Source organism: Mugil cephalus, chromosome 4 (genome assembly GCF_022458985.1).
Source record: "Mugil cephalus isolate CIBA_MC_2020 chromosome 4, CIBA_Mcephalus_1.1, whole genome shotgun sequence".
NCBI lineage: Eukaryota > Metazoa > Chordata > Actinopteri > Mugiliformes > Mugilidae > Mugil > Mugil cephalus.
In genome coordinates this window covers 21,985,131-22,255,779 of record NC_061773.1, presented here as the reverse complement: position 1 = coordinate 22,255,779, position 270,649 = coordinate 21,985,131, and the positions used below count along the sequence as shown (strand labels likewise).

Sequence of the window (270,649 nt, the reverse complement as noted above, 5' to 3'; positions counted from 1 at the left end):
GGTTCAAGCTGCCGTCTTATTAGCCGAGCGCTAACAGGCTGCCTGGGCTCCCGTGGGGGCTGAAAGCTGCTGAGTCATCCAGCCGAACAGTACAAGTCTTCAGTCTTCACCCTGGTACACACACGACGCGCGGAGGCAGCACACACACACACAAAGGCAAATACGCTCACCTGCACATACACACACACACACACACACACACACACACACACACACACACACACAGGAACTTCACATTTTCTATATTCCTTTGGGAGTTTTGCAGTGTAGGTGTACTGGGTTCAGTATTATGTAGGGGGGGAGGGAGGGCACCTAGAAGGATTTTACATGTAGATGCTGCATCTAACCTCCAACTTCACTCCTGCACTCCCCCCCTTTTTTCAGCACTTGCGTCACCTGTGCAGCAGCCTGAGACCACACTTGTTGACAGGTCCTTTCTTCACCCTATCAGTCTTCCCCTTTAGACCACATTACCTGATTATGCTCACGCCCAGTTTGGAATACGCCGTACACTTGCTATAGCAGAGGACCGGTCATCGTCGCTCTGTACTATTGCAACCTGGGCAATTTGATGAATTGTGGGTATTGTGGCAGAAGTCCATGATTTTTCTACAGGCAGAAATTTGCATGTCTGACTTCCTGCTGTTTCCGGAACTACTGGAAGTGTGACAGCTGTAAAACTGAACCTGTGAACCTTAATAGAAGTTTCAAATCCGATCCACTCAGCGGCGAGAAATTCACCCGTCACCTGTATTAATTCCACTTTTAAATCACTCGTTGTTAGACGGAGGGGAAGTATCTCCTCCAAAAAAATTTGAATGAAATCTTAATGCCCGTGGATTGTTTTGAATATTTCCAACTGCTGAGCTTTGTTGACCTTTTGCATGGACACTCACCCTTTCAGTCCGTTTCACCTGACAGGCTTCTTCCTCTAACGGCACACGCGCTGCGCACAATAACATATTCATCCCCAAAACAAGCAAATCAGTCTCTTCTATCTGACAGCTGCGAGTGTGGATAAAGCCAAAGCTCAAAAGGTTCGCAGTTACCAGGCTATCATTTGACAAATGCTGTTTGGGGAAGAAAGTGAGTAGGTTGGGAAAGTTTTAAGGTGAGGTCGCATCCCCTGCAAACTTTTCAAAAACTGTTGTTCTCCACTTTCATTCTGCTATTAATCCCCGACAACGCTCACTGTAAAGCGTTATTCTGGGGTTGTGCACGCTGCGTTCAGTCCACCAACTTATCTGAAAGGCATCCGTCAATATCCAGCCTGAATATTTACATAAATTAACGAGAGGATCCGGAGAAGATTAATCGGCGGGAGAGGGGATGTCTCAGGAAACCACACGTCCGCCGAGTTTACGTGCGGGAGAAATAGTGGCAGAGCCGGCTACGGCCGGACAGCTGGGAGAAAGAAAAAGCGAAAAGATGGAGTGAAAGTAACAGTAAACAGTCGAATGATCGATGAACGGCCGACGTGACTCAGCTCTCTGTTGCCGACCAGCATTTCCATGACTGGCGAGACGCCCGTGTGACAAAGACAAACGACCCGGCAATGAAGGAAAATGAGGATTTTATCACCCATTTCCCCTCTCACACCGTTACCGGCCCACGCTCCCCAGATTGCTCTTGTGTGTGTGTGTGTGTGTGTGTGTGTGTGTGTGTGTGTGTGTGTGTGTGTGTGTGTGTGTGTGTGTGTGTGTGCGTTTCTGCACTGGGAAGTTAACCAAATGTGCATCCCGCTTCTCTCACAGCCTGGCTTACGCTCATACGTTGGCCCAAGGGTGCAGTTTAAAGAAATCACTCACGCAGTCAGAGACTTGTGGAGAAATGCCCAAGGTCTGGAACATCTATACATTACTGGGATCCTTGCGTGTGTGTGTGCATGTGTGTGTGTGCAAGCGAGTGTTTTTAAAAGGACATTTATCTCAACCTCAGATATAATTACACTGCCCCAGGTAGAGGTGAGTTCTCCAGCTTTCCCACCTCCTCCTCCTCTTCCTCAATCCCTTCTATCCCTCTCACTCGAAGCATCGCCTCCTCTTCCTCGCTCGAGCTAAGAAAGCCGATCCGGCCCTGCCATCTTCGGAAGTCATTAAGGGATTAACTTATTCCCAGAATGTGGATCTCTTCCTTCGGAGCCCGCGAAGGGGGGGACTCCCGCTCCTTCCTTCCCCGCGCGCGGCTCCCTCACGCCGGGGTAATCAAGCAGCGGCGCTCCCTCCTTCAGCCCCGGAGCGCCACCTCAGGGGAAATCATTCCTCGCGTCTCCTCGCCTCATCCAAAATATTAATCTCCCCCAAATCTAGTCAAAGACACAGAATTAAATCTATAAACTACTTTTTTATTCAAGAGTCGGGTTATTACGCCAGACGAAAAGGTTATGAAAAATGTCTTCTTTTAATCTTCGCCCTGTAAAGTAATAGCCGCGGATGCTCGAGCAGCCGAAACAAACGGGTAAAGATAATAACGGCGTTCCCGCAGACCTGACTGGAATCTGCGGCCCCGGGGGGAAGGAGTGTAATATCATCACTTCCTGTTTGTAAAATCCCTCGACCCCCGCGAGCGAGCTGTCGGGTAATGACACCTGCCAACATGCCAACGACTCTCACTTACTCTCAGGGCAAGATTAACAGTTGAAAGCAAAACAGTTTGTTCTGAAGGCGGGAGCAGATTGAACGGGCTTCTGAGGGTTTGTAGCAACTCACCTGCACTTTATCATCCAGCAAATACACGTGCAAGGCCCCTCGCACCGCACACGCCGCACACACACTGTGAGCGGGCGCACCGACACGTCTCACATCTTACAGCGGCGCTTTATGCTTTTCGCCTCGAGAAAGGAGGGAAAAGGGCCTTAAAAATTATTAATTTGTCGATGAAATAGTTCTGAGGTGTCCGTTTTATGAGGCCGCGTTACAGACAAGTCGCTCTGAGTGCGCCTTTTCTGCTCTCTACTGTCTTCACAACCGTGCAGCTGTCTTCAGCCGCGCTCCGGGGCATAATAACCATGTGTCGGGGGCCGCGCACTCTCGTGGGCCCACATACACACAGTGTTATCTCCAGCCTCACAACTGCGTTTTTTTTTTTTTTCTTTCCCCCCATACTGGGCCATGTGGCAGCCTTCTGTTATAAAGAGGCCACACATATTTCGGCACAGGCTGGGCATTTATCTAACTTAATGTGATTGTGCTGATGTGCCCTCGCGCTCTGTGGTGACGGGTCAGGGGGCTGGGCCACATAGTTTGGGGTTGGGCCGGGTTTTTTTTTTTTTTTTTAATAGAGCAGCGTTGGTTTTTGTGTGGATGTCATCCGTCAAGAGAGCTAGTCTGATGGAAAGAGACAGCCCCCCTGATTTAAGTGCTCTGAAGCTTCCTGTTGTTTAATGTCAGTTTTTTTTTTTATTGTTGTTTTTTTTTTTTAACGTAGCTCTGTCACATTATCAGGAAGACAACAGGAATCATGTGCGCTGCCATCGTAAAGCGCCACAGCGTTCGAGTGATTTGTGATCGTGGCGCGCGTTGAGCCATTCTGTGAAATAATTTTAGTTTTCCAGGAAAGCTAAACAATTCCAAAGTGTGCAAACGTATAACGGTTTACGAGCCTCGTGTACCCATTCAAGAAGAATTCGAACCCTGTGACTAGAGTTAAAGCCGTTTTGTTCATTATCTTTGGTGCAGCTGAAAGGCTTTGATGCATAAAGCTGATCCAGCTAGGATGTAAAAAAAAAAAAAAAAATTGTCACAATGTTTTATTTACACAGTTACGCTGCAGCATTGTCCTTTATTTGGTGTACTGGGGCCTTTAGAGCTCTGCTGTGGTTTTTCTGGACTCTGGTGGGAATTATCAGGGCCTTAACTGCTGCCCTACTTTCACCAGCTAGTCACTAACATTATCTGTCTGCCGTTTACGGGCAGGTACCTTTCAAGAGGGTTTAACGGCTTTTTTTTTTTTTTTTTTTTTTTTTTTTTTTTTTTTTTTTTAACAGCTGCAGACCAAATGTAGAAACTGCGGTGATTACAGCAGTGACCCTGAATAAAAAAAAAGAAGAATGTCGTAAAATCCCTGAAGCTGAATGAGCTGAGGGGAACTGAAGAGCTGCCCCTCTAGTGTCCTATAAAAGTAAAAAGTAAAACTCTAGAAATCACAGTGTCTAAGCTGACTGGTTATTAAGTGTAAAGTTAAGTTAGCTAACTAGTTAACTTTAATAACTAGCTTTTTCACATATACTTTCACACCAATAAGTCGTCTGGTGGCGGTGTCAACCCACTGGATGTGGTCCCAGACACCAGATGTAGCTGATGTTGTTGTTTTATTCAAATATCTTTCCCCCATAGTTAAAGGGGATATGTGACTCACCGTATTGCCCAGAGTTGGATAAATAAGAAAAAGCAGCTAGCTGTATTATTATTTAGTCTTTTTCAGGATAAAAAAAAATGTTTTCATTAAATGTTTTTGCGCCTGCTATCCAAATGAATGGATTTAATTATTTTGTCATTTTATTACTTTATTTTTTCATCGTATCATCGTATTTTTTGTGTTTTGTGAAACTTTTTAAATTATAAATAAAAACTTTATCAAGCTATGTCTTCCAAATATATTGTGAAAAATAAATTAAGTAGATTAAAGTCGTGTTTAGTCTAACCACAAACCGATCTCGCAGCCTGAGCCAAATGGAGCCGAACGTAGCTGAACATACAGGCAGACATAAAGTTGACGTCATCTGGAAGCACTGGATACTCAGCCGAGCAGGTCTGGTACCTAAACCGGCAAAACACCGTTGCCAGGCACAAAGATACCACACAGCACCTGAAAACCAGTCATACCTGTGTGTTGGCAGAAGTTGGGGATTTTCAGGTGCTGTGTGGTGTCTACGCACCTGGCAGTCATGCTTTGCCGATGCTTTGCCGGAATATAGTCTACATGTACCCTAGAAAATCCCTTTGTGTTCATTGCACTGACATTTTTACTCAATGTGAATATACTGGTCACAAGAAGTAATTAGAAAAATTCTTCAGTTTATTTATCACTTTTGCGAACAACTGGCTAACTGGCAACGCTACATTACAGCGCCTATGCTAAGCTAAAGCTAACAGCTGTGCTGCCAGATTAGGACAATAGCTGGACTGATTTAAAAATACTTTTTCTCACTTATCCAACTCTGAGGAATACGGGGAGTGACTAAGTTTCACATAGGGATGGCACATCCCTTTAAGGCTAGACGAGCTGCATTCAGCAGCTATTTTGTTTTACTTTTATCCTCATCCTCTTTCTTTCATTTATCAACCCCAGAGAGAGAAATAACTTCGTTTTGCTTTGAGTTTGGTTTCGTTTTCATACTTAGCTACTTTTAAGAGTCATGAACACGACACATGGCTGGACTGAGGGTGCAGAGGTGTGAGGTCTCCTAATGACATTGAATGAAAACTCAGCACGTTGCCACTGCTGTGGTTTAAACTTTGTCAGCCTTTTGGCAGACTGTGCCTCTGGAAGGGTGCCGTTATAGTTCTCTGTGGGTTTGCATCTCATCAGAAAATATTGATTAGATCAGCTTTAATTAGCATATGTACGCGTATAAAATGTAATATGACAAAATAAATAAGTGCAGTAAACAGAAATGCTGCCACATACTAGCTGGGTTTACATGGAGACTTTTTTCTTGCTCCGATTGAAGGTTTTACGTCAGCTGTTTGCATGTGAGGTGATCTATTCCAATCTGATGTTTTCATGTACAACTAGTTTTAATCGGAATGGCAGTTTTACAGACATGTGACATGCACAGATCAATAAAAACACTCCATTCTTCTTCTTTTGAATGGGGGTTGGCAAAAAGTTTTCATTACCGCCACCTACTGAAATGGAGTGAGGATCTGGATAATCTAGATCCTATAAATCCATGACCGATCTCTCGTCTAATCATCATAGCAGTTGCTACACTTCTTACACTTTTATTCGTAAAACAACGGCTTCATTCGGAAAGTTTGTGTGGTCATATCCACTTTTGTGTTGCCTTTTGGGTTCTTTTGTGTCCTTTTGTGCCTTATAGTAGCCGGCCTTCAGGGTTTTCCAGCACTTCCAAAATTGTTCCACATTTAAGTCTATCTCGGCTTCAAGTATCGCATCACTGCAGACCAGTTGAGGAAATATCACTCAGGACAGAGCATGCGCAGACAAAACGGAACCTCATTCCGATTCACCGTTTACATGACTTACATTTGGTTTGGGAAAAGAAATATTTCAGGAGGTGTTTATATGGAGCATTTTCATTCGGGTTGGGCTTCTGAACCGATTGTAATTGGAATATATTTCTCCATGTAAACCCAGCTAGTGTGTCACATCTTCTGTTTCCATCGCCCCTAGAAATGTGCAAAAACCTAAATATCGCAATAAAACAAATGGTAATGGAAATAGTTTTATTGCAATTCTCATGTGGTCATGTGACCAGTTCATTTGAAGTCCATCTTACTCAAAGTGAAGTCTTGTGTGATGAGGATTTAAAAGAATTAAACTTTATGAGTTCATTTGGAAAATACCTTTTAATGGAAACATGTACCATGTACAATTGTACTTCATCAAAATTTCAGAATTATCACTTTTATTTTGCGAAAAACTATAATGGAAACGCAGCTACTGCCAGTCGCACAGCATTTAGCCCGTTTGTGTTTGTGTCCTTCCTCCTCCACATTTCCCATCTCTCTGTTCACTCTCTTTCTCTCCCATATCCTCTCTCCATCCATTCCCGTCTCCTACAGGGAGCCCGCGAGCCCATCTCCCGAGTAATGGCTCATTCCGTCCGAGTGTTACGAGTCTTTCAACCACAAATGTCTCTTGAGTGACAGGCCGAGAGCGAAGCGCCGGTCAGATTGCTGTTTAAGATTGGCCACCAGAGACAGGCGGCCGGCCAACCTCCACTGGCTGAGGGTTTAAATATTCCTCCTAAGAGTTAGCTTTGGTGAGACGAGGGGCTGCTCTAAATTTTAGAGCAGAGGTCTTCAACAGGGGAACCCTAGGGGGCGTAAAAAATCTTGATTATATTTTTTTATATATTTTATTTTTATTTTTCCCCCACATATTTAAATTTCTTTAATTACACATCAACATGAATCCAACATATGTTAGTAAAGGGATAAATGGAGGCAGAAGACATTCTGCACTAGACCTGTCAATCTAAGCCTCCTGTACACAGTAGGCCCCGCCCCTAAAAGAAAAAAATAATATTTTAACCTGTGTATTATTTCAGTAGCTTAAAATTGAATGCAAAACGATAACAATAATGTATATTAATAATTTGCACAAGGCCGAGTTTAACATAGAACACATATAATAGGTAGTGGGTCCCTTCTGAATCCCTCCATCAGTTTGGAGTTCCTTGGCCTGAAAAACTTTAAAGACTCCTGCTTTAGAGCTGAAAAAGGTTGTCGGTTCAAAGCCCAGTTGGGAAGAAGTGTAGGGAAGTGTTTTCTCTGAAGGGGGCGAAAGTAAAGGCTTGTGAAAAAGATAGATGAGGTTCACCCTGCGGCTGTGCATCGGCGTAATGTCAGTTGTTTACCCACAGATGCACAATTGGCTGATACATCTCTCCATCTTTCTGTCTCTACTCCTTCCCAACCCCCTCCTCCTCCTTTGCTCTGTTTTCCTCTACTCGCCTCTGTGGTGGGTTCAGTTCTTGACAAGGCCCCACATCAAGCTAGTTGCTAAATGAATAATACATGCATGTTCTAGCAGCACTGTTAGACAGAAGGGGAGAGAGGGGAAGGAGACTGCACAGGAGATGCTGTGTGTGGGTTTTTGTGCGTCAGGGGTCTGTTTGGTCTTGAGGCTCCATATGGAAAGGCCAAAGCTGTCAGAGAACTTTAGATCCAGTCTATATGCAGCCTGTACTCGGAGAGACGTCTGCATTTGACAGTCTCACATCAGCCGCTGCTCTTCTTTCCTTTGTGTCCTTCAGCAGAGATCGCAGGCAGAGTTGTCGGTGCAGTTCCCACCAGGGCCGGCGGAGCCCTCGGGAGAACGACCGAGAACGTAATTGCGGCGCGGCGTCTGCTGTTAGGGTCTCTCCGCCAGTTCCCTTTTAACGCGGCAGAGCGAGCGGGGCTGTCCTACATTCTATCAGCTGCTCTCGTTCGGTTCTGATGGAGATCAAAGCAACGCGAAAGCAGCCTGGCGGAGCGCGCATCCATTACCAGTCACGTCTGCGGCTTTTTGTTGTACAGCAAAATATATTGGAGAGATCAAATGAAAGTGGTCATCAAAGGCGAAATCATTTTCCGTAGGCAGGGGCGTAACTTCACACTTACAGGCCACAGGGACACAAACACATCCCAAACATTTCGTCTGCGCGCGTGGTTGTTGTGTATGCATGGCTTTGTGCGAGCGCGGTGGAGAAAATAAGTGTGAATACAAACATTTCCTGCAATCTGTCCTCCGACCTCAAAATTAGACATGTGTAACTGTATGCTGTTTACTTCTCTCCCTCTTCTGAAGACAAGAAATTTCTGGTATGAGCATGGTGCGTTATCTCAAAGGACACATGCAGAGTCAAATGATGAATGATTCGCCTCTCGCTCTGAACTATTTCCACTTGTATTAGGGGGAAAAAACAGTGCAAATGAATTGAAACAGCAGGGTTCTCTGGGCTAAGTAAAGTTAGTGGAAGCGATTGAGCCCGACTTGTGTTTTGATAAAATCTTTTTTTTTTCTCCTTTTTCTTTCAAAGTTGTGGAAAAGGTGTTTCACAGGGGATGAAGTGCCGCCTCAGCTGTTTCTAGCGCTCCAGGTACAATGAAGGCTCTGGCACCTCAGACGGCAGGACGCTGATTGATGCATCACGACTTCATGCGCTTCACACCGACAGGCGGCTCAGGAATCTGTCTAACCTGCTCTGTGGCAGACTCGCGCAAACATTCACAGACACTGTGTTTCTAGGCAGAGTACCAGTGAGGGCAGCCCTTCCGCTGGCGTGCGGTGTGTGTGCGTGTCTTTAACCTTGACACACACTGCACATGACCCAGATGTATGTCTGCTGTTTGTCTTTCTAACTTTCTCCCAGCCACCCTCCCCAGCGCACAGCGGCGTTCACACGCTCCGTGCTTCAACACCTCATGTTGTTATTCCCTACAGCAGTTTGGATGCCATCGGGAGTTGACACCAGCTGTGGCGCACCGTCCTCTCCTGTATGCATCCCGTGAATGTAATAAGAATTTCTGCTGTGTCACGTATGGAAAACTCCGGTCAGTGATCATTCCAGCACCAAGCGGTGAAAGAGATTACAAGTGGACGCTTAGCACAACCACATAACTGCACCATTACTGTGATATTTATATACTGCAGGAACATTCCCCAGGAACTAGGTGCCTTTGGAGACAAGTGCGTTTACATGCACAACTCAACGGAGCTATGCTCAAAATACGACTCTCTGAATGTGGTCCTTGTCCCAGTTTACGTGCAACAGAGATAATCGAATAACTGATGGGAACATGTCCTCCTCCTCCCCCTCCACACTAGGTGGCGATACGTGTCTTTTTACGTGGGTTACTACGTCCCCCTTTCCGTTTAATAAACAACTGGAGTCTAGTGTGGTAGACCGGCATTTTAAACAACAACAAGATGGATAATAGTACAGATTTTTGTAATCTCGTGCGTAAAGTGCACGCTACTTATGGTGCAGATAAGATGTGCGCCGTTTACCTTCTTTTGCGACCGGCTTTCTTGGATGTTATTGTTCCGGGGTCATATGCTAGCGCAGTGGTTGTGGAGCATGCGCGCACACGTTGTCCGGTTAAAGTCTGATTACACGTATATATGCTGGATAAAATCTATTTCCAGTCTTAATCTAATTAGGAGAACTCAGATTTTAGTCAGAGTAACGTATTTACATGCACAAGTTGTCGAGTTAAAGTCCGATTCAGGCAATAATTAGTTCATTTTACGTGCATGTAAATGTACTACTCAAGGTGTCATTCCAAAGGGACCAGGGTCTTAATTAAGTTCAGGTTAAATTATTCCTGATCAGGGGGTTGTACTTTTAAAAAATAAAGCACTTTGTCCAGTACTAGCAGCATTTTGTATCAGTCAGTGTTTCAGCTATTCCATGCTCAATTTCAGTAACACCTTATAAGATTACATTTTTTCAAGTCCAACATTTTCATTTTTGCATCGCTGCCATCTACTGGACTGGAGTGCATCAAGTTGCTGTATGCTTACATGTATTTGTCTAACGCTTTGACCATACAAGAAGAATTGATGAGTCCCGCCTAATAAACGCTGGACTGCTCTATCACTCTATCACTATGTGCAGCATCGCAGACTTCTCTCCACTGTTGGGACACCCTTACCCCCTGGGACTCTCCCATCTCTCCAGAGATCTACACAACACCCCCCTGGACCCCGTCAAACCTGCGTGAGGTGATTTGGAAAGCACAGGACACTACACACCACCAGTTTCTTCCAGCACCACATGCCTCTCTTCCACTGTCCATCCTTTGCTTTCCCCCTCTATTCACTGAGGTGTAGCACTGCCCTCCCTGCCACACAAGGTCACTCCACTCAATAAAGATCAACAAAGTAGTTCCCAGGTAGGGCTGGTGATGGTCACACACACGCACTGAAGTAATAAAATATTCAGCTGCAAGAATAAAAATGCATCAATCTCATATAATGTTGACAACCTGTGGTGTTTAACTATGTAGACAAATGCAGACAAAAAAAACAACCCCTCCCAAAGACAAATGCTCCAACTGCATTGAAAAGCGTCCATAGTGTCTGCTAGCTGTCTTGCTAATGTTAGCCACTGGTTAGCCTCTCCTGTATTCACTTGGATAAGTTTAGAGCTTAAATCATGTGTGAAGGTAAATATCAGAGTCCAAATCTCCAGAGTAGGCAGAGAGGACCTTTCTGTGTTTAAGTGAGGTTCAGGTTTAAACGAGGGGAAACTGACTTCACTTCCTGCAGAATTTACTCCAGCCATTTGGAGTCTAACGCTAACCATATGTGAACCATGTGTGGCTGCACAATGAAGACATTTTATAATACAGCCTGGAATTTTGTGGAAAGTTTGCACTGAGTGAGCCAGATGCTAATCAAGCTAACTAGCTTTAAAACCTGATATTTCAATGTGAGAACATTTAAAAATCACAAGGGAGAGAAAGGAGAACAAATTTAGAGGAGGTGATGGAAAGCAAACCATGGGATGGATGCTACCGAAGTGGCTACCAAATGATAAGTATAGTGTAATTGTGTATGTTGTTACGAATAGGATATCGCTTTAACCAGAGAATAGTGACTGACACAGGAGAGGTGATTTAAAAAAGCTCCAAAGCATTAGATCCTTGATGTTGTTTTTGAAATTATGTCATTTAAAAAGGTTGTGACTGCTATGAAATAAAATATATATATATCAAAAAAAATGATCTGCTTTGGATTAACCTTTGGCCCAGTCTATTTAAGTTAAACATAGCTTATATGTATCGTACATATAATACGATAATCAGCTACTTGATATAAAACATAATATCCTCCTTTAAATAGATCACTTTATGTGTGAGTAACATGTCAGTGGTTCAGCCTTTCAAATCATTCAAGTATACTTTTCAGTATATGACATTCATATAGTCTTTGATTGATTGTTTCTTTTTCTTCTTTTACTACTTGAGTTCTTTCAGGGATATTGCCACCCATTGTGAGAGTAAATCTACCCTGGGCAGTAAGAACACACTTGACCCTGAAAGCAGCGGCGGTGGAGGCTAAATGTGAGAATGTGTGCGTGTGTCTAAGACCATCGGTAGATCTGCACCTTGATGCGATAATGGAGCGCGATCTTTCGGGTGTTTCAAAACCAGTTGTTTTTGACTTGCTGCAGCCCACGATTCAGGGCATGCAGGAATGTGAAGACTGACAAGTTTGGCCACCAAGCCAAGGTCAAAAAAAGAAAAAGAAAAAAAAAAATGCAAGGCTTTATTTGTATAACTGGACAAACACTGTTTCCATAGCAACTGTACTGACAGCCTAAAGAGACTCTGTTTATGTGCAGATGTCATAGGGCCTCCTTTGTGTCTATGCAACGTAAGCACACAGATGTAGCCTTAAAGTGTCAGCTCCTGCAAATCAGTAAAAACTAGAAATAAAGTGCGCTGTGAAAAAAAAAGAAAAAAAATAGGAGCTTTTTTTGACGGCCATCGGCCTCCTCGGTTGTGTATTGCGTGCGTGTTCGCGCGATGCAACCCTAAATGTGGGTTTAAAAAGCCTCCGAACGTTCACTGCTGAGACAAGACAAAAAAAGTCTTCTGATTAACCGGAAGGAAGACAAGCTGAAAGCTGAGGGCGGATGCCATGACACAACCTCACATGCTTCAGCTGGCACAGCCGCTCGGCTCCGACACAGACAGCGCGACACGGGAGCACGTGGAGGCACGCTAGCCTGGTGACAAACTCCTGCCATTAAATACGCCTCAGCACAGAGGAGCTGTAAACTCCTGCCTTCTGCATCCCGAGTTCTCCGATTGCGTCCACGCCGCTGTTTGATTGTTGCTCTCACACACAAACGTGCAGCCTCTCATTTACCTCCCCCTTCCCCCAAGTGCCCTTTAATCGCTTGTTCTCTTTCCTTCCCCTTCTCTTTCCGTCTCGCTTTCTTTCTCGCCTCCTCCTTCTGTCTGTGAACCCATTGAGGATTTGCAACAATGGAGTTGTAGACTGGATTAAGCAATACAGTGTCTGATGGAGGGGGCGTAGTGGAGAGAAATCAATGGGCAGATGTGATTTACTAAGCTGCTAAACATCCTCTGACACGTCGACCAATTAGCTGTGTCAAACGGGGATATCTTCACTAAGGCGTACAAGGTCATTAGATAAGTACGTCCGTGGCAGTGGAGCTTTCTGCACTCAGGCGCGTGTTTGTGCGTGCTAAGACAAAGGAAGAATGAGACAATTAACAACAGAGCCTAGCATCGCTCCGAGAAGCACACCTTTGCGGCCGGCCCTAATAACATTTGCGGTTGCACAGTTTGCCCCCTTGTCACATTCGGCGCATTCGGTTTAGAGCGATAATTGAAGAAGTCATTTTTCCATCTTTTCTGTTTCATACGGCGAGTCGATGCAGAAAGCTGCACCTTTCAAGACACCCACTGCTTTTCATTCCTCTTCTTTCCGCCGTGACAGGACACCCGCTGAAGGGGATGAACGGCAGAATGATGTGCTTTCTTTTCCTCTCCTGTGCTGGGGAAAACACTTTACAACGGCAAACACTGGCTCACATATTTACCGTGAGGCGGATAAGATGCGGCTTTGTGGAGAGATTTTAGACTTCACTGACGATTTCTCAATCGAGGTAAATGTAAATATGCATCATGCCATGCCATCCCGTTAAATAAATAATAATCGTCGTAATAGTTTATCATTGGTGATGCCTTCTTCATTATTGCTTCAACGTTGGAGTCAAGTAAAGGGAAGCTCCACTGGCAGAACAAATTTGAGATTACATTCGGCGCAGTTATTTCTGATTTATAGACCCCTTAATGGCCTGTGTCACTATGATGTCACAACGTTAGCTGGAGGCAAAACAGAGGGAAGCTTGAGGCAAACAATGTCACGTTCAACCATGAAAATGTCATCTTGTTGAATCTGGTACCAAAACCGAATAATCCAAAAACTACATGTTTTATCACATACAAGCCACTGCCAGTCGTAGACAACTTTGGTTTGGTTTTTTGGTGATTAAAAGAAAGGATTGGAGTGAGACAATAAACGACGCGCACACTTTCACCTCAGGTCAGATTAATATGTAATGCATCGTCAGTTGCAGCCTGGATAACGTTATGACTAAATCGTGACAGAAATTATGTTAAGTTAATGCTTATTTACGGGATTCTTGTTCCATGTTAATGCTAACGCTAACTGCTAGGTAATGCTGCATTAGCTGCATGTTTCAGGGCCTCCAAGCGGAAGTTGCATTTACTACATTACCCTCCACAGTGGTTTCACTTACTTCTGGGAATAACTTTGTTGGAGAGGCTTCACTTGATAAAGACAGACCAGACTTCATCCCCTCTGGTCAAATTGTCCATCCAGAGAGTAAGAGTGTAGGGGTCAGTGAGTATAGTCCCATCAGTCAACTTTTTAAAATAACACTCACGGTATGAGAGAGTGAGTGAATTACTATATTCTCTAAAATATTCATTTTCCTCAACCATTCTTGCCAGAACAGTCCATTGAAATATGCTAACCGCCATTTAAAGGGTTTAGCGTTGTATTTAGTGTTGCATCCAGTTAAGCCCCGCCCCTCAAAAAACCGTCACATTGTTTACAAACCGTGTCAAACCGGGTCTGTAGGCTGCAAATATGGAACAGTGCCCTCAAAAAAACAAAACAAAAATAAAAGCCACACCTGCACAGCAGTTTAAGAGCAGGTGTAGGAGAATAGAATTAAAAAGGAATTATGGAGCTCTTTATATGGTAATTTAATCACAAGTACTGTCTGAGGCACATTTGTCAAATGAATATTTACAGCGGGTTAGTGGCATCTGAAGAGGAGGGTCACAACTTAACTTTATTTTTACATATAGCCCTTCACACACAACACAGTGGTCCACGGTGATTTAAAGTACACACACACACACACACACACACACACGGGGGAAAAATTGATCAAAGGAAAATGGACACAGCGCATAATAGTAGAAATGCAGATAACATAATTATTTGCCACTGTCGTTATCACTAAAACAAGATAATTACATATGTTTATGCATGTATTTACGTTGACTAAGTGAGAAGTTAAAGCTGCATTAACCAATTTACGAGTGGAACACAGAGAGAGCTCTCAACGCAACATTCATAAACACTGTCCGGATGGAGCAAACAAACCTTTTAGATGCAAAATAGATGTGTTTGCCGCATTCATATATATCTGGTTGCATTATGGACACACATCCAATATCCATTCTTCTCCTCGCTGTGATTTTCTTTCCATTAAAGCTCCAACATCTACTTGCTGTCCCTATATATCACTTGTTGTTGGGCAGCTGGTGTATGTTAGGCTTATAAGAGCTTTTTTTTTCTCGATAAAAGCAGCTGCCTGCTGCAGCTGAAAACACATTTGAGAGCGGAGAGAGTGAATCAAAGCTGTAAAGCCCTAAATCAAAAACAATGAGGTGAAAGTTGCTACAATGCCACATAGGGCTAAAGAAGGAGCGCAGTGAGAGTGGTGGTTTTTATCACCTTTTATTAGACTCATTATTAATGATTTGTTCTCTATTATGAGTGAATAACAGTAGCATATAATTATCTATCTATCTATCTATCTATCTATCTATCTATCTATCTATCTATCTATCTATCTATCTATCTATCTATCTATCTATCTATCTATCTATCTATCTATCTATCTATCTATCTATCTGTGTGAACATTTTCCTCGTTAATGATGAGAAACTGAATCGGGTACACACACACAAATACACATTTACGCACGGATAACTTCATGTGTCTGTTTTCTGTTCAGGGTAATGAGACCTATTCTTTAACAGTGTGCAGCCAGAGTAAAACAATGATTTTTCTAAGACGGATTTCTTTTCTAATGGCCAAGAGCACACATTTATATGGTGCGTCCTCTGAAAGAACACCGTAGGTTGAGTCCTCGTGTTAAAATAAATATAATCAGCAGGTTTTGAAGGATGCTGGTGAAGCTTTGAACCTCTGAGGAGCCTCCACCTGTCCAACCCTGCATCTCTTCTTCTTCTTCATTAGCCGGCTCCTGCAGTGACATCCCCTTACTTTATCTGAACTTTGATAAATCTTCCTACTTTTTCAACATTTTTTTTTTTCCTCCCCCGTTTGGCACCAGGCGGCATGTGATACCTGAGGAGGGATGGGGACTGCATTAGCTGAGCTCAGTGTTGTATTGCAGGTTATAGCAGACCACGATTACTTTGTTGGTGCTGTTCAGGTTGTGAATCGTACAAGTTGCTGATACTTGTTAAGGACAATATCAACCTCACACCAGAGCAATGTTTTTTGTGATTTTGTTTCTCCTAATGACATTAATACATTTATATTGGCCTGCAGTTTTTCAAAGCTTCCCATATAATCCAGCCAAAGTTATAGGATCAGTGGCCAGTCTTTTCTATTGTTATCCTAAGCAAGTCAATAAAAGTAATGTATATGTCCACAGCTCGCCCTGTAACCTCAGAGGACTTCCTATTTCCCCCCCTCCGTGGCCTCACGCATCGCATCCTATATGACCGATCCAACCAGGAAGTCGTCAGGAAGCTGTCTGGGATCACGGCGACAGGTCGCATTGTTTAGCATTTAAACATCCCCTCTAGGAAGAAAAAAAAATAAAAATGCATTGCCAAGCGCACCTTAGCATCCAAGCATATTGTGATGTTTTGCCGGGTTGATGCGTGCTTGGCTGACTGAGTCCAGGACAGCTGTGAGTGAGGGCCACTCACTGATCTGTCAGGGCTGGAGATGGAGGCACTGAACTGAGGCCAGCTATCCTGTGCTACTCCTACATGTCACCTTTTCTCTCTGCAATATGTTGCTGTGTGGAAGACAGCTTGAAGTGAAAAAGGAGAAAAGGAAAAATTGTTTGTGAGTGTGTGCTTCCCTGCGTGTGTGTGTGTATGTGTGTGTGTGCATCCACAGACACACACAGGAAGAAATCTCAGGTAAACAAGCCACATCAAGCCCTCGAGCACCATCCCACAGAAACCTCAAGGTCTTAGCACGGAACAGATTATATAGGCTCCCGCGTGTGAATTATATAAGAAACACTGAGGTTGACTTTCCGTGACCCCCTCACTTTTCATAAAATGCGCCGTTTAGGGCTCGAGCCGTGTGAGAAATGATTGAAAATGACTGAGCCTTTCCGGCCCCACGGTTCATGCTGTATTACACAGAATGTGTCACAAAAGGCGCATTGGTTCAAAAGTCACCACTCTGGCACGAGGGCACTTCCTTTAGTGTCTCGCTGTGTTGATTTGTGTTTTGCTGGAGTTTCCTTTCAGTCTGCTGCTTCACTTCTAAGCGTGCGTCGCATTCAAATGTTGAAATGTGAAAGGAAATCACACATTCAGAGCAGAGGCGGGAACATGGACGGTGGTGTAAGAACAGCCCCCGTGATGCCATGGTAACTGCAGAGGTGAGCTGCAGACAGGAACCAGGTGAAAGGGTTTTTCTCCCGTGCGAGAACTTGGAGGAAATGTCTCTCTTAATTCTTTAACACAGGTTTGTGGTGGAAGAGAACATGCTCAGTTGAAATATCGTGACGTCGCTTTGTTGACCGATGGAGAAGTCAAACAATTTACGCGAATTGCTCGGCTTCGCAAACCGGCACTTGACTTGGATGACTGTGGCAGCCGTATTATTGCATTTCATGATATATTTACTGTAGCAGAGGTAGGTTCTCAGAGAAGCCTAGCAGGACTTCCTGTGGAATAAGGTGTGGGTGGCTGGCTGCTGAAGACTGCTGTACAGACATTTGCATTATTTATCATTAAAGATCAAGATTAAGATCAAGATTATCCTTTTTGAAGAAAGTTTACCATGGCTTGTGTACGTTGTCTAAATGCTGGCGCTGATCCGTTTTCATGATAGTGACCAAATTGTAAAATGTTGCACTGCACAAACCAGTTCTTATGTAAAGATTAGCTGTTATCAAATATTTACATCTACTTATTGTGAGCTGTAATGTCATTTCGCTTTCTTTCATCACACACCCAGAGCAGCGGAGGAGGAGCTGCCGTGCAAAGTTCTCGCCCCGCCACCAAGAGCCGCCTCGGGTGCAGCACCTTGCCCAAGAGTCTTGTGAGGGGACTCCGACCAATTAGCAGATGATCCGCTCCACCATCAGAGCCACGGTCAAATCGTGTTGTAAGTCTTACAGATTTAATAGGTTACGTTTCACAAAAATGACACGCCATATGAACAGGCAGCATCTGATATTTTAACAAGATGAAATATTTTCATCTTCTTCTAAACTGTGTGCCTAAGGCTTGCTCTGAAACATTCATATTAAAGCGACAGAGGTTATAGCAGTTACATCCTTTGCAGCTCTTAACCCTTCACAGGGCGCTCATTGAAATACTTGGGAATTCTAAATTTCAACCCTAGAGTGTTATTGTAGGGCATTGCCATGACCCGGGGGGTTATTGTAAGTGAGAAAAGTGTAAGTGAGTAAATATTGTAGAGTAATCGCACAGTAGTAGTAAAACAGGTTTGCACGATGTGGAAATCCAGGGACATTTAAAGCTTACAGATAATAAATAAATAAAACTAAATTAACATTAAATGTTATCAAGATGAAATGGAGAAATGGGGACAATCCCGGTTTCATCTATTTTGATGCTATGTCTGTAATGTCAATAGCAGCACGACCAGCTACCGTAATAACTGTAGTCTGCGGGCAACTTTTTTTTTCTCATTCATAAAGCTAAAATTGGGGACAGCTTTAGCTGGGGTTATCCAATATCAGGAAATCAATCAGACATCTACTCACCCTAAAAAAAAAACCCCAAACAACCGACATGGAAACTTTTTTGGCACAAGTCTTCTCGTTCTGCTGCTGCATTTTTCGGACCTTTCCATCTTCACAAGCCTGGCAGTGACATAGTCACATCATCAGTGTTTAGAAGCGCGACACTGAAAGTGGTCCGGTCTGAAACAGTGTTTTGCGGCGCAGCGTTCCAAACGCCAGCCGGTATATTAAAAATTCATACCATAACGGAAGAAAAATACCAGTATTTGCTGGTATATTCTGCCCAGCTCTTTGGATCCAATAAAGGAATTATGCTCAGCGTTTGTGCAGAGGTGGACCTTGTAGACCACATTTAACCCTGATTTGACTTGAGAATGTTTCCTTCATCTTCTCCGAATGGCTGAGTGAAAACCACATGCTCCTAAATCCCACTGAGAGGCACAAAAATAAAATGTGCGCTGAAGTTAGCAAATACGGTCCCTCACCCCATAAAGGGTTAAACTCTAATCTTTAGAAGCTGTGTTGCAGTCTTGTTCACATAGTACTGTAGACCCCTTTACAGTTTGTAAACAGTGTGACATTTTTTTTTAGGGGGCGGGGGGCCTTAGCTTGAGGCAAAAGAGCTCAAACACTAGCTTATAAATGGCAGTTAGCATATTTCAATGGACTGTTTTGACAAGAATGGGCAAGCAAAACGCATATTTTAGATAATATACTAATACATTCACTCCCATGAGTGTTACTTTAAAAAGTTGACTCTGACAGATGGGACATTCACCGAACCCTACACTCTCACTCACTGGGTAGACGATTTGACTAAAGGAGGACACAGAGGGGGCGAAGTCTGGTCTGTCTTTATCAAGTGAAGCCTTTTTAACAAAGATATTACAAGAAGTAACCACTGTGGAGGGTAACATAGTAAATGCAACTTACTGCCTGGACATCCCTGAAACATACAACTAGGGTTGCATTAGCTCATGGTTAGCATTAGCATGTATCAAGAATCCTCCAAATAATAATTAACTTAACGTTATTTCAGACCTAATTTAGTCTAACTCGTAACGGTGTACAAATGATCGTATTAAATATTAAACTTACCTGATATCAGGTGTGCGCTGCAAACAGAGAGTTTTTGAAAATTGTCTCACTCCAAAGTTGTCTGCGACTGACAGTGGCTGGTATGTGATAAAACTTCAAGTTAGCGTTTTTGCTTTTTCGGTTTTGGTCCCCCAAAATACAGCAAGATGACATTTTTTCCTGGTTGACAGTGACAGTGTTCGCCTCAAGCTTCCCTCTGTTTTGCCTCCAGCTAATGTCATGGCGTCACGGTGACGTAGACCATGAGGGGTATATTGATTGGAGAGTTGTAAAGGACCAACCCGAGTTAGTAAATCACTTGTCTGAGAGCAGCTAGTAGTTATTAAAAACTTAGAAGGGGGTTTATGACGTAAATAGCTGGTGCAACCCAACCCTGTTCTTTGTCAAAGGGGTTTACAACAAACCCTGCATTAGCTGCTGCTCAGTGGAAGAATTGCAAACACATTTCAGTGTGTTACTTAAAGATTTTGACCATAACTTTGATGAGTTGTCAGGTGACTCAAGGTGGCTGCGACACAAAGACTCAAGGGTATCATGTGCAGGTGGTCTGTTCCAGCACAACAGTGTGCATACTGGATTTTTTTTTTTTTTTTTACCCCGAGGCCACTGGGATGTGAGCAGCGATGTCTCTCTCTCTACGTGGGATCTTGTGTCCTCTCCACCTTCTCAATAATTCAATGGAAAGCAGAGACGTCAGCTCTGGTATAATTACTGTGTGAGGGTGACAAGCTCTTCTGTCAAGGGCAGGATGGGAGCAAGCCTTACAGTGCTGGAGAAATCTAAAAGACACAGCTACGGTGTGTGCCGCTGACACTGGCTTTGACAAACGTTTCAGCTACTTTGAGATGATGAAACCGCAGGCAATTTAGCTGGAAAGCACTGCGACAACTTGCACTGTTATTGTTTTTCAGTAAGAACTCATCGCAGCGCGTAATCAGTGCAAAGCAGCTCAAAACTGGTGACAGCCTCGGCAGCGCCTTGATGGAAACCTCCTTAATTTATCGCCTGAAAAATGAATTAGTAAACACAGGTGCAACGTTTCATTTCTAAATATTAATGCGTGTCTTGGGTTTGGGGATTGTTCTGCGCGTTCTCAGCGGTCAAGAGGCAACACGATCCATCACAGCTAGGCAGAGAGGTGTACAGTAAGTGAGATCTGATTTCAGCTCCGTGCCCAGCTGAGATGACAGACCGCGTTAATATAACACCGAGCAAACCCCCGAAGTTTCCTGCTCAGAGAAACCCTCAGCATAAGCATACCTGCCAAGATGTGACTAGAACGGTTACTGTCACAGAGACCCAAAACCTGGCATGGGCAAACGCCTGGCATGAGGCCCTTGGTTTTAAATGAGCAAGACAAAGTAGGCAGTCATTAGGAGTGGACGTTTTGACATACTGTCTCCCACGGGCACCCTGGAGAGCATCTGGACCAAAATGTATCAAGTCTCCTAGAGCAAAATTGCTAGATGTGGAATCACTGAGGAGGTCCCATCACTGTCTCTTTAATACGAACATAAACAGTTGAGCTGATCCAAGATCAGCGCCGGTGATGAAACTCTTCTTACGAACTTGAAAGCTCATGAGATTCAAGGGCAACTCGCAGATGTCCTCGTAACCTACTCTATACTGTATATGCTTAAATGCAGATCATATTCAGCCATGTTTTCTGGGTCCATTGTGGAGACCAGTGCAGACTTCTGTTCCACTCGTGTTACGATTTAAGTACATGTCAGTCTGCTTCGTAGACGCGTTTATTAATTGTTTGATATGGAGTCTGTACAGGACTCCTTTGATTGTTGCTGTCGCTTCTCCTCTAAGTCTTGCAGCTACTTACAGTTCAGGTTTGATGGTTTTCTGTCCAAATCACAGTGACATAGTATGTGCACTGACGTAACACGGGACAAGAATTCCTCATCAGGGATTCAAGTTCAAACCATGTGTACTTAAACTTTATAGTACATTACATGATGGAGGTGTGAATAATTCTCTTCACGAACATCCCCACAGACCTTTATAACACATAATATGGCTTTTAAAGGAAAGCACACCACTATTATTTATGGCGTAAGAGCGTAAGAGAAGCATTTATCAGGCATAACATTATGACCACTTTCCTAATACTGTCTCCCTTGTGGCTCCGATGGGTTGAGGGGAGGGTCCTCTGTGGACCGCTCACTGATACTTGATCAGTTTGGGATCTAGTGAATTTGGAGTGTTGTTGCTATGGGGTGGGGGTGCCTGGTCCGGTCTATGTTGGGTGGTACATGTCTAAGTAGCATCCACATGAATTCCAGGTCCAACGGTTTCCAAGGAGAACATTGAATTGTCACAAGATGATCGATGTTATTTATTTCTCCTGGTTTTAATGTTGTGGCTGTTTGCCATAAATGTTTTCTGAGGAAATATTTTGACACAAGCTAAACTAACATTTACACACCGAAAAGAGGATCATGTTTACCAGGTGTTTATACCCATGTTCATCATCATATGCTGCTAGATAACGAGCTGTAACCGTAATCACACTGACTTCATCCTCTGGGGATCCTGAATATTTGCACAAAATTCCACGGCAATCCAGCCAACATTAGGATGTGCCTTAAAATACCCTAAAAATATTCATGGAACTAATCCTTCATTCATGCCAGCTGACATTTAGAAACCAAACTGTAGGGCATTAGTAACTTACTCGGCGCTGAGTCACACGGCTGCAGCATGTCGTACAAATATTATTTGACACTGTGGAGGAAGATAGCTTTGTGATCGCGTTTAAGCCATTTGTGCCAATATTAGTTCAAGCCCACACACCGAGCAAAAGAGTAAGGCTAAACTTTAAAGTGAGCCAAACTCTTAAAGGACATCTACAAAAGCAGCTAAGAGTTGTGCAACTAGAAAATATCAAAGCTCCCCCAACCTCTCCCCTCTTCTTCCTCGTCGTCCTTCCAAATCTCTCCCCCGACTGTGAATTGAAAAGAAAAAAAAAGAAAAAAGAAAAACAACGAAAGAAATCAAAAGAAAGCAGGGACGCAGGTTCCTGTAATTTTTGATCATAATGGAATGTGTTGTGTTTAATCAAAAGGCTGGTGTTTGCTCGTCTCCCCGCCACGGGCACCCCAAGGCGCGCGCATCAGAAGCCGGCAGAGAAAAGGCCACATTAAGTGTTTGATGGCAGCTGAGAGACGACACAAAGAGGCTGTTTGTACCTAATTAGGTTCAGTTCGCCTCACCTAGATTTTAATTATGATTGGGTGCTTCAAAAAATTCCTGCACCAAATATCAAGGTACCCTCTTTCAAGCTCCCTGGAGAAAAAAATAAAACGATGGGCAGGAGGAGGGAAGGCTCAGCTGCAAACTTGCTCAGGATAAAAAAAAAAAACTGTTTGCATCTTCCCTCAACGCACAACACGCGGGCAATTAATATAGTGGTGTTTAGGGCCTTACGAGGTGTGCTTTCATGCTTCTAATCATATTGCTGCATCCATGTTGTATCAGAGTCATTGCTGTTTTTCATGCCAATTATTTAGGGCCTACATTTTCGCGTCTTATTCACTTAGAAAAGCTATGTGCTACGGTGAATTTCTGTCTTTACACCGCAATTACACAAGCTATTTTTTTTTCTTCCGTTAAGCTCTGAGGTATTCGTACATTTACAGAAGACCTCTAGCTTATCAATTTAATGCTTAATGAGGTCTATGAGAGGGAAAATCACAAATGATCATCATCACAAATTGGCTATATGTTCACGGTGGCCCCGCTCTCCTGCCACAGCCGTAATTAGAGGAATCGGTCTCCGGGCTCACCACTCATTCATTCTGAACCGAACTGTTCATTTCGAGATTTGTCGAGCACCTCAAAAATGATTCGGCCCCAAATTGTTATCTTACCCGGTCTTTTTCGCCCGCTGTGACAGATTGCAGCCCAGAGGAAAAAAACAGTCAGCAGACGAGGAGTTCTTGCACAGACAGGTGATTCACTTCTAATGGACGTTAATGTGGCAGACACGACTGGGGATATTCCCAGTGGTGTACACTTACAGTTAATTGATAACTGAGGTCTATGAAAAGATGCACATTAAATCATGGCCAACGAGCCTGCCTATAAGGTTGCAGCAATTTAAAGAACAAGCCTCCCGAGGCTCTTAAGGTTTCCCACAACTGAAATGCACCCTGAATGAATAATTAAGGCGGAAATATACTTAATTCAAATTACCTTACTTAAGACATTTCAAACATGTGGCATATGCATAACGTTGGAATGCGCAAACAAGTTAACCTCCGCCAACTCCAGGTTACTCGGTTTTACTTGATTTCTCCTTATGCGACTGTTTGATTAGTGCCTTTCCTAATGAGCCCATATGTTCAGATAGGATTCTGCAGTTCACTTAAATGTAATGTTCAGTCATAAACAGCTGCATGCTACACGTAAAATGTGATTATAGTTGATACTAACTGATGCTATGGCATAACGGTTTGACCTCCTGTAGAGCCGATTCATGAAAGCGTCTCATGTTTGAAAAGCTTTTAGTGAGAGCTGCAGTGTATTGCTTTTTTTTTTTTTTTTTTTTTGCAGAAACTATTGTGTTAATGCATAAACTTTCTGCAGACGTGCTGCATGCAAAAGTCAGCGCAGGCTGTGCAACGGGCAGAGCACATGGGTTCATTGCATGAGTCAAAACTCATCATGTTTTTTTTTTTAAACAAAAACCCAGGCTGGCTCGCAGCAATGATGGAACTGTGCAGAAGTAATGTAATGCAAGTAGACATTTGATATAATGATAATCGTTTTCATCACGAAGGCATAAATATATTTAAATACGCCATTAGAACCCGTCAATCACCCTGCATTGCTGTACTTCACGTTGGTCAGAAAATGTCAAACTGAACAATGAAGTAAAGAAGATTGGTTCATAATGAAATCCTTTATCTATGAGGCACACATACTCACACCTATAAAAAACACAGAGCGCCTATACTATTAGTGTGTGGTATAAATAATAGATCCAACAGAACACTGGCCTAAGGCGGACAACATCATCATGAAGGACGTTTCCTCGTGCCAGCATGTACAAAGAAAGCATACTAATTCTGATGGTGCTTCAGCATCTTATCTCGCGCTTAGCAGAAGCAGACGGCACATTTTGGCCCTCCGTTTGTGTTTTGGCATTTTAAGCAGCAGAGAAAATTAACTTCGGGTGCCTCAAAAAGTTTCCGTCCGCCCCGATGCGGTGACATCGCGCACAGATGGCACGGTTCCACATTGACCGAGGATCCCGAAAGCCGAAATGGGATTGGAGCCACTGTACAAACAGATCAGGCAGGTTTAGCCAGATGATATCCTGCAACTCTGCTACCCAGCAGTCAGCCATCTTGTTGTTAGCCAATTAATGCCTCATTACCTGTTTAGCCGGAGCCGGTGCCACCTCGGGTTACAAGGCCACCAAACGTGCACTTCACCCCGCTGGCTGAAAATCTGATTAGTGTCACCTAATTGGCACAGATCAGATGTTTTTCGGCTTTTAAGTAAGAAGGGTCTAGTTTCAACGGGGGAGTGGAAGAGATGCCATTGACTGCTGGTGAACAACAAAGAGTGATCATCTTTCAAGTTTGTGTCTCTGGAGCTTCTGCTGATGTTATCTCTTTGTCAGGAATAACTAGAAATTCAAGGTAGCGTCGCTGAATGGGAGTGGGATCACTTCAGTTTGTGTGTGAATGCTGCCTATTGTGGCTTGCAGATAGAAACGCTGCAAGAATCCTTGAGTGCATCCGCGCATGAATAGAACTGTACGTCTGCTTGTGTTTTTCCCCCCCGCAATAAGGCACGCATTCCGTGTTTTGCTGTACGCGTATGCTCGCGCGGAGCTGCGCGTACGGGTGCCGATTATGAAATGCAGATTACCGTTATTGTTCGTCTTCAAGGACGACCGGGGACTCATTTCACTCCATGAACAGTCGACTCTCGCATCCCTGTGCTCACTTAAAATGTTTGTTCTTCTTGCCAAACACGGGCCCATTAATAGTGCATGGGAAAAAAAAGAAAAAAAAAACAAGAAAAAACAAATAGAGAGCAAAACAGCAGCGAACAGCCATGCGTAAATTTATTTAATACTGTCGCCGCTTTCAGCCCGAGCTGCTCGGGTGCCTGGGCACTGTCTAGTCCGATCATGACAGCTGAGATTAATATGGCTGGTTTAAGGAAGCATCACTGAGCACTGCATAAAAATCTTTGGGTTGCACACTGTAGGTAAGTATATAGAAGGCGATATATATTTTTCTTTATGGTGCTGCGTCTTTGTTTTGACTTCATTTTCGCTGCAACAAGGGCTCGCCTGTTTTATCTTTTGAGCCCCGTTTGCATGAAAGCCAACTTTGTGTTTTCCCCACTTGATGAAAATATTCCCATGAGAATCCGTGGTAGGCCCTGAAGTGAGCTGGACGGACGTGAGCCGCGGCAACTCGGAGCTAATAAGTGTGGTCGTGTTTAAGTGTGAGATAGAGAATGGCTTTGTCCGGGGGTCTTTCACATGGTAAGTGAGGCTAATCTCTCAGCATTACTATGACCAAACCGACCGTTCCTAAAGGCAGACAGTGGGCTTTTGAAAACCACTGAAAGCTGCGTGGTGCGATAGACTCCGGGGAAATTTCCTGGCAAGTGCTGAAATTCAGCTGCTCTTTTATTCGCAGAACACGCACAGATGTCTTTATCTTTCCCAATCAAAAGTACACATTCCACCTACCTCTTTGCGACACACACACACACACACACATATACACACACACACTCTGCACATGGGGCCAGGTGGCGTGGTTAGTGCCAGATCTTGCTCTCTGCTCTCCTGAGTGCAATTGGTAACCTGAGCTGCCTCTTCGAATAACTCAGTTATCCCAAAAGCTTCCTCGCTTGCAAAGGCTCCATGGAACAGTGCCCAAAACACACTTTCTCTAAGCTCCTAATATTCACCGACTGCGTGATGAATATTGAAATTCAGCTCTGAAAGTCACTTTCGCTGTCTCGAGGTTGCGGATCACCAGAAATCAGCGAGAAATTAAAAGTTGGCCGGAAGAGCCTCACGGGCGTGTGCTGCAAAATCTGTCGTCAAAGTGTCACTCAGTGTAAGTTAGTCCGTGTGAATGTGTCAGCTGATGGGACACGACAGAGAGGCCCCGGGCTCCCTTTCTTTAATTAGGAGACAGTCTGGTTTTTGTGAGACCCGTCCAAATCCGTCTCTGGGGCGTTTCCTAATACGACCAGCCTTCGGTGCACGTGTAGCTCGGATATTTTATGCTATAGATTTCACCTGCGGTTGTCCAGTGTCGTGCAACACACTGAGGCTAAACTGCGCCTGTCTATTAACGTCACCCATTTGTCCTGCCAGTGTTTGTTGTTGAGGCTCCCTGTTCACAGCCGATGGTTGTGTAGCCCCCAAACAGCGGCGCAGTTTTCTGTGTTGTTACCGGTTCTCTGTAACCTCTTTAAAATATATTTCTGACAATAATTATAAAACTTAATGTTGGTAGTTGGTGATCAACGACAACAAAAAGGCATTTATTATTCTGCTTTTTGTGGTTTTGCTTGTTTTTACTTTTGCCTCGACCTGTTGTCATATGGCCTGAAAATATGAACATGACGCGTACAAGGTCTTTTCACTTCCTGACTTTGTATTTCACCACTTCCTCTTAGCTGCCATAAACACTATTATGTAAATATTAATTATCTGTTATCATTGACGGTAACAAAAACTGAAGGACAACACATTGAAAATGAGTCATTGTATTCATTTTCACTTCGAACTGACTTTATTGTGTGGTGGAGAGGAGGACACTGAACAAACTGCTATCGATCGTGGATAACCCTGACCACCGGCTCCGCCAAATACCAGACAGACAATGGAGCACCTTCTCTAAAAGGCTCGGACAACTTTGTTGTCTCAGGGACCACTACAAGAAATCTGTTGTGCTACAAGACACGAGTCTGTACAACTCCGCATCTCTGTGCAACAGTTGACACTCTGGACTGATTGTAACTGGGAAAGATTGCAGATGTTAGTTTCACTGTGTGTCCAGGGGAATAGATAAGATAAAAAAAAGTCTATCTATCTATCTATCTATCTATCTATCTATCTATCTATCTATCTATCTATCTATCTATCTATCTACAAATCCACAACCTCCTTAAAGTTTTCCTGCTCAGTACATACAGATATTCATTATCAGTTATATGTTATTTACTTAGACGGCTGGAGCAACTGTCTAACCAGAAAACAAACAAACATTACACAGTACCAATATTCATGTACATCACTTACACATGTATTTATGTAAAAGGGGGGTTTTAATGTTTGTTGAGGTGGAGCTCATATTGAAATATTTTTCATTTGAAAACAAATAATGACTTTTTTTTTATTATGGATTAATCTGATTATTTTATCAATTAATCAAGTGATTGTTTGGTTTGTAAAAATTCTCCCAGCTGACCAGCTCATTAACAGACAGACAGACAGACAGATAGATAGATAGATAGATAGATAGATAGATAGATAGATAGATAGATAGATAGATAGATAGATGCTTTATTCATTCCAAACTGGGAAATTTCACTGTTTCAGCAGCAATGTACAGGCACTCGACACTATACATAATATATAACAGCAAAAAATAAAATAGACAATATACTATACAACAATAAAGTGAAAAATAATAAGTGAAAAAAATACAACATGGCTAAAATTTAAATTTAAAAAATCCATTCTTCAGAATGACTAAAATAATTTAAGTAATTAAAAGTGTATAAAAGATCAGTCGAGTTAAATGAAATTAAACGAAGGCTTCTTGTGTAAGCCAAGTCTTTATTCTAAGGCTGTGGAAGCCCTCTATGGGTTGGGAGTGGTACTGCAGCAGCAGAGCGCCTCCCTCCCCCCTCCCTCCCCCTGCTCCTGGAGCCGGAGCTGCATTCCTCTCCTCTCCATTCACACGCAGGGAGCCGCCGGAGAGAGAGCACCGCCACTCCGTGACCAGCGTGGAAAATGTCCCCAAGTTTTGGAATTTAAAATAAAAACAACAACAACATGGCGAGGATATCTAGCCTGAGGATCACTTGAACCCGTAAGTACCGACTGAACCCTTGCGCGGGGGTCCGTCCGTGTGGAAGGAGCGGGGATTTTTGGTGGAGATATTGACATTTTCCCCTCTCCGTGTTCCTCTGCTTGTAGCCTACTCCTCCGCGTTGTGACTTTCGGCTGCGGTCTATTCCCTCCCTCTTGGCTTCTCTTTTTCCTCGCTTTTTCGGGGTCTGGTTTAGTTTGAGCCACTCGAGGCTCGGGCGACCGGGGCTCCGGGCGCGTTCAAGGCGTGAAGAGGACGCGGCGGAGAGTCTCGCTAGTGTCCACTCGCGTAGAGGTGCGCGTGGAGGTGTGGGCTGGTGCTTTCAGTGAGCCTTGTGCGCGCGGGCGCGCGCGCGTGCGTCCGTGTGGTGTGTAGACTGTGGCCACCAGTCGGATCGCAAGACACCGAACTAAACTAAGCTGCGGATATTTTGGACAGCGCTTTAGATAATTTGAACGTTTCTTCTTTCAGTTACTTCACCGCCAGGCACCTGGCGCTCCAGGCTGAGTAAAAAAAATTGCATTTTTTTTTAGTAGGGGTTTGGTGCAGCGCGAGGTGAGTTTGTAGTTTGGCTTATTTATTTATTTTTTTAAAAAAACACACTTTTGGAGTCCAGTGCGTAATTTTTTTTTTTTTTTTTGGATGCGTGATTGGAGACGTGAGCGTTAATGTGTCCCGAGGTGGCTGTTGCATGGCCTCTGAGGAGGAATGCCACCACAACACCGCCATACATAATTACAGGTATTCAAGAAGCTGACACTCTCTGTTGCCTGGATAAATAGTCCGGGGAGACAGGAGGAAGACGACGAGGAGGAGGAGGAGGAGGAGATGGGTGCGCTCCTCAACATCCAACATTTGCTTTTTTTTCTCTAAAAAAGAAAAAAAAATCCGCTTTGAATGTCTTTAATTAATCGGACCTGAGGGAGGAGTGGATTTCTCCAGAGGGGCACGCTTTCTTTAAAAAAAATATATATAATAAAATAAAAATCGATTCCTGTATTAGCTTTTGAAATAAGATTAGAAATAGTGTGAAAGGAGCGTTAATCTGCTGCTAACGAATGAGAGGCAATTTGCGAGCTTTGTTATTCGACAGCAATTGAATCCCCCCCCTCCTCCTCCTCCTCCTCCTCCTCCTCTCTTCTTTCTCTCCCTCTTTTGAGCAGGGATGGAGTGGCGATGGGCTGTCTGTCTGTGGGTGTGTTGAGTGCGCATCGGTTTGTCAGCTATTGAAAATTGCTCTCATTGCTCTATCGGATTCTCCTCACTTATATTCTCACCCTCCCTCCCCATCCCAATCAAATCTCGGTTAGCCAAATTAGTCTGCCCGCCCCGACCCCGCACGTGAAATCATTTAGAGCCAATTTTAAATGTGCGTTCATGGATCATATTAGATGAGACATGTTTTTCTTTTTTTTTTTCCTGCAGGAAAGGGAAGGAGCCAGACTAGAGCCTGTCACCAAAAAAAAAAAAATATTAATAATAAAAAAAGACACTGCAATGTTCCTTAAATATTCATGCTCTGTGTATCTGCTTTATTCTGAACATAAGCATAGCGACTGGTGTTTTTGATTTATCGTGGCACCACCAGAGCCTGATGCATGACCCCCCCCCCCCCCCCCATATGTGACTAACTAACGTGATGACCCTTCATCATGAGTGACATGATGACCCAGTTCTGGCTCGTTTCAGTCAAGCAACAGCTCCTTATTGACAGTTCAATGCGGTGACCAGCATTCACATGCAAATGATGTGGGGGTTTGAACCGTGACACCAGTGTTTATTTAGGAGGTGGTGCCCAGACACGGCTTTAAAAACGTTCAGCCGCAGGCAGTAGTGACATCTCGGGCAACCGCATCGGGCATCACAAGTGCACCTATACAAGTGTTTAATCAAAACCTTATTTATACGGCTGACAGTAAGGAGTGGCAGCGATGTAACCAGATACGACCCCCTCTCTTTCTGTGTTTAGATTGCTGGTGTGAAATAATGGGTTCACGTTGTGTGTGTGTGTGTTTGGACGTGCCCGAGCAACCGCACTATTCTCATATTCATCCGACGCGAGAATCCGCCAGACGCTCTCTCAGCCAGAGGATCGCTGCTTCTCGTTTTTTTTTTTTTTTTTTTTTGCGAGGAGAACATAAAAAAAAGTTCCCTCTGTGCAGCTGAGGTCCTCAGAAGATCATTTTGTTTTTGCAAAAAAAAAAAAAAGAAAAAAAAATCTGACCTTGTATGGCATTTTGCATGAAAGCTGGCAGCCCAGCCAGAAAATGACGAGCAATTTGCCTCAATCTTCCCCAATTATGATACGGATCTGGCCACAAAAGGCCGGCCATGTCATGAATTTTCAAAGTCTGCCCCTGTCCGCTCTCGCCTGCTGCCGTGAAGGGTAAATCTGTGATGTCCGAACTTTGGAATTTGAGCTGACATGTGCTCTGTGCACCCCTCCGGTCCTGCCTTTGTGCGGCTCTCCCCACGTCGCATTCCTCTGGACCTTTCAGCGAGTGGCATATTTAAAGTCTAATTAGATTGTAGATGGATGACAAAGCAGGAGGGCTGAGCTGAAGTGAGAACTGAATCACAACTTGGCATGCAGGGAGATTGGCCTTGAATATTTTTGTTTTAGCGCGGATATTGATGAAGGATTTCAGGGAATGGAACTAAAGTAGGGGATTTATTTAAATTCCAGCAGGCACTCATGGGACTCTCTCAGTTGGAGTTAAAAACGACTTCACTGGTCCACTGAAATTGTTTATATATGTGAAAAGACTTTCAGAGCATAGCTGTATTCTTCAGGGTATGCTGGACTGTGATTCATGGCTTTCATGCGGCAGGCCGATATATATGGACTTTGTTCACACTCTCCCACTCTGCAGTTTCTCCGTGTGTATGGTGCAAAATCCAGCTCCATTCCTAGCGTCCATTTACTGTCTGACTTTTTAAACCAGTGTGACAATCTGAGCTTTAGGCAATTCTTCTTCTTCTCGCGCTTCCATTCTTCCTGCCTCCAGACTCGACGCTGCCACTCAAGCTTTTTGTTCCCGGCTTTCCTTCCTCGTTCTGCCTTTCTGTCTTCCCATCAGGCGCCTGGATCTCCTCTAGTCCTTCTGTGTCACCTGCCTGAACTCGTTTTTTGTCTACCCATCATGTTTATAGCCACCACTTCATTCTTCGTACACTTTCACCCCTCCTCTGTTTGCATGGCAGTTCTCCTCACAGCCCTCTCGTCCTCCTCCAAAGACTCAGTCAAGCCTACCTCTATCTTCCATATTAATCCCCTGCCCCTCTTTTTTTTTTTTTTTGTCGCTCCATGTTCATCTTAAAAGCTCCATTTTATTACCAGCGTGATCATTTCATCTCAAGGATGTTTCTGCTGGGGTTGACTGGCCCCCGCAGCCCCTCTCCGTTGCCGGTTCTTGGCTCAGTTCTCAATGAAGAAGCGTTCACTACGGCTGAAGAGGAACGAGGCAAACGCATACGGCAGTTATGTCAGGGGATGTCGGGTACGCCGCGTGATTGAGGGCTTTCTTGGCTCAGCGGTGCTGTAATGCAATATCTGTTTTCATATCATAGCCGGTGGAGATGGCGTGTTTTTATTACATAAGTTTTCATTTGTGTCAGTCTCTACTAAAGAGTGGCGTGTTGCTGGCACTCCGCTTTAAGTGTGCTCGGCTAGTTTTTCTTCTCTTTCTCCGTTTTGAGTTTTCCTTCCTTCCTTCCATGCCATCCCTGTGTCTCCACCGTGTCACCTCACTGTCTCTCTCTGAGCCCCCCCCCCCCCCCCCCCCCCGTCTCTCTCTGCGTGTTTCACTTGGTCTCTCTGGGGTTTGCGTGGCGCCCTGAGGCGAGGAGCCACACAGCAGCAGCAGCAATATTAAAACGGACTAAAGAGGGACCAGCAGCAGGGCTCTGTCTGTAGGCCCTGTTGTACTCACGCACACACACACACACACACACACACACACACACACACACACACACACACGCACACACCTGCAGCCCTCATGGTGCTAACACCTATCCAGCCGACAAGCCTTAATATGAAATAAACTCACTCGCCAATACCTGGCGGGCCTGTCTTGACTGACTGCTCAAATGGGAATGACCTCCATTTGGCCCAAATAAGAAGCTGGGATTGAGAGTCAGTGGGCGGTGTTGAACCGCAAAGTGCTGGTGCATTGCGAATCATATCAAGAGGTGAGTTTGCAGGTGAGCCGGCAGCATAAACCCTCATCAGTGCCAATCAGAGGCAAATTTAAAGGTAGACTGAGCTATCTGCGAGCTTCATCATTTTTAAAAATGAAGGGTGCACTCACGGCTGACGGCTTTGTTTTGGTCCCTGGAAGCCGCCTGAATTAGAGAGCAAACCAGATCCGGGTGTGAAGAATTGGAAATGAAAACTCGCACTGTACCGCTTGATGCCTCGACATTTCGCGAAAAAAAAGATTTCCTTGTTGCATCCCTTGCTTTAAGGCCAAATAAATATGACCACTGTGGTGGTGGAGCAGAAACGCCGGCAGCCAGAAAACTGCCTTTTTCTCTCTTCGAGCAAAGCAGCCTTAGTGTCTCGGTCGTGTTCATCCAAGTGAACTGTCTGTTATGTATAATTAATTTTTCTCCTCTCTCCCGGTTTATTTTTATCGCCTACTTTTAACCGTTTCTTCAAAGGACCCCTCCCCCTCCCCTTGCTCCTGTCCTCCACAGTGCCTGCTAAAAGTGACAGCTGCTCGGGTACGGGGGATGCTTTTTGAAGCAGGCACTAAAAAGGCCACTCACTCAAGACGACTCTGGAACAGAAGAATCTCCACCGCTCTGACGGTATCAAAACATGCCCGCTAATCTGGCTGCAAATTGAAAATAAGCTCCACTGTAGTGTGTGCCGCCTGTTGGGGAACAGAATTTACATGGCCCCCTTTTGTTCAAAGAGTTGTTGATTGGTTCGGCTGAAATGCAAAGCGGAATGACAAGGCTGACTTAAGTAGGGCACCGACAAATGTTCTTGTTCGCCATTCTGCAGGCACTTAGTTTCTCGAGGAGAGCACGCCGCATTTAATTTATTTTCGGATAAACTGGCAATCTCTTATTTAATTTATGGAGTCGGCTGTCGTGCGAACCGAAGAAGCGTCGTCGCTGGTTGCGTTAGACCCTCGAGTTGAGTTACAGTCATCGTGAAGCTCGAAGGTCCAAAGATGCCGCATTGACCTCGGTTCTACTTCTGACCCAGTGGCCTTGTGTAGAAAATCCCGCCGCCCCCGCTGCTAGTGGGCACAACCTCAGCATATGAGGTTTCCTCCCTGGCATGCTAATGCGCTTGTCAGCATTCTGTCCATCTCCCCTCAGACACTGACTCAGACAGGCAGCCTTGGCCCCTGATTTGTGTGGACGCAGAAAAAAAAAAATGGCTTCTCTCGCCGCGTTTCCTCTTGTGAAGAGGAGTCGGGGCCTTTTATCGATCAGGAAGTCGCGATTCCTTCCTGAAACATAAGACACTTATCCTCTGTGTCGTGCTTGAACTTTATCACTAAGGTGTGCGGCTGGAAGAACGGGTTGCATTTAGGGTGAGCGGTTATTGTTGTAATTCCTGTACAATTAGTTCCTTTGAAGGGAGTCTTCAAAACCACACACAAAACCATTTACTGTAATTTCTCACTAGCAGTAAAACAGTAATAATATACTAGGTATAGTTCATTATTGCCCTTTTAATTAAAAAATGGTAATAATTTGGGCTTGGTGCGTGCTCATGTTCACTGCTTTACAGAACATCATGTTTTGTGTCAATCCTTTTGTGTGAGGCTGTAAAACCATCTTAAACTGATCACACTGTTTAAAAAGTCTCTTGAATTCAATGCAAGCTCAGAACTTCTATTGAGTCACTTTGTATGTTGTCACTAACAAGTGTTGTACATGCCCCAGTACGATAGTTATTTATCCGTCTCTCATGATATATTGGATAAAAGAATGTTCCCACGTACCCAGTGTCTTCCAAAGTCTATCTCGGAAAAAGTAATTTCTGGTTACCGGTTGAAAATCAGATGTTTGGTTGGACTCTATCTGGACCAGCCTGTCAGTACCGCTGGCAGAAATTGCGTGTTGCTGATGCTGAGATAGTCTCAGTTTAGATGAGGGAGCCTAGTGGTTGTTTACTGTGCTCACTAGAGTCTGTCTGCCTCTTCAGGCATGTTTGGCTTGTTAATGAGAACCACTGTGTGAGAGAGGAGGCTGCGCGCTGTGGGTGTGTGCTTCTGCATGTATTTGCATTGCGATAAGCGCTGCGTCCTCGCCGTGCGTTTGGTGACGTGCGCTCTGTGTACAGGATGCTATCTGACCGTGCTTGTGTGTGTGTGTGGAGACACGGCGTGCATGCTCCTCTGTGGTGGATGACTCGGAGTTTACACAGGCACATAGCCATTTATTGTTGTGATCAATGTTAATGGTGCAGCAGCTCATTATCGCTCACTTCTTTTTCACCCTTCTCAGTCTCTGCGTCTCCCACGTCTTCATTCTCGCCTTGCATCCTTTGCCCTCCCATTCTTGCGTACGCACGCCCTCCTGGTTTTGCTTGTGTTTACGAATTGGAATCTTAAATAATTCAGACGGTCCATACTCCCCAGCCCTGTAAATAAGACTAATAGAAGGCAGGCTTTTGAAGAGAGCCACTTGCCCAGGGAAAGCATGGCTGTGGGCTAGCCTATAAATCAGCTAGGTACCTGTCTGGCCCCCCTTTACTGTGGCTGTGTTGTGGACCAGCCAGCAGTGACCTCCATGTTAGCGGAAGGAAGGGCAACTCATTCTAGAGAGGTCAGCAATTTTGTGGCTTTGCCCTCGGGGCAGTTGTAGGCATCGAGAAAGTGTGTGCGTATCCGTTCAGGACACAGGTAAGATCACTCTGTTTCTCAGTTGCGTTTTGGCTTCTGTTTATATGACACGCAGACACTAGCGTCATGGCCCAAAAAACCATACACTAGGATATCTGCACCTGTGTGTGTGTGTGTTTACCAGATGGAGATAAGTGCTCATTTATTCATTTTGTTTACCACTCATTTTTTCCCCTGAGTGCTTGGCACTCGTTAGATGTCGGCTGGTGCTTCTGGCTACTTTGGTGTGTGTGTGTGTGTGTGTGTGTGTCTGTCTACGTGTGTGTGTTCTGTGAGTTCTTATGTGGGCAGACACTTCACAGAAAACCGGTCAATAAATGAGAAAAAATAACATTTCGCTCTTTCAGAATAACAGAATGGGCAGTTAGCCGTTTTAAATCCGCTATGCAATCCCACTTCAGCCGGAAAAAGGGGGGTAGATTTTGAGTAGCTTTAGCCTTAAATCACTTTGGAGCACTTCCCAGCTTCTCACCTCCCCATGTTTAACTCTCAGTAGCCAGTTTTCTATAAGAGGGCTAAGTGGTACCTGACAGGTTATGGGGCCAGCTCTAATGTTTTCTAAGCTCTGCCTAAAAGCTGTGTTGGTTAATTTGAAACAGTGCTCCTGCTGAAAAATGATTTCTGTTCGAAACAGACGTCCAAAGAAACCACAGAAATGTTATTTTGAAGAGAAGTGGAACATAAATAATAGTGCCGGCCTGTTAGCGTAAGTGGCTCTGTTTGTTGTATCAACAGGGCCTAATCACAGTCTTATGCCATTGTCTCAGATATTGTTTCGACTCTGGCATCCCTCGCCCCGCGCTTTTGGTGAAAGCCAGAATTCACGTTGTCAAATAAAACATGCAGTCTGCAGCTACTGTTGAAACGAAGCCGAAGCGGCAAAGAATATCTGCACCTCCTTCTCCTCCAACCCCTTTTTCTTTCCGCAGCCTCTTTGTCAGCCCTCTTTTGTGCTCTCCTCAGAGGGTTAAAGAGGGAGAAGTGATGAGTAGCCCGCTGAGTCTGGTCCCCATTGTATGTTGGCATTGTGCCACCGCATAGCATGTCAACCCGAGACGTATCTACAAGGGTCTTTTCTCTATTCACAAAGAATACAGTTGCCCTCACCTGCAGCAACTTGGTGCAAGTACAATTATCACAGATGTTTTCAATGCATAATGTTCCATCTCAACTAGCGTTTCCTGTAAGGCCCCCACCCTTCTTGCAGCTTGATCAGTTTGGAGCAGCTTCTCAACATTTAATACATTTAAACAAAGGGTTTGGGATGTTCCAGAAAGATTCTGTTTTCCTCCTCCTCCTCCCTCTCTGGAAACATGTGCTCAAGGACCATAAAAACCCCGTTTCCCTCCCTTACGTAGCTTGCTAAGGGGAAAACCACTCGGCTGCGTGTTGCGCAGAACATTGGTGACGGCTCAGGCTAATTCTTTCAGCAGACCTGGGTTACCTCCACGCAGCAACAGCGCAAATCCCACTTTAAAGCCGTCTCTCCCTCCTCGACCCCCTGCGGAGGGAAGGCAAGCAGAGCCGGCGGACTCTGGGAATAAGAGCTCCGAGCCAGACAATGGTGGACCGCCGGGAAGGGGGGTGGGGTGTAAGTTGTAGCCAGAAATAGAAGAAGAGGAGGAGGAGGAGGAGGAGGAGGAGGAGGGGACACCCGAAGTGGAAGGAGGGCTAGGATAGAGGAGGTCAAAGGTTAGACTGATCCCTACTTTAAAGGTGGAGTGGGGCCATGGAGGTTTTATTGCCACGGCTCTTTTGCTGCTTTTTGCCCAGCCTGGGCTGAATCCCCGAACTGCCACTGCGCCACGGGGGAGGGGCCTTTAGGTGGCCGTGAGTGTGAGCTACGCATTGCTGTCTCATGATGGCTCCAGTTGTGCTTGGCGACCTCTGACCCTGGCCTCTCCCCCCCCCCCACCAGGGCCTGTCACATAGGTCAGTGGCATGCCTACTCCCACGTGAAGCGAGGTAAGGTAGCGGAGAGCGTCTTTGCCCCCGGCGAGTCCGTTTTCTCAGCCGGCCGCCTCTCTGAGTTGCATAAGGAGCGTGTGACGAAGCGGCCAGCTAACGCCGAGGAATGCGATGCCATTCAGCCCTTGTTGGGTTGGACTGTTCCAAATCAAATGGGGTGTGTAACTTGTGACTGGTGTGCTGATGCGTGTGAGCTGGGAGGAGTTTCTTTATTTCTGTCCAAGTGGCCTGTCCACCCACCCCGCTTCACCGAGATCCACGATTTCCCCGGTTTCCATTGCGTGTGTAGGAATGCGGCCGCTCTGGTTGATCAGCCCCGCTCTTCATTGTTACCCAAGTGTGACCTCATTTGGCTCTTGAGATCAGCATGACATGGCCTCTGGTGCACCAGCAGACTCGCTGCGCCTGCCCTCTGACACATGACCGACGCTATTTGTCCAACTGGAACGTCAGGCAGCATCACATGTTGATCGCAGCCTGAACGCCAGATGCAAAACTGGTGATTATTTTTAGAACGCGCAAACCGGGCAGGAAGTTTACATTCAGATATCACGAGGTCGAAATATATTTTTGAGTGCATCAACTTTTCGTTCTCACGAAGACGCGTCCGAGGGCCTTCGCGGCCTGGGCTGTTCGCAAAAAACACGACACAAGCTGTTTTTAGATCGTTCAAGAGGCACACCTCATCCTGCCCCAGGCAATCACTGCTGCAGTCAGACTTGGCCACAGCACAGACGCATTTTCAAAAGTAGCCCATCTCCCAGTCTGCTTGTAGCTGCATCAACATAAAAGCCGTGTGTGTTTAGATTTGTGAAAGGGCGGGATAGGAGGAATCCGAACAAAACGATGCCAGAGCCTGCACCTCGGCCAGAAACAGCTGAGGGAAAAGAATAAGACAGAAGAGGAGTGAGGGAGGGAACTTGGCAGCGCTAGCTAACTCAGAACAGCAACGAGACAGCTCGCGCCGAAGAATAATAAATAGCGTTGTTGCAGAGAGGAGTTCTCGTATGCGAGGCGGGTCGAGGAAGGAGGGGAAAAAGGGGGATGACAAAAACGGGGAGAAGCTGATTCAAACTTTAATTAAGGTCTGAACGCAGCATTGGAACAGCTGCTGTTGCTTGCACCACCCTGCCACACTGGCTTTACGGCTTTTTTTTTTTTTTTTTTATTTGGAGACCAAACAGATGTTATGAGGGGGTGGCGACTTTATCGGACAAGAGGTTTGATTTCAGGGAAGAGGAGGAAATTAAACTCTCCCACTCTTAGAACAGCGATTTCAATGAATGGGTGTTAAAACAAGGGGCAACTCCGACCCTGCGATACCTTTTTAGCCACCCGACATCATGGTACGATTGAGTCTCTGCACAGGCGTCCACATCTCTGCTGAAGTGCTCTCAAGCAAAATACTAACCGGCGGTATGTTTCCAGGACAACATAATACACCAAAATGAGTCATTGTGCTCTCTGCACGGCAAGCTGCTCAATATAATAACGTAATCTCTAAATCCCAAACTGTAATTTGTAATTCAGTGCTAAATAATGCCGCTTGCCATGGGGCTGGACAATAAACTAAATTTATTGAATACTGCGAAGCACTTACTGAATAAAATTGACTCACATTAAAATGTTTCTGCATTCCCAGAATCAGACATAATTGGACGGGGAATAGCTGCAGCAACCAGCGACACCATACTACATGTTTAACCAATCAATCGGCGCAGTCTGGTCCGAAATCCGATAACTGGGTCAAACTGTAATAAATTAGGACAGACTCAGAGGTCTGAGCCTATGGATGAATTAACTATCCCATCAAGCCCGCTTTGATACCGCCCTTGACATTTGTACTCAGCGTTGAAGTATTCCAGCTATGCTCGGCGGAGCCGCGTGTTATACTTTCAGGTGCTATTCACACCGGCTTGCACTCTGCGGCGTTTCAGCCTCTCCTTCTCCTGTCATCATCGGCGCGGAGAGAGATCCCATTTGGTTGCGCTCGCTCACTTCCCCTTATCTGTGTTCCTGACTCTCCCCCTCTCTCTTTCTGTCACTCCACTACGGAGGACGTGATGAAAATGGCTGTTTAATCATGCAGAGGGGTCAACCAATCAAAGGGCCCGGGCCGAGTGATTTAAAGGCCTATTCAGAGCACAGCTGGAGGGAGAGTGAAAAGGAGGGCGACGGCAAGAGAGAAAAAACAGAGAGAAAGATGGGGTTTGGGCATGACTGCTGTACGGCGCGGGTCAACTCTCATTCACTTACCTCTGATTTCATTCCACCAATAACTGTCTCTGATAAATTGATTCATGGCCAGATAGATTAGCGTATGGAGGAGGCGGTGGGCAGAGACGACGCAGAGACGTTGGCAAGCCGAACCCGCTCGGGATGAGATGCATGTACGCACCGAATGGCAGCGGAGATCCGCATCTCTCTCCCATTAACTGCAAGCACGCCACTTCCACTGCAACTAGCGAGCTCCCTATCATGCAGGCATGCAGTCTGCACACAAGGCGCTTCGCACCTGAATGTCAATGGCTCAGAATGACAGATGGCGGGGAGGAGCAGGGGAAGTAAAGAGAGATTGAAGCGGTGATTGTATCCTGTCTTAAGCCCCTTTAACACGCACGCAGCCTCGGGTCGTAGGCCCCGGGTATCGCATTCATCATACACGCATGGTGAATCCATGTTCTGTCATTTATTCTTATCATATATGTAAAATATCATAACCGTGTCATCACACGGTTAATAGCAAAACGGAATCTTACAAGAAATGTAATGTACAAAATGTTATTATTTTCTCCTATTTTCAATGCCAAGGCTTCAAGATCAAGATTAGGATGACATTGATGGCTGTTAAGATGCCCTTTGCATTTTGAATTCAGGATTTCACGTTCCTGCGTTGGCCAACCTTCGTGGAAATGTTGTCACCTCTTATTCGCCCGCTCGCAGAATCTTGTGAGGTTTTTTTTTTCTTCACACTGCAGTTGTAGAGGAAGATTGAAGGGAATTTCACTTGGACCTGACAGGGGTATTGCCTGATCAACTTTATTGAGTCAACCGTATTGACTTAAGCTTCTGTTCACACGTCACCCTGACGTGGCAATTTTCCACAAGGGTTCTGGCTGAAGCTAAATGTATCAAATCGATGTTTGTCACTCGTGCCTTGTGTTTTTTTTTTTTTTCCTTCTGCCCGTTCCTTTTCTTTGTTCCCATTTCCTTGTTTCTTCTGCTTAACTGGACTCCGGCCTCGCATCAGTTTTACAATGCGAGTCATCAAACCGTGCTGATGTTTGTCTGCTACCAGCCCAGTTAAATTTGCATCCCGCCAAGTACATTTTAGTTTTGGATCCATTTGGTGTTGCCTGTGGTGTGGAGTTTTCAAACCATTTACGCTTAATTCTGCAAAGCTTCAAAAGGAGCCCCGGTCTTTACTTGGCCGAGGACATCCTGTTGTGTCGAAGCCAGAGACGGCGGCCAATCTAGGAGAGCTGCTGTTCATCAGCGGGAGATGTTGACTTGACTTTTTCTTCACCCCGAGTATCATCGGAAATGTAAGTGGTTTGTGGGCAAGTGATTGAAGATAACGCGACAGCGCTTGTTCAGATATACACAGCAAAATCAGCATAGCCAACCACCAGAGTTAATCTCTTAAAGTATCTATATGGGTCCGCACCAGAGTGTTAATTGGACTCTTTTTGATGTTAACATGTTGTTAGTGAATCTTTTTATAGTTAAAATTTAACACTTCTCAACACTAACCAGTGTTAGTTTCTCTCGACACTAGTGTCAGATATCAGCTTCTTCATAGTGTCAGCTGTTAACTACTACAGGTGTTTACTCCAAGCTTAAAACTGTTAAGCTTAAAACGTTTATTTTAAATTGTACCACAGTAACACTTTACTTCCAGTTGTTCAAAGTTAGTTAGAAACTGACAGTTGAACAAGTTTTCTAGAACCCAAGGTTGAATCATCAGTTGCACATTGTCTTAAACTGTTCGAATGTTATTTCACATTCACAGTGAAGCTGAAATCATTTGTAAAGCTGCCTAACAATCAACTCCAGTGATGAATCATTGGAATTGTTGGTTCCTTTTTCAGTCACAATTTGGATCTTTCCTTCCCTTTATATTCTTTGTTGACTCCACGATAGGAACTTTTAAGTCTTCGGCTGTAAAATTTTTTTTTTTATTATTTTGTTCTCACCGCGTTCCTACTTTCGTTCGGGTACAGCCAACAAGTTAGTAATTGTGGAGTACCACTCCAGCAGATAGCCGGCCTCTTGCTCTCCCTCCCTCCCTCTCTCTATGACCTTGCGTCGGCGTGTGCTGATGGGCGCTGAGTGGATACACTCATGAGCGGTGTTGTGTGCGTGCGCGCGAGGGCGAGGGCTCGAGAAACCGTGGGAGCTCCATTTGTTGTGTAAATGCGGGCCGCTAATTGACTGCCGGGCACGCAGCCTCTCCTTCAGCGGCTGAACCCTGCCCTCCGCCGGGTCCCGGGGATCCTGCCAGGGGAACGCTTGCCCCCCTCGCACGCACGCACACGCGCACGCACACACACGTGCACACTTCCACACTTCCACGCTCACACCAGCCTCCCTTTTCTTCTGCCGGAGCAGACCTGGCACCGGGCCAAAGTGAGGATGGGCACAGCGTAGGCCTCTCTGTTCTCTCTCCGTCTAAGTGTTGAGCTCTCATAATGAAAAACTACACAGCGTCGGTCCTCATAATAACACGCTGCGCCTCGTACCACACTTATTCAATACGGCCTCATAAAAAAAAACAGTGAGTCCTCTGTGTAGTCATTCATGATTATTACATCAATTTGATCTTTTTTGAAACAAGCAGCCTATGTGTGGTCTGTACGGACACATCAGGGCTCACAGGGATTAGTTACACATAGAAAAAAAAAATGAAAAAATGAATTCAGCAAGTTGAAGGAAGTCTCGCTAAACTAATTCTAGGATTAGGTTTTTATTTGTTCTTCAGTTAGGGTCTGGTCCACTTGTCGCAGTAACTGTATCAGTGTTGGTCTCAGTGGTAAGACCGCATGAGACATTTAGCCCAACTGTTGCCTGGCTAGAGGCCCAGACCCAACACACATGCTCGCAGAGGCTTCCACAAAAGGCCGTCTGGATTAGCAGCCCATAATAATTGTCTTTTGACCTCTCTACTATTTCTTTGTGTCTTTTTTCTTGCTTGTATGATGCGCGGGCAAGTGTTTCTCAGCTAATGCTGGGGCTGGACGAGGAATATTTTGCTGCTTTTAGGGAAGATGCTTCCCTTAATATTGTGGAAAAACAAAAGTAAAGCTGGTAGCGTGACAGCACATATGCGGCCGTATTTTGCAGTGCATTTATACGTTGTGATGCATGCTCTTGTGTTTGTTTGGAGTCCTAATTGTGGCTGGAGACTGTGAGGAAATGCAAGTTGATACAAACTGTTCACATGGCTCTGTGTATCAGGGGGCCTGCTTTGAGGAAGCATGGAAATATAATTAAAATTGCTGTACTTATTTGGAAGTATATACCCGCGCGCACACGCACACACAGAGGGCAAGACCTTCCGCGTTCAGGTTTTCCCAGCCTAGTCCATTGTTCTGCAGAAGTAAACACCAAGGAGCACTGAGAGAGCAACAGACAAACAATAAACTGACACACTCTCCAGTCTCCAGTAATACTCTGTTTAGACTGCAAACACGAATCGGTAAGTGTGTGTCTGTGTTTGTGTGTGTGTCTGCGCGCGCGCGCGTGTGTGCGTATATACAGCACCACAGTAAACTGCAGTCCTGAGAAAGAAGGTCGAGTTAGTCGTGGTGCAGGGCCCGTTGTATAAAATGGCAACTTGCCGATTTCACGTCGTTATCCTTCCGACCGGTAGGACGCGTCCAAATGTCAGCTGTGTCACTTTCCATTCCTGGCAGATCAGAAATGCTGCGAATGCAGCGGATTGGCAGCGCTGACAGAAAGAAGTCAGTCCAGCCGGAAACCTCGGTTAAATCTCAGTCACGTTCAGCTTTCTTGATGTGATGTATGCGTTCAGTTTTACAGCCTTTTTACATGTTGCATGAGAGGGACGCCCAACCTTCAAAGCTGACCTGCACGTAAACTTTAAGGGCTATTATTTTAAGTTAAATTAGTTTCATGATTGTGGATAAGACACAAAGAGTAAAGATTTCACATCAAGCTCATTACTTATGCTCCCGAGACAACAATAGGATTAGCCGCCACGCTAAATAACTGAGACCTAGGCCAAGCCTCTTACACTGTCACAAGGTCTCTTTATAATATATGTTAATATGGCCACCTTATATTACAATATATCTAATATAATATCATCAGTTAGGAACAACCATTTTAGCTGGAGTTGAAAGATAAAGGCGATTACTCAGAAACCAGCCAAAATAATGTCTCAGGACACGATGAGTCGTTGGGACGTGGGCTCAGTTGTTTGTGTTTACATTTCTGAGCACAATGTACCGAATCAGTGAAACGGTTGATACCCAGAGTAGTCCAACGAGTATGATTCACTACAGTCGCAGCAGCAGAACAAGAATATCGAGTTTTCATGAGGAAAAAAAAAGAAGCTTCGTGTGAGACAGGAAAATTATTTCATTGTCTAGGAAGTTTCTCCCCATTAGAAACAACTGTATTTCCTGTTTTGATCCGACTGTACTCTCTGCCAACGCTTCCCTGCCAGTAAAGATAACTGAATCATATTGACTTGCCCAAAAAAAAAAAAAAAAAAAAGTGGCTGTGGAAGTGAAACTGAGAGATTCACATTGAACTTCGAAGGGTTACAGAAAGTAACAGAGACAGGGAAATGGCAAATTGCTCTTCCTCCCTCCGAGCTATACCAGCAGTTTTGCAGCCAGACGAGCGGTGTTGAGTCTGAGTCAGCAAGAGTTGAGCTGGGGCCCTACCCCGTAGCTGCAGGGCCGCTAGTAGCACACATGCACACGCTGATTCACACAGGCGCAGTGTCAGACCTGTCGCCCTGTTCTCCTCAGCCCCTCCAGCCCGAGCTATAGCTGCTCAGCCAACCACTCTTAATTAGTAGCTGCTGCTGCCGCCTGCCCTGCCCCGGCGCCACTGTGGTGAAGCCCCAACCCCGTGTCTGTGTGTGTGGTGGGGTTTTAGTACATGTTTACTCTGTGCATCGTCTGCAGCTTTGCAGTGTGTGTGAGTGTGTGTGCGCATGCCTTCTTCTCTGTGATATTACAGGTGACACAGGAAAAAGCTCAGCGAAGACTATGCTGCTGTGTTTGCTCTTGCAGACAGTGCAGTTTGTGCATCACACTCTGCTCAGTCTCTTAAGTCTCTTAACTGGAACTCACCATTTGTCTCGTGTTTGTGCTCAAGAGAGCTGCTGCTTTAAAGCCGCCGTCACAGAGGAGAACTCAAATGCTTTCTTCGTGCCGCTTCTTGAATATCACATAGATTAAGTGCAGCAGAGTAGATGTGCTTTGAGAGTCTGCAGAGATTCCAAGACTGCCCGGGAAATCTATAGGGGTTCCCCTGTTTCCGATGTTCTGGGAGAAAAGTTGAAGTGAGTCTTGGCTTCAGGGTTTCCACAATCTAGTTCTGCTGTTGTTGTTCATGTTGATGCCTGTCAGCAGAACCGACTGTGTGCACAGTTGTGCGAGTTTCAAACACTTGGCGGTGCAACAACGAGAACAGGAGGCAAAGATAGCACTACGCGCGACGCTGCCTCTAGCTCCCCGGCCATGTTTAAACTCCATACGTCTTCCCCTTCCCTGCTACTCGTCGCGTCCTGTCATGTTCACAGTATGAAGCGGCGGTGAGGGTCTCGTCCAAGCCGTGGATCAGGCTGACACATTTCTCCCAGAGGACCCACCCCTCTACAAACGCATAGCTGGAATAACTTTGCCAGCCAGCCACCGCAGCCGCTGGCCTGCTAATCGAGACCATACTACATAAAGGGAGAGAGAGAGAAGACTAGCTTAGCTCAGCACAGGAAACACTCGCAGCTTGAAAAGAGACAGTGGACGAAGTTTAACTCGCCCCACATGTGCGCCTTCCACCCACACACTTTCATATCTGTTCTGATAGAATCACATGCCACAGCCCGGGCAACACAGTGACCTAAATTAGCTGCATTGCATCCACGATCGCTCTGAGGCAGGATCTGGGTCACACAGAGTCACGCTCGCTGCATGAAGCACCTCAAGCATCGCCATGCGTTCGCGCGCGACCGCGACAGTCCATACGTTGATGGATGACTTGCAAATCCGTTGTGAAGTGAGAGATTTGGTTGTGTGCTCAGCTGGGAGTTGTAAAATAAATGCTCGCAGCACGTCGCTGCGGTCGAGGCTTTCCAGGAATTCTCTTATGTGACACAGCGACGGCTTTAAGAGGGTTTCGGCGTTCGTCAAAACAGCCGCGGTCACTCTGCATAATCTGTCGATCTCTTTCACTTCAAGTCTCTCGTTTCTTCATCCCTCCTCCCTCCTCAGCGAATCAGCTCACGGGGAAGCGTCGTGTTCCAGTGTGCCGGATAAGCCTCATATGCGACTGCACAATATCCCGTCTTTAGTGACAGATTGCTGCGTGTGACTACTTAAAAATGAGTAACAATGGAGAGACTGCTGGACTGAGCCTTAAGCTTCTGCTTTTCTGACCGGTCCTCATAAGCAGAAACCCAATCATTCTCATCTCACTTCTCATTTATTGCCAGTGGCAGCGTCTACCTCCACGAAGACGGTTCATTTTGGCTCGTGTTTGGCGTAGTGTTTGGGTTTACAGCGAGGGAAGATGAATAATGTTTTCTTTTTCCTCCAAAGAGCAAGTTGTCTGCATTTCGAGTAAGATTTAATTTGCATTTAAGATGCTAATGTAGCCTTTTGGATGAACAGAAATGTCTCGAGTGTGCCGGTGCTTTGTTTAGTCCCAGTTATTCATTAGGGTTTAATAATTGCCGCCTCTCGCTTCATACAAACACAGCCAGGAGAAATGGCTTCACTTCGCTCCCTCCTGGGAAAGGTCAGGGCATTCAGAACGACACCTCTGCGACGCACAAATTCACGGTTCATGCCTCGCTTCTCTCAGAAGATGTTCTTTCTCAGGAGCAATCGAGTGAGAACCCGCTGTTTGTGTTCGAGTTTAAAGCGGTCGCTGAAATTCAAATGAGACGTGCAGGTTGAGACTTTGAATATTCCCCGAGACGGGCTGGAGAGAGAGAAGCGGAGACCTTCTGAGGATACGTCTTCCTCCCTCTGCTCGGGCGTCTGCGGGTGGAGGTCGCGAGCACCACTCTGGTGGCAGGTTCTTGTCGTCGTGCGAGCGTTAACCTTTCCCCCTCGTGAAATCGCATGAGCTTTAACAAGCTAGAACAGATCATACGAGCTATCCTTCAGCACATCAAGGGAAGGGTCAGCCGACCTGCGGAGGAAAGTGGATTGCGGTGGTGCGACGGAGACCGGCTTAGTGCTGAATCCCATTATCAAACAGCATTTGTCAAATAATAGGTCAAGGCCCACTTGTACCAAAGACATATTAGGCTGCGGTTTAATTCCAGCGCTTTGAGGAACAGATTTGACCCGTGCAAAGTGATTTGGTAGAGAACAAAAGGTTGTTTCCTTTTAGACATTGGACTGGAGGGAAAAGCTTAAAAGCCTGATCTCAGTTGTCTGCCGAGGTTCTCAGTCATCCAGGTCATGATAATCCAAAAGCCATTTAAAAAAAGAAAAAACAACCGGACTTGTAGAGTTTTGAGTCGTTTGGCAGCTCATCCGAGGAACTTCTTCAGTTCTAAGAGACTGGTGGGAAGTTGAGGTTTAAGTAGGAAACTCTGTGGATAAAATCCCATCAGAAAATTGCTTGACTTGTTTCTGGTTCTTATAGTGACTCCAGTTGCCTTTTCAAAAGGCCTTTGGATTACCTGATCTTAGTTGCTTGGCAGAACGAAAAACACAGGTACAGACTGATGTCTGTGCACTAATATATATTTTACTTGGCTTCAAATCGGTTCCAAAGTTAATATTGGTATTGATTTTATTTTCTCAAACTATGAAACCACTACAAAGAAACCACTTCAGTATTGCCGCCTTGATGCTTAACGCTTGGGCTCTGTTCTGTTTTGCACCTACCTTCACCGGCGTGACATGTATCCCAACGCTGCATCGGCTTCACCGTGAAGCCCGGAGACCCAGCCTGCATAAATACCCAAACAGCATACGCTAATGGCGGTCAAATAATGCCTCCGCCTCATTTTCAATCTGCCTCCAAAGTGGCAGTGAGTGCCTGAAATAAGCGGCGGGGGATTGTGGAGTTATGAGTGGCAGTTGGTCCCTGGAGGACCATGCAACATGGCAGGTCATTTGCATGGCCAGTGTTGGTGTGATATATTTGTACACAACAGCGAGGAGCCCGGCTGAGAATGCAGAGGAGGGGGTGGAGAGGTAAAGGGAGGAGGAGAGGCGCTGGGCTGCGGTATAAAAAAGAGCGCCGACTTAATCAGACTCCAGCAAATAATGCTTTAAAGTGTTTAAAGCCACAGGCTGTAGAGTATTTCTTATCTTCCTGGAATTTTATTAATATTCTGACCTGAGACTTAAGAATGCCAGTTTATCTTGTCTGCAGTGTACATTCTGTGTGGGGCTTTGTGGAGAGAAGTTTATCTTTGTGAATCCCGTTGTCAGAAAGTTGGCGAGTGTATACGGAGAAGTGCACGTGGACAGTTTCAGGTCTGTAGCATCAAGTTGTCCTCGGATTCTTCATAACCAGCTAAGCGTTGTGTTAAGCGGGATTCTGATATATTTAGATTTAGTCCCTCTTCCCTTCTGCCTTCTTCCCCCCTCCTTCCCTCTTTGTCTCTGGCATTCCTCTCACTCATCACTCTTCCTCTCATCTCCGCCCCCCTACTCCCACCAGTCCCTCCTTATCTCTCTTCCTCTGTGCTCACATTTCTGTCTTTCCAGCACATCTCCCTCAGTTTTTCTGTTTCTCCGTGCCTGTTCTTATCCTCCTCCTCCTCCTCCTCCTCCTCCTCCTGACAGCACTACCTCATCTGGGGTATTGTTGCTGTAACGGCGCAGACAACAGTTTGGACACAGTTGAGGCTTTTTACATCTCAACCACCTTGCTGTCATGTGGAGTTTAGACACGGTCTTGTCTAAAGTAAACTCACTCGGGCCACAGAGGCGGTTGGACGGCCGCGGGACATGCGCACACGCCCAGTTTACACTAGCGCCAGCTTTATTAATTGTGCTGTCTGCCAAGTCGACAGCCTCTGTAATATGACCTAATGAACGTGCGCTTGAGGTTGTGCGTGTTTTGTTTTCTGCCGATCCTCCCTGCTCCCTCCTTTGTCTGCCCTGCGAGTGACTCACAATGGCTGATGTTACTCGTCCTTCTGGACTGACCAGTAGGCCCGGCCCTTCCTTTTGGGACGACTCCAAGAACAGCTAGGCGTCTCTTACACTGCTCTGATCATGAACTCTGGGATTCCACTCAAGCTATAACGCTAAAAGTCTTAGGCCTGGATTAATAATGTTTGGATTTACTATCATTCTTCAGCGCTGAGAACTCGTCGTTTCATTATATGTTGCACGATAAGCAGACAAATGTTCTTAAGAGCTGCAGGCTGTGTTTTGGGGTAAGCCTCGGATGAGCACCGTCTCTGAAACTTCATTGTTTGATATTAATAGAAATAACAATAGAGAAAGAATTGTGCGAGAGACATTTCTCTATCAGAGCAGACATTTCCAAAATGTTTCCCATCTCCTGAAGTAATAAATGGGTGACTCCTGCAGAACTTGATTAAAAAAAAGTGGGATCCTCGCCAGAGTGTGGAGTGTTTTTTTGTTTTTCAGTACTTCAGAGTTGAAGATGTGTCGGTTGTAGTTATATGTCATGGTTTCAGTGGCCCACTAGCTGAGTAAAAATAAAAGTTGCGCAAACAGACGGCTCTCCTCTCATCTCTCGCCATCAATCCATCCACGTTCCGGCTCGCTGTCTATCTAAAAAGCCATCGTCGACTTCTCTGATCTCTGTTCTCTGTCTCACCCTCATTTCTTTCATACTTACGTCACCACACCTTTTCACCTGCTTTCTCTCTCGCGTCTCCTCATCTCCATCTGATTATTACGTCCTTCTTCATGCAACCTCCTCCTTCTTTTCTCAGTTATGTGCATTTTCAATTCTGTTTTTTGTTGAGCATCTTAGCTGTTGAATGTACGTTTGAGTAATGTCATTATGCGCCGTTACTGTTTGCGTCTACTTCCGTGTGTGAGTGAAAGTGTGAGTCACATGCACGCAGCCGACATGCGCACAGCCCTCGTCTCTGTCTCCGCCGCCGCCGCCGTCTCTATAGTGAGGCGGTGATGCGTGCGGGGCTGCGTGTCGCGCTTCACCAGGAATACAGTATGTGCTGACAATCGGGGATAAGGCAGGAAATCGTCTGAGCCCCCATTCAAACACACACACACACACACACACGCTCCGTCTGCCGGCTCGAACAAAACGGGTCTCCTGCGTTAAAACCGGTCGGGATAGACACACTTCCTTTGTTCCGGCTTCGCTACGGCCCCGGCGCAAAATAATTGGCATCGGCCTCGAATGACTCGAACGCGAACGCTGCCAGAGCATAATGAATGTTCTTGTCCCACCGAGTTCCTGGACGTGCCGCTGTCTTTGTTTGGCGTTCATGCTGTCACACATCTTTCCTGTGTGTTGTGATGAGTTCGGCCGTGTGGGTCGGCGTGTTTCTGACTTGCGACAGAATGACGTGAACGCCTCAGCCCCACTTAGTGGTATCCACGGCACCTCGTTGCCACCACAGCGATGATCCCTCGCGTTCAGGAATTGAACCCTCATTCCACAAAGCTGGGACATTTGCGTTGACTCTATTGCCTGTGACATATCTGAGGACATTAATCGGCCAAACGCCATGTGACACAGGCCACACGCCTGTCTTAAAGCATTTAGAGTGGGGATGAAGCCATGCGGTCATAGCCAGTGATATGGTTACTAAAACTACTCAACGGCGTATATCCGGAAACAGTATTGCATTAATGGACAGAGATGGATAAGGATGCTGTCTGAGTCAATAGTGGACCAGCCCAGATGCGGTGTCTGTTTGTGTGTGTGTGCGCGCGCACATGTGGAGCGTTGCTCGTGTGCCGTCGTTACAACGAGGCAGGACATCCATTTGAATAAACTTGTGAGGGGTGACGTAATGATTCAGGCCGAAGAGAAAAGTGGAGCAGATGGTCAGTGTGTCTGTTTCAATAAAAATGTTAACCGCAGATCACGGCGCATGTGACGGGGGGAACCGGAACAGTTCACAGCTGACGAGCTAGGAGGCAGATAAAGCGTTGGACTTTGAAGTGCTCAGGTCACATGCCGCTTTCTTCATGACGTAATCTCAACGCACAACGTCGAGGCAGGGCTCTGGTTTCGATGGCCCTAACTACAGATGTGGGAGTTCCGCTCCTCCTGTCATCGCGGCGTCAGTGACGTGGAGTGAATATGGATTCATTTCCACAATGGGAGGAAGTCGAGACGCAGCGTGATCATCGGCGCTGACGACTTCCTTTATGCTGTGTCGGAGTGTCAGTTTGAAATACTCGCTGCGGTAGCTGATAAATCATTAATTTAATACTGACTATGACGGCTATCCACTTATGCTTAAGTTGAAAACATTAAATCCAAAAAATGTGAGGCTACCTTTATGGCCTCGTTAAAACAAAAGGAGAAGGTGATTTTTTTTATGCTTTTCCCCTTGAAGCGACTGCTCTTCCACCAGCCAATACCACCATCGCCAGCGCCGTTCTCCTTCGATCGTTAGAGAGAAGATTGCTTGTTTATTTATTATTATACTTTATTGAAAATCAACAGTCTAGCATTTTTTTCTTTCTTTTTTAAAAAAAAAAAAAAAAAAAAAGCAGATCAGCACAATCCCACTGCAGCCCGCTGTGAGTCAAGGGTCAATCAAGCTCATGCATAAATGAAAGGGGTAGGGCGGAGAGAGGAGAAGGAGGGAGTTGAGGACAGCGGCGCTTGGTAATAAGCTGTTTGGAGCAGAGCAGGCTGCATTCCATTATAGTGAACTCAGCAGGGCGAATATAAGCAGCGCTATGGAGGAATGTGCAGGCTTTGTTCTAACAGAAAGAGCTGTTAGAACTGTATATGGAGTCTTGGTCGACACCATATACAGCCCTTATGCTAGCGCAGCTTTATCACGAGGATGCGACATAAAGAGGTTAAATATTTAGTTGGTCATTTGATAATCGCCGTTTGTGTCTTCGGTTCAGCACAGTTGAGGCCCACTTCTCCCACTCCACCGGCCGAACAGGCCCTCACATGGGTTTCATTACACCCACACCTGCGCGGCCCGCTCGGGAAGAAGTGGAAGATTTATGTTCCATTTACTTGTTTTTGATCAAAACAATGTTCAACAGTCCCCGGGGCTTAAGCTTGTCACATACTCCACAAGAACTGAGAAATCTGTTTGTTTTCTCGCAAGAACTAGTTTGTTCCAGCCAGGTCGTTTATACTTCGCCAGAAACTCGAGTTAAGAACTCTCACTTCAGGGTGACGACCAGTCGCTTTGACAAACTGGTTCGTCAGATCACCGCCTTCATTCAGCGCGCACCCACACACGGCACGCCACCATCTCACACTGTGAATATTAGCATCTGGGAGCTCGCGGAGCAGCAGTGGCATCGAGCCGCAGCGTGACGTTGTCCAGTCGCCTCCGTCAGCCGATTCTCCAAACATTCGTTTGCACAAGTGGAAAAGGGCGGGAATGAATTCTGCTTTTCTGTTTTAACCACGGCCGCTTCCGATTTCTGACCAATCACAGAATAGTTGTCAGACAACATGCTCGGAAAAAATCAAGAACGAACTCCCAGACAAGGGCTGCGAAAACAAAATAACGTCATTCTCTTCTCACAGCCCTGTGAGAGACGACACATTTCTCCGTTCTCTTTCTGAGAACGTAACAGCCTTAACACCCAGACCCGGCTCAGAGGCTTCTCCTGTTGATGTCACCTTAAAGTCTCAGTTATAGAAATCTGTCATTTATATAAGCAGCAGGTCGCTGACCGAATTCTACACAATGCCTTTGAGAAAGTCCCTCCACGGTTGTTGTTACGGTACATAAACCACCAGAGAGAAAAGTCAGCCGCCTTTGTTTTCTGTCATAATGCGTCCTGGTATCTTTATAAAGCGCAGAGCTTTGACAGATTGTTTCCAATCATGTCGTAACACGAGTCAACACGAGCGCTGTGATGCATCGTTCACCGTACTAAAATGTTCACTATGCTGTTGAGTGGCATAGTGAACATGACACAGTGTGACTTCTGCTGAACAACGGTCATTAAAATGAAGTCTTGCCAGACCAAGTCGAGCGCCGTCGGCCAAACTGTGCAGGAAATGAAACTGAGTAAGGTTGTGTTTTGTTGACTCTGAATTGAGCTCAACAGCAGGAACGTGTTTTTCATAAATTAATTCTGTGTGCTTTTGTCTCAAATTGAGGTTATGGGATTTTTAATTATAATTAACAGGTAAAATAAATAAATAAATGAAGTGCGCTAATTACAGTTCGTTCCATTGTAAAACATGTAGGTTTATTCTTCCGTCTACACCGAAGTGAAGTGAAGCGCCGCCGGATGTCATCGCCTCTTCTGATGGTTTATCTTTGCCGTTGACCTCGTGAAGCAACGCAAACAGAAACGGCGTTAGCGCCGCGTTTCAGACAATAGCACGAGCTCACGGTGGGTTTGCTTCACTGTGCTGCTGGTGAAACGCCAAACTGTAACTCCGCTCTTATCTTGCATCTGTGTGTACTTTGCGGCGATGAGTTGAAGTCGCGCCATTTGCCTGAGCAAAACAAGCACGGGCTAAAGTGAGTGGTTAAAACTTGCAGTAATTACAGTGAAAGGAGACGGCAGGTAACACTTGTTACCTCCAACTGCAACGTGATCTGCTCGGTTTCACTCATCGTTGTTTGAAGTACACAAAGGCAACACAGTGGTATAGAAACCCACAGTTGCAGAGTGCGGCAGATCCGCCGGGCTGTGTAGAGTGAAGAGGCTACGTACAAATATAAAATAGTCTTTATTAAGCACACTCCGGCCTTGACCTACATATCGCCACCTACCTCTCCCACCTTCACACACACACAAAAACACACACAGGGATACACAGGATTTGTCATGGAAAGAAAGACCCAGTCGCACAAACACAGTCGAGAGATTAAGAGTAAACCCCTAATCTGACGGTGGCTGCATCAGTGTGTTTGTGTCCATGTGCTCCTTTCTGAAGTGTGGGCAGATTTTGTGTGATTCCTGGTTCTGCAGTGCTTTGTTATCCCTTAGCAGCTGGAATGAAGGCCTTTGTTTGTTGAGGTAGACCCGCCTTGAGAGGAGAAATGAGGAGGAGGAGGTGGAAGAAAATTCTACGCTCACGTTATCCATTTTTGAGCAGTTTGTGTTTTATAGGGGTTTCCGCACTGTGAGGAGTCTATAAGGGAAAACGGAGAGATGGGTTGTGGACGATTGGAAGGAGTATATTGGAGTGGATCTAAAGGAGGAGACGAATACAGTCTGTCTGCTCTTCATGTGTTATCATAATGACATGGGCTGCATGCCTGGGAGACAGCCTGGGGCGCTCAGCGCTGTGTTCACCAGCCAAATCTGACTCGATGTTCATAAACCGTTCAGAGATGGTGGAGTTAACCATCCGACCATTTCAAATACTCCCGTGTTCAGAACTACCGTTGTGTTGGTTTTCTAGGTGGAGGAGATATTTAAGGGGCGAGGTGGGGCGCGACACCTGTCACGCACAAACATCTGTTACGTATTCGCGTTATTTGATTTAAGATTCGTCCGCTGCACGTTCCCCTCTACAGCCTGGAATCCAGACCAACTGCCCAGCCCGCTGTTTTTTTTTTTCCTGGTGGAACCATAATGAAATCCAAACGGCTGCAAGGCTCATATGTCTGATAAGACTTGAGTCTGGCCACACCAGGCTATTTCATTTTGAAGTTGAATCAGAGGATCGGATCTGTTAATCTGATGTCAGTTTAGAGCGCGGTTCTCATGTTTCAATAAGCACCTCGCTCCCCCCCCCCTCTTTTTCCACAAGAACAACAGTCTTATTATTAAGGCTAGCAACATTTTCACCAACTGTGAGCGAATACAAAAACACTTGCACGGGAAAACGACGCGCTGGTGTTTGATTTTCTGGTGCGACGCCACTGCCAATCACAACAGCGCCGACTTAAAAATGTGCGCCTTTGCTTTTTCTGCAACGGTCCCGACTTGTCGGACTAGAGCTGCAAGGAACATCGATATAAAAGTCACCCGCGTCTAAGTGCCTCATTCTACATCTGAAAAGGGACGCAGTGGACGAATGCAGCCAGAGCAGCGTGCAGCGTGACCTCGGAGCACAGGTGCATCGATGCGTGGCATGCACAGAGTGTGGCTCACTACTATATGCACACACACACATGCAGCCACATACTTGTGCAAATGTATGTTGCCATAAAGTGCCATTCAACCAAGGAAACACAACAGAATGTATTCTTGCAGGGAAGGAGAAAAGGAAAATTTTTTGTGTGATGTAGCGCCCACAGTCTGTCTCTTGTCTGGGAGTGGCAGCTGTCACACACACACACACACACGCTGAAGACACACACATCTGTTATCCACGCAGCGCGCTGGGTGTAAAGGAAGCGGTTGTCCTTGCGCTTACTGCCGCTCCGGACCTTGAACGTGCGACCAGATAGCCCGGATACCTTCGACCTTGCGAAGGTTTGAAGCCTGGGAAATAAATGGTGGAGGAAAACGATGATGAGACGCTGGACACGTTGTGACAGATTAATGAACAGGCTAACAAATACTATGCAGCGTCAAGTCTGATTTCATGTTTTAACGACTGCTGTGTGTTTCTTTTATGACCCCTTTGCCCGTGACACTTGCTTAATTTTATTTATTTTTATTTTTTTTCCAATCTTCAATTTCCATGATTTCAGCCTGTGAGGCGGCTGCTGTTAAGAATTTATTCTTGGCTAATGCACTTGAGCGAAATTGATATAGAGCCAAATAAGGACGATGTTTTTTTCGTGGCGTATCTACTCTGAAGTCTTTCCCCAACTTTACCTCTACCATTGTAACCCCTGCAGGTCTGGATCAGGCTGCGTCAGTCCGGACGGGGCTGATGCCTTTCAACAAGGCGTTTTAAAGGCACCGACTCAATTTGTTCCAGCGTTTGACTTCCTAATAGACACACACATACAAACACTACTTCTGTACTTTTAAACAAGGCATTTGTTTTGGCACGCCACCTGCCTCAGAGAGAGAGAGAAAGGGCACAGACGCTTGTCCTCCCAAAACTGATTTACGTTGGCACTAAAAACAGAACTCGTACGGACTTTTTATGCGCCCCGAGGCTTGCCAGTCAGCTTGTTCCCGCGGCCAAGGCAGGAAGGAAATTATACAGGTAACCACAATGTACAATGCTCCTTTATTGTCCGACCTGCTGAAAATTGGTCTTGCCACATCTGAAATCTGTCTTGGCTTGTAAGGACGGTTGGTTTTGGCGTTTAGATTTGCATTTTTTATCGTTTTGTAATAACACAAAAGCGAACATTCGATCGTACAGTAACCGTTACTGGTTTTTCTAACCTCTGGGGTGCTCTAGGAAACTTATCCATATGTCATGTTTTATTAATGCCTGGTCCGCTGTCATCCATCTGAACGGCGGGAGGTTTTTTATTTTATCAACAAATTTCCATGTACTGCGACAGATGGACGTTTTTGATAATATTCTCGTAATCCCTAGTAGAGAAGTGATTGATTTGTGGTTGTGAGATTTGAGTTTGTGGTGTGTTAAAATGACTGTTTAAGCTCCAGCGTGGTCAGGATTGGTGGTCTGATTCCATCTTATCTCGGCCCCAGAGACGGCCTCTGATTGGACGCGGGTCAGACCAGGCTGCGGATGCCTAAATGACCCGCGCCTACCTGCATGCACAGCGTGTGTTCGCCCAGAGCGTGAAAAGTGCCGTTGAGCGGCCGGCATCCTCCACCCTGCGATGACTTCAGTCAGACTTTGTACGTGTTTGTGTCGTGGTTGTGTTGGGATTTCCACTCATTTTCCCCGTCAGTCCATGCGTCAGTGTGTCGGGGGGATGGTAATCCATCCTTCCTTTATGCAGATAGGGGCGGTGAGATTAGGCAGACCCTGGGAGAGGATTAAGGCTTTAGGGCTTGGCTCCCCTTCTATTTTACCTACCTTCTCTACCGCCACCCCCCCTCCCACCCCCCTCTCCCCCTCCACCCACTTCCTGCCACCTCCCCGTGCTGCTCAATCCGTCTGCCACCCCTCACCCATCTCCCTTTCCCTCCCCTGGGCGAATATCCAATCTCTGGAGCGCGTTAGAGTGAAGAGGTGGAAAGGGGAAGTTCAAGATAGAGGCCCATTTAGATTTTGCACGTTTGCGCGTAAGGCATTGAATAACTCTCTGCGTCATTTATTCTTTTTAAGGTGCACGCTTTTGTGTGATAGTAATCGGCGAGACACAGGAAATGTGGGGGAGAGGAAGGCTGGCACGGTGTTCTGCAAAACGCGGGCTGCTCGTGAGCTCGGCCGCGGATGGTGCAGATGTAGATACTATCTGAGGGCAGAGGAAGTGTGGCGGAGATGTGCGTCTTCTAAACCCCATTACTTTCAATCAGCCTCACGGTTATATAACGCTGGGGTTACAGTAATTGTCTTTGTGCTTGTGCGAGTGTGTGTATTTGCAAACGGGGTCAATATATAATTGAGGGACTTTTGAAGTCTCAGAGATCACGTCCTTATGATCATGTCTTTACAAAATCCATAATTATTTATTGTGGAAACACAAAATGAAAACTAAATAAATGTATGGATTTAATAACAACCACCTTCTAATTAGCTAAGCAGTAATAAAATGAGCTAATTTGTTTTTTGATTGTGTCCTTTTTGTTAAGTTGAGATAATCAGGGCAGATATTTCTTTTTTGGTAATAGTTTTATAAATTTTATATGGAAAATAACAAATTGTGTCTGAGAAATCACTTTCAGCCAAGTTACCCATTACAAACATATTACATTACACCTCTGGAGGAAGTGTGATAAATCCAAATCACATGACCTTCTCCAAGGTCTGTTCTTCCTCCTCTTTATTAGGCATTTAATATAAAATAGTGTGAGTCAAGTGCAGATTTATTGCATCTCTACAGTGTTACTACAATATATTTATGAATAACTTTCAATTTACTCAATCGAATATATAATATTTAGGAGAATCCTTCCATAAAAATACCACGTGGTGGTTGGTTATATGCTTCCATGTTGATTTTAGGCCTGAAAACAGACAAAATGCGATCGACTGTGACACCTGTCAACTATGTTAAACTCCACAATTATACATTGACCCTACAGACGCTGTCCCTCGTTCATTTCCGCACATTTTCTCCATCACCATCACCTCCTCCTCTTCTTAAATCCTCGCTTTCACCCCCTCTCGTCTCTTCCTCTTGGCCCAGATGTGACCCACATGTTATGATGCAACGCAGAGGGCAGAAAATTTGTCCGAACGCCGCTCTTCTTCCTTTCTCATCATCATCCCTCTCTCGCCGCCACCACCTCCTCCTCCTCCTCCTCCCCCTCTTTCTCCCCTCCGGTGTCGAGCGCTGTAATTGATATGCCACTGGCAATAAATCAGCGCGGCTTTATGCTCTGAGCGGTGACCATTATCTGAACGGACAGGTTTAGCTGCTTTGGAAAAGTGGGTGAGAGAGGGGAGTTATCCAGCTCGGCTCACGAGAGTCGGCGAGAGCTCCGCCGCTTCACCGGCCACGAAACGCACCGCCGCCTTATCTGACTGTCTTAAAACAAAATACAAAAAAAAAAAAAAAGCGAAGCAAAGCTTTTTTCGTCTCCGTTATACGTCCCACCTCCCGCTAACCCTTCGTTCCAATTCCCCGTGACCATCGCGACGCAGTACAGTCCTGTCAATTGATAGGATGGCGCGATATCAAATCCAATCAGCGTGGCCTCTTACAGCCCGCCGTTTCTAATGCTTTTCCATGATGTGATAACAGCCTTTGCTCCCCCCGATACGGCGACTGCCCATTCCCAAAGCCACAGACACGCTTCGGCCCAAAATGATTGACATGTTTTTCCTTGATGGTGCCAGATACGGCTCGCAAACCTTCCTCCAGCGCTCTTCCCGGCATTTCACTTTAGCTCTGGAGGAAATTGAAATTGAAGAGGGTTTGGAGGGATAAGGCTGAATGGAGAAAATGGAGAAATTTGAGGAAAAAAAAAAAAGAGAAACGTGTGCGAGAGGCCGAATGAATAACTATATCTTCAACAGTTGGGCACGTCCGCCGTGACACGAGATGGAAATGGGGGGCTGAAGGTGGGAGAGCTGGGGCCATATTTAGGAAGCATTTCTTTTAGCCATCCTGTTTCCTCACTCCCTAATCGTGAGTTTAGATGTCTGCGTTAAATTGACGGAGGTAGTAGCCGCTTTACTATTTCCGGCTGCTTCTCCGTCTTCGCCATTTTCCAATTGACTGTTTTGGATCAATCGAGGAAAGGTTGACTGAGGACGGTCAGAGATGCAAACATCGGTACGACTTGTCTTTGGCAAAAGTTTCAGTCGCCCTTGTTAAAAGTCAACTAGGACAAGTCAGATTGATGAGTTGCGACGTCTACTTTAAAAGAGCCTTAAATCTCACATTTATAACATGGAGTCAGGTAGCTCCACATCGTCTTTTCACTGACCTGTGTGTTTTGAGATGCGATTGTCTTATTTCCCAGGTAGTTAGCGAGCAGCCGCCGACCCCCAGATGCAATTCACTGTTCGATTCACGCTCTCTCACATCAAGCCGTGGATGGCTTAAATGAAGAGGTATTACTGTGGGGACGTTTTTTTTTTTTTTTTCTCTCCTCCAGGTTCCGTCTCGTTCTTTATCGGGCGCTTTCATTTGCTCGTTCGCTCACCCTGCCTCATTGTGTCTTTGCCTCACTCGGAAACGACAAAGGAAAATGAGGCAGCCGGCCTCCCTACGCGCCGCCACGCTTTAAATTGACATCTGCTCTCAACGCGCCGCGCGACTGTACCATTGAGCAAGAAATTAGTTTTTTTTTTTTCATAGGCGGGCTCGTCACTTTATTGCAGCTGCTTATGTCGGAGAGGCCGCGATCCGCGTCGAGTCGTTTTAATCTGGCGGAGTGGAGAGCGGGGGGTGCATCTGATGACTGCGGCTCGGGCCCTCCTCTCCGCCGTTTCCTCGCCGAGGTGCCGTGGTAGATACTCCGGGCTCCCCCGGCGTTTGATTCAAACCAAGGTAGAGCCCTGATTAAAATGCAGCACAAGCGCAGCCTTTTGTTTGACTCCTGCTGCTCCTCGCTCGCCCTTCTGCTCGTTTCTCTCGCTCTCCGTCCTTCCTCCCGAGCGGTGTGTGTTTCTCCCTGATCCCTTACTTCCTCTCACTTTTTCACTCCCGTCTTCCTCCTCTTGTTTTTCCCCCCCTTCCCTATACATTGGTCTTCTCCCGGCCTTTCATTTGTAGAAAATTGGAAGACACCACCTGGCCCTGAACCTGGCGGGCTCTGTGGCAGTTGAGCTATGGTTTGCTATTCCACGGACATCACCGCCGCTATTTCTTTTCTCCCGTTCTCTCCTCTTTCTCTCGCAATGCTTTCAGCAGCGCTGACTAAAATTTATTGAGCAATTCGATGATAAGTCTCACCGCGTCGTTTAATTCTTTCTGTATTTGGGGAGGCGATTTTTCTTTTTCTTTCTAAGGGCCTACCTTCTCTTTCTCTTTCACGCGTCTGGGTTTCTCACGGATATCTACAGAGAACAATAAAGAAACAAAACCACATTCATGCATCTGAGGTTGGCAAAAGGAAAGAGAACAGAAAGTGGAAAATGAGAGAAACCAAAAAAAAAGCCCCATTCCTCTTCACCTCTACTCCCTCCGTCCTCCCTTTGATTTCCGTCTATTTCATGTTTTTCGTCCGTCGTCCTCCCGTCTCCATCTTCCTGCCCTCCTCGTCTCTCTGTAGTGTCTCTCATCTTTTCCGATTTGCCATGGTCATAAAGCACCCTTTGCGCAGACACTTTGATAGTCAAGGTGAAATTGGAGCGTTGGGTCCCTAGGAGAGTTGCGCGCTGTTTTGCATAATCAGCATTTACAGGAGAACTAATGTCCTGGCGTCGCAGGAACATGATTGGCCTGTCAAGCAGCAGCGTGCGTCCTCATCATCATTGTATTGTTGTTGTAGGACACCGAAAAGGAGCGCGCACGTCTGCTCCTCCTGTGAAAATTTCAGCCCCTCATATTTGATCCCTCTCCTGTCCTTTTACGCGCTCCCTCTGTCATACGTGTGTGCCGCGCGAAATACTGTTGTGTGTCCACGAAAAGCGAGCGGAAACCCAAGCGAATGCGTATTTGCTCTTCGTTTGTTAAAATTGGATGGTTTGGGGTGACAATGACGGCAGTGTGAAAGGAAGCAGAAGGAAGCGCGGTCAGTCTCATGATGAAATGTGGGCAGCGTTCAAACCGAAAATAACTGCGCAAAGAGGGGGGAAAACACAAAGGCGTTTTGCCACAGGTCCTGGTGACAAATAAATGCTTTCGATATAAAGTCGCACCGGGATCATCGCGGGACAATTTCATACATCCTCTCCAGTTTCAGAATAAACCGTGGCATTCGGACAGCCAAGACAAGACTGGTAGACATTTTCCGGTGGAGCTTGCAACACAATCTGCACTAAGCAAGGCAGCCTTGGGGCCGACTGTTGTGATGCATTGCAATTGCCTGTCTGAAAATGGCTTTAATGACATTCTTAGTTGACTGCAGGAGACGGGCAGGTCTTGAGTGTGATTGCTGTCTGAAGGGAAGGATACGCTTGTCCTGATGTATTTGGTACATATTGCTATCTTAGCTCCCCGAGGGGGAAAGCTATGATCATTGCATTGTACTGCCACGAGAACTTGTTTCCTGTTAACCGTTGCCAGAACTGCAGATGTAATTACCATAAAGGTTACTGGATAGAGTGTTGACGCCGTTCAATCCATGACAGGAAAGCCTTCGAGCGGACCTCGCTGTAAATTGCTCGGTGTCAACGTAACAATGCCCACTGGCACCTCTTCAAGAACACAGCCCCAACCGAAGCCACCATGCTAACGTTGAAAGTTATGAAATATTAAAGAGTTCGGTGTTGTGAGTCTATAACTCATTCACAAGCTCGCGTTACGTTTTCAAAGAGTCTTTAATAATCGGCCCGTTCCTCCCCTGCATCTTCGCTCCCGAAGCCTTTAATAAGTGGCCCATGCCTCCCTTGTATCTTCACTCATAATTAAATGCCGAGACACATTTGCCTTCCAGACTTGATTTGATGTCATTTATCATTTATCACTGGGGCGAATGCTTGAGTTTTTTTTTTTTCTAATTTTGGCTGCGCAATTTGTGAGCCTTTTAGGCCTCTCTGCCTTCTTGATGCATAATCAATGAGAAATGTTCCTTGAACACTCATCATGTTTTTTCTTTTTTTCTCTTTTTGCCTTCCAGGGCTCCCACCTCGTGCCTCTGTGGATGATGTTCGTAATGACTGCTCACAGCGCTGAGGACAGGACAGCGGATCAATAGGAGTTTTGTTTCCCTTTCCCTGATGCGTCTCTCTCCCTCAAACTGTCCTCCCTTATTCCTTTAAGAGTAAAAGAGAAAAGAAAGAAAATCCTGACTTGGGACTTAGTACCAGTTGCTGTTCTCCTCCTCCTCCTCCTCCTCCTCTCTTTCTCCTTCCCCGTTCCCCTCAGCCTTGCCTCTGGACAGCACAGATATGTGTGCCCTAGCTCAGTCAGCGGCTTCCCCCGGCCGAGGGAACCTGCTTCTCCTCTTGGGGCTTTTACTCATCGTGACCTCATCCTTCTCTGAAGGCCAACCCCCACCATTCAAGCGCTTCTCCTCTTCGGAGTGCTCGCTCACACATCTGGCCATCCACAACAAAACGGGAGAGGTCTACGTGGGAGCCGTCAACTGGATTTTCAAGCTGTCGAGCAACCTGACCAAACTGCGCAGCCACATGACCGGCCCAGTGGTGGACAACGAGAAGTGCTACCCTCCGCCCAGCGTCCAGTCCTGCCCTTACGACCTGGCCCAGACCCCCAACGTGAACAAGCTCCTGCTCATAGATTACGCGCAGAACCGCCTCATCGCCTGCGGCAGCACGTCGCAGGGCATCTGCCAGTTCCTGCGCCTCGACGACCTCTTCAAGCTCGGCGAGCCCCACCACCGCAAGGAGCACTACCTCTCCAGTGTGGCAGAGTCGGGTACCATGTCAGGGGTCATCATAAGCTCCCCCCAAAGTCCCACCAGCAAGCTGTTCATCGGAACCCCCATCGACGGGAAGTCCGAGTACTTCCCCACCCTGTCCAGCCGCAAACTGATGGAGAACGAGGAAAACGCCGACATGTTCAGCTTCGTCTACCAGGATGAGTTCGTCTCCTCTCAGCTGAAGATCCCCTCGGACACCCTGTCCAAGTTCCCCGCTTTCGACATCTACTACGTTTACAGCTTCAGCAGTGAGCAGTTCGTCTACTATCTGACAATGCAGCTGGACACTCAGCTGACTTCGCCCGACGCCAGCGGCGAGCAGTTCTTCACCTCAAAGATCGTCCGCCTCTGCGTGGACGACCCAAAGTTTTACTCCTACGTCGAGTTCCCCATCGGCTGCACTAAGGATGGAGTGGAGTACCGCTTGGTGCAGGATGCCTTCTTGGCCCGGCCGGGGCGGCAGCTGGCCAACTCTCTGGGGATCTCTGAGAATGAAGACATCCTCTTCACGGTGTTCTCTCAGGGTCAGAAGAATCGTGCCAAACCACCCAAGGAGTCAGCGTTGTGCCTGTTCACCCTGAGGAGGATAAAGGAGAAGATCAAAGAAAGGATTCAGTCCTGCTACAGGGGAGATGGTAAACTCTCCCTACCTTGGCTGCTCAACAAGGAGCTCGCCTGCATCAACTCGGTAAGCTCGAAACCGTCCGTTCCTGCTCAGACTTTCTTTATCATCACTTATCCCCAGAATTAATTACTTTGCAAGGCAGACACATTATAGTTTAGTTTTTTGGTTAAAGTAATATAGAGCACATTTGAATATTGGTGCCCAGCAGGAAGGTACCTTTACTTTCTTTCCTTCTGTGATTGTGTTTCGTCTTAAAGTCTTGTAACTGAAAACAATATTAAGCAAAAAGTGGTAGTCATTTAAACATTAAGAAGAAACCTTGACAACGATACCGCGTGTCCCAGAAGCTGCTCCAGTTTCTCTTCTGTGTAGTTTTTCCTCTGGCCTTTCTTCTCGGAGATTGCCGTCCTACCAACACCACATCCATTGACAGAGAGGAGTGCTGCAGGCCTACAGTGATTAACAACATAAAGCATGAAAAGATCTCATTTCTGGCTGCAGCGGTTTCCCTTTCACGTTTTCCACACGTTTTCCTCTTTCCCCACAACCTCTCCGTGCTTTGATTTAGTCAGACAAGGGACATCATTAGCCCAGTCCCCTGGATTTGTGAAATGTCACTCAGGAGGAGCACTCGCGCACTCGCACACGCACGCACACGTACGCACACGTACACATTCACACAGCGTGGTTCGTTGCACAGCGGTGTGGGATCCTGAGGGAGAGCGCGAGTTAGACTTGGTTTTTGCTAACTGATCCACAGAGCATGACCCTGCATGCATTACAGAAGACAAACACGCGTACACGCACTCGCACTGGAGACCGTGAGGCACTGCAGAACAGTACTCGGTGTAGTGTTCTCCACCGATCAGCCATAACATTAAAACCACTGACAGGAGAAGTAAATAACATTGACCATCTTGGGACAGTTCAGTCTCCCGCTGGATTTTCACTTGTTACTTGGATATTTACTAACCACCTACACCAGACCAGACACCCCCAAGCCCATGGCAATGACACTCCTTAATGGCAGCAGGCATCCCCAGCAGGATGCAGCCTGACACAGACACACACACAAAAACTGTTGACCAACAACTAAAAAAACACATGAAAACAGCACAAGGTGTTGCAATTAATTAGATCCCAAACTGATCACATATCTGTAGGATGCACAGGAACAAGCCTGATCCACAGACGCCCCTCCCCTCAACCAATAGGACTCAAAGCCCCCCCCCCCCCCACTAACAACATTCTGTTGCAGACACCACGAGACCCCCTCAGAAGGCCCATGTCCATTCTCTGATGAGTCACTGCTGTTTTAGAGGCACTAGGCAGACCTACACAATATTAGGAAGGTGGTCATAATGTTTTGCCTGATCGGTATATTATTATTGCTCGGTCCTTTTATTTTCTCCGGCTCCTCTCTCAGCTGACCACCTGTCTCGACAATCGCACATCCCATCTTCCGTGCTCTTTAAAAGCGCCCATCCATCCCCTATATCTCGCTTTCTCTGAAAATGGCTTAATTAAAGAACCTGTTTTAAAGCTTTTTCTTTAAATGTCACTGAGCACCATTTTAATGGCAGGTGTCTTTGTTGCAAACACGTCCGCACACAAACCATTCGCTCTGTGCCGCGTCTAATGGAGCGGCGCAGTCGGCATGAGCAGCCCTCCTTTTCTCTGTAGGTCTTCATTAGCTTGAGTGCACAGGTGGTTTTTTTTGTGTTGTCGTACAAGTGATGTAGATGCTGCAGTCAAGTCCACGTTTACCTCTTTTTCTTCCTTTCTTTCTCGCGCTACCCTTATAGATATTGTCTCTTTCCCGTTCGGTGGAAGCCTTCGTTCTTTTCATTCTTAGGGCCCATCACACTGACAATAGCTCTGAGGCCAAAATCTCATTTATTTCAATTAGACCTTTGCACTGGTGCAGCAGGAGCTATTGGTTCAGAGTACAGCGAGGAGTTTGACTCTACCTTAAATGTGGTGCAGGGTTGCCGCTGCCTTGCCTGTGAAATACTATATGTGGATTCAGATAACTTTGTCGCATTGTGCTGATATGCTTCATGCCGTCACAATAATGGTCAACAGAGCGATGACAACACCTCGGTAGAGTTTTAACAGCTGTACATTGTGTTGGCTTTTGATAAGACTCCCAACTAACCCTCCTGATTTGCATACTATCTGCCACAATCTTATCAGGTCTCATACAGTCAAACACAGGTGCATTTAAAGTCCCAGTACATCACAATAAACCCCCCCTCCCCATGCGTTTGCTACTATTGACACTACAGTGCTGTTGTAATTTTAAAACCCTCCCGCTCTTTAATTTGCAGAGATTTGTTCATTTTTAAAAGTACATTTCTTCAAAGAGCCTTCCACAAATATATTCTTTGCCTCTTTTAGAGCGTCGGCTTTCAGCTTTACCTTTACGCCAGTGATCTTTTTCTTCGTTCACACATGCGTCTACTACTTATCGTTCGCTTCTTAAATCCCTCGTTTCTTCGTTCTCTGCTTCCGATCCCGTTTCCGCAAGCCCCGTTACCACGGTTACTGCCTTTTGGGCAAGCGTTGCGTTCACCGGCAATTTATCATCACTTAAACATCGTCTCAAAAAACTGTTGTGTCATACAAGCTGTCATCGACGATGATGTAACAGCCTCCCGCGCGAACTGATTGGCTGACCTCGCGACAGCAGCGAGGCCTGAGAGGTCGGCCTCAGGTTAATGATGTCTGCTACGCTGCCCCTAAGCGCTGACCTAATGTCAGCTGCCCACTGCTGACCTTAACCTCAGCCAGGGGCCCGGGGGGTTAAAATCCGATATCATTTTTCAGCGCTTGAGCTGATGCTGAAGCAAAATAACACAACACTCCGAGCGCGGAGTAACGTAGAAGAACTGAATCAATGGATCATTTTCAACCCAACCGTTAATGCAAACTCGTCTGGATGCGTCCATAAGCGCCAATGTGCGGTCTGTTAGTTATCTGGAATGTTCGGTTACATTCCCAATACATTCAGTACAACTACTAACAATAGCACGTATAATTACTCAATAATTGCAGCTTGATGAGAGGGAAAAACATCCTCCTTTGGTTGTGCTATCCGGCGAACAGGTCCTGGCTTGTTGTTGTTGGCCTACAAACAATAAATAGCACACAAAAGCTACCCAGGAGTCGCTTCCCCGCCTTAATTTCTTCATGTGACGAGCGTATGAACCGGAAATCTCTTACGCCACAGCTTTCCCACCTTTACAATGCCTTTATTTGGCACTGAGCCGCCGCACCCAGAGTTTCTCAGGCACTTCAGGAATTCAAATGCCGCCTGAGCAGTGTGGGAAATTGTCAGTGATGTGGCGGGCGGTGGCCGAATGTGTTTAAGTTGACCCCGCTATAGAGAAGTGGACAGGGCAGGGTGAGGGGGGGCTGCGTAGGTTTGGACAGCTGTTAGCCACACAGCTATGATGGATGACCGGGCGCTCTGGCAGCTCCCTGTGTGAAGTTCAGATTTGCGGTGGATCCTAATTTCTTGCTTCTGGCCATCGTTAGGATGATTTGTTTATAGACACAGTGAGGTTTGGGCATTTTAGAAATAACTCTGTGATGAGAGTTATTTGTTCTGGATACTCGCACACTGCATTTAGCACTTCGGCTATGTTACCTGGCTATATTCGTCTCTATGTGTGTGTGTGTGGGCTGATGTGTGGCTCTTTCTTGTCCCTGAGCTTTATTGGTGAACCTCTGACCTTCTCCCCAGTTTGACAGTGGATCAATACAAACCATTTCCACAGAAGGAGAGAAGGAGAGAGTTGCAAAGATGGAGTAGAGACAGAGGGAGGGAGGGAGGGAGGCAGGTGATTGAAATAAGGAGCGATAAGGAGCGCAGTGAGTAAGGAGGGGAGACGAGGAGAGAAGTACAGTACAGAGGTGAGTCCATGAGGGGGGATGGACGAGTTGCAGGGAACAAAACGAGACGGAGTTGGCCGGAACGGGACGAGAGAGAGTGGGAAAAAGAAAAGGTGCAGGGTGTGGGCGGATATAAAAATGAAAAAAGCAAGGGGGAGTCAGAAGCAGAGGAAGAGTTGGATGCCAAAAGAACATACAGAAGGAGAAAGTAAGGGAATTTGAAGGATGGCGTCGAGGAGATGAGAAAGTCCGAGAGCGAAAAATAAGAGAGCGAGCCAAGGAAGAGGCTCGAGGGAAATGGAAGTACACAGTGTCCAGAACGCAGGCAGACTTGGAAGGTCCTTAAATGTGAGCCTCAGTGTTATTTTGTTCACAGTGTCGTTCTCAGGCTATCGGACCGAACGCATGTGCTCAGATGTCTCCAATCAGCCTGCTCCAGAGACACTAGAAATAACTGTAATGTAGATGTTCATATTTACTCTTGGGGGTTAGGTTGGATTTTCCAAATCACAAGACAGCAAGAAGTGTGGTAGCTGCAGATGGAGATATGTTCTTTTACTGTTCACACCTTTAGAGTTTCAGGCAGTGGACTTGGATACGGAGATCTTTTGCTTCAACGACAGCCTGCTAAGTTTAACTTGTCTAACTACCTTATCTAGTAATGAACTGAACACGTTTGAATCTGATTTACAGCAGTGTTCTTGTTTTTTTTTTTTTTGTTTTTTTTTTTGTTTTGGTGACGGAAGAAAGCAACCATTCTCCAGTGTGCGCGGATTAAAAACCTCTAAGTCGACAGCTTAAACACAGACCCGGCGACAAAGAAAACAGGAAAACGAGGGAAGAACGGAGTAAACACGCTAAGAGAAAATATAGGGATGGAAAAAAAAAAGAGGACGACAAAACAGCCGGGGAGAAAGCGGCGAGCCTTTTTACAGCCGGGGTCCGCTCGAAGGGGGAGGCGGTGATTCACGGGTGGAGAGAAGAGGCCGGCGAGAGGAAGAGTGATAGCCCCAGAAATCTTTTCGCTGCCACTGCCAAGAACAGCTTGAGAACGGGGTGGATGATGGAAAGAAGGGAGCGAGATGGAGGGAGGAAAGGAGAGTGTGATTGAACGCTGGCTGCTGTACAAATAATATCGGTGTCCGTCACCTGGCCGCTGCACTGTCCTCTTCTGCAGCGCCTCTCCGTCATGTCAGCTCTGTGTGAGTGTGTGTGTGTGTGTGTGTGTTGTACGTCTCCGAGTAGGTGCTATAATAATGAGGGCTCAGGAGCACAACAGAACACCGTTTGGTGTGCGTTTATGAAATATTACCGAATTTAATGAAGCATACCGCAGGTAGAGAAGGTCAGGGAGTCTCTTCGCTCAGGGGTCAAATTTTCTCCCTCACAAACTCTATCTTATTAAACGGTGATATCCAGCTGTTTTCCTCCACCTTAAGCAAAACATAAAGCTAAAGAGTAATGAGCTCTCAGGTGCTTTTATTTAGTTTTATGAAAAAAAAAAAAGTCACGATTGTGGAATTTAACACTAACCTCTTGAACCTCAATCTGAATCTCTTCAGCTCGCTACACCCTTGGCAGAGGTTCCCGGCGTCTCTAATTTGCCGTCATGTTTGGTTCTGATTTATGCAAAACCTTTGTGGTTGGGAATCTCCAGTTGTTTAAACAAGCCTTTGTCATCTGTTAAATTGCTGTGGGTGAATCACATGCACACATGCAACGCGGCTCGTTGAATATCGGCCAGAAGATTGTTGGTTGTGTGGCGATTCTTCTCATGCAGGTGGTCAAAATCGCACTTGCAGCTGTATACTCGGATGTTGATATCTAGCATTTAGACAGTTATTAGGAATCTTGCCTAAGTCTTCCAACAATCTTCTGTTTGAAATTGGCATCCATTTTTTTATTTTACCGCAAACGTTACACGAACCCTTTGTGAATCCGTTGAAGGAAGATGTCATGTGGTGCCGTATTTCCCTAATCCACAACTAATAGTCTGCTTCTGGCCTTTATAATTGGAGATGAGCTAACATCATGCCAACGGTGCATTGTGCAGTTGAGTCACGTTGACAAATAGACTTTGGTTTCAGACCTAAAATCAGCTTATACTCTGCATTGAATCACGTAATTCACAATAAGCACAAATGGGAGAAAAAGACTAAGCAGTCTCTCTTGTCTTTGCTCGATTCTTTGGCTCTTTTCTCTCTTTGAGGTCTATATTTGACCCAAAAGACAATGCCACAGAATGCCTGCTTTCCTCTCGATCACCAGATGGATGGGGAGGCTTCGAACTTTGTCACAAGCCAATGCATCAATCAGTCGACTAATCAATCACAGCAAAAAAAAAAAAAAAAAGACTTCATCTTCATGTTTTGGTGTCACACGGGCCAGCTGTTGTTTGACCTGCAGTGTCAGAGGTGAGATTTGATGCTAAACCTAAAAAATCAATATTGAATTGATCACTTGTGTATCAAAGTTTTGTTAACTGCCACCGTCGTACCACATTCCTTTCAAAATGGAAAATAAATCACAATTTCATAATTTACTAAACTTTAAATTCCTCGTCTAACGATGAAACCGTTCGTCTGTGGGTGTGTTCTGTCTAGTCACTGTAACCGCGGAGAGAAGTGTGATCATTAGACTACACCTCTACCTAAGCAGAGCACACTGCAGATGAATATTAAAGTGACCCACTAAATTTAATCCGTTAGATCACAGGGTGAGCTAGCTCTATTTCTAATGTGCCGCATTGCTTGAAGAGAAGTGAGCACCGTGAAGTTTGCACGTTGTCACATAACGAATCAGGAATTCTGACCATCGCCGTGTTTGACCTGGAAGTAACTAGTAACTAGAATGAGAGGGTGGAGCAGGAGAAGAGTGTTGTCCCGCATTGGGGTTAGGATTAGGATTAGGATCTTGGTCAGTGGGGATCAAGAAAATTAATAACAGTAAAGAATAGATTAGATTAGATAGCAACTGTACTTCACTGTATTATTAGTTGGGATTTAAATGAACTCCTTGGTGTTCAACTAACTACAACCACATGCAAGAAAAAAGGAGTCTTCTTTTAGATGACCAAAAACAAGCTGATTACTTTTTAAAGGTATGCAGATGGTTTTACTCCGAATGGGACCGTGATTTATTAAATTGATATCATGCACCATCGACAAAGACAATAACTTTCAGCAAAACCGAAAGCAGCAACTGACATCTTGAAGCCATTGAGGAAATGTTTACTCGAGCAATGAATCAAGTATAGAACAATTGTTTTCATGCACTTTTATGCATTTGGTCCTGTTTTTGATAAAGGGGCACATGTCTTAATTGGTTCACTCTGGAACTCCAGGGTCTGCACGGTTTACGGAGCGTTACAGTGGGGGCTGGACCCCATCCCAGCTGTCGTTGGGCGAGAGGCGGGATACACCCTCCCTCGTCTATCACAGGGTTAACACAGACATTAATTTAACGATTAGCCAGACTACCTAAACTCCACACAGAAACGCCCCAGTGCTAACCAGCACTACACTGTGCTGCCCAAGTTGGTAACATGTTTGATGCAAAATATAATAATTCAAACTTAAAATGGAATCCATCTGCGGCAAATATTCTTCACCCCTTGAGCTCGCGTTAAGGAGCAGATTTTCATTTTGCCGTTACTGACGAGACAAACTGGAACCGACTCCGACGCCGCCTCCTAACCATATTAAATCCATCACTGCGAATATCATCTAATGATTGTAACTCACTTGTGGTCTTTGTAAAACACAGTCCTGCTTCTGCGGACCTAATCTAAAAGGATGTGTCGGCAAATGTGTTTAAGTAATTAGCTGATTAATGGAGCCGGTGATGGCAGAGTTATGACGGCTAAATGGTGAGACGAGACGCTGTGGGGGGGGGGGGGGGGGGTGGTCTTAAAAGTTATTGGCGCTAACGAGTCATGTTTCGGTTAATATTTGATGATTTGATAGAAAATCCGATCAATAATGAGGAAATTAATTTTTGATCCGGCTCTCTGTGAGCGAGCGGCACCGCACGAGCTCAAGTGTTGCTCTTATCCCGTTATTAAAGTACAATAGAAAACCTTAGGAAAAGACCTCGCGCAGGCTGCGGGCGAGCTGCTTAATTCTCCCCCTTTTTTTTTTTCTGACCGTTCCCTCTGAGGAGTGTTTAGCTCAACAAATCCCCATCTCTAGCACCGCTCTAATGATACTAATTGTCAGCGTAATTATGTATCGATCGGCCTTGTGTGCGGGAGCTGCGTTGCATACATCATTATCGGGAGTAAACAGGAAATGTGGGGAAGGGGCGGTGCCTGCGTTGCACATGCACATAATAGTCGGTTCATAGCTGGAAATCTGTTTCCAGCTGTACGCTCTGCAGCCCAGTCGAGAAGCTTTTTCTCACACACCCGATCTTATAATACTAATTATAAAGCCTATTTTTCATGTGTTTCTGACGCTTGAATTCGTTAACGCGTCGTTTGCTGTTCAAACACTCGATGGCACCGCCTTCTGCTTCTGGCCACTGCACAGCCCTCATCAGATCAGTCACAGGTCGAGCACTTTGCTCGAGTGCTCCTGCGGTGGTCGATGACGGAGGGCAGGAGTGCTGCTTTTTCCTTCCCACCCACATTTCCCAGCTGTTGCGTATATTCGAGCTGATGTTCCTTTTGATCGCGAGCATTCCTCTTGTTCCTAACGGCCTGCGAGTTTATTGGCAAAGACTCCCTTTCAAGTGACTGCATGCTTATTTGCGTGCGTTTATGTGTGTGTGTGTTTCCTGTACGTACTCCATACAGCGCGCGTCGTTTCTCCTTCGTCTCTCCCGTTCAGTTGGATTGCGGTCTAAACATGTGGTGACAGCTTTTGGAAGCGGCTCTCTGAATGGATGCCAACTCTTTGAGGTTTCACTGTCTGCCTGGAGTGCACTCAACGTAGAAATTACTACACTGCAACCGATGAGCGTGGAATTGGTGCAGTCATTTCTTTTTCTGAATTATTGATCAGCGTGGATCAAGTAACGTATTCTAGAGACCGGCAATTCAAAAGAAACAATTTATAAATGGTAAGCAGTTGGGGCTAATAGTTTTTTTTTCCTTTTCTCTCTTAGACACAGCCAGACTAAAATATTCTGTCTCCATGGCGTCAGATTTTAGTGATTAGTCATATTAGATTTATACATCTTGTTATCCTAAACACAGAGATCACTTTGAATATTATTTATTTTGTATAATGTTGTTTTTATTGAGGATCAGAATGAATATTGACCAAAAACTTTTTCAGAATAATGCGAAACCTGTTGAATCCGTCATTACACAGACACATGCGTCTGCATGAGCCACAGCACGCTTCTTTTTGCAATGACTGTTTTCTCCTCCTTTCGCTCGGCTCTGTGTACGTATATGTGCGGTTTGTAGTTAAATATTACTATGTAGGGGAAGTGAGAGGCGCACAGAGTTTGCATTATAAATGTGTAAGAGTGGAGACCAGAGCTTGTTAGCTGCTCCTCTGCTTTCTAAATCTGCACGAGGGCGCATCCATCTAGGCGTGCCAGCGCGCACACACACACACGCACACGCACACACACACACACACACACACACACACACACACACACACACACACACACACACACTCACACACTCACATACACACACACACACTCTCCTGCAGCTCCTCCTGTGTTTGTTCTACTTGAAGAAACTCCAGCGATGTCTCCATGAGTTCAAAGCCCCCGCTGAGATTTCTGGGTAATTTATGAGCTGCCCTCTCTCAGAATCCGCTTGGAACTAGTCGCACACACACACACACACACACACACACACACACACATCTCAGGTAAAAAAGCACCTGAACCTGCCAGGATGTTCTTAAGACGGTGCGCGTGCACTGCTAAAATCCTCGTCATGTGATGGTAAACAAGGTTGCCGGCTCCCATTGTTGTCGAGTTTCTGTTTCTCGTTCCCATTGTCCACTTCTGTTTTTCATATCAGAGAAACGCCGTGACTCATGTCCACAATAACAATGGAACACATCACTAAGGTACATGGCATGCCTGCGAAGACAGGAAAGGTGTGTTTATAGGGAGGCACATTTATGAGACGGCTGATGACTGGGCAGAGAAGCATGTGTTTTATGCTGCCTCTAGAACTCACCCATGTACAAAATCACATCCAAATGAACTGCAGGCATGTCCTGCGTCTATGTTGTCAGCGCGCCTTTCTCCCTTTTCCTTTCCACTGTGTTCCAGCTCCCTGCGATACTATTCTTTAAATTATTTTTGCCACTTTTTTACAGAGAAATCTTGCACCTGTGAATGCAGCCTGCTGTGTTGCTATATGAATGAGTGTTTTGTATTCGCCATACATGTTTTCCTCACACCTTAATAGCTAAAACTCACAGGAGCGCATTCAATCAACGGCGCCGCGCGCGTTCCCGTACATAAGCCCGTATTGTATTCCGCCGTTTCCATGTGTTTCGCTGAACGGAGGTGACTATTGACGAATTCCACTTGAGGTTAGCGCAGCGTGTGCCCAGACATACTTTCCTGACGTAATACGTTAAAGAAACGGCAATCACGGGGGAGCGATTATTCAAGCGTTTCCTTCCTTCCACGCGGGCCGGCCGGCGCACATCTGTAATCAGTCGGTGTCATTGTGGGCTGAGCTGTGTGTACGCAAGTGTGTTTGGGGCCATGTGAATGACTGTATTTCATCGAAGTGGGTGACGCAGCTCCGCCCCGGAGAAACCACTACAGTTGTGCGTTAGCCACCATCAGTCGCACCTCAAGCCGTTCCAAGAGACCGTCAGGGTCTATACATGTTTGCACAGTCCTCACACACTTCATCAGCAGAATCTGGGTCACATATTTCTCCGCGACCTTGAATGTGAGCTGACGGCTCACATGTACACATCGCGGACATAATGGTTCCTTCTCCGCTCGTATGTGAATCCTTTCAAAAGCTTGGGGAGAATCGAAGGGCCCGCTCTGAATGGACTCGTTTGATCACCAGAGTTTTTAAGTAAAAGACATTCGAGAGTTTGCCAGTTCCCCCTTCTCGCATGATAATAAACCGAACAAAACAATATAATTAAGATGTCACCATGGACTGATTTAGTAGACACTTTTTGGACCCGGTAATGAATTGAATGGTGAAAGATTAAATCAGTAATTGGTGATAATGATCTGCGCTCATTCTGCGCAATACACAATTTTGTAATCCCGTTTTTAGCGCGCGCTTTTTTTTTCTTTGTGAAATAATCAATAAGAAGTTATTAAGATAGTGATGTTATCAGTTAGGCTTTTCACAGCATTGCCTGGGGCACAAAGTGCACACTTTCAAAAAAAAAAAAAAAAAACACTTTTTAAGGTCGTCTTGAAGAGAAAAGGCCAAGTTCTCGTGAGCTGCGAATCCACAAATTCATTCAGTGTGCACCACATGCACCCTCTGGAAATCAAAACAAGAAACCTCCTCTTCTGCATTTGTAAGATCCCGCTGCCAAAGTCAGTGGAAGGTTGTTGGCTTAACTCTTTCATCCCCGGAGGAGTTTGTGCGTCTTTGAAAACGCTGCGGAGCATTAAATGCAGTCTCTTGCCAATAACCCTGCAGAGACCGCGGGGATGAATATTCTTTCCACGCTGAGTATTGGCTCTGAATCACGTGGGGATATTTTAGTGCGTTAAACTGCAGAACCCGCAAGTCTAACCAACCTCGGGGGGAACACCTTTTACTCCGTGCTGATCTATACTGTTTAAACCTTCTGGACCTGCAAGAATGTTATAGCACCTTTACCCTCCAGTGCTCCGGAGAGACTTATATAGGTTACTGTGTGTCTTCATTAGCGTGTGTGTGTGAACCCTTGTGTACTCTTGGGGCAGCTGTATACAGTGTTTTCGACAGTTAGCCTCATCTATAGAAGATGGATTAACCCTTTTAACTTGTGTCCTTTAGGCTCTGACATCATGGGATTGTGTGTGTGTGTATGTGTGTGTGTGTGTGTGTGTGTGTGTGTGACTCTAATCCAGACTGATGGATTTCTTTCACACGACTATATGGTTTAAAATTGTCGCCTCTAGTTGTGTGTCATATGAAGACAATGGGAATTGCTTTGTTGCTCGTAGCCAAATCTGTGCGCGGACACAGGAAAAATAAACCGGATGCTTCGGTCGAACGTGCGTCTCGGTTGACGTGTGTGTGTGCGCGCCCGGGTTTGTGGGTCCATACGTGTGTGGTTTTCAGTGCACATTGTCTGTCAGTCGCCTTTTGTTCTGAGGGGGAGAAATTGCCCCTCGGCCATTAGCCGTTACAAAAGAAAGTTGTTTCAGGTAATGGCGGTGTGTGTTTCTGTGTCTCACTTTCTTAAACGTACACCCCCATACATACAGAGGCTTTCATTAAAAGCCTCTTCCCCTTTGTTCTGTTCTTTTGCCATGTGACAAAGCCATGCAGGAAAAAAAAAGATACAGTGCACGAGGGGCCCAGCGCTCCGTTGACTCGAGTCGGTAGCCATTACCCCTTCTTGGAGAACACAGCGTAGGTCCACAGAGGTGTGTGAGGGTAAGAAGAGCCTCAGCTTCCATGTGTTACCACAGTGAGAGAATCTAAATTAACCACCAAAGAAGTCCCTGTATCGGGAGGTAATCATTTTCAAAAAAATTCGGAAGAATGACGAGTCCCCGCAACATTTTATTTCATCCACTGTCTTAGTCATCCCGCTCTCGGTTTTAATAGCTCAATAAATCTGTTCGATCACGTTAATTCCAGCAATTCCAGTTGTTTTGAATCTGCTTTGCCACCGCTGCTCATCCCTTTTTCCACTGCTGCTGACTCATGACCTCATTTGCAAAGCGGTAAATCGTGATCAACTGCAGCACAGCCTGGATCTCCTCACTGTCGTTGCAGCGGAGCCGCAGAAAAGAAAAGAAAAGCAAGCTGTTGTATCTTCACATGCAAAATCCATGTATAAACAGCTGTCACATTTTCATACATCAGCTGACTGTATTTGCATTATCGTCGCGGGCCTTTGGAAGGTTGTGCGCATACGGGCTGTCAGCGTTCTCAAAGAGCCTTTTATTTCCTTGAGAAAAAACCTTCCTGGTTTTAAAAAGTTCCAGGTGAATGGAAATGTGGACGGGGAGGGAGCATTGCCGTTTGCTCGGTTACCGCAGCAGCTGGGAGAAGACGGAGAAGAAGAGTGAGAAGGTAGAAAAAGGCAGTATAGCGTTTTATTGACGTGTGCTGAGCTGTGGGCAATTTAGGCAGATTGGGAGGGAGGGAGGCAGGGAGGGAGGGAGAGAGTGAGGGAGGGGGGGAGTTATCTTTTCTCCCGTGTGGATCAATCAGATGATGTAGTGATAAGACGGTGGATTACACCAGCATTTACACACTCCCCGGGTGTGTGTGTGTGTGTGTATCGGCTCACACATGCGTCCATTGGCTCTGGGTAACACACTGGCGCCCGTTCGGTTCCACACTTCAGCGGTCGGTCAGAAAAACCTCACGTCTGATGCACACTCAGTCGCAGTGTTCGCTGTCAGTAACCGTGTTGGCATCTAAAATGAACAAACACACAAATGATTGTATTTGCAAACTAGGGGTTATTACCTTATCTGTTATATTAATGATTATTCTCTATTAACTGATAACTGAATCAGTAATATATAGAAATTTTAAAATACGTAATTCCCCTGCGATACGATATGTATCACGATAACGATATAACGATATAACGATTCCATACATTATTGTGGTATCATGATTATATTATTGCGATACATTGCAATATTCTACTTAGTTCACTGAGAAATTTGCAGCTTAAAATACATTTGCACAAGTTGCATATTGCGATATATAATGCCATACCAATATTTTTTTCCCGCCCTACCCCTGGGCCAAGTTGGTGTGTTATTATGGAAGCTGTCAAACGTTGCATTGATTAACTGATCATTTTAGCATTACTAAATCCTATTGGTGCTAGACTAGATAGATTGAGTACGTATAAAAAACATTTTCTGCGGCACTTAATCATAACACATACATTATATCCCTTGTGTGTCTGCGCGTGTTCTTGTACAGCCATCTCTCTGAGGACCAGTTTAAGTTTTACACCATCGTAGTGAGGACATCATGCAAAATGAGGACCGTGTGTTTGAGGTTTATGACTTTCAGATTAAAGGGTACCATTAGGTTATGGTTAGGATTAAGGTAAAGGTTAAAGACGGGTGATGAGATGAGATGAGGTTAGATTAGGGTGAGGGGCTAGAGAATGCATTATGTCAATGAATGGCCTCACAAATATACTCATACAAATGTGTGTGTGCGCTGACTGGTTAAGGCCTCATGTGGGTCAGTTGATTGCTTGGGGTGATGGGCCCCTCGTGACGCTGGAATGCTCCAGATATTGTCACATGGGCAGCAGTGTTACCAGCCGTGTCACCGCCATGACTGAACACTCTTAGAACACAAAAAGGTCTCGCATGGCGGGGCTCTGCTGGAGGATCAGCAGTGTGTGCAGATGAATGGGCCTTTATTTGAAAAGCCTTCTCGACGTGTTCGCTAATCAAATGAAAGCATGGAAGTTTATGCACTTATCGGCTTCTGTGCAATCACACTGGGATAAGTAAACAAGTAGCCAGTGAACTTTCAGTCAACTTGCCTGTTTTTTTTTTTGTTTGTTTTTTTGTCAAGGGCATACTGGGGCTGCTTGAGTTGCAGTGCCTGAGAAGTTTCTTTTTATATATTTTTTTCCTCGTAGTTCTTAGTATACAAAAAGAACACTGCTTAAATTGTCCTGTGGATCTAACATAAAATAATCACACTGTTGGATACATATCTTTAAATACAATAAACACATCAAACATATTTTCTTCCGACTCGTATTCTGATGAGAGTTTAGACTTCTCGGTAGTTTTCTTCTCGTCGTTCTTGTCTTGACTGTTGCCTCTGCCTCTTTTCTCCAGCCGCTGCAGATCGATGATAACTTCTGCGGCCAGGACTTCAACCAGCCTCTGGGGGGAACCAGCACGATTGAAGGCACCCCCCTCTTCATCGACAAGGATGATGGCATGACTTCAGTGGCGGCGTACGACTACCGTGGCAACACCGTGGCGTTCGTCGGCACACGAAACGGCAAACTGAAGAAGGTAGGAATCTTTTTCACACGAACCTTTTGCTGCGGTTGGTTTTTTTAACGCTGCAGTTGAGGGGAAAATGTCAGTAAACCAAACAAACTATTTGGTCCTCGTCATTTCCTGGGAAAAGGATGAAACTTTAAATGGCGTTTTAGGTCAATCGTTGTAGATTCACACGAGGCTTTTTGCAGGCACTTTTTTTTTTTTTTTTTAACACTGATACTAAATGCGGTTAACACCATTTTTCTCGCCTGTTTCCGACGGGACATTCGAGTGGCTCTTTAAAACCCCCGTTCGTTTAACAAGCAATTTGAAACAAGTCTGTGGCTACTCTCGCATCGATCCTCATGTTAGTCACGTCAAGCATAAAATGTTACCGCTGTGTTCCAGCGCCGCGTCCTCGACTCTTAATTGTTAGAGCTCGCCTTCAATCAATCCAACGGCTATGACTGGTGAACGGCCTTTTCTGTTCAGGTCGGCTGTGTGGGACTGATAGTTCAGATGCGACAGAAGGATAAAGTGGTGATGGATGGATGGAATTTGAACAATTTTATTTGTTAATACTTGATAAAACAATGATATTTGTCTATTTTCTACACTAATATACAAGTCTTGACCACGCTTTAGTTTTTGAAGAAGAAGGCGGTTCATGAATCCCATTAACCTTTAGAGAATTTAATTAATAGACTGTGGTTTGTGCATAACTTCCGCACAATATTCCACCCTTGCAACACTTTCTGTGCAATGAGCTTGTTTTGTGCCTGTGAGCTCTCGGGGTAAACGGTAGCTCGTTACTATTCAGCCCGTATCCCTCCGCGCTGCTCAAGACCTGTCATCCATTCAATATCGTGAATGTATAATCGGCTGGTGCGTTTGTGCGCTTTCAACACTCTGTTTGCGTATGCACGCAGTGTTTGTCACTCACAGTATGCATAATGAAGCGTGCGGCTGTGATGGCATGGATTTGTGCGCACGTGTGCGCGCGCGTGTGTTTGTGTGTGTTTATATTAGGGAGCGGGAGATGACAAACAATACGACGTCGGCTAAGATTCAGTGCTGCGCATTTGTCAACGTGACGCCCATTCACTTAGCTTGGCAACAGTCTGTATTTGTTTAGCTGCTCTCACATGACGCCGCTGTGCACTCTGTGTTGAGGTGTGTTTGTGCTCGGAACATCACCTGGGAAGGCGATGCTCTTGTAGGTTGTTGCAGAATGTGTTTTTTGTGTGTGTGTGTGTGTGTGTGTGTGTGTGTGTGTGTGTGTGTGTGTGTGTGTGTGTGTGTGCTTGCGTGCGCGTTTAACAACAGAGCCAAAGTGCCTACAGTTCTTTTGGCTGCCTTCCTTGTCATACTGAAAAACCCCCAAACAAGAAAAAGAAAAAAATACAAAATCTGGTCTTGGAAAAGGTTCAGTTTTTGCTTAGAAGGAACAATATCTAACATTGGAGCACACAGACTTTCTCACAAACCTGCAGCTCTCGCGAAGAGGAGGACGATGAAAAAAAATAAATGGAAAAAGAGCAACTGCATTAATAGCGCGTGATAACAGATTCTCGGGTCGTCAGTGTTTCTCTAAGTGATTTTATTTGTCTTACTGAAAAATCTTGTATCCTGGCAAGTCGGTTTTTATGTTTTGGCAGCTCGGTGAAAGGGCACGCGGACCACGAAGGAATGACTGAGCGTGTTCCTGCTCTTACACCTTCCTCAGGAGAGCATTAGTGTTGAATGCTGTTTATATAGCCATGCCCAAGGGCGTGGGACCGAGTGGGGGCTCGAAAGAAGGGAAAATATTGGTAGGGTGGATGAATTTGCCTCAAGGAGACAGTTTCCCTTTGTGTTTTTCACTTGCACATCGAGGGGAAAAGGATTTCTAAGAATCTCCAAAAATATGACAACAATCACTGCATATCAAATACATCGTTTCTTCATTACGATCCTAGAACTGAGATTAGTTGACTTGAAACGTCTCTTCCTTTGCTATCTGACTCGACTCGGAGCGCTTTGATATCTTGTGTCATCTCCGCTCGGTCTATTTTTAACCAACTACATTGTTCAAGGTTGTCCAGAGCAACGAGATGGTGGCACAAACAACATGTTTAAAGCACTAATGAAGTCCCTCTGTGCTCCGTTGGCCACGCTCACACTGATACGCACACACACTCGCAGGGGAAGCTTTTGCTAATGAGTTGTGGTTTGATGGGAAAGAGATAGGGGAGATACAGGGACAGGAAGGGAGATAGAAAGATGAGCCCGATAGAGGGAAAAGCAACAGGAGGCGGAGGAGAGGCGTAAGTGATGAAGAGAGGTGATGTCCACCGTTGTGATTAACTTAATTCCAGCGGTCATCCGGATACTGCTGCGGTCAAGGACACAACGGTGCACTGACCGTCCACTGCACTTAATATTTAGGATTAAAAGCCTCCGTTCCTCTTGACTGTTTCATTATCTCTGGCTCCTTGGCTCGAGCTATCATTGTTCATCCTGTTCATCTTTTGGCAGCGCACCAGCTTTACATGCTGGACCCATAGACCAGCGTATGTAAGAGATGGTTATCGCCGCAGTGATGTGACCCATTGGTTTGGGAACTGGTGCTTTAGAGCCTCAAGTCTGGCATTTGACCATCAACATCTTGGGTCTTTTGGAGCAAGAAGTGACCAAACAATATTTGAACAGTTTTCAGTGCAAAACTAAACTTTAAATTCTAACAAATGCTTAATAATGAAAAAGAAAATTGACACGAATGGTTGTCAGGGGTTGCCGATGGACCCTGACGTGGATTTAGTGAAGCAGCGTTAGCTTTGGCCTTCATGCGTTCCTAGTTGGATTGTGATGTTTGTTTAGATGATTGAACGCATTAGTTGTGTAACCCTGCGGGGCAGACACAGCTCTGCTGCACTCTTTGCATATAACTTGTTCTTGTTTCTCGTCATTCGCCTTAAGTCGAAAACAAGTCCACGATGTCTTCCTCATAGTTCGGATAACTTGAGGCTGCCTCTCCGAGGTGCGCTCGCCTGTTATTCAGGCAGCTCAATGAAGTCTCAACCATGCATTCGCCCCCTGGTGGCTGACTGACTGCTGGTTGAGAAGATATGCAGCAGAGCCCGCGTTTTAAATGTAAATATCGCAGACGATCAGATTAATTTAACCGTGGCAGCACAAATCAATCGTGATCGCAGATTTTATGAGAGAAGTTGATGATTTTGGATTGGCAGTGCAGTACTGCTTCTTGGCTCCAGTATATCGCCTCCATTAGCGGTAATGTGCTTTCCATTTTCAACGTGATGGCTATTTCCTTCTTTAATACAAACTCTATGTCTATACCTCACACTCTCTTCTGCTTTTTGCATAAAAAAAACACCGTCACCAGATGGATCCGACGTTCATTCAAACTTGATTCTCTGAGCCATCTCTACCCTTTCAGGCGCTGTTGAGCAGTGACAATAAAAGGGCATTCACCGTGACACAAGCACACTCGCGCACATATGCGGCCTCGATAGGTGGTCGGAGGAGACGGGACGAAAAGAGAGGATCCTAGTCAATAATCCGATACCTTTTGTCGGCGCTTCGCTTTTGATAGCGCGCACGCATTCGCGCGCGGACACGAGTGTGAGGATTCCTCAGCTGCGCTCTCCATCGGGGGGCTAACGTGAGCCATCTGCTGTGTGTACGTGGCCAGTGTGCCAGGTGGTAGGAGCCCCCAGTTCCCTCTGTGCGTCCATTGTGGCCGTGCCAGGCTCAGGTGGCAGGGTGTGGAGGTGCCGTCCAGTGCCCATTCATCGGCGCATCAATGGCGGCGACCCGCGACTTCTGATAAAAGGAACCGCACGATAACAATAAGAATAATTTTAACGGCTCGAGTAACAATAATAAACTAAATGAAATGTTTTACTATGTTTCTTCCATTATACTTACTGTTTAGTAATCGTAGCAAATCCTTCAAAGTGCAGTTCATCATTATTCAACTGAAAATGTTGAAAATATTTCAGTTTAAACCAACATTTTTAACCGTTTTAAAAACTGCCTAAGTTGCACACGTGGCTATAATGAAACACCTCATTAACTGTGCTGGTCACATGACAACCCAATGGTTAATAACAAGTGACAGTTTGTCATTTGTTTGTGTATATTGCTGTGTGAAGTCACTGATGTATTCCGCTGGGATTACCGGTGTCACCATCAGGAGACCGTGTCATGGCTTAATTGACTGATAATTGTTGTTTTACTGGTGCATAATGGCACCTTGTCGAGCTCCCCTGTGCATATGTGTTTCAGTCCGTTGCCAGGTATGTTTTGTGGTTTTGCGTGTGTGTTCCCACCTCACAAATAGCAGCCGGGAGCTCCACCCAAAAAGGAACGAATAAGCAACACTTAGTTTTCCCTAAAATGATGCAGGCCTTTTCTTTTACTCTTCATGTGCGCCAGCCTGTTCTTTAACCTAACTCAGAATGTACCGATGTGAAAATCATCGGTCATAAAATAAGGCATAGCGACTTGTGTGTGTGTGTGCGCGTGCGTGCGGTTTGTGTCATCGTTTGGCTCAGCCGCCCGAGCCACGAGTTGCTTGGCCCGGGCATGAGCACAGAGGCCGGCTTTGTGCGGGCGTTTGGTAGCCCTCGGTCATTAGTTCACACAACTGCATGGGGTCATGCAAACACACACACACACACACACACACACACACACACACACACACAAAGAGGATGTGAGGGTGGGGGTGGAAATGGAAATGTAGGCGACGATGAAAGAGATCGGATTCGGGTCGAGGCGATGGAAGTTGAGGCCGGGCGCCCGAGACAAAAACGGATCATTTGTAATTTGCATTTCTACAGAGCCTTTTTTCACGTGATTTGGCTTTTTTTCCCTGCACACGTCAGTCATCCACTCTTACTCCAGGTTTATAGTAAACAGCAAAAGGTGTCATTTTCTCCTTCCCCTGATGTTACATGCATGCCAGTTACGCCTTAACATAAGTGTGACGAGGCAATCATATAGCTCTCACCATAAGAACCCTCTCTTAGCATGAAACCAGCATGAAATCTGCTCGATCAAATAAAGCTGCTGGCTAGCTGTGTTATTTAAGCAATAACTCTTGTTTTCCTCTGCCTGTGCCATTCTAACCAAGGCCACTATAGGAAGCAAGGCTACCACAAACGAACTCCGGATTATAATTTAGATGATATATCATCTTGACATGAACGAAACCTCATTCAGAAATCTCATTTTCTTCGTGAATGTAGACGGTGCTTTAACACATAAGTGTTTTCACTGTCTATGGAGTCTCTAAGAGAGGAAGTACATTAATGACAACTAAAACTAGTGTATCCTTTTCTATTATATTTATGAATTGAATACATTTCATATGAAACACATTTCTGCAATAAATTTGTCTTCACGTGTGTTCATGTACTTGTACATGCGTCCTGCTGAATCTATTACCTCGTATCATTCCTAGATTAAATCTTTCTTCCATCCACCACCTAGAAAATTCATAGCCATAGAAAAGTCTCTCTATGAATGCATTCGCACATATTAACACACTCAAACTTTGGAGAATTCATAACATTTATGTGTCATTTCTAGTCATTGGTGCTGCCATCTGTCCTTTTGTGCACTGTGTGAATTGTTGGGTATTATAAGCTCCAACAATGTCTCAAAGTCGTCCATAGCTTTCGTTCTAATGAAAATATCCACTGTGCAGCCACTTTTATGAATTAGTAAAGGGACTCATCCGTTGCTTCTTCACTTTGCCTCTCTGCTGCTTTTCTCTGTCTTTTCCCTCTCATCTGCTGCTCACATATTCTCTTTCCATCTCCTTCTGTGATCACAGATTCCTCCGCCTGATAATAGCCGCGCGTTCGCATGTGCTGAGATGTAGCGATCTCTATTTTTTCTCTCGTCGTTGTCGTTCATTAAAGAGACGAGCACGCACACAAGTATAGGGTATAGACGCCCAAGTGCATATATGTATGTGCAAAGTTAAGCACACACACACACACACTTCCACATCTTAGAAAATGGGGTGTAGCACCGAGGACTGTAAGGGTATATAGTAATGAGGGGTTTAATGGCACCCCATTTTCTACACACACCTGAGAATCCACCCACGTGCAGTCTCATTAAACCGACGTCTCTAAATCTGCACATTTTTTCCGACAAGAGCCTTACCGCCGTAATAACCCATATATCCTACCTAGCTAACAAGCAACGGCGGCATTAAGAGGTGCTAGGTGTTGAGAGTCCTCTTTGCAATTCTGAACAAATAGCTCTTAGTCTCAGCACCAACTAGCTACCCATTACTTTAACCAGCGCAGATATAAAGAGCAGACTGTTAGCTAATACGACAGATGAGAACAGTTCAGCGTTTGATAAACCCGGCGCTAATGCACTTTTTGCTCGGTCCAACGGGGTGCGTCTCCGCTGCGCAGCGCTCGCTCGCCACCTTGGGTTCCCCCCCCTAATTCACTACTATCAGGGGTTAATGAGGCAGAGTGAGGAGTAGATGAAAGTGGGAAGCAAAGCCTGGAGAAAGGGAGACAGAATGAAAAGAGAGAGAGAGAGAGCAAGGGAGATGAATAATAAATGTTCTATGCTTGAATCCATTTTTAAGGGAAGATTAGAGGAGTCTGGATGCAAGCTGGGATGTTCGCATGATCCAAGTGAGGACGAGGCCAGCCTGTTTCTAGGTCATCTCCATGAGGCATCTCGGCACAGAACATCAAAGAATCCCCGCTTTTCATGTCATATATGTACGTGCAAAGTTGCGCGCTGTTCCAGTTCTCTTTAACTTACTGTATACACCGATCGGGCATAACATTATGACCACCTTCCTAATGTTGTGTAGGTCTCCCTTGCTGTGAGAATGGAATTATCTTGTGGTGTCTGGCAGCAGATTGTTGGTGGTTGTGTTAGTGGGGGCCTCTGTGGATCATCCCACATACACTTGATAAATTTGGCATCTGGTGAATTTGGAGGTCAGGTCAACACCTTTTTTTTTTCCTAAACCATTTCGTGTGCGCGCCTGTGTGGCTGCTGCCATCAAGGAGTGTCATTGAGTGTCTGGTCTAGGTGGCTGATACGTGTCTAACTAACATCCACATGAATGAACGCCAGCTCCAAAAGTTTCCCAGCACAACATTTTGTTGTCACAATGTTATGTACTTCTCCCGTCAGCGGTTTTGGTATCGTCAACATAGAATTAAAAATGTCCTCCAAATTAAAAGTTTTAGGTGAGGTGTCTATCAAACGGTCCTTTGTGCTGAAGGCCGACTGTGTTTGTTCACCTCTAGAAAGGGACGCCGTGGGTAGAGGAGGGAATTTTGTGTCTAGCTCTGTCTGTGCTAGACACAACTGTCGCAGCCAAGAACGCACCTGGTGGATGGCACGGAGCCAGGGCTTGGTGGGCACATTCACTTCTGACAAGACACACACACACAGACACACACACACACATACAGACGGGGGTGTTGTCAAGCTAACAAGCCAACATGGGCACGACCACGCAGGTGTACACAGCCACAGACGCACACTGGGGCAGCGCAGTGTCCGCAGGGTTCGTCGTGAATGGCGCAGCGGCTGTTGATTGCTTTTGGTTGATGTGTGTGACGTGCAGGCGTACACTCGTGCTTCTAACGCGCACACCTCTCCACAAGGACCAAAAGTGTCTGGCCAGCACGCGGAAGAAAGTTGTTACGGAAGAATATGCTCGCACAGAAGTAGGATACACAATAGAACAAGACGCAGCACTTTGGATGCTTCCCTTAAATCTTTGTAAACAACAGGATGCAAAGAGCTTCTTCATCTCCATTACATCAAATGATGAGTGTAAATATGCGAGTTACTATCAAATTAGCTAATCTACTGTGAAGAATGCCGACGCACTAGAGTACACACACACACACGCGCGCGCGCGCGCACACACACACTCTCCTATGGGAAGCAACTGTAGCAGGCTTATCAGATTACACATTGCCGAGCTAATAGATTCTTAATAGATTGTTTTTGATTAGTTCCTCTGGTTTAGTGACGTTAAAATGATTAACTATTGTGGGTACCAAAACAAATACACAATTGCGTTCGCGCGCACCGACACACATTTGCATACAGTCTTTGTGTTGTCATATAGGCGGTGACTCTCTATCTCTTTCCCCCAAAAACAGACGCACAAAGACGACTCCAAATTCAACAGCTCCTGCGTTCATCCTTCTAGCACAGCATGGTGGCATCTCCCACTGTCTAACTAATTACCCCGCCTCACCCCCCCATCTTGCCCCCCCCCCCAGTGGGAATGTCTTCAGCCTGTAGCCCAGTCATAACATGAGCCGGCTTGGTTACTTGCCTCCGGCCTGCCACTCACCTCCTGACCACTGCTAGCCATACTGCCCTCACCCCGCGTCTAATCCTGTTAGCGTAAGAGTTGGCAATAGCCGAGCGGAAAGACAATCTCCCATGCTGGTGCAACGGCCTCTAGCTAATATTTTAGCATATCAGTCTGTTAAAGTGACTTTTGTTTATTTTATTTTTTTTGACTCGTGTTTTTCGTTCTACTGTGTAGGGCAGCAGGTCCACTCTAATTATTGAGATGATGCTTCATCTTTTGCTGATTTACAGGAAACGCCCTTTCTTTTAGCATAAGCTAAGCTAGCTGAATTGCTTTTAAAGTTCTAAATTAGACATTTAAGTTGAAAGTTAAATTGTTTTATTCTTTGTTACTGCCTCTGTTCTATAGCCATATCCTCCTCCTCCTCCTCCCCCTCCTCTCTCCATCCATATTATCTCATTACAGATCGTCTCTTTTTGATTGTATATTCATGCTTTCTCTGGTTCAAATGCTTCGAACTGATTAATTAGTTATGTCTGCATCTCTATTCTTATTGTTTTGTTTCTCGTCCATCCTTCACTTCTTCGCTCCCTCTGTTCTCTCTCCGTCTTTGATTCGCTCACACCATCGGTACCGTCTTTCTGCTCTTCTCAGTTCTCCACGGAATTAGTCATTAGTTGACTGACTGAGCTGATTGCATCTATTCCCAAGGCTAGCATTTGTTTGTGCATCTTCTTTCATTCTTTCCCTCCCTCCTTCCCTCCCCCAGTCCTCTCTTTCGCTACCCACCTACTCTCTCCCAACAGTCTTTTTTCTCCCCCCTCACACCTTCTTCGCCCGCCCCCTCCCTCCTTGCACCAAACTACGTCTTGGTCACAGATACCTGTTTGTTTGCTGCGTTAGCATAGCAGTGTACACAGACACCCCCAGCAGTCTCCTCCGTGTCCTCTCTATAGCATTAATTGCACGTTGTCGTTCTAAATTGCCTAACACCAATTAAGCCCTCACTATTATATTTAATTGGTCATTTACCCTGGACGCGGCTTGAAAGCTGCCTCTCCCTGGAAATGGCTTAGCTGGCCTTCCGACAGCCCGCGCGGCCACTTCCAAGACGGTTTCCTCCTCCCCGCGGGTTTCACGTGCTCTGGCCAGCTACCGACACTACCAAGAGCCAAGATGGCGCGGGGGTGTGTGTGTGCGTGGTGAATTTGTTGGAGGAGTAACAAATGTCAGGGAGAGACTCTCTCCCGTGCCCACCCTTCCATCTCTCCGCCGCCTCCCGCACCGAAACCGTCGTCACACCCCTGTCTTGCTCTGCTCCTCCACCCATGTGTTGCTGGTGGATTAAGCTAATTAAAGCACCGCAAACAGGGTCCCCGGAGAGAGGCTGCAGACGCGCGCACACCCCTTATTATGCACACGCGCTTATTAACGAAGCCAAGTACACAGGCGCACACAATGGGAAAAACAGGAAGGAAACATGAGAACAAGCACTCACAGGTCTGAAGACATTCCACACGCTCTGCAGCAGATTGCGTGTCCATGTCCTTAACTAAGGACCACATACATTACTGTAGCGTTCATTATATATTTGAAGACGAAGCATGTAAATACTTTATGGAGTGCTTTCTTGCTTCTATGCATCGTAAACAAGGTAAAGATGCTCTTCACTAGATTTCGATGGATTTCTGCGCAGATTGAATTATTCGTCGTCAGCGAAGAACTCGGCTTAACCCCGCCTCATATTGACCATGGAAAGCCCGCGCTCGCTCCAGGCTTCAGCCCAAGGACTCCCAACTATGTGGAACCTTCCTCAAGAGCCTATCTATTTATGGGTCGGTGGCAGGGAACCGGTGGCCCAGAAATAACACCAGAAGCTCTCGCTTTAACCTTAGTTTGTTGCGTGCTTGATCTGAGATGGATCGGTCGGCGGTTTCCGCGTCGCGCCAGCGAAGGGTGTTTTAGGCCGCGCTTTCCAGGCAGTGTGGGAAGTTTTGTGCTGTCTTTTCTACGTGCCAGTGTTCATGTCAGATGAGTCAGCACGTGTGTCAAGAATTTATTTCTGAAGGAAGAAAAAAAAAGGAAAGGGAGACGCAGATGAAATGAAATAGATGGCACCGGACAGAAGGCAACACTTGATCCTGTTGGAGGGAAAGGAAGGAAGAGAGGGAACGCTTTGTCACTTGGTAGGAATTCCTACCGGATGTTTCTGCTCTCAGGATATTGGCTTCGCTTCCAGGGAAACCTATTGGATTACTGATAACCTTGGAATGGATACGACCAGCAGAGAGGGAGGGGGGAGACAGCGATGGGTGCACAGGCTACTTCCTGAGTTTGCTTATTATTTTTATTATCTATTATAGATTGACTTAAAACATCTGTATATATATATATATATATATATATATCGCTTTCGAATTTACCCTCTAAATTGTACGTGTCCTCTGGTGGTGTGGCTTTTGACTGCGCTGACACTCCCCGCGAGACGCCCCGGTTTTATTGCTGCGCTGAAGATGTCTGAGCGTTTCGAGCGTACAACAATAAAACAGAGTCACACCCAAGCGCGCACAAGCCCACACCAAATAATAAGGCTCCAATAACATAGTGGTCTTTACTCCAACTTGTCTCCAAATCCCCCAGTGACGGGGCCTGCTCCTCGGTTGCCACGGCAACAGTAGTCAGGGCAGCCGCGGCTGGTGATGGTGAGGAAGAGGAAGGATGAGGATGAGAGTCACTGGGAGCGCTGATGTTTGTGATGCAGCCGTGGGATTTGAACATGGTCCCAACATCGAAACTGGGTTGCTGCAACGTTGCCGAACGCTAGAGCTGTACACAGCAGCAGCAGCAGCAGCACAGTGCAGGGAATGAAGTTTCAGCTGGGGTTGGAAATAAGTGGGCTTGTAGGTCATGTTTACCCCCGTGTGTATCTTTATGTGTTGGGGAAGAGCGAGAGAGAAAAAGACATACGTGTGTGAGAGAAACTGCAGAGGCAGACACACTTATTAGCCCCTCCCACGGTCCGTCTTCATGTGTGTGGGCCTGCAGACGCCTCGCACGGCACAGCGGCTGAGGACGGGATCCGTCCCCCCACTCACTTGCTTCGATGCTACATCTGCTTGCAACTAAAAAGCGTCCCCAGTTTTCTAATAGACTGCGTCTGGTTTTCTTCCAGCACAATAGAAACCGCAAAAAAAAGCTTCACCTCACCTGAGTGTAGGTCAATATATACTATTGAGCTATCCAATTGACTAACCATTTATCTTACCTGGAAGATTTGGGGGAAAAAAACTATAGAGAGAGATGTTTTGAGGGAGGAATCTCTTCTTTCCACATATACAGTACAGAATAGTGCAACAGAGTGGATGCACAGCAAACAGGCAGTTAGTGTCAAGCCTCCGATGGAAAATCCATAGTTTCATTACAGGCCCAGTGGTATGAATGTGGCCGGGAAGCGACCAAAGCTCTATCATGGGTCCTACGGGAGCCAAAATGGCTGCATTTAGCGATGCAGTGAAGTGAAGAGGAGGCAAGAGGGTCAAGGCTGCCACTGGGAATAAAATGTGTTGGAGAGAAGAAGCCAGATAAAGTTCATGTTCAGTAACTGGCGCAGCTGCAATTGTGCCCCGCTCACCTTCTGAGATTTTGTGCCATTTGCGCGTGTCAAGAAGCCTCACAGTGTGTCTTGACATTAGCGTTGTGGGTCAGAACATAATACCATGTATTACATGGCTCCTTGACAGCGTTTCCACGACGATTTAACGTACAAACGTCTGTCTGTGTTAGACCATTTAAAGAAGTACTTGAAGTACAAATGCACACATACCTACACATATTGTACAGAGAGTACCGCGGCTGACACAAATTAAAATAAAAAGCTTTTGTCTGCGTATCATTCACTTCTCCATCGCTAAAATTCAAGGCTTTTACGGCACGAAGCCACTTCCATTTACTGGGAAGGCACAGAGGTGAGTTAATCTGGGACTCGCTAGCACTCGTAGCTCTTGGCTGTTGTTTGTCCCTCTAGGTGATTAGAGTTAAGAGACAGGCTTTAAGGGAAATTAGCTTTCGATTGGGCCTTCTGATAAAGAGGTTGGATTGTAATTGTTAGTGACCTTTAGGGCCAGAAAGTAAAGACCACGAGAGATGTATTGTCCGCGATAGGGTGGGGTTGATTTGAGAACGTTGTTGATTCGCTGAATGTCAGGGAGCAGTAGAGATACCCTTCAAAGTTTTTCCTCCTCTCGTCGCATCTACCTAACCAGATGGTATAATGTCAGAACCTCAAACAGCAACCCGGTTTCTCTGAGGAGGAGTCAGGTGAGGGATTACAGAGAGGAGGCGAAAGGGATGAGAGGAGGGGAGAAACAACACACACACACACACACACACTTAATCAGACTGATTGCTTGTGGCTCTCTCATTGCATCATCTCTCTAATGCACTGGTCCTGCATCACCCTCTCCCGCTGAGTGTCTGTGTGTGTGTGTGTGTGTGTGTGTGTGTGTGTGTGTGTGTGGCAGTTTCAGAATTGCAGGGGCCTCGGTAGAGGTGGTGAAAGCCGCAAGGGACGTGTCCCGATGCTATGAAACCTTTGGTGTTCACCAAAATGTGTTCGTTTGTGCGCTCGTTCGCGGCTTTTCTGATTCGCATCCAGTAAAGTCTGTCGGTGTTGACGTGTTGACTCTCGTCTTTATATAGAGCCAATGTCGTTAAGTCAGACCTGACGTGCATACGTCAGTGAAACAATTTGGCAATAATAGAGTGTTGACTGAATAGATGGATAAAATAGAGAAACAAGTATGCGATGTTTGAAATGCACAAACAAGCTTTTTATTCTCTGATCTATTCTCTGAGATTGCATATTACTCTGTTCACTAAAAGTCAACATGTTCTGTCCTACACCTAAGTTATAACACCTTTATTGATCCACGCAATCACACATGCACACACACACACACACACACACAGTGACTCGTTCCTCATTCCCATCTCCTCTCTTCAGAGGGAGCGATGGAGCCAGGAGCAATGCAAATTGGGTAAAATGTTCCGGAAAGTGGCTTATCCCGGCGGGACTTCTCAACTCCAGCTCCGAGTTAGCACTCCGCGTGTGTGTGTGTTTCCTCGTGTGTACGTCGCAGTTGTTGCTCTTGCGTTTGCGGGTGTGTGCATGTGTGCGAATGCAAATCGTTTTGCATGCGCTCGTGAAAGTGTGAACGCGGTGAACGCGCGCGCATGTATGAATGCGTGTTCGGCTCGCTTCCTCCCAGGGCCGCTGTGGGCTACGGGCCGGCTCGTCGTTTTAGGCTGGAGAGAGAGCGTTCAAAAAGCAAAGGCGATGGTGGAAATTGAGGGCAGGTCTCCTATCAGACCTCTCCAATTAGGTGGTAGAAAGGCTCGGCTAGCTGCTAATTTGACCAGGAGTAAAAGCGAAAAAAGGAGTCGGAAAGGAAAGACAGAAAGATTTAGATTTAAGGGTTTTGGATAAAGGGAGATACTGGTGAGCGTAAAGCAGGACCCGACCGATTTAATCACCATTAGAGATTAATCTGTAATCAGCCAAAAGGCGGCCGATTGATGCTGATGTTTGCACTTATTTTGCACTAATAGTAAATGTAGGTGATATGTTCTTAGAGTTAAGTGTTACTAAAGAGCCAACAGCACATTACATTATTTGCCTCAATGGCAAGTTTATAATTCTGTGAAATAAACAATAACTCAACAAGTTTCCCATAATGTGTCTTGTCTGACATTTTAGCATTTTAGCTAAAGATAGCATAACTAGCTTAAAAATGACATTGCTAATGACTTTAACCGAGTCAGTAATGGCTAAAATTAGGATAACTAGCTTAATTGTAACCTTGCCTAAAGACTTATGGCACAGTGAACATAACGGTAACGTTACAGTACCTCAAAGTAATATCACGCTCACTCAGGCAGCTGCTTTCTACCAGACTAGATGAGGCCAAATTAGCATAATGAGCCGCTGCCGTGCAAAAACCCTTCTGGGCTATATTTATTTTCAGCAGCTCACGGACTTTGTTTTTTGACCTAAGGCGGTGAGGAGGAAAAAGTGTTTCTGGTTTAAGTATTGAAGTATTTATCGTGTTTTTTTATTCATTTTATGTTCAAAGTATGCTTCATATGCTACTTGATCTTCACAAGTTTTGATAATAAAAGTAGTTGAAAACTTTAAAAATCCATACCAGTCGGGGCCTAGTTTAAAGATCATTATCCCATATTTATAAGAGAGAGTTCTGTGACTGCTCACTACTGCAGTCATAGAACTACTTTTAGTTCATAGAACTCAAATCACTACTTTCACTACTACTTCTACTTTCCACTAAAGTTGTTGAGGGTTTGCTGTCACTAGAATTAAAGCTAAGTTTAGGCTTGTTGCTGCTGCCGTTGGTGACAACGGTGACGTCATTAGCACAGTGGGCATTTTTCAGCAGTTTGTATTAAAGTGTGTCAAAAAATAAAAAGCACTATGATCTATTAATGTGGGAGCACATGGATTCCCAGATGGCACAGAACCCGTGGAGGGAAACTGTCGCAACAATGGAAAAATATCTGCATAAAATCGTCTATCGGCGCAGTGTGGTGTCACAGTTCACATAGGCTGCGATCAATCACAGTCAACGCCGACGTATGAATAAGACACTAGAAGAGTACTAAAGGCCTTTGAACATGCACTTGAGGCCTAAAAAATGAATGCATCCCCTTTTTTCAACTGCATATTGCTTTTTCGGGTCTTTTGATTTAGGTTTTTGATATTTTATCCTGTATTCATGTATTTCATCTGAATCCTTTAAAAAAAGAAAGATTCTGGTTTTTAACTGATATTTTGAACATCTAAAAAAGATGTCGGCTGCGAAGATAGACTTTTGAGCTGTGATTATTTTAGTCCGGATATTCAACATAAAAACGAGACAGCCTCCAAATACTGAAAAGTTAGACGTTGATTCGCTGAATTGATTTATCTATGAGCAACTTGCATCTGGTCAAACTTGAATGACGACTAATCTAACTGCCATTCAAATCAAATGGCAAATCATTTTTATGTAACAACAAGACACTGACAGTTTAAAAAAGTCTTCAATGTGTTGCCAGGATTTTTTTATTTTTGAAAATGTGCATCACATGCCCTTGTGTGAGCATGAATCAAGTTTACCTCTAGATGAACTCTGGGAATTGGTGTGTTTTCCTGGCATTAGCTGCCTCTCCCGCCATTTCCCCTTGCGGGGGTTGCATTGTGCTTGTTTGAATTTATTGCCCTCGCCGCATGTGCGAGTGTGTGTGTGTTTTTGTGTGCGCGCCCAGTCGGGGCGGACAGTGAAGCGTTGCCCCACCGCAAATGGGCCGTGGAAAACCTACAGGTTGGACCATCTGCCTCTCGCGCACATGTGTGTTTCCCGCGTGTGAGCGTGCGAGTCTTGTGACTTTTTCTGAATGGAAAGTTTTTGTCTATTCAAAGTTTGCGACCTGCCCCGAGAGCAAATTATCCCGGTGCGCGCGCAAACGGACGCAAAACAAACGGCAGATTTATGCGGCGGCTGACTCGACAGACTTGGCATCGGAAATTTTCGGAGGATGCAGGAGAGCGGGACAATGGCGGCGCGATGCGTAGTTTTACTGGAAGCGGAGGGGAGGAAAGAGGGAAGAAAAAGCCCGGAGAATGGGCAGAGCTTTGGAAGGCGGACCTGTAAATAGTTTAAAGGCAGAGAGGGGGAAATGACGCAGAAAGCCAAACAAAACAAGCGTGTCGATGTGTTTGTGAAAAGACACAAACAACCATTCTGTCTCCGGCTACGATCACGGAGCCATCGCACATCACCGGAGGGATTTGGAGCCGTGGAGGAAATTGCCTTTTTAAAAACGTGCAGTGTCGTAATGTAACCCGCAATATTGCGTTTTAAGGATACATTTTCATTTCAAGCACTTATCTCAATGCAACACCATTAGACATATTTACATCAGATCCCTCCCCCCCTCCCTCCTCCCTCTGCATCTCCCCCGTGTTGTCTCCCAGGAGGAAACCACCAAAGTGTGTTTTTAAACGCAAAGAGCGTGCCACGCCATCTGTAACACGCTCATTTCTTCAAATAAGAATATAGGTCTAATTGAGCTTTTTAATTGTCCTCTAAATCCTGCTGAGCGCCCATGCTGCTGCTTAATGGCGTGTGTGTGTGTGTGTGTTTGGTGTGTGTGTGTATGTTGCGTGCCTGTGTGTGTCCAGGTCTGTTGGGATGTGAATGGTTCTGCTTGAGATTGGAGAGAGTGAGTAAGCGAGCATGCCGGCTCCTTCTGTGTATAATGAGCTAATAGTAATGTGTGGTTACCCTTTGTGGAAATTGCTAGCGTGTGTTGTGTTTTTGTAGTTTGGTAAAGAGCGAGAGTGTGTGTGTGTGTTTTGAGACGAGCCGGGGAGCGGGAGGGAGGTTAACAGGGAGCCGTCCATTCATGGTTTGGTGCGACGTCTTGGTCCTTTCCGAGCCACTTTGTGGGAATGTTTGAGTAAGCGCGCGCCGACAATTGCTCGCCGTTGTGCCGCTTCGTGTCCGCTTTGATTGTGAGCTAATCTAATCGCGCGAATTACACGTCGCACGGCGTCAACACAAACCGCGTGAAAGAGGGGATATTCAATTTCCCTGGCTTCAAGTCAAGTCAGAACAGCTGGAATAAAGTCATCAATATGTGTGAGTGGATGTGTGTGTGTGTATGTGTGTCACTGTGTAATTAGCTCCACCTCCAATCAAGCCTCATCTCTCTGATTGCCTGTGTAATTGTGTGTGTGTGTGTGTGTGTGCGTGCGCGTTTGTGGGTTTACTCGTGTGGGAAAGAAAGTAATCTAGGACGAAGGATTTCCTCTGTTTGCTATATGGACAACTTCCTCTGCTCATACTCACTTCCTGTCGCTGTGTGTGGTGCAGTGGAAGGGAGTAAAGGGCAAGATAGGCTGGCAGATGTGTGTGTGTGTGTGTGTGTGTGTGTGTGTGCGTGTGTGTGTGCGTGTGTGTGTGTGTGGGAGAGAGACAGAGAGAGAGGGGGAGAGAGAAAGCCACACAATAAAGGGCACTTCTATAAAAAGCGGGTCTTGTGATAGTCCAGCGCACTCAGCTGACTGTCTGGAAACTTTGCAGTTCTTTCTTCCATAATTCTCTATTTCGGTCCCTTTTCATTCGCTTGGCATTTTCCATGTGTGCATTAAAGAGGTGACACACATTAGCTCTAATGTCATTTTCGCTCGCTTCCACTTTCGAGCTTAATTCCGAGCACGGTGTCCGAAATAAACGGCGAGGGCCAGTTGGAAAAGCAGATGGAAGAGCGCGAGGAGACGGAGTTTAGCGCTCGCTAACATGTGTCGGGAGCTGCTCCGTCAGGGGCATAAACACCGACACCAGAGGCTCCGTCAGGGGCATAAACACCGACACCAGAGGCGTCGCTTTAGATGCTGACGGTGGCACGCTGCGTCCCGATGCTTTTGCTGCAAGCGATTGCGCCGTTAACACCGCTATCACTGGTTGTGTTGGGGCACAGGACTAAAGTTGACTGTTATCCGTGAATAAACTCGTGACACAGAGCTTCTGGCTGCTGGAAATCAAATGAGCTGACTCCAGAGCCATTTTACGTCACTCCTCCTCACATCCTTTCTGTCAAAACGCTCAGATTGTGACAAACTGCTGTGTTTATCCGCCTTTGTTTTTCTTTCTCTCATTGTCTTTTTTTTTTTTTTTTTTAAACGCTGACTTACTTTTGAGTCTCCGGCATCTCTCTACCTCATCAGAAAGCTTCCATCGCGTTCTTCCTCGATGATGATATAGAAGAATGAGGCTCATCCCAGCTGGCAGGGGCATAAACACCGACACCAGAGGCGTCGGTTTAGATGCTGATGGTGGCGCGCTGCATCCTGATGCTTTTGCTGCAAGTGATTGCGCTGTTAACACTGGGTGTGTTGGGATACAGCTTACACAGTGAATGAGCACTAAATCGATTGCAGCTCAATAGAGGCATGTAAAACAAAAAAACTTGCATAAATACACCGTGTTAAGTTGTAAAACAAGTGTTGCATGCTTTTACAGCCAGGGATTTTGGACTTTGACCACATTGCTATATATATTGCACATTAGCAGCCTACTAATATACTTGTAAATCACTTAATGTTAGAAAGGCAGGAAGCTGATAATTTGTTACTTGCTGTCAGGTGCTTTGTTTTCATTGAATTGTAAATAAGACGGGACATAGACATGGTAACCTAGGTAGCCAGTGCCAATGTGACATTTATACTTGTGCACTGGTCAATCTTTTTGGCCAGTCGGGTTACTTTGTGTTTCAACTTCCTCCTTTACTTTCAACAATAGCGAAATTTTAGCCTCCACCGAAATTTCGCCGAACACGAGTCGTAAAAAATGTTTATATCCCAGAACCTCCTCAGTTAAACTTTCTTTGTGTGTTCCACCTTTATTCATCCAAAATAATCAATTCGATGATGGCGGAGATGGAGAAGCAATCACAAATACTAAAGAGTTCACATGCAACAACAAAGTCCTTGCGCTCTGCGTCACCGCGGGTATAGTTACATTTCTGAGGAGGTGCATGTCAGTCAAGTTGCTAGTGTTTGCATAGGTGTCAGTTCAAAGCAGAAGCTTAAACCGCCTATAGTCCGTGTTGTATGTAACACACACCGTTATGTGTCAGGCCCGTCTGTGTTGGTACATCATATGTGGTAAAAGTGAGAAATTGTCCACTGTTTCTTTCTTTTTCCATGCAAGCTCATTTAAAGCTAACATGTAAAATGCTGCTGCTGCAAAAAAAAAATAAATAAACAATAACAACAGCAAAAGTAGAGGATGAGAACTAACAGCAGCTGGGTGGTAAACCTTGGTCATCTTCAGGGCAAATGTGGGAAGCTGGCGTCAGGATTTTATTTCAGTTGCGTAAGTTGTAATTATTCCGATATGTCAGCTAGTGTCGGCCATGTTGCATGACGTCAAAAAAAGAAAGTAAATAGATTAAAAAACTCTTATGCAAGCAGTAATTCCCATGCAGGAGTGATGTCTCTGTCTGCCTCTCTTCACTTGAAAGAGAAGAACTCGTAATGGAAGAAGTGTTTGCAGCTCCTTTTAACCATATTAAGGCAACGACACCCCAAACAGTAGGAATTCCCTGACTTCTCTTACATGATACTGGCCAAACTTCATCAGAATGTCTTAACGGAGAATGTAGGAGGCGATCGAGGGCGTGTTCGAAGTAGGGGATCATTTTATCTCTTTTGACAGAAACCGTTTCATCTCAGAATTGCACTGAAGTTTGGTTTGCATTCAAGACCATTTCCCTCATCAGCGTCTGGTTTTAGTTTGTTTTTCTGCGACCGAGTTGACTGTTATCCGTGAATAAACTCATGACACAGAGCTGCTGGCTGCTGGAAATCAAATGAGCTGACTCCAGAGCCATTTTACGTCACTCCTCCTCACATCCTTTCTGTCAAAACACTCAGATTGTGACAAACTGCTGTGTTTATCCGCCTTTGTTGTTTTTTTTTTTTTATCCCATTGTCTTTTTTTTTTGTTTTGTTTTGGTTTTTTTTACCGCTGACTTACTTTTGAGATCTTTCTACCTCATTGCAATGCTTCCATCGTGTTCTTCCTCGATGATGATATGGAAGAATGAGGCTTGACCCAGCTGGCCACCATCCTTTTTTTTTGTTTGCCTTGTCTCTTACTCAGACAAACCGCATAAGAACATTATCTGTTAGTTGTAGGCGGCCAACAGCGGGACCAGTTTCTGGAAGGTCTCACACTCATCACTCCGCTTCCCCTTTTCTCAAGCTTCCTTCTCTTTTTTTTCCTCTTCATCATTCCTCCCTTTATTCACCCTTCATCTCTGCGGCTTTCTTTTCAGCACCTCCCCTTTGTGTTTGTGCTCTGACCCTGTGGGACTGCGCTCAGTTCAACACATTACAACATAATATTTAAGTTACGGTTTTTGGGCCCTGTGAATCGCGTAAACAGTTTCTCCGTGCGGGGAAACGCGCCGGCTAAAACAAAAGGCTTAAGGACAGAGTTTGCAAACAACCACTTCCTGGTTTTCTTCTTCTCAAGGCTCCTATGTCTGCTCTTCGTGCTAATTGTGCGTCTGCGCCCCTGCCCTGGATGAGGCCGAACACCCGCAGAAACAAACAGCGAGTCGTTTACAGCTCCTAATTGTCATGATTTGGCAGGAATGTGGCTGAATGTGGGTGGGCTGTGTCATCTGGATAGCTTTGGGTGTCAACCAAACCCATCTCCACCTCCCTCGCACCCCCCCGAGAGAGACTACAGCCATTGGTCAGGTCCCATTTTGTTACCACGGCTACGGGCCAAACCAGAGGCGGGGCATGTGTCTTCCACCTGGTCTCACCAGCTGCTCGGACACTGCTGCTATGGCATGCCTGGAGTGAGTGTGTGTGCGTGTGTGAGTGTGTGTGCGTGTGTGTGTGCGTGTGTGTGTGTGTGTGTGCGTGTGCGTGTGTGTGTGTGTGTGTGTGCGTGTGTGTGTGTGTGCGCATGTGCGTGTCCATTTGCATGCCAGCTCCCCTGGAGGCAGAAAGCGGAATGTACATGTGTTCATACTGTACCGCGTCCTCAGCCATAGTCGATCCCCGTCTGTGCCCTTTGTGACCCGCCGGTTGCATAAGTTACTGTAAAGTGTCTCTAGTTGAGCAGTAGAGGTATTAATAGACGTCATGTGAGCGTTTCACACCATGTTTGCAGCCCACATATAGAGGCATACAGTGAGTCCGCTCGGCGAAGTCCGGAGGCGGCAAAGCCGTACCCACTTCCTGCTTCACTGTACCCGTCATTGCAACTGGGATGTGGCGGGTGAGTGATTTATTACCCGACAGCTCTTCTCACTGGCAAAGAAACGCCGTCTAATTTGTAGCGTTATATATTTACCTCACCGGGTCACAACAAAACCCTTACGCTGTCATTAACCTCCCTTTCTGGGCTGCAGGAAACAATACCCTTTCTACAACAGGCGAGGTTGACCAGCCATCTGTGCGTTTGCATCGTGGAATCGACCGGTAGCATTAGCCGATAGATGGCCCAACCCCCTCCCGCAACAGATCTCAGTATCCTGTTTAACCTGCACGTTCGGTTCATTTTATCAGATAAAATCATGATTTGTTTCCTCTAAACGCAGATTTTGTCTTTCACTCGTTCTCCAATTAGAAATACAAAAATAAATAAATAAATAGAAATGCTCGCATGGATGTTAGAGATTTACAGGCATTTCTCGCATATATGCAATCACAAGCGAATTCCAGGCGTCAGCCCAGAAATAGATGCAGCACCAAATGATTTTCGAAAGCGCTGAAAAGAGCCTCGTTTGCTCAGAGTTCAGCGACCCAGCAAACGCACCCCAGCGCTCCCAAGGAGTGTCTGGAATCGAGCAGCAGCGCCCGAGCTCGCTGAGGAGGAAATACGAGGTTTTCGTCGGGAACACGAGGTGCGCCGTCGGGACCGGCAGCAGGTGGAAAAGGCTGCTACGCAAACAAGTTGGTCTCGGTTAAGGAGCTGAGTTATGTGCGATACGGTCGTCGCGGATTGAAAACGGCGGCTTCCACAGTCGTCGGCGGTTGATGTATAGACTGTCGGGCGTCTGCACAGGTGTGTGCAGAGCAGACCGCATTCCTCACATTCCTCTTACCGGTCTGTGTTCGCCGTGGAAGCTCGCTGATTACCTCTGTTGGCAGCTATCTGTGCTGCATGCGATCAAATCTCCCTGAACAACCGTGGCAGACACAGACACGATACCAATAGACGCTCCGTTCAAACCGGTCTTTGTTTTTAAATGCGGTGGCACACCTGGACGTACCAGGAAATGTGTTGACCTATTTCTTCCCTTTTGTTTCCTTTTGTACGTGATTCATATAGACACTGCCAAGCCTGTGTTGCTCCGAGTTTGACCTCTGCATTGAACCTGACCTGAAGAAGAGGGAGAGTGAGTGGGTCGGTGGAAAAAAAAAAAAAAAAAAAACGAGAAAAGGGAAGTTTCGTTATTGAGAAATGAGAACTTTTGACCATTTCACAACCTTTAAATAGCGATGGCCAAGTGGAAAAACCCGTCTAGAAACGGTCCTCCTCCTCCTCCTCCTCCTCCTCCTCCTCCTCCTCCTCCTCTTCTCTTATCTGCTGGAGTCAAACCCTTGAGTGATGCCAGGGATTAAAGAGAGCTCTTGCTTTTCGTGCGGCAAGCACATCTGTTAAATGTCACCGTGTATTTCCTGCCTCCCTCCTATGTCACACGCAGGCATAAATGGTGCGGTGTTTAAATGAGGTCCAGTCGGAGCTTTGAGTGTTATTCTCTGTCCTCCGTGTGGGTGACTGCAGCTGTCCGGCCTCTTCCTTAAGTTATCGAATTGACTCTTTTCAGTTTTTACCGGACCTCTCTCCCGCTTTCTCACCCACCACCTCTCTCATATACACAGAGGGAGAACAGTATCTCTCCTCTCTATGTCCAGTCCAGTTTTGGCACTTGAATCTGTCATGCTCGCTGTACTTGGCGGGCGGCAGCCAAGACCCTCCCCGCGGACCATTACAGCACACTAGGAGAGCTGAATGAGCTGGCAGACAGGGAGGGAGGGAGGGGGGGGGGGTGAAGCGAGGAAAGGAAAAGGAAAAGGAAAGGGAACCGGGGGCTGCGAAATGGAGTGAAATCTAAAAATGTAAAGTGGAGACGAATGCCGGGCGAGCGGCGCGGAGATGAAGCGGTGGAAGGGGAAGCGTTGAAACGGGCGCAGAGGAGGCTCGGAAGGGCCGCACTTGCGTCTCCGTCGGTGGCAGCCTTCCCAGCCCTCCTCGTCGGCTCCTCCTTCAGTTTCAGAGGTGGATTCCCAGCAGCCGGCCTGAACCCGAGCCAGGGACTTCACTGCGACTTCTCCGCAAACAAGAGTTACCAATCTGGGCAGGGAAAATGTGCGGCCTCACCTGGGAAAAAGAGAGATGAGGGGATAAAAACTGGCTAAGAAGAGGAGAGCGGTTACATTTTGCCTTCTCCTGGGCCAGGATTTTTGTTTCTACTAGAAACTTTTTTTTCATGGGTGGAGGCCCTGGATGTCTGACTTTAACTGGAAGGAGAAGAAAAAGCACGTTAAGCTAGTTATTTATTGCATATAAAAAAGTCAAACTCCGCTAATAGATGATTTAAAAAAAAAAAGTTGTTGACTCCATATTCGGCGCAGTCTTTCTCATTCTGTGAACATTTCCTTAGCTCCGCTCACGGGCCAAGTACATACTTGAGCATATTTTTTTATTATGAAACAATTACCCCATCCAGAATCAGTGCATTCAAGCTTTAACCTCATCCATCAGAACATCTCCCTCCAACTCAGCAGAAGGCGCTGCGTTCGGCTCGTGCCAAGGAAAACACAGTTCTGCCTCATGGACAAACACAAATACGGTCCAGCCGTGTTAAGCTAACAACAGAAACCCCTCCAGACCTACAGATTACAAACCGCATCGCCATTAAACTCTAACAAAAGACAACCATTTTGGTGTTTTTGACTCAAAGTCAAAGTTCCTTTTTTTTAAATTTTTTTTAAATTTTTTTCACCCCAGATGTGGAAGACGCTGCCTGTGCAACCGCACACTCCTTTCCCCTCCTCTCTCCCATCCTACGTTTATTGTTTGGACGTTGCCATGCCACTGTCTGTCCAGTCCCCCACCACCACCACCACCACCACCACCACCCCTTTGACATACGGAAAGTGTTGGCGGATGAGACACAACGGACACAAGCCCTTTTCACATACGCAGAGGAATTAACAGACTCAGCAGTCGCGCACCAACACACACACACACACGCACAAAGTAGTTGGTGAGGCAGCAGACGACTGTATCGAAGGGCAGGATTAGGGCGGTCATGTCAGGAATGTGCCTCCTCCTCTCTCGTACAGAAACCATGAGCGAAACACACACACACACACACACACACGGAGCCGTTTCAAAGACAACATGCTCCACTTTTCCCTGAGTTTGCACTTTTGACCTCCTTTCGGGTTAAAGTGAGAGTCACAGAAAAGGATTATTGTTAGCCCGGCTCCTGTGCGCGTCTCATGACTTTGAGTAATCTAGCGTAGCTCTCGAACGATGAGTCTATTAATCTTGTAAAAGCCCGGTCTGCGTTTAAAGCAAATCCGAAAAAGTAGATTAAAAAAATAAATAAATAAAATCAAAAGTGTAACATTTAACTACTGCTTCACCTTTTTCGCTTTTTGCGTTTCTGACACGAAATCGGGTAAATCGTCGTAAGCATTTTTCTCTTCTCGCGCCTTATGGAGTGAACTAGAGGATAAACAACAACAACAACAACAAAAAAAATGGGGCAAGAAAACAAAGAAGTGATGGTGGGCGGAGGGTGGAGCGGTCCATCTTACTGGAACGCTAAACACGGGACAGTGTTGAGAAAAGTGTACCATGCTCGCACACTGCCACCGACTGATTAAGCACACGTACACAAGGCAAACCGCCGCTGTAAATCACTCTAAACCACGCTATAAAAGCTCATTTTAAACACCATCTGCATTCCTCATTCTTTACAACTGCCAGACGCGCGCGCTCGTGTGTGTGTGTTCTGCCATTATTTTTCTCTACCCTCCAAATCTCCTCTCATTTAAGCCACCGAGCTTCCTATTGTTACCAGCGACTCCCCTCCTGATTTAAAACATCTTCTCCGTCGACCAGATGACAGCGCTGTGGTTTGACCGGTTTCTGCCGTTCTGTGCCATTCCCTGCGCCCGTTTCCACTTTCTTCGCGTCAGCTTCTCTCCTTTTCTATTTGTCATCGGCGTTTGCGCTGTGTGTGTGTGTGTGTGTGTGTGTGTGTCGAATGAGAGTTTTACTGTTTTGCTTGTGCTGTGGAAAAACGTCAGAGGAAGGCACCGCTGCAAGAGCGGGCTAAAAGAAAAAGTGGGAGATTAAGAGGAAGAGGAGAGCGTCAAAATACAGAGGATGGGACGGAAGATTTAAAAAAAAAAAAAAAAAAGGGATTTTGGAGAAGAATTCCCCCCAGATGTGCTTTCGGGATGAGGGGTGAAATGAAAGGAACAAAGGGGGGGAAGATAGAGAAATGAAAGGGGCGGAGGAGAGGCAGGCATTTGTGGCTGGGAATGGTTTGGCACGCATCGCGCTGAGGTGTGGTTTTGGCCTGGCTCCCATTAGCCTCTTGTGTTACATCCATTACAAACATCTGCGTGCACACACACACACACACACACACACACAAGCGGGCGCACACTCTTACATGACGGCACAGTCAAAACAGACCCACATCTTAACCGCCGAAGAATTTCTCTGCCGTAATTCTGGTGCTTCCCGAGAAAGATGGAAATCACTCATCTCACCCCCCCCTTCCTCCCACCTCCCCGCTCAGTTTCTCTCTTTCTCCCTAAAAGATGTTATTAGAGGCACCAGTGGCCGTGTAATCACTTTGGCTCTCCCACAGGAAGACACAAGCGCATGCACGCACACACCTACCTCGGTAATTACAGCTGAGGACGAGGTCCCAATCGCCGAAAATCCTCGCGAGCGCCCGCTCTCGTCGGTAAATGCCGGGGTCAAGCGGCGCTGCGTCGCGTCGCGGGGGGGGGGGGCGTGCGTTTCCGCGGCGCGTTCCTCCTTTCTTCCAGCTATTAATTGATGCCTCATTAATGAGGCTGATGTTCATTAACTCTGTGCACACGGTCGCTCGCTTGCATGCGTGCATTCACGGCACGCGCGCACTCCGATACACATGCAAATTGATAGACTGCCTCGTACGCTTTGTATGCACACACACTTTCTTCCGCACAAACGCAACCTCCCCCACTCCTGCACACACACACACACACACACACACACACACACACACAAGAACACAATACAAACAGTCTACTCCCCAGCCGATCTCCTCCTGTGTTTGTTTCACTTCTATCCTCAAAGCCGCACACACACACACACTCCGTATATGATTGCATCTGTCCCCCCTCGCTGCATTAAGCACTCTTCCCAATCTTTGTTTAGTTTCCCACCTTCCTGCGCCTGATAAGGCTGGCAGCTAGCAGCTCGTTAGCGGAGCTCTCACTTTCCCTCGGCGGCTCGGATGCATTCGCGGTCGTCCAGAGATGCCAGCGAGCGCCACTGTAGGGATCCCGCCGCTCTCGTCAGCACGCGCCCATAACCACGTCAATATTAAATCTAGCCTTTAAATGTACACACGTTAGGTCTTCAACATAAATACCTTCTAAACAGTCCCTGATGTAAATGTGTAAGACTGTTCCGGTTGAGATATCCCATCAGGGATTTGTGTTGCGCCTCAATCTAAGAGGAGGTCTTTTCTCATTTGAATGGCGACACTAAAAAGGCATTCAATTGGAAAGCTCTATCTTAGAGCCTCATCTTATTGTATATGATAATGTTGTGGTGCAATTTCTTTCCCCGTTTGCCAGACAGCTGATAAAATCAGTCAGAGTGAAGCATCTCTCTGGATGCCTTGCTTTTCACACTCGCAGGCCCGTGTGTGTGTGTGTGTGTGTAATTCCATGCAGATGATTGAGTTAGCGTGATTTAGTGATGGCTGGAAGATGAAATGCAGCCGCCGCGCCGTGTCTAGCAACGCGCTACACGCACTTATCTGACGACTGCTAGCTAAAGGCATTTAATTTGCGGGGGCGAGAGGAGGGAGGAAGGAGAAGGTGGACCGAAAGGGAAGATGAAACGGCAGGAGGAACGGATCAGGAGTGGAATGCATGGGCAGGGGAGGAGAGAAAACGCGCACAGGGACGGGAGGGACAGAGCGACGACGAGGTCTTTTCATTTCAGCGGGAATTAAAATGCTCTAACAGTGATATATAGGTTTAATTTGCCTTTAAAGCGTTCTTTCAGCATGTTTGCCGCATTGTGCGTCGGCTCCGGGTAGAGTTTTACCACATGTGGCTCGGGCTTTTGTTCCGAAACCCGTCTACGCGGCTCTCTGTTTACGTGTGTGTGTGTGTGTGTTTATGTGTGTGACCTTTTGGGAGCACCGCTGGTGAAAGGCCACCGGCTCACACACGTGAATAACCACGGCGGAGACGTTCGGACGAATTCCGGAGCCCGTCAACAAGAGCCGCCGTCGCAAGTAACCTAATATGACAGAATACACAGGGTTGCACGGCCACACATTTGAAGTCGGCGACGAGTGCTTAACGCAAGCTTCGGCTCCTCTGATAGAATGTGTCAGGTGCAGCATCAAAACGGAACCAAAAAGGAGAAGATGGTGATTCGCTTTGACTAAATCTTAACTCTACGTAACAGCTTTTTGAAGAAGGAACAAAACATCGTCCTGGCAGGAGGAGCTGCTGTTATGTAAAAATATAATAATATATATATCATTTACAAGATATTGTCTTAGATAAGCACTTCACAACCCATGGCTGTTTGTACTTCTAAACACAGAGGGACTACACACTGATCAGGCATAACATTATGACCACTGACAAGAGAAATAAACAACACGACCATATTTTGACAACACAGTGTTCTTAGGCATGTACCACTGGGGCAGAGTGTCCTTACTCGATAACTTTTAGGTTGTTTTTGATCAGGTTTTGTTCTGACAGTGCTTGCACCTGGGGGTGGGGGGGGTTTGGAGACTGGGGGGGCGGGAGAGGGTGAAGCAAAGCTCTGATTTTTACCTTAGACGTTCTTGCCTTTATTCCCCTTTCTTCATCTCATTTCCTTCTGCCAGGTTATTTAGTGTGGTCCTTATGTTTTCGTGCCTGCATATCTGTGGTATAAATACATATGCGCTAATAAATAATATCCAGAATGCAGTGGGGGTTCCTCACACTCACTCACATTCAAATATTATTGTTGGATCTTGCGCCAATAAATAAAAGTCTGTGGCATTTCTTCAAGTCGACGTACACGCATCTGCTCTCCTTCCCAGACTTTAAAATAACCTATTCCAGACATAGAGTGTTTTGATAATAGGCATTCCACCTTGTGTGTGTGTGTGACTGTGTGTGTGTGTGTGTGTGTGTGTGTGTGTGAGGGCACGCCTCCTCCATCATTGTCACCATAGCTCTTTGTCTGTCTTGGTTGTGTTGAAGGAAAGCCTTCTTGGTGTCTGACCGTCTGACCCACATATGGTAAAGGTTTACTCTGACTTCTTCGCTGTTGTCGGCTGTAGGCGCACCGCGTGTGCGTTTGTGTGTCTCGGCGTGGGGATTTGTCCAATAGACGTGTAATAAGGCCAATCACTCGTTCATGTGTGATGCTCCATCTGCTCCCAGCTTTTAACTACTGAGTCACACAGCATATGCACGCCGCATACACACACATATTTCTTTTTGCAAAATGTCAAATAATCCTATCGTGATGTTTTCTCTTCCTTTAAGGGGATGCTGGGAGTGCACTGCTACCCGCGGCACTTCTCTAACGGGCCTGTCCTCCTGCTACCTGATACCGAATAGTCTCGAAAACACTCGCGCACACAAACGCGCACACACTCGGCGACAAGAAAAAGGTGTGTTTTCAAATGGCGACGGTTGCTGTTCGAGAACAACTGATAATTTGTTTTGTGTCTTGCCACGTTCACGTTCTGCCAGGCTCGCAGTGCGATAGGAAGTGAGTGATTTCAGCGCTTATCTGAGTGCCCCCGTTGGAGATAGAAAACTGCTAAAAGCGGCAAAGAAAAGGACGGAGGAGATGTTTACAAGAAGCGGTCATTAAATGGTAGTCTCCAGCTAACATTAAATATCCTGCTAAGGCTGTTGCATGGGTGTATAATGAATCCCGGCGCAGTTGCGTCGTGGGCTCAATTGTAGTTGGGAATTAAAGCTGAAATTTGTTGATAATCCACCCGGAGTCGTTCTATACCGCTTTCACACTCGTGTTGCTGCGGGATTTTCTGACCAGGATGGAGCTGCCTCGGTGGGCGCTAATAGGCTTTCGGTCTGCCAGCCGTCGCAGGATTTTCTGACCTCCCGCTGTGAGAGCTCCGTATTTTGTTTTTTTGTGTTTTTTTTTTTTTTCCCTCTCCCAACGTCATCATTACACATTTACATGCGCCGGAACACAGGTAAACGATGGACAGCGACATGGACGTCAGGTGGTCGGATGTTAGTGTTGTTTTTTTGTGAGCTGCACATTTGTCCCTTTCGCGAAATATACAAACTCGGTGCAGACTGGAAAATGTCCGAGCTGCTGGGCTGAGCGACGGTCTTGTTCTCATCAGGATTCCCAGATCGATGGGATTTCCCGAGCACGACGTAGGGCTAATACACGTATGTGCTTCTATTAAAAATCATTTGATTTGTTTAATTGAAAAAAATGGGAAAAAATAAATGAAAATCTCCAGAGATCGGAGTCGGTGGATCAACAGGAAGATGCAGAAAAAAACACAACAGGCAGGTACAACAACGTCATCGGGTGATTTAGTAGGACGACGTAGGACACATTTCTCTCTTCAGGTGAGCCGAGCCGAACGGCTAAATTCGCGGGTCGCTTGAAGGGTCATTTGACCCGGGAAGAAATGCCTCGGCAAAAGACCCATGACGACCTGGAGCAACGCGGGGTTTCCGTTCGGTGTGAAAGTGGCTCTGGACGTCACTCATTAATGTCGGCCTTTAAAGCTGAACTTCAAAGTCCATTTCTGCGGCTCCCGGTGATTCTTATCACACTACGCAATTACATTACAACAACAAACCTGTACAAAGGTCACTGAAGTGCACAAAGTGAGTGCAGTGTGTTGTCCTCTGTTATTCACTCCCTTTCTTCACCCCCTCCCACAATCCTCCAATGATTGTAGGTCTCTGCCAGTCCTCTCTCTGTGTTCATCCCCCTCTTACTGCTTTCCCTCATATCCTTTTGTTCCTGAGAGGGCCACACTCAATTCCCCACTTCAATAGGGCCCCCCCCCCCCCCTAATTACACACATGCACATTCACTTGGGGGCCCCCTCCTCCACATCAAAGTCAGGAATGCGGGGCCTGCTACCATTATGCGCGGATAGACCTAGTTATGTCAAATTTGCCCCCTCTCGCGGGGGCGTGCGTTCGCGTAGCGCGTGTTTTGGCGAGTGCGTTCCCACGTGCTATTAGCGAGACGAGTGTGTTTTCTTGTTCGTGCACATTTCAAAAATCTGCTTTGAAATGTCAAAGCCATTACCGGAGCGCCATGCTCTGCTGGAGTGTTACTTCACCCGGACGTACCTGGGAACACCTGGACCGCTCAACACATTCCTAATATACAGTCCTTGAGTGTCTAATGTCCCTCTTTACTTCCTTTTTTTTCCTCCGTCGTTTTATTCCTCCCTATTTATTTAAAAGTGCTATTTAAAGCGAAGGTTTGATTCAAGTAGCGCTCTGCTCTTCTGTCCTCCTTTCGCTCCTTCAGTCTTCCTCCACTCCCAAGCTCTTTTCAGTCACTCACCTTCTTTCTGCTTCCCTTTTCTTTTTTTCCTCCCTTTCAACCCTAAATAGACCCCTACATGTGCACAAGCTCCATCAGTTGTCACTCGCACCTGTGACAGGCATCATTCTCATTGACACGCCTCAGTCTTATCACCCGCCTCTCTCAGCTTCATACCGCCAGCCTCCCTATCTCCAGCTATCCCGTTTGTCCATCAGAGCTAACCAGGGCTGCCTGGCATAGATAAAACCCGGCATTAGCGGCTTTCGGGTGGATCGGCAGGTTGAGGGAGACGCTGCGGGAGGATGACGAGGGGATGGCGGTGTGTAATTTTTCCAGTTTGCTGATGGTACTGCGCTGGTTTATTTGGTCGCGGTCGCAATCTCTTCCGGGGATTATGCAGGTTTTCTGAAAAACCAGAGAGGCGTTTTTACAAATGGGGAAATGCCAGGATGCTACGGGATGTTTGGGATGGATAGAATTGGATCAATTTCTGGAGATCTGCTAGAAGTTATTGTTCAACTTGGCTTTCTCTTTTCCCTGCATTAAATATGAGAGTTCAGATCTTCTCTAGATTGCAGGCTCACCTCTCTCAAGAGAACCCGACTGTAATAGAACCACCTCCTTCATCTCTTATTCATTCCCAGTTTTCCCGAGCTGACAAACGTTTCCATTCCAGAAAGTAATAGAAGGTGGAGGTCGTGAAAGCGCTGCGAGTGGTAATTACAAAATGTCAGTTTGCGATCCTGTAATTTCACGTCAGACCCTCGTAAAAAAGACAAAGACTACAGTTTTTCCCGCTGTAATCCATCTCCCTGCGGCTTCTCCTCCTTGTCGTTCCCCGCTCTTAATCCATCTGCCGTGGCCTCTTCCTGCTCGTCTCCGCCCTCGCTTGAGTCGTTGCCTTTAATTTGCTTAAAGTCTGTTAATGTTGCATTATACATGTTGACAAGAGTGTAGAGGTGAGGCCTCGTCCTGAAAACACAAGCGCAGCATCATTCTGCGAATCCATCCATCAGCCACTTAGTGGAAAGCTAAGCAATACGGAGGACGCGATGAGACGGCCGCAGCGTCTCCCATCGTTACTGACTGTTGCATTGATTTCTTGACTTGGCTCACACACATACGCGGAGATATGCATGCATACTGATGTAAACATAAACTTGTTTTTTTTTTTTTTTTTGGTGCGTGTGAGAGAACAGACTTTTCCAATATAACGCACTATAAGTGCTTGGACCCCCGCCCGAGCCGGCCCTTCATATTCGCACGCCACCAGCAGATTCAAGCCCTTCTGTACAGACAGCTCCTCGTGTTAACCTCATTATTAGATTGTAACCTCGATTCCCAGGCACAGTAGCCAGGTTTGATTTAATTAGACTTTCTTTAAGTATCCCATCTATCCATCCGTTCTTCCCTGCCTCCATCCATCTGTTCCGTTTATATATTCCATTGTCTTTTTGCTCTCCATCTGATTTCTCTGGCCAGCCTTGGCCGCTGCGCCCGTGGAATGAATTGCTTCGAAACGATTTATTACCTGTTGTTTTCGCACCTCACCCACTCGCACTCCCCCACTCTTCTGTTTTCTGTCGTTCTCGCAGTTGTCGCTCTCTTTTGAATGCTATCGCTGCGGATGATGTGCGTTCTCGGAGAAAGAGATGAAAAGCTTGAGTGAAACAAAAGGAATGTTCAGGCCTTACATTAAAACCTAACCTGGGATATCTGATCGTGTGAAAGACGGGAGTGAGCGTACAGACATATTGCATTTGAGAGATCCGATCTCTGGAGGGGGTCTGCATTTGTCCGCATTCCTACCGATTTAGGACGACGTAGCAGCAAAACGCAGCTAATCTCCATTTCAACTTTTGCAGAAAGTGCTTGAAGCTATTTACCAGTTTCTTAACCGTGTTAATAGGCCAAGTGAAACTAGAGTTGTTATAATTTATGACACTTTTTCCGAAATATTGTTGTGAAACGATGATAAACAAAATGCTAGCAAGCTTCAAATGCTTAAAAGATCAAGAGGGAAACATGCATCCCATCAACAAATCAGGAAATGATGTGTCAATGGTTGCTAAGGAAGAGGGAAGAGTTGTGGGAGTGACACTATATTCAGTCAATGGAGTGACTGCAGCCGGAGATTTGGGACTTTTTGATATTATTACTAATTGTTACACCTGTTTTGTAAGTGTAAATAGTTATAACTAGCTTTGTTGTTTGCTAAATTTGTCCATAGACTTTTGAAGTTCACACTTTGGATTAGCATGTTTGTGGTTTTCACAGTGAAAAATGTAACTTGTGGTTTAAGACCCATAATACAGTTTGTCAAAATGAAAAAAAAAATAATTGTAAAATGACACAGGTGACGTTGTGCTGAAAAGAATGACACCAAACAAGGCAAAGTAAACCGATCTTAAGATGAAATATAAAGGTAAAGCCAGAAATGGCCTATTATACTCTGGACTACAAAGGGTTAAACACCAACTATACTCAACAGGTTTTCTCCTGGGTCAGAGTTTTGCCTCATTCAAGCAAAAAAAACAAAACAACATCATACGACTGCTGTTGCAAATGATCACACAAAAAGGAAAAAGCACCGTAAGTGATGTCTGTTCACGAAGGTAGCCTTTTTAAAATATTCTGTCGCTGTAGCCGTTCGCAGCGTTTGTGCCAAAGTCAAGAGGCGCGGGGCTGTTCTCGGCTCTGGAGCAGCTGTAGAGATCCATTAGAGGCATCAACTGTTCAAATATTCTACTGTGCCCCGGGTGATGTCGGGGGTTTTATTTGCAGACGGCACTCCGATCGGATCTGGAGACGCATTTTAATGTCAGGTCTGAACACACACATACCTGGAGCTGGTGACATGCGATCGCGCAGCCCAGATTTGATCTTAATTCGAGGTCTGAACAGGCCCAAACAAAGTCACGGACAGGAGGAAAGACAAGAGGGGAAAACCTGCAACGGATGAAGTGAGATGAAGTATGAAAGGACTGTGGTTGGTGCTTTGTTTTTTTGTTTTTTTTTCTCTCTGCACAGACTGACAAGCAGATGGACGCAGACAGAAGACAGGACGGCTGACAGGACGACAGACTTTTATCCTCTGTATTAAATTGTGTTTCTGTGTGCGCAACCAGTCTAGGCTTGGACTGGTCATTAGCCAGTGAACTGGGCTTGGGTGTCTGGTCCAGAGATAGATGCGGCTGCCAATGGAAATGCCTTGTTTTTGTAAGAGAGGCAGAGAGAAAATGATGCTGGGAGCCCGCAGAACAAAAGCTATTCTTTCACCTCTGTGTGTGTCACCCCCCATTTTTCCTTATTCTGGTTGTCTGGACTTAAAACCGCGTTCGCGCGCGCGCGTGCTGGTATGCGCATGTGCGTCCTCGCCTCGACGCGAGCCGTCCGTGAATGAAATGTATCCTTTGTTTACGGGCCCATTATCTAGATAATAACATCCATATTTCCTCTCATCTCCAGTGCTTTATCACAGCCTTATGAGCTCTTTCTCTCACTCTATCTATCTCTCCATCTTTCGGTGCCTCTCTTTCTCCCCGGCGCACACGCGCGGGCGGCGAGAGATAATGGGATTGTTGCCCCTGGTTTCTTTTGGCGAGATTGTAAATAAATTCTTTCATCACAAAGTGTGTGAGTTCAGCATCCACCCGTGTGTTTCTCTTTCTGTGTGTGTGTGTGTGTGTGGGGACGTACATATCAATCAAAATACATATTAGTGCATGCATATCTATCACTGTCGGCGTATGTGGGTTTTTCGTCTTATCGGTTTTTCATCTATCTGGATGTGGAACTATTTGTCCACGTGTATCTCCGTTTGTGTGTGTGTGTGTGTGTTCAGTATCATTTTCCTGCTAGTCATTGCCTGCCGTCCTTCCCTTGTCACTGTGGGCTGATAGCGGCGCGAGTCGACAAAGCTCAGTAATGGAGAGCTGATACTTGCCCCCCCCCACCCCCGCGTTGCTCTGCACTTTTCATTTGCTGCTGAGATGACTTTGGCTCACAGCCATCCCAGCCAGCCAATCTCCTATCTTGTGTCTGCACCATTACTTCCCATATCTCTGCAAATTATTCGGCGGAGCTCACAAAGAAAATCGGGAGCGCACATGGGAGCGGGAGCACGTGGTTGGCCCCCGCTCGCGCCGCCAGATGAATAGTTTTATTCGTCTGAAGATGCGTGGGGTGATTACGTTTTTATTCAAACCCCGAAGATAATGACTCGCTGTTGTCGTTTCTGTCATTGGCTTCATACGGGACCCGGGCGTTTTCACGCGCTCCACCTTTTGTCATTATTTCATTTTTCAAGTTGTTGTCATTGGTTTCTTCCAGGTGCTGAATGAATCTCCAGCCTTGATAACACCATTATCCTGTCAATAATGCTCCTTTCCATCCATCTACCTCTGTAATCATGTCTGTGTTCACAATAATTACACTATATTCAATGCTGCTATTAACACAACCTTTCAATTAAACCGCTTGCATGGCTTTGTAAAGCAGGCGCTTTCAACCTTTCTCCAAAATTTCGATAATTTCCTGCCGCCTACCACTATAATAATAACCACCTGTTACAGCTGAAGTGAAGGCAGCCTAATTCCTCAGCTTGACAAACATGCGACGAAAGCGACTCGACGTAAAGCATAAATATGCAATGAGCGTTGTGAACAGATGAATATGTTCAGTTAATCTAAATATAGAAAAATTAAAATAATTTTTTTGACTTGCATTTTTTTATTTTATAGCATACAAATCAGTAGCATCACCGAGAATTCAGAATGCATTCTATTCCAGCACCCACCCATCTTAACGATACAGCGGCTATGTATATCTAAAGCAAACTTGTAGATATAGTCACAGCTGTCGTAAATGCATGGTGTCGGTGTAGCGCCACCTTGCGGAGTGGCGTTTCCTGCAGTGGTGAACGAGGCCGTGGAAAAAGAAAAACTTGAAACGGCAGCAAAATTCAAAGCTGACATTTGGAGGCACTTTGGATTTCAACTGGAAGAAGGAATTAATAAGCATTTTTATTTTTACTTCTCGCACATATGCTGTCTGTATGTGACCTCTTAGCCCGAGTTAAAATAAGTTCAGCAGAAGTTCACTGAAAGTTCGTGATAACTTCTCTCACACTTCGCTTACACTTCCTTTTGACCTTCTCCCCTCCTGTCCATGAAGAAGTAAGACTCAAGAGGGGAAAGTACATTTCCACCAGTTCCATGTGGAACCAATGTGTGTGTGGACTATAAAACTTGTTGTCACGCCACATTCACTGACATACCCTCTAGGTTTTACCCTGTGTGTGTCTCCCTCTGCGCAGAATGTAAATAAACCAACACAAGTGATCACTCAGTCTGAATCATTATTAACTTCTTAGACAACCCCTCTCTTGTTGAATTTTTTCCACGACACTGGACAAAGAGTACGCAGTTCGCAAATTGTGTTTTGACATTTAAGTGGCAAGGAGCTTGGTACACTTTTTCTTTACAAGTGCAATAAAAATTTAAATTAATATTGTTTTATGACTGAATTTGTTCAATAAAATATCACTGTTGTCTGATGTATGTATTTTAAGCTGCATTTAATATTTAATCCGTTATATGTAGAATATTGCAATATATCGCAGTATCATAATATTGCAATAATGTATCGTATCGTGACTCAAGTATCGTGATACGTATCGTGAAGGCCTTGCCAATACCAACCCCTGCTTCACCAGAATTCACCAGACGAGTACTTCAGTGCACATCTAAGAGTCTTTTTCTGTGTGTTTCCTTGCAGATCCTGGTGAACTCCGTGAGTCCCAACCGCCCGGCCGTGCTCTACGAGAAGGTGACCGTTAGCGAGGGAGGAAGTCCCTTACTGAGGGACATGGTGTTCAGCCCAGAGCAGCAGTACATCTACACTCTGACGGACAGACAGGTAAGCTCATATATGTGTCTGCACAGCTATGATCTGGATGTGAATTCATTACATACGCACCAATCAATGGCGCGTTCCCTCTCCCCGAACACACCCTGGCGTTCTCTCAATACAGCAATTACCTCGGGCATTTGCAGACACACATCATTTAGCTGTATTGCTTGTGCGAACAGCCAGGACCTCCACAGCAGTCTGGCACCAACTGTCCAGAGCAGACTTCACCCCCATTACCCATTAGCTGTGTACATCTTAACCTTCCTACCCACCATGCAATCACAACACAACTCATCCCCACCGGATTTAATTACACGGCAACACACGTACACACCAGCTACGCATATTACCGCCGCGGCGGCTCGCTAATAATCAAGACATTACACACACACAGAGAGAGAGAGCGTTACAGGTCACATGTGGTCCGTGTGCGAGTGTGCTCGCGTGTGTTCGCGTGGTCATTACCGGCTCCACCACTGGTGAAGGTTTTGTCTACTTTGATGGCGAGATGCAGGGAGGAATGGGAGGGGGGGGGGGCTGCGGAGGAGAGCGCGACGCTTCTCTGTAAATCCCCAGGCCCAGCTGCTCCCCTCATTTTTCTGTCTCATTAGTGCGGTGAGTGGAGGAAGCAGAGATGGAAGCGAGGGTGTTGTACATGACGGGAATATGTCTGTATTTAATAGATCTAAAACGGGATGTAGGAATAAAAAGGGCGAGATACTGTACGTGTCTGAGGTCAGCTCGGTGAAAGGTGATTCTGCAGCCTGACTATTAAATGCAGGAGTCAGACGTTTAGTTTCAGTAGTAGCAACTGTGGTGTATGTATTGTGAATGAACTGCTGTCATGCTTAGGGCTGTTTAGGTTTTCAACAATGTGTCCGACTACCTCAGCAAACGATGGTTTCATGGACTGAACTCTTTTGCTGAAAGATAAAATGTGTCACGCTTTTCAAGGCAGTTTCTTTCCCACTTGAGACGATTAGCTACATTATGTTCATACGCAGAGCACCATCCAGGACAGGAAATTCACACCTGATTTGATCCGGCAGCATTTCACACTTGATGCATTTACTTTTGTTTTTCCTTTTAAGCCTCAGTTTGTTGCTGAATATTTTACATAATGTATGAGAAATATCACAAAAAAAAAACTCTTTTCACCTGCCGCATAATTAATAAGTAAATGTGCGCGTGGACTGACGCGCTGGGTGTGGTTGTTGCAAACTGACTCCCAAGCATTTTTAAATGAAGCACATGTCTCTGTTAATTAGGTAGGTACCATATAAGAAATGGCATTAGATGTTAACCTAGCGCACACACCACTAGGGCTGGGCGGTATACCAGTTCATACCGAATACCAGTATTATTTTTTCATTATGATATGAATTTTTAATATACTGGCTTAACAGTGTATTACACAGTGTTTGGGACGCGAGACACCGTTTCAGATCGGGCCATTGTCAGTGTAGCGCTTCTAAATACGTATGCATGGTGGAGATGGAAAGGTCCAAAAAAATTAGAGCAGTAGAACGAGAGGTAGGAAGGAGGACATTTTTTTTTTTTTTTTTTTAGGGTGACCAGACATCCCCGATTTCTGTGGGACAGTCCCTGTTTTGGATAACCTGTCCCTCGGCTAAAGCTGTCCTCGAACATAGCTTTTTATGAATGAGGGGGAAAAAAATGTTGCGCATAGACTACTATTATTACGGTAACCTGTCGCGCTGCTATTGACAGACATAGCTGTTTAAATATGAATAAATATGTCAAACTGTAATTGTCCTTATTTCATCTTGATAACATTTATTTATTTATTTTAACTCCGAGCTGCAAATGTCCACTCTCTGGATTTCCATATCCACATACAGCGCTAACACGGGGCCATATAAACCTGTTTTACTACTAGTGTGGGTTTATTCTACAATATTTACTCATCATCGCATCCTCGGTCCATCCTCAGTCAAGCTACTGCATTAGTTCCTCTCTCAACCAGTAGAAAATGTCGTGAACGCGTGATTATGCACGAATAACAAAAATACCATGATACCGTCAGTTCTTTTGAGAAATACCGTGATATACATTTTTGGTCATATCACCTTTGCTGCCTTACACACCACCTTAGCAGCAAGCTTTGAAATGCCACCAGCAGATTCTTTGATACAATGTACATGTACAGGGAAGTGCACAGCATTCCTTTCATTGTGGAATTAATGCAGATCACAAGCAGGTTAGTTAGTGATTGGGTTAAAGCAGCCAGCCAGCAGGAGGAAGGTGGTCATGCGCCTGTACACACATGCGCTAGTAGCACAAAGCACACATATTGGTAGCTATAGCAGCTAGGGGCAAGAGAGAGACACGCACTAGTACAAGACCACGACTCGGACATTCAAGCTCACACACTTCATGTACACAGAGTCATACAGCCATTTACAGTCAAGGGCGTCCTGTCTCTAACATGCCCTTTACTTCAGAGGTCCCGTCCCCCCCACATTCAGACACATTCTCCTCCACACACACACGCATGCGCACACACAGCTTCATCTCACTGTGTGTTTGATCCCCCCCATTAATGGTGAGCAGGCTCGGGTTAAGCAGAATGAGCGGAGGGTGGGTGGGTTGGTGGGGGGGGCGACGGTTGCCAGACCTCCAAGCTAAACCCCCTTTCCAGTGCTAATGACTAGAGGGGGCAATTCCCTTCTCTCGCCCTCCTCCTTTATCCTCTGCCCTCCGTCTATCCCACCATGCCCCCCCCCCCACCACCATACTGACTTTTTTTAAATCCTCACTTTGACTGCACGCACACACACACACACACACGCGCACACACACACACACACACACATACGCTACCGTGTTTCCATCTAAGCCCAAATTGAGTCCTCCCCTCTGAAATGCCTTCTACTGATCCCATTCCCATATTTTTAATGACCTCTCTCTGTCGCTGTAGCGCCCCCCCCCCCACACACCACCACCACACACACACACACACACACACACACGCCCTCCCACTCATCCCCACACACACACACACACACACACACACAGCCTATTCTTAAAGGATTTAGAGGTGGAACACTGTGGAAGTGGGAGAAAGATGGATGGATGGAGAAGAGTTGGTGGTAGGGGCTAGTTTTGAGCTAAAGAATGATGGAGCGTACGCACACTCACAGCGGCACACCAGGAAGTTTGCATAAGGAATGACACAATGCTGCCTACTCTCATTTTTTTTCATAAATCAAATACACATGCCCTTGCCTTCATGCCAATGTCTGTGTGTGTGTGTGTTTATGTGTGTGAATGTGTGTGTGGAGCTGGTTGCCTGCGGGGGTTCCTCAGACAAGCCAAGCACATTAAGGTGTCACTGGACATATCCACTGATGCGTAGCTCTCGACAAGTTCCCCCACCCTCCTACACACACACACACACACACTCACACACACACACAGACTTGCACACAAACGGAGGCCCAGGCGGTGAGTCAGAGTTAGGGGTGAGGCCGAGTGATTTATGACTCGCTCTGTTCCAGCTATATTCATCACTGTCATTATTATCAATGGAGGATATGACAGCAGGAGAGGACGGCCTGCTGTGTGAGTGTGTTTGATGAGACAGTATGTTATTACAGGAAATTTAGAGCAGTTTATATATATATATATATATTTTTTTTTTACTGATACCAGTGCTGTATGTGCTTGTGTCCATTACCGGGTTGTCTTTATCACTTCTGCGTTTCAGCAAATAGGTAAATGTCCGCTGACAATTTAGAAATCTTTTACGCCATCGATAGGAATTTATTTGCTCGCACACAACTCAGAGCTGTGTTGTTATTATTGTTATTATTATTGTGAGTGGGTGAATGTTTTCCTCTGGATTAGCAGCTTCGTTAAGGCCTTCACAGAGAACAATGCCGCTCTCTGACTCGAACTTTTTGAAGTGCCCGTGCTGTGAAATACGGCCACCGTGGGTAATCATCTCTTGGCGTCTTGGCTCAGTCAAGACTTCTCCCCATCAAATCATTTCCTCCTCTGTCTTACAGCCAAAAAGGTAGAAAGCTGTGACTGCGTTTGATGCCGCAGCTGCTGTTCTTGCCATACTCGTACACGCACTCCGCCTCGATGTCACACACACACACACACGTGCGCGCACACATGGGTGAACGCATCCTTGTATCTTTCGTGACAGCCATTGCATATGATAGCGATGTAGCGTTCGGAGCTGGCTAATTGCTGAGAGCATGAATATTCATGGGGAGGGGAGGGCTGGGTCTGGAGCCAGAGCGAGCGTCCTGGAAACTGCCAAAAAGACTAACTTGATACAGTGGAGGGAAATTATGGATTATGTGCACGCGCGAGACGATCTTTGTTCAAGTGTCAGTGATGCTGCTGTGTGTTGCACTACGCGTGTGTGCGCGAGCGTGTCAAATCGAGTACGTCTCAATCTAGTTTTGCACCAAACGTGTGCTCACTCATTGACTCAGCGGGCATACTTAGATGTGAATGTACATTTGGTAACACACACACACACACACACGGCTTTCAGGCATATTATTCATAAATGTGTGTGTGTGAGAGTGAGTGTGTGGGCTAGCCATTGTCTGACTCTCCATTCAGCATATGAAAGAGATTTCCCCCTCCACATTTCACCAAGACTCTCATTCCTCTAAGGAATCTGTAGTCATGCACCAGGATTTGCACTCGGGCACACACACACACACACACACACATACACAAAAATTCTTGTGCCATTCACAAGCTGTCGGTGTGAGTACCCACAATAGCAAACAAGGATCTGCATTGTGTTGCTGGCTCTCTGAACAAGGCCTCATCAAGTAATATCTTACCCATAGGATTTCATCAAACATCAGCCCCGTGTGTGTGTGTGTGTGTGTGTGTGTGTGTGTAGATGTGTTTACATTCATATATTACTGGTTCGCTGCCAATCTCGTTAGCAAACACATTAGCACACACTGACATCAACACACATAATAAGCAGCTGGTTGTATCAATCAAGACTGACATTTTAGTGAACTACATACAGCTAATCAGTCAGTTCTAAACAGCTCTAAGATTAATTCTCCACAATTTATCAAACTCCGGCTGACGGAGGAACTCCTGAAGTTAACAAGCGCGTAATGCTGCGTTCAAACATCAGCCATTGTTGGCTGACACTTTGTTTTATCATTCAGAGAGCGCGCGTGGCGTGCTGAAAAGCGCTTTACTGCTTATTTCCTCCCTTTTTTGTTTTTGTTTATGAATCAAACCCACTAAGCAAACTCTTCATTTGGATTCTGGTGTGCGCTCATTGCGAACGGGTGCTCACGTGACCCGCACCACACACACGCACACATTCACAGACTTCAAGCAAGGACGTGGTCATTGTTATGTAAATGTTAATAGACCTGGTGCAGCGAGGCGAAGACGGGAGTGCAGTGACTAGGTTGGAGGGTTGCTGGTGTGAGTGGGGGTATAGCCGTGTAGGTATATTGCACTCAATTACAAGAGTTCAAACCATTAAAGCACCTTCCGCACCCCAGCGCGGCACGCTCGCAGCGCATGATTGACAGCAGCGGTAGTCACGCGCAGTGTGCACACTGCGTATGTGTGTGCAATGTGTGCACATTTCTCGTTTTCTTTTTTTTTCTTCTCCTAATGAAAAAGCTCAAACCTATAATTTGGGTCTTTGTGCGTAATATTTGTAAGAATAGCATTCGACTTCATCCGAAGGTATGACTGGCTGTAATAGTATCTGGAAGTGTATCCGTTCTTTTAGATGTACATAATGGCAGCAGTTTGGCTTTATCCGCAGCGCGCTTAATGTGAAATAATGCCACTTCATGTCATCCGCATGCATAAATGGAGGAGTTCACTCAGGGCTTTTGAAAAGTATGAAGAAAAAATAAAAGAGCTTCTCTGCTCTAGGCTGCAGTAGAAAGTAAACAGCGTTTCTAACATGTTTATAGACAGGAAAACCGGTTAATTGGGAAAGTAGTCGGCAGATTAAATCACAATAAAAAAAAAAAATAAGCGCTAGCTTCCTCCTTTTTGAGACGTGATGAGAGTAGAAAAACTATATTAATTCCTTCTGAGACACGGGAGCAGATTGAATACGATGCCGTCGTTAGCCCGAGATGGATGGTTTCACTGTCTCAAACTTCACTTATCTCCTTGCCTTTTTCTCTTAATTGTGTTTCCTGCTTGTCCTCCCGCTACCCTCCTTCCTGTCATACCATTCCCTGTTGTGTGTTTTTTTTTTTTTTTTTAATGTGTGCCGTTCGTTGAGTGTGTGTGCGCCTCATCAGAAAAGCGCGCTCAGACACTTGTCTTGTGCGAGATGCTATCGGTCCTAATGGAAGTCTAGCTGCTACCAGATAGCTCTGTCTTTCTCTCATCTCTCTCTGTTTTACTCCGCCGTCTTTTCCCAAAGGATGGAGTGATAGAGCGGAGTGATAGGGTTAGAAAAGAGGGCGCAATGGATAGGGAGGTTAATGGTTTCTCTCCCCCCCCCCCCCATCCGCCTCCCCTTTCTCCTCAGCTGCTATCGTTCGGCCGTACAGTCGGTCCTCCTGTTGCTCGACAGCGATTGGGGTGGAAGGATGCGGCTCTGACTGATTGTCGTGGAATGAGGCCAATCAAAGGCTGGCATGGCCCGCGGAGCTGCTCCAAGTGGCACGCTCGCACTCAGTCTCGTGCCTTAACTAGAAGCCACACTGAGTAGAACAATGAAGTGTTGCTCATGCATGACAGCACAGGGAATTGTTTTGAATTCGAGTCAAATTTCTTTTCGGATTCGCGCGCAGCGGGCCTCTTCAGACCCGGTGATGAAGTGTCAAACGGGGGAAAAACGGGAGTGGAAACGCGGAATAGCACATTTTCCTCCAGCGCTCGTTGTCAGAAAATACAAAAGGGAAAGAACATGATACTGATGAACACGACCAGAAAGAGATTTGTGCATAGCAAGTAGGAGCCTCTGATGAGCGGTTGCTCAATCCTTTTGGTTAGAAAATGTGGAAAAACTCACATCCGCAAGCTCCGAGGACACGATGTGAAAATCAGTTTTAAAAAAGGACGATCAGTCGACTTGGCATAAGAAGCGCTACTCAGCCTGTACGTTCATTTGCTCATTGTCTTCTTGGGCTGTTGTTTTTTCAGGCTTTTCTATAGTTTTTCTTTTAGTTAATACAGGAAATGATCCTCGTTTATCGGAGGTATGGAATTTTAAAGATGTCGATGTTTACGAAGAGAATTTAGTGAAATTGTATAGTACTAATTTTGTAGGAGCAAGTGCCACCTACCTTACACAGATACTATTGTCCTCCCTCCCCCTTTGGTGTGTGTGATCGCTTGAAAGCCGAAATACTAAAGTGGAAACACGCAACAATCAATCGGACCAATCACAGCAGCAGTGTGTAGTTGCGTTTCTTGGGAGGTGCACATCAGCTGCAGAGCGAGGTCTGTGCAGCCTCTGTGTAGGGGTCTGCGTTAATGCATTGCTTTAACGCACAAGCTTAAATTGCGGATTAGCCATCACACCAGATGCGTACCATGCCCGAGTCCAACAGAACTGTCCCTGGTCCCTGGTCCCCGCTCTTCAAGCAGGTCAGTGGAGGATACGCTGAACCTTGCCAGTGCACAGGATACAGTCATCAGACTAGTCAAATAATCTGAGCTTCGAGTTTCTGTTTCTCCTCTGAATGACACCTTCTCAATTTTGCAGATTTACACATTAGTTGACTTATTGTCTGCTTCCATTATAAGTCATAGATGTATGTATTAATTTAACATATTATAATGTACATACGAATATGGAAAAATTAGCGGAAACGAACGATGGTCCTTGCTGTGATACTGCTTTGCGTTGATCATAGTTTTGTCAAAATAAATATAAAGTTCTACTCATTTTCTCAACAGTGTTTGAGACTTGAAAAGTAGTAAAGTTTTACTCCCGTCAGCATTGCCACATCTCCACGAGCACCATCCACACACACCTACCAATCTCAAGTTCCAAACAGCAACTACTGTTGGAGCAAATAAAGAAAAGCAGCATTTGCCCCCCCCCCCCCCCTCTCCCCTTTGCTTCTCTCTGTCTGTGTATATATGGTGGTGGGTTGCTTGGCAGTGCTAATGGAAATGCCAGCTGTGTGGCTCCTCACTCCTCACCAAGTCCATTTACTAAAGTGACAGAGTCATTTACCAGGCAGACGGCCTCTCCCATCCTCACTTAATTAGAAGACCCCTAGGCCTGTCTACCTTAGCCAGTCACATTTACCTCTTTCTTTCTCTCTCTCCACAGACTCTTTGTTCCATTTCTTTGTTTTCTGCACTTTTTCAATCTCTGCCTCATCCTTTGTCTCCGTTTCAGTTTTCCTCTCTGCTCCCTCACTCGTTCTTCTGTAGGCTCTTTCTCTCTCTCTCTCTCACACACACACACACACACACACACACACACACACACACACACACACACACACACACACACACACACACACACACACACACAGCATGATGAACAAATGGCTGAGTGTATTGACCTATTGTCTAAGATCAGCTTCTTTTGGGAGAGTTAATGGGAATTTCCATGTGATGAGGATGATAATGAAAAGGCCCGACTTTTCACATCTTGATTATTTAATTATTTATTGTCGTTTTTTTGGGGGGGTCTTACTTTTTTTTTTACTCAGTCTTTGTTGTGTTTGCGTAGCCACCTCTAGCTGTTTATTTACTGTTGCGCTTATTTCAGGGCTAATCCTTTCACAGCTGGTGTCTCCTTTTTTTTTCTTTTCTTTTTTTTTTTTTTTTGAAAAATACAAATTTTTCTTCTACCAACAATACCGAGAACATACAGTCATTATGAAATTATAAAGCACAAAGAGATGTGTGGGTTTGTTGTTTGACATTGTGGAGTCAATTTCAATTTGTAGCTCCTGTGTTATATCGAAGGTACGTGCGCACACGCTCACAATGAAAACGTTCCTGCAGCTCCTTTCTTAGTCTATCACAGGCGTGTAATCTAGGTGTGTAACGTGGCCTGTGTGCGTTCTCATAGTGGTTTCCGTGGAGAGTGGGAATTTGAGTTGTCATCTTTCTTTGCATTGAACTTGAGCAGTATGCAAACACACACACACACGATAAATAGGTACGTAGCTTGATCTGCCTCCTGGGTTTTCCAGGATGAAGCGTAGAGGAAGAAATCAAAACAACGGAGCAGATGCAAAGTTGAGCCCAGTTAGGGAGAAAGAGGATAAAAAGATGAAGGTGATAGAGAAGGAAAGCTGATCAGTATGGAGAAATGGCAAGTAGCACACAATATGAGGGAGATAACGATAGCGAGGAAGGTAAGACGGGTGAAAAAAGTACCGTTTTCTTCCACTGTGACACAAAAAGGCCTAATTTGCTAGAGCTGGTTTTACATTTTACCACATTGGTCAATTATTTTAATCTTGGGATTGTTACAGCAATTAAGTATTCTGACACAATTTAATAATTTGAACGTGACAGCTGATATATATATTTTGATGTTGTGGTGCCGTCTCTCCCCTTTATTTTCCCCCACCACACAACCTGTATCCTCTGTTTCCATTTCGCCGTCCCTCAGCATCTCTCCCGCCACGTCAGCGCCAAACTCCACCAGTCTTGTTTGCTCTCCTGCTTATCTCCAGTCACTCACCACATCAAGACTAGTCCTAGCCTGCCATTGATCTCGTAAGCCCCTCGCAATTCAGTCAATGCACACATGCTAACCCGGCCTTTGATACAACCTCCCCCCGTGCTCATCCACTCGCTCCTCTGAGCCGGTGTTCCAGCAGCGCAAGAACCGCTTCGCTCACACGGGAACCCCGGTCAGAGCCGTGTTATTTTTGAGCCACTCCTAAAGTTAGGGATCTGGATGCGCTCCGGTTTCTTATCGATCGCGACGGTACCCCGATACCAGAGCAGAAGATGACGACGTCAATTACTTTCACTGCGAAACGATGGCAACCACAACAGGTTTACAGTTGCACCCTCGCAAACAACATCCAGTTGTATCTGTCTTTATTTCTATTTCTTTGTCATCCTGGGGCATTTAATGGCTATGTGGGTTGATATTGATTTTTTTTTTTTTTTTTTTTTTTTTTTTCTTGCACACGGCTTTTCTCTGCCAGCACAGATCAAACCAGGAGACGTTGCGAGATGACTGACGTTTATTGAAATAATTCAGGTGGGGTTAATGTCAGTTTACAGAGAGTAACGATGACAGACGACGACCCAACTTACCTTCCTCGTGTCTTCCTCTCTTTTCACCCTCCTTCCTGCCTCTAAGAAGCCGCTGGCCGATGTCTGAGCCCAAGAACATGCGAGGAAAATGTTATGCGTTTAATTTTTAGTTTAAATTGGACTAGATTTCATTTGGTTTCGACCACAGCTAGTTGAGATTACAGAGGAAGGGTTTGGATGAAAGGAGCAATAAAAGAGCCACACATTTATGAGGCTTCTGAGAATATTTCTTTGGCAACTCGACATGACACAGTTTTCCTAAAGCTATCTATGGAAGCTGAATATATATTCCCTTAAGTTGACATCCTACAGTTTGACCTTTGGAGGCTTCCAGGTAAAAGCAGATTTCTCTCATCAAATTTCCTCCAGTCCCTGAACTGCAGCATTAGTTATTTGACATTTAATGATGAGCACGAGAGGTTGTAGTAGATTTGGGACTCCATTTGTGATGCTTATTTACGAGCAGATATCTAAAAATGACTGAAAATGAGCGTAGATATTTTCTCCTCTGGGTCCCCAGACTACATAACCCCATTTCTGGTAGACGTCTCAGCTAGACACCCACCCCTCCTCCTCTTTCCGCTATAGACTCTCCCTGTGTTTGAATGTTAAAAAAAGAAGCCGTAACAAGGCCGATCCCTTTATGTCTTTAGGTTTTACAACCAATGAAAAGCTGCGCTGAAAGCTTTACAGTTCCTCTGGGTTTTGAGGGTGGGTGGGGGGGCAGGCGGGGGGTGACCGTCGCAAAGCCTCTTAGCTGGACGTTTAAAAGCAGGTGATGGCGCTGTGTAAAAACAGATCGGAGAGGAAAGGTGGAAAGTTTATAGCGAAAAGGACATGTCACGGCACCGCGATAAGGCCCGGAGAGCAGAGCGGAGCGGAGGGTTGACAACACAGGAAGGAGCAGCCAGAAAGAAGAATTGAGTTACAGCAATGGATGCTATTGTAAATAAAGAGACGGCAAGAGAGGGGAGATGGCGGGCTTGGTTTATAAGGTCATTTAAAGGAGTAATGTGGCGCACTGTCTGGAATTGGCTTTCATTAAAAGAGCCATCGAGAGGAAGGGAAGGAAGAGGGAGACAGTGAGGAAATGTGTGTGTGCGTCTGCGGGTAAGGCAGTATTCCCAACACACACTAAAAAACACATTTTCTAGATCTACATGCGTTTATGGAAGTGCTTTCCCAGCTCCCGTAAAGCATTTTATATCCCCAGTGGGAAAACCAACCATGATAGATCCTCACCACATCAACAGCTTTGTGCCACTACTGCTCGAAAAGAAACTCGCAGCGTCTTCGCTCCCACCGCCGGCGCAGGAACATGGGTGAACAATAGGCCTATCGTTACACAGGGCACTGATGAGGTTATGCTAGCTCGCCAAGGACGCGCGGCGTTGGTATGATTTATGCGAACCATTGTCCTTAATCACAGTCATAATGATTTATGGTGGGAGAGGTAGAATTGGTTGGCTCCTGCGTTGATACGAGGAACGTACCATTCTTTTCCCGTCTCTTCATTTTCTTTTTTTTCTTTTTTTTGTGCGGTATGTGAAAGACCTCCTGTGAGGTGCCCAATCACATACCCTCAACTCCCGCTGCTTTTCTCTCAACAATCTATCCATCATAGGTTCATTCTTTCACAGTCCCTTTCCCCTCTGCCAGCCTTATTATCTAAGACACCCCAATCCCTCGTTCCATCCTTCTTTCAGCCCTCCTTTGACACGGGAACTACTCTCGCACGCGTTTTGACAGTGACACATAGCGTGTGTCTGCCACCATATCCCATCCACTCAGCACTATGTCCCCGGCAATTCGCCCCGTGCGTGTCTTCCATTACGCCGCTCCCTCCCTCCATTCATCCATCTGGATAACACTTCCAGTAGATGACCACCTCCCTCTTTCCCACCCCCCGTCCCTCGCGTCGCTCGTTTGCATCATTTCATTCGTCTTTCCTTCTGGGCGAGAAGCCAGCTAAAAAAGCTACTGTAGCGAGGTCCGCGTTGACCGCGGACTGGAGGAGCGACCGCTTGTTTCTGTCTCGGGAGCAAATGAATGAGATGCTCGGAGAAGTACGGCGATTGTGAGGCCGAGATGCAAGTGCATGTGAGTAAAAGAATCGAGTAAAGAGCTACTCTAGAAAACATTAGGGGAAAGAAAGAGGGATGGTGGACAGTGTCAAGGTTTTGTTTTTCTGCCTTCAGCTTGAGCCAACAAAAAAAAAACAACCCCTAAAGCCAGACTACTACCAGGCATTTTAGAGCATAAATGAGTTTTATCGTGTCATATCTATCCCGTATCTCTGTTGAAGCTTACAGAGGCCCCGGTTCAATATTCCAGTTCTGCATTCCTTTGTGTGCTTGGTTTCTATCCTGCAGCTAACCACCTTTATTTCCAGCCTCAGGTCACAGCCCTTTCGCTTCCATACGTTTTCCCTTTCTCTTAACATTTTATAAATCAACCCCCATATCCCTGCCACATAAAAAAAAAAAAAAAGCACGCTCCCTAAATGCCACCGGACCAGGTTAAATCTGTGTGTGTTCCATGATGCACCAGCGTCACCCGGGAGTGGGATTGTTAAATGCTGTTACTTCCTGGTCAGCCTGCTCCCTCCGTCCGCGCTGCGCGATTTAAAACGAGACCGCGGCGGCAACTCGATACACGCTCTCTCTCACACACACATCGTGAAATGGGGATCAAGCCACTCGTCAGCTCGGGGCCCGTCGGTGAAGAAAAGTTGAATGCGGCGCTGACACTTGCAACACATGTGCACTCACATGAAAAAAAAAAAACGCGTGCACGCTAACGTTGTGCGCATATGCTAGCAATCTGTCTGTCACATGTCTCAACGCACTCTGTGTCTCTAGTGAAGATCTTGAAATACACACACGGTTTCAGACCCACTGGGGCCATGTTGTGAACCGTCTGTCATCACCTTTAAATGGAGTGGAGGGCTAAACTCGCACACTTTCGTTTCGTAGGCAACATCTGTAGACCATCGACAAGCTCGTCTACGGGTCTCGCACAGACACATGCATCCATGTACACACACACACACACACACACACACACACACCAAGTCATGTCACATTGATGCACTGAGGTCTTTATAGAAAGACTCTGTATAGACACTCCCTCTCAAACACACACACACAACACAACACACATGCTGGAGGTCTGTCCTTGTGCTCCTCTGCCTCCCGTTGTTTTTTTGAGGTCACCTGTCAATCAGAGCACTCTTGCCACAGACACCTGTCAGGTGTCCCAGCATGCATTGCGAGGCCTGTCCTGTACATGCTTGACTGGAGGCGTTCACACACCGCTGGGCCAGAATCGCTCACCAGGACACACACACGCACAAAGACGCACATACATTTGTCACTGACTCGCTCACTCTCTCCGTGTCAGGACGCGCACACACACACACACACCGTCTGACTGTTTTGTGTGTGCGTGTTTTAAATTGCACAAGCCTGATAAGCTGTCAGATTCTCGTCTTCGTCCACCGTTCATTTTACAGTTTTGATTAGAAAGACGCTAATCATTTATTCGGCGCCTCTCTGCTCTTTCTCTGTCTCTGTCTAGGTGGTGAGAGTTCCAGTGGAGAGCTGTGAGCAGTACACCACTTGTGGGGAGTGTTTGGGCTCCAGAGACCCTCACTGCGGATGGTGTGTTCTCCACAACGTGTAAGTGCTACACACATCAGTGCCCTGTTACTAGGGATGGCTACCATTCAGGTTTTATCTGATACCGGCGCCGAACCAATACTTAAATCGGTTCGGCACTGGTATCGGATAAATCGTGCCGTCACGGCAAAAAAACGGTGTGTTTTATTTTTAAGGTATTTTGTGATGTTGAATAGAATATTAATTTAAATAATATAAATACAAATAAGACTAAGAAATAATCAATGTAATATCAAATTAACAGCAAATTGCACTGACTATGGGGTCTCACAGGCTAGCAAAGATGCTACATTTCTCATTTAAAAAAAAAAAAAAAATGCTAAGAGATGCTAAATAAAATTCAAGGTGTTACTTCCCTTACACAATTATCACTTTCGAGCATCCTTTGAGGTGAACGTGTAGCGTTGGCAACGCAATAGATAAGGGGGCGGTAACTGAAAATTCAGTTGCACCGCAATCAAAAGCACCGACATCTGCGTTTATTTCCGTCTGGTTACTACCGTTTGCGTCAGCACCGTGCCATAATCCCTACTTTCATATGTATAGTAGCTGTTGCATTGTATAGTAGATGATCGTGGCAAAAGCACTGAGGTGTTTTAGATGAGGAGATTATGTAGGAGGTACACATCATGCTCAGGGGACTTGAGGCACTAAATGCTGTTGACACCAATTATTTTTTTTTAGATGAAAGCCCACACCTATTAATATTAGAAATCAAACTTCTGTGTAAGTCTAACTTTCATTAATATTAACAGCTTGGCAGCCTACATCACCGACACTACGCTTCATCTTGGTGGTATCAGACTTGTTTATTAGTGTGTTTAGTACATCTTCACTTTTCTGATTTGTTCATGGAAATCTCTGTTTTGGCAACAGATTTGAGAATCAGCCAGTTGGTTTGGTCTTCGGATCAGGTTTTGTTTGCTTGAAGATCACTGCTGAGGTTAGATATGTCAGAGCCGGGATTTGCGGTAATGTTTAGCAAATCAAACCCACGAATGCAGCGATACAGTTACTAATATCTCCATTCTCTGCGTTTGGCTGCAGGGTTTTGTGGGCACACACAGGAGAGTGTGAGAGTAGTTACATATTATTGAAAGGTGACAGGATGTTAAACCACACTTGGAACACCTTAAGCGTTTGGCATATTGCCATCTCTCAGTGCGTTAATTAAACTTACAATACATATCGCCAACCGCTTTCTCCTCGAGGCACACACACACACCCACCACCTGTGTTTCTTTGCTTCGGTAGACACACAACACATCTTCCAAACTACACACACACACAATCACGTTGGACTTCAACGGCGATAACCCTTCATTTGGGCGCATGTTGACCTTGGGTCTTAAACGCAGCCCGCTCATTTCCTAGCTGCTAGTGCCAGATCTGGCGAAGGCATTTGCTGACATAATGGGCTAGTATTAATAGTCAAATTATTTATAAGCTTCGTTTCAGCCCTCTGGTACTTTTAGTCACATCCTATTAACAGCCAAGGTAGTTTCAATCAGCAGAGGAATTGAACAGGAAACACACACACACACACACGGACTCAGGTGTTTCTAGAAAACGATCACACTTCTTGCACACAGACACACACCAGAGGAGCAGTAGAAGGAAAAGAGCTTCATAATGAGAAAATGTGTACATACCTTTAAACATTTCTGCTAATGCTGTACAGTGTGTGTGTGTGTGTGTGTGTGTGCATGTCAGTGACTCCCAGGGGAATGTTTGGTGACAGCTTTTCTTCCCGAGTATGAGCGAAGGCTAACTAAATAAGGGAATGGGATTGCTGCCGTGCAAAGGAGGCAGTTAACATTTTTTTTTTTCCTGCCTCCCTCTTATTGTTAAGGCCTTACAGAGCGCCGCATCAGCACTTTCTTCACCACCGGGACCAGTTGTTGTATAGGCGCAGGTGAAGTGATAGCTAATGCATTATGAATAGCTAATAGTAAACCGGCTACGACACGGAGCTCTGTGCTGACTTTTAGCACGATCAGTTGGCTTGTAATAAGCGGTAGGAAATTGCAGAAGCCATTGATATGCGGCTGGTAGGAATTGCATTATTTTTACGGTTCAGGGAAACTTTAACGATTGCCTGTATATCTCCTGAGAAGTTTGAATTGGGTGAGCCCGTAAACTGAAAAGATGATGGAGACTGGATGTTCGTGTAACTTAGTAGTTCTTGCACAAATGTCAGGACCAATAAGGTAATGATGTAAAGGCCTACAGTAATGGCTGGGGAAAGCCATTAGCCTGTTTGTCTTTTATTATTGCTCTCATTTCTGTGCAATGGTGATAGCTGTGCGTGTTTATCATCGTAATATGATTGTCATGTATACTTAACATTTCCTCATATCCACTCTCTATCCTCCCGTTCTCTCACCTCTTGTCTCACCCATCTGCTATTAAATTCTTCTTCCCACCTCTCTTTCTGTTCCCATTGTTTCCTCGTCTTTCTTTCTCTTCCCTTCTGCTCCGTAGATGTTCACGTAAAGACCGCTGCGAACGAGCAGGGGAGCCGCAGAGGTTCGCGTCCGACCAGAGACAGTGCGTGGAGCTGACCGTACAGCCGAGAAATATCTCCGTCACCATGTCTGAAGTCCAGGTATGTCTTGTTAACCTTTGCAACAAAACAATTACAACAACACAAACGGTATAGACCCCTCCATCGCCTACGTCACTGTGACATCACAACCTTAGCTGGAGGCAAAACAGAGGAAGCTTGAGGCTAACATTGTCACTTTAAACCATGAAAATGTCGTCTTGCTGTATTTTTGGTGCCAAAATCTAAAAATCAAAAACACTAACTTGAAGGTTTATCGCATGCCAGTCACTGCCAGTCATAGACGATGGTCATGGTTTGGCTTTGGTGATTAAAAGAAAAGATTGGAGTGAGACAATCATCAGGAATGGGCACAATTCATATCAGATAAGATGAATAGGTGACGCATCATCAGTTTCAGCCTCGATAACGTTATGGTTTAGACTAAATTGTGACTGAAATTACATTTAGAAATCATTATTTGATGTTAATGCTAATGCTAACTGCTAGCTAATGCATCGTTAGTTGTATGTTTCAGGGTTGTCCAAGCAAAAGTTTTGTTTACAAGCTATAGTGTTTGAGATGTTTTGCCTCCAGCTAAGCCCCGCCCCTCACAAAAAGTCACACTGTTTGCAAACTGTGAAGGGGCCGTAGGAAGAAATAAAGCTGGGGAAATAGTTATTTTCATCTAGACTACTTTAAAATGTGTGTCATGCAAGGAGCTATTTGCGTTTCACTGTGTTCCATGAACATGTAGGCAACTATTCAACAAATTGTTACCTGTGCGAACAGCATGTGACCCGTTCCACTTCTTGAGTCACATTTGTCCCAGTTTTTGGTGTCCAGATAGATGATCAAGACCACTCTTGTATCTTTGCGTTCAGTATAAAGAGGGAGCCAGCTAGCTTAGCTTAGCTTAGCAGAATGTCAGGAAATGGCACAAAGCTAAGTGCCAATAGTAACAAAACCTGCCTGCTGAAGGTTACTGATTTATATATGAATTGCTTGGTTTGTGGAAACACTAACGCCTGAGGAGCTGAAGTGTCCTAATATTATTTTGGTTTGTTTAGGTTAACACACCACCAGCAGAGATGTCAGGAAGTTGCTGCAGCTAAGAGACAGCTCAGCGTATTCTCGTCCATTAAAGCACTGTTGTTTATTCAGGCTAACCAAATAGGATATGACAGATTAGTTGTCCTTCCATCCATGAAGTATAAATGAATCTCAGCCGGTGCACAGCTGGTTTATTTAATCGTCGTGTCACAGCTGACCCATATTGTAAGTGGACTCAGGTTTGCTAATATTCAATATATAGTTTCTGTTGAACAACTACAAGAGCATCTTCCAATTTTAGTTTTTAAAATGTTCACAGTGACAAAACCAAAACATTACAGAAAAACTGAGATTAACAATTTACATTTATCAGTCATAAAATAAAGTGGAACATTTCCAAATGTTTACATGAACTTTTGAGCATGTTCATGTATATTTAATTTGAAATTTGCTTTTCGCACTCTGTCGATCTATATAATGAAAAGCTGTGAGAATGTATGCGCGCGAGGGAGCTCTCATTCTGTCAGCAGCTCCTCAATATAACCACAACGTTTGACTGATTACAGTTTGCCTCACTTTCTTTCTGCACATTAACATGTGCACATTAACCTTGCTTTAATAGCTGCTGCAGAGATGGATGCACATGTGCATACACACAACTGCTCACTTTTTACATGCCTGTTTCTGTCACATCGCTTCACTCCCCTTCTCTCCGTACACCCATTAACCCTCGTGTCATATCTTATAACAATCCATGTACACCATGTCCTTCCATTGATCTTGCGCTGATTGTCTCTCTTTCCCCATCTGTAGTTGGTCCTCCAGGCTCGTAATGTGCCCGATCTGTCAGCGGGGGTTAACTGCTCCTTCGAGGACTACGTGGAGACAGAGGGACGGATCCAGGGTGGACATATCTTTTGCCTGTCTCCTTCCATCCGGGACATCGCGCCGATTACTCGCAACAAAGGTTAGGACAGGAAGTGCGATTGGGTTATGAAGTCGTGGAATAGTGAGGTCATAGGGTGTTGGCGACATCCATTACGTTGGTGGAAATTTTCCATTTGACGCTTTATTTGTTCATTTATTCGTATTTTTTGTGTTGTTTTCTCTTGTCTGTCTGAACCATTATATGCTGTTCAATTCCGAGAGCTCCTGCGTCGCCACCTTAGTTATCTAATGGTACGCTGGGACTGAAAAAGACTCAAGAGCTCAGCAGAACAGAATTTTAATGTTACCAGTGCATTTGTTTGGTGCTTCTATATTCAAAATTCCTTGTCACCACCAATAAAGTCCACCCACTTACTTTCAAATACATACTAATACATGCCCAGATTTATCTACTGAAAATAGAACCGCTTTTGAATCCCCATTATACTGCATTATGCGCTGCTGTCGGCTTCATTTTGCCATTTTTTTTCATCTAAATGACTGTTGTGGCTTTTATGTTCTTTTCAAAGCCGTAACTTCAGTTGCCGTTTACCGTCACGTTTAAAAATATCAGCGTCTTTATTTATTTCTTTTTGTGCAGAGATTCTGCACCTGTTTCATGTCCAATTCTGTCACACCACAAAGCGCTTGCTATCCGCATTCAAAGCCCTGAAAACATGTCAGTTAGTGTGCTCCAAGTTTCCTCAAAGCAACATCTCAGTACTTCTTCAACTGAGCTCATTATGCCCCATTACGAGTTCTCATCAGCTCTGGCATCCAAACACTGATTGGTGCTGCTATTTTTAATGCCGCCCTACTGTGGGTGTGACACGAGTAGCGCGTTGCTTAGCTACAGTGTCTCTTGGTGAGTGTTTGTTAGCTGTTGGGGTCACGCAAGTGGAATTCAGGAGTGTCACACTGAAATGATGCTAGGTATTAGTCTGCAGTACATCAAAGTAAAATATTTCTCAGAAGCCTTCTCCATAGTGTATAGTATTTATTCTCCTGTGTCTGTTATGCAGGTGACAAGCGGGTGGTGAAGCTCTACCTCAAGTCCAAGGAGACAGGCAAGAAGTTTGCCAGCGTCGACTTTGTCTTCTACAACTGCAGCGTCCACCAGTCGTAAGTCACAGCATTTTTTTTTTTTTGGACTCTGTAGTCATCTGCTTATTCTTTTATTTATGTTTTAGCCGTTTCACTCTTGTAAACGACAAGAAATGGCCTCTTTGTCTAGTCTCCCCATGGGCGTTCTCATGTTACCCTCCGTGACAGAAACAGTCACACACACACACACACACATAAACGGCCACCCCCCCCCCCTCGACCTCCAGAGGAGGCTCGTGTTTCAGTTGCAGTGAAAAATCAAATGTGCCGTACATGAGGAACGATTGGGATATGAGATGGTAATTCTACTCTTTTTATCATGATCCACGTAGAGCACTAATGATACTTCAATGATTAATTCATTACATAGCGGTCTGCTGTAATGTCTCCCAATCACAGACTCTAACCTCATTTATGCCTTCTCCCCACTTGACAAAACAAACACTTGCAGCTTTTTGAGCACTTCGATTGTCAGTCGGGGACATATTTACACACGAAAGCGAACGGCAAATACTGCAGTGTTGTCAAACGGATCTTTTCCGATGATGTACTTCACACTCCAGATACCCTCAACTCTGCCCGATTGCAGTTCACTGCCTCTCCTAATCCTCCTTCTGTTGAAAAGCTCTACCACCCATAGAGCCACTCCCCTGGGTCAGTGGTGCCACGATCCTGAGGCACCCTGCCGTGGTAAAAGAATCCTCCAACTCCTCCGCTCCGCCCCACACAATAACTTCCCTCCCGTCTATCCGTGGCTGATCCTGGTGAGGCTGAAACGTCTGCTGGGGTATTAGCCTTGGGGCAGCAGATGGCTCGGAGGCCCCCGGGGTACCACAGGGCTCTATCCTGGCTTCCCTCTGGATGTTGGATGAGCCTCCTCCGAGGATTGTCCGCAAACACACACACAGGCGTACACATGCGCAGCCACACCTCTCTCTGCTCCGTCACTTACAGCTCACTGAATCCCTGAATGTCTTGGACACCTAATCCGTTAGTGTGACCTTTCACCCATCCCCCCCCCCAACTGCCTGCCCTTGTACTCAAATCCCCTGCCTCAACAATGATGATTAGCTCAGCTGGTTAAGGGTGTGGTGGTATACAATGTCAAGTCACAGTTGATTCATCTCCCACAAGGACCGTGATGTTTGCTCTTCAGCTGTTAACATCTAGTGCATACTTTGCTCCCGTGTAAATCATGTGAGCTCAAATCCCTTCATTTTAAAATGGGAGAAAAAATAAAAGAAAGGTGTAACACATCTTCCTAATAAGTTCAATAAAATGCGATGTGACATTAAGAAATCCTGAAATGCCACCGATCTCACAAATCAAGTGTAAAAAAAAATGGATGAGAATTGACGCAGACAAGAGAGTCGCCCATTAGGAGATATTACCTCAATGAACTCTGATTAAACCCACTGATCTAATGCAGCGTCCGAGTGATGTAATGGACATGTTTAATGAAGTTACAGATAGGGCACGCTGCATCTTCTCCAGCAACTCTGATGGCAGAAAGAGATGCTCAGATAAGAATCCCATTTGAAGATGGCACTGCGTCCCGCGTACCCGCTGTGCCCCCCAGGCGTCAGTGCACGCCGTCTCATGAGATCAGACTCGTAATATCGCCGGCGTAATGATTTCGGGGCTCACGCGGCAACATGCAATGTCCCGTTTCCAGAATGCTTGGTCATTCTTTGCAAGTATTAGTTTATCTGTAATGGTTGTAGACTCAAAATACTGCAAGCTCCTGCAATGTCAGGGAAGCACACGTTCTTGAAAGATGCAGAAACGGTATCATCAGAAGCTGTGAGTGAATTCCTGTTTTGATTCAGTCTCGCGCTGCACTCCTTCCCCCTGTCTCGACACGTGTACTTGTACATTCAGCACCGTCTTCGGGAACGAAAGAAATGAGCCTGACGTTGGAATTGCCCCGCCATACGTCTTAATAGTTTTACTCTCACCCTCCGAAACCGAATCCCCAATCCCCCCGATCCGCGAAGACGCATGCCCCTCCCGCTTATTTACTCAACTGATTACGTCGTGGCCCTTGCCTTTTCAAAAATGCCATAAATTTGCATAGTGGTATTAATCTAATTAGAATTCCCACTGTTTCAGTTTAAGGGTTGCTGAGATTGAAATAGAAAATCACCCACGGCTATGATTGCTCCTTAATTAAATATTTCCATACGCTTTTTTTTTTCCATTTTTTTTTTTTCCATTTCACAGCCCCCCATTTAATAAAGATGGAGTGTATAGTCTGGAAATGATTTGGGGTTTTAATGTCTGCGTAAGGCCATCCCAAGTACCCTTTTTTCGCCATGGTTAATTTGTCTTGGACAGTGACTGGGTCATTTGTTGTGTGATTGAGGGTGCTTTTGGAATAACTGGGTGAAAAAGCATAATAAAAGCTCCAGGAAGAGAAAAAAAAAAAAAGGTCAGCTTATAAAAGAGAATCTACAAAACTGGGAAGAGTAGGAAAACAGCACAAGAGTACAGTTTCAAACATTTCAAAGTATTTTATAAGGAACAGTGAATGCAGATGTCTCTATTGTCCTGTAAACCAAACCTTCAGACATGCTTTAATAGAATTATGCGCATGAATACTAGTCCCAAGGTGTTTTATCAAGCCCTCTCAAATTTTAAAGAGATCCAGTAATGATAGGATAGACTATTCTGGAAGAGTGTTAAATTATTCACCTCTACTCCTTTGAAATGAATAGTAGCCAATAAATAACTCATTTTGCCAAGTGCAGGAGTGTCAAGCGTACCTCACCAGGAGAGTGGATTGTTTTTAGCACTCCAAACTGACCAAGGAGAGGAGGAAGGAGGAAATCAGTCTATTGTATTTGCTTTTGAAAAAAAAAAAAAACACTGCTTCTCCAAAGCTAGCGTATCGCCATTAGCATCTGAATATGAACAGATTAAATTAGCATTATGAGCGTGGACATACGGCAAGCGTGTCTCCAGCCGCTCAAAGCCTCCCGAGTGGCTACGGGCGATTGGGAGTGACAAGAGGGAGCAGCGAGGAACATGCTAGGGGGTCTGAATAAAAGGAGCCCACCCCTGGACAGGAGAATCGAACGTCCTCAAATGGCTCTGGGTGGGCTTTTTAGTAAAAGGGTGTGCACCCAGGCTAAAAGAGAGAACCTAAGGCAGCTCGTAACAGGGGGCCCTGGTTATTTCGAAGAACCAAAGAGTCATCAGTAGGGGGTTGTCAGACAAGGCCTGCTGCTGGCCTTGGGGTGGCACGTTTAATAGCGCCGTCTTTTATTTCAAAGGGCGTAATCATAAAAGTCACCGAAAGTTTGGCCGTGGTTACCTGCTGATATTTTGCTCATTATTTCAAAGTCACTGGTGCACTAACAAGGTTGATTTGACATGAATTAAAGATAAAAGCCCTATAAAAATGGTTATTATCAAGACTTGGTGACAGATGTGTTGACGGGGCTTAGCTACGTATAGATGGTACTCGTTACTCTTTGTTTCCTGGTTGCCTGCTGTGCTAAGTTGGTGTTGCACTGTATTTTCATGAACACCGATCCATTGGTGGGCCCCCAAACACCCCAAAAAAAAGACTCTTTGACATTCAAAATAGCAATCGTTGCCGAGCGAACACACACTTACGGACTGCACAATGAGTGCGGCTAAGTTACCTCGAGTTCATTCGTCTTGCATCAGTAACGTCATCTGCTCTTTTTTGTTCGGGATAGACGGCCCTTCTTCTGTTTCTCCCTATGGGATAAAACGCTAAGCTAAAATCCCAGTTCTGCTCTTTGAGTCTGAGCACTGTATGCTAACCTAGCGTAGCCTAATCGCTTTCCTTCCATTTGTTGGCAACACTGACAAATCTCCTATTTGGTCTTGTTCGGTATTAAGAGGCCTGTTATTTCCTTAGCTGCACATCTTTCATTCTAAATGGGCAGCTTCTGTCAGCACAATGCTAAATTGGTCAATTAAAGCGGCAGTGGGATTGAATTAAGCTCCAGCCTCTGATCTCGCTCAAAAGGAGGGGTCTGGGCTGGAAACGATCGCTTAAAGTGTGCACCTAACAAACGAGCGGCTCTAATTGATCCAAATGAATCCACGTCAGGGTTTGATGGATTCATATGTGGGCTCCATCTCGGAGCTCACGAGTTAAAGCCCTCATTTTTCATGCGGATGAGGGGAGGGGAGCCGGCATTTTACGCGGGGTTAAAACACACTTGAGGAGTGTGCTTACTGCAGTTCAGACAGATGTACACCTGGCAGATGCGGTTGCATACGAATCGGCCTCCTCGCTTCCTCTCTCCTCGACTGTATTAAATGTAGTGTGTTATTGTTCTTCCAATAAACCGTATGTTCACACAAACTTCTATCGCGCGGAGAAGAGATCTGAAAACCAAACTGCACGTCGAAGACAAAAGGCTTTACTAAGCTTGGTAATAAAAGGAAACAATTTTATTTGTTAACTCATAATGGTTACATTAGATAATGCTGTGCACGTAAATGAAATACCAAGTGGCTTAATGTTTCTCGAGGGCTGAGGGAGCACCAATGAAGCACATGAAGCTGTGTTGATAAACTGCACACTTAAACCTGCCTGCCTGCCTCTCCTCCACCGGTCCCTTTAGTTATGAATGCACAAATATACACTCACAATCGCTTCCCAACTTTCTCCCTCTCCCGTGAGACGACGCCCCCCCCCACATCCCTCTTTTTCTTCTTTCTCTCTCATGATACCTACCGTCTGCACCTCTGTCATGGAAATCCGGCTGCTTTTGATCTCCCCCTCTCCCTCTCCTCTTTCTCCCGTCTTTCGCTTTCAGCCTGTCTGTCCGCAGACCGCCTCGGCTAAAGCAGGTGAATTTAAAATGGTGCCGTGCTCTTAGCCCCTCGGATGAAAGGGAGCTTTAGACAAAGAACAGGGAGAGAGCAAATGAAAGGGATGGCAAGAGTGAGAGGGCTTACAGCTGAATGGATATATAGAGTGAAACAATTGAGGTATAGAAAAAGAGGGGAAATATATGCAGACAGGAGGCCGGTTTCTGAAGGAGATCATTCAACGTATGGGAGCAGCGAGCAATAGACGGTTACAAGCAAGAGTGAGGAGTGATGAATGGGTGAAGGAAGGGGGAGAAGGATGTTCACGACTGGTGAATTGCATGAAAAGAAATGTGAGAGGGAGAAAAGAAGATTTTATACGGGGTGAGAAAATGTGTAAATTTGACAGTAGGGAGACATCGAGGCAGTTTTTTTTAGACAGAGAAAAATTAAAGAGGAGAGATAAAAGTCAGAAGTTCTACTAAAAACAGCATCAGGTTTGGTGTTTACATGTCATTATACTCTATATATCAGTCTGTATGAGCTTTCCCCAATACTAACATTTCAGACGTCAAATTCTGATCCTTTTTTTGTGATTTCACACATGATTTTCACTTTTCGCTGCTTCTTCACCCCTGCTCCACTCTCGACGCAGACATATGGTTTGACAAAAAACCTGACTGTGAAAATCTGGTGACAAATTGGCATAACAAGTGAGGGGTAAGGTGTCCAATTTATGAGAAGAAGCACTTCCCAAACATAGTCTGCTCCATACGCACCCCTTTTCAAACTAGCTCTGAAAAGTTGCAACTGGAGCCGCGTTCCTAATTTCACTTCGTTTGAGCGTTGATGAGAACGAGTCGAAATGTGAACCGTTATTGCGTCCTTTGTGTTCCTCCGTCAAACGGAGCTGCGATGCGGCGTTACGACTTCCTAACTGTCTCGTCTGATCTCTGTCTGTTTAAGCTGCCTGTCCTGTGTGAACGGCTCCTTCCCTTGCCACTGGTGCAAGTACCGGCACATGTGCACGCAGAACGCCAACGACTGCTCTTTCCAGGAGGGACGCGTCAACATCTCCGAGGTAATACTCCCGTCACTTTGACGACAGTCGTTTTTATGGTTTCATGTGCGGATCCCTTGAGGTAAATACAGAAAATGCGCTTTTTTGCTGAATGCATGTTTTATTACCTATAGATTTGGGGACTCTTACATAGTAATATAAGTGCTGTTTCTCATATACACTGCAACCGTTTCTCCCCCATGTGAAGACAAATTATAGCATCATAGGCACAAATAGTATTCAGCTGCAAACATACCTTTACCCTCACACCTTCTGTGGCTTTCCCTCAGGGTTTGCTCTCATCATCCTGCTGTGTGTCTGCTGTCTGTGTGTGTGTGTGTGTAATAGTGGCTTTTGGCACACTGACAACAGCTTGTGTACTGTGCAGCAATAATTCTGTTGTGGCCCATAAGGCCATAAGCAGGCTGGGATGAATGACTGTCTATGGAAAGAACGCCTTGTTCTTACATAGCCAAATACTGCATTAGCATAAAAGCTAATATCAATCGTGCCAAGCGGCGCCTACTGCAGGCATCATGCATGGCATAACAAGTGTTTGTCAACTGGGTGTGTGCAAGGATATTTTTGATGGACACTGAGCTACGTTATGTTTTCGCCACTCTCCCGTTTTCCTCTCTGCACACACACACACACACAAACACACACACACAAAACACAGTCCAGCATATATTAACAGACTTATGGATGTAAATCCACTGCACTCCCAAGTGACTGACAGTCATGCCTGTGCTTTATCTGATGGAAGTCTCACATACATAAACGAACAAACACACGCGCACGCAGTTCCACGTTATCTCCTTATGTTTGTGGTCTGACTTTCCCTGTTATCTGTATGCAGATTAAAGCCTCCCTCCCGTGTTGGCCAGCCGGAGTCGCCGGCCTTTATTAATTGGTCAACCTTTATCCAATTACTTTCCTCTTTATCTCTTCTCTCAACCGGAGTTGTGCGGGAGCCCGGCAACTAGCACGCTAAAACCCACAACCTCCCCCGCGCCGTCCACAAAACGCGACCCGGGCCCAGCCTTCACGGCTCAGGGAGCTAACGTTAGCGGATTAGTGCACCCATCTGCAAGGCACGGGGAGAGCTCTGGCTAGCACACTCTGAGCAAGAGAGAGGCCAGAGGGGCAACGGATGGGTAAACAGGAAAGGCCTGCAGGGATGAAAGGAGAAACATAGGAAAGCAGCATGCGAGGAAACATATAAACGCAGTGGTGTTATTGGTGAACTGCAGGAGGCCGTATGTAGCGTGTATCTGAGCGGAATTAATCAATTGATCGGCTTAGATCAATTTATTTATTGATTAATAACTATGAACATCCTTTAAGGGAAATGCTCATCAATTAAAAACATTATATTGGGAAAATTGCGTTTAGAATTTTAGCTGTTTTCTGAGTAAGACCAAACAGAAACCTTGTGACGAGGAGAACGAACGGATGGAGCGAAGATGAAGAGACAGAGGGAGGTTTAGAAAGAGAGAAGCAGCGGGAAGAAAGAAGGCATAGACAGACCGGCTGACAGTGGCATGTGGACAGAGAGACCTCTCCTGTCACCTCGTCTGCCCAAGAAACCACCGACCACATGCTCCGCTAGAGAATCCATCATCTGCGCTGTCTATCTCACGCACGCACACACACACACACACACACAAACACACCATGCTGTCTTTCACGCAACAAAATTGTAAACATTCTTATGGTGACACACACGCGCGCACACACACACACACACACACACAAACATACACAACGTCATTTATCATCCTTCTCTTAGCTGCCATATCCATTAGTTGTGCTCTCAATGCCCCAACAAGTACAGCTCTTCCTGTGGGCTAGGCTTATCCTTCTCCTCTCCAGGGCACATCTCTCTGTCTACCTCATCTCTCACCACTTTGATGCTCAGTCACCCCCCTCTTTTTCCTCTTCTTCCTCCTTCTCCTCACCTTCGATGCTCGCCGTGCGGAACACATATTGTTAAAGGGACTAAAAAAGAAAAAAAAAAAAAAGAGAGGACGGAAATGTGCTTCTCTGTCTAAACAGCTCCTTGTGGTTTGAGCTCTTTAGTTGCTGGTGAAGGGGATCTGCATGCCATCAGGGACGTGTATTTATGTCCACATGTGGTTGCAGCCTTAATTTAGACTTCAGACAATCCTTTTTTTTTTTTTTTTTTGCCATTCTCGAGCATTATGCTGAATACAAATAACCGTGTTTAACATAAAAGTGAAATCAGCTCCCCTGATAGCAGATGTTTTACTCAGACCTTTACCGCTCTTTCATCTGTACATGAACACAGTAGATGGGATTGGATAAGACTCATTTTCAGACGGTGATGAAAGGCCAGATAGAAATGTTCACGCGGGGTTGAGAGGTGGCTGCTCCTCCCGCCTGAATCCGTGCTCTGAGTGGTGTTAGACCACGAATGACAGATGAATTTTGAATGTGTCATGTCCTGAAGTTTTTTTTTTTTTACACTAACATAATCAACATTATTTCTTCCCATGCTTCACTCTGTTTTTTTAGAGATAAAATCAATAGATATCACTACCAAATAAGATAATAATTAAAACATTGACTATCAAAGATTTATTTAATCTCTAAACTTCCATTGGCTTTTTCCCCCCTCCCCGTCCCTTCTGACAGTATCTGAATCTTGTGTTGCCATGGCAACCCAGAGGATCGGCACGTTGCCGACGAGGACCATTCCCCCCCCCCCGCCTTTACTTTGTGTTCTCCTTCTCACACAACCAGCTCTCTAGCGCTATCTCGTCCATCTGTAATTTGTTCAACCAAATTACATCGTGTTACTTTGTACATTTTTTTTTTTTTTTTTTATGATTGTGGGAAAAAAAAAAAGATTTTAAAGAACAAGAAAAGAGGGAAGAAATCAAGCAAAAAAAAAATGTTCATTCTTGTGAACAGACCGTGTCAAGAGAGGGAGAGAAATGGATAGACAGAGTAATCAGGGAGGAAATAAAAATAATGAGTGACATTTCCAAATCAAATATGCATGAATCAACAATGCCTCTAATGGCACAACAAACACAGACTGGAATTAAGGAGCGACCGGGCGGAAAATTGCAGGAGAGAAGTAGGAGTTATTATAAAAACAAAGAAACTGGAGAGAGGGGGAAACCAACATTTCATTTAGGGAAATGTGGATTGTCTGATTTCCTTGTTTTGAGGACTTCTATTTCTTACTCTACTTCTCTCTATCCCCCCCCTTATTTTTCCTTCTGCACCCCTGGAGAGAAACGGTTACTCTCAGCCAAAGCCTTGATGAGTGCCAGGCAAGATCCAGGGTGGCTGGGCTCATCTATGTTAAGATATACTTACGTGTTTGTTTCGCTGCGAAGCAAGGCTCGGTCTCAATCGAGCAATCAATGCGGTAGTTAACTTGATTGAGATTTGTGGCTACGACGTGGCTTTCTCTCCCTGAAACTCTTTTTGCTGTCTCTTTCCCCGTCTACCCCCTTTCCACTCCTGCCTCTTTGTCAGCACTCCACATTCTTTATCATTTTGATTTAACGTACAACAGACAGATTTTATGCCATAGTTTTTGAGAAGTCTCTATATTGTTTGTGCTGGGTTTAGGGCCAGATTGTGGGGGGAAAAAACTTAAGACTGGTGGATCTCTCAGGTCCCTTGTCTCATTTCCATATGTAGTCAAAGTTTCAGGCTGTAGCCGTTGTAAATATTATTCTGTCTTTTAACACTTATCCTAGAGACTTTGTTCTTCGCTCTCTGGTTCTCTACACCTCATCAGTCACACTAATCAGACGCTGCCCGATCTCTTTCCGCTCATACGTTCGTCTTAGGTGTGTCTTCCACATCTGCGTAACATGGAATCTGTGACTCCAGTGATGAATTCTTCGCTCTTTCATAAATTCAACACCTTCCTCTCCTTCTATTTGTTCTGCCCCCTTTAATGGATGTAAAAAGGGTTCAAGAGTATCACGTTTCTCCCACTCCTCTTTTCCTTCCTCTGCCTGCTTCCCCATTGTTATCCTTCTTTTTTTGATTTTGTGTAGTACGATATGAAGATTGATACCACATGCACATGTTCATGGTAAATATGTAGCCGGGGCCAGGAGTTAAGTGTTTACGGTGCTTTGTCAAGTACCCCTTTTTGGGGCTAACAGTCTGTGTACCCTTGAAAAATCTGTTAATAATACTTAAAAAAAACATTTTTCTAAGTATGTGGCTGGATGCAACAGTGTGAAACCAGGTGTTGTCCAACACAAGCCATGATCTTATTACAAGGGACCATTGTGAAAGCACCAAAGACACCTTGAAGGTGACATATGGCCCTAAAACAGTGTGAATATGTGCTAAATGATGATTTTTGTATATAGAGTGCAGAACAGATATCGACCAATAACAGTCACTTGAGACATGTGCAGGCGCATTCTAATATAAATTGTGAGCAGACATACTTGGACTGTCTGCTTATGATAGATCCCTCAATAAGAATGTTAATACCTCTGCAAATATGGCCCAAGTTGCTCATCTCAACCGCAAAATAAGTTAACAAATAACTCCTTTGTAGGCTAATATATTGTGTTAAATAGTGACCTTCAGAGCGGTTTTCCCATCTGTTTACTGTCTTATTAGCTTGCTTAACTAATCGCCCTTAGCTAATGACCTATGACAGTGTTATTTTCTTCTCAACTGTGTGTGTGTTTGCCAGGGTGGCAACTATTCTGTTAATCCATAGGCTGTATAAATACATATAAATAACACGTCCCCGCTTCCTTGCATTGGACAAACTGATGTTACTGATGCCGGGGATACGGGCAGTGGCGTCTTGTGACTTTGGAGCCAGAGTCTGGCACACTCACGACAGCTCTCACGGCCCGACGGGACTGCTTTACACAGCAGTTGGCATGGCAACTGGTGGTCGCCATTATGTCAAGTCCTGTTTTTATAGCGTCATATAATTAAATAAAGCAAAACTTATACCAAACACGCATTGAACATTATATTAACTATCTGAAATGACAGAATTTGTATTTGACGTGTATTTGTGTTTTATTTTGGCATAAATCCCATCCGTTAACATGGAGGGGGTGGAGCTTATGACTTTTACTGCAGCCAGTCACCAGAGGTAGCTCTACTCGCTTTGGCTTCACTTTTGAGGAGCAGTTCCACTCTGCATATTTATACAATCTATGTGTTAACGCACCTAAGGAGTACATATTGACTGCAGGTACATAAAACATGTAAGAGTGTGTGGATCAAAATATCTCAGCAGCTGTGCTAATGGACGCATCCACGCACTTTCAATGTCAGCCGAATATAATATTGCATTAACAACAGAGGCTCCATATAGGCTGCACTCCATACACCGCATAACAAAAGACTGACGCATTTTCTCTGGCGCTTTCTTCTTCTTCTCACACCCTTAACCGAACGAGCACACAATTATAGCGCACACCCTACCCACACATTCTTAAACAGTCGCAAAAACACATGCTTAGTGTTCATTTGCGCACACACAGTCTTATGGCTGACAGGGTTATTTGTGATGAAGGTGTGAAGGCCCTGGACCGTGACATTCTGGCACATTGTGTTTACCCTGGCTGGTACTCAGACACTGAGCAGAGCACACACACACGCACTCTAGAAAAGGACATCCCGCAGACTGTGGGTTAAGGCTGCTTGCAGGGCCTCGCTGTGCGCGCCGAGTGTGTTTGTCTGCGCCGCTCCGGCGTGTGTTTGTGCGCGACTGTCACTGGTTCTTATCAGGACAAAGCACAACCAGCAGCACAGGGCTGCAGGGGGCATGTGGGCGAGGGGGAGGAGGGCGAAGTGGGCGAGCGGTTGAATAATATCCATCGTTTCCTTTTTTTTTTCTCCTTCACCCCTCCTGGTGCCTTTATCTGTTAGTAATATCTGTCTTCACCCCTCATCACTATCCTTTATGCTTTTTGCCTCCCACCCATTCCCACGCAGTGCCCTCCCCCCAAATCATGTGTTGTTTTTTCTTCCAGCTGTCACGCTCCACAGACTCCATCCGTTCCCTCTTTCTTTTTTCGCCATTTTACATCATCTGTTCTTAAAACTTCATCTTTTATTTCTGACCACCACCTCTTTATTACTCCATTTAATTGCACTCTCCACCTAAGTGCACCACGTAGCTCATAGCAAACTCACGTAAACACACACACCCACATGTGTGTTTCTGCTCGATGGGAACAGGAGACTTGCCTGAGCCGCATTTAATAAAATATAAACAATGCTGTGGAGAGGGAAAAAATAAACGAGAACACCGGTGGAGGTGGGATGTGATGTCCCTCGCGTAGTTCTCCGAGACAATGCAGTCCTTCTAGTGATGCGCTTATTTCACTGGAGACGGACCAAAGAGGGATGAAGGGATCGCAATTGAGACCAGATGCAAACAGAAAGAGAAGGGAAGGGGGGAAAAAATGCAGAAAGAAAGATAAGTAGAGAAACTCTGGCAGTAACAAGCTGCAGATTACATCCAGAGTGACGCAGATTATTTTCCGAACGCTGCCTATAGTTGGAGGGAAGGGAGGGAAAGAGAAGGAGAGGGAACATGGAGAGGAAGTGGAGGCGACAGGCTGAAATAACCACAGGCCTTCTTTGCCAGATGGTTCGAAGTCAGACCGTGACCGGCCAGCGTTTAACCCTTGGTGTGTTAGCGGTGCGCCTCCTTCAGCTTTCTTTGCGAGCCGCTCCAGCCCTCCAGCCCTTCTTGTTTTTGTGAGCTTCCCTCGGAATCTGCTCAGACACTTGATTTGTAAGTTGCGTTTCCACCTCGGGGAGAATGAGTGTTGATTTCTATCAGGTGTTTTGGCAGATTCTCTCCTTCTTACCCATTTTTTTTTAATATGGAACAATGAAGTGGTGAACTGAAGTGTTTTGGCCCTTCGTTAACACCGTAGCACCTTTGCAACTTTTGCGTTGTAGGAGCTTCCCGCACAATCGTAGTGTTTGCACCAAGGAAACAAAGCAACAGGAGAGGCTTGACTCTTGGCCTTGGGTGTCACTGCGGCGCGCTCGCACAGATGTGCTCGTGGCCGATGTTTCAGCTCTCCCCGTCTCTGGCTATTTTTAGTTTCACAGTCCCAAACTCTTAATTTTCTTCATTTTATTTCTCCCTCCGTCCAAGCCTCAGCTCTCCCTTATGTTTTTTTTCGGAGCATCTCTCGCCCAAAACTCCCCGTACTCCGTCTAGCAGAGACAGAAGGGAGGGAGGGTGCGCCGTCTTGGCTGGGAGACACTGTGGAGAGAGCAGCCTGTCATACCCTAAGAAGTACGCTCACTACACAAGGACAGCAGAGTTATATTTATGGGAGAGGGCGGAGTTTAGCGAATGCAGCTTGCATTGACTGTTAAAGATTCAAAGGACGTTTTATTGGCTTAATTGGTTTGAAAGTGTTAATCCTACTATGACATTGAGAAAATGCGAAGCAGTTAGCAACGCTCAGTACTCGACGATTTCACAGTATTAAGTATAACGTTGCTGCCTGGGGTTTTGTCACCTTGAATGCCATCCAGCAAGATCCAGTGATGCAGCAGGTATACCCTACCCCCCCACCCCCCGGCCATGCAACCACACTAGAAATAATATCAGCAAAAAGCCTAATGAAGATCTAATGTGAAGCAAAGAGTGACACAAATGGACACCCACAGGAATACCGCGGCATGATGGATGCACGGGGGTTTGCCGGCCACGCACATGCGGGGGGGTTTCGCGTGAGTGTGTGTGTCAGTCACAGGTCCCGGTGGTTTAATTATTCAGCCTGTATTAAATCTTCATTTCCGCGGCCCTCACAGCCAGCCCGCTCTAATGATGAACACAGATGAATATTGCATTTTCACCGTCAACCCCTCGTGCGCGTCGACCAGAGGAAGGGAAAAATGCAGAGTCACCGAAAGAAAGAAAAGGGACGCGATCGCTAGTCGGGGATGGAGGGATAACGCCGTAAAGTGAGCCGAAAGAAAAACAAACGCAGAACTGGAGGCAGATCAGGAAAAAAAGAGCGAGACCGTGATTGAGAAACAGCATCTCGCCTGCTGGGAGGGAGAGGCGCAGAAAGAAGAAAAAAAAAAAAAGAAAAATCCTGCAGAGTGCTGCGCCTTCCAATCTCACAAGGCCGGCTAACTGTGTCTGTCATGTTGGGCTTTTCACCACGCTGTTTTAGTAAAGTGGCCGTCACCGATTTTTATTCCAGCCTCCATTTTACTGACACCATCGCGCTCCCAAGGAAACCCAAGATGGTCAGTTACCCGCTACATGGCTCTGAATTTAAGGCTGTAAAAATGGGTTGTTTTTCTGGCTACATGAAGGTTTAACACCTCACATAGATCGAGAAAATAAATAGTAATTTACTCTGTTTTTTTTTTCGTAAGGCAGCTGAAGCACCAACCATAGCTTTTCTCTGCTAAATCACCGAACTAAAAAGGCTGCTCGCACATTGCTTTTTATGTGATTATTTGAAATATTCTGTCATTGTAGTTGATGACTAACTAAAAAATAATAGTAAGAGTTTAGAAATGAAAGTATTATTGACGCAATCTTTGTTGATGTATGGACCCATGTGTGGTTAAGTCACATATTTCCTCAATCACCAGTGTCTTTATTTAGCTTTATTACCATAGACCACGGTGCATGTAGAAACTTCAATTGTTGGAGTTCTAATCTGAGTTTTGTGGAAGTCTAACATCAGGGAGGAGATTAGTAAATAATACTTTAATGTGTGTGTCCAAGTCATTACGCACACACATAAAACAATCACTTCTGCTGTCCAGATGATGTTTGGGTTTCTTTGCCGAGATCAGATCTGGAGACTCGTTTCCAAGTTAATGCCAGGTGAGAACAAACGTACCTAAAGCTATCACTTGCGATTGTATAGCCCAAAATCGGATCTTAATGCGGAGACAAATACGCGTTTAGGGGAAGCTGGTTCTGCGATACACAGCACATTATACACGAATGCCGTTGTGTTGCATGTCACGCCTCCGGTTTTCGGAACATTGGCAGCGATGTGAAAGCACAGCGTGCGACGGCTTTTTGTTTGGCTCGGTGCGAACGAGCTGAGGCGGTGTGTTGAGGCGGTCCTCTTAGCGATGCTGCATTAAGCTATAAAGCACTTTAACAACAATATATTTTAATTTTATGACACTAATTTAGGTTTATGACCTTATATCTTGTTATTGGAGGAAAAACTAAACACTTACTTGATGTTCTTAGATTAAGTGTTCAGTGTAGTTCTTTCAACGATGAAACCGACTACGGTGCTGAAACTTGAACGCTCAAACGTGTTTTTTTACTCTTTACATTTCTTTTTATGCTGTATTCGCAAATAGTTCAGAGAAAATTTTATCCGCTAACCTTTGATGAATAGACTTTCCGTTTCAGACCAGTCTCTGTACCAACAAGGGACCGTGCAAGAGTGAATGGTGAGCACAGTTATGGCATGTGAGTTAATCACCAAGCAAAAGTGGACACTAGGTCATTTTGGTCTGTCGGTCCATTTGTTTTTAATGATAAAACTCACAACTTAATCTGTGCTAGTGTCTCCAGAGGAGAGTCGCACACAGAAGAGCGTATCTGCCGCCGATATCAGGGCTTCGTCTTTGAAAAGCTGAAAAGCACGAGGTTTGATTGCCACTGACATATCTGGGTTAGGCTGATAACGGGGTGCCAAGCGCACCCCACCCCACCCCTCCGCCTCCGCCCTCCCCCTCCGCTACTGTGAAAATCCATAAGGAGAAACAAAGATGCTTCATCAAAAAATTATTCTCACATTCGCGCTTTTTATTGTCTTATGGCGTACCGCGCCATGTGTGTCGAGGGGATAAACTGTGTAGGTTTGCCTTCTAAGTCGAGGAGAAGGGATTAGGAGATGAAATCAACATGTATGTGTGCCTGGGTGGTACATCAAAGCACAGAGTCTTAGTGTATGTGTGTGTGTGTGTGTGTGTGTGTGTGTTAGCGCGCTATAGGAGGAACATGTATGTAGGTAGAATCAGTCAAGCTCCTGCTCTGACATGACTTTGATAATCCATGCTGAATAACATTTATGTCACACTGTTCCCCTGCATCTCGCTTTAATTCAAATTCTTCTTTCTGTGCTCCTTCATTCCTCTGCTCCCCCCCCCCCCCCCCCCCCCCACATCGCTACTCTGCTAGGAAAGAAGGGCGTGGGCAGACAATCTCACAGTCCCTTTCAAGGTTCAAAGTCCCTTTTCTTCCCCTGCTTCCCTCGCTCCTGCACTGTTCTACATGTTGCTGCCTTATTAAGTTGTTCCACTCTCTCGCTCACACTTTCTCCCTTCCTCCCGCCCTCCCCCACAGTAAGTGTCTGGTCGGTCACAGAACATCTTTCTGGTTTTTGCCTGCTAATGAGCCTGCACCAACTTTTCTGCACACACACACACACACACACACACATCCTTCCATGCTTCTCTCTCATAACACACACACACACACACACGGCTCTGTGCATGAACCACGCCCTGCAGCATAGGTAAATATTCACTTATAATAACAGCAGCACGCTCGTTAACAAAATGCTACATAATGATACAGTAAACAATGGCTTGTAGATTTTCATTTATACACAAGCGCACTCTTCCGGTCTTCATCGCAACGGATTAATGATTTGTTTTTTTTTTAATTGCTCCTCTCATGGCTGCGCCTAATACGAAGTACACACTCACCCAAACGCACGCACTCGCAAAAAAAAGGCATGGCTGTCGGCCAGCTGGTCCACAGAAGACGAGGGGAAAAAGAGAATACGGGGTCCTTGAGTTGACAGTGTGATGTATTACGTGTCACCGCATGTTGTTCGGCGGCTTATATCAATTAGGCGGTGAAGCAGACTTCTATTAACATTAAGAATGGTTCAAAACGTTAGCAAAAAACAGCGACGAAATCCATGTAGTGTACAACAAATAATGCAAACGTGTGTAATGTGAAAGACAGAGGGGGGAAAGAAAAAATCCCATTAACCCGAACTTTATTTATACAAAACATTAGCATTCTGCTACAAAAACCCAATTCCTACGCTGCTTATACGATTATCGCGTTTATCAGCCGGCATTATTTATTAGTTTCGCTGGAAGTGGGTGACACACATTCAAAGGTTAGATGTTTTCGATCTAACCTTTTAGATTTAGGTTGATGCGCGAGTTTCGCAGCAGCGAAAACATGTGACACACCGTGTCAGGCGTGTTCCTTTCGGATAAAAGGATCTAGTCACGGCCGTTCATTAATGTATAATGGGTTGTACAGAGAGGTACACGGGAATCTTAAGTTCAAGGCTGCACACGGCTCTTTGGTTTCCTACGCGAGACCTCTGTCAGGAAGCCGGGGGTGGGGGAGGGGGGAGGGGGCTGGGGCTTGTCGACAGGCGGTGGGGGAGCGTTCGACACTTTTCATATACTCCTTTGTCAGCCCCCCGTGACACACACACACACACACACACGCGCTGTCCCTCGTATTTGTACCAGTGTGCCCCCGTCGCTCCTCTGTGGCCGACCATGCCATCTCATCTCTCCCCCAGGCTCCCCATATCGCTTTACTTCATTATTTAGCGTGTTATTTTTTCTCCACCCTGATCTATACTCCCCACATCACAGAGGCAGCTAATTAATTATGAATGGACATGAGGGGGAGGATTGAGGGGGGACTTAAAAAAAAAAAAAAAAAATATGAAAAAAAAAAAAACGACCAGACATCCGCCTCATTACATATGCGCAGTGTTTTTGGAGCTTTATTAATTTATATCTTGTCAGGCTATGCCAAAGCCTTCAGAACTCTTTTGGCTTTTTAATACATTTATTTATTTATATAGCATCTCGCTTTTGCCTTCATCCTCCCACTCCGCGCTCTCCGTCTAGCTCTACCCCACCCATCTATGTCTTGATTTTAATCTTTCACCTTCTACATATCTGCGTGAGCACACACACACACACACACTGGTGCACACTCTCCTGCAGACTGTCTCATTATCTGCTCTTGGCGGATGTTAAAAGGTGTTTTGCTCACCTGCGAGAAGAGATTACCCCCCACCCCCGTGCACCAAACACTGGTTTTATTTTAATTTTTCCTTCCTGAGCCGTTTAATTTGGCGTGGTAGGCTTGGTACATATCAGAACTCGTTGGAAAAATCAGGGAGGACTATATATATACGTTAGATCGAGCTTAACCTAGAACAGTAGCTGCCGTCCTTCGAGAAATCCCATAGCGGCATTCAATCAAAAGTGGCATCTGCAGTAAGATGTCAAGAAAAATTAGGTCAAACATCATATAACTAAAAGAATGCAGTTGTTAGGAATAATAATTTTGATTTATTATTATCTCCAAGATAGAAAATGAAATCAACTAATTCCTAAAATATGCACTAGCCACTGGCACAGTCAATGCAAAATATTTTCATTCATTCTGTGTGCAGGGAATTTAATAAAGGTAGTAGTAAGTGGACTAATGTATACAGTACATCTTGATAATATATTAATTATATATGCTTTTAGTGTTAAAGAATGGGGGAGTGCAGCAGTAGCCTTAGGCAGAAAACCCAACAGTGTCCTCTGAGGGAAAACAAATATGGAGAGGTAAAGAAAGCCTCTGGCTACTTTAACAGAAAGTGGAGATTTGGACGACAGCCATCCCAAACACGCGCTTTATAACGCGTGCACTTATTTACATCCCGAAAAACACAAGTCCGCACTCTCAGACCCCGGTCCGACTGCAAATTACTCGTGTTCGTTACCGTTCTTGAGAAGTAAAAACTTTTTTTTCTTTTATTTTTGGCAAAGGCAGTTCACTGCAGCATCCACATCTGCCCGTGTTAAAATGATTATGAAGATGTCAGAATACAAAGACAGACATCAAAATTTCAAAACCGAGCAGATGTTTTTGTGCTGTGTTGTTCTGCGCAGAAACCATCTGTGGCGTGCATTCCTTCATGCATCTTTTCCACTTCGCGGCACGTACGACTTGACTAAAGACGCCTCTTACCAGTTACAGTGCGGAGAGATTAAGTGATCCCCGTGATGAAGTGAGCTGCTGTTCCGTGCGAACGGGGGTCCTGGTTCTGGATGCAAAGAACAGGCTTTGGTCATTGGCGGAGTTTGCTGACATCTAATTGAATCGGAATATCTAATACCTGCAGACGTTCCTGAGGCGTTTATGGCACGCAACCAATCCTTCAAGTACAGTTTGTGTACAGGCGCGCACACAAAAAATACTTCTTTTTGTGTACTACTCACACACACACCTTCTCTTTTCCTCCCCTCTTGGTCACCCGGAAGGAGTGTCCCATCTGGCCAAGAAAACCACAACATCCGTCTTCACAGATGAATAGAAAACAGAGAAGTCAGAAAAAGGGAGGAAATAAGGAGCAAAAATAAAAAAAAAAATCTCTTCCAGCTTCAAACGAATCCCCCCAGTGAAATATTGTTCCACTGTACTCTGCACTTTGTAGCACTAATGCAGGCTTTGAACTGTTTTGGCACCTGTCACAAATACTGATGGAATAGTTCCTCTCAGCAGAGCACTTTCCTCTTTATCCCACTTCCTGTCCCCCCAATATCCTCTTTTCCCCTTCCTCCGTCTCTTTCTCTGAAACATTTTTCCTTTCTCTCTGGAAAGCCGCGTGATCTCGGGTTTGGGAAAGAGCCGGCTTCGCGTAGCGTAAATTCTCGACACGTTGTATGTGAACCACTGTTTCCCACCACTGGTTAATGAGCTGTGGACTTCCATCACTCTTTAAAAGACTTCTTTAATACAATGAATACATACTTCCCAGGAAGCCTTTTTCTCTTCCTGGTATGTTACCTATGATAAGCTTGATCACTACTCTATAAAATTTGATGTATACTCTTCATGCAGCATTATTGAACCAGGTATGACTCATTTTTAAAAAAAAAAAAAAAAAGTACTAACACAGAGGAGTGAATTAAGTAAAAGGATACAATAAGGAAAGATGGCTGCCAGAAGAAACGCCAAGCAGACAGCCGGGCCGACACAAAGTCGATGGACGGATGAATAAAACATAGCTTAGCAGCAGCTTGTGGTGCGGGCTATGCTAGCTCCTGACATGCTGGCTTCTACAAGTTAGCTTCGAGAGCAAGATGGTGCAACTTTTCTTTTTTCCTCTTTCGCCCCATCCCTCGCTCCTTCCGCCAATTTTCAAGTGATGTCTGAGACTCCAGGCAGTTAATTAAGTGGGACATTGTCGGGGGGGGCTTGGTACATGGATGCATGGATGGACGGATGGATGGATAAAGAGATGGGGAAGCTGCCACCAAAACGAGGCATTCCTCCTTGCTGCTTTTTATTTCCACTTTAAAATGTCTTGTACTTTTGCTTCTTCCGTTTAACATCTTGTCTTCTTTCTTTCTTTTTAGTCGTTCCATTTCTCTCCTCCTGTCCTCACACGAACAGCTTTCTTTACCCTTTGCTCCATTCCCAATTAAACTCCCCTCCTCTGCCTTCACTTTCCGTCTCATTTTCTCTCCCTTCCCTTCGTTTCCTCCTCTTCTCCCTAACTGTCCCTCACACCCCCCCCCCCCCCCCCCCCCCCTTGTCCTCCATGCACCATTCCCTCCCTCCTTCCAAGGCATCCATTTTCCCTCCGCACCATTCCTCCCCTCACCCGCCCTCCTCCTAGTTGATTATACATCAGGTCTTCTGTAGCCCGGCTCCTTCCTACTATAGTATTCCCCTCTCTCATTATGTGTTGTGCATGTGTTTGTGTGCGTTCAGACACACAAGGCCAGGGCTAAGCAGGCTAATGAACAAACTCCCGCATTGTGTTCCGGCCCTGGGGGAGATGCTGTAGCTTCTAATGTACAACAGCTACGGCTAGAGGAGGAGAAAGCAAAAAAAAAAAAAAAACTCACTGACAGGGGAGTCAACTATCTGCTTAAAGGAAGAGCTACAGCGAGGAGTGAAGCAGACGGTGCATTTTGTGCCGTGAATATTTCGCAAGGAATGCTGTTATTTTTCCCGTCCTTTTCTCGTATTATTCCATTCTCTGGACAAGATGCATGTTTCGTCCTGCACAGCTCCTCTAACTGGTAGTTGAGTTCGTCTGCACTTTAGATACAAGGACGCGTTTTAAGGCCTGCACCCCTACACAAAAAGTTTTCAGCTTGCACATGTCTCCTATTATGTGGGATTTGTCAGCGGTGATCTGTTTTGTTATACTTTTGGCTCAAACATTACGGCGCAGGGCGGGTTGGTTCCACCCTTCGCTTTAACTAATGTTGTATAAGCTCTGTCCGACCTCCCGGACTCTTCCTCAGCGTTGTTGAGATCTGCGTCGCTGCCAAATCGCGGCATGAGCCCCGTAATGACTTCATTTCTTCCAGCGCATGCACTAACGCATATCTAGGAAACATTACACGCCGAGCGGACTGTCCTGTCTTATTCTCGTTCAGTAAACTCGCAGGAACATATTTAATTAATCTAACTGCACATTGAGAAACTTATTTGTCTAACACATCCATGCATGGGTGCGCACACCCTCCAGGGTGGTGTACTCCAGTGGTGTGGGCCAGTAGACGGGCTGCTTCCAGATGATCTAAACAAGGCTCGGCTCTGGCCAACATCAGAAAAATATGCACAAACACACACACACACACACGCACACGCACGCAAAAGAGCAGGCAAACGCAAAGTTCACAAGCTCATTACTCATTCCACGCATGGACGCAATACACTGGGGTCAGTCCTCCTGCCATAACAATGCGGCGCTGTTGTGATGTGAATAGTTTTATTTTTTAGATAATATTTTATGAACTACGTATCAAAAGCCATTTTGCTCAAATGTTGTTTTGCAGTCTTTAAATCTGAGGAAAGCCAGTGGGAGTCTTGCACAAGCACCGCAACACATGTGAGCAATGCATCAATGATCCAGACTTGAGTGGGTTATGGGAAATTTGGCAAAAAGTCAAATACACTATGTAACCCACGGCTTTCATGCTATTCAGCTGTTAGCAACAAACAAACCATCTATTTCATCACCCCCTCTCTCATCTCGCTACTGTTTGTTTGCTCGCTGTTCTGGCTGTGCCGAGCGCTCTCGCCCTCTTTCTTCTTCACTGGGAATAAAAGTTAAGTGTTTATCCTTTTTTTTCTTTTTTTTTTTTTTAACTCCACAGGATTGCCCTCAGATTCTGCCTTCGACCCAGATATACATCCCGGTGGGAGTGACCAAGCCGATCACCTTAGCCGCCAAGAACCTGCCGCAGCCGCAGTCCGGGCAGAGGAACTACGAGTGCGTCTTCCACATCCAGGGGGAGACGCACAACATCCCCGCGCTGCGCTTCAACAGCACCTCCATCCAGTGCCAGAAAACACCGGTCAGTGAGAAGAGCGGGAATGTGGGAATGTGGGAATAATCTTGAGTGGCTTTAAGGAAAAATTATGCTTACGCCTGGTGGAGAAAAATGTGATGGATGCCATTTTATCTCAGACCCTGACAGGCCTGTGTAGTGTAAGAGCAAGATCACAATTTAGAATTTAGTACTATTACTCTTGATCTAATCAATGCAACTAGGTAACTAAATCATGATCCCAGTGAGGACATTGACTCGGCCGGGGTTAAATAATGGCCTCCTACAACTAATGACCGTTCTGGACACTAATATCCCCGCCGTCCTGATAGATCGCTTCACACCACTTGGACACTGGCTCCACTTCAATGTAGATAAATGACCCAACGCTGGTATGTCACATTGAACCGATAGTTAGCAAACCGATACTGACGGCAGATGTTCAGGTTTGAATTAGGACTCGGACATGTGATGAGGCTTTTCCCAGACTGTGTAACAGATTATCACGGTTTGTGTTGAGCATCATTTAAGCTACATGGTGCTTGAGTGAAGGCGTCTGCGCTCCTGTGACTTTAAGTGTATTCCACCTTGTTGCCGGCGGTGAGAAGTCGTTCGTGTCATATTAAAGTGCTCTCAAAATATTATTTATTTATTTCTTTTTTTAGCAGAAGTTTTTTAACGAGAATTTGTGCGAAATGATTGCGGGTAGGCAGGGATGTTTGTGCATGTGGGTCCGTGTCTGCTCCGTGTGTTGATAAATGGTTGTGTGCGTGCGTTGGTGAGGCTTCAAACTAGCATGACAGATAAGAGGTAGCTAGCGTTGCGCTTCACTGAGGCTGAAAATGTGAAGAGGAAGTCTGTCTCTGAACCTAGTTGGGAGCGGATTGATCATGTTTACACCTCGACTCTATACCTCTCCCTCTCCCTTTTTCTATCTGCCCGTGGAGCTCATCTTTCTCTCTGCCTTCCCTCCTCCCTCCGCCGCTCACACTTTCCTCTCGCCTTCTCTCCTCGCTGCCTCTTCCTCGTCTAAGTTCATTTCTGCTGCCTGCCTCTGCGGATGTCGGCTTCCACCTTAAGATACGAGATGAGATGTTGTTGTTAATATTTTTGTTTTGGATGAGGGAGTTGCAGCTGTCACGGCGACGTGTCATACATCGAAAACGCCATGTGACAGTTTCAGATAATGTGGAATCATCTGGAAGTTGTCGTTTTGCGGCTAATGAGCTCCAGCGCTACGCTGCCTGTCAATATTTTAAAATCTATCAGAGGGCTACCCGGTCCTATAGATATTATCAGCACGCCAGCTCCGTTAAGCTGCAGCACAGTATTTCCTTCTGCCTGTATCGATGGGCTTCTTCAGGTGTTTGCATGAGCCGTCCGGTTGTTTGTGGATGCAGGGCTCATTATCTGGCGATGGGGTTGTCTCTCCACGGAGATGTCTTTTTATTGACTGTTTATTGTAGCTGCAAGGCCAGTGTTAATCAGCAGCAGAGTCTTGCCCCAGCCAAAAGCTGAATTCCTTCATTTGATGTCCACGGAGCAGACATACTAGCCGTAATTAGCCTTGGGCTGTCAACGCTTAGCCCTTGTTAGCAATTAGCAGTGGCATCTTGACTGCGTGGTCAGATATCGACGTAGCGCGCGCATCAAGTCGGCATGCGTCCGTATTTAGATTTGGCGGATGAAAAAGGCGCCAGCTGCATGAACTTGCCATTAAGGCGTGATTCATGCAAGCTGCAGATTATGAGTTTAATTATATGTCATGAATTATTAGGATGATAGTCTTATTATAGCTCTGCAGCAGTATTTCACAAGAAATGGGCTCTTAAATATTAGTTTATCCATTTATAGACCTTAATATATCTATTTTTTTTACATGTGCCCCTCCGTGTTTGTTCTTACTTTGAAAGTGTTGTGCACCAACTCAATGAATCATGCATGATTCTGCAGTAGAAATAGACTTCATCTGTTATGCTGTGTACACACCGCTGCCTCGGTTTGTAGGCACGCAGCTATGAGGATCGGGGGTTAATCAGTGTCTGTGCGTGTGTGCACATGTGCATCATTCAGCGCGCCTAAGGCTACGGATCCCAGGATGTCTGTGTACTGTACGGGGGTGTGTTGTTTGGATGTGCGCGTCCACGAGACCGCCGCTTTGTCGGCGGCGTCAGCCCTGCTAATCAATGCGATAGACAAAGAGGGAGGTAATCCACAGTTTAGCTTTGCGTTTGAAACGCACAACCATCTCGAACCGCAGTGTCAAGCTACACACGCACTCGGACGACGGGGCTGTGTTGGGAATTCCAATGAAGGAAAATGAGAGGGTGATAAAGACAGGGGGGGAGAATAATGCAGAGAATTTCAGGAAAGGGGAGAGATTAATGGTGGAACTGATATAAAGAGAGGTAACACTCAATAGAGCAATAGAGCCGTGGAAATGGCCAAAATGAAGGTGAGAGGAGGCAGCGTGGACTCGGGGAAGCAGGAGCGTAGTAGACAATTTCAGGTGCGATGAATGGAGAAAAGTGAAAGAGGGAGAGATGTTGAAAGGAACAGAGGGAGAGGGTGTGAGAGAAAGAGAGAAAATCGGCTCAAAAGTCTCTCCCGAGGCCAAAACTCATTCTCCATTCTTTCATACAATATCACGGCACTATCTGAAGCGAAGATGACTATCCACAGGATATTCAGGACGTCCACAGCGGGATCATGTTTAAACTTTCCCATACTTCACGGCTTTTACAGTGACTACGATAACTCAAATTTCTCACATAGTATCCCCTAACAGGAGGCTGTCAATAACCTACTGTATATGTGACACGCGTGATATATGATAGCGTAACTTCAGCTCTATACTAACCTTGCTGGGTATTGACTATCCATATCTGTGCATGGGAGAAAATATTGCTGCTGTGTATTTCTGTATAGGGTTACTGAACATACCAACTGATCTCAAAGGGGAAAGAGCAAGCGGATCATGAGACCTGAGAAAGAATGCAGTATTGGAAAAAAAAAAGGGTTTGCTTTTGCAAGCAGAGACATGAAAGGAAAAGGCTACTTTATGTTCAGATCTTAAAGAATGACACGTTTAGGGTACGGGCTTCAAACAGCCCACAGCGTTTATCTATTGTGAAAGGAATGATTTGTCGCACTCTTTGAATTTCTCACTTTTGAAGTTGGGTACTTAGCCAGACTGTTTTCTGGAACCTGTGAAAGTTGATGAGATGGCAGATTGTTCGAGGTCCAGTGGCAAGTTAATTTGAGAAAAAAAACGCTGATCACTTTGTAAGAAGGGAGGGAGAAAAAAAAAAGAAAAAAAAGTCCTCTTCATATTTCTTAGTGCCAAACATGCCCACATTACTACTGACACATACGGAGCCATCCGCGAGGCCTTATGCTAGCAGTTAACTCCGGTCAGCAGCGACCAAAACAACAAGCTGGTGTCTACGTCGGTGCCTTCCGGCTCCCTGACCCCGGTCCAGGCAGCTTCCTGGGGTGTGTGGTCCAATCGGAGGCTGCGGTTAAGGTGCAAAGGTTAATAAGATGCTGAGCTGCGGGCTGGGAAGTTGTGCGGCGAGTGCCAAAGGGGTCATGGGAGCGAACAAACACATGTCCAAACAACGCTCTCGCATGCACACGACCGCGGTGTTGGGTCAGGGAGGCTGACGGAGCACAACTGGACATCGTTTCAAGGAACGAGGCTGAGGGAGAAGACTCGAACTGTTCAAGACTTCCTTTTCCTGTCTGGTGCTTTATCTCCTTTCCGTGTGTTCGTGGCTTTTTGTGCGTTCGTACTCCATTCGTGTCTCCATTTCCCTACTCTCCCTTTATCCTTCTTTCTTGTTTCTCCCTGGAGGGCAGGAACGAGAGGACAGATAATATCAGCGCAGGCCTTACACCATTACCTTCCGTCTGATAAACCACATGGCCACTCCATCACCCTCTTTCTCCCACTCCTTCACAAGCGAGGGGGGAGAAGAAAAAAAAAAAGCAGACATGCGGGCGGAAGGAGAAAATCTAGTTTAGGATAGGGTATGTGCCTGTGTGCTGTTCGTGTGTGTGTGTGTGTGTGTGTGTGTGTGTGGAGAGCAGCTGTTTGTTAAAGTAGAGATGCGAAGTATCAGGGGTCCTGATGGCATCCAATTAAGGGAGATAAAATGATGATGAATTGCAGCCGGGCAGCGGAGACCAGCTCTGTACGCTCACACACACACACACACATACAGGAAGACCGCAGAAGAAAGAAAAAGGAAAGAAAGGAAGAAAAAATGATTTGGAGAAGATTGTGCTGGGGGGGAAAGAAAAGAGGTGAGCAGGGTGAGGAAAAGGGGGACAAAAAGGCATTGAGGTTTTTAGGTGGAGATACCAGAAGAAAGAGGGAGCTGTGTGAAAGATGGATGAGGAGGAGGAGGGAACGGAGAATAGCGCGATGAGACTCGGAGAGTTTGGAGAGGAGAGGACAGCTAATCCGCCTGCTTCCGATGGGAAATGAGAGACGGATGGCGGACAAGAAGGATGGATAAATAGATGAATGGATGGATGCATAGTCTGAGCAAACAGAGGTCTAGAGGAGAGGCCAAACGTGTCTGCGGGGAGAGCGGCTAACACAAAGCACACTGGTCTAATGGTGTCGCAGCTACAGTGTGAGAGACGGAGCGACGAAGCACAGTTGTGATGCGAATGTCGCTAACCTGATTTTTTGTTTTGCGGGGCTGTTGATGTTAGTAACTGACTGTAGAAGCCAAAAATATAAACTTTTAAATACATTATCGCATCCTCACATTCGCCCGTACGCCGCGCTAAAGATGGCAGAGACGAGGCTAATGAGGGCCTCGGTGCTGCTCGGCGGAGGGTAGGTGCAGCGGAGCATGGTACAGCCTGGCATGGCACGGCCCAGCACAGCTTAATGAGATATAAACACTAGACCTGCCACTGAATTCAGCCACGGCACACACTGACACACTTTTAATTGGCCTGCAGGCTGTGTTTGTCTGTGTGTGTGTGTGTGTGTGGACTCCAGCTCAAACTCATAGGAGTTTACTGTGAAAAACTGCAGATTAAAAACTACTCATTGTCCTTTTGTCATGTGACAGCTCAGACCTTCTACTGAAGTGTCTTAAGGTGAATGAGGAAGAGGAAGATTTGCCTCCCTGTTGCGTGCCCTTCATTTCCTCCCATGCATGCTTTCTCCAACACCTTTGCAGCCTCCAGTTTCCTCTTCGTCTCCATCCCATCACCGGCTCACTGTCTTTTCCCCCTCCCTCTCTGATAGGTGAAGAGCTGAACTCCCACACTTCTGTCCTGGATAAATAAGAATTAATTGCTGCACAGCTATCAGCATATGCCAACTTCTCCACCCCGTTTCTTTACACTACATAGACCTTGTCTCATATTAGTGCTGCACCTTCTATTTCTATATGATGATATGCATTGATCAGGCATAACATTATGACCACCTGCCTAATATTGTGCTGTTTTTGTGCCTCGTGTTTTTTACTTGTTCCTTTTACTTGTTCATTCATTCATCCACATGAATGAATGAATGAATGAATGAATGAATGAATGACCAGGTCCAAAAGTCTCCCAGCAGAACACTGAATTGTAAAAAGATGGTCAATGACTTCCCACCAGTGGTCCTAATGTTATGCCTGATCGGTGTATGCATATAAGAAAGTGATACAAGTGATTTTCATACACCTGAGTCGTGGTAAAACATGTAGAACACCTTAAATGTCTTCATTGGTGTGTGCTACAGTAATGTCAATTGATTAATGTTGTAATTTCAAAGAGCCACAACTGTTGCAAATATAAATGAATGAATGAACGAATGAGAAACCTTTATTAGGCTACATATCGTTCTAAACAAACGCACATGTACAAAATGAAGCAAAGTATTCATTTGATGCTAAAATTTAAATCTGATACTAGAAATCGATAAATCTCTGATCAGTCTCACTTTCCTAGCAGACTTCACTCATTCCTTTAACACAAATTGTTAACATGATCATCTATAGCAACATTTCCTGACAAAAAATTGCAAACACTAGGAAACTTCTTTTGCCAGATTCGCAAATGACGGCGTAAAGTTTTAAATCTCATCTTGTTGTACCATAAAGTCACATGTAGGTCGGTAAATGTCTCCCAATTGCCAGTTAGTTTTCTGGGTCACATAACTAGATGTGCTGTGAGATTAAGTAGTTGTGTGATGAGTGAAAAGTAAAATGCGGTGTACGCGTAGGCGCCGCTATTAGATGTGAGCTATAGGGCAGAGTTCCCAAGATAGCGAGGAGAGAATGGCCCCCAAAAGAATGGCATTACGTTAACAGGGGAAGAAAAAGGGGTGACGACATTGAAAATATGGACATTTCTGCAAACCACCTAAAATCAGCCTTTTGTCCAGGGAGAGGTCTAGTAAGCTTACACTAGCTTAATGCGTGGGCTGAAAGATGAGAAACATTGACTGTGGCAGCATTATTTTTTTTTTCCTCAAGCCAGCATTTTTCTCCCTTTACCCTCCCTCCCTCCCTCTCTCTCTCTCTCTCTCACACACACTTTCTTCCCCTCTTTCCCTCCATCAATGGAGGAAGAATGTGTGCAGGCGTGCGTGCACGTGTGTGTGTTTGCGGGTTTGTGTGTCTGTGCCGGAGATAAGCCGGGTAACTGGGTCCAGCCTTGCACCAATCCTGTTAGCATTAGCGATTAGCACTGGCTAACAGGCCGCTATTATGAGCAGCGGGCTGATTCCACGGCGCCTGACCTCACACAAACAGTACACACACACACACACACAAGCACACTAAGCTATAGGAAGGATTACCACTTGATCCTTGATTAGGAGGCCATATCTGCCTGGAAGTTGTGTGTGTACGTGTGTAAATAAAGAGTATGGTAGTGTATACTTCCAGCCTTGGACGTACACTACACCGTACGCCGACCTTATCTAGACTGACAACACATATTTCACATAAACCAACGTGGAGTCAGTGTCCTCTACTTCCCTTCCGCCTGCTCCGCTGTGACATGTTTTGCACCTATAATGATGTAGAGATAAGTGTCAGGTTCGGCTTTTTTGTTAACCGCGGTCATCACCGTCAGAAAGCTGGGAAGCCAGGAACGTTTCCCAGGTATGGATTCGCCCGAGGCAAGTTTGATATTTTTAGCGGTCCAGCTTTCGCACAGCTTCAGAATGACTAATTGTTGGGCTGTGACCCTCACAGAAGGTACATGTTGTAACGTCACACCTGCCTCACATTCCCTCCATCTTCAACCCCTCCTCCTTCCACCTAGTTGTGCTTCCCTTCTTTCATTTTTCAGAGGTCCAGCTTGTGAGAACTTTGTAGTCAGAACACTTTTTTTTCCTGAAAGCTTGTCTCTCCCCTTTCATATTTATTACTTCCATTGTCCAGGTTTTTGTTATTCTCCCTTTTTATGATTTGATTTATTGCATTCTCCTTTTTCTTTTCAAATAATGTAGTCTCCCTTTGGTCCCTTCTCTTGTTTTCTGTTTCTATGGTGCTGTTCACACCTGGCATTAACTTCACAAGTGAACAGTACTTTTACCTGTTCTGGTGTTTCATACTCCAGACTAGGATAAGAGTTGTTTTTTTTCCTTAGTTCGACAAGCACTTTTCACAAGCACTCTTTGTTTTGTGAAACCATACTTTTTAACCGAGATGTGGAACTGTAGCACATCTGTTTGCATATAGGATGTGTCTTAAGTAGCCGGTAGGTTGTCGGTCTGCCAGTAGAAACATTGTGTTCACGTGGCTGAAAGAATGTAGCTGGGTGCGGTCCAGAGAAGGTCGGTCCACTTTTGATCCGACCAGACATCATATCACTTTAACAATGGTGGGTGTGAGCCTAGTTAGAGCTGGGGGGGTATACCAGTTCATGGCTAATACCGAATTCTTAATATACCGACATACCAGTGTGTTTTTTGGCACAGCTTCTACCACCACTGCGAGGCGTGGTGAAGATGAAAAGGTCGGAAAAATGCAGTAGCAGAATGAGGGTACTTATGCCAAATAAAACATGCTGTGTCGGTTATTTGGGGTTTTTCAGGGTGACTGGACGTCCCCGATTTCTGGGGTCAGCCCGCGTTTTGGATGACCTGTCCCCCGGCTGAAGCTGTCCCCGAAATTGTCCCCAATTTTAGCTTTATGAATGAGAAAAAATAAATATTTTTATTATTATTTTAACAGGGGGCCATATTTTACTAATAGTGTGGGATTATTCTCCAATATTTACTCATCATCACAGTAAAATAGTCCATCGTTAGTCTACTACGTTAATCTGCTGCATTAATTCCCTCTCAACCAGTAGAAAATGTTGTGTACGCGTGATTTCGCATGGGGAAAAATAAATTTAATTCTGAAAAATACCTTGATATACATTTTTGCGCATACCGCCCGGCCCTAAACCTAGTCTTCCTTTCTGAAGTGCAGATCCTCTTTTCTGTGTGTACATAAAAGATCTGCACAACGTGATTTTGCAAGGGTCTCTCACATCTCCTCATGTCGCAGACTGTAGATACTGGGATTTCTGCTCTCACCTTTCGCTCTGCACTGTGCCTGTTTTTGTGATTTAATCACAGAATATAGCGCGTTGTGAGTTTGTTGCACTGTTGACATTCCTCTCTTTCCCCTCGCATGCAAATCCTGACCTTTTCGGAGTAACCTGCTTAGTGTTTGCGTTTTCATATTGGAATTCATTGTGTAGCGAGTAAACCCAGTACAAGGTGCGTGCGTGTATTCCTCGAACTGCGGATTGTGCGACAGTGCTGGTTCGGTATGAAAGTTTAATCAGCCTTTGGTGCAATGAGAGGAGATGAGTTGGGGATCACAACCTCACTTTTCACTGCGCCTCCCTCGCCCCCTCTGCTGCCCATTAAACACACACGCGTGCACATACGCACACTTCTCCCTGAGCAAATACTCGTGTTTTTGTTGAGTGAAGGCACACACTCGAGCAGACCCCAGTTTCCCCTCTCTCAACATGACCCCCCTTTGAGGATGGATGTGCAAACACAGACACCTGTAACTTGGAATAAAAAAAAAAAAAAAAAAAGAGTAGAGGGCGGCTAGTGTTATTGGTGCGTGTGTGTGCAGGGTTGCAGAGGGTTGTGCGGGGCCACATGAATCGCTAAATTGACCATGTGATTCAGAGGGGAATGAAGTCCTATTCTGATTCGCCGGTCAGCAGGGAGGCAGGAATGGAAGGAATAGGTAGCTTGACCTCTCGCCCTTCATTGTTGCTAGTCTTCTGTCCTGAGGGGAATTAAAGAAATGGATACGTTTTCTTTACCTTTGTTTTACCAGACAGATTGCCTGAGATCCAGATATCTCTTTTACAAGCAAGGCCTGGCCAGGAAGGGAGCATTAAAGTACAAATCATAATAAGACACGCATAAAGAAGGCACAGGCATGAGCGAGAGAGAGAGAAAAGAAAAAAAACACTTCCAGGGTACTGTGGGTGAGTTATCTCCTACAAATACAGTCTGATGGGGGAGGAGGATGAGAGGGTATGGGTGGGGACAGGGATGGCTGTACCAGGGGATCCTGGGGAGAGTGAGTTCATGTTAAAACAAACAGAACCGGACATTAAAACTCAAAAAGGCATGAAAGAAAGGCAGCTTGACTTGTAGAATTTCTTAAAGACATTTCGCCGCTCTTCATTTCTAAGAGGCTGGTGGGAAGTAGAGGTTTAAATGGGAAAACTCTGCAGGTAAAACGCATCAGAAACTAGCTTGACTTGTTTCTGTAACAACCAGCAAGTGGTGCCACTAATTTTCAATAATGGCTGGGTACTTACCTGTGGTTAAGGAGGGGGACTGGGGGGGGGGTCTAAGCCACTCACCGTATGAATGGTGCTCTAACGAAGTCATTGTCAGTGAGAGCCCCAACTTGTGATTGGTGTTGAAACTCCTCGGGGGCAGAAATCAAGACTGCATTGTAAATTGATGGCAGAGATATAGAGACTGTCCTGCTGTTCTGCACTGAAGGAATTTTCCATTAAAAGATTAAAGCCCACAATGTGAGGAAAAGAAGAATGGCGCACAGCAGTCAATTATTTATTTTGAACAAGTCGAACAATTCTGTTAATTAGTTGACAATTAAACCTCAATAAATATTAAATTTTTAATTTTACCGCTATAGTTTTACATCTCGTCGCTCTCCGGTGTTCCTCAGCGTGCAGCCAGCTAGCTAGCTCGTCCTCCGTTTAAGGCTTTGCATGAACCCACCCAGTTTTAGTTTGGTCATTACGGCCAGTTAAAACAATTAGCAGCATAATGTGCAGTCACTTGATTGAATGTTTATGTAAAACACAGCTTAATGGAGCTTTATTGCTGCTGCTTTGCGTTGAACCACTTAACGTCAGGTTGTGGCCAGACACTGTGTGAACATTAGAAAGCCACCTGCTGCTAGTCTAGAGACCAGTTGTTAAGTTTCAGACACCTTCACGCTTTGAACAACTGCCTAAAAGACGAAAGCTGGCTGGATAACACCCATCTTTTTTTTTTCTACCTCTTCTTCTTCTCCTGGCTTCGCACTTGCTCACCATCTTTTTCCCACTTGCTTTCCTGGCCTTTCGGTGTCGGTGTTATCTCAGACACTTTATCTCCATCTGCCATTCTTCTGTTATTTTTTCCCCGCCGTCCACAAAGTTTGAAGTTCAGTCTCCCCGTGCGCCTCGCTTTCTCTTCTTTCACGCTCGTACTCACCCCTTCGCCATCTTAACCAGTGAAGGAGTGCTCTTGTTCCCAGGCAGACTGGGTGGTCTCTTGGTGGTGAAGGAAGGAGGGAGGGAGGGAGGGAGGAAAAGATTGAAGAAGTTCATATGCTCCGACTTCAAGGGAAAGAAATAATAACTGGCGTGTTGTTTTGTGAATGTCTTATCTTCCTGTGTTTGCATGTGTTTTTATTTATCTTCTTTTTTTATTTCCTGTATAGACTACGCCATCAGTCTTTGATGAATGTGTTGGCATCCTCCTCTGGAAACTGTCCCGTGTGCAGGATGCATATTTATAGTACAGTGTGCACATGTGTTGCTCTGGAGATGTTTGGTATATGCGATAAAGGAATCTGCTTCATATTTCCTTGTTTGACTGTGGGCATTTTTTTTTGAGGGGAGGCGAGGGTTGTTGATGCAGAGGAGAGAAAGTCGGGCTGAGATTGATAGGGAAGGGGTTTGTGAAGAGGTATGAGGAAGGAGTAATGAGAGAGAGAGGGAGAAAGAGGGAAAGGATGGGGTGGGAAGGAGGATTGCGAGAGGAGAAGGAGGGGCAGAGGAATGTGTGAAAGGACCAAGGCAGACATGTCAGAGAACAAATTGAAAATGCCAATTTCACTTTAGCCCCCACCAGCTCAGGCGCTTATAGCTCGGCCCCGGCCTCTTATTCCATGTGTAAATGAATGGTGTCCACAGAATAACACACAATCACCTCTCTCTATCCATCTTGCCCTCACTATTTCTCCTTCACCCTTGTTCTCGTATTATCTGCTCCCAGCTCACCCTCCTTTTCGCCATCTTTTGTTTTCTCCGCTCCTCCGTGCTTCCAGCCACTCGTCCCAAACTGTTTGCAGTCTCGTAACAATTTGTGTCATTTTTTTTTTTCCTGCACTTTGTCCTCAATTGTGAGATTGCCCATTGCTTGTTATACCCGGTTTTCCTTTCTCTTTTCTAAATTACCCCCACTGTTGATGAACTAATTGCATCAGTTTTCTGTTATAGACCCCTTCATGGCCTACGTCACTGCGACGTCACAACATTAGCTGGAGGCAAAACAGGGGGAAGCTTGAGGCGAATACTGTCACTTTCAACTGTGAAAATGACGTCTTGTTGTATTTTTGGTGCCAAAACCGAAAAATCAGAAACACTAACTTGAAGTTTTATCACATACCAGCCACTACCAGTCATAGACAACATTGGTTTGGTTTTGGCAATTGCAAGAATTTGAGTGAGACAATCAATAACATGCACACTTCACATCAGATAAGATTAATATGTCAGCTTGGCTAACGTTATGAGTAAACTGTGACTGAAATTATGTAAGTTAATAATTTTTAGGGATTCATGGTACAGATATAATGCTAATGCTAACCACTAGCTAACACAACGTTAGTTGTATATAATGCTAATGCTAACCACTAGCTAACACAACGTTAGTTGTGAGTTTCAGGGGTGTCCAGACAGACGTTGCATTTACTACATTACCCTCCACAGTGGTTCCACTTACTTCCTGTAATATCTTTGTTGGAGAGGATTCGTTTGATAAACACAGACCAGACTTCGTCCCCTCTGTGTAGGGGTCGGTAAACGTAGTCCCATCAAATAAGTGTTTTCCTCGTCCATTTCAGCCACAACAGTCTGTTGAAATATGCTGACCAGCATTTACAGGCTATAGTGTTTGAGATATTTTGCCTCCAGCTAAGCCCCGCCCCTCAAAAAAAAACGTCACACTGTTTACAAACTGTGAAGGGGTCTGTAATGCAGCAGTAATGTCTCAACCAGATAGCGCGCTATTCGAGCTGTCTGGCGGCTTCCACGCAACGTTACTCAGAGGTCAGAGTTTCTTCTTCAGTTTTTTATGGCCGCTGAATACATCACAGCCCTAAAAATGGGCCAGAAAAGCCATTTTGAAAGAATCCACCCATAAAATAATCTCTAAGAGCAAAGCAGCACTTTGCCTGAGATACATGGAGACGTCTTTCCCTATTTGAATATCAGCATCTCTGCCTTCAGGGGCCACTAAATGTATACCATCCAGTCACAAAAGTGAAGAAGAAATTAATCAACCATTCATACATTGTGACATTGGGGTGTCCTTTCATTTTCTTATCGTCTCTATGCACATTTCTTGGTCCTTTTCCCCCCTCAAATACATTCAGATTCACTATTATTACAGATGTCGAGATAAATCTCACGGTATCACAGTGGAGTGGGTGATATCGCATAGTGGCGAAGTTGTAGCTAGATTCAATCTGTGAGGGCCCCTTTAGCCTCAGGCTTGGGGCTCTCACACTGGATTTTATCGCCACTCCACTAGAGAAGAATAGCCCTGCTATCTCTCACCCCGAGGCCAGTGAAGATAGTGACCGTTACCACTGGTAGTGAAAGTGACTGGGCACCCTCAGACTGACAGAGGCATTAGGTCACATCAGACCAGTCTTCACCCCTACATGGCTGCAGGGAATATGTGATCTCTTTCTATCTAGCAGCTGTGGTGTGTTGCATCAAGACAGCTAAAGAACGGAGTAGCTGATAATGCAAAGTGTGTCTCAGATTGGTATGCGAGTATCTTGAGAAATGAGTGTTTTCAGATGATCGTGTGTTCGCCTCGGTGTTCGGCTGCTCCGCGCACGAGAAGGGGAGGGCACTTTGGAGGTGCTGCGTAACTTTTAAAGCGGCATTTTATTTGCCGGCGATAATCGCGGTTGATAATTTATTTGTTCCGAGGTCGGGAGCGATCTCGCAGGATCTCTCTCTCTCTCTCTGTGTTTCCCACTCAGTTAACACTCCGCCACCACATCTCCGCTTCTGAAGCCTGTTGTCTCATTTAAAGCAATTCCATAAAACTGATTATGCCAACGACGAGTCAATTACATTTCAACTCTTATTAGTTCAGGATGCAAAAATGAAATGAGATGAGAATATTATTGTTGGAGATATATTACGCTTTTCATTCATCACCGGGATGGAATGAGTCATACGGTGAGGGGGATTCCAATCTCTTAATCAACTCTGCGCTCTGCCAGGCAGCAGCGGATGTGCTGTGTGTAAAAATCACAATATAGCCCGTCTCTCATCATTCATTTTTATGGTCCTTCAACTATGTGAGCACCGCAGGGTATGACATTACTAGCAGCCGTGAGCCGAACTGAGTTTGCTTTTAGTATTGGCTGATTTTTTTTTCTTCTCCCTTTCACTTATTTCATATTGATTGGATGTGTCTTGCGGTGTTATGCGTGTGAGAAAAAATGGCAGTGAATGCTAATCTTGTCTTTGTTGTTTTGTGTTTCAGTATAATTATGAAGGAAATGACATCAGCGACCTGCCGGTGGACCTGTCTGTAGTTTGGAACGGAAACTTTGTCATCGACAACCCGTACAACATCAAAGGTGAGTTACTGTGGCGTCTTGCATTAATGATCCTTATTTGTTTTATGAATTCAGTCTGCGCAAAGAATCGCTGGGGAGGGGATGGACTTCTCAAGTATTTATAAATCGTTACATTCCTTATCTGCATCGTCTGTTCGACCCTGTGAACCTAATTCAAAACTTTATAGCCGGTCTTCTTTCTGAAGCTATGCTGTAATGTAATATTAAACTTGAGTCATGGCTGATATAAAATATAAATATCCTCCATGCATTTTAAAGCTTATATGTTGTGGCCAGAATATCTCAGCCGGTCTGTGAGATGTTGAAACGCTCTGAAGAAAGAGGCGCCATCGAGCTGTTTGCATTACCCTTGTGATAGGACACTATTAAACACTACAGCAGTAGAAATGTGCTCAAAAGCCTTAACGTTTACACTCTCATCGCTAACAGAGAGCACACATGCTCTACCTTTGGCCATTTGTATTCACTAATGCATATATTGACTAATAATTATGTCTGTCAAGGCAGGATTTATCACACGGGGCTCTTTAGTCATTGATAATGGGTAGCAACCAGCGTCAGAATGATTCATGGGATTGCGTTTTTTCTGCCCCGAATGTATTAAATTTGAATCTATTGAACAACATTTGGGATGTTCAGTGTGTGTATTTTGTAAAGTTATAAGGCCGTTCGATTAAATCACGTGTCAAGATCTAGATTGTACATCAAGTATAAACTCGAGGCAAGATTCATCCATCAAAGACTGTGCAAAAGGCCATTTATGGTACTGTTACACTTGCTGCGTTTACATGGACAATAGTGTTACATTAATAACAGCTCAATCCCAAAAAAGCGCTAAGTGCTGCAGGACATAGACGGCGTAACTACGTATGTACTCAGTGCGAGCCGTTACTACTTGGGGCTCGCTCTGTAAAAACACTTGTCTCCGTTGTCTCTTTTCTGGTTTTCGGGTTCATTTTTGTTTACTTCTTCTACTTCCTCCTTCACTTGCACCAATGACAACTGAAACTTTCGACAAACTATCTCCAAAGACGAACCATACAAATGTTTGTATCTCCTCACTTTTTATTGATCCAAAGCATTACAATTTGAAAATTGCTGAGATGGAGAAGCAGTCAGAAATACTAAAGCAGAAACACGCTGCTACCAGGCGGAAAAATCACAGTCTGCATCGCTGTTACATTTCTGGGGAGGTGCACGTCAGGCTGCGGTGTTAAGACTCTTAGAGTACTGCTGGACTTATACATCCAACCTGCGCTGGTGTGAGCCATTTATACATGTGCACTTCTCTCTGTCTCGCTCTGTAAAAACGCCACCCAAACACTAGTCAGCGCTGTGTTGGGTTCATTTTTGTTTCTACTTCCTGCATCACTTTTATATCTTTTTTTTTATATATATATATCTTTATTGATCCAACACAGTCGATTCAAAAATTGGGGACAAAGAAGCAGAAACACACTACTACTAAGCACACCAGTCACAGCTCTTGCGTTCTGCATCACCGTGGTGCGTTGTTCCATTTTTGCGGGAGGTGCACGTCGACTGCGGCGATCTCGGTCTGTGCTGCTATGCGGGACTTATTAGTGACTAATAACCACGTCCGCGCTTCACTCCGATTTCTCTCTGGTTGGAAATGTGATTCTCCAGGTGAGGTTAATAACTGGTGACACGACTAGTGTCTGGACAGACAGAAACACGGCGGCAGCAAAACAAATATGAATAAATGAAAGAAGGCAGAATAGATGTAGGCAGTGCAGATGTGTCACTTCACATTATGTCACTTCAGAAAAAAAAAAAGGATTCTTGTTAATGTTTTGAGGTATGTAAAACAATATTTCTAATCATCTCGTTCTATTTAGTGTCCAGGCAAACAGTTAGGGTGAAGTCTTTATCCAGAATTATATCAGGTTGAGATATTGTCCATTTAAATGTGGCCACTGATATAAATCGAGGGTGGTTTTATATAGACTTCTTCTAAATAAGCGTATCTACATTAAAACTAATTTTAGATTTACATAGCATATCTCACAGTGATGTTTTGTTTCTCTCGACATCCATGCACAAGTTGACTGGTATTATTGGGTGTAAATAATGTGTGTATTTGTGTTTGAGTGCATATAATAAACTCCAGCGTATAACCACGCCTTACGCTCCAAACAAAGAGCCAAGTGGGTAGTGATTAAACACCTATACGTACATGATGCATCACTGTGGGGGCAGACAATGAGATCATGTCTGTTAGATGTAATTACTGGTAAAACCGTCTTTATAGTGCTGTCTCCATTAATTACTGTGCCCTGTGCAGCTCAGCGGGGGGCTGTAACATTATTCCCCTGCTGTGAGGTGCAGTAACGGCGTCGCCAGCAACCACTGCGTTCGATATGGCCTGTGAATGACACGCACAGGGAGTTTTGAACAACAGAGGGAGAGCAGCATTGTCTGGTCCTGTTTGTTTCTCTTTGATGGTCAAAGGCACAGCGAGGAGCGGGGGATTTTTTAGTGCAGTATTTCAGAAGACGCTGTTACGTCTCGAAAAAGTTTGCGAGGTAGCGATCGTTGCTTATTGTCAGTAATACAACGCCGCGCAGTCACTTTGTTCCTTTATTGATCCCTGGCTGTCATCTAGATGTGCCAAGCGAGCTGGTGTCGTCTTAAATTTCACTCGTTTTTTATTTTTATTTAAGCTGCTGCCTTTCATTTCTATATGGATGTGCTTGTTACATATGATGCGTTCCATTTACCGTGGAAGCCGTGGAGTTATCGGCGTTCCAGTTACAGAAGTTTGAAAACTAGATGGCAGCGTCCTAAAAGTCCTTCTCTCGTCAGAATATAACTTGGTGTGTTCAGTATTTACATTTATTGAGTGTACACTGAAGTTTTTTTAAAAAAAAATCTTCATAATAATATTATTTCTATAATTTAAAACTAAATTTAGGCTATTTAAGTTACAGAAATTGTAAATCGAGCTGATGACTTGAACAAACCCATGAGTTTTTTACTAGAATTATTTACAGTGATGAAATCTACAAGACCACACGAGGCAGAAATTTCTAAAAACAATCAGAAGTTTTAATTGTTTAATTTAAATGTAGTAAAAAATACATTATTAATCCCAGTTTGCCACAATGGTGTTTCACATTGTTTTGGTTTTACCACGCTATTGTTTTTAGCCATTGTTAGCGCGACATGGTTTTGTAGTTCCCATATAATACCTGAAAAACATACATATTTCAACATATGTATGTGGAAAAATACTATACGACTGATTTAATGCAACAAAAACTAATCAGAAGTGCTAATAAACAGAATATTACGGGAACTTCTAATTATTGTTTACACACTGGGCAGCCATCTTGGTAACTCAACTCGGGGGTGGTGAGGATTCTACGACTTTCTGAATAGAAAGTCGGACTTCGTGGGGACGTTCCAGTTGAAAATTCCAGCTCAGAATTAAAATGCTCATGTAATTAAAGAGGAGTCATTTAGCAGCCAAAGACTGATGCAGCGTTTCTTTAAAACCGTTACATCACCAATGGGATTTGAGATGAAACGATTAGTGTACCACTCCTGAGGCCTTTGGGAAATAGGTTCTCTACTCAACTAACTGTAAGAGGAGAAACTTGAAATGAATATTTCTTTAGAAAAAAAAAACATTAGTATAGTTTACTTGGTTTTGTAATAGTTGAAAAGAAATCATATGATAGTGGGGGTACTTCACTCTTTCACAAGGTTTCATTCACGTAACCTTCCTTTCTCCCCTCCAGCTCACCTGTACAAGTGCTACGCCCTGAGAGACAGCTGTGGGATGTGTCTGAAGGCGAACCCCAGGTTTGAGTGCGGCTGGTGCGTCGGGGAGAAGAAGTGCTCCCTGAGACAGGAGTGTACTCCCCCGGAGAGCACTTGGATGCACGCCACAACCGGAAACAGCCGCTGTGCACACCCCAAGATCACCAAGGTAAGCCGCGGTGATAATGACACACGCTGACACATAACACCAGTGTAGCAGCTCAGTCAGAGAGAACAGGTGGCGCACGCCTGACTTTACAAGTGCACCTGCGTGCACACACACACTCGCAGCTCTTCCCGAAGCTTCGCTGCTTCTCGTAATCTAGTATTTACCAACAAATGTATTTCCTTGCGATGATAAAATAAACCTGAAGGAAAAGCGGAAAACCTCACGATTATAGCTGATGACACTGGCGCACATTTTAAAACCGCAAGGCAAGTGAATGTGCCACTATAAAATCAACATGGCTTGGAGCTGCTAAATCCAGGTTGATGAGAACAGTCCTATGTTACCACTGTTTAGCTACTGTGACCTAGCAACTCTACACCCGTAACAATAAACAAGTCTGGTTTATGTAAGGCGAGGGTCAGACGAGAGCGTGTTCGGATGATTAAAACTCTCGGTAACAGGGCCGCGATTGTTTCCTCTCACATGAACCGAATTCCACTCATTAGTGAAAGTAAGCTTTTCAAAAGAGGGGATTTGAAATCTCTTCCTGTGCTGCGTCACCGTTTGGCCCCGGCGAGCACGGAGGACAACGTAGGAGAGGAGGCGGCAGCAGAAAGAATAGAAAACTTCGAAGGCAACACCACGACTGCAACCACAACACAGATGGGCCGGCCAGGAGGAGGCAGTTCGCACACACCAAGTCTGAACACACTGACAAGATTCGACATGATGGCTGCACGCACACGCGAGGAGGAGGGAGTGTGTGTGTGCGTGTGTGTGCGCGCAGGGATGGAGACAAAGAAACGGAGGATGTGAAAGTGTGCTAATTGTGTCCCACCATGGGCACCGAATATGTGCGCGCGCGCGTGTGTGCATCTGACAGGCTGGGCGAGCGAAGGCGTCTAAACACCACGGTGTAACCATCTGTTGCCACCCGTATCCGTGGCGGTGGTCCTCGTCTGAGTGTGACCAGGGTCACCGTACCTACAGCTCACCACTGGGACTGACACACGCACGCACAGCGCGGTCTGAAAGCAACGCACCGCTGTGTGAGACGCGTCCCGAAGCGGTTCGACCCCTTCGCTTAACGTCAGTCGTCCTTCCTCCTCCGTCTCCATTCCAAGCGCTCACTGTTTTTTTTTCTTTAAATGGGATTTTATGTTATACGAGACAAAGCGTCATCTCAGTTAAAGTGAGTGCCGCTTCTATCACTTCAGATGAGTGTGAAATATATATAGTTTAGAATAAATGACCATTTCACTGACGCGGACATATGAAAAATGGAGCCCTCCGTACATTTCTTGCATGACACGGGTTAGTCTCTTTGAATGCGTAATGGAGATATTGGATAATTGGAGCAGAGGCACATAGATAAATCCGTTAGCTAATGCTCCCTCTCTCTTCATGCTCGCTTCAGTTATCTCTTTGAAACAAGCGTACAGAGGCAATTGGGTTGTGTGTGCGCGTATGTGAGTGGAAAGCGGTGGTGGGAGTAGGGGTGCACACAGGCATGTGCTCTTGCATGCATATTTAGGGGTAAATCCTGCCCCGGGGAGAGATGTTGGTGGCAGTCGAAAAGCTGGAAAAGAAGAGCTTTGGAAATGGCAGGAGGAGAAAAATACTGCAGGTTTGAGAAGGCAGAAGAGACAAAGGAGGAGAAGAAAGCGAGAGGCGCACGCTGGAGGAAGCCGCGTTGCCGTCCTCACCTCTCTTTGCCACCTTTGACATTTACAGTGTGACATTTAACGCCAAAAGAACATCTGCGGATGACAAAGAAAGTCTCTCTCTATTCATCCGCCATTTCATCCTTTCTCCCAAAGAGCATCACAGTGGCCACACAAATTGAATATTATTCCACTTCTTACCAACAGTTTGCTAAAATCCCCCTTTTCCCCGTTTGATCCCGTCTTGCATTTGCCTCTTTGTGCTTTGTTCGTTTTTTGCGGCATGCTAGCTGCTGTGTGGCCATTAGCTCGCGGATTAGCCGCTAATTTCATTTGGACCGGAGAATGTGTGTTCAGACGGGAAAGAAGCACCACTGGAGACGCGCAGTGTATTATACACACACACACACACACACACACACACACACACACACACACACACAATCTATGCGCACATACGCCCAACGCAGTTAGCCGCAGCTTTCAAAGCAGCAAGTGTTGAACCTATTTGGTGTCATTTCCGAGTGTGCTATTGCCCATTTGATGTTGTTCAGTATTGTGCAGTTGGGTACCACTCCACTAACAGCTCTGGCACCGCTCTCCAAACACAGCCACTGATGTTTTAGGTGCTAAATGGTGATTTCAGACATTGTGAGAATTTGGCTGGTAACCTGTTAAAGTGCTATTTTTATTGTATTGCATTTCTCCGCGTTGACAAGTTTCACCGAGATTAATTAGTTCTCACATCCCATTAAGCGAACGCAATTTTCACGTGTGTCTGAGCCTGCCCGAGTACGCTCACGCCAACCTAAAACACAAAACATTCAGATATACATAAGAAGAAAAAGCCGCGACTTAGGTAGTGTACGGTGTTCTCAAACTCAATGTCACACAGATAGTGTCACGCGCGCACACACACAGAGTCCGCTCTGTGCCTCAGTGTCGCCCGGCAGTGTCCTGGTCCTGGCTTTGGATGCTGCCTGGACCTCCGTCATCCATCATCTCCTGCCTGCCTTCTCCTAAGGGACAGGAAAAGCATTGCAGCTTGCCCTCAGAAACCAATTAAAACAACGCAGGCCATGCCAGTATATGTGTGTGTGTGTGTGTGTGTGTGTGTGCTGGGGTGTGTGTGTGTGCTGGGGTGTGTGTGCTGGGGTGTGCGTGTTTTGTGTTTTAGCATGTGACGCGCTTGCATGTAGTTGTGATCTTGCGTATATGAGAACCTGAAAATGATTGCTCTTTAATGTGGACTTTTCCAAAAAAACAAAAACATCAAACATTCGGTGTGTTCCTAACCTGCCACATTTGCCACTACCAGGCTCCTTTATCTCCCCCGACTCTTTTTTTTTGTCAGTCTTTGTTTTCATCTCTCGTTCCTTTCCTTCATTTATACTTTCTGCAGACCTCCAACCTTTTTTTTTTTTAACTTTTTAACTTCTTTTTACTTCCATCCTTCTTAACTTTCCCTGCCTTTGCGTCTTTTTCTCCCTCTTTCTTGCCGCCTGTTTATCGACAAAGATTAAGTGAAAGATGGCTTTCTTTGTGGAGGCCTTGATCGACAAGCCCTCTCTAATTTGATATTTGTGTTTCAGAGCTGAACAATAAGTCTCAGTGTTATAAGACCAAGAGAAATTAAAAAAAAACACACATTTACCGAGTAATTATATGCATTTCTTATTCATAAAGGAGGGATTGCAACTGGATGTCAGTCATGATGATGTCTTAATTAAATTACTTTCTCGATGATCTTAGCATCTAAAAATGCTCTGAGTTCAGTCGGAGTGATTTAATTGGCCCCAGTGAGATTTTGACTTCTCACACAGATTTGTTCCTCATGTCTGCATGGTTATACGTGCTACTTCTTTTCACTTTTTCACACCACGTGTAAAATGTGACGGAGATAATCCCCTTCCCGGTCCCTTCATTCTCTCCGTTGCGTAGTTTTGTTTTAGAGAGGCTTTCCATATCGCCGATAAACTCAAGAAGCCCTGCACCACCTTCATATCATCTCTCCCTCTCAGTCCCCTGCCCGCTTACCCCTTCCTCCTCCTCCTCCTCCTCCTCCTCGTCCTCCTCCTTTAACTAGCAGATGCTATCTGTGCACTGCAGCTCAGCCAGCCACAATAGGCCTGACACAAAGCCTCACACACAACAGGACAAGTCGGCAACAAAGAGAGGGAAAAAAGGCAGTTTGAATGGGTGTAGACGGCGCGAGGAGAATAGAGCAAGTATTTAGGCTGGTGGCTCGAATCAAAAAGGGCTTTTTGTTTGTGTTGTTTAGTCGTAGATGTAGCGGTGTGTGGGTCCGTCTATGCGTGCGGCTGTGCGCACGTGAGTGTGTGTGTGTTTGGGAGAAGCGGTGCTTATGGAGAAAGAGCGGTTGATTAACATATCTGAAGATTCTGACTGCGGCGCTACTGTGTGCCAGTCATTCTTTTGTCTGCAGCTAAAATACATACATTCAGGCGCGCTGACAAAGACGGAGATAGAGAGTGAATTAAAAGACTTCAGACAGGAAGAGGGAAAGGGCGAGGGGAAGGAGGAGGGATGTTCGTCAGAACCCTAGCTGGTGTAAGATGGAAAACACTCCTTAATTATATCACTGTGGCATTTCAGTTCTAGCCTGCATGACATTGGCCTTTGTTCCCATTGTGTGTTTCTGGTAGTGGTGTCCTGAACACCTGTGGCTTTTACTAACCTGCCACCTTTTCTGTAATGATGTTAGACTGAAGATTATTGTATCAGCTGGAGAAATAGAGCTGTAGAGAGCGGCTCGAGAGAGAGTGGATCATTTATCCTCGTGACTGTAGTTGTACTTTGGAATAGTTGTGTATATTGTGAAAAGTATTTGTTTCCGTTCTTGGTGAGTTGAAGTTAGAAGGTTGATACCGCTCTGAGCGGCAAATATGAAGCTACAGCCAGCTTAGCTTAGCTTAGCTTAGCTTAACAGGAAGACTGGAAACAAGATGTAAAATGGTTCTGTCTTAAGAAAGTCAAATCTGACAGTCGGTATGTGACGCTTTCAAACAAGCCAGATAAAAATGCTATTTTGTCAACTTTACCAGTATCAAGTATCACATCCTAAAATGCCGACATAACCCTTTAACAACTTTTGGACTCGGTACACCCTACACCCTTCTTATAACCTGTTCCTGATCTCATTTCATTATCTAGTTGGAATAAAAACATTCGTTGCTATTATTAATATTAAAACTTTGAGCCAAAATCACCTCTTTTCAGTGGAATTGCTGCTTTCAACTGATTTCTGGATGATACTTGGGTTTGTGTAGTTCAGTTAGTTTCTAAAACAACTTTTTTGAAATAGTCTTAACCTCGCCGTCTTTTGAAAGACAGCGAGGGCATGTGAATGAATTTCATTGTGCCGGTCTGTGGTGTGACCAGGCAGCTGCTGGTAGAATTAGAACCAACAGCTCTGGTTTTAAAATATGCCTCTTGTTTCAATGTGTCCGTCAGTTTTACGCTTGGGTCTTCAGTCGAATCCCTATAATTATTTTAGGATTTTTTTGTGTGTGTCACCCCCCAACCTCAGTAACCAACGTCTCACCCCCTTCCACCCTGCCGCGACGAATGACCCCGCCGCCCCACCGTCTTCTAATCCAATTAGCTTTAGCCCTAATTACGCTAGTAATGACTGATTACCTTTGTCTGCGTAGGGGCTGGATGAATATGGCCGTGATTAGCGACGAGGCTAGCCTTGGGTAGCCATTAGCACCTCCGCACACCTTTCACAGACCTCTAGGGAAAAGAGACGGGAGCAGAGGTCGGTGTGCGTGGTAATTGTATTCAGTAGATTAATCGTCAGAAGGTTAAATAAGAGATGGAAGCGGGGGTTTGATGGGTGGGTCCAGGTTAAGTGTGCAAGATGGCAGGTTGTGAATGTTTGACTGAGTCGAGGCAGAGTTAATGGATTCAAGGTCATTTTTCATCTTGGTTAATGAGGTAGCAAGTGTCTGAACGTTCGTGCTGAACGGGACGTGGCCATTATGACTTAAGTAAACTGTCACTCACGCTGACACGCGATATATGTTCTATGATATACTGCTTTGGATAGAAATTGATTGTCGCATAAGTTTTTCCGGTTAACTAATGTTCTCATTTGTTTTGCTCTTCCGACCAGTTGCATCCAGAGACGGGGCCCAGACAGGGAGGCACCATGCTAACCATCACGGGTGAGAACCTGGGTCTGCAGTTCAAAGACATCCAGAACGGGGTCCGCATCGGGAAGGTGACGTGCAACCCTCAGGAGGACCAGTACATCAGCGCTGAGCAGTACGTCGACACTATCCCCGTCTTCATTTCTTCACACCCACCTCTCTAAGCCCCATTGTTTGTGAAACTCTCCACTTCTCTGCTTGTCTTTGTCCAATATTGATGTGACACCGAGTGCTAAGCACAACACTCTCCACTCTCGGCTCCCTCTTTCTCTCTCAGACCTCTGTTTCATAAAACCTTTCAAATGGTGTTTTTTCCCTTTGAAACCAAACTCACAAATAGCCTCCAGCTGCGCTGCCAGTCCCTGTACATGTACAGTCCCCGTAAATGTGATAGCATCTCACACAGACCCTTTTATTCCACTAATAATCAGAATAATGGGCCAATCAGCATTGAAATACCTCATGTAATCACTGATTAGAACTCCTACTAATTTTAAGATACGACTCAATGTAATAATATTTGAAGTGGGTGGTATACATCCTCTAAAAATTGTTTCACAGTTGAAGGGTTGTCATGTGAACACGCGCTTTGATTATGTTTACTTCTTTCTGGGGAATTCTGAATCACAGCGGGTGCTGCGGATGCAAATTCATTCATTTAATAACCGCATTATTATATTCTTGGAAGAGTATTACTACCAGCAATAAAAAAAAAACAAGTCTTCGCTTCAGTCTGTTCAAATATGACTGAGCTCTTTGTTTTAACTCTAAACAAGTCTCATTACCGCAAAAAAAGTTATTTATTTGATATGGAAGTAGCATCATGTGAATCATTGATTAGATTTCATTATGAAGGAGAAAAACATCACCACAGACAGCGTGACACTGGAGCTCCACTCTTAAAGCTTCTCTGAAATATCGGGGCCTTCAACTAATTGATGAGTCAGAATTACTATTTTATGTTTCTGTTCATCTCGGAGCGGAGAAAAACACAATTTAGGACGAGGAAATATCGGGGACGCTCGTCGTGCTGTTCTATTTTCAGCTGTGTAGCTGTCATTGTACATATTTGTGCTCCATTTGCAGAGTTTTGCAGCACAGTCCCAGCAGATTTAGTTTTCCCTCTCTGCCCCCTCACTCAGAAGGAAACGGAGGACATGTGATGTTGATGGTTAGACAGGCGGGACAACAGGAAGCTGTGCAGCTCTCACCAGTGATGACAGGTGTCCCCAAAATGGGTTTAAAAACAGGGTTCATGACATGTCTGTGTGGATTTTTAATTTTAAAACCCATACATTGTTGTGCAGGATTAGGTGATTTTTGAGTTGCAACTTTTTCCTCCTCTCACCTACGGTGCTGATGTTTAACCCTGTCAGCCCTGCAACGCTGCGCTGGCCTGTTGCCATAGCACCCACAAGAGTAGTAGGAGTAGGAGGAGGAGGTGGAGGTGGTGGGTGCGGTTGGCAGTCAGGCTGTCATGCTAATTAAAAGTGATGTTTGCCATACGGTGCCATTAGTGGCCCGGTTGCACTCGTCATCCCCGTGACCCTATCAGAGCTGTAGCGCAGGAGACAAGACGGGGTTACGGGACTGACAGCGCGGGTCAGAGGTCAGCCGGTGCAGAGAAAGAGGTGCGCTGACGGCTGTGCAAAATGTAGACACATTGTCCTCACTCGAGCATTTTCTGTTTTATTCTGCCAGCGCTTGTTCTTCACACAGCGCTGCTCACATTCTGAGCTTTGGTCAATGGAGTGGCTTTTTGGACTGGCATTCTCCAGTCATTAAATATTTACTAGAGGATTTGACTTCACTTTGACAAAAGTAAATCATTGGCAGTAGTGAGGAAAAACAGAATCTTGGGTTTTTATTATTATTATTATTGCCTTATTATTAATTATTATGACATATGTTTATTTTTTTACTTTCCACCCCAGTTTCTTGATTGAGCGAGCTATCGTTTATAATGTCGTCGTCCTTACAAATGTTCTCCCTGTCTCTCTGACCACGTAATAACAGCTCAGTGTAGCCACCTGTCATCTGGGCAATAATGACGCGAGTGAAACCGCGTTTCTAAACGAGAGCTGTCCAGCATTTTAATCACAGCCCCCTGTCATAGCGGGAGTCCTGGGACCAAATGAAAGGGAAAGTAAAAACAATGGAAGCTCACAGCATCGGAATGTGAAATCCATCGCGCTGCTGTTGCCATGGCCACATGCGGGGAGGATGGAAGCAGGAGAGTTAATAACTCAGGGAGTGGAAGCTGAGGAGATGTGTAGGATATGAGCTTGTTCAATTAATCAGCCGCTCTCGTTTTTAACCCTCTCTCCCTCTTGCTCACTTCCTCTTTCCTTCCCCTTCCTTCTCTGTCTCCCTCGCTCTCTCTCTCCTGCACCTCCCGCCCTTTCTCTCTGTCTCATTCGTTCACTCTGGCTAATTAACAGTCAAGTGTGTCTCCAGTGGGTGAAACATGAAGTAAGTGTGTGTGTTCTCCCTGTGGGCTACACCACCACTCCTCCCCTCTCTCAATCATTTCTTCAATGGATTTTCATTTGGCTAGCCAGTGCCCAGGGCTAAATACGTAGCTTTAGTTCTTCCACTACATGCTAATTCAGGCAAACACATGAATACACACAATATAATATAAACTCCTAGCACATTTCCTCTAATAGAGCGTTCGGTCTGTTCTTGGTATTTTTATGAATACCAAGACACTAACGCTTTCATTCAGAACTATCTGAATGTTTTTCTGAGAATTGCTGCTCTTTCCTTTGTGTCTTTCATCTGGTGTCATAAAAAACAAACACTAAAACTCATTTAGGTCAGTGATAATAAAACCACGTTTTTCCTTTGTTTCAGGATCGTGTGCCGGCTGAATGATGCGACAGGTTACAGAGTGCAGGAGGCTCAGGTGGAAGTGTGCGTCAGGGACTGCATCCACCCCGACTACAAAGCCACCTCAAGCAAGGCCTTCACCTTTGTGGTACGTTTTCCTCATTGGAGATACAGCTGTGGCTAACACTTCTGTTGCTGGATTTGAGAACTGCGATGCAGCCGATAACTCGCCCTTGACCTGTTTGTCCTCTTGTTGCCTCCCTCATTAGTCTCCGTATTTTACCCGTGTCTACCCTCCCACCGGACCACTCTCTGGGGGGACAAAGATCACCATCGAAGGCAGTCATCTCAACGCAGGGAGCGCGGTGTCTGTGAAGATCGGTCTTCACCAATGTCGCTTCGAGAGGTGAGTTAACCCAAAGTCACTTCAGTTCAAAGTAGACATCAACCATGACCGATGACCGTCCTCATATGGGGACATTATGTTTTAAGTTTGTTGCAGCTTATTCTGCTTCATTTAGACCTGTTGTCCTCACTGTTGTCTGCCATTTACTGGTAGTGAAGGGTCATTGCACCTGTTTATTTATGCTTATTAACTTTCCTAGTTTAATATGACATGCGCACATATGACATTTCATCGTTTTCAATTCTGCTTTTGCATTAATACAAACAGTTTTGTATTTTTGTACACATTGGGGACTTATAATACACAGTGTCCCTGTGTCCACATTCAAAGATGATGCTTATTTTTGTTTTATACTACTAATCCCAGATACCTAAAGATTGTAATCTTATCTTAAAGAAATTAAAATGCATTCCAAACAAATCCTTGGGTCTCAGGAGATTAACCAAAAGCATAAACATGTATTGAAGTCAGAGTATATTTAATGCTCTTATGCATACAAAATAAACATATATATGTATCGGCGAACGCACCCGCAGTCGATACCAGTAAAAAGAACGCAAATGTCGGACCGAAATATTGGTCCATAGTACTACTACTACTACTGCTGCTGACTGTAAAGACTTATATGTAAATGTTGGGCTTCTGTTGTATATATAGTTTCTGATTTCACTGGAGAAGTGTCAGTGTAAACTGCCATTACACAGTAGGGGAATCAGCCCTGTCCTTGCATGTTGATTAAATCGCTCCAAACAGCAGGGGACAGTGTGCATGCTGCCTTTCTTTTTCAAGACGCTGTAATCAGTTATCAGCCATTTTACTGCTGAAATATACAAATTTATTTCTGTCCTTGAAACTGTGAAGTGTTCTTTGGCCTATGCCATAATTACAAAACCGTATACGGCATATGTTTCCCTCCTTTGTTGTTTTCATCATTTTTTTTCCCCTGCCTCTCTATGTTTAAAAATTATAGTCATTCCCCCGTTTGTTTTTGTTTTGTTTTTTTTTTTTTGCTGGTCACTGTCCATGATTTACAGCCAGTCTGAAAAATGCAGTCGCTAAGAGGATGACCTACAGTGCTGTAATTCACAGCCATTGTGAGAATGACAGTGTAGCTTCTCGCGGGAATGCTCATTGTTCACTTGTGCTGTGAATGACTGAAGTGCGTAGCCCACATTTGGTCAGAAACATCACTATAATTTAAAAGGAATGAGATGGTCTTTCTGGTGGTTGATAACTCACATTTTGTATTTTTAAAATGCGTATTTCTCACACGCTTTTTATATATATATATATTTTTTTAGAATAATCTGTCTCCGCTATCTTCCCGTCAGTCACTCTACAAGAGATTGTGCCAGGATTTCAAGAGGAGGGGAGATAGATCCAATTTGATATGACTCTAATTCCTCTAGCCAAGAACTCCATTGTTTCTTTAAGTCCCTTCCTGGCCAACTTACAGCAAACTGAGCTCCGGTCTAAATCCACTCATGTACGGGTGTCTGGCAGATGGCAGAGAAAAGAAACATCTCAGAAGAGATTGCGATAGCACTAAAACAAGCACACACCGAAAGGAGTTTTCTGGCAGAAGCTTCACTGTGAAGGTGACTGTATTGGCAAATAGGAATTGTTGCAGAAATATTCCTCTTGCCCGGGCTTTTCTCGGTTCTCTTTTTTAGAGATGATTGTCTATATAATGCAGGTGTTTTTACTCTCGGGCAACAAGTGACAGGTTAAACTAATGAGCCCATCAAGTTCTTTTTCTATCATATCAAAAGAAAAAGCGGAGGCCAATTTAAAGCTCTGCAGCACATCCAGAGAAAGGTGAACATAATAGTCTTGGCCTTTCATTCACTGAGCAGCAATAACCTTTATGGCCAAAGTAATGAACTGGTTGAGTCCATCTCTTTAATGTGTCTTTGTATTCAGCGGGGCCTCTGCTTTAATCAAAACCTATTTACCCCGAGTCACTCATCCTCTTATCTCCCCGTGCAACCCCTTTTCTTTTCTTTCTGTATCCCCTCTTGGCTTCTTTTGTGTGGCCACAACCTTGTCAAAAATATGTACGCGGCGCCACAGGCACTCTCGGTGGCGACAGCGTTGTGAAAGCGGTTGCCATGGAAATGCATCACTAGTGGAATGTGGAAACCTCATTTTTTATTATATTTTTTTTTTTAATTGTCCTTCATTTTTTCCATCACCTTCTCTGTCCCCTTTCCGTCTAAGGACACAGTTGAAATATCCTCCTGGGATACAGCGGGGACACGTTCGGCAAAGACGCCCAGTGCCCCTGTTTTTTTGCTCCTCTCCCCCGGCCCCACAACAAATCGCTGCGAGCTGCCAAAAATAGGTTTTCCCTCCTTCATCTCCTCCATCTCCTGCCTTTCTGTGGGTTCCACTCTCACAGCAGATAACGGGGAGGGGGGGGGATTTGTGTACAGATCAGCTTGCTCTTCTCATGTTCACAATTTCAAACCGCGCCGCCTGCGCGACGCACGCCCATCCACGCGCACGCTGTAGGATGTCAGCGGGCGATGAGTGACACGAAACACGTACTTACACAATTTTAATCTCCTACCTGCGAACCCGCATTTAAATGCAGATTCGCAGACCTCCACGCCCATGCTCGAAAAAAAACGCTGTTCACGCACGAACGAAGACGTGCACACTGCGCGCAAATGCTCTCTCGAGGAGGGGTTCCCGTATCCACCGGGGGGCTGCCGGGGCCAGCAGTGTCTCCCCACTGACAGGGCGGGGTGGTGGGAAGGGGTGGTGGAATGAGTCAGTGGAGTGGAGCACAAAGTTTCTGGCAGCGGCACAAAGTTTCCCAGCAGGTCACAGCTGTTTGCCTGTCTGCTAGGGAGGGAGTTACATCACACAGAGAGTCGACCAGCCTGATCTGCCACTTCAGATCTGTTAGCCAGAGAAAGCGCAGGAGTGAAGAAGAAGGAGAGGGCTTTGAAGTAGAGCAGTGAGTGATTCGGGCTGATGAAACCACGAACGGACAGACTGAAAGATGTTGGGCCTCGTGGATAGGCGACTGTCACAATTATGTGTATGAGCTTGTGTCTGCTTTTTGATAAATGATTTATCAGTTCCTCAAGGGGTGGATTTTTTTTTTCTTCTGTGTGCTCATTTAGTTCTGTCTGTCTCGTAGAGTCAACTCCCATATAATCAAAATGATTTGAATCACATGGGCTGTAGGTCTTTGCAGCACGCGATCGCTGTAAGGACTTTTCACACCCACACATTTCAAATGAATCGTGGTGCATTTGTCTCCTTGGTTCACATTGCTTGGAAAGCTATGAATGCAGAAGACCCTTAAGCATAGGTGGTCTCAGTCTAGTCCCAAACGAAATCTGTTTGGTGTGCTCTCTCAAGTTTTAGCTAAACACCCCCTGCACCCATTAGCTGCCTCGTTCTGCTCATTCGTCCAAAGCCAGCGCAAAGCTTTCGTCGCATTATCTTCGCTCCGAGTTCGCAAACTCACCAACTGGTTCAAACATATGAACCAAACAATAAAAGAGAAACCTTTGCATGTACCAACTTTTTTTCCTGCTCTTCCAGGCGGACCAGCAAGGAGATCATATGTGTGACCCCAGCTGGCCAGACCCCCAGCCTCACCCCAGTCATGGTGGACATCAACTCTGCTGAGCTGAGGAACCCGGAGGTCAAGTTCGGCTACACAGACGATCCCACCATCCTCAAGATTGAGCCCGACTGGAGCATCGCAAGGTAAGGAAGGAATCGGCAAAGATGAATCTTTCGCTTGAACCAGGTCGATTTCTCTGTGTTGCGTGGTAACAGCATGTCACTATCTCAGAAATAGGACTGCATGACCCTGAAAGAGATGAATAATTTAGAGGAAACGTCAGAAAACTAGGTTATGTTGCCATAAATTAGTGTATTTTTTAGGTTATATAGCAACATATAGCTAACTCCATCCCATAGCAATGAGGCTTGTATGTCATGTGGTTATTTTCCTATCTATAATTTACACTAATACAGTGTTTGATCTGCTATTCTGCTTGATGTACTGTACATCTACAGAATGCTTCAGTATATTATTAATCCTCATCGGTGGTAATTCCACAACTCAATTATTTGTTTCCAAGGTGACTAAACTGAAGTATGAACTCTTTGTAAAAGGGGATAAATGTATTATTCTGTCAGCATACACCCTGTCTGGGTCTTCCTCTCCATTGTTACACCCTTCTGGCTTTTCAAAGCCGTATTATTTATTCTGTTTATCTTTATGTTGGTAAATCTACAAAGTAAATCTTTGAGAGCAGGAACAGCAGTAAAGGAGGCTCCTGAAGCACTGCACTGCTAGTTGATGAGCTACAGCAGAGATGTATCTGTAAATATTACTTGACTTATTGAAATGAGACTACATAGCCACGGGAAGATTTCCTCTGCAAACACAAGCTGTGTTGTGGAGGGGAAAAGAGAGAAAAAAAAAAAAAAAAAGCTTGGAGCTTCCAAATGCTAATGGGCTCACTAGCATGACCTAGAAACTCCCCTACTCCTCAGCACAGAAATGAATACAGCAAGCACACACGCTGTTGACTGTCTCATTTACTTCAGAAGTGCTGTATAGTTCCAGGAACTTGTCATACTTTTTTATTCATGTTTTTCTCAACCGAAAGTTGGTACGCAAATGCAAAAATATGAAAATGTACATGTCGAAAGAATGGATAACTTGTACAAGCTAAATCCAGGATACTGTTTTAAGTGAAAGACCATTTTTCTTGTGCTTAGTGTTAAGGCTTCTTTAAAGAAACTTAGACAACTGATATTTTACATTGAAAGCTCATCAGGTTTATAGTTGTGCTCATTAGTGTACATACTGGCAGAATTTAATATTTCTTGGTCAATGAATTTCAGGCCGATGAGCGCAAATTTTTTCCCCAGTATTCTCTTCAATCAATTTTCACCAAGATTCCCGTGTCTTTGTAGCTCACACATCCCCAGAACATCAGCGGTCCTCCACCATGTTTCACAGTAGGAATGGTGTACCTTTCATCATAGGCCTTGTTGACTCCTCTCCAAACGTAAGGTTTATGGTTGTGGCCAAAAAATTCGATTTTGGTCCCATCACTCCGAATGACTTTGTTCCAGAAGTTTTGAGGCTCGTCTCCGTGCTGTTTGGCATATTGTAAGCGGGAAGCTTTGTGGCATTTGTGTAGTAATGGCTTTCTTCTGGCGACTTGCCCATGCAGCCCATTTTCCTTCAACTGCCTCCTTGTTGTGCGTCTTGAAACAGCCACACACACACTTTTTTTTTCAGAGAGTCTTGTATTTCAGCTGAAGTTATTTGTGGGCTTTTCTTTGCATCCCAAACACTTTTCCTGGCAGTTGTGAGTAAAAAATTTTTGTCGGTCTACCTGACCGTGGTTTGGTTTCAGCAGAATCCCTCATTTTCCACTTATTCATTAGAGTTTGAATGCTGCTTATTGGCATTCTCAATTCCTCGGATGTCTTTTTAGATCCCAATTACCTATGACAAATCCTTTGCTTTTCCCATGGACTCAGAATCCAGAGACATCAGTGCGGCACTGGATGAAAAATGCAAAGGTCTGTCAGGAGCCCAGCAATTCACTGATCTTTTATGCACACACACACTGATTACAAGCAAACAGATCACAGTTGAGGATGGTTACCTTTAGTAGCCATTCAAACCCGCTCCTGGCAACTTGTTTGCATGTTATCAGGCCAAAATCACCAGGGTATGTAAACTTTTGTCCTGGGTCATTTGTGATTTAAGAGTAAACACAGTTGTTTGACAATAAATGGCTTCTCACAACCACTAACCATGAGTGAAAATGGCCAAAAAAATAACACAAATTCTGCTTATGGGTACGCCTGCATATGCTAATCAAATCCCTGTTAAAAATATAATTTGCCATATTTTTATCACATATTAGCGCAGCTTAGGTACGATATTTATTTTTTTTCTGTTTTTCCACCAGACACATTGTCTTTCCAGACATAGTATCAATCCTGAGCTGCATCGTCACAGGGGGTTGAGGTGAAAATAGATGCCGCGTTTAAAGCTCTGCAGGGAGACGAAATCTCTCATCATGTGAAAGAGGTGTGAGCGGATGAGAAGTCTCATTTGGAGTGGAATGAATGAAAGATTGAGGGTATTGGGGGGGTGGGGGGGTGGGAATGAAAGCATTGGCTCCAGGCTTAGGGGGAAATAACCTCGGCTCTGGGCCTGTGTTTGGCGTTTCACTCGGTGCCCTCAGAGGAGGAGGAGGCGGCGCATTGGTTCTCCTGGCCAGTCTCACTTTTTTATTTACCAAGCTATTTTGCCGGCCTGTCCCCTTTGGTGACCCTGTTGCCGAGACTATTCCAAACACTGCCGAGGCTCCTTTGTCCAAAGCGCAAATTTGACATGACTGAGACTTCCAGAGGAGGACTCACTTCCAGACACATGGCGAGGCTGTGACTGGCACTACACCTTGTTTACACAGTGTAATACAGTGCACACACAGCATATAACTTAGTGTGTGGAAAAGATCCTTATCCTCTCCAGAACTACCCCCACACAGTGTTGCCACATACTAGTACAAAGCAGTTTTTTTTTTGGAGCTACTGTATTTGCGATTAACCTACATTTCCACACCTCTGTTCTGCTCTTCCATCAACAAATGTATAACTATGTAAATCCCTTAAATTCCTTTGTCTGATCAGTTTTCACACCAGACTCTCATTCAATATCTGTCAGCCTCACTTAAGCCCCTGAAAAGCCATAAGCTTTCCCCTGCCTCAAGCGGCTTTCTCGTTCTTCTAGCTCCTCGAACCCTAAGTCCTTCCCAGGGCCAATAGTCTGGTTCTGTTCACTACCACTCGGAAAAAACATAATGCATAAGCGCCACCTAAACAATGAATGTTCTTTGGAACAACTAGCTTGTAAGGCAACGGGATTCCAAGGCTTTTTCTTTGGAGTCCCCCCCATACATGTATCTAAGGAAAACCAAGGATTTGTCCATTCAGTATCTGTTCAAATGGTTTTATTTAACTAATAAAATTTTGACAACAGGTTCTTAGCAGAATAAGACACCCGCCGTGATCTTTGCCATCCTATTGGATCCCAGGGTGGAAAACCATGGTTCTAAGATTTTACAAAACTTAAATAGTAGGGGCCTGTTCAGACCCTGCATCAAGATCCAATCTGGGTGATACAGTCTCAAGTGAAGATGGGATGCATTGAGATGGGATGCAGGATGCATTGAGATCACGTTTGAGTAATCCAATGTCTGACCACATTTGAAGGTGATCTGGATTGCATTCGTTCATTAGTCCTGGGTTCAACCAGGTTTGCCTTATTCATTTTTTCAGAAAAAAAAGACTCGCCACTATTATAAATAATCATCTGAAAAGGAAAAGCCACCGTAAGTGATGTCTGTTGTCTACCATACAGATCCATTAGAAACAGCCCCAGATGATGTTGTGGTTCATGTACATACATGGTGCAAAAATGAGGTCGGACCCAGAGACGCATGAATGCCAGGTGTGAAAACAAGGACCTAAAAACGGTCACTCGCGATTAGATCTATCTATTAGATCTTATCCTGGTCTGAACAGGTGCTGAGACAGAATATCCTCTTTCATAGTGTCAGCTCATGGTTTTTTATCCTGTGTGAAACCTTGCCAAACACCTACCAGTGTCTCTTTTATATGTTTATATGTTATTTAGCAGGATATGTTCCTCAGGGTTTCCAGCGTTTTACCCTTACGCCAGTTTTAAGTTGTATGCTTACTTATTTTGCTGCTGTCAGAACACCTCACATCAGATAAAGTTCAGCCACGCAGGCCAGCAGAGCCTGTCAGGAAGGCGGTATGGGGGAATAGGCTTCTCACCCGTAGTACCTACGTCTCTGCTGGTGAGCGTCACGTGAACCTGAATAGGTCACAGGTATTAGAGGTCACAAAACATTTCAGATCATCGACACTGGGGCGTTTTGCACGTTGAAACTGTAGCGCGCTTGGATCATATTTCCCCCCAGTTCAACAGTCCTTCTGCGCCACATACTTCCCTCCACCTGCGTATCGGTTTAAACAAGCTTTTAACATTCATGCAGGGGCTTCAGTGTTACTATCATTACCTGAAAATGGGCTTCCATGGATAAGCAGGTGAAAGGCTACAGCAGGAGTGAACATTAATGGTGAATCGCCAACTGAAGGGCCCTTTTGGCTCCCGCAGAGAATAGATTTATTAACATTTATCTCTACTGATAGGCCTGTTGAATAGTGTATGCACTTGAGTCCTGTGAGGAGGGAAAAGCAGCAGGAGACGCATGAATATGTGGCACACAAGTGCACATAGAATATTGGTTTATTTTCCAGTACCATTGTGTGAATGTGTTTGTCTTGATTTTCTTTCTAATATCTTATCTCTTTCTTTTTTCTTTTCTTTTTTCTTTTTTTTTTAGTGGAGGAACCATGTTGACCATTACTGGAACCAATCTGGGCACCATCAAGGAGCCTAAAATGAGAGCCAAGTACGGAGCTGCCAAGTCTGAAAATGTGAGTGGTTGGACTCAGACACCGCACACACTTTTTATTGACTAAACAAAAAAAAAAAAAAAGCAGTGACTTGACTTGGCAAGTGCAACAGACTGAGACCAATATAGACATGCAGGTGTCTATCTCCTTCTCTCCCTGCGCTGGCTTTCGCTCCCTTTTGCACGGTTAACCGAAATTTCAGCCGATTCACACGCACTCCTGGGACGCCAACGCACGCACCTGACCCGTCGGTCAACTATCCAAGGGCCCATTCTCTGTTTGTTTTTGATGTTGAATTTCCTTTTAGCAGTTTAACCTTTGAAATGTCAACCAGCAATAAAGGAGCTCTGGCAAATCCCCCTCTCTTCACCTAGCACCACGGGGCTTAGCTAACCTTTCTCCCACTCTTAGCTAAAAGTAAAAATATCCCTTCTTCTCCATTTGTCCTGCCTATACGCAGTCATTTTTGATTTTGCTTGCTTAATGCTTCTATTGACCTATAAACACAGTTGGGTTTTATGTCTTTGTGATTATACACACCCTCTGTGTGTCAGCGTGTGACATATGGGACGTAATGTATGGCTAAATCACGCTGTGAAACAATGCAAAGGTCCCTTCTGCCGTCCTGTGTTTTTATTAACAGCTTCCCACTGACCTCTCCACTGTCTCTGTGTGTCATTAGAGTCTAATTTGTTCTCCGTTGCCTGATTTAAGTGCCGAACCCCACAGGGGATTTGCAGATGATATCAACACTGATTACAACAGTGATCATATTAAGGCAGCCTCTTCCTCATTATGTCATTACGGAGACATTTAATCACTCACATCATGTAACCTAGTTTCTTATACGTACTCGTGGTAATGTTTGAGTTTTTTATGACATGTTATGGAAGATCTCCGTTCTGCATAACATGTAAGAGAAGTGGAATGCCTGTGAAACGGGCAAATGGATCTCCTCGCCCAGTTTAACTGTTTAATCATGTTTCTCCTCCTCCCTAATTTGTCCATCACTCTCCTCTCCTCCTCCACCAGAACTGCACGGTTGTCAACAACACCGTGATGGTGTGCCTGGCGCCCTCTGTGGCCGGGTCTGGCAACGTCTTCTCGGAGGTGGGGAGCAGCCCCGACGAGATTGGCTTTGTCATGGACGACGTGCGCTCTGTGCTGGTGGTAAACGAGACTTTCAGCTACCATCCGGACCCTGTGTTTGAACCTCTGAGCCCCACGGGCATGCTGGAGCTGAAGCCCAGCTCACCACTCATACTCAAGGTAAATTGCCTTGTGCTCCCAGCATTGATCTGTTTTGGCCTTGTCTCTACCTGGCTTTGCTTTACATCCATCACATTCTTTCTCTTTTTATTCTTCCCTTGACTTCACGTATTACTCTTTTTTTTTTCCCTCCTTCACTCCCAATCCTCTATGCCTCTCTGCCTTTCCCCCTCTCTTTGTGTCTTCCCAATCAACTTTTACGCCTCGTTTTTATCCTCCTTTCTCCTTTCTTGCATCACCTTTCTCATTTTATTTCTGTCCGTCCTCTCCTCTTTCACACAGTTGCCCAAGAATGGTCGAGTGAAATGTGTTTATGGATTGAGTTTGTGGTGTTTTAGCATCAAAGCTTTTTTTATTGAAGGTTACCCTTCTAAAGGTGAGGGATAAATGTCTCCACACACCAGGAGTCCGGGACAAAAAAAAACAAAAAAGGTTAGCTGAGAGTTAGCACTCAGCTGACACACACAAGAAAAGCAGTAACAGCAGATATCCCGGCGCCGGTAATGTAGAGTACTGTGAACGATGTTAAAAGCTCCATCTCGCAAATAGTTATTGTAGAAAATGCTACCACGACCTCTTAGTCAGCATCCTATACAACCGATAAGACATTGTTTTCCACATGGCTTTATTATGCCTCACCCTTGATAGATGTTCTTCCTGCACCTGCTGTCTCCAATGGGGTTGGCTTTAAGACACAAAAAAAAAATAAAAAATCCAACGCCCCCATTTAAAATTGGTGCAAAGTAAAGTAATGTTTATAAAGTGGGCCCACGCGTTGCTATGCGATCAGCTCTGATTTTTATCTGATATATATTTGTAGGAGAGACGTCATAGCTTGTTTACCGCGAGCCAGAGAGGAACATTTGAATCCAGAGCGCATTTGCCTCCCTACCGCCCACCCACCCCCCCTCCCGTCTTTTGTCATTTCACCTCTCCCCTTGAACTTCAAAGCTTTTCAGCAGCGATGGGAAAAAAAAAACTAGCATGCAATTTCATGGAAAACCAAAGCCCTTTTTCTCCCAGCCAATCAGGGTGGAGCTTTAGAAATGAAGACTCTGCCCTGTAACTTTAAACATAATGCCGTAATGAAAAAGCCCTGATTGCCTTACCTCGCTCCTGGTAAAGAACTGTAGAAATAAGCAGCACGGAAACAGAAACAGCATCCTATTAGATAATTGCTGAGAAATTAAGCATCCATCCGAATTTTCCAGCAATTAATTCCTCCTACTATGCAAAGCGTAGTGAGTTAGAAAGGCGAGGTGCGGGTAAAGGTGACACAGGAGAGGAGAATTTATTTTCTGTGCTGAACATGCTTATTCAACCAACACAGAGAGAACCCATTTCTTACCTTTGTTGTTACCTGTACCTGTGCCAACCCTCAACCATGAACAAATACAAAAAAAATAGGTGGTGTGTTCTATTAAAGGCCACTTAAAACTACCATCCGTGTTTTTATTCGTAGATGATTCGGTCAGTTTCTGTAAGAGGTATTTTTTTTTTTTTTGGCAGCATCAAGCAGGATCACTGTTGCCATGGTTACCTGTATTTTAAAGTACCTTGCCCTTGATGCTGATTTAAAGCAGTGGATGAGCTGGTGATGGATATCTTCCAGCCAATGAGAAACGAGTGGTTTGTTTTTTGTTTTTTAAAGCGCAGTTAGTGAGTCTTTTAGTGTCAACCAGCCAAGATCTGAGTGTATGTAAATAACTGAGGTGTGTGTGTGTGTGTGTGTGTTTCTATTTCCAGGGCCGTAACCTAATTCCTGCAGCCCCAGGAAACACTAAGCTGAACTACACGGTGCTGATCGGGGAGACGCCCTGCGTCCTCACCCTGTCTGAGAGTCAGCTGCTGTGTGAATGGCCTAACCTGACCGGAGAACACAAAGTCACTGTAAGTAAAACTTTTTTACTGCTGTCAAGGTAACTGTAAGCTCAATGTTTTATCTGTGTTATCTGTCACACACTGGTTTCAAAGGAGCAAGTTTCGAAGTCTGCCACACAAAAGCCTAAAAATGAGCATCATCTCCCTCCAAGTTACATTTTTCCATGTTAAATGCCTGTTATTTCATAATTTTTCCTGATTTTATTTTATTTTTTTATTTTTTTTCCACTGCTGGAGCATCTGGCTTCCACATTTCTTTCAGCCTGTCAGCCCATTTTCTTTTCTAGCTCCTGTTCTCTGCTGTGTTTCCACTCAGCTATTCATCATCCCTCTTTAATGTCAATCCACTTCCTGCCTTTTCATTCATTCATCTCATTCTTCCTTCACTATCCATCAGACCTAAATCTCTTCAATTACTCTAGATTTCTTTTACCCCATTCAAATAGCAGCGAGCGCATGAACACACACATCCCGTCTCTTACACCACTGGCAGTGCTTGCGACTGTATTTATGTCTTAGAGGCTTTTGTTCGTTCTGGTTTGGCTGGCATCCTCCTTGGGATTTGAACAGTATTGATATTCAATTGAGACCAAAAAATCGCTAGCGGGTGCGAGGGGTCTGTGTCTATTTTTATCCTCCTGCTTTTGGAGTTTCAGAGACGTAAGTCAGTTAAATATGGAATTTAAGGGGAGGGGCGGGTGGGGGCATATTCTAATGTTTTTAATTCGCATTTTCTGCAAGCAAGAACTGTTTTCGTGTGATAGGTTTGAAAGTAATATATGCATGTGACTTTGTATGTTTTTTTGCTGGTTCCAGAAGTGGCTGCAGGGCACAGATGTTGCTTCCCCGAACCCAGATATAGAGAGTTTTGGGGAGTTTTGTCTGAGCTTGGCACGACTTTGTGTGCCAACAGAAATGCAATGTAGGGTTTAGCTTTGAAACCATAGTTGTTGTTTTTTTAAATATATTTTCATTTTGAATTTGTGGCAGGGTGTAGCCCCAACATGGCTTATTGTCATGTAGTATGGATATGCAATTCTTGTAAAATTGGTAGCAGCAGCTGATTTATTTTTTCTTTGATGTAAAGAGAAGTCCTTCACAGCTTCTGCTTGGATCTCTTTCAAATACGGCTGTAAACAACCTCCTTTTGTTCTGTGTTGCGCGCGCCGTCCTTTATCCACCTGCTACGCAAACCCGAGTGTAAATTTTCCGCGCGGTCTGTCTACTAGGTGCGCGTCGGTGGGTTTGTGTACTCGCCGGGGGTCCTGCAGATCTACTCGGACAGCCTGCTCACCCTGCCTGCCATCATCGGCATCGGAGGAGGCGGCGGCCTGCTCCTGCTGGTCATCATCGCCGTCTTGATCGCCTACAAGAGGAAGTCGCGGGACGCCGACCGCACCCTCAAGCGGCTGCAGCTGCAGATGGACAACCTGGAGTCCAGGGTGGCCCTCGAGTGCAAGGAAGGTGAGTTCGGACAAACCTGAACCCACAGCCGCTTTCAAAAACGCTCCTTCCTTCTCTTCATTTTTTTTTCCTCCCCGAACAACTTCCTGTAAATCTCCCCCTCGCTGCAGCTTACCTCAAAAGCTGTACAATTCCCATTCAGTAGTCCTATCCATTTCCCCCTCTGCGTTCTCTCCATTTCCCCCCCTCCCTCCCTCTCGCCACCAACTGTCCCCCTGCTGCTAGGTGGCAGCGGCGTGTGTGTGCATGTGTGCGTGGGTGTTGGTGTCTTTCCAGAGGAGTACTTTGATCTGAGCCAGCCACCAGATGTTGGCTCTCCACCCCATGAGAGAGCCGCCTGGCTGGCCTCGCTGCCATCCACGACGAGAGAGGGAGGGCGCGATGGAGGTTAGATAGAGACGGGGCACAGAGGTGGGAAAGTGAGGGATTGTAAGGAAGGAGTGGCTTGGCAACAGCTGAAACATGGGTTTGGGGGGGAGGGGGTGGTGGTAGAGAGAAACTTACACACCAGTGCATTAGCATATATATTTGGCAGGAGACAGCGTGGATCCAGAGAGTCTACTGATGCTGTTACTGGTTTGTCTGGCATAAGAGAGACAAACAGATGGGCAGAAAGAGAAGGAGAATACTGATAACCACAATCATTACAATATATTTATATTAGAGATCCCTTTACTTGTTGCTTTGTGTTACCAAACCACAAATACGGTTTTTATTTAAGTCGGTACTGCTTTCTATTATATAGAAAAACAGAGTTGTATTGGATCAGAATTCAAAAGGGGGGTACATCATTGCATTTCAATAAAGTCGTTGGCAGATTCAGTGCAACTCGTTCTCTGTGTATAAGACCTAGCTGGGCCTGCTAGACGCGTCCTCGTTCCAGACATCTGAATCGCCGTCCACGTCCCCAGTCTGTTGGAATTATGTAGGCCTGCTTGTCTTATTGTTGTTGTTATTGACAGCTGTTCCCAACAGATGGGGAAAACAATTGCCCAATCAGAGCTGTCACGGCAGAATTATTAATATCAGTGTTGTCTTAGTGCATAACTTGAATGCTGATAAAAGGCTTCAGACACTGTGACGAGCACGGGAGAGACTGACGCTGATAAAAGACTTAGGAAGTCCTTCTAAATATGTTGGGAAAAAGTTGCATACAGCTCTTTGTAGGACTGGTAGGAGGTGTGACATTATATAATAGAAAAAAATAGGGGAGAGAAGCTTAGGTTTGTGTGCCAAAGTGCCAAAAAGAGTGCACTTCCTCAAATGACCACTTGAGGCTTGCTCCTAAAGTGAGTCAATCCTCATAGAGACTGTTATTAAAACAAAATTAAATGATGTTTAAATAATGTCTCCATTCATGACAACTGTACAGAGTTGGATTTAGTTGAACTCACTTGTTTAAATTATATAAGCCTTAACATTATGTATGATTTACAGTGTGGCCTCTTTAAGTGACAGGTACAGTTTTCTGTCAGCTGTCTGTTCTGCCGCTCATTTGTGAATTAGCCGGGAGTCGGGCGCTTTTATGATGGCGTCGGTCAGACCCAAACATACTGAGCTTCAGAGCTGTGAGCGTCCCGAGAACCCAGGTCGAGGCTGCATTGGCCAATACGAGCGTAAATCAGACTCTGTGAGCAAGTTGAGTTTAATGGGAAATTTAGAATAGGATGAGGCAATCTTTGCTTTATTGACACTTTAATGGCACCAGAAAATGTCACTTGGATAATTACATTAAGCTGAATTAAATAAGTGAACTGAAATGGTTATTCACAATTCACAAGTCATTATATTATGACAGTCCACACCCCGAGATTGTAGCGCAGACTAAATGTTAAACAGTTATAAATGTCAAGCACAAGATGAGATGATCTCAGATGAAGTGAGGAGCGGATTAGTCTCCTTGAGTCAGAGCTGTGCCAGTCATCTGCTCGGAGGAGGATTTTATGTTATTTCTTTTTTTTTCCCCCAAGTGCGCACTTCACGCCGCTCTCCCTGACACGTCCTGCTCTTTTGCAACTACCTGCAACAATCACACACTCCTAAACTCACACTGGGGGTCAGGCTGTGATTGGCTGGGGTGTGTGACAGTGAGTCCACGTGCCCTGACCCTGTCTGTCCCCCACTGTCACCGCTGTCTGGGAGACGACAAGGGGATGGATGACGAAGGGAAAGGAGGGAGAGAAGTATGAGCATAGAAACAACAAGGAAAGAAGTATTAGAAAGCAAATTGTGTGTATATATTAATATCTATATTGTGCATATATATATGTGTGTGTGTGTGCAGTATATAATAGGAGCTAGAGGAAGGGTGGACAAATTAGAAGACGGCATAGAGAAAGAATAGGGAAACGATTAGTGTGTGAAATAATTAGGGGAAGAATAAGAGGAACAATGTCCTACTCCCAATGAATTCGTAGCCGAGAGGCAAACACAAATGTTAAAGATAAGATAAAAGACAAGCAATAGAACAGAAAAGAGGGCAAGGTAGCGAAAAAAAGTCTAGATTAGAGAGGAAGATGGAGGGCACTGGGGAACTAACGGGACGAATTAATTAAAGAAAGACGGAGGGGTGTAGCAACAGAAGAGGTGTGTGTGTGGGGTGGGGGGGGTGACCTCTAAGATGTCACTTTGAGAGGAGGAGACAGAGAAATAGAGAGATCGGAAGAGAGGGACAGGGTGACACAAGCCATCTGTTAGTCTGGGCTCTGGTTCGTTATTTGTTTGGGTTGTGTATCCATGTGTTGGTGTATTTTGGATGACGCTGTGGGGCGCACACACACACACACACACACACAGTTGTGCTAATGGAACTATATAGTTGTAGGTTTTTTTTCTCCTCAGGGGAGTTTTATATTTTTAAAATAGATCTGAGGCAGTCCACCAAAAGCATCGAGCCTATACGCTATTGTATGTGTGAGAGAATGGATTTGATCCCATTTTTCCGTTCTAGATGCGACCTGTGAAGCCGCTGGAGTATACAGAATGGGGTCAGAACACACACACACACACACTCGGGGAATGGAGGCTGCACAAAAACATTGACACATGCATTCACATAAATCATCTGGGCACAAGGTTATATGTTCAGCTGTGGGGCAAGGCAGGAGAAGTGTGTTTGTGTGTGTGTGAGTGCAAGCGTGAGAGGTGGCAGTGTGTGCTCACATGTTCCCGTGTGCTGCTGGATCCTGAACTCCCCTCCAGCCTCCGAGAGCGTTTTCCTCTGTCCTCCCTGTTCCCTCCACCTTCCTCTGCACTGTTAGCACAGAGCAATCACGTGATCCTGCTTTTCAGCTTTTTTTCTTATCTGAAACGTCACATCGAAAGGAGAGTCAAAGACAAAATCAGGGCTGGTTTTAGAGATTGTTTAGCACGCTGACCATGCTTTGTCTCCTCTTCTCTTACCTGTATCCTAGTTAGAAGATGATTGTGACCATCTTTTTATAACTGATTGCGTCAGAACATACAATAGAACTTACATTTCCCTTAAGTGTCTCTTGTGCTCCAGATGAAAAGATGTTATTTTACAGTTTAAGAAGCAGTGGTTTGTTAGAAAGTAGAAGAAATGTCTTTAAATTAGTGGTTTAGGTCGTCTGCATTTTGTTTTATCTTGAGAAATCTGTATGTTCTTGCAGAACCATCCTCAACCTTCTTGTTATATATATATGTATATATTATGAGCATTCTCTTGTTCTTTGTGCAGCTTTTGCAGAACTGCAGACAGACATCCATGAACTCACCCAGGAGCTGGACGGAGCAGGAATCCCCTTCCTGGACTACCGGACTTATGCCATGAGGGTCCTCTTTCCTGGGATTGAGGACCACCCTGTGCTCAAGGAGATGGAGGTACGGGTCAGTAGAGAACGCTCTGCACACTTTCACACATACAATGAATGGATGAACATTACTCTGTGTGTTAGAGGAATGAAGATATTTGCCTTCGGTGGCCACAGCCAGCCTATATATAGACCAGAAAGTGATAACGTACAAAGAAAAGATTACTTTTTTTTTTTTTTTTACTTTGCATCATGGTAACCCATCTGCTTCTGATCGGATATCTCAGACTGGAGCTGCATGCGCGTTGAAATCACAATGGGGAAAAAAAAAAAGACATTTGCTCTCAGTGGAAAAAAGAATTCTCCTCTAAGTTTATGACAGAAAACAAGCAGCTAACAACATGCTGCAGCAAAACTCAGGGTCGGGCTCCCTCAGGCTACCTTCTGTAGTGTGCTCGAACAACGAGAAACAACGGGGAGAAGTCACGGCAGCCGGTGGTGGAGACTGAAAAGTCATTTGCCCTGTTGAGTGGGACACTGATGTGTTTGTTTCATTGCTTGTGATAAATATGCAAATGTTAAATCTGACTGATAGAAAGAACAAAGAGATAAAAAGTGGTTATAATAATCATCCACTTTTAGTCAGTTTGACCTGAACTCGCACAATCACTGTGAGAAGTTTCCTCTGTACTAGAGATTGATTAGCACAAGTTTTAGAAAGCTAAGCGATGACATGCTAAAACAGTACAAGTGGAATCCTAATGGTAAAAGACGTCTTCTCTCAAGAAAGAACAATTTTAAGCACTGATTTGATGTAGATGAGGTAAGATAAGTATCTCCATCATTTCAGAATCCAGCTACAAATATTCCTCTCCTTGTTTGTCTGTTGATGGTCTGAGGCAGACGGTGGTTCCAGCCCATACTAGTGATAGTATAAAACTTAGGTACCAATAACTCTTAGAGGAAACTGCAGTGTGATGTAATACAGTGGAGGGATGGTTCTTTTTTGCGGAGTGAGCAGTGTCTGAGCTAAGACTCAGTACAAGTGATAGATTGCCTCTACAGGACTGAGCCTGTTTGAGGCTCCAGAAAAAAAAAGCAATGTTCTCGCATTCAATAAAACACTCTCCCCTTCACTACTGCCCGTTTCTCAAGAGGGAACACTCTATTACTCACATGAACCCAAGCTGTGTGGACGCTGTAATGCGGCGTGCGCATGCACTTCCATCATTTCTCCGTATACATTAGAGCCTCGCACATGCATCACATGGAAAATGCGCGGCTGCGCCCCCGCTGACACGCGTGTGAGGCTGCGAGCGCGGGAACAGGCCTTTGAGACATCCGCTATCTCCTCACGCCATCAACTGTATTCCAAAGGGATAGTGTAGCACGACATTGGATTTTCATTTGTATGGCCCAGGCAATCACAGGCCACAGTAGCGCGCGAGGAGGCAGATCAATTTCTTATTACAGCGTGAATTCTTAGTTCAAGCCTCCGTTTCTCTCCCTCAGAAGGGGAGGCCTGAGTGGGGGAGACAGAAAAAGGGGGGAGCAGTGTGGGATGTAGGATCATGTAGGGAGAGATTACTGGGGCAGTAGATAGGCAGGCCGGTGTGGAAAGCTTGGATTCCATGTTCATGTATTTGTATGGAACCTGTTTCGACACTGATGCATGTTCCCTTTATTGAGAAAGGAATATTGAAGTTATGTGTGAATGTGTGGCTGTTTCTTTCCGTCATTCATCCTTTTTCACAAATACTCATGAATCCATTTCACTCACTTACTCGACGTCCTCCTCCTCATCCTGCTCTCATCCTGCTCTCAACCCCTGTATCTGCTTCACTTCACTTGTTTCTGTGAATTGTTTTCATCTCTTCCCTTATTTATCCTTTTATAAATTTCCGTCTACCTCTCCTCTCCCTTTCCTTTGTTCTGCCCTCTCCATTACCATTTCTCCATCCATATTTCACTTTTCGCTTCTCCGTGTCCAACAAATGTTTTGGTCCCTTCATTCAACGCTACCTCCTTGTCCTCGCTCCTTCCCCCGTCATTACCTCCGTCCCCTGTGCCGCAGGTCCCGGCCAACACGGAGAAAGCCCTGACGCTGTTCGGCCAGCTGCTGACCAAAAAGCACTTCCTGCTGACCTTCATCCGCACGCTGGAGGCCCAGCGGTCCTTCTCCATGCGCGACCGGGGCAACGTGGCTTCCCTCATCATGACAGCCCTGCAGGGGGAGATGGAATACGCCACCGGCGTCCTCAAGCAGCTCCTGTCCGACCTCATCGACAAAAACCTGGAGAGCAAGAACCACCCGAAACTCTTGCTCAGGAGGTACGCAAAGTCAGGGGGAAAGTGGTCTCTGCACAAAAAACCGTGTCACATATACACCAGTGGTTTGAGGTTACGTCCCAGTTTGTTTGTGCGCGCATATGTGTGCGCAGGTGTTAGGGTGTCCTTGAAAAGGAGCGAGGGACAACTTCAAACAAAGTTCCCTGTGTTTTTCTCACTCTCTCGTTCGGAGGCTAATACGCCTGCATCCTCCTGCTTAAACTTAATAAGACGCTAAATGGGAAGGGCAGAAAACAGATGATGTAAGAATGTCAAGTGTATTTGCCCGTCTTCCGTCTGAAGCTGTGGTGGAGGATGTCAGGTGACAGTGACTGGCTTTTAGAGGCATATGTGACGTTGCCTCCTCTCTATCTCTCAACCCTGTCCCTGTCAGGAAGGATTACACCCCTGAGCACACATACACTCCCAATGGAGCTGCAGTCAGACAGGACACTCTATCCCTTCTCACACACACACACACACACATATAGGAGGAGAAGGAGGAGGAGAAGGGTACGAGGGGTGGAGGGGATGTAAAGAGAAGAAGAGCAGGATTTAAAAGAGCAGGCGTGAAGAATAAAGAGTGAGGAGTTTGGTGGCAAAAAAGGGAAAGATGAGCAACAGAGCAGGAAAAAAAATCAAGAGGATGAAAAGGGAAGATGCAGCACAAGAAAGGTGTATGGAGCAGAAGGAGGGAGGAAGGGAGGGAGCCAGGGAAGTGATGATTGACAGAAAGAGTGGGGAGAATGTCTGGAGGGATACTTGGGCTGGAGGGAAATTGATGGAGGGAGAAACATATGGGAGGTGATTGAGAAGAGGAGGAAAGAATAGGAAGGCTGTTGGAAAGTAGAGCGGGTAGAGGAGGAGGACGAGCCGCCGCAGACAGCCGCGCAGGCAAAGATACACATATATTTAAGGGAAGACGCAATTAGAGAAACGGCCTGTCTCCAAATAAATTGGAATTAGACATTAAATGATAAAAAAGTTTAATTTTTTTTTTCTCTTCTCCTGCTCCTCAGAGAGATATTTAATTAAAAATCTAATCAAATAAATGACTCTCAGCCTGTGTGCTGCTGTGAAGCCTTTTTCAATCCCCTCTTGGGGCAGAATGGTCACAACACGCTGTCCTTGCTAACTACACTAGCCCCGGGAGCTGGCGTTAATAAGCTCGGCGATTGTTACACACAGTTCACCCTGTTTAGGTCTTTTTACGCAATAAGACTCCAGAAAAACACTTAATATTCCCTTCCCACATTGGTTTTACCTGTTACGGTAAAAAGATGCTCTCGCACTGGGTGCAGTTGAATCCGTTTGTACTTTATTGAGCCTGTCTTGCTCTTCCTGTTACACTAAACTTTAAAACGACGGGTCCGGGGACGTAGCCTTCCTGAATGAGACGCTTCAAGTTGCCCATCGCCGTGTCCTGACATGCCCAGAAGCCTGTTCTGTCCAGGTGCACTCGCCTCCTTCGTCCTCTATACCTGCCTTCCCTGTTGCCTCATCTTTCATCCGGTATATTTTGCTGACAGCCATGAAAAAAAAAAAAGAAACCGCTCCACATACATCAAACAGCAGTCAAACAGGGAGGCTTGCGGAAGCGTAGGAGTGCAGGCCTTCGCTGGCTTCACTGCTGCTTTGGCCTAGTTTCCCGTGTTTTTCCTTTATCTCCTTAATGTTCCTCGTCATGACAAAACACCACATTTCTGAGCAAACGTGACAAAAAAAAGAAAAGAAAAAAAAAATCTCGTATACCCACTTTTCCCGCTGTGCCACGCTAATAATAAAAGGAGTAATATTTACCAGAAATGTGGGAATTCGGCCCGGTAAGGAAGCCCAGTGCACCTTGCCATTTATCAAAACAAAGAATGCATAATTAAAAAGTCTTTGTTTTTTTTTTCTCTAATGTGACAAAGAGGAATGGTAGAAAGTGAGGAGGCAAACCTGGGGATGATGACTACCAGTGTCTCTCTCAGGTGTTTTAACACATTATACTCAGTAAGTTCGTTAATTACAGTGCCTTTTAATCGCCCCGTTTTCATTTCATTCGCCGGTCGTTCACGCGTTCGCTCGAGACGCGTGCGCATGCACGGGCACGGGGTCCCCTCATTACACGGCAGGTTTGTGATTAACGAGAGAAGTTAACGAATTATACTAATTGCTGTATTTTTAATGAAGATGAGTGGATTTGCTTGGAGGTAGAAAAAAAAATTGCAAGGATTGGGGGGTGAAACGATGAAAGAAACTAAGGGGTTTGTTTTGCCAAGTTAATTTGTTTTGCAAGGGGGTGGTGGTGGTGGTGAAGGGTGGGGGGGGAACAAGCGGGTGGTGTGAAGGTTAATCACAAGAAGACTGATAATGTCATGTGTTCATCTTCCTCTTCCTTTGTCTGTTGTTGTCCCCCCCCCCTCCCCCTCGATTCTCTTCATCTCTCTCCCAGGACGGAGTCGGTGGCTGAGAAGATGCTCACCAACTGGTTCACCTTCCTGCTTTACAAGTTCCTCAAGGTAAAATCGTCACACACACACACACACACACACACAGATACACACGGCTTTTGAAGCCCCAGCAACAGCGCCAGTGTTTGAGAATCGGGAAATGTTGCTCTAGCACGCACACACATTCACAGCTGCGGCATTAGATAAGGCGGAGGCGGCGGGGTACCTATCCCTTACCTCTGCCTTTCATGTGGTAAATTCTTCTTTCTACCAATTGAGGACTGTGCAGAGTCTGAAGCGCTGTTCAGACACAGCTGACCATGTCGTTGTGATCACTGTAGCCTGTCCTTTCTTTGTGTCCTGCCTGGATTCTTTCAGGAGCCAGGGGATCGTGTGTGCCCGCGCGCACGCTTGCATCCGAAATAAACAAAACAGGAAGTCAGACACACGATCCACTCTCTGTTTTCCATCTCTTTCTGACTTCCTCTGATTTCATATCAGAGGGACGCGGCGAGGCTTAAACTGCGCTAAACTCTTGTTTCCACGCGCACATTCTCTACATTCAAACATTGTCGCAGCTAATCAGTTAGCAGCGGGGCCTTAAACTCCCGCCAGGACAGGCAGTCTGGTGGACAGCAAAACCAGCCAAGCACCCGGGGTACCCAGTTAGCATCTGTGCGTGCGAGTGTGTCGGTTTTTGGGTGTCCGTGCATGTGTGTCTTGGCTCCAGACGCTAGGCCGGACAGCCAGAGTTGAATCAGTAAAAAGGGAGTGGGTTACCAGAGAAGCTGTTGGGGATTTTTTTCGCAGCTGCGCTTGTGAACTTTAAAGGCAAAAAAAAAAAAAAGAAAAGGTGGGAAAAAGAACTTACTGTTTAGGGGTGAGGGGATGTGCAGAAGGTTGTAAATAAAAATAAAACACAACAAAGAGTGCGGGAGAAAATAGAAGAAGGGAAAATGAAGTAGAGGTGTGCTAGCTTTTATCGTAGCTTTTATCCGGCCTTTGCAATTCAGTCCCTCTCCCCTTCTCCTGTGTTTTTAGGGGTCACATAAAAGAAAGGACTAGAACAATTTAAGGTTCAGCCAGGTGTGAATGGAGATGGCTGCAGGTCAAGTAGTTGTTCAGAGGAAAGGAAGTGATGGCCGCTTTTACCTACCAAAAAAAAAAAAGAAAAAATCCTTTCATCCATTACCCTTTTCTAAGGGTTCACTTGTCCTCCTTTGTACTAGCTTGTTTGGGAGCAACACACTTACTCTGTTTGTGCACTACAATCCTTCTTGTTGCTTTAAGTAAAATCTCAATGGCTGTGTGAGCACTTTGTTGTAGCGCAATCAAATGAAAAAGGGATGCATTAAAAGTGGAAAAAAGAAAAAAAGCAAAGCCATGTGTAAATAAGATGCGATCCTTGCATAGACGTGCCGCATCAGTCCTGCCTGTGCACACTGGCACCGTTTGAAGGAGACAGAAGGGCCGCGGCGGCGCGCAGAGCCGGTTTGTACGCTATTAGACGGAGAGGACGTCTGCTGGTGTGCTGCGTGTTCACCATAGGAGGCCGGCATTGCTAGATTATCCCACAGCGTTCATCTGACAGCTCGCCGAGAGTACCGACTCGTGTTGATGCATGAACATGCCCGGTTGAAGGGCTTAGGGCAGGGCTCGTGAAATATGTCTTCGCTTCGGGGCCAGAAACGGGAATTAATGGTAAAGATAACGAAAGCATTAATTTGACCAACGTCGCGAGTCCCAGATCATAAAGATGCAAATAAGGTGCTGCCTTTAAAGGCTGCGTTCAGTTTGTTCCAGCTTGTGTCTCACTTTAATATTCCTGATCGTGATTTCCATCTGTAATGACAGCAGTCTGAGCAACAAAGCAATTTAGAGAAGTTGAGAGCGGCGCAGCATGGCTACACAGAGTTATTAAAATCAAGCGATGTCTCCTCATGACCCCGTGTCACGGGGTGCATGTCTTTAAGTTGTGAGCAGCTTAACAAAAGAGTGTTTGATTTGAACAGAGGTCAAGTCCTCCTGTATTTTAAACTAAAGACTGAAGAAAAAAAATGCAGCTTTATTTTTTCTCCTCTAAGGAGGCCAATGAGGCGAATTCACAGAATTAGAATGAAACTAATAAGCATTTTTTTTTCATAATAAAGCTTTGTAAACACAGTTAACATATTTCTGCTTTATCAGATTCTCTTATTTTCACATTTCGTTAATGAACTTCTGTGTCCGCTGGATAATCTTACACTTTGTGGGGATTGTCAACCACGAATTTAATCCCCTTTACTGTGTCTGGATAAGGTATGTGATGGTATTGGTAAATGAATCTAGTTAAAGTAAATACATTTTTAAAGCAACGGCAAAATTGTTGCAGCCTGCATCACAAAAGAACCGAACTTTCATTCTGTCCACAAACGGCCTATTCTGCGCCGAAAGCGTGTAATAAAATAGATTGGAGGCAGAGTGGGCATGCCTCTGTGGGCGAGAATAGGTCGCCTTTAAATATTTTTGAGGCAGTTTTGGCTGAAGAATGTAGAAAAATGGGGCCATATGAATAAGTAAAAAACAAATTAAATCCCCTAAAGCCTAAAGGCGATAAGCATATTTGCTTCACCCAGATGTAGCTGGAAGTACTGCAGGGTCATTGTGTTCCCTGCTGGGCTCTAATTTATGTGTTACTCGCTTATAAAGAAACCTCCTTGGAGGAAATAATGGTTTGCTGTTGCGGACTGGTTCACCTTTATTATCACATGCGAACCCCAAATATTCCCAGACAGGATGTCTCTAATTCAGAATAACATCAGCTGTTTCCCCTAAAAAACGCGGGCCCGGCACCAGAGGTGAAACTGAAGTCTGTAAGATGTGTTCACTGGGCCGTTGACACAATGCATACTTTGTTCCCCATCATCTAAATCTTTCAGCTAAATTTTCTAAACCTGCGACTTTGTTTGAGAGCCGCGTGATTTACTGACTGCGTGGATGCCTCTGCCTCAGTCAGAGCTGTGTTATTAAAGAAATAAATGGTAGAGACGCCGCTTCAGAGGCTGAAAATAACACCTGAGCTGCCTTTTAAAGACGAAACAAGCAGCCGCACGAGCGGGCGGCACTTAGTAGGCAGGTCCAGCGAACGTCTGAATGAAATGGAGGTGGAACGGAGGGAGAAAAGGGAAAAGGGAGGCAGGGAGCCCAACATCCCAGTGCTTGTTGCCGGGCTGACACGTCTCACGCACCAAAGTGCTTCTCCAAGCGGTTTTCACCCCTCAGTCGTTAACCTTCTATTAACTCCTCCATCAATTGCCACTCACTCACACTCACACTTTCTCTGATTTCTCTCCTCCTCCTCCTCCTCCTCACATGCTCTCTCTCTCACACACACACACACAAATAAAGATTTTTTTTAAGGGTGTTTTTTTCCCTCAAAGAGAAGGCAAAAGGCTTGTGTGTGTGCATGTGTGTGTGTGAAGAGGAAATAATGTGTTGTTCCCTGGCTGTTTTTAGCGTGCTGTTAGCCAACCCAGGCCACGGCCTTGTCATTTACTGCTCCGCCTGCGGTTTGCGTCCAGAAGATTAGAAGGCTAATTGGAGAATTGCTCAGCAAAGCAATGAACTTTTTGCTGTGTTGTACTTTTTTTTGGGGGGAAAGGGAAAGTTTTTTGCACAGTAGTTTGCATTCGAAACGTTCGGGCCCCGCTCTCTTTCCACTTCTCTTTTCATCTATCACTCCTGCCCTCCTCCTAAACTTTGTTTCCCCTGTTTGCAGGAGTGCGCCGGAGAGCCTCTCTTCATGCTGTACTGTGCCATGAAGCAGCAAATGGAGAAGGGGCCTATAGATGCAATCACAGGAGAGGCGCGCTACTCCCTCAGCGAGGATAAACTCATCAGACAGCAAATTGACTACAAGACTTTGGTCAGTACACAGACGAGTGTTTGGTGCGGGAAGAAGATGTTAAACACGTGGACGCACATTTCAAATATGTCCGTTCTTCTTGGACGGCTCAAAATAAGATCCAGTTCTGCTCCAATTGACTTCATTGTTCAAACGTAGAAGAAGAAAACTCTTCCTATTCAGAATATTTGTAAAAAGGAATAAATAGCAACCGATGTGTATTTGTTCCTCGTATTGATTCTGTTGGACGCGTTTCTTTGCAGGTCAAAAATCACCGCCGGCTCACGCCTTCACACATCAGTGGTTATTGCTCTCGGCCTGCGCCGACTTCCTTTTCTAATCGTAACCTTTGCCTTTGTAGACGCTGCACTGTGTCAACCCAGAGAATGAAAACGCTCCCGAGGTGACGGTGAAGAGCCTGAACTGTGACACGGTGACGCAGGTGAAGGAGAAGCTGCTCGACGCCGTGTACAAGGGGACGCCGTACTCCCAGAGACCCAAGGCCTCGGACATGGACCTGGGTAAGGAATAGGGACAACGGATGCACATTTTAAATCTAGTTACATTCAGACTTTAATGTGTGAAACCTGACTAATTGTTCAGAGGAGGGGAAATTCGCAATTTTGGTCTCTACATATAATAAACTAAGTTACCTGTATTTCCTCACTCAATGTGTGTGTCTGTGTGCGACAGAATGGCGTCAGGGTAGGATGGCTCGCATCATCCTTCAGGACGAGGATGTCACCACGAAGATCGACAATGACTGGAAGCGTCTCAACACCCTGGCTCACTACCAGGTACCAAGCTGCTTCAACATTACACTAATAGTTCCTCCTCTGAAATGTGCTTTCATATTGTTGCTAGCATATTGGTGTAAATGTAAAATATAGCATTTCGGCTACAAAGTAGGGTGAGCTGGTTGGAAAATAATCAAAAAAAATGCTGGACATTTTGCCTAGATAATCGGTCATATAAAAAATTAAACACAAAATGTCCTTTTTCAGGTGACAGATGGCTCTGTGATCGCCCTGGTCCCCAAACAGAACTCCGCCTACAACATCTCCAACTCGTCCACATTCACCAAGTCTCTCAGCAGATACGGTACGAGAGAAGGTGTGTGTGTGCCTCGTATGTGTGTGTGTCTTCGTGTGCGGTAAAACTCTTTCTCTGCGATTTGCTTTTTCGGCGCCGGATTCGGTTCAAGACTTGATGGATCGTTTGTTGTCTCGTTTAGTGTAAATGTGTTGCACCGCGTCCTCTGGAGAACCTCCTTTAGTGTCAATTATCCTCCTCCGTGCTGTAAAGGATATCTAACGGAGCAGTATGGCTTTAAGTAGAGCGGTGGAGCTGGTATCAGTGTTTAGGTGTCTGCCAGCTGTCCGACGCTTTTACCCGCAAGTTCTTTTTCAGTGCGCCATTCTCTAACATGCAGCTTATATATGGCCTTTAAAGTTTCACTGATCAATGCAGACAGTGATGCAAAAACATGTTTATTGCATAGTTACAGACTCACGCTGCACATCATCACAAGCTCATTGGTCAGTCACGTGAATACACATTTAGAAAACACAATACAGCTGGACACAAAAAGCTTGTTCCCTACTATAGTTTGGTCCATTTTGGATGCTTCTTTTTGTACCATACTGTTCTTTTTCTAGTTTATCCACCTTATTCCTAGACCCCATGAGCCCTTGCGTGAATTATGGGCACGATATCCGGTATGAACCAGAACTAGAGCTTGTTTACACTGTAACTGTGATAAATCCACTTCATATAAACGAATCATGTGAAAACACCAGCTGTCACAGCTCAAACGTGACGACATCAAAATCCCGCTGCCTCCTAATACAGAGGGGCGGGAGGATGACGCGAAAAAAGTGGTCAGTGTTAACATACTGTAGCATTTTTAGCTACTTTTCTAACTCTGTGGCTTCAGGAGGTGAAGCATTAACAATCTTTAAAGCTCTGAGGCGTAACAGTACCTACACAGGAATGAGGTTATTATTTAGATTAAGATTAAAATACTTCATTAAAAGTTTATGTCTGTGCTGAAATTCTAGCGTTTCTAGGTTAATACTGACCAGGAGTCCAAACGCACATTACATTTTAAGTGTTCACAAAAACGTGTTGTTGCTCGACTAATACCACAGTGTCCTCCACACACATGAAGTCATACCTGCTGATGTTCTTGTGACTCTACCTCAATCCTCCTTTTTTCCCCATAACTTTATCAACATATTGCACATTTGACAGAATGTTTCACATTAAATCCAGTAGTGCAAAAAATAATAACACAAATTAAGTTGCCAGAGGGGAATGACACATAAGAACAAGAAAAAAAGACAGAGTAGAGAAAGAAAGAAGAAAGGGCAAAAACACACTACATTTTACACATACAAATTCCATTTCACACATGCGCTCAGTCTTTTATTATTGCAGGCACTGATCCATTGTGAGCATAATTCAAAGTCCTTCTAAAACACTGAGAAATCGTTACGAAATTAAAACAGTCAAACGTTCAAATGAACTACTACGGGAAGCGGAGGTGGAAGCGGAGGTGGAAACGGAGGGGGTAGATGATTAGATTTTCTAAACGCCCTACGTTGTTTACACACTGACTTTAATGTCACAGTTAGCCGCTTCCCTCCTGAACGTCTGAGCCTCAAACAAGGAGTTTATGCACAGGACTTTTCACGGAGGGATTAGAAAAAAGTGTCAACGTGAAATGAAGTCTTATGCATCTTGTCAGGACAGCTTGTGTATGCTTTATTTGTGCGTTTTAAAAGAGTATATGTCATCCATATTTATTAAGTCCAGATACTGTCAGTAACCTTTAAAGGCTGGTTGTGAAACTTTTCTTTTTTTTCCTCCTCTTTGAAGCCTCTCTCTGGTCCACAGTAACTCCTGTAGCTCCTGTAGCCAAACCGTCGTGACATCCACATAAATACTCGCTAACACCCCATCACACTTTCTCTGAACTTCCCTGGTCCGCATTCTCCGCTGACACTATAAACCTCTCAATCCTTTTCTTGCTTTGCCACGCAAGTGACAAGCCTTCAAACTGGAAGCATAATGCTCGGTGTCACAAATAGGGGATCACTGTCCAACAATGGGAGGCGGGTGAGCAGGAAGGAGTGACAGACAAATTTATTCGGGAATGAAGGAGTGACACGCGAGTAGAGGAAGCTGTCACCTTTCAAAAATGCTTTTAACTTCACAGCAAGGTGTTTCTCTCTGCGGCAGTCAGATTTTGTATTCATGCCTTTTTTTCCATTTGTGTAAATTAGTTCTCCTGGAAAGGATGAATGAGGCAACATGGTTTAGAAAATTAACTACAAACTGGCGTGAAGTTGTATCATGTTTTGTAGATGTCATGAGGTTTATACTTTCCCCGTGCTTCAATGCACGGAGTTCTAAATGTAGAAATCCAAACTAATCCAACAGTCCACACGCTTAGCTCCTATTTAGCGCCCCGTCGTTTTATTTGTTGTCTTTCCGCTCATGCTCCGTCCTGTCTCCTGCTTTTCCAGAGAGCATGCTGAGAACAGCCAGCAGCCCGGACAGCTTGCGCTCCCGGACCCCGATGATCACCCCCGACCTCGAGAGCGGCACCAAACTTTGGCACCTGGTGAAGAACCACGACCACTCGGACCAGAGGGAAGGAGACAGAGGGAGCAAGATGGTCTCCGAGATCTACCTGACCAGACTGCTGGCCACCAAGGTAACGAGAAGCCGTTGTTTTTCGCACGGCCACGCGAACCTCGTCAGACCTCAGCCAAAACCCTCCTCTCCCCCCCCCCCACAGCCTTGTCATGTAGCCCGTTTCCACCAGCAGCAGCCCCCGTTGACCTTTGTTTGGTGGTGGTCTCGGAGCTCATTAACATTTTTCCTAACCTTTTCCACAAAGACACACATATGCAGAGTCTTAATTAGGATGTTGACCTTTGACTATTGAGTTGTTTGGACGGAGTTACTAGGCCCTCTGTTGGTGGCCTCGGGGCTTTTAGGCTCAAACCTGCATCAGACCCTCCTAACTCCCCTAAATCCTCCACGTCGTCCGGATCACGCTGCCGAAGCTGCTCGGGGTTTTATGCTACATGTCTTCAGATGGTGATCAGAGAGGTCCGTTTAAAAGTCTGGACCAATGAGATCTCATCGCTGTTGAAATGCTTTATTGGAACTATTTTGCATTTCTAGCCAGGATTTTTACGAGAAACATTTGTGAACATCTTGGAGTCAGAATGTTGCTGAATGATCCAGTGACCATCATAATCAAAGCTGCAGTTCTCCATGTCTCACGTTTCAGTTAAATGGATAACCGTTAGATCAAAACAACCCTTAGAGGATAGATGGGTCTGTGTTGCTGATTATCTCCGAGGAACTTTTTATTGTGAGAAAGCACATAAAAGCAAGAGCCGTTCAAATTTGTTTTCTAATTCCCTCTAACCTGACTGATTCTCCGCTCTGATTAAAGCCACCCTTATTTTTGCGTCCAGTTCACCAGACAGGATACAAACCTTTTTGAGTGATTGATATAACTGTCCGACTTGAAGAAATAGAAGGATCCGCCGAAAGCCGGTAGTTATTTTCTTACATCATCCTGCAAAAATACGCCCTGTTTGTTTTTACTCTTTTATTAATCAATGGAACATGCACCCACACGGGCAAACACATCACGCTCCAATAATGTCAGGCTCTCATTTGCAAGTACTAAGTACATTCACACCCTGGTGCTTCGTCTCCCCAGATGTTTCTCTCATTAGCTCTAGATTTTCATTGTTGGAGCTCCAGGTAAAGAAAGTGCAAGGTTAGCTGCATCGATGCCGCCTCGATTGGGAAATGATTAACATGCGAGCCTTGGACTTGGAGCGCTGTGGCGCGTTCTTATTTATTGCAGCGCCGCAGCTTTGTGTGTTTAAGAAGCTGATTTGTGGATGTGTGAGCAAATACAAAAGTGCACATTTTCACTTGTGGCTGTTTTAAATGAGATTTGATAAATGGAGGACGCCTGGATGCTTGTGGGAAACATCACATAATTGCAACTTCAAAGGACTTTGTGAGGATTCTGAACCTCCAGAGTTGTGTGATGTGGTTCAACAAAACACAGCAGAGCCGCCTCGGGCTGAACTCTCACCGGGCCCCTTCCTGAACACTGTAAAGAACGCTGAGCAGTCGGCATCTTGACAAACTCTCAGAAAACTGAACGACTGAAAGCAACGTACTGTCACTCTCCAAACACCTCCCACTGACTGACATCGCTTACATCCAGGCCTTTGCCAACTAAGTAGAGTGTGATAGCAGAGGCAGTTGTAATATAACTGCTCAAACACTAATCTAAAGCGGGGATGCTTATGAAATACCTTATAGTTTCTACCAGCTGCTAATCCAGTGTTGGTTGTCGTGTTCAGGGTACGCTCCAGAAGTTTGTGGATGACCTGTTCGAGACCATCTTCAGCACAGCACACCGAGGCAGCGCCCTGCCTCTCGCCATCAAGTACATGTTTGACTTCTTGGACGAGCAGGCGGACAAACACTCCATATCAGACTCTGACGTGCGGCACACTTGGAAAAGCAACTGGTGAGTTTGTGCGTCGCTGAGGATATTCGGTAACTGCTTCGTGTCTTAAATCAGCAGGGGAACATTAAACATCTCCTCCTTTTTCCTCCCTCCACCTCTTCTCGTCTCCTCCAGTCTTCCACTGAGGTTCTGGGTGAACGTGATCAAGAACCCGCAGTTTGTGTTCGACATCCACAAGAACAGCATAACAGACGCCTGCCTGTCCGTGGTGGCTCAGACCTTCATGGACTCGTGTTCAACGTCGGAGCATAAACTGGGGAAGGATTCGCCTTCCAACAAGCTGCTGTACGCTAAAGACATCCCCAACTACAAGAACTGGGTAGAAAGGTACGCCAGCGTGCAGGATTACAAATTATTCTCTTTTTTTTTAATTTCCGGGGCAAATCTCATTTTCTTTGCGTTCCCCCCTTTGTGCAGGTACTACTCCGACATCTCGAGGATGCCGGCCATCAGCGACCAGGACATGAGTGCCTACCTGGCAGAGCAGTCGCGCCTACACGCCAACCAGTTCAACAGCATGTCCGCCCTCCACGAGATCTACTCCTACATCGTCAAGTACAAGGATGAGGTGAAACGCGAGCTCTTGTTTGTCGCCCAATGCTTTTATTTTTGAGGGTAAAGTTGAGGGGACGCACCGCACTGCGTCCAAATCACATGACCATTTTAAGACGACGTAGCATCACTGAATCTCTGTTTTAAAAGAAAGTGCTAACTTCAACATATGTACCAGTTTTTAAATTGGGTTGATAGGCCAAGTGAAACTAGACAAGCACCACATTTTTTAATACAATGAAAAGGAAAATGCTAGCAAGCCGAGATCGCTAGCCAGCTTCAAATGCTTGAAAGCAAAAAAAAAAAAACATGACACCCCCTTTCCTATTGGTGGAAAATGCATCCCATCAACCAATCAGGAAATAATGTGTCAATGGTTGCTAAGGAAGTGGGGAAAGCCAAAAAGAAAGACGCCAGAGACTTGGGACTAAGATACATGTTACACCTGACGGTTTGGTTTCAAATAGTTGTACAAAAATATGTGATGCGTTTCCTGTATTTTAATGGAAGTAGTTATAAATAGCTTTGTTGTTTGTAGTTCTAAATTTGTTCACAAGGTTTTGAAAATCACACTTTGGATTTGCATTCTAAGTTATAAAAATGACATATTTGTGGTTTTCACATTGAAAAATCTAACTTTTTACTACTCGGATTTGATGGTTTTAGTGTGGTTTAAGTCTAGTGTGTTAATACAGGTTGTCAAAGTGGAAAAATAATTGTAAAATGACACAGGCGAGGTTGTGCTGAAAAGAATGAGACAAGGCAAAGTGAACCCTTTTCAAGATGAAATATGAAGGTAAAACCAAAAGTAGGCAAAAATGGTCTGTTATACTCTGGACTCCGGAGGGTGAGTTTTCTCCACATTTGTCGTAACTTAATGTGTCGTAATTCAATAATTATTTTGCTAATTATGACAAGTTACTCGTAGTATAAAAGGGGGCATGTAACTCTTATTAAATTCCTTGAGAGTCCTCAACACACATGATTGTAGACTGGTTGGTGGAAGCGTACAAACTTGAGGTGATAATCCTGTCCTGAGATAAAAAGATGGTCCGCCTGGGTGCCACGGCTGTAAATAAGGGCAAAAAAGTATGTCGGTAATTTATTATGTCGAGTTTTTTGTGTCATGGGGAGTTTTTTGGAGCTAAACTTGAGCTAATGTGACAACTGAAGAGCAGACACACTCTGTAATACACTTTATTCCAGACTTTGTGTGCGTGGCGAGCCAGCCAGGTGGGACGCTCCGCTCACGTCGCCATATTTCACTGACCTCCTCCCCCCGGTTCTATTTCCAGATCCTGTCGGCTTTGGAGCGGGACGAGCAGGCAAGGAGACAGAGACTGAGGAGCAAGCTGGAGCAGGTCATCGACACAATGGCCCTGGCCAGCTGAGGACCATCCAGCGACTCCCATCGCCTCCTTCTTCTCACTCCTCCTCTCCATCTGTCTCCCTCTCCCTCGCTCCTCTCACCCAGACAACAAACAAGACTCCATCCCCCAACAACACGACAGACGAACTGCAAAAAGGACCGAAGCAGTATACTGCAAAAAAAGAAAAAAAGAAAAAAAAACAACGAGAGGGGTGGGGGTGTTTCGGCAGAGATGGGCGGGCCTGTGTACGCTTACATGTGTATGTGTGTGTTTGTCTGCAGCCCCATACTGTGTGCGGGCACGTGTCTGTGTGAAGAGACTGGGACACCACCGGACCTTGTCACACGCGCATACACGGAGAACATGTCAACTGACAGCATTTGATTATTGTGGATGTAGGTGTTTGTGGTTTGCTTGATTTTTTTTTTTTTGTTTGTTTTTGTTGAGTTCAGGAGTTTTTGTCGTGATGACGCGATGGTCAGGAAAGAAACAAAAGGAAGCCTCAAAAGGAACTCCGTATATGGCGCCGTCAGCAGAACGGACCAATCTGTGACGAGCCAATGGAGAGAGGCTCTCTAGGTCATGTGACTCAGACAAGTTGTTGTCACAGTTTTAAAGGATGGTAGAGTTATTTTTTTTTTGTATAAATGTAATCAACTGCCCACTCTCTGATCTCTCGCCACTTGTATTACTGCTGAATTTGCACAATTTACAGAAACGTTACAAAGCAAGACTATATAGATATTATATATAAATACAGCTACGTTTTTAAAGAAAGATTAGAGAGAAAACATTTTTGTTTTCTTTTTCATTTGAAATCAACAGTAAAAACATGATTTGATATTTCAAGTACAAAAAAAAAAGACACAACGTAGAAAAAAAAAAAAACAACGAAAAAGAAACAAAAAAGTCGTACTGTGCCATGTTTTCTTTGAATGTTGTTTAGTGCAAAGACATTTTGTTAGATGGAATGTGCTACCGTATGATTTTTAAATATGAACATGCCTAGTGACTGAAAAAGAATCGTTTGAACAATGAACCCATCGTGAGATCCTCGTTTTGAAGTGGCCAGTGAGAAAGACAATATACACAAAGTCACGGTGATGACATGAAGTTGCTGTTGTTTCTTCTTCAATCAGTGCAATCTGTCAGTTTCACGAAGCTAGATATCACACTCCCAGGATTGTCGCTTTATTTCTGTGACCTCGTCGGCCTCCCGCCCCGCGGCTGGTTCTCGTCTTCAGGGGTTTTTCGAGGAGCGACGGTTCAGCGGATCGGAACAATGAAGTAGCTACGTTGCACTACCTGCAATATTCCCGTTGCCCGCGCGCGCGGCCCTTATATCAAAGCATTAGGGTTCCACAGGTCGTGAGTTCGCCCTTCCCTCGAAGGCTCGTTCGGTTTGCAAGAGCGAAAGTCTAGCGCCGTGGCAGTCTCTTTTTTCTTTTCTGGAGGTCACGCGGAGCTTAGCCGAGGCCCTCGGTGCTGAAGTCAGAAAAGCCGTTTCCAGCCTAAAGCCACTTTCTCAATGTTAATACCCAAATACAGGGGCAAGAAAAAGATACACCGAGTGTTTCCCCCCCCACCTCTAACCTATATATTCGAGACATGGGTTTTAGCTTTTTATCCATGAGGAGGATATATAAAGATAGAGAGCCGAGACGCCTCTGTTCATTAGCTACACGAGGCTGAGTAATCCTCCCCTCAGCCTGCAGCTCTTGTTTCAAAACTAGCCTATTGCCATGTGTGGCTTAAGCTTTTTATATTGCCGCTCTCTTAAGAGGATTTCTTTGTTTCTCTTTTTTGAAGTCTTGACTTTGTGGTGAGAAATGCGTTTAGTTTTTTTTTTTTTTTTTCCCCTGCTTGCCGAAAACCAAACTGTGGTCTGTATATTGTTTATGTTGATGTTTCATTTGTAAATTGTATACTTATTTTTTTTTCCACAATGAGCTGTTTGCCATTTATTTTATTTTTATTTTTTTTTGTAATCGCTTTGTTTTGTTTTAGTCTTATTATTTTCAACGTGTAAATTGTACATTTTTAAACGGTACACAGAAGATACAAAACTCTCTTCAGTTTGCCGGGAAGTTGAAGTACTTGACTGAACTGGAGGTTTATTTTCCTGGTCTCAAGGATCAAAAATGAAATCGTGGAATCAGATGAGCGTCGGTGTCGTCGTGATGGAAATGTGACTTGCTGCTTTAACTCTTGTACCTTGTTTTTTTCTACCAAACATTAGGGCTGTCATTTTATGCTGATCATGAATGCTGTTGCTGTCTTGCCCCCATCGTTTCGTTTGCCGTGCGTGTCTGGAACGTGACTTCTGCAGCTACTTCCGTGTGAGCCTACTTCGACTGGATACTTATCGGGACACGCCAAAAAAAAAAAAAAAAGAAAGAAAAAGGAAAGAAAAATGAAGGGTCTCTGCCCCTGCTAGGATAGAAATGTTTCCTCCTCAGCTCAGAATTTCTGTTGGGAGCACAGAGAGCTGCTCTACCCTCTTAGACACAAACATTTTAAAGTTTTTTTTTTCCTTCCAACATTTTGCTGCATTTGTACATTTGGTGCTCTTGTTGTATAAATCATATGGCGAGCAAATAGATTGCTGTCGAGGCTCGGCGCTGCTGTTAACAGCGGTCCTTTGGGTGATCCGTATGAGTACAATGTACAGTGGGGACAAATCCACTCACTCCCTGCAAGAGAGAGAAAAAAAAAAAAAGAATAAAGAAAAGCACACAGACAAAAACAAAGACTGCAGTATCCAGCTGGTGATCTGTCAGGCTTTTTAAAGACACTTAAACATTCTCAATCCATTCTCAGGTTCATGCTCCGTTTGTCTTGTGTTCTGGTTGTTGCTTGGTTGATTAAACAGCTGCAACGGGGAGCCGGGCTCGAGACCGAGCCGCTCCTCGCATTTTTAGAGAAACTTCCCACCCGCTTTACTCTGTCTTTCATTCAGTGCGACACTTGACTTGTATTTATTGTTACTAGGGTGATATAAAGAGTGTCCGTCGTCTAAGAGTTGTTTGGTGTAACCTAGAGCAGCCAGCATCCGCCGCTGACTTAGAACGTGTCACGAGAACAGCGCCGTAGTTTGACCGAGTAGCTGGGTTCTGTGCTGTTTTTTTTTTGTTTTTTGTTTCTTTTTTCTTTTTTTTCAGTCCCATCAGAACAAATGAAATCCTATTTACCGCACTGGCTTCAGTGTGAATGGATTTAGCACATAGTCATGTTTAATTCTCAGCTCTTCAGACATGCTTGGTGACATTTCTGCCTTTTCCAGACCGTTGTTGAATCAAACGCAGTCCTGGGATCATTCAGTTGTTTTCTTACCGCTTCCCTCTTGAAGGTTCAGTAGATGAGTTTATTTTTATTTTTTTTTTCTTCTTCTTCCAAATGAAAGTTGCATCCGATCCATGGAAAACACAAAGCAGATGAACTTCAGATAGACTCGGCAAAGTAATTTTAATACAACACCTGATACATTTTTAGAGATTCAGACTTGAAGCGACTGTCACAAGTTTGCAGGTTAACATTCATTGTGTAAATATTCTGTTATTTCCTATTTTGCAGATTTACTACTTGTAAATAAACACGCATCAAGGAGAGATTAAACATTTTTTGCTAAATAACATGTGCCGTGGGGTTCTTTTGTTTTCTCGTGCTGCATCGTTTCTCCCTGATCCTAAAAGGGCGTTTGATTCATCGCGCCGTGGGACCACGCGCGCCACGTTTTCCTTCTGCTGACTCCTCATATGAGCACATTTCTTATTTACTCTGTATTTGCTCCTCCTGACCTGCACAACTAAAATGGATTCTCTCACTTACCAAGGACATGATAGCTACCTGAGGGTTGTTTTTTTTTTATATTTCTCTACCTTTGTATTTGAAATTGATAAGTGTTCAAGCTGAGAACACCTCAAACCCCCCCTGTCCCTCCCGACAGCAGAAACACATTTATTTCAATGTGCGAAAAGGTTTTCTGCTTCATTTGCTCTCCCCGCCGACCGCTTACCTGCGTGCAGCAGCATAAACCAAAAAAAAACACGAAGCTGGCAGACCTCTCCTCTTTTATGTTGCCCACAGATTATGCAAATTCATATGCAAAAGGTTATTTATCGAGTGTTTTGCCCCCCCCCCCCCACCGCGTCTGAGACTAACTCCACCTACTGCTAATTTTGGGTTGACATCTGCTGTCATCGTGGTAGAGCCATATTATTCAGACTCTGCTCCCTAAAGCTGAAACTGTCTCAGCTCGCTGATGTCGATCCTGAACCCTGACTCTCACGATTTATCAAAATGCAACGAGTTTGCGGTATGAGAAGAAATTCAGTTTGTTCTAAATTCTGGTGCAGCTAGCTTTGTGACATGTTACTGTTTATTCATAGCACCGTGTACTACTGAAGTTTCTCAGGAAAAATATGTAACTGAATACTCCTTCAAACACGTCATGCATTAGTTTTTTCTAATTTTTTTAAATGTTTTAAACTCTTAGGGCATAGGTCTGCAACAGGGGGGTCACAAAATCTTTTTTCTTTTTTTTTAATTTTCCCCCACAAATTTAAATTTCCTGAAATACAAATGAACATGAATCCAACATATTTCAATAAAGGGATCAATGGAGACAGAGGGGGTTACCATTTCATTCACCCTGAACGCTTCACTAGCCGAGACTGGTCAACCTAGGCTACCTGAACGCATTAGGCCCCGCCCTTATCGCTGCTGAGCCAATCAGAGGCCGCACATTAGCCTCAATTGTAGGTTCCTCCTCAATTGGGTCAAGTCCATCGGGGGTCCCTACTCAACCTGTCATCAGTTTGCGAGTCCTCGGCCTGAGAAACCTCTGCTTTAGGACATTTAGGAATTGTCATCTCTCAGGTGCTAAGCTAAGGGTGTTTTCCCATAGCCACACTCAAATAGAATCTGCAGAAGAAGAGACTATTTTCCACTTCTCCCCAGACCATTAACCCCTAGCTTCTTAATAGGCAGCGTCATTTACTGTGTCAAAAACTCGAGGTTTCCCAGTCAAGAGAAACCTTCTCGTCGGGCTGCCGACGGCTTCCCCTCCCCTGTCTCCCTGGCTTTCATAACCTCACCAGCATCATCAATCATTCTTATGGGAACATACTTGAGTGGCTGGTAGGGGTTTGTTCTCTGGAGGCGCTAATACTAACACGTTTACCTCCTAACCATACATCAGGCTTCCAGTGCCTTGAGCTTACACGGCCACTTGCATGGAAGAGCGGCTCCGAGTGTGTAACACAGCAGAGCGTCAGCTGGCTCTGATGGGCCAGAACAGTCATTTTCGTTGCATGTATTGTTGCTGAGTGAGATTGTACGGAGCAGTAGAAAGAGAGCGAGACCACGGAGGAAGCGGCGAAATGCACCAAAACCACCTTGTCTTTTTTTTTTTTTTTTTTTTTTTTCCTCTTTCTCTCTGCACTGCCTGCCTTGAACTGTCAGCACTTCTCCCTCTCCCCCAGCGGATTCAATGAGCCCAGATAGACAGAAAATGTTATCATTCGCACCATGTGTAACCAGCCGGGCTAATTCAATTAAAATTCCATCCAAGGAAGAACGCTGAAATTGCGTAATGGTCGTGGGAGCACTGAATCTCGTAATGATCCTGTCAAGAGGCAAATGATCTTGCAGCGCGAACATTATGATAAATTCCTTGCGAAGCACAAGATGCTCGTTTCTTCACCCACCCGCCCCCTCCCCCCCTCCTCCTCTTGCATGCAAAATTCTGTTGCCATAGTTAATAAAGCCATGATGATCTATATTTGCCCCCCCTTTTCCTTTTTAATCTCGTTTAGTTACAATTGAGGAGGGCTCTGTGTTTTATCACACGCTGAACCCAGTGAAATTGGAATTCTATTTTGGCTGAGGAGTCTTTTGGTATCTGTCAGTGTGTGTTGCGTCAAGCGCGGTGGAACCGGGGCGCCGTGAGTGGCAGCGGTATCTATAGGGCCCTTAAATCCGGTGAGCGGTTCCGTTGCTTCCAGCGAGGTAAAGGTGACAGGCGTGACTAGTTTGGGGGATGCCACGAGATGGATTACTGTCGCCGTTCTTAACTTATGGTGCTCTGTGTGTCTGCGCGAGTCTAAAGGAGTGTGGTGGGTGTTAGCTAAAGGTGCTGCCAACCTTCTGCCCACCACAGTTACGCCATATATAGCTGCCAATGCATGTCTGTCTCCAGTCAATATTTTGGGATCAAACTAACATACAAAGATTGTCTTTTGCTGCAAAACATCCCGACATAATTATTTAGGTTGTCTTTTCAGGCTTAACGTTGCCCGGCTATGGCACAGTTGCATCATTCCAGCAGTTTGGAGCTAAAGTAACATTAGCTCAGCGTTTTAATTACAGCAAAGTTCCTTTAGTAGCAAGCGTCATATTGCCATGTTTACAACCTGCTGTAAGGCTTAGCAACTCTTCACAGCTTAGTTTAATGGTTGAATTGTCCTTGAGGCAACTGCTTCAGAGCCATATTTAAAGTTGGCATTGGCAGCTCGCTCTTTTTCTCCGCCCACGCAATTTTCTGTGGTGGAAAGTTGCCCCCGAACCTCTCTGTTGGGAACTGATTAGGTACCAGCAAAGATCCGATAAGCCAGTGAAACGTTTTGGGCAGAGGTGCACACAGAGGTATTTTTCTCTCCTTTGTATTGGTTAAAACATCCCCCATATTTGGGTTAGAATTTAGCTTGGCCATGCTAGGCCAACTTAAAGTTATATTATGTCATATTTTTACTTTTAAACATTATTTACAGAACTTTGGAGTGATATCTACTTAAATTAGTGCACTAACCAGCTAGTTATGGCCCTTCCCTTCTTGTAATACCTTTCTACTTCAAGAGGCGACAGTAAGCAACTGAAGCCAGAGCCGTATATCAGACAGAGTCGCCAACTAGGGAATGGACCGTCTGAGCTGTCCCTCTTTGCTGATTGGTTCTGAGCTGTTTACCTGTTTCGTGGGCGCAATGTTGGATACATCTTACCAATATTCACCCATAAAGAAGTGGCAATAGCAGAGAATAAAACTGGATTAAAAGTTAAAATATACCACAGTGTTCAGCCTGCGGCTCCAGCACAGGATCAGGAAAACGCGGAGGAAACTCTGTTTCCTCAGTGAACAAAAATGGAGGAATGGGAGCAGAAGATTAACAGGAAGAACTGGATGTCTCTCCCTATTATCTGAGGTAAATGTCAATGTCTCTCTCTGACCTTTATTAAGAGTTTATACAAGAAAATAAAGTCATACCATCATTAATGTGTACCTTGATCTGAAAAATGCCCAACACTGCTTTACAAATGAATGAAGTTAACCAAGCCTTATGCTAGCCTTATGCTAGCTAGTTATCTAGACTAAAGGCTAAAATAGCAGCTACCGTCACATATACTGTGAAACGCATGCGTGCATGTAATTTATGTCCATGTAGATAGACAAATTTAATAGATACATAACTTTGCCTCGGTTACTACTATGTTATTATGGCTAGCGTGCTAATGCTATAATGATAACGCTAAATAACAGTAAGACTAGTTTAATTTTCACTATTTCTGAGTATTTATCATTTTTCTGAGTATTTTCAAACTTTTAACGGTGATGGATGAAGATGGGAGACTGAGGAGAAGGTAAACACAACTCTGTGACTGTTGAGGCGACTGGGCTACAAAGCATTTTACAGGCTCCTTTAAGATATTTAAAGTAGAAACTGGGATATTTATTTATTTAAGTGAGGAACTTTTACATATTGACAGACGTTGGCAATAACATTTACAGGCACGTTAATGGTGAAAATAATACATTTATTTCAACACAGCACATCTCTCCCATAGGGTTACACTGTAGAATCCAATCTGCCTTCAGTCCAACATGAGAGCCCAGAAGGCATGTTGTAACCCCTTATTAATACATTACTGATGTTTTTGTTCAGACGACAGGTAAAGCTGGTCAATGCTTGGACCCCCAGTAAAACCTACTAAAAGATATCCCAGGTGTCAATGCACGGTTCAGGCCATCTCTCTTACTATTGTACTGCTAAACCGAGCTAAACAGGCTACATAAAATTTCGATTAGTCTTCATGATCAGAGTAAATGTTTGAATCTTAAATTTTGCCCCTTTTCACTGAAACTTTCTCTACACGTCAGTGTCTGAGGGGGAACGAAAGTTCACTCTCTGATGTTCCTTTCTTCTGAATGGCTTGTTAATTTCTCCACAGGTAGAAACCATTATGCACTGCGTCTCCCTGTCAGGGCCAGAGAAAATCCATTCCCTGCTCCACTGACCTAAAGCTTCCTGATGTCTGATTAACACACATGGGATAACAATCCATACGGTGCGTCGCAGAGCTTTTAAAGAGGTCGTCTATAGTGTCGTCCGGACCTAATCTCCCGAACGCAGCCCAGCCACTCATTACTGATGGTGTTCTGCTATTTAATAGACCACTTAAATCATCATTTTCCTGCGAGCCAAAAATGCTTCAGATTGAACGTGCCTGAGCTCGACTTTCAACTGTCACCTCGCTCGTCTCTGAGATTCCCTTCCACCTCGATGCACACACTCTCAAACATGCGCGGTTCCCTGAAGAGACCCTCCCCCCACACACACACACACACACACACTCCCACCCCCCTCCCTGCTGTGACTGGGAAGAGGTGGTCTATCTGATTTGTCTGTCTTCTCCTCCAGGTGATGGGTTGTGCCTCTGAGTGCGTCCGATTAGTCCATCCAACCCCTCTCACACACCTCCACTCAAGTATGGAGAGTGTGTCCTCATGCCTCGTGTGTGTTGTGTGCGTGCAAAAGTGCTTTCACATACATGCGTTTTATTATCCGCTCCATGCACTGTGAACGGTCCGTGGTGCGGTGCGGTGCGGTGCGGTGCGGTGCGGTGCGGAGGTCAGGTCACAAGGCAATTTAATCACATCTCAACCCTCCGATGGTGTGCATCAGATTGATAAAACGCTTTGAAATTGTCGGTAATGACTGCAGTCCACAGCGGCTCCTTCCTCGTACACACTCGCATGCAAACAGACACACAGTACAGTCCTGTTTGATCTTCAAATGTGTGTCTTTGGCTGCAGCTTTTTTTTTTCTTTCTTTCTTTCTTTTTTTTTCCTGTGTCTTGCAGCTTCAGTGAACTGAACTTGAAAGTCGCTGCTTTCCCTCAGAGAAAAGGATGAATCTCTTCAGGTCTATTGTGGCGTTAAAGCTTTGAGGGGCTGCAACAAAGAAGTCAAACAGATACGTATACATTTTCCACTCGCTTATTATTCTTCAGACATTTGAATAGCTTTTGAATGAGCAGCTCCTTAGACAATAAGCAGAATAATTCTCTCCGTTATTTCCCTGCTCAGTAATTAGCTACGACGTGTACCAGCCGAAAAAAAAAAAAAGATAAAATTGCGCTGCGTGCTCTTTAAAGATAACAAAATGGTACAGATGTAATAAAAGGATATGTTTACATTTTCTTCCACGCAGGCGAGTCAGCTTAATACTCGTAATGAATTTTATGATAAATTGTTGGGGCTGATTAGACGTATCAGAGGATACCAGATGCTTCTTCAAACCCTCAAAGATTTCGTCTGAGCTTTGCACTTTCACCCTCGCGCTTAGCCTGCGCGTCGGCCTTTCATGTGCCATCACCAGAGTTAGCTCTTAACTTGCTGCTTTTCACTCCGCCCCCACACCGACCGCCAGCCTCTCGGATTCACCGCCGCCGCTTTTGATGTCAGAGGGACGTGGTGTATCTTAACGACCCGCCGCTCATGAATTAATTAATCGCTCGTTTGAAACGTCTCAAACGCGCCAGCTTGTGATCAAGTGCATTGTGGGACTGAGATAAGGCATGGACATTGCCTGGCAATGGAACTAACACAAGGATCCTTAATTAGCTCAATTAATTAACCATGGGGATGAAGGTGGTGGGTGGGTGGGTGTGTGGGTGCGCACCAGCGTTGACAGCTACCTGGAAATAGAGGTTTAACTCACCCGGCGGGGCGTGGCGGGAAGATGAATGGTAGCAGTGCTCGGGGGGCGCCGCGTTACACCTGCTGGTGCAAATACCTTATAGCATCACCTCCTGTCTGCAGCAAATGATATTTCTTATTGACCTTTTAGTTTCATAACGGTTGGAGCCACATGGGATGATGTCACATTCGTTAAAAAAAAAAGAAGAAAAAAAAAACTCCAACCCCCACATGTGTGAACTTATTGCAGTCTCTCACTCATAAACCACAGCGTGGGGGTCTGTGGATGTACAATAATGATTCCCTTTGGTCTCCTGTGAGTGTTATATTCACACTAATTTGACAATTTGCAGTGCAGAGTATAGCACATCAATACCTGTGGCTTCAGAGATAACCATTCACGCCTGTCCATTCAGTAATGAGTGGAGCTGCGAGGCAATTAGCTCGGACCAGCGGAGCTACGGAAGAAAGAGAAAACAGCCGAAGGAAGGAAGAGAAAAGACGCAACATTTCATCTTTTTGGAGCGGCTAAAACGAGCCTTAAAATCATCTAAAACTCCACCGGCTGCGGCTTTATATTTAACGTGCACACGCGAGCCTGAACTGTATCGACACGAGCGGTATGGATCTTCTCGTCCAAATGTCAGCAGTCACTCTTTTCATAAACTAATCGTTTATAGCGGCCGGGCGTTCTCTGTTAACTAGAACGTGGACGTCGAATGTTTGGCCACCTTTGGTCCGGAATGAATCTTTAGCGGAGAAGTTCAGTTCAATACTCATTAGAGTTGTAGTGTGTGGAGTAAAGCCGGTGTAGGATATGACAGGGGGCGCTCAAAGGGGCCTTTAAAGGAGAAACAGACACAAAATCAAATACGAATATATGTCGTTTCAATAGGGGGTCCATGGAGGTGGCAAAATCTTTGGTTGATTAGGCATTTTTTATACTTTTTTTAAAAATTTTGCCCCACTAATTTAAATGTCGTTAAATACACATTAACCTGAATCAAATGATAATAATAATAATGTATATTTATAGATAATATAGAACACATATATAATAGTTTTGGGGTCCTTGGCCTGAAAAGACCCCTGCTCTGTATCAAATTAGATGGACTGGACTCTGCCTGCCTCTTTACAAATGATTCCCAGCTGAATTGCAGATTATAAAAAAAACCTAACATAACACGCAGCAAACCTGAAATCTCTGAACCAGGATGGTCCTCACCCCGGCCGCTGCGTGCTCTACACTTCAAGCTGCTCCCTGAATTACTGCATGATATGAAAATTCTGCTGCTTCTGCTTTTCTCCCGGCTCCCAGCCCAGCTGCCAAATACTCAGATATGCTTTTATGTACTGTACCGGGGATATTACAGTGTGTATTCCCTGATAGCTCGTACATCAGCTCGTTCCGAGAGCGCATAAAAATGACTCCATTCACTACCAAAGACCAAAACATTTCACATTGTGCCATTCATCTTCAGTGTAATTAGTCAGAATGAATGTTGGGGTTGGTCTGAATGAAGCAGCTTTTGCTCGAATAGGAATCCGCTTTCACAATGCGCCTGACTTTACTTTCAATTTTCTCACAGACGTTTTTTTTCCAGTAAAAGTATGCAACAAAGTCTTAAATCCAGTAAAAAATATATATATATATGTTAATAGAAAAATATAACTGCAACATAGAGGGGAAAAAAAAGTTTGTAGTGCACAGTTCACAATCTGCAAGGCTCCCAGTGCCTTTCTATTGGCCATAAATTTTTTATAGCCCCTGTTGCTCGTCGCTCCCCCGCTCCCTCTTTGAGTTCGGTTCTCCTGGTGCCAGTGCTTTCAAAAAGTCAGCAGCCTCGACCTTATCTTCTCCTATCTGAATGAATGGCATTTGTATTGCAGGAGGGGAAGAAGTGATGGAAGGAAGGGAGGGAAGGTTAGAGCTGGCCAAGGTGGAAGAGATTGCTGCAGCACAGATGGATGGAGAGGTGCCTTCGGTGTCAGGTAGCCATGGTAACCTATCAGAAAGGCATCATCCTGGATTCCTGGGAGAGAGTTGATAACAACTGGTTTAACAGATTTCACCCTGCACTTCACGCGGAGGCAAGGCTCGCACCGGACGGCGGGTTTACACAAATGTGTCAAATTTGTAGAAATCTGTGTAGAAACATCTTCTGTAAAATCTTCATGATCACATGCTAATATACAAACACTGTGACAAAAAAAAGATATTAGAAAAGGTTGAGTGAAAACAAGGGACCCAAAGTGGGCAGGAGTGTAAGCACATGACGAAAGTAGGCAGGCATGGGGAAGAGGCAGCAGGTGTGTGTCTGATAATGACCAGGTGGAGGTGGCTGGGCTCTGTTTCCCTTCATCGCTCCACCGAGTCCTGTGGGGTGTTAGAGGGGAAGACGGAGGGAGCAGAAATAGGGAGAGGTGAAAGGATCCAAGAGTCCAGGGAGGTGTTACCAAGATGAGGCAGTCATCCCATCAGCCACTTCCCCAATCTGCGCGGAACCCCTTCCGCCGCCTCCTCCACCTGGGCCCTTGTCAGCGCCGGGGCTCTCGAGCCAGATCGATGACTGGACTGCCAGGGAGCAGAAATGAGGAGCGACCCGCAGCGTGGTGCCGCGGTGAGCCGCTTTCATCAGCGGGATTAGTCGTTTCCCTGCCTTGATACGATGCCATGAATGTCAACATTTATTATATCCCCTATTCTCCATATCTGTGCTCGGCATGTTCTCGTCATGCTGCTCGGCTCCACACACGTCTCCCAGCAGGAAAATAAGGTGTAACTAATGACATTAAGGGAGGCTTCATTTAATGTGTCAGTAAATGCCAGTGGGTGCACGGCACCAGTGTTCTTTAAGTGGAGCGTACGACCGACAACCATTCAAATTTGGCCACGAGAAGGATCTTCTGTGGTGACCTCATACTCGCCTGTGAAATCGAACATCCCATAAAGAAATCCACAATTTTAGCTGGTCTATTAAATGAACGTACGCAACTCTACATGAAAGAGACAGAGATGCTGGATTTTGTACAAAATTGCATTCCAGGAAAACAGAAAGTTACATCATTAAATTTGACACTGAAGAGACGTGACCTGCAACAGAGGACCAGAATAGTTTCTTTTATTCTGCGCTGACTGCAAATGCTTTTATGTGATAATATGCCAATTAATCAGGCAACCCAAACACAAATCGTGTTATTCTTTCTTTTGCCTAGAAGTTTATCTGTACCGAGGTGACCCTGTGAGAAGGACTTCAGTAAAAGTTTTTTTTTATTTTTTTTACTAGTACTTGGGTGATTTTTGGCAATCACTAGTTCAGCTGCGTCGTGATGGATCGCTTGCTGTTTCCTCTGTGTCAGAACTGTCTCCCGGTGACGACACCTGACAGCTAAAATTAATTTGATCTGACATCTAAAGTGAGTTTTGAGCGGATTCCTAAAGGCCTCAAATTGGAGGTGGGAGATGCTGCAGTCTCACTTCAAATCACGCCGCTCCATTTAAAGGCTGTTTTTTTTTTTTTATTAATGAATACACCTAGTGCACTGTGACGTACTGCTCGCGATGGCGTTCTCCGCTCTCGGTGAAATGATATCGCAAGTTCTCGTGCAGTGCACCCGATTTGGCGCGTTGAGCTGTGACTGTGCGATTTCACAGTGAGTCTGAGTGGTCGAGGCTCCCGTGCTGCCACCTAAAGGGGAGCATTCACTGACCGGGTCCACTGCCTCAGACACGCTCCATTTAACTGCAACCACTCCACCATCGCGTCCAGGTCACTGCCTGTGAGGACCCGACACACGTGTACACACACACACACACTTTAGACTCATCTGTCTCTGAAGTGTGTACGCTACACACGTTAGCGCGTGAAAAAGATTTCACTCAGAACCTCAAATTAACAAAAATCCATTTTCCACCGATGATTCTGTGTTGCTTAAACATTTGATCTGTGGTTTCGCTCACAGTTTGCGTTGTGAGAGGTTGAGGTAAAACAGTTAACAAACCAAATTTGAAAGTGTGGAGATGTGGTGACGGACTGCTGTAAACACGCAGGACATGAGCAGCGACAGGCTGCAAGGCATGTTAATCAAGTTCACACAAACTGACAAAACAAATTGCCGTCATAAGGGCATCATTGGCAGTGCACGGCTTTCCCCTTGGCGAGGCGGCGTGCTCCTTCGTGAGTTACAGTCCTCTGGTCTGCCTCCACTTTAAACGTGCCACAAACTCGTGTTTATCGAGTTATGTGTCAAACTGAGTGTGTTTCTTGTTAGCCAGAGAAAGATGATTTACTGTAGCTGCAAAGTGTTTGCAGTGTGAAAGATTTTATTTATTTAGTTATTTATTTTTAAAAAGGCAGTTCACGGTGATGTCAGCTGTCCACTCACTGACCAGTTACTGGCCCTTTCTTCCTTCCAGAGCAGAGAGGGCCAACAAAGCTCTACAGCAAAATCTGTTTTAAACACGGAGGCTCAGTCAGGTATGTTCACAACCTTGGTTCAGACTGAAATACCTCATCATCTGTTGAATAGATCCGGGCTTTATAGTCTGGTGAATTCACCCCACATGTTTTCCGGAGGATGTTTGCAGGTTTGACTCAAAACGAGGTACTGCTTAATACTTACAAACGTCATTCTGGCAATTGTGGCATGCTAACACGTTAAAATTTACTTTGGTTTTATTTATTTTGAGCAATCAAAAGAAAAGAAATGCATGAAATGCATAAACAACTGAAAAAGAAACAAAAGACAGAAAAATAAAAATACCTCCCATAAGAACTTAAGTATAGAACTTAAATTACTGGTGATGTTCGAAAAGGAGTTGGGAGAAGCAACACACTTATCTGGCCCCACCCCTTGTCAGTATTAATATGTCATTACTCAATGTTTTCTCCCTCCTCAGCCAATAATAATAATAATAGCAATCTAATACTTAAACGCTTTTACAGCATTTGCAACTATAAGCATGTCACGTTAATATTAGCATTTAGTTCAAAGATTCACACGACTCTTCGAATGCTAAAGAGTCGTGTTCTAAATGTTCCACTGTGTGAGTGATGACTCTCAGAGAAAGGCGTGTGAAATGCAGTGCAGCGAGTCACGAGTGCTGAGAGTCTGAGGAGCTCACGACAGTCCCGAAAGCCTCCATCTCATTGTCACGTCGATGTGTCACTGTTGTATAAATCAGGACCCAGATCATTTGAAAGTGCTGGAATAAATCAGTGCTCGAGTTTTAATCCGAGGGTGTCGTCGCTATCCGACAACAAAGCCATGATGACCAGACTTCGAGCGCATCCATTAAGCAGCCTGCAAAGTGCCAGGAAAAGTTAGCGGAGCTGTATCTTGCGGGCTGCAAAAAATGAAAGTTTGATAGAGACAACACAAGAGGAGACGAGCTAAAAACTAAAGTTTGTAAAGAATTCTGTGTTTTGTGTCAGTGCAATGTTTTTCATTTTCCCAGGGTGGGACCTGGCAGTGTCACACTCTTTGACAACTCAGTGTTATCTGCCTTGATTGTTTTCCTGCTTGGCGGATACGTTTCTTCCTCCCCATCCAGCCCCCCACGCAGTCTCTTTCTAGAAAGTTTGTTATGCATGCTTCTGTTCACTGTGGGGAAAAAGAGGGAGAAAACACTTGTCAGAGTCATTTTGATTTTTTTTTTCTGTTTCTCTCTGCAGAAGAGAGAAACGGAAGTTTGTGACTAAAGCGAGTAAAGAACTGTGAGGGGAGGAAAAAAAAAACAGCCCTCTGATGGATGGTACGGCACAGGCAATTACAGACAACACAGCAGGCACTGTGCACACAGAAGATATCGCACACCAGAACACGCGCACGCTGAACAATATATGCACCTATGTTCAAGACACTGGCAGTGTGAGATAATCTTGAGTTTCTTTCTTTCTGGTAAAGCTGATACATTCCAGCTAAAATCAATTTAGGGCTTCCTGCTCGGCGCACTGATAAACGCACTGTACAGAAAGTGCTCTCGCACACGTTCACCCACGTACACACCCATCACCTCCAACAAACTGACTCCCACAAGCAACCACGGGGGAGGCAGAGCCAAGCGAGATACACTTGTAGCACTAGTATTCAGGGCCAGCTGCTTCGGCGTTCCAGGTTCAATTAGACACGCTTTACACTCATACACACAAATGACGGCATGTGAGGCAGGGTGGCATGAACACTCGGTTTTCAGAGGTGTTCTCGAAGCCTCGGATGGGAGGGGCCGTAATGCAAAGAGACAGATTCAGGTCACTCATTCACTGCTGGGATGGATATAGCAGGAGAAGGAGAGAAGATGCTGCATATTGGAGGGAAAGAGGAGTGTGTGGGATGAGGTGAAGGCTGACGAGAAGTGGGGGGGACGCCAAGGAGGCGAAAGGCTGGGAAGGTCCAGCAGGAAGATGAACCGAATGTGGCTGAGCATGAGGAACTCTTACTCAGAGGGGACTGTGGAATAACGAAGAAAAAGGGAAGGGAATGGCGCATGGGTGGGTGGTGGTGGTGGTGGTGGTGCAGGGGGCGGGGGGAGGGAGGGAGGGAGGGTGGTGGGGTACAAGAAGGTGTGATGAGAGAGGGCGAGCAGTGCCAGAGGAAGGGAAGCGAAAGTGGAGGGAAAAGGTAATTGACATGAAGGGAAAGTGACAAGCGAAAAGATGAGTATGCAGGGAGGAGGAGAAGAGTCGGAGGGAGAGAATTACTATTGAATGAGGTATGTGGAGGGAGAGAAGATTTGGAAGGCGACGCGCACAAGGGGGAGAGAGAACACGGTGTCAGACAGGCTGACATTTGATATACAGGACTCGCAAATATCTTAAATCATTGAACAAAATAGCCTGTGTAATGACAAGGGAGTGTACACTGCTCACACATAATTCATGGAGCAGCGGTCACACCCATTCCTAACGTCAGGGTGAATTGTGGCTCTGTTTTTTTTTTTTTTTTCATCTAAAGTGTGTCTGAGGTTTATATTACAGTGTGTTGATGTTGTATGAGATTTCAGAATATGTGAAAAACATTGTAAAATATGATGTTGTGGGTTTTTTCTTCTTTTGTTAGCTTTTCATATCTACATAGGACAAAGCCTCCATAATGTCACCTGCTGGATTTGGACCACTTCCATGGACATTTTCCTACAGTAGCCCAGAAGGGACAAACCAGACACTGACTCCTGACAGAATCTTTTGCATTTTTACTGTGAAGTGGCGCCTGAAGTTCCTTATATACACGACTGGAAAGCATTATTATTAGCTCATGTACCAGCCAGACAATGTAGTCTATGTATACTATTTCTGCCATCTGTCAACTTATTATTTATGTACTGCAGTCAGAATGACAAGTGGCTTCCAGTGAATGCTTTGCATTTTCAATGGCCCACTTTGATTGACGGCACACAAAAGAGTACCAACACAATCATCACATTAAGTTAAAGTTTTTGATTTCTGTTCTAAGTAGCCTACAGCTTAATATAGTGGTAGCTTTAATGCCATCTGTTTATTTACTTGCACCTCACCTTGCCCTGTTGTGGCCTAAAACATTTGGAAGACAGAGAGCACAACATAAACAAATAAATGAATGAATAAGTAGCATTAGTGGCTAAGTAGCTAACATTGCTGACTCAAAGCTTGATTGTATCAGCACAATTGAAGTAAATGAATAAATGTTTATAGTGATGTATTGCACCACCCAGCTGGCACGTCTGGTGCCAAAATCTAATGCACCCTAAAATGGTGTGTCCCAGAGGTGCATGCTGGGTACTAGTGAATCCTCCACTAGTGAGATCTTCATCTTAACTGGTCCATGTGGCCTTTTGCCCACAGTTTGAAGGACTCATTTAGTCTAAATAAATTTGCTGGAAACTTTGTGGTACGGGAGAACAGGCTGTTTGTCTTGGACAGACCATGGACAGTTTAACCTGGGACAGGCTGTGGCAACAAACAGGTGAGCAGCACAAAAACAAAATACCTGATATTGGTGTGTTTTCAGAAAATCTACAAACACAGGCTTTTTTCAGGGTGTAATATGTGTGTGTGTGTGCATTTACGGGCTGATGCTGATGTCAAGTTCAAACTGTCTTGTCATTTATGGAGATGCTTTATTCTGGTGTTATATTGGTGTGTTGCCTTTAATTTGTGTTGCCTAAATTACTTGATATATGCAGTGGTGTCTGTTAAATTTAGTTTTAGATGGGCAAAATATTTAGTATTTTTCATCTATTTATGTCTGTAACACTAGCTGTAACATTGCTGAAGCTAGTTAATATGACACGTTAACATTACTTGAGCTTAGCTAGCTTGACAAAGCTAATATTAACATTACTAAAGCTAACACTATGAAGCTAAAATTACAGAAGCTAGCTAACATTGTGAAGCTAAAATGGCTGAAGCTTACTAACACTACTTTAGCTAGCTAACATAACTAAAACTAGCTAGCTAGCATTAATAAGCTAACATTACTTTGGCTAGCTAACATAAATAAGCTTCATTAATTTAGCTAGCTAACATTGTTAAAGCTAGTTAACATGACTAACCTAACATTACTTAAGCTAGCTAATATTACTAAGCTAACATTACTTTGGTCAATTAACATTACCATGTTAACATTACTTTAGCAAGCTAATATTACTAAGCTAACATTACTTTGGTCAATTAACATTACCAGGTTTACATTACTTTAGCTAGCTAACATTGCTAAACTAATACTACTTTAACAAATTACTGAAATACATTCTGGTTTAGCTTAATATTGTTGCTAAATGAGCCTAAATCTGCATGAACCTGATAGCTTTGCTATCATTATCATCTCATGTGGATCATCTTTATGGTCAACTCTTTATCTTATCAGTATAAATGGTAACAGCAATACTTTTCCCCACAGTATCTTCCATTCACTCAACGTGACAGTTCATTAAAAACATGTCAGTTACGTTCTGACTCGGCACAATTTGCTATCTAAAGCAGCAAATGAAAAAAAAACAATCGTGTGTAATATATCTCTCTTTAAAAAGCGTCCTGGAACACCGTTTTTCTTAACTGAAAACCACCCACACAGCCTTTTGGTGTAGGTTACAGTTAAATACTGCCTGCTTGGTGTGATAGGCTGTGGTTAGACTTGAGCACTCCAGCAGTAGGTATATAAACCTCTACTATCTGCTGTGCTACACTGTCAGAGATCTTTAGAGAGCAGCGGCTTTGGTATTCGATTTTGACTGTGCAGAGCTGTCGGTGAGTCTTGTTCGATTGCTGGATCTGCCGCTGGCTATTGGTGACGGAAAATTGTCTTTCTCTTTTTTTTTCTTTCTTTTTTTACTTCTGCAGCAACAGTTTCCAAATTAGTAGAATGGTGTACCTCTATAATTCCCATCAGTTTAATGTAATGCTTCATCTTTGGCATTAAAAAACAAAACGGATTCATATGAAATGCACTGTTTTGGTTTAGTTTAGTGTAATGTATTAAGTCCATGCATTACACTGTAGGTTCAACCCGACAAACACTGTCTGACCAAAGTGCAAAAGTGCATGTGAAGGGAAAGTCCTTACACACACTAAGAGAACATGCAGATTGACCAAAGCTAGCAGATCCAAGGCGGTGTTGCTTTGAGGCAGTGGTGATCAAAGAGTCCGGATGATGCTCCTCAGAAATACTCTGATCAAACACACAGGAGCGGGGAAAGAAGAGGGAATGTTTCCTTAGAGCAAAGGGTCGTGCACTTTCAATGCACTGACAGAAACAAGCATGTCAGTGGGAGATAAAAACACTGCAACGGTGCAGCTACTGCTACTGCTACTCTTAGGGTTAAATCAGTTCAGAATTCAGCCTCAGACATCTGAAGTCTATTCAACCAAAATGCATGACTACTCCGTTTTATTACTAAGAGCCATTATATCCCCAGAATCATTTATCTCACCTTGCTGCCTCGGCTGATGTTGTTATGAAATTATGCTTTTTATTATAACGGTAAGAAAAATACTGAACTCAGTTTTGTACAGAATCAAATTTGTGCCACTACAATTAAATTTGAGTGAGAGCAGAACTCAGTGAGGCAAAAATAATACATATTCTTTGAAAACACATGTACTGTAATAGTGCAAACGGTTGGATTTTTTTGTTATTCTCTCCTTTTCTTTACCCTTTTTTGACAGACCTCGCAGTTGACTTTGTTTTTATACTTCCTTGTTTGCTCTACCTCACTATCTTTTTTCTTGGCGTGCGTTTATTTTATGAGCTTTTTTTCTATTAGTTAATGCGTTTTGGTTTCAAACTAAATTAATCTGTAGTGTGATCTATGGTACTTTAAAGCAAGAAACTGAAACACGGATAGTGTAGCAGTCAGTCACTATCACCATGGCCACCTTTACAATTTCAAATTATCGCATTATTGGAAAATTATGGGAAATGGTTGGTAATTTTTGATGATGACCAACAGTGCTGTGAGCTATAAGTTGTGTGTTTAGCACCAAGCTCATATATTTATAGTGGCCCAGACACTTTGGCATACTACAGTGTAAGCTTATTAACGCAAATAGACAAAATATTACCAAACAAGGGAAACCTAATTAACATTTTGACAACACAAGACCTGCTCAAAAACTCAGCGTAATACAGAGTTGTGCTGAATTAACCTACAGACATTTTTTTTGTGTGTTATACATTTGTAATCCATTTGTTCTTCTGTGCAGTATGTCTGTATTTGTATGTCTGGAGGCAACACACGCTAGCTCTAGCTTATAAACAATGATTAGCATATTTCAATGGAGTGTTTTGGCAAGAATGGACATAGAAAACACATATTTTTGAAAATATACCAATACACTCCACAAGACCATGAGTGTTACTTAAAAGTTGACTCTGACTGTTGGGACTACATTTACCGACCCCCACACTCTCACTAACTGGAGGGGCGATTTGACAGGACTGCCCATCTTGCAATGGCCAGACATTTACATGTACCTAACTGAGAAACCTAGCATCTACACGAAAGAAAAACTGAAGGCAAACAAATCGTTAGACACCTATAACCAACTTCTGCTTGGACACGCCTGAAACATACAACTAACATTGAGTTAGCTAGCAGTTAACATTAACATGTAACAAAAATCCACCAAACTTAATGTAATTTACCCATAACATTATCCAGGTTGAAACTGATGATGTATTATATATCCATGTTAATGTTATCTGACATGAAGTGTGCGCTGCAAACATGAGCGTTGGTGTTGATTGTTTGACTCCAATCCTTTCTTTTAATCATGTTCAACCAAAGTCGTCTACAACTGGCAGTGGCTGATATACAATAAAACTTTAAGTTGGTGTTTTTGCTTTTTTGGTTTTGGCACCAAAAATACAGCAAGACGAAATTTTCACGGTTGACATTGACCGTGTCAGGTTTCCCTCTGTTTTTCCTCCGGCTAACATTGTGACGTCACAGTCACGTAGGCCATGAAGGGGTCTATAAAGCTACTGCATATAGTAATGTGTACAGCTCATCCTTGTCCATAGCACAGGCATAAGAGAAATAAACTTTGACTAAAACGGATCGCACGGATAGCTTAATTATGAGGCTTGTTTCACTTTAAAACTCTATGTAAGCTCGTTAAAGATGAACCATAATGTAATCTGACAGCACAAAGGCCCTCCATTTATTTTAGTTGAAAAGTGAACTTTAGAAAGTTTAAAAAGTCATCTTTGTTACTTTACTTGGGCTGTTGACGGCTAATTTCCCACCGCCTCTCGTGTCACTGAACGCTGCAGCTCTTGATCCCGACGCAAATGAACTCATGATGAAGTGTTGTTTTAATAGAAATTATTTTCTATTTAAATTCACAACATCTGACTCCAGACGCGCGCGTTTCACAGAGACATGTCGCTACATTTGTTCCCCGTGTGTGTGTGTGTGTGTGTGTGTGCGTGTGTGTGTGTGCGTGTGTGTGTGTGTGTGTGTGTGTGTGTGTGTGTGTGTGTGTGTGTGTGTGTGTGTGTGTGTGCGTGTGTTTCCGTCTGTTTGGATGAAGGCGTGACCTCTGGCTTTTCGACAGAGAGGAGAGAGAATTAGAGGTAAGAGAGGAGCGAGGGATGGAGAGGCGGATAGAGGGTTTGATGAATAGAGTGGTGTGGAAGAAAGTGTCTCTGCAAAAGAGAAGAGGAATGAGGTCATTATCTCTGTCCTCACCTGTGGCCTCCAATCCACACACACAAACACACACTCAATCCACATTTTATCAACAACAGCAACAACTCTGCCCCTCCCTGCTTCTCCATGAACCCCCCCCCTTTCTTTCTCAAACTCTGCCGTGTCCTAACTCAGTCTATTTTTCTGTCTGCTTATATGTTGATTTCTTTGGTTTTCCTTGTCGGTCCCGCACGACTCTGAGCGATTAAACCTCCTCTTCGCGGTTCATCTGTTTTTTTTTTCCTACAAGTGGAATCCCACCAACACACTCATCACAGTGATTTCTCTTTTCCTCACATCACCATCACAATTGCTTATCCTAACCCCCCCCCTTTTCCTGCCCTGTAACTGCACTTTTTTTTTTTTTTTTTGCCATCCCCCTTGCATCCTGACCCCCTTTGGAGCACAGTAGGCTGTAATCACAGCCACTGGACCATGATCACCCTTCTCCTCCTCTTCCTCTTCCTTGTCTTCCTCCTCTTTGTCCACCCCCCCCCCCCTCTCCCCCCTCCCTTACTTTTGTGAGGCGGGTCATGCCTCTTGAGGCAGCAGAGCAGAGAAATTGCCTGTTATCGAGGGTCGATTTTTCATGCGCTTGTAAATTGCTTTGTATTGACACTCTGTCAGAGCAGGGTCGTCACACCGGCCCGGGCCACTCGCCACCCTGCGGTCGTGCTGCTGATCTTGGGGTGCTTCCACCGGGAATGAGTGGTCGGGTGAGGGGGGGCATGTTTGGGTGTTTGCTGCAGTCTTTTGACTGCGCTGCACTGTGTGCTTGAATCATGGATGCCTGTGGGGATTGGAGGCCGCTTTCATTCAGGGGTGGTGAAGACACTTGAGGGACGAAATTACAATACTAACAGTAGCCGGCTTTTTCTTTGTGTTGATATCTGTAGCGGCAAAGGTGCTGCTGGTGGTTTACATATTTGTCCACAATTTCTCCACAATCTTTGATTGATTACACATTTTTTGTATATATTTTTTTTTAATTTTACCCAACAAATTTAAATTTTGTTAAATACACATTGACCTGAATCCAACGTATTTTAGTAAAGGGATAAGAAATAGCTTAACATGGAAAGCAAAATAATAATAATAATGTATATTCATAAATAGCACTAGACATATAGTAGGTAGGGGGTCCCTACTTAATGTCTGCATGAGTTTGGGGGTCCTTGGCCTGACAAATGTTGAAGACTCCTGCTGTATATGCTTCGTCTGGTTATTTCCACAATTATTGAAGTTCACTAAAGATTTTCCATGTGGGCTGCAAATCCCAAAAGGCATTGATTTTCTGTTTTTGTCTTTTGTCGATGGACATGCTTTTGACGCCGCCATGTCAATTTAGCGGCCAGCCCTCTATTGTTGTTTGAATGAATTGTGAAAACTGTGAATACAATTGGTGCAAATTATCCATTTATCCATCCATGTATTGACACACAGGTCAGTTTGATTGGCACTAAAACCTCCTGATGGAAAGTGTCACACCTAGAGTTTTGATTTTAAATTGAAAAGACAGACGACTTAGACACCAGAGTTGTCTACTTAGAGTGACTTAGAGTTCGGTGCGAAAGGGCCTTAATTTTATTTAGTTGACTATGGTATTACTTAAAGCTTACCTTTCATCACAATAAACAGAGTACATATAATGTGAATCAGTGTTACTTACAGCTTTGAGTTCCTTTGACCTTGTTGCATCGAACGTCTTTTCTCAGTTCTTCAGCGTTTTTCTGTCAGTTTCTTTCAGCACATTCTCACTCGTGTCTTAAATCTCTCACCTCTCCCTTGTCATTCACGTTGGCTGCTTCTCTGTCGCTCATGCGTCTTACACGTTCTCATTTATTCTTTTGTTGTCACACAAATGCCGAACTGCAAAGCTGAGATTTAACGTGCTGCCTGTGTGTTGCCTGTTTCAAACATCTTGTGACTTTTGCCTACTAATAAGGGAACTAATGTATGTATTTTTTACTTTGAATTACCTGGAGTTTTTTTTCCCGCAGTATTTCTGTTTATGTGTAACCTCCTTGGTTGTTTTCCGCAATAATGCTCAATATAGAATCTAAAAGTAAGCTATGAATAAAACACTGTCTCCTTGCACAGCAGTGGTGCACTCAGGCAGAAATGACTTAAAGGAATATTCAACTGAATATTCAACCTTTCAAGTATTGAATACTTGCTGCCTGTAGGCTTGAAAATGTGTCTCTGAAAAGTTGGCGTCTTTGTAAAGGATGGTAACTGTAGTCAGGTTGGATTCATAGAAGCAGCAGAAGTTCCCAGTGGTGACACAGAGAGAAGGAAGAGAGAGAAAAATGTAACCCCTTCAAAATGGATTTTTTTGAATACCAATATCCACATCTTACATTAAAATAAATAAATAAATAAATAAAAATAGATGAGCTTATACTGTATCGGCCACACATGTATTCACCTTTATCAATCAGTGTATGCATACATTTGCTATCACCAATTTAATCTGCTGAGGAAAGTAAATGAAAAATGTAAAGCAAGTAAATCAGAACAGCTTGAGGTGGAGGAATGAAACGTGTTTTTCAGTTTAGTTTTCAGTTTGCATTCTGGCACTTTAGACAGTCTTTCACTGTTGGTTTGGAAAGTTCACTCACTTCTACAACTAAATGCACTAAAACCCTATAGGACCCGAGTAAAATCATTATAAAGCTGGTTCTATAATTTCATATTTACAGTAGTTAAAAGTAGCAAACAATCACAGTAGAAAAATGCAACGCACATCTCAATTACTATTATCAATAATTAATGATAAGATATGCTTTCAGAGTACTTCTTTTTCTTCTTTTTTTACTGTCATATTAAAATTTTAAATGTAGGACTAATACTTATTGGTGCATTGTCAGAGTCTGGCACGGCCAAACTTCATTATTATCAGAATTTGAATCTGGTAACAAAGCATTTCGTTTTCATTATGGTTCCAGTTTGTACCATTAAAAAACACATGCACACATTTGGATAGATGTTCTAGAGAGCAACAAATGCAAAATGCTTTAATCAGTGCACTTAAAGTACATGCAGGTCAGTAAATTCCTCTAAAGCAGCGTCTGGCTGCTTGTTAAACTTTTCCCATTTGTATCTACTTTTTTACATTGAGTTATATATGAACTGTAAGTTGTGATGAATGGTTGAGTGAATGAATGAATGGCTTTTATTTGGTCATTCTCAAAGTGGGTGCAGTTTCTTTCCAGTTATGAAAATAATATGAGCCCCACAGGAGCAACCAAAAGGGAACGGCTGAAGCTTTCACTTGTAAATGCCAAACCTTTCTCACATCTTTTAATATACAGACACACGCTCAACATTGTAAATCACATACACTCAATGCTGACTGAAAAGTGTCCACAGTGAGGATATATTTACTTCCTATCTGGGCTATTGGGGGACCTGGATGCGAGTCGCGAGTTGACCAGGAGATGGATTTTGACTCTAACTCTCGCTCTATTACGAGGACAGAACATTTGATTTAAAATAGTTTCAGTTAAAAGTGAACCAGGTCCTTCGCGAGTGGGCGGCAGCAGACATATATTCGTGTTTCTCTGCAGCCACGGGCTTCAGCGTGGCGCCATCTCCCCGGCAGGCTCTGCCAATGTCTGTGTTTGACACCCACTCTCTTGGTGGGGTGGCACAATCGAGACTGCACTGGCACAGATCTCACGCCAAGCTCCTTTCCTGTGAAAAAGATGGACCAATGAAAAGATGGTTAAAATGCACAAAGAGGCAGAAGTGGAAAGAAGGTGCCGAGGAGCGATAGAGCTATGAAGGGAATGAAAGAAAAGGATGAAAGACCAGAGGACATACAGAGACCGGTCAGGAAGGAGAAAGTGAGGCGATGTGAGTAATCCAACGGTGGTGTTGAAAGGGGGAAAAAAAAAAGAAAAAAGGATAGAGTGAGTCCAGATGCGGTGTGAAAACGCGTAGAGAGGAAAAGGCAGAGACTGATAAATGGGCAGAGAGGAACGAGGAGTGCCTGAGAGACTTTCTTTCTTCCTTCTGTTCCCTCCGAAGTGGGGCCAAGCCAGTCCTCCTGGCAGATGTCTCCTCCTCCACCCTGTCCGCCCCACCTGCTTTCCCTCCTTTTATCCGCCCGCTGTCCTCCCGCTATCCCGGCTCCTCGGCCCTGTGTGCCGCACAGCTGCACATCCACTCCCGGCGCATTACGACTCATCTGCTGCGAGCGCGTCCTGAAAGAGCCCTCCAGTCTCCAGCTACCAAAGCGTATTAAAGCTGCACCGGGCAAGACACTCGACATGAAAATACACCCGTCTATTAATCTAACTCACAAATTGGGCCTGTGGCTGACGAGCCCCTTCCCCGCTAATTGACGAGATTCGCACCGATTGCCGTGGTTTATTTCATCGCCTTCTGTCCTCATCTGCAAAGCACAGGTAATCAATACATATTTCATTGAGCTGAATAATGCAAACTTCAGAGCAAACTACTAAACGCTCCCCAACATTTGTCTTTGAGCGGCACTTGTGAATATGCTGCTGCAGGGACTTTTGTGTATCTGGCCTTATCAGACACTAAAAAAAAGAGGGAATTTAGGTTGGCAGTACAAAAATAGCATATTACATAAACTACCGGTCAAAAGTTTTAGAACAGCGTGCAGTATCCTCTGGTATAGTTGGTCAGAGCTTCAACCTACAGCGAGATAATGACCCAAAACTTTAGTCCAAGCTCTACCGGAACTACCTCAGGATAAAAACATGGAGTTGGACCATGGCCCAGTCTCTAGACTTTCACCCCATGGAGCTGGTTTGTGATGCACTGGACAGAGGAGTGAAAGCAAAGCTCGCTACGAGTGACTCACATTTCTGGAAACTTCTGCAACAAAATTGGGAAGAAAAATATTTGTTTTCCGTTTTAGAAAGAAAGAATGTCACAAGTGTGTTCACACGTTAAATCAGCCAAAGGTGATAACTGTGATGAGTCGAAAGTTAAGAAATTATTTTGGGTTATATATTGATTCACTGATTCCGTGATTTTTGTAATCTTCGGTTGTTTATTTGGTCCATGCCTTCATTTCAGAGTAAAACGAGACATTAAACTGCACGTATTTCAATAAAAAAAGAAAGAAATGTTGCCGTGTTCCAAAACTTTTGACCGATAGCATCATTTCTGAGTAATGAAGCTACTCATTACAAAGTTTGGGAAATTCAGACTGTTATTATCTCTTGCTACCACATGGGACAACAGACTTGCACATGTCATTATTTCTGCAATTCCCTTAATACAGAAGATTTGCTTTTCCAAGATAAAGAACACTACTGCTCGATTCGCAGAAGTCACATCAGTTTGATGTTGTGGGGGGAAAAAAAAGAAAAATCTAACTCAAAAACACAATGTTGTACTTCATTTAACAGTCTGTTACGCGGGTTCTTCTTCTGTCAGAAAAGTAAAGGGAAATTTGGTTATGCTGCTTGAAATGAGATTCCTACTCATGAATGCAGTTCGATATGATTTGTTAAAATAAAACTCAAAATAGACATGACAGAGAAAGCTACTGAGCGTCTACTTTAAAATGTCAAAGACATCATCTGCAATAGACTATGAGCTCCATTTTCCTTTGTGTGTGTGTATATACGGGATATATATATATGTGTGTATGTATGCGACGGAGAGAGAAAGGAGGTTGTTGAAAGTGCTGTCATTACTCTCCTGCCACAGCAGAGCGTGTGCTGTTCTGCAGGTTCCCATTACTTTTCAATCTTACATAATACAAGAGTTAAATTTTTTAACAGATGTGAGTTAAGAGATAAAAAAAAAAAAAAAAAAACTCTTAAGTCATGACAGAGTGAATGAGACACACAGTAGAGGTCCTATGAGGACTGGTAGGAAAGGGAGAAGTATAACTTGGCAAGTTTAAGAGCTGTCCTGACATGTCCTGCTGGAGGAGACTGGGAAACAAGAGCCGGAAAAAAAAATAGTCTATTTATTTCCTAAGAGCATCCTATTGCCCTACTGTCCATGGACTATGTTGCTACTCAAAAAAAAAATAAATATTGTGTCGTGATTGAAAATGCTAACTAACCCTAGGGGGTCGCAAAGCCTTTGGTTGATTATACATTTTTTGTGTATGTATTTTTTTAATTTCCCCCCCAAATTTAAATTAAAATGGATTTCTTTTCTTCTAAAACACTGAGTTTTAGTAGTGGATAATATAAGAAAATGCTAATTATCCGTCATGTGGAGGATCTAACGTCTGATCTTTTTGATGTTCTTGTAGTGGTGTGTTGAAGGCAAGTGTTTTAATGCCAACGCAAAACTTCCGACTGTTGCTGCTTCACATAAAATCTTTTACCGAGCCACCCAAAAGATGGCTTTTATTGTGAAGCCACTGCAGGAACAAAGAAATAATCTGCAGTACATTATATCAACATTTGCATGTGTAAATGCATTTATCTTTACATCATTGTCATGAAGAAGGTGAACCCACCAGCAGTTGGACCTCAGAAGCTTGTTTCATTTAGCTACCAGTATCATTAATTATTACCAACATTTTGTATATAGCGTAACTACAGCCTGGACAGGAACTGACATACGCATTAAACCCGCACAGTCACCTTATGCTGATTAAAATTATTAATGCAAGTTATATGCACACGCTCATGTCATCGCAAACGCAGTTTGTGAGAATTATTTCGAAAAGTTGTTAACATGCATAACAAAGGATGGCTTCACAATACGGACAATTTCATGCACGGATGAACATAACACGTGCAGCAGCAATGAAAACAAGCTGAGCTGTGCTGGGAACTTCTACACCTTGTGCAGTTTTTGATGAACAGGCTTATCTGCTTTGACCCATTAAGAACTGCAGGGGAGCCTGTGGTAGTTTGTAGGATTGTCCCTCAGATGATGGAGCGAGGCTCATTATCCTGTTCACACAACTATGCTAAGGTTTCCTTGAATCATATATGTGAGTCACATGTCAGACAAAGCGGAAACAGTGTTTCCTTTTGCATGGTGAAAACTCACTCCATAACTAAATTCAATCAAAACATGTGAAATTTCAAAAATGGTTAATTCAGGTTCCTTTTTTTGTTCTTGGAGTAAACTGCATGTTGGTATTGGCTTATTTTTATTATTATTATAGCTCCCCATCTGATTTAATCCTAAGAAAAACATCCATACTTTTCATATAATGTATTCAAGGTATTAATTGCTCGTTCTAAACTAATAGTTGATAATAAACATGAAGAACAGACACGACAAACTCATAGTATCTGTTGCCTTACATCATAGGTCTTCAATAGGGGGTCCGCGGAGGTACCACATGAAGGTAGCAAAATTTTTGGTTGATTAGACATTTTTTGTATAGAAAAACCTCTAAAATATTGCTTAAACACTTTCACACTCTCATTAGGCGTTTTTTCAGATGTATGAATATAAAAGTTTATTGTGAAAGTGCAATCGAAACACTTTTTCCACAATTCCCCAGTTCATTTTAAGTCCATTTTCCTCAAAGCGAGGTCTCGCGTGACAAGAATGTTAGAGACTTATGGGATATCACGACACACCTTTCAATGGAAACACGCACAAAGCACAATTGTCCTTTATCAAAATTTCAGAAATATCGCTTTTGTTTGGGTAAAAACTATAATGGGCACGCAGCTATTGATGGGTGTATCAGCTTCCTACTGTACACAGGAATGAAAGTTTGTCACATTCAGGTTTAATTTGAACATATGTCGTATTTTAGTGTAGAATTGTCATGCGCATGTGTTGTTGACATTTCTTCCACCTCCTGCATTCATCAGATTCAGAGTTTCTGTTGTAATTTCCATTGGAATCAGTCAGTGAATTGTTACATTTAGTGGTAAACCGAGAAATGACTGTGATTAGTTTTTAGTGTGACTATGCCCCTCCACTGTTTTTGTACTGGCATTTTAATTTTATGTCTAAGCAACCAGCTACGCATTGATGTAACACCAAAAATGTAGTAGAATATTTCTTCTTAATATCAGCATGTATTTGTTACACTTGTATAATTGGAAGTTGTTCTGCGTGGGACTGGTAAAACACAAAGGGAATCTATTATTTTGGCCTTTAGAATAGTTTTATCCTGTTAGCATAGCAGTTCAAGGGTTGTGTTTCATTAGCAGACTTATAAGTGTTTTTATTGTTCAAATATGTTTGGAATTTGCATCATACTGAAAGTTTTCTCTGATCTTATGAACTGCCCATTAATTAGATTTTTTTTATTCAAGAACAACTTCTTGGAGTTTTCCAAGTGAGGACTTGTCTTATTGATGACTACAGATGATGTGTTTGTGTTACTTTAAAAGATGTGCCTGAAAGGCAGTTATTAATATCTGGTAAAAAAAAAATAAATAAATAAATAATAATAAAAAAATATATGCCCAGGTTCATCACATACTTTTTAAAGGTGACAAAACTATTTCAGTAAAGGTCTGTAGTTCTAGAATAAGCAAGGAATTAGACACAGTGACAGTCACTACTCGTCACCTTATGAAATTAAACATTCATGAAGTCTCATCTTGTAATTATCTTTATCGTTTATTCATTATTGAATAAAGAGAGTAGATGAAATTGGCAGCGTTTTATGTCTGCAGATTTTTGGTCCAGTCACTTGGACTGGACCACAAGTTAAGACTGCAACTCAGCCACAGAGTAGTAGTTTTGTGGACAGAAGCTGTTGTTGTAAAGAATTGGTGGTGTGCTAGTGGAATACTCTTTCTTTTTTTTTTTTTTTTTTTTTTTTAAATCAAGCTGCAGGCATACAGACGTGGTGAAGTGTTAAAATCTAATAACACTGTGTATACCTTAGGCTACAGGTCCTTACTGAACCTGTTTGCACTACTTTTACCAAAGATCCGTTTTAAGTTGTATTGTAAATACATAAAACTCATTTACATATTTATAGTGGCTCAAGACATTGTTAAATTATTAATCATTATTAAATCACTTTGACACTAGCTAGAGAGGACCTTTAGCTTCCATCTTGGCTTTAGCTTCAGTGTAAAATTCCCCCTATTTATTTTATGAAATACACACACACACGTATATGTGTACTGTATGGCAATGTTTATTTTCCAAGAAAACTAATTAAAAGTGATCCAAGGTTAGGATATTGTGCTAGTATTTATATGATTCTTTCTTTTTCACTGGCTCACCTGGTCAATGAAGGACTGAAAACCTGAGGTATAAATACGCATACGAAAAGACGCGCGCACACACACATTTCTAATGCTTTATTTATTTATGTTTTCATTGCTTATGGATGCAGAAAGAGGGGTGCAGAGGGAGCGAGTGAGGTGGCGGGGACCATGTTTTTGAACAGGTTGGCGATGATCACAGAGTCTGAGGGGCCAGTGTTAATGACTTATTCATGGACCCTTCTGGCCCCTCACGGCCCTCGGGATTACACCAAACAGATGCAAAAGGGGAAAGAGAGACGGATCGGGAGGAGGGAAGATGCAAGGGTAGGGAGGAGTGATGCGGGACGGAGGAGAGAAACAATATGTCAGGACAGTGGTGGAGGGAGGCAGAAAGGGAGGGAGGGATAAGACTTGATTAAAATGACAAACACAAAAGCAAGATGAAAGAGGGGAAATGGGGAAGGGGAACAGACGGAGAGGGGAATAACCTAACCTTAGTGTCTGCCCCGGTACACAGTCAAGACGGCAAGAGGTGGCTGGCTGGTTGCACAGGTGATAGACTGTTACGCCATTATATCTACATATTTACACCATCTTCTGCCAGTAAGGTAAAGTCTGATGTCTTAATTTGTGGAGGTAATAGATCCCTTCACAGTTTGTTAAAAGTGTGATGTTTTTTAAGGGGCGGGGCTTAGCTGGAGGCAAAAGATCTCAGACAGAATAACTTGTAAACAATAAATGTGGAACCACTGAAAAGGGTAACGTAGTCAATGCAACTTCTGCTTGGACACCCCTGAAACACACAACTCATGTTGCGTTAGCACGCGGTTAGAATTAGCATGTATCAAGAATAAATAATCCAAAAAATGATTAACTTAACGTAATTTCAGTCACAGTTTAGTCTAACCCATAATGATATCCAGGCTGAAAATGATCATGTATTAGATATTAATCTTGCTTGACATCAAATGTGCGCTGCAAACGGTGAGTTGTTGAAGATTAACTCACTCCTTTTTTTTTTTGATCACGTTCAACCACAGTTTTCTTTGACCGGCAGTAGCTGATATGTGACAAAACTTCAAGTTAGTGTTTTTGCTTTTTCAGTTTTGGCCCCCCAAAGTACAGCAAGATGACATTTTCCCAGTTAACAGTGACAGTGTTCGCCTCAAGCTTCCCTCTGTTTTGCCTCCAGCTAACGCCATGACGACACAGTGGCGTAGACCATGGAGGGGTCTGTAGTCCACAGAAAATTAAAAGGATAGGTTATAGTAGATATACACCTGAGTCAGGTCAGATGGAAGGGAGTGAATGGGTGGCCAGACCATTATCACCAATTCAAAACCTTTAAAAATCCAAACTGTATGACGGGACAATTAGCTGTGAAAATGCTCTCGACAAGCATACCATTTTAAATTGTGGTTTGTGTCATGTACAGGCATATACAGATGTTCTACTTCAAAGCCGAGTACTGACAGTTAATGTGTCTGATCAACACTGTCTCATTAAAACATGACCCTAAAATAGTCGGTGCGTTCCATAACAGTTTCAGATGGGAACAGAAACATTTGAAATATCGATCAAAAATACTTTCACTTTTCCCCCGTGACAGCGTAATAAAGAGACGTCTTCATTATCAAAAACGTTGATGAGATTTTAGAAGCTCCAATGATTTCTCAGCTCACCCTGGAACTGTGGTGTTTTCTTTTTTTTTTTGTTTCTTTCTTGCACTTTTTCTGTTCAAACGCTTGTTTACAAGGCTCCGGTTCTGCAGTACCTCAGGTTGTTTATCCAAGCCATCTGAAATCTCTGTCTTAATCAGGCTTGTGTTCAAAGGTAAGATTAAGGCTTGCCAAATCCTTCATAACCCACTAGCGACACACTTCACAGCGATTTGCAACGTGTCAAGTGTTGCTCAAAAAAAAAAAAAAGAAGAAGAAGCAGCAAAAAGTCTCAGCCTTGCCTTGATAGACTGGCAGATATCCACAAAGAATTGCAGGTCTTTGTTTTTTCGTGAAACATCAGACACTGACATTTTTGAAGCATGTGGCAAAATTTAGAATGTGTGAGATCTTTTTCGAGCGTAGAAACCGTCTGATGAATAATTTTGGCTTGAAACTTGGCCCAGCATTTGCATAATTTAGGATGATGTTGCCCCAGTTTTGGAAGCTCTGTTTTTTTTGACCTCGAGTTAAACAGCCATTCATTGTTTGTGGCAGAGCCCTCTTTTGGACAGGTTTACTGTTATCTCATTGGGGTCTTTCTTTTCTTTTTTTCATTGTGTATATTTGGGTTGGTCAATTTTACCGATTTCTAAATGGCCGTTAAGCTGTGCTGCTGTTGTTCATTGGTAATTACTTGGTTAAGTGTATGGTGCAGTAGTTGTAACTCCCAAATACGCATAAACAACTCTACTGCACCCAGAATACCACTAGCGTATATCGTATCATTATAAGATATGAAGCTTTTTATTTTATAGACGCTGAGTGAGGGGTGAAATATCTCTCTACACACACTACTCTCACCTCCCCATCACTGCAGCAACTTTGATGCAAATCCTTAAAAGGGCAGAACTGGCTGGGTAAGCTGTGCATCGCCATGGCAATGCGAACTGGGAGAAATCCATTTTTCATAGACAGGCATTGCCGTTTGGGCTGTTGCAATGCATGTGATATCAAGAGAAAAGAGAGCCAAGGGGAAAACCAAAAAAAAAAAAAAAACATTCTAACAGCCAAAAATCTGACAGAAAAAGCTCCAAGACAGGACTTGAAGAGGTTGTTTTTGTCCACTGTTACAAGATAGTTGGCTGGTTTGGCTCGCTGCACTGTATGTTGCTGAAGATGAGGAGGAGAGATGCGGATGGATACGCTCGCATACAGCAAAGAAGAATGTGTACATGTACGGTACACGAAAAGCCACTCATGATCATAAATTCGTAAATAAAGGCATGGCATGTTGGAATATTCTTTTGTTCGCTTTCTTTTTTTTCCATTGTCTTTGTCATTCCAATTACAGTTATATTATTTTTATATAATCAACCCCCCGCCCATCCCACCTCTGCTAAACATGAATTCTCTTTTACTCTTTTACTCTCTTTTAATCAATGCAGGGAGGAAATAGCACGAATAAATACAGTCCTTAACTCGAAAATAACTAAAATAAATATATACACTTCCAGTCAAAAAATTTCGATACACCTCATTCAATTCAGTCAGAAAGTGTGTCAAAACTTTTGACTGGTTGTCAATAACAAAATAAATGTACATATTATGTAAATGTACATATTGACTATCACAACCCAAGACAAGGTAGCATTTTCCTCCCATAGAAGCACATTTTTTATTTCTTTTTAAATATGTTATTCTTAAGGATCTCCCAGTTACTATCAGGAGATCGGTATCTGGGCTGGTACAATTTGATTGGTTAACCATAGTTGTAGGTTCTTGAATTTCCTTGCAGTAAAGACCTATAGTGCTTTTTACTTATAGCAGTGTTTATACATTTATGTTGTTGGGGTTTCAAATTGAGATCTGTTGGATACAGACGAAGCAGCGTCATCTTGGGAGTCCGGTGGAAAGTTCCCAGACAGGATGAACATGATTTTATTGATCACTTCTCTTTATTTTGTTACTCTACCATCTACAGTGCACAAATGTCCCTTTAGCCTCAATTAATTTGATACGTATCTGGTACTTTCCAGTTGTGTGTGTGTATGTAGAGTTAGAGTTATGTATGTCTACATTTACCAATTATGCTGTCAAAGTTTGGGATTAGTTGTTACTGTTTGTTTATGAGACTCTTTACCGATTGCTTTAACAAAGAGTTAAGGTGAACAATTGAATGTGAGGCCAGCTGAGGCCAGAAGGTCCTATATTAGCATAAACAATGAATTTATTTTTGAAGTAAAGACATGACCAGAAAGTGTTTTTGTTGGACATGTCCAATTCAGCTCCACTAGTCCTCTAAAGCAGCTGGAGACAAGAGGAATTATGAGGCGACTGATCAACCTCCCAACAATCCAGCTCCGAATTTTCACAGCCCAGATTATCTGGTAATCTGAAGTGTTTATAGATGGTCTTAAACCTCCTCAACTCCTTGTTGATTCACTGATTAGTATCAAACATGTTTGATAATTAGGGTTTAACGAGCTGAGAGTTTACTTTAGTACTTCCTCAACAACCCAGGAGAGAAACTAGTCTACAAGCAAACTGAGCAGCTTACAGTGTTAACAAGGAATGGTAAACATTCTAGCCATAAGATCTACGTTGGTACTTGCTTAGCAATAGACGCCCCATACTGACCTGAGTCTCCTAAAGTTTTGGCCTTTTGGATGCTTTTATTTGATGTGTGGTAGTGGAGAAAAACAGGAACAGCTGCTCAACAAAGCGTGGTATAGGGATATCTCATTTCCTGCTTGACCTTAAAATGATTTTACTTGAACTAATTTGGCCACGGATTTTTACTCAATATGTTTAATCACCCAATACAAACACTTCTGATGCAACTTCACTAGAAAAGCAGAGAGGTCAGCCAGTAAAGTTGAAAACACACACACAACACGTCCTATCTTTAGACCCAGCTTGAAAATCACTTGATACTACACTCACCGGCAACTTTATTAGGTACACCTTGCTAGTAGAAAGTTGGACCCCCATTTGCCTTCAGACCTGCCATATTTCTTCGTGGCATACTTTTAACAAAGTGCTGGAAACATTCCTCAGAGGTTTTGGTCCATATTGACATGATGCAGCACGCAGTTGCTGCAAATTTGTCGGCACATCTATGATGCAAATCTCCTGTTCCACCACATCCCAAAAGTGCTTTATCTATTAGATTCAGATCTGGTGACTGTGGAGGCCATTGGAGTACAGTGAACTCATTGTCACGTTCAAGAAACCAGTTTGAGATGATATAAGCTTTGTGACATGGTATATTATCCTGCTGGAAGTAGCCGTCAGAAGATGGTCCACTGTGGTCATAAAGGGATGGACATGGTCAGCAACAATACTCAGGTAGGCTGTGGCATTTAAACCATGCTCAGTTTGTGCTAAGGGGCCCAAGAAAATATCCCCCACACCATTACACCACCAGCAGATACTGAACCGTTGATACAAGGCAGGATGGATCCATGTTGTTTATGCCAAATTCTGACCCTGCCATCCGAATGTTGCAGCTGAACTTGAGACTCTTCAGGCAACCAGGCAACGTGTTTCCAATTCTTCTATAGTCCAGTCTTGGTGAGCCTGTGTGAACTGTAGTCTCAGTTTCCTGTTCTTAGCTGACAGGAGGAGCACCCGGTGTGGTCTTCTGCTGCTGTAGCCCATCTTCTTCTACATTCCTTGGTTGTAACCAGTGGTTATTTGAGTGACCGTTGTCTTTCTATCAACTTAAATCAGTCTGCCCATTCTCCTCTGACCTCTCACATCAACAAGACATTTTTGTCCACACAACTGCCACTCACTGGATGTTTTCTGTTTTTTGGACCATTCTCTGTAAACCCTAGATCAGCAGTTTCTGAAATACTCATACCAGCCTGTCTGGTCCAACCATACCACGTTCAAAGTCACTTAAATCCCCCTTTCTTCTCCATTCTGATGCTCGGTTTGAACTTCAAGTTGTCTTGATCACCTCTACACGCCTAAATGCATTGAATTGCAGCCACGTGATTGGCTGATTAGCTATAAGCTAATTTAAGTGACCAGTGAGTGTACATTTACAAGGTAAAAGATGTGCTACAGTGTTTGCTGTGAAGAAAGCACTGAATACAACACAAATGGAACTGTTCAGTTTGCATCCTATTCATACACCTGGAGCACAGTCCATTTTCTGTTCCTACGCAAACATGTATCATATTTTTTTACATTCATACTACAAGCAGGCTCTTTCAACATACTGTCCACCTGTCCACAAACACTGAAATGCCCAGATGCGCACACACACCCCATGTAAACACACACAACACCATGGCTGTTAACACCTGCTTATATACACATTAGTTTTGCACGGATACCTGTGCAATGACTGTAATCCATCATGGGCTGCGCCATCATGGTATCACAGCGGAGCCACAACACAGGCCTGCAGATGTTGGGCACGTTGCCAAGGCCAGTGAAGACGATCCACGCAATCACCCCCAACTGCTTAACAAACGCCGCCTCCTCCCCGCTCTGTTAGACGCACAAACAAACACGCACGGGCAGATGTAAAACACACCCCTCCGCAAGCACACGCTCCAAACCCTTAAACGCACTCGTGCACGCATTCACACATAAACTTGTCTGCGAGATACGCAAGCTGTTGATCGTGTGTGTGTGTGTGTGTGTGTGTGTGTGTGTCTTTATTATTCATTGTGGGTGTGCCCTGCTGCAACAATGCCGGGTCACTTTCTTCTATAAATTATCTAAGATTACTTATTCTGAACTCTACTCGCTGCCAAATAGCATAATTCATCAGGCAGCATCAAAAGCTCACAGGAGAAATTAAGACTTAATGCTCTGATGGACCAGATGGTAAATATACAATATTATTTTTGAGCTTTTTTCTTTTTTATCTTTATGATGTTTCTGTACCAGATGTTGTGATTATTATGATTAAGCAGCAGTTATTAGAAGCAGATGTACTGATGATATAATTCAAACTTTATTTTATGTGTAAAAAAAAAAAAAAAAAAATTACTGGAGGCCACATTATTTACAGAACCTTAAAGTTTTTACCGCCATCCCTGTAATTTAAACGTGTGGACGTGGCAACGATGTTAATCGTTACAGCTCATTCAAACAGGACGAGGCGGCTTTTATTTATGGAAAAAAATTACAGGAGATAGAGAACGGGCCTCCCATCTCTTATGCATTTCCATGCATAAAAGCCTGCAACATAAGCACCGTGCACAGATCAAGTTCTGGCCTGTACTCATAGTGTATTCACACTGATATCAAAGGGCGGGTAAAAATTTAATTGGTCTCTGTGCTCTCAGTCTTTTCTCACCACTTCCCTTTCCCCTTCACAGGCGTGTGTGTGTGTGCAAGTGTGCGGGCGAGGCACGCGCGCGCGCGCACACGCACAAACACACCGACGCGCAACTAGATTTGTATTGCCACCCACCAGCAAACTGGCACCAGCTCTTGTCATGCATACTCACACATGCGTATACACTTCTGTCACAATCATTTGTATGCAAAGTGGCTGGCTGCGACGGGTTGCTATGGCTGCTGTTACCAGGTTATGTGACTGAGACCGGCGAGGTGCTTTACTTCAATTCCCCGCCGATGTAAAGGTGTCGTCGCGGGATCGTATGTAGCTGAAGAGCGCAACATGAGTCGGTTCACAATAGGAGGGGAAACAACAGAGACGGAAACGGAGCCGCAGAGGAACGCATCAAAGAGCGCCGGACACTTAAGGGTACAAATGTGTTACAACCACCTCAAAACGTCCAATCAATAGCATTTGACAAGAAAGAAAACGAGGAGAAAATTGTCAGGCTTGTTTTAGTCAGTCGCACGGGCTGCGAACACAGAGCTGCGGAGGTAGCAGTCTTGCTAGCGCCACCGCAGCAGTGTGAGAGGGGAGGAACACATTTGATAGCCAGCCAACATGAAGGGCTCGGCTCTGTAATTGCCTCCACGAGATTCGTTAGTATGCATATGCGCGCGTCCGAGAGCAAAGTGAGTTTATTGGGATGCTCCGTGTGTGTTTGTGTGTATGTCTGGAGCAGATAACACTGACAGCTTAAGGTCATGGGGAAGGGAAGGGCACATCTGAAGACGGCGTATCTTTGATCTCGACACGGGCAAAAGTGTGACGGGCGCGCTATGAACCGGCGTGCGGCGCGCACAGAGCAGATAGACGGCAGACGCAGCGGGCTGCGTACGTGGGTGCGTTTATGTGGCTCGCGCGCTTTATCATGTTTAATACATGAACATGTTTGTGTGTGTGTGTGTGTGTGGGGGGGGGGGGGGGGGGGAGGAGCGGGACGCAACTCCTGGGTTTTTTTTTTCTCGGCTTTTGGAAGATTCCCCCCCTATCTGGATGTGTGTAGATGTTGGTTCACACAATCCCTAATGAGGTGAAGTCAAAAGGTCACGGATTCCCACGGGTGTCAGACGCTCTCCCTTTTCTTTCTACCTCGCCGCGTTTTCAGCACAGGCCTACAGCGTAGTCGGATTCTCGTAAAACTTGCAGACTTTTAAACGTAGTAATCGCAGCAATCAGAAATGTGATTGATGTGGATAATGGAAGACAATCAACACGTGTGCGTCTCTGGCCACGTTCCTAATGGAGCATTTGACTAATTGACTGAATCTATCCGTAAACTGCCTCTGCCCCCCTCAGCTTCTCTGTCACTCCTTAATTGGCTATTGTTCTGTTATTACCAGTTCTCCAGGGCAGAACCATCTGGCAGCTCCAACAGGTGAAGTTGTAAGAGCTTCACGTGTATTTGTCTACATCTGTCTTAAGGTGTGTTTAATTATCTGCAGCTTTGGCACAATTACATCTGTTTTCTTTATGAATGTAATTATGAAGAGCCCGCGTTTGCATCGTTAAATGCAGGGATTTTCCTGCGCCGCCGCTGTTTCTCGTTTCCTCCTGACATCAGACAAAAAAGGCAGGGGCAGTGAGCACAAGGAAAAAAGGGAAGAGAAGAGAAAGGAGCTGCGGAATAAGGAGAGGGACCTGTATCATTTATCAGCAGTGCAACAGTGCGTGAAGCGTGCTGGCTACGGTATTATTTTAACTCTCCCTCTCATTTAACTTATTATCTCCTTATCTATGCGCATCATTACGGTGGATGTAACCTGCGTGATGAATTGCCTTTTTGATTAAAGATGCGCGCTTCCTTTTGTTTAACATACGGACGCAGCTTTGTGTGTGCCGCTGCACTCTGACTTCTAATGCTTATAATAATGTAGAGTAATGGCGCGATCTCTAGCTCGCGTCGCGGAATTATTTTCCGATTTCTCGCGCGTGCACGTTCCGAGCCGAGCTGTGCTCGAGATAATTACCTTTGTTTGGTTTTCGTGATTTTGTCAGCGTCTCGAGTTGTTTTGTTTACTCTTTATTAGGCCCTAGCTTGGTCGTGTTATTAGTGTTACCTGGTGTAATACAACCAGAGGCAAAATTGTGGCATGCGAAAGTTGGGAGCTGAGGCGCTGCTTAAGTGGAACGATAAAAACACAGACAAAAAGGGATGTGATTCTCATATGTTTGGACACATAAGATTAAAATTAATAAAATCGTCTAGAATCGGCGGCCATATTGGTTGCCATATGTTCTCTCCTTGTCAACGGGAAATGTCTCGGCAGTCTGTATTTTCTTCTTCTTCCTCAAAGTGCTTTGTTGTAAAAACTGCTTCTTTGATTCAACTTTTGTTCGCCAGATGATAATAGTTCCTTTGTCATTTTCTTACTTTGCCTACTTCTAAGAAGAGTGTTTATTCAACAAGAACAGGTTAATCAGCACTTACCAATTCTTCTGAAACATCCTGTACTGTGGATTGTACTCCATTTTACACAAGTGGTTATCGAGTTAAAGTAGCGTGAGCTGGCGTTTAGCCCTCAGAAAGACTAATGAAACGTACAATGGCTGGACTGTGTGAAGCCAGATGCCGCTGAAAGAAATATATGCCCACTGGAAATATGGATCTTTTAATAAGGGAGTGGGTTCTTCAACAGTCCTTCGTCGAAAAGCGCACAATTTATGGATGAAAGATTTTAATAAAATGTAGCCTCTGCTGATTGGTGCTGGGGAATGTGTTTATTTTGGCTAAAAGTGGCTTTTGAGAACGTGGAAAGACGAGCGGTCCAAATTTGCGCAACATTATGTCTCAAGCACCGAAAACCTTAACTCTGGCAGCCTGTTAATGGACATCCTCCAGGCGAGGGTCCAATAACGGCACATGTGAAGTGTCCCGGGCCAAATCTAAAATATGCTCGCGCTCGGCAAGTTAAGTTGAAACAGACAGCGTTCTAATACGTTTGTGCGAGCGATGGATCACGTAACGGCTTGCGTGTGAAAGGGGTCGCACGTAATTACAAGACTCGAGTTCTGTGGAGCCTTTTAGTGCCTTTCAGCACATTGTCTTTACTGGTTTCGGTTCACTGTCACTGCTCTTATGAACATTTGGGAAGCTGGCATCTGGTCGCAGGTTCCGCTGTCCGGCCTGTAAAACCAAGAGGAGCAGAGCAAACCTTTATTCCCAATGTTATTCTCCTCCTGAACTCTAAGGCAGTTACAATAACTTAAGTTTTACTCTTAAACTCATGTGCAATATTACGTCATTCTTAATTTAACCCATGCTTTAAGTTACTTATTCCTGTACCAAATCTGCTACATTTTTTACGTATTGTTGTTTACACATTGTTTTTTTTCTTTATTAAATATTATGTCATATTTACCACCATTCATCTCACTCTTCTGTTACTGGCAGCAGGCCTGCCACTCCTCACAATATGCAGCTTTTGCCCATCTTGTGTATTTCTTCTCTGGCTCTTTAATTTTTATGTACCACTCTTCGTCCTCCTAATTGTCCCTCTGGGATAAGTAAAGTTTTTTCCGATTCTGATTCTGATTCTTGTCACCCACAGCATTGATTGCATGGCCCTTCCTATGAAAATTCCCCCAGTCTTCCTCTAGGAGTGTAATTGATTTTGTGAAGTCTGTGTTTAAACGACAGTGACGAGAGTTTTGTGGTCAAATGGATTGTCGTTCCCCGTTATCAGTTAATGCGACAATAGTGCAAGCGCACATTTAAAAGGGTTTCCAAGTAATGGAACTGATCCGCGCCCAATAAATAAAACTTCCAACCGTCTGATTAGGTCAGACATCTATAAGTGATGCAGCACAAATCATTACCTCATGGATGCCATCTTGATGAGCCCGAGATAAATGGGGGTGAACGCCGTCTATTTAGCAAAGCACTTTACTTAGCCCCTTCCAATCTGAGTCAGTTTGGAACTGTAACATGCACACTGTGCTTCTGACAGGCCGCAGATGATGTGTTGGAGAGAGCCTGCGCTCACTATGCTGACTGTAATGAGTGCTAGCCGCTAATTAGCTTGTTGCTGGATGCCAGATATGGCTGGAGCTAAAGCCCCGTCACTGGAGCAGTGCAGCGAGGAGAGGGGAGAGCTACTCTAATGAGCTCTCAGTGGTGTGTTTACTGTTAACCAAAGTCATGGCTTTACTCTCGGTGTGTGTCTACCCCTCCGCGTGTCGCTCACACACACACACACACACACACACACGCTTGGATCATAACACCTAACGCACGCGCAGATCTATATTCAGAACTCGTGCATAAGCGGGTACGGACACGCGAGCGCTCGGGCGGGCCTGCGCAAAAGGCACCTCACCGATTCAATCTGCAGTGTTTGCCACTGATTGGGGGCCTAATTAATGTGGCTATGCTGCAGCTCTTCATCATATCTGTAACTAGCAGTCTCTATTCGCACATGATAGGCTTGATATATCATGCGTTAATAAGCCGTGGACGGCTGCTACACAGTCAAACAAAAGAAGCATTCTGTTTTTGGACAATGGGAATCTTATTTATTTATTTATTATTTACCTCATTTGTCCCTTAAAGGGAAGAGGTGCCTCTTAACAAGGTCAGATAGACTGATTTAAAGGACAGGGACACAGTTTGTTTACCTATTTCTTTAAGATTGATCTCCACCAGGATTGAGGGATACCGGTGTCACCACCTGGCAGGCAATTACATCCAGCGCGTGTGACGGAGTACACATGCGTATCTACCTACTGCTCCGTCGGCCAATCATCAAGCAGAAGCACAAACACACACGCGTCAAGCGGAGCAGGTATGAGTCGGTGTGTGTGTGTGTGTTGGGTTCCAGCTCGAGTCGCTGGCAGCAACAGCAGCTAGAGGACGTTTGCACAGCGGCGACTGGAGAGTGCGAGTGAGCGCCCGCGACGTGGTCCCCCTACGGTTCATTAAGAATCCAGACCTGACAGAGTAAACTCGCCCAGGATGGATGAGCTTAACGTCAGCAGACACGCACGCACACAAATGGGCTCACACACACACGCGCCATTACTATTGAACTTTTTTTTTTTTTATATTTTGCTGTCAAGTGAGATTCTCTAATGAAAAACAAGTGCTTTGATTCCGTGCGCGGAGGCTGTTTGTTAAGGCGGCGGTTTAGCTGCAAATGGTTGGCAGTTTGCACGTGCAGTTGGAGTTAATGTTGCTGTTTGTGTCAGAGGCTATTGTGCGATTGACAGAAGGTGAAAATTGTCCAATTAAGTGCAGTGTATTGAAAGTGTGACACGTGAAAATATGAGTGTGTGTGTAATTTCATGGGTTTCACGGGGTTCTAAGAGGCATCTATACATAAATACATATATGAGAGAAAATATGAACTCTTTGTTGGGAGGTGAATGGAGCATGAGACACACAGAATGATTCTTGTCATTGATAGGCAATGCAAAGCAAAAAGCAAAATAACACATATTAGCCAAACACAGATGATCCCTCTGGTGTTATTTGCTTTCTGTGTGTGTGTGTTTTTTTTTCTTTCAGTAAAAAACTTTCAGATCATGTTTTTGTACTTAATAAAGATAATTCTAAATAATAATTCTTACTCTTATAGCACTGGGATGTGGAATATCCAAGCAAAAAAGAAGAGAAGGGGAAGCCAGTATTAACAAACAGTGTTAGATACTCAAATTCACTCTTTTCTGTACTTTCTTACAACACGACATTCAAAATAATAGCCCTTTCTCCTCCAGTGCCACTAAAAGTGTCAAAAGGCCAAAGTTTTTCACCTCTGCCGCCCGAAGTCCTTCACGTTTTTTTTTTTTTTTTTTTATTGATCTATGCTCACCCGCACATTTGTTTCCTTCCCCGCTGTGTCCCCGGGTGAGTCGGGACAGATAGTGGTCCTCAGTTATTCATGGGCCTGTCATGACACGGTGACTTGTGGCTCCTGCGGATAGCCACGAGAAATAAAAAGGTCTTCCGTGAGCAGGTGGATTCACGTGGGACCGAAGCAAAAACATAATGCTTGTCAAAAGAACAGACATTTTCCCAGTGACATAGTGTAAATGTATCTTTACATTATCCCTCAGCTACGATTTCCGTCCCTCTTCCCCCCCTCATATTACATCATTCTGACATTGTAGGACTAATCCTGCAATTACAGGTTGGGGAGCCTCTGGTGATGTAAGCCGGAGGGAAAGGTCAGGGGCTACGGCGGCGTCCCTCCTCCTTGCTGTTCTGTTCAATAGCTTTTCCCTGCATGGCTCCGGGTCTGTGCCCAGTCCCACTCCCGCTCATCGCTGCGTGAATGACAGGCCCCACTGTCTGCCGCAGCCGTCAACACCTCTCTGCGGTGCCCATATTGCCTTGTGTATGACCGTGTGTGAGGTGAATATAAATTTGTTTGTGTGCCTCCTTCGTATTGAGCATTGAGTGGCGCGTGCTGGCGTCTGAGTGCAGGTGGCGTAATGAGACTCGCAGTGCGAGACCGGGTGATATACGTTCGTTTCGCAGCGGTTCATGCGTGTGCATCCTCGTCTTAGGCCTTTCTGTGTCATTGTGCCTACGTGCGAGGCTGCGTGGCTGCTGCAAATGTTGGCGTTTCTCATGCGGATGCGAGGTCGCTTCGTGTGTTTAAATTCTGTATGCGCATGTGTTTATGTGTGTGTTTGTGTGTGTTGCTCTCGAGCTCAGTGTGCATCCTGCTCTACAGCTGGCAGTCTAAGACCCCCTGCACATCCAGCCAGGTGCGCCTGTGCACATGTATTTGTATCTGTACCTCTGTGTGTGTGTGTGTGTGTGTGTGTGTGTGTGTGTGTGTGTGTGTGTGTGTGTGTGTGTGTGTGTGTGTGTGTGTGTGTGTGTGTGTGTTAGAGAGAGACAGACTGAACTCTCCTATGGACTCCGTGCTGTCACTGAGGAAAGCCGATTATGGGACATGCCAGGGTGTCAGGAACACCCCCTACTAACATTATACAGACTCACAGCTTTCCACTCATCTGTATGGATGCAACCGCAAAGCTCCATCTCTGCTGCTTCCACCTGCCATCTGGAGACAGGTCCAAGTGCTTCCTCCACAGCACGATATAAAATTAGACAGTTATTGCTCTCATATTTTTTAGCCTGGTTAACCAATGTTTTGTTCAGCCGTAGCTGACACCTGGCTGGCTGACGTGATGTTGGGCACAAATTAGGTTAACTGAAATCAGCGTTGGCCTTTTGGGCTCGCTAGATAAATTTAAAACCATAGCTAATGCTGTCACATTGATAATGACTTGGCACCTTGCGCGTGGACATCAGAGGTAGGTTTGGAAAGAAAATGACATTTTGTATGGTGTGGACATCTTTATCTGTCCCAGTGGAAAGATTAGCATGTCAGATTTTTTGAGCGGTGTTGCTCTAGGACTGGCAAAGTCTATCATTCTGTCAGTCTTTGCGGTCCAGGCTGAAATAGCCACTGTCACATATATTGCTATGAACTTTTGTGGAGAAATTCATAGTTTCCAAAGGGAAGAATCTTCAAGATTTTTTGGTGACTACTGACGTATGCGCTAATGGCGCCATTAGTTTCCAGTAGTCATTCAAAACTGGATGGCATGCTTTGCCTTTAGGTATAAATATTCATGGCACAGAGAGCGATCCTCTGTGTCTTCATCTTGAAGACGAGCTATTCAGCTAGCTTGATCACATTTTGAATGTGTTCTTTCTAAACAAGCTCTCAGGCTGTAATTGGTCTGTGTCTAAGATATACTCAGACATAATTATCACAAGATGAGACATAGTGACTGTTCAGAAAAACATAAATCTTCTGCTGTCTGGCCTTGGAATTCAGTGCCTTCAGACATGTATAGTTAGTGGCAATCTTAAAGATACTAGATCTCCTTATTGCTAACTGATAAAGTCGAGAGTTGTTAAGGCTATAGCCCACAGGCGAAAGAATTATAATATTACAGTTTTAAACTGTATGCACATTTAAAAAGCCCATGGCCAACCGAAGTGCTTAACAGGATAAAATAATCACCGATAATACAGATAAAAGATCCAAAACAAAAAAACAGGAAGTGAATAACACATAATGTAACTCATTCATTGTTGGAGTGGTCATTTTATACCTTTTATTTTAACAGCAAATCTGAAACATTACATTGAATAATAGAACAACAAGGAAAAACCGCAGTGATCTGTAAGATGAAGAGCTGCAAGTGACATTCCGCATGCCTCCAACTTCTCAGTGACATAGCCAACTCGTTCCACGGAGCTTTGCTGCTCTCAGACCACCAGCATGAAGTCAGATTCCAAACAATGTTGGAAAGAGGACAATAATTATCTTCGTTTGTTTGGAATACCTGTAGTATTGAACTGTTAACTTCAGGTGGATTCCGAAAACATCTCATAATTATTCAACATCCAGCATTAAAAATTATGTATTTAAAGTCTGACTTCATTAAAACTTGGTCCGTGCCTGACAGCGAGAATGAAGTAAAGTTTGAGCTTTCAATATTTCTTTTTCAGTTGATCCAGTTAACTTGAAATTATGAGCCATACGGTAGCTAGTTCTTCATGAGAAAACCTTAAAGGAAGCTTAACGAAGACGAGAAAACGAATTACTCACATTACGGTGAGTCGTTTTTTCATAATACTAATTGACTCCTGTTATTAAACCCGTTTCCCTTTGAGGACACACACCAACAGCATCTGCGAGCGTCTTTGCGCTAATCCCGTTCCTAACGGAGCTGTGTAGTTTTATAGACATTCACACGAACACACAAACAACTCTGACTGGAGAGGGCCGACGACCTGCTTCGCAGGTGATCGACGCAAACGCTTGACTGACAGAGAGACACACATACGTGATACAACACTCTCATTACTGATGCGGCGCAGCCCACTGTCAGCTGTGTTGCCAGGGACATTTGGTGGTGGAGAAAGTGACCAGGCTCCCATGAGTATCCAGTCCATCCGGAACTCTTCAGCACCCGCTAATTATTCTTCACACCTAATCTGAGAAAGAGAAGGAGGAAAGGCAGATGAGAGCAGAGGAAGATGGAGATGGAGAGGGAGGGAGTGAAGGAGAGAGAGAAGAGAGGGAGTAGCGATTGGAGACCAGAGGGACGTGTGCTTTCTTACGGGAACAATGAATCACATGTAGCCGCCACCTGTCCTGTGTTGTCCCTTCTGTTGCTCCTAGCATTGCTGATAGGACGACTGTGTTTGTACAGTATCAAGCCAGCTGGGTTGGTATTGGCTAGAATGCCTTTCACTGGGCATTAGGCATTAATAACAGATTGGACAGCCGTTGGCAGAACAATGTCTGTATTTACTTTATTTGTTGATATCATTTTTTTTTTTTTTTTTGCAGAAGCGCTTGATCTATTTATGTAGAGCTCCCAAACAACATTTATTTCACTGCAATTTCTACATGTCTTAGTTGTTGCTGTACTACATTCATTTGTAAATTATGTTTATTAGGTTCTGTTGACAGCCGGCTAAAGGAAATACTCCATACGTCACTATTTTTTCAAGCGCATCACGGGGGGATTCTAGGCCTCATGAGAAACCTGTTCTCTCTCGGGGGCTCTGACTTTATCTGGGGGTCTCCTAACATTTGAATGTCTGGAAAAACTCAGACGGAAAGTGCCCACAACTCATCAAAACCACCTCAACTGGCTGCGTTCAACACGAAACAGCAGCAGTCTTACTCTGACCTTCCTTTAGATGTTTGAGTGACTTTGCTTGTCTCTAAGGGTGGCCTCAGGTTAGGGTTGGATTCTTGCCTTCTGGCACTTTTCCACAACAGTCCAAAGTACTTCCTGCATTGCTGGTGGTGCTGCGCCCATTTCCCAACAGTCTTGTTTTGTAACGTGCCCTAACCTTTACCCAAGATTCTTAAACCCATTCACTTTGTGCAGCAATTCTTTCCCAACCAAAATGGTGCAATCTTTATTTCGTTCTTCAGACTGCCCCCAGTGCATCACTGAGCGTCAGTCTCTGAAGCCAACAGAACCTTTTAAGTTTGTGACAATGGAACAGCATCATTTTCAAAGAACGAACATCTGACATTCCAAGTCTGGACATACCTTTTTTTTTTAATTATCCTTTCCTTAAATATTACGCACAAAATTACTGACAAGTGACCAACCTGAGCAAGGTCACTTGAGAGAGTCAGAGTCTTGAGTCACTTTTTCGTCGAAGGACGTTCATAAACTTGAACTCGACGAGAATCCCCACTATTCAAGGTCGTAAGCCATCAGAGTCTACGAAACAGCTGAAGGCTTGATGGGAAAACTACCCCTCTCGTTACATTGCAAAGGGTCGTCAACAAAGGAAGGTAATGTTCTCGAATTCCTCACGGTCTTTCACTGTCTGTCAATATCCCAGGCAGTCAGCTTGTGGTTGTAGATGAGAAAGTGAAAGTTGAAATTCAGAATGTTTTTAATTGGTTAAGTGGTTTGAAAATTCAAAAGCAGCCACAACTAATCACAGTTTCACATGAAGCTTTTGATTGTTATTCTAAAATTATTGTATTGGTAGTTTGGTGATAGCGCTTGAGTTTTGTCATTTTGGGGTTTTCATCATTATCTGTTTCTCTCTTGAGTCAGTAAAGAAAATGCTTATATCCTCACTCAACATATCTACATGGATAAATGAATTCCATTAGGCTGATGTTGTAACTGATGTTGCTCGTAACTTTAGTAGCATTGGGTAGTGCGAAACGTCTGAGACATTTTTTGTGAAAAAGAGAGCACAGGGGAGAAATTTACAACGCACAATCACCACCCAACAGACTGTATCATTCGGTGGTTGATTAGGACGTCACGTTTTTGGTAAATGCTCACAACTGCTTAATTTCTGGTTCGTTTTCTTGGCACACAGTGTCAGGCATCCATAAACCCTTTTACTCCTCCGTGTCTGCGCGTTGGCCTTTGTCTCTCGACTCAACCTTGGACAACTTCGGGGGGAGACTTGGCCCAGGTGAAAATTCCTTTTGGACATCCCTAACATCCCAGCAGCATATGGACGCAGCTTACACGCCGCCTCTCCCATCATCCCTCGTTCCACACCATCCTCAATCAAACCCCCACACTGCTCCTACCTCAACCCTCCGACTCTTGAGGAACGCTTAAAGCATGACTGTAATTACAATCAAACCCACTGCCTTTCCCCCCTTTGCCACACAAAGTCCCCACTCACCGGCATCTTCATTCATTGTCTGGCTGTGCGAGATTGATCTCCTCATGCAGCATATTACAGACTCCGACATGCTCGCATTCACCGATGTCTGATTCTACCTCTATTCAGCAGACCTCCAGGACGGAGCAGGGGATGTGAGGTGTAAGGCAGCTGGAGATGCCAGAAAGGGAGGCTGGTGGCTCAGGGTGGCTGCATGGGTTGTCCCAGTATTAATTAAATTGGAGCAGGTTCTATAATCTGTGGACATTAGCTACCACTGATGTTGCTGCAAGCTGCTGCTGGCTGTGATTGGTGCACACGAGCAGCTGATGTCTGTAGGGTGCTGGCTGTGCAGGGCTGCAGGATGTTGATATAACCGGCAGCTCCAAAATACTGTACTGTATGAATGTGGCGCTCTGGCATTTATCCACAACACAAATGTGAATGAATATGATTAGATTTATGGTGAACATTCGAACAACTTGACAAATTGATAGTAAATTGATAGCAGGCTAATGCCTCACTCCCTAAGCTCGGGCATAAATAAGATATCATTTGGATTCCTAATGCAGCCAGATGGTATGTATTTAAGTTACTGCTTTGCCATCTGATGGCGGTTGCGAGCTTGTTTTACTGTGCGTGTGCAATATAAGTATGTGTGCGTGTGTGCGTTTGACTGAAAGAGAGGAAGTGTCAAGTACAGTCTCACATTAACAGTCTCTGCAGTGTACTGTGCTTCTTCATGTAGCTTTGAGAGCACACTGCAAGAATTTTAATAGATCTACAAAAATTCTGCTATCTCTTGAGTTCACGAGATAAAATCTGCTTTCTTATCCTTCCTCTTTATTTATTTATTTTTTTTGTTATATCCAAGGTAGAAACTATCCAACCTGACATCCACTGTGGCCTTTTGATGTACATCAGGGTGTGAAAACACAAGACAGCAGTGCATACACAGTACATAAATCCAATCTAGCACAGACTCCATTACTCCACGCAGCAGTGGAGTCATTCAGTACTGTACACACACCTCTCCTTTTTTTTTTTTTTTTTTGTTGTGTTTTTTTTTTTTCTTTTTTCTACAAGGGGAAGAAAAACGCTTTGGTTTATGCTGACCCAGGTCTGATCAGAAATGATGTATAGCAGGCGCAACTAGCAGAGAACTATAATCGCCTGCCCCAGGCTTTTAATACTGTTTCTCCCATTCAATTCGGAGGTCAATTACCGGCAGGTTAAAGACATCATTAAACTGGTGTTTCCTGAAGTGCCTCTTGCTCCCTGTCAAAATAACTTATGATGCATTGACAGGATTGATTTTAAATGGAGACCAACAGCGTGCCCAGAATGCCTCGGCGCAGGCATCTATTTTCATTATGCATCACGTTGCTTCTCCGACAAATCTTTCTCTCTCCCCGGACCGAGCGTGGTGATTTGTCATTGTGGCTTTTTTCCCCCAGTTTTCTTTCATACATTTTTCACAATTCGGAGGCTCATTGGAGGACTAGGCTTGAATTCAGCTGGCACGGAATTATTGATGTAGATGAATAAGTTCCTGCCCAATTATCTGTTGGTTGCATGCGTGCTTGAAGTTCTCTTCGCATCTAGTGCATCTAATGTAATTTTTTTTTCGCGCCCGTGTCCGAAAAAAATTAGTTGAGCTTTTAGAGGTCTATTTGAGCGTCGACCTCACTGTGCAGTGGTGACAATAGATGGCACTCACAGACTGACCCATGGTTCCTCCAGCTGAACTGGGTCACCCGTGATAAACTGGCTGTGAAAATTGTGTTTATAAAGGGTTGTCAGTTCAAGTTCAGGTGTCATGTTCGCACCTCTGGCCCACTATTTCTATTTTTAAAGCAGTTTAAAATGTAACCCAGACTGAGCTGCAGCCTGTATGCTGAATTTGCATTGTTTAGTGGTAGTGTAGTGTTATCTAGGGTGAGGTCCTCATGCACAGGAACCCCTCTAGTGTTTCACACAACTTGTTTGGCCTTCTTGTCATGAAAAACAGATTAGATGGACTTTGAGCGGTTTGGTTTCACCATTTTTCCCCATAAAGGAATAAAGGTGCAAACAGAGAGATATCAAACATAAGGCAAATCAAAGCAAACATTAGCATCCTGAGACCCGAGCTTTTATTTGACCTGCGTTTTTAATTTCTCCAAGGTATTTGGGATCAGTAGGACCTAAGATTTTCAACAGGAAGTACTAGTTTTTGGAAAAACAAACAAACAAACAAAAAAAACGATGTCCTCATATGTGGACACTGGGATTATTTTGTTATTTATATTATAATATAAACCAATGTGTGACAAAATATAAAAATGTTTATTTTAATACCTGAACATGGCTGAACAAAGATGGAACAATGAAGTCCCAACGTCCTCAACTGAGTATTTGCTAATTTGCAACGTTGTAGCTCATTGCTATGGATAAAATTTGTTAAATTTGTTTGTCATATCGAACTACAAACATTAATAAGAATAAATAAGTTTTAACTGTAAAATTCAATGATGTGTTCTACCTTGTCAACTTGTCCTGTGATCGTCTGTCGAATGAATCCATCATGTTTTTACACCGACTACTGTATTCACCCTTTGCTACCACTAGATGGCAGACTAAAGCGTCCACTAATGAGAAAAACGGGTTTAAATGAAGCAGAATAAGCTGCGATAAAACCTAAAACTTCCACATTAGCACGTGGGGTCTCAGGAGGTGAACTGATCATAAGTGGTTGTTAAATGTGACACATTTGTACACAATTAAAGGGCTGTCGGGATTAACACCTCTCCGATCTTTGGTAATGAAAACGGAGTTAACTTTTTCTTTATGCAGGACAGATGGGACCAGGCCTCATTAAAAGTGGCCATGCCTGGCAGTGCATGCTGGGAGCTTTTCCGATGACAACCATTGATCCTTGACACTGGCGTTATAGAAAAGAGCCTAATGAATACACAGAACAAATTGATTGAGATTAGAGTAGAGAAGAGCAACAATAAGAGACAGATACGAAATGGAGAGATGGAGGGAGGGAGCAAGTCGGGGAGGTTTGGGGGAGCAAAAAGGATGGGGCTATTCAAGGGAAGGATAACATGGTATTGTTCCCCCTTTTCCTTCTGGGAGTTTTTGTGTCTTTGTGAAGATATGCCAGATCGCTGAGCCCAAACAGTGTGCCATGGGGGCGACTATATGTGCATGTGTGTCTGTGGAGAACCAGCAGGGCAGAAAGTCTATGCTAAAATGTGAGATGCATGTTTGAGGGGAGAATAATTCCTCTTTGTGTGTGTCAGAGGACAACCTTAATTATAATTGCATAGCAGCTCAGAGCGGGGACTCGAGCCAAGCCCGAGCCAAGCCATGCTGAACTAGACTAAACCAAGCTTGGACCTCCTCCTCCTCAACATGCTTTGCGCTTTAAGCCCTAGCTAATTGGGCCAAAGGCAAGCAAAAGCCCCTTCCCAGCTGTGACAGGCGCTGGACTGGGAAAAGAGAGGGACTGAGAAAGGAAGGGAGCGAGAGAGAAATGGAAAGAAATTATTAATTTTTCGCTGCATGAATTTACATGAGACCCCGTTGTATCAATACCATTTTGTATTCTTTGCCTTTCTGACATTCTCCTAATTCCCTATGCACGACTTCTTCTTTTTTTTCTTTTTTTTTTATTGCCTCAACTGGTAGGGAACCCCAGATGTTGCATTTACCCGGTTGCTTTCTCAGAGACTATCAACACCCAGGCAATCTGGTCAACTAAATAGGAGGACCATGTGGAGAGGCCTTTACTGGTTATTGCAGCATGTATTTCTGCCAGTCCGTCAATTTAAAGATAGGGATTGGATGTCTCAAGTCCACCTACCAGCTGGTTTTAGCAGCAGGACCCCCCTAGACTCGCCACTAGGATGGAAGGAGTATCAGATGCAAAATAATTGAGTGTCTGCCCTCCAGTGCCATGGATTTCATCATCCTGTTTGCAGCTTGTAGCCCTCTTTCTTCTCCTCTTTTTTTTTGACCTGATTTGTGATCTTTGTGGGCTTTGCTATAGGGAGACGCTCATGCATTATGCAGGGGTGTCATAAGCAATAGCTGCATTACAGTTAAATGAGGTTGGTGTCTATCAAGTTGAATTTATTGCATCATC

At 44.7% G+C, this 270,649-nt stretch overlaps 1 protein-coding gene across 4 annotated transcripts; it reads left to right on the top strand.

Annotated features, from left to right (window-relative positions):
* Positions 1-28,518: 28,518 nt before the first annotated feature.
* On the top strand, positions 28,519-220,695 carry LOC125006657 (plexin-A1-like). Of its 4 annotated transcripts, none has more exons than XM_047582912.1 (32): positions 28,519-28,662; positions 62,075-63,527; positions 78,318-78,500; positions 114,996-115,136; positions 128,955-129,055; positions 131,540-131,663; positions 133,467-133,620; positions 134,603-134,702; positions 140,448-140,562; positions 156,700-156,900; positions 170,894-170,990; positions 174,755-174,945; positions 180,748-180,899; positions 183,641-183,764; positions 183,886-184,022; positions 187,584-187,751; positions 192,458-192,551; positions 193,563-193,799; positions 195,546-195,689; positions 196,910-197,144; positions 200,845-200,987; positions 202,992-203,248; positions 205,683-205,749; positions 209,438-209,584; positions 209,925-210,084; positions 210,257-210,360; positions 210,568-210,664; positions 213,094-213,284; positions 214,972-215,141; positions 215,256-215,468; positions 215,559-215,709; positions 216,989-220,695. In XM_047582912.1, exons 2-32 carry the CDS (start codon positions 62,346-62,348, stop codon positions 217,082-217,084), a joined length of 5,676 nt encoding a protein of 1,891 aa, XP_047438868.1. In that variant the 5' UTR covers positions 28,519-28,662; positions 62,075-62,345; the 3' UTR covers positions 217,085-220,695. The 4 variants fall into 4 exon arrangements, with proteins under 4 accessions (XP_047438868.1, XP_047438866.1, XP_047438867.1 ...); XM_047582910.1 differs by having other exon boundaries at positions 210,568-210,676; XM_047582911.1 differs by having other exon boundaries at positions 200,845-200,993.
* The last annotated feature ends 49,954 nt before the right edge of the window (positions 220,696-270,649 follow it).

Coding starts and splice junctions, on each gene's coding strand:
- LOC125006657 (XM_047582908.1), top strand. CDS start 62,346: ATGTGTGCCCTAGCTCAGTCAGCGGCTTCCCCCGGCCGAGGGAACCTG. Junction 174,946..180,747: donor CACACCCCAAGATCACCAAG/GTAAGCCGCGGT, acceptor TCTTCCGACCAG/TTGCATCCAGAGACGGGGCC. Junction 210,677..213,093: donor CAGATACGGTACGAGAGAAG/GTGTGTGTGTGC, acceptor CTGCTTTTCCAG/AGAGCATGCTGAGAACAGCC.